General features: G+C 46.3%; 2 protein-coding genes and 1 non-coding gene across 6 annotated transcripts; 1 reads left to right on the forward strand and 2 right to left on the reverse strand.

Moving 5' to 3' along the window:
• Window positions 1-438: 438 nt before the first annotated feature.
• Window positions 439-136,480, reverse strand: COP1 (COP1 E3 ubiquitin ligase). 4 transcript variants are annotated; one of them, XM_075710115.1, is made up of 20 exons: window positions 136,137-136,480; window positions 129,592-129,651; window positions 127,958-128,055; window positions 126,524-126,600; window positions 124,019-124,138; window positions 121,933-122,001; window positions 109,155-109,214; window positions 107,157-107,233; window positions 102,111-102,168; window positions 98,367-98,481; window positions 94,701-94,836; window positions 75,994-76,137; window positions 67,310-67,418; window positions 65,466-65,547; window positions 58,603-58,719; window positions 39,099-39,216; window positions 35,111-35,235; window positions 33,844-34,004; window positions 2,954-2,998; window positions 439-969 (listed from the first exon to the last, which is right to left on the reverse strand). In XM_075710115.1, the coding sequence occupies exons 1-20, from the start codon at window positions 136,478-136,480 to the stop codon at window positions 952-954; spliced, it is 2,133 nt and encodes a 710-aa protein (XP_075566230.1). In that variant the 3' UTR covers window positions 439-951. The 4 variants fall into 4 exon arrangements, with proteins under 4 accessions (XP_075566230.1, XP_075566232.1, XP_075566233.1 ...); XM_075710117.1 differs by lacking the exon at window positions 136,137-136,480 and adding an exon at window positions 130,706-131,030; XM_075710118.1 differs by lacking the exon at window positions 136,137-136,480 and adding an exon at window positions 130,648-131,030 and having other exon boundaries at window positions 126,536-126,600.
• Window positions 18,738-18,872, reverse strand: LOC142593628 (small Cajal body-specific RNA 3). The gene has a single exon (XR_012831105.1).
• Window positions 136,481-165,545: 29,065 nt separating the features above from the next.
• PAPPA2 (pappalysin 2) lies at window positions 165,546-262,355 on the forward strand. Its single transcript, XM_075711148.1, has 22 exons — window positions 165,546-166,038; window positions 171,144-172,206; window positions 197,897-198,042; window positions 204,986-205,279; window positions 206,019-206,211; window positions 207,746-207,867; window positions 209,785-210,277; window positions 210,820-210,948; window positions 212,623-212,714; window positions 212,973-213,166; window positions 214,323-214,460; window positions 217,860-217,995; window positions 218,233-218,449; window positions 228,824-228,995; window positions 231,378-231,555; window positions 233,800-234,013; window positions 240,909-241,077; window positions 241,769-241,901; window positions 243,041-243,150; window positions 245,883-245,954; window positions 260,176-260,274; window positions 262,281-262,355. The coding sequence occupies exons 1-22, from the start codon at window positions 165,546-165,548 to the stop codon at window positions 262,353-262,355; spliced, it is 4,932 nt and encodes a 1,643-aa protein (XP_075567263.1).
• The last annotated feature ends 13,756 nt before the right edge of the window (window positions 262,356-276,111 follow it).

The following is a 276,111-nucleotide window of genomic DNA, read 5'->3' on the forward strand; positions in this document are numbered from 1 at the left end:
GGGCAAACACAACCAGACCACGTGGGCAATTAAGTGGTGCAGGGCTTTGGTAACTGGATCTAGAAGCTTTCTCCTCTAGCTGAGAGAGTCAAACACAGCCAGGTCAGTGTCGGGAGATCGTTATCCCACAACATCTTGGTGAGGTGAGTCCAGGTCCCAGGCAACTGCAGGTCACCTCATCTCAGCATGTTGCTGGTGCCAGGCAGCAGAGAGGCCCAGGTTCACACGGATGGAAGGACAACTTATTCCTCTCCTTTGGAGGTGCCCTTTTGGGTCAAGGCAGGGGCATAAGGAGAGGAGGAAGAGGAAGCTGCCCTTCTCTTCTTGATGACCAGAGGACTTCAGTCTCCAGAGGTGTCAGCATAGGTGACATTTCTCAACATTTAATGCATTTAAAAAAAAAAAAAAAAAAAAGGAACAACTGAACCATATCTTTATTGGATCTCAGACCAGATTGCTTGCATGTCCAGGTAAGGCTTAGAGACTTTCTTTTTCCAATAGGGATGAAGGAACAGTCCAGATGAAAGTAACCGGAGATGTGCAACTGAGGACAGCCCTATGTGGTCCTGTAAGCTCCCTTCCCAAGTAAATTTGTTCCCATATGCAACAAGAGAGAATCTTCCAGCTTCAGCTTGTGGCTCAATAAATTTTATTATTCCTTTTTGTTTTTATTTAAAAGAATTTGTTTTCCTATCATAAAAATTAGACAACCATACCACCACCACCAGCAGCAGCAAAGTCTGTGGAGTTAATGTTGATGGCAGACAGTTCACTGGTGTTTCCAGTGTCTCAAAATGTCCTACAAAGTCCATAAATGGAAAAAAACCCAAACATGATGGTTTTGGGGAGGAACATCAAGGTGATTTCGGTTTCTTGTCCCGCTGAGAATCCCAGATGAATACTGTAGCATATCAGCAGGACCAAGTACCTCATGCCTTGAGAGAAAACCCTTCATACCAGCTCCAGTACCTGATTAGTAGGGAAGATGAGACATTTAGAACAGGAATTTATGACATTCATTATCTCCTACATCAGCATATAGATCACTAGGACAGGACTGACCCTTCCGTCTCCACCCCTTACCCTTTATTCACCAGCATGCAGTAATATCACACAAATGGGATAAGCACTTGGCAAGGATCCTGATTTTGGTGTCTGCTTGAGGTACGATAAATTACAGCATGAAGCAAAACCATCCACCGTTGTCTCATTTCCACTCATCCCAATCAACCAGCTCTTGGAAATCTTGTAATGGAGATCAGAGATTTTGTCCTCTCAGCCCTCTGTGCTCGCGTTTCCCTTGTCCACCCTAAGATGGTGCAGCAGCCTCTGAAGGCATGGTCTAGAGATGGCAGAAAAGTAACTACGAGGGCTGTCACATGCAGAGTGATTTGCACAGCCTGTATTAACCCAGAGTAGTTTTACTGGGGAAAGCTCTAGAGCTTTAGCCCATGGGTGCTGGCTGGCATGGCATCTGCCCCCAGACTGGGGTGGATTTGTGCAAACCCAGTCCTTTCCCAGACCAACCCACCTTCCCCCTGCATGCTGCCAACGGCAAATGGAAATACCAGAGTTCTGACAGCCCTGTCTGTTTGCGCATTTCTCTGTCTACGTTCTCTCATTAACAAGCAAAGTGCATGAGCAAAACCTTTCCTCTCTAATCACTCTCCTGTTGCTGCTGGATTCACTTCAAGATATCAAAAGTTTCTCTGCATTCTGCCCATTTTACTAAGAAGGAAGTGACCAAAGTAATAAGCAACCAATTCCACAGCCTGCTAAATAAATCGCCTACGAACGAGAGGCTACAGCATCACACGCTGCAAGAGCAGGAGTAACCAGGCCACTTGTGGCCTAAAAAGGAGGAAACAAATCTTGACATGCAGTCAAACGCAGGCCACTTGGGTCTCCCCCCATTCCTGCTTTGTGATTTTTCCAGGACCGTTCAGATCAGCAACTCTGGTCTGGCTCCAGAGAGCTGCTGTTGTCACAAGGAGGCAAGGGAAAATCAGGATGAGGACATCAGCTTCATGAGAGTGACAATCCAGCATGTAACTTTGCAAGCAACAAACAAACCCTTTTATCAGCAGCTACAGAAAGCCGCCAGGGCTCTTGGCTACAAGCTTGCGGCATTAACCACCAAGCCTCAAAAGCATGGTGGAGGTCAATGCTGTTGTGTACAATTTGGGATGGCATCAGACCTGGGGCTCTCCGGAGGATCAGCACCAGCCTGGGTTTGGGTACTGGTTTTGCTTGGCTGTCTGATATACATGTAAAGAAGGACAAAGCCTTTTCCATATTATCTGACGTTTCATGAATAGAAATATATTGAACAGACACTCTGGAAGACTTTTAATTCAAGTGCTGAAAACCTGGCAAAATGCTGGCTTCTCAGTGTACCGGGAACGCTGTTGCTTTCACAAACCCCTGCGCTGGCAGCTGCTGTCTGTTACAGCCAGTCTGGGCACCAGGAGTAAGCAAAGTGAGGGAGCATCCCTGCTCATTTCAAACATTGCTCCAGCCGGCTGCACATCAGGAGCTCAGCTTTCAGCTCTGCTGCACCCCACATTGACAGCAGCAGCCAGAGGACAGGCTCTGGTTAACGCTGGCAAATTAACACACAGCCTCCACTGCCACAAGAACCAGCATAAGCCTGGGGAGACGCTTGTGCCAGACTCTCCGTGCTACCAGGACCCCAAGGAGTGTCGGAGGCACAGCAGGTGCTGGATGGCTGCCAGCAGCTTTTCTACACCTTGCTTTAACTGGGTTTCATTGCTGGTGTGCTGTCTGCTCGCTCTGCCATGTGCCAGAGGCAAATACATCATTTAAATTACAAACTTCTACAGTTGGGATGACCTCCTCTAATGGTTTCTCCTGGCTGTACGGTTTCTCTGACCTTGCTCTTTACTAACAACAGATTCAAGCGTTTAAAGAGGAGATGCATGAAATAACTTACCTTAATTGTACCCTGACTGTTAGCAGCAATCAGCACGTTGGACTCCTGAAAAAAGAGAAGAGACACTATCACAATCTGCCATTGCTTCCCCCCCTCCGCCTTTTTTTGGAAGAAGCAGCAGAGAAGCATTTTTTTTTTATCTTAAACATTAGAAGTATATCTAATTTCAAAGGGACTTAACTCTTCCCATTTCCAAGATGCTTTCGAGGCTAAAAGTCTTTATAAAAGTTGTATTACCTTAAAGAATTAGAAAGCAATAATCCTTAGTGCTTGTACAGAGCTTTAAATCTCCAAAGCAATTTACAAACATGAATTAATCCTCACAGTCTCCCTGTGAAGTAGGCAAATAATAATAATCATTTTCATCTTTTGACAGCATATGGACAAAGGTCTCCAGTGCCCTAACTAAACCAACTAATCACCATGACAAAACCTCTCCACCTCTGAGGTCAGGCAACCTCTCCCAGAGCCAAGAGGTTTCAGACAAGTAAAACAAAGAGGAGAAGAGATTAGAGAGCAATAGCAGATACACCCAAGTTTGGAAGGTAAGATAAACAGAGAGAGCTCCAGCCCTGCTTTATTCAGAAAGGCAGCATCTATTTACCTCCTGCTAATTGATGGAGTTGCCTTTGGAAATATCCTGGGTTGTCTGCAAATTAATGGTCTGCTGCATCAGTCAGGCAACCCCCAGGCAAAGACTGGGGGAGACAGCCTCTGCTCTTTAGACCACATTCCTCATGCGACAGCAAGTGCAGCCGCACCCTCCTAAACCAAAATCATTCAGACAGGGGGAGATCCAAAGGAACGATATGGTGCCAATAAACCTAAAGCATGTAAGTGCTTGGGTGGTGACAACAGCCCTGGAGATGCTGTGGTTGAACCACTGCTCCCAGACCGGTGTTCCGCAACTGCCCTTGTGCCAGCAGTTGTAATGTATGTATGCTGCCAAACCACCCTCCACAAACTCTGAAGACAGCTGATACCTTTTCTCAGACACATTTTTCAATTTCTCTCACTGCTATCCATCCCCAGACAAACTTGCCATAATTATTCTATTGCTTAACACATGCATTTTTAGTATACCCAGTGATTAGAATACACCCTGCTCCAAAGGGAGCCTAAAGCCAGCCCTGACCCAGCCCCAACAGGGTTGCACGCTGCCTCGCCGTGAGGTTTGGGACTTTGCACAGCCACCAGCTTCAAAGCAACGGGAGAAAAATCCTTTTCAATGTAAAACCCCACTTACCAGGTAAGAGTAGCCTTGTGGTGGACCACTAGGCTAATTTTTATAGATAGATTTGTTCACCCCTGGTACAATCATTAGGGGATTAGTTAAGACTCCTGATATTACCTCACCAATGATCCTCCAAGTCAAGGCTCCTGGAAAGAAAGTATATCCTCAAAGGAAGCATATACTTTCCATTAATTTGGTGGCTAAGAGTCTAATCCTGTGAACCACTCAGCTTCTGGTTAACAGCATTAGAATCAACTCCCCCATCCCCCACCCCGCCCCGGGCGAATGCAGATATAAATGTTATTTGGGGACTAAACCAGGGACTGGGGTGCCAGGTAGGATTTTGGAGGCAAGGGAGAGACACTAGCAGCTATCTAGCGTGCAGTGCAAGAGACTTGAACTCCTGAGTACAGATGATCCAGGGTTTGAATGATTCCTGTTTGCACTGTGAGTGATTGGTAATTCATCCTGCTGCTGCAGTCTGCTGGGGTACCACTGTAAATGAACTCTGGTTCAATGAACAGTTTTACCTGCTAAATAAAATAAAAACGCCAGAGGGTAATATACTCTCAGTCCCCTGTTCTTCAGAAGCCACTGTTTTTTTTTTTTTTTTCCAGCAGGGTCTGAGCTAATCACTGCTCTGCTGCTTTCACCCACAACCATGAAACGCAAACGGGAGCAGACAGCAGCAAAATTAGCACCAAATCTGTTGCTGAACAAACAGTGACTTGCTTGTTAAGGCACTCTAGCACTACTTCCCTGGGAACACAGCTAAGTAACTTGTTTTTAATCCCCTAAAGAAGCAATTCGCTTCCTTTCGTGTTGCCTGTAAAACAGCCAATATATTCAACACGTTAAACACCTAAGCAAGTTGTGAAGTTACTTAGATCCGTAGGTTTGTAACTCACAACAGCTGTGAGCATGCTGAACCAATCTTTTTGCCAGGACATGTCTGATGGAGTTACCACATGCTCAGAAGACAACCACCATGACCGCTTAACTCGCAGAATACCTATTTCCCCTACTGTGCCACTACGAGCATCTGTATCTCTCAGGTGTGAAAAACAGGGTACCACTACCCACTGTGGTTGCAATGCTCTACTTCACCATAATCACTTGGTGCTTCTATGGAGGGCAAGAAGGTTGAAAGGCTGGCCATCCCCATCCCTCCCAAATTTGTTGTCTGCAGGAGCCAGAAACTCTGAAAGCAGAGGCAGGGGATATGTTGGAGATCCACCCTGACTGAATAGTCCTGGTCTGAAGAAATCCATTTTTGAAATGACTCTTCTACACATGCACCTCCTGCTATAGGTGGTTAGCGCCTGTAGCTGTTCTTAACAGGAGATGCAGAAGGTGCCAGCTGCCTTTGCTAAAACAGGATTGAAGAAAAAAAAATGAATGCAACAAAATTCAAGAGACAAGGGTTTACTGCCTGGCAAGCAATAGCATTTTGTTCCATGCTGCTGCTAATCTCGAGTATTACTGCACTCCGATGGAAAGACACCAACTGTATAACCTGATGAAATGTGGCAACCTCTACTCTGCACATCAAGGCAGATAAGGAGCAATTGGTGGAGACGTGGCGTGGTGCACTCGGGTCCCCTGTGATGAGATAACGTGGCATCTCAACAAGCCAGGGACAGCCATAAAATTGACGGGAGACAGCTTGAGAGTTTTGGTCCTGTTAAGTCAACAGAAAAGAGCAAGGCTCTGGGCATGTCAAAAGTATGCATCTTCTTGTCTCTTGGTATTACATATATAGAAAGATTAACTGACAAATGTAGGTGCATCTCAGGACTCAGTCAAGATTAAGAGAGTGCAAGTCCAGAATAGCTCTAAGATGCTCCAGGGCTGAAGTCCTGTGCTAAGACTTATGAACAGCCTTCCACACATGCCAACTTTTTCCTTGACTGCAGAGACAGTATTATGGGAAGTCTGAAGGACAGTTCCTTGACATTGGGAAGGACTTGACTCTACCACAAATCTTTGTTATTGCCTACAGACTGGATGCATATCCACATGGAGGTAGGCATTATGCAAAATGAAGTTGTAAATCAGTCCTGAGAGCAAAGACAGACCAGACAGAAGCACCTCTGTCCTGAACCTGACACATCCCCATTCTCCTGGATGTGGCACTGGATGAACACAACTGGTCTGCCCACAGGAACTTAGGAGCATTTGCCCTTGGGATTTGAAGTGACTTTCATTGATTGTGCTGAAAGAAGAAATTTCTGCAGCACATTCTTGATGGCAAAGAAAAACAAAATCAAATTTAGGACCTTCCTGAGTAGATGAGATACCTGCTACATTCATCATTTGAAGAAATTATTCACCCGGTGACAGCTGGATTTTGAAGCACACCGATTTCCTTCCCTCCTAGATGAGTCCTGTATTTGGATGGCCCTGGGGAAGCAATTTGTACAGGGGATGAAGGGAGGAGAAGGAAAGTCTGGCTGACTGCTAGTATTCATGCAAGAGCAGTCAGCATGAAGAGAATCAGAAATGCTCTGGATGTTTCACAAAGCTTGAGGAAGCTCAGCTAAACAACTGAAAATTGTCGGAGCTGCTTCAGTGTGATAGGGAGTAAAAGATAGCTGAGGTTGGAGCTCTTCCACTCTTTCTTCACATCTTTGTGCAAGAAAACATTGGGGTGGGGGGAGTGGGGGAACTAACTAAAAGTCACCCCACACAGACAGTTGTTAAAACAGCACACACATCTCTTTGGAGGGACACACAGAGATAATATTCAAGCAGACTCAACACTACGGAGCAAGTGAAAGCTCCAGACAGATCCTCTAGCTAAGGTGTAAACCCATCCTCCCAGTAACTGCATCCCTCCTCACTAATAAAGAGCCACTGTGGATGCCTGCCTGCAGCTGCAGTGCTCCAGGAGTTAAGCACCCCTCTCACCAGCAGGCTCGTGCAAAATCACAGCTGAGTATTTTACTGTCTTCCTTTCCTGACACAAAATAGAGAGCCTGTCCCAAAGGGGCTCAAAATAGGCAAGATGAGCACAAATAACTTGCATCTTCTCCCCCCCCCCCCTTTAATATATCCTTTGTGAGACCATTCCTTCTCTGTTATCCCACATAACATCAATCCTTAAAGTGAAATTCATAAGCTCACACTGAAGGAAAAGCTGGAGCATGGTCTACGCAAGAGGAGGATCCCAGACGCCAACTTTGAAACATCCCGGTACCTCTGTTGGGAGTGAAACTGTGAATCAGAACATTTATGTGTGAACATAACCTACACTCTCACAGTTTGTAAATGTGGTAGTTTTGCAAAAGCTAATCTTACCAGGAACAGTCTCAGAGTACTTGAAGGTTGGGAACTGCAGTGGGTAGCTAACAACCACAGCTTTGACCACGTAATCCAACACTCAAAGATTGCAGCAGCACTTCTCTGTGCCGTTAGCTCGACAAAACTAACCTTGAAATAAACTTAACTGACTGTGTTTCCCTCAGGGCCTGCACTGAGGAAGGAGGAAAGTTTGGCTGAAGGAGAAATGGTACAATGTGGACTTATTTCTTACTTTTACACTCTCCCCTACTTTCTACAGGTACCAGCAATAACACAACAGGCTGAAGAAGTTGTTCCTTAGGAGGATTATGAAGATGCAAGACATGTCTCTTCAAATTGTATGTGCACATGTTCATGTGATTGGCTGGAAATCCTATTTGGGGCTTGTATTATAAATAATTACAGGCCATGAAGTTTGCGCCTCTGTTATCCCCCCCTTTGCTGCACAAATAAAGCATATTCGCCTCAAACTTCCAGCACAGTCGTTATTGAGGTAAGCGTGAATTTTCTGGATTTTCAGCTAGGTTTGTTCTATGGATTCACAGTTAGGATTCTTAAAGACCTTATTTTAAATTAACAACTTCTCACCTTCCCACCCCAGCAGACATTTTTGCTAACAAATGGCTGGTTTGTCAGCAATTCTCCTTCAAGCAGACAGACTCACTGCCAAGTAACCCTGAACACTTACTCAAAGGAACTGGAGCCTAATTAAGCCAAGTCATTCATACAATGGGAAAATATACTGGGTGAGAAAGCTTGCACTCAGATGGCCATTGTCCTAGGTTATTTATAGGCAGAAAAGTAGAGAGTTGAATTAAATCTAGTTCTGTTTGTACAGAAAGCCCTTTCTTGAAGTAAAGCTACTTGGTCCTTACTGAAGATCACAACTATTACTCAGGTGCTGGCTTTTAGGAGTGAAGCTGCAGACCATCTGCAAGACATATTTCACCAAAACTTTTCCCATCGACATCACACATGAAGCTTTTTCATATATCAAGATGTGTGAAAGTGGTTCCCCAACAGACCACCACTGCTTGACTGCTCTTCATCTTGTAATTAGCGGATTCTAGTGGCTTTCCACTGTAAATCCCCTGGGATCCGCTTATTTTCTTGTATGATCCAAGTCAGCTTTTGTTTTTGAAAGAAAACTACAAATTCTAACCTAGGAAACAAAACCAGTGTGCAAAAATCAAGAGGTTTTTAAAAGCTAAACTGCTAGATGAGATCTCCTCCCACCAGGATAATGTGTTGCACACAGAATTTTATTTTCTTTTTTCCATTGTTGCCATAAAATCATTATCAATAAAGGGGTGCATGGTGGGATGGTTAGAGTGGTGCACAACCCACTATCTCCCTGTGTGCCAGAATTTCCTTTATATGCCATCACACTCACCTAACGTTAATCCCTTCTGAACAATTTTAAGGGAATATTATCTATACTGCAAACATCAGGCCCAAGCAGAAATTAATTACTCCTTTAAACCAAGCACTACTTTAAAGAACAATGTATTACATACAAAAGATGTCATACCAAGACATTTCAGGAGCAGCAACACCCAGCTTCTTAGGTTTTAAACCTGGAAAAGAACACACATGCCTAAACGGTGTCTTCTAATCCTTAGAAACTGTATTTTTATCTCGTTCAGAAGGTAATTCCTTTGTACGCAGAGATAAAGACTCCTTAGGCTTATCTGCCCCCCTCAAGCAACAACTCAATATATCTGAAAAAGGTCTCATCTGTGCTTCCTTCTAGATCCAGCTGCAAACACACAATCTTTTGGGTTTTTAAGTTCATAAATGCTACACAACTACCCCCACACAGTACAATAAAGATATTTTCTTAACACATTAGCCCACAGATTTACAGATGACTGCATTCCTTTGGCTCGCTTTCTATAGAAAGACTTGCCTACAATCATGTGCACACACATATAATACCTTCTCATGTAGGAATTCATGGACACACTATAAAGGGGGAAAAAAGCTTTCAAACAAATTAGTATTTTCATCATCCTACATCATGCAGAGTTTGCAGCTTCTACACAAGATGAAGTGCATCTCGCTAGGAAACATGCGCAGGTAGAAATTCAACATCTCTTTGAATCTCTCCCCTTGTTTTTCTGCAATTCCAGACTTTAACCTCTGTACCAGGGATGCTTTTATCAAGTTTTCCGACACTTCCACATCTGGTATTTTCTAACAGTGGCTCTCAATGCATGAATGTATCCCTCTTTCTTGCACCCTGAAGAAGCAGTCTTCTCATTTTTGGATTTTACACTTAATGCATTTTTCTACTCCTATTCAGACCAAACTCAGCACAAGATGCTACTGTATAATAGGAAGCGTATTTGTTATTATATATACCTAGGTGTCTGTATTCACAGCACATGGGCGCTCAGAGGAAAGCAGCCCAACGCTTGCTCCAATGACACACTCAAATAAGTAGTAAGCTATCTCTCAGCCAAGTGAGAAATCACTTTTTCTTAGCATGACCTTTCTTTTCAGCATGTAGGTCTCAACAAAACAAGATCAACAAGGCAATTGAAGACCAGGCTAGAAGAAAATAGAAGTACACACGTGTATGGTGCTGCACGCAGACAGGCACCAGTTTGCTCCTTTCTACGCTGTCTTCTGAATTCAAGATGGAAACGGAGGCCAATGAGACTGATGAGAAGAGGGCAAAGAAAGCTCTACAAAGGCAGGAGAGCCAGCCAGCAAAGCCCACCCCAGGAACTGTTGATGTATTACAGGCAACCGCCACTGTAATTTAGTTGTTCTGGAACAAAACTGGTTTTGATGAGCACCTAATTTATTTAGAATTCAAGGTGAGAATAACTCATCAAACACTTATTATTCTGCATCTACTGCAAAGCGAAATACACAGTTCTAACAGCTGTTGCATGCTTCCCATCAGGTAGGGAGACATATGTTAAAACCAAATTATGTTGCCATTAACCCCGCTCCCCCAAAGGGCAAGTCTTCTCCACCTCTATATGTGGGAATATTGAGCTCCACTGCCCATCTATCTGTGACAAGGTCTCTAAAGCTACTTGTTCCTATGGTCGTATATCCTGGGATTTCAGATGCTCCCCATAAACAATATGCTCAAGGCCTTGAACAAAGCTTCAGCAGTATATAAATATAGCTTGCAATAAGCCTACAAAAAATGTATACATAAACATGCAACACATTACCATCAATATTGCAAAACCACAGGAAATGGCTAGGCATTAGTTTAGTGAAAACAGCTTTTAGCATCTATTCTCTTAATACTTAAAGCTCCCAAATATTCATTTGGCAATTCTACATAATGCAATGCTGTATGTCGCTTGACAACTGCGCAGTCCAAGACCCCTGCATTCTCACCGCCAATACATTTTCCTCCTTTCTCTTCTACTGTTTGTTGCTGTCAGTCATTACATCATGCTGGAAGTGATGAATTTAATCTCTCCCTAGCCAAGGTCATGCTGCCCTGCCCATCAGTGCTGTATGTGGCAAAACCAAGCCCTGTGGTGCTATCATTACTATCGCTATTGCTTATGCCTCCCTTCCAAACTCTCATCAGAAACAAAGTGTGCGATCTGAAGAAATGGCCACCAATCTGCATGACAGTATTCAGAAATGTGACCTAAATCTGGTAGTTTTAGATTTTCATTTTGTGCACACCAATGGCAAACCATCAGGGACTGGAGCCATAAACAGAAATCAGTAGAAAGTGAAACACCTTTTCAGTCCAAGCTACCCCCAATTAGACAGACAAGCAGTCCACCCTACAAGCATAGCCTACCACAACTGCTACACAGCCCAGTCCTGAAGCACAGCAGAGACCACCACTCCCAGCTGCTGCACTGTGAAGGAACGGATGCTGGTAGAAGACTCCTGAGAGATGCTAAAAGACATCATTTCTCATGCCTCCCAGCTCCTCAGTCCTCTTAAATTTAAAACCCACTCCTTGCCCTACTGTGAAGGCCAAACCCCAATTTAAGCCCTGCTTCGTGTTTAGTTGGTTCTCTTACGCCTCTTTCTTTCACACTCAGGATGTGTTTCTCCCATGCCTCTTACCTTCTCTATTCTTCTTCCTTCTCCTTTTTGCTAAGTCAGTGCTTTCTCTTCCAGCTCAACTGTATCCAATACTCCTCAGTTGCTCAGTTCCCTCTTTCAAATCTTCTTCACACTTGAATCAGCAATTCCCTAGTTTGTGCAAGAATGCTTTCATCTTTCCCAGACCATCTGTCCCATATCCTTTGGGGCTTTTGTATTTGTGAGATCATTGTCCCTTGCATGGCATCTCTCATCAAAACCCTACTTTCAGTGCTCCATTCTTGAGTTTCAACTGCCTCTTCTACAGCATTGTGGACATCTTCCCACCTCTTTCTCCCTCCCCTTGTGAATCCACCCTTGAAAATCCTGCTTACAGAACAGTTTCCTTTTCCTTCCAACCCTTTTGCCTCCAACATGCTAGCACCAACACTGATGTGCACATCTTCCTTTGGTTCAGAAAGGGAATAGATGATGGTTAACTTTCCTCTCTGGTCCCAGTATCCAATCAAACAACTGTATCTGTTCCCACAGGCCATCTTCTCTTCTTAGCTCTGTACTTCTAGGTCCCTGAACTCATTATTGCACTACGATGACATACCTGTTCCTCTGGTCCCTGCCTGGGTTGTCAACTACAGCTCACTCCCACATCCACCTCAGAAACATCTGCCTAGATAAAAACCAGAGAATAGAAGAATATAAGGAGGCAAAAGTCTTAGTTTAGAGACTGGAACACCATGTTGTTTTGTGGGAACAAAATGCTGCTGGGCCAGGAGCTTTCAACAGGAGAAGATGATTCATGTCAGCAGCCTTGCAGATGCACACATGCCCCAGATATCCTTTCTTTCATGCTTTTTCCTGATACACAAGAGCTAACACCGCACGACAGTTGCTGTGCCGAACTGGAGCACACTGCTCTGAAGGCTGACAAATGGTTTCTAAGTTGGGCCAAGAGGGATCCCTGCTACGTGACACATCTCCTGTGCTCTATGAAGCTCAGTGCACCGCTGATGCTGCCAGTGGCTTCCCTGGGCCAGGCACTGGAGTTTGGATCCTGTTGTTAAATCAGTCCCCACGTAGAAATACCACGAAATAAGCCGTTAGCTGGTCCAGCTCCTGCTTCCCTTCCTCTCCCAGTGCCATTAGTTTCAGTCTCTAAATAGCTGAATGATACAAGCTTAAAACTGACCCAACCACCTTGACGTTAATATTTTAAATTATTAAGTCTTAGTTCTCTAATGCCGATAAATCATTTATATGTGCACATTTAATTAACAATCCAATCAGTAAAAACAACTTAGCATTCGCACAGCACATTTTATCAGAGGAACCATAGACACATTACAACATTAATTAAGTGTAACAAATGCCCCGGTGAGGTAGCTAAGTATTATCCTACTTTGACATGTGGGGAAACCGAGGCAACACACTCAGTGGATTTGCCCAAGGTTAATCCAGATGTTCAAAATGAGATGCTGAAGAGAAAAAGCAGGGAGAAATACCACTGAGATTTAACTCTCCTAATAAGCATTCCTTTTCTGAACTGCAGTGTTTACTTATTTGCTGATGAGAAACCCATTCCAGCTGTGTTCCTCTTCCAAACAGACTAGGGGCACAAACCACTGCTATCAAGTGTACTAGAAATCAACCCTAAACTGCAACAGCCTGCCAGGTGAGGCTGAACGCACTGGGTCCAACATGATACCCAGACAAGGATTTTGAAGAACACTTAATGACCCTTCTCACCCCACAGTTCACACCTATGCATGCATCTAAGCTCATGGGATGCAGGATGCTTACCTAGTGGTCATAGGTCCTAGATCTACATCTGTGTCTGGTATCTCCTAAGCACTCCAACAGCTCATCCAACCTTTGGGGAGTTCCACACCAGGCTCCCATGCCAGGAGCATGGGAGAAGAGCAAGAAATTTCTGAATGACACTGACTCTGCTCACAACACACTGAACAATTATGAATCTTGGAAAATATCAGGTGTCCCAATATCCTCAGTCTTCTACAAACCCATAGTTTAACCAGCCTTTCAGGCCACCCAGAGCCTGTCCTGCCATCTCCTCCTCCCTTCCCACATCCAGGAGATGACCCTCACAGTGGTCCCAGATGATGGTGGCACCCACACAACCGTGGCAGCTCTGTTTGATGTCATGCTCCTCTGTGCCATCTACCCACAGTTCTAGAGCCAGCAGTTTTGTTTGCTTCCCCCATTTGGTACAGAAAAACACCGGTTCCTGGGACTGAGGTTATAGCTGACAGCCAAATTGGTTTGCCCAAAGTATCAGGGATAGTTTTTTTTGATAGTGCCTGGCAGCCATCTAGAATTAGTCCAACAGCCCATACTGGGGCAAGTCCAGCCTTGTTTTTTCCAAAAATCATGAATTCTGCTCTGTATGCAAATTAAATGCTGTGGAAATGCTTTCAGTTTCCCAATTATCATGTGATGAAACGTTTCAGACCCAGATGATGCCTACTGTCAGTGCCTTTAACCCAAGTGCGTGCCTCCCACCAAAGCTGCATGGATTTTCAGAAGGTCTCACTGAAACCAAGGAGCTCATCTCCTCAACACCTTTGGCAGCTAGATCTCTATGATTAAGGGACCTAAGTATCAATATGAAGTCCGTCGCATGAAGGTAGGATGCAGAGCTTGCGTTCTCCAAGCAGAATGACATACAAAGCGTTGCTTACATGAGAGTAATCACAAAGTCACCAGTTCCTTCATGGTTCCCAGACTGAGACAGGGTGTGCAGAAGATTAAGTAACACAGAATTCACCTAATTAAAGCAAGAGAGAGAAAGGCTTGACTAATAGTAAGGTATTAAAGCTACCATAGGCTTAAGACAGGGCAGATACAGCCCCCAACTAACCTCTGGAGAAAGAGATCTTGCAGCCATGTAACTGGTGGGAACACATGCTGGTCAGTGCTAGTGGGACAGGCTGGAAAGAAAAAAACTTACGAAACCCCTCACATGACACCATCCCCTCAAAGCAAAAGTGGAAGAACAATTAATGTATTACAACCACAGATGGTGGCAAGCAATACAGGAGAATGGGTTAATCATAGGAGATACCAGGCATGATGGAGCCAAGCCGAGTCAGGCTAGCTGGGTCAGCAACAGTGGAACACTTTGGCAGGAACTCATGAAATGGCTGATGGACTGAGGAAATCAATTTATTTAAAAAACTGATAATGGATTCATACTCTGCTGCTGTTCATTTTATACGGTTTGGCTGTCAACTCTTTGGGGCAGGAAGCTGTCTGAGTAGACAGCGAGTGACAATACCTAGTAAGTTGGATCTCCTGCCAATTGTAGCTTTGCACCATCCTAATGAAATCACCTCTACCTTCAAGACTGGCCTGACAGAGATGCAAAAAAGGCTCATGTTAAGGCAACCTGAATTCCGACATTTAATTTGTATGCTTTAACTGTAACAACATCCTTTGAACATACCCACCCATTTTTAAGTGGGATCCTACCACCAAACCAAACCCAAATCCTGATAACTACAGTATCCCAAACCAACAAACTTGAAAGTTCTGGACATACAGTCCTGCCCGTTTCATTAACAGGTCTTGGAATAATGTTGCAGGGGGACTCGAGTGCTCAATATCTGCGAAACACATTAACTGTTCTGAATGTTTTGCTCATGCCAGCTGGAAAAGAAGGATGATGGCTTCACTGCATCTGCAAACCTTCTAATTGTGTTACTGTATGGGCCAGAAGTCTGGCAGCCATGGAAATGAAAAGCCTTCATTCCTCTAAGCCAGGAATAGTATATTTAATAGCAGCAGGAACAGAGTCATGGGTCTAAGTGTCAGTGCTGAGGATGCTGTCAGAGGGTGTGTGTGTGGACAACAGCATAGCTAAGATCTCCAGCTGAGGCTGCAGGCAGGGAGGGTGATTACACATCTGTGTGGCGAGCAGAGCTACAGCAAGGGGAAGGGAAGTGAGGCACAGCAGGAGAGCAAAAATATCTCATCCCTGGAGGCTGCTTCCACCCAAAGGGCCACAGCTGCTTGGTGGTAAGAAGGTGGTAAGAAGAGGAAGAGTGCCTGCCTGCAGGGTGGCCCAGCTTGTAGCTGCATAAGCCACTACAGGGAATATATATAGTTCTTATATTTTCTATGCAACACATATATGTGTGCCACAGAAGTGAAATCACCAGGACCCGGTGAGATAAAAGAAGGGACAAATTGTTTCTTGCAGAGAAAAATCAAGGCACAAACATTAACATTAGCATGAGTATAAGCTTCATGAAATTATACCTATACTAATGCTATTTATAACATACACCTATTTGGGAAAGAGGACTTTGTTTTAAGGAATGGAAGTTTAATTAAGGTAAAACAAAAGTTGCCATTAATCTTGAAAGAATTCACAACCTGCTGCTCTCCTTCAACATCCAATTCAGCTAATGTTATAAGAGGATCAAGTGCAGCACTACATACCTGAAACCTCCTGCAATGCAGACAAGGCTGGGCAAGCTGTACCACACCATGTGGCCTTCTCTAGTCTTAAGAAATAGGAAGCTTTCTCTCCTCAAAATACTGTTTCAAAAATGCCCTGAGTACAGGGGGCAAATATTTTCACTAGCCAGGGCATGCAGGAAAATTATGAAGGAGAAGAGATGTTGATAAACTTGAGATTGGCAATGAAAAATGGCTAGAGCCTACACCTGCAGGCAGTAGGTTTTGGTGATATCCAAAACTGTGCTTAATGTCACAAGCACAAGTTTACTCTTGAGTAGTAACTAGGTAAAATTCCACTTATACTTAAATCTTCTCCCTGCAGATATTCAAGTAATAGGGTTGTGTTAAAAAAATGTAGTGTCTTCTGGTCCTGTGGTACAGGGTAAATACAGGTAAAGATGGGGCAGCAGAGCTGGGCATCCTCCCCCAGCCAGCAGAACCATCTCCTCTACCTACAGCCGAGAACGGGGTCAGAGCTGGCCTGGCTCACAGTCAGTGTGGTCTCCATAAATCCTTACCGTTATGGCAGTATGCAGAAGGGAGCTGAACTGGACTTTGAGCTGGGTCATGTCTGCAAGGCTGTCAGGAAGAGAGTGATCTTTTGTTTGTAAACTGAAAGAGATGCTGGAATCCCTGAAAGAAGATACATTGAAGCCCACAAGCCATTTTTGCAGGTCAGTTTTCAAAGTAAGGCCACACTGCAAAAATATCAGCTTTGATTATCAAATTGTATGGCTGGTATTGAAAAAGACAGTACTGTAAATTGAATTTTAATAAGATCTGACTGTACATAAAAGGTGAAGAACTTCATTAAACAAAACTGTACAGAGTACAGATGATACATATGAGGTTGCTTCTCTAATGTCCTACTACTGAGGCTTTCTCTATTGTATTTATCTGGGAGGAGAACGGAGTGGGAAGGGAAGACAGCTATGCCTTAGGTATTAAGAATGATGAGAGTACAGCTTTACAGCTTTAGTACAATAAATGCAAAGCATGATTTCTTCCCTACTTCGTTCTGCAGAATGAACTATTCAAAAGATAATAATGAACTTCGCATCATCTAGAGGACTCAATTGTGCTCTGCTGCCTGCTTCCCTGATCCCATCCATCTAAAACACTCCTGAATCCAGAAGGACGCGTGAAACCAGCAACAAAAATGCACCTGAGAAATCAGAAATCACTGGGTCATTCAGCTGTTGAAAAGCATTTTAGATTTAAAAACAAAGGATGTAAAAAAAACCTCAACCCACCCCACCAAGGACTGAGATTAAAGTCAGAAGAAAAATGTAGGATGTCTTTAGACAAGTTCATTGAATGTGGGGGGGCACAGAGGGGTTATATATCTATCCATCTATATATCTCCAAACTCGACACACAATTCTTACAACTACAGAGAAATTCCCTATTCTTTCATTCACCTTGCACTTTCCTCAACTTGCTCATTCACCTCCCTGCAACTTACCCTCCCCCTAGGAACACCAGGAGGTAGCCCCTGAATTCTAATTGCATTTGCTATTCTACTAAACCCCATGGATTTACATGGGCAAAATTAGCAGGACTCGCCTATCAGGCATTCTCCACAACGCCAGATGAGAAGTCACCTGAAGCTCTAGATGGGCTTTCTTTTGTTTACGGCCTTTAAATAATTCAGAGAGGAGTTGTCAAGCTGAATCTGCAAAGCTCCCTTGACTTTGGACTTACGCTATTAGACTGCCTGCCTATTCTTTATAAAGACAAAAGGGAAAAACGTTACGGGATCATATGTCTGCATGGGAGGGGAGTCAAGGACTAGAAGAACAAGGGCTGTCAGGACAGAAGTCATAAAAAAACCAGATGGGAAAGCAAAAGTAGGCAATAGGTGAAACACAGATGTACCAGCAAAGCAGCAAGAGCAAGTAGCTAGCTTGGTTGTGCTATAAACAAACGATGCTAGCAGTTTCTTGTGTAATACAATGTCATTCTTTAAAAAGGAAAACCCCAAATGCAAATGGTAACTTTAATTAGCAATTAAAAGCACAACTTCCCAGCTATACAGCTGCAGCCATCTCTCCCAGATCTGTCTCACTTCTGCAAACCAGTGCCAGTCATCAGGCAGTGGGCCAGCACTTAACAGTCATCCCAAACCTCAGAGAGCAATTTCATCCTTTCTCCTTTTCTTCCCAGGCTCTTTGGGCAGACAAAGATTTACTAGGTCCTGCCAGGGGACACCAGCAAACCACAGGCGATTGCCCCTGGCATCCCAGGGAGCTCACATACTCCAAGGTACCTTTTAGATTTTTTTTTTTTTTTTAATGACTCTGGGGCCTTGATGGGGTTTTGCACTGCCATTTTTAATCAAAACTGCAAACCTGGCTTTACAGCAAATGACTATTTCTTGAAGCAGCAAGAAGAATTGAGAGGGAAGGGGAACCTCAGGACATTGCAGCCCTGCTCCACCCATGCACACAACTCCAACCAGAACATAATCACCTCTACAGCCGGTTTGCTAAACCTAATGAGGACTTTAAAAATAGGGCATTTTAATACAGAAACCAATAACTACTATTACAGTCTTGCTTTAAACTACCAAGCTGGGTTAACTCTTGACAACTATACTTAGCTCTGGATGCTGCAGACAAACCCTGCCCAACGGCTGTCCCCACGCAGTGGGACATCGTGGCTGTGCAGCAGAGTCGCTGCTGAGGACGCTGCAGGAGCTGCCTTGGCGTATTATGTGATAATACACGTGTATGGAGGGGAACGATCCAGTTTAGTTGGCTCTCCTAAAGCAGACAGAGACCTCCACTTTGCTCTAGGAAGACTGCAATGGTGAACAAAACATACTTCTTTTGCCCACGACTGGTCCCAACTGGTCCCAGCAGCTTCCAGTCCTAAAAAATTTCATGATTAAACCAGCCTTTTAATACCCTGTCTTTTATCCCAGGCTTCTGACCATACTAAGTCCTAAATGAAACATGATGCAAGACATGCAAATAAGCTGAAGAAAAGAGGATTCAAATAATAGGAAAATATCATTAAGTGGGAGAATTTAATTCAGAAGGTCAAAATCATTCTAGCCAAAAGAAAGACATGCTGCATGGGGCACACATGCATACCCAATGGCCTTAAGCACAGCACCAGTGGCTCCTTTCTTACTTGCTCGGTGACTGCCAGCTAACAGCAGGGCCTGAAGGTGCAGTGCCGTTAATAAGTCCCTAAATCTCCTGGCCTTGAATACACTCCTAAACTCCAGGGAACAGCTTGCCAACGGTGTGCTGCCTGCCAGCATCCCTACAGCAAGGCCATTACACAGCAAGCTGCTTTTTTTTTTTTTTGCCTTTTTTTTCTTTTTTTTTTTTCTTTTTAATTTTAAATGTGGTACATGCATCTGAAATAAGTATTGCCCGCTCCCAAATGTTACCAATCACAGCCCGCTCTCAGGTAGGAGTCCTGAAATGAATTGAGGGGCTGTCAAGCTCACATGTCACAGCCCGGATATCCTTGAATTAGATGCTTCCCCCACGCTCTCTCCTTAGCACTCCTAAAGGGTGAAAACCAGATGACATCCTTACTCCGTAACTGGAGATTTAGGACAACCTGACGGCTCTACACACTTCCTGCTGGAAAACAGATTAAAAAAAGACATTAATTCTTTAAAGGATGTTTTTGTTGTTAGCATCACTGCACTGGCAGCACGTGTCAGGGCTGGTGGCGGTGGATCATGCTGCAGCTCTGCCAGACATGCTGCCCAACAGGCTTGGGTAGCTGAAGTCTGAGCGTGTCCTTCTCTGGTCTCCCAAAGAGAAAACAAAGCTCCATTGAAGTACTTAATTTTCCATCCTGGCCACTCCACAAACCCAGCAGTGGCTCATTTATTGGCAGACCTTTGAGCTGTCACAGGCTTTTGCAGGTGGAGTGAGCCCTTTTTCTTATTGCAAACTAAAATAATTTTTAGCTAAAATACTACACAGATTTAACCCATTCCATACAACACCTCCTAACAACTTTATTAAAAAAAAACCCAAACCCCTAGAAGCATTTTACTTTCTAATGAGCCAGCAAATGAGGAAAAAGCATTCTTCCTCATATGATGTACTCACAAGCAGTTCTCACACACTCGTGGTTTCTCAGCACTGCAAGACCAAAAAAGGCTTTCAATAAAGTGAGATTTGGGTAATGTTCTACATCACTGTTTAAGGACAATTCAATAATCTTTGTTCTGGATTGAAGTCTTGCTCCCGATTAATCTTAACAGAACAATGAATAGGAAACCCATGTCCCAGGAAGTAGAAAAGATTTTATCTTTAAACCCAATTCACAAGTAAAATCATCTCTCTTATAATGCATAATTCTGCTACTGTTCAAGTTATTTTCACACAGTGGGTATAAAAAAAATTATCTCTAGATATATCAAATTGAAATGACTGCTTTTAACGCTCCCTGTCATTTTGAATGCATGCAAAGACTAACAATACTGTATCAAAAAGAGGAGCTCAACAATCAAGAGAACTCCATTAAGCTACCAATGACACTAATAGCAAAAAGGAAGTTTAAAAAGACTCAAGTATATAAAGAAAAAAAATCATGTCGTTTTCCTACTGGGATTATAGGAGTGAACAAAACCCCTTGTGTTGTGACACAGTACCTCTGATTTTATAATATCCTTCAGCTACATAAATATTAGAATACAAACCTCAGCTCTGCTGACAAAGGGTGAGGGAAGACAAACACACACTTCTGGCGTTTGATTTTTTTACCTAATCTGCTTCATCCGCCCTTGATTTTAGATATTCTTTCTGAAAAGATGCTACTGTTGACACTCCTCAACAGACACCATGGCACTGGAGCTGGACCACACAACAGGTACCCCCCTGCTTTCCTGACAATGCCTCAAACATTTTGGAGCAGAGATGGTGAGAAATACAGGACACAGTACAGTGGATATAGGAAAATAAAAACAACTGTCCTCTGCCAGGACTCAACATGACTTATTTCTTGTCATAGCAAACTTAGCGCTCACATGAAGAGTTCATGATCATCTACCGCCCTAGCTATAGCTTCCAAGGAAGAAATAAATGAAAGTATAAAGAAATGGCCTCTAAAAAAAAGCCACACACACGGCACATACACAGTATGAGTTTGTCTGGATAAGGAGAGACAGACAATGGGGCTTGGCATTCATCGCATTAATTACTTCATTAACTTTGATTTGTAGTGAGCTGGGCTCAAATTCCACATTCATATGTTATCTAAAATGAACACAGAAGCCCCAGCCCAGCTGAGAATACACTTGTCTGCATCATAAGCCCACCTCAAACCTGCTTGCAAAGGAAAACAATGGAAACTTCAAAAGTCTGTACAAAAATGAGTTTTCACAGCTCCACTCCCCACTGCAGAATGGGTAATTCCCAGGTTCACAATGAATAGCAAAAGCCAAAGATTCAGTGATTGTGGCGGGCTTACAAGGAGGAGACTGTCCTTGCCCACACCCACATGTTTAGATAGCTTTGCTCTCAGGGGAAAACCAAGGAGCCTTACAACAGGAAGAAGACTGATGGCTGCAGAGGATGGCCATGAGACGTGGAGAGGGTCTGAGTTTGCATTCAAGGATACACTGGAAAAGCAGCGACCAAATTGCGTCCCTTCACCCTGTAACTGTAGATCTATCCAAACATTTATCTAAAAAATCTCTGAAGTGGTATTTTTCTTATATAAACATCTGAGCATCAGTAGAGTGATTTTTCACAATGTGGATCTTTGCTTACTTTTGGCAAGGTAAATATATATATATATATTTTCTTAAGTTTTGAAACAAAAACCCCTCACAAGTTCCCAGTCCAGGCGCTGCTGCCTGCTATAATACTAGAAGAAAAATTTCACAAGCTGCTAACTCCTGTTTTACTTCAGCTTTTCACACATTTCCCAACAATTTAAATTTCTTCTTTTGCATTGTCAAGCCAAGAGTGAACCTAACGAAAGCAGAAAGCTGACAGCGACGTGAATCCTTTTGTACTAAATAAGGACATTTGTATTTCACTTCCAGCTCATTCTCTCTCCCCCCTCTTTTTTTTTTTTTTTTTTTAATACTCTTGCTGGCCCAAATTTATCTTTTCAAATGCTGGAGCTAACGTGCAAGTTGTGAAGCAAGGCACACACAGAAGCATTATTAACCTCCTATTTTAATCAAGGATATTTCACTCTAAATGAGTCAAGTCTTCCCCCAAGCACATACTCCCCAGACTAGATAGGCTTGCCATTATTTGGTGGTTGGAAAAAACTTGGCCAGAGCAGTCTGCTTTGTAGAAGGTCTTTCTTGGAAGAAAAAGGCATCGAGGTCTCAACTGATCTATCTAGAAACTAGGAAGAAAAAATCATGTATGCCTGGTTTACACTCGGAGAGTTGGATAGTGATGCTGAGCCTCTGACAGTGCAGGTTGTGAGGAGGGATGCAGCTTCTCCTCCTCCAGCTGCAGTTAATTTATGTGCTATCTGCAGATTACAGGTAAAAGGAACCTTTTTTTTAATTTAATGGATCTGAACCAATCTTTCTTCCCAGTATATGTAACACTGCTTATCTTTCCTCCAGTATCTCTCATTATTATAAGTAAATGGGAAACAATGCACTGTCTCATCTGCCAGCTCCCCAGGCTGCCCCAGCTATACCTCTCTGCTTAACTTAATATTCACTTCAGACATACTAAAGTAAAACTAGAAAATCCAGTACTGCACCAAACAGCTCGCTTATATGGTTGCTAAAGCTGGAGAGAAGAGTTTTGGAAGTGATTATGATATACAATAACATAAGAGATGTAATTGTTTGAAGAAGCACCTCCCTTGCAGAATTCAGAACACCTTGTGTAAGGGTCAACACAACTCCATTCAGTAGCACAACCCTGAATTTAACAATATCATTTCTGTCTAAAAGGTATGCATGAAATTACTAAACAATTTTCCTGCCAAACTGGCTTTCCTTTCCTTAGAAAGGACCGATTATTATAATTCTATGTGTATCCTATATAAAAATAATTATATATCCTAATTACATATCAGGGTAGTTTCAATTCAGACATGAGACTGCTTTCACAGGAGTGACCGTTTTCACTCCGTGCACATAGCTAGCTCATCTAGCATTAGCTAGAATTAGATCAGAACAGCACCAAAAGAAAACTAAGCCTTATTTAAATAGGTTAAAAGGCTACAAATCCGTGTTGCTGTTGGAAAACCAGTCTGAGCAGTTGCTTTTACAAGGAGCATCATAAAAGCCTTAATTCTTGCTTTACCAACACGCAATGCAATTGGCATTAAGCTGGTCACAAGTTACTGGGTTTCAAAACGCTTTGGTGTTTTGTTACTGATAACATAAGGCCAGAAAGCATATGAAAACCTTGAGAACAGTTGCCCAAAGCCAAGCAGTAACTATTAATGCAGAGACCTACACAAAGTAAAGCTTTTGCAGAGAAAACCACCTGTGCATAAATGCTTCTACTTTCATTTCACCCAGAGGTTAAATTACCTGATCAAAATCTTGTGCTGGAAAGAAAAAAAAAATCAGTCCATATTTTTTCCACTTCATTTAGACTCTGTAAAACATTAAATCCTGCCATTAAAATTGCTTAATTAGGAGTGCTAGAGTGAAAGGTTGATGCAGCTCATGAGCTGACTACTGAATGGCGGTGGCCTGGCAGGACTTGCCATCGACAGATGCACTGAAGAATGGAAAAAAACCCCAGACAGTATTGTGAGGTTGCTTTGACTGTAATTGAAGCAGTGTCACTTGTTAGAGGGAATGAGGTTATAAACCCACCTTCAAACAGCAGCAACAGCAGACCACCAGCAGCGAGGGTTTCAAACATGCTCAGTGTGGGAATTCTGCTGCTGCATTGAAGCTGACTTCAAAGGTGGTGGTTAGCCCAATGCCAATGGCTTTTCAAAATCTACTTCACTCTCTCTCGCTTTGCTCTTGCTGGTCTGAAACCAGAGTCCTCCTTTAGCACTAAGTATTGAGAAATGCATCTTTAGCCCTGCAGCTCCTATCTTAAATGACCCCCTTCATCTGCTTCATAAAACACTGAATACTAGCTGACTTACTGAGATTAGCTCCAAGCATTCAGACCTCATCTCATTGGCACTTTGTGCCAACCACCCAACCAGAGACTTCAGCAGATAGATGGAACTTCAAAAAGAAAAAAAAAAAAAAAAAAAGCCAGCATGAACCTAGCAGTAGAAAGGATAGAAAAGGCTGCTCACATAGGAGATGCTCTGACTCAGAGGAGACCAGCTTTGGTTGGAGCTTGAGATCAGGCAATAGATGCTGGCTCAGTACCTGTAAAACTTGCCTGGCTCCTACAATGACATACTGCTTTCAGAGGGCTCTGCTCCAGGACATTATACATAACACATTATAAAAACCCCAGAAAATACTAGGGATGAGCCTTCCTACCCAAAGGCTAAGAGTTGTGGGGGAAGAGTGAGAGAGCATGCCTGCCACCTCTAATCCCTAGGGCAATAGAGGGTGAAAGGCCCATGAGACAAAGGCATAACACTAAGAACAAGCATGGGAAGAAAGGAACTTATAGCTCACAATAAACAGGTTTCCAGGCATCATCTGAAAAAAAACAAACCCACCAAACAAACCAAAAACCAACAAACCCCCCAAAACCCTCCCAAAACACCTAAACCTTACAACAGGCTAATCAATTATTTAATCAGCATCTCTAGAACCCAGAAGGATATGTATCAGGGATCAGAGCAAGTGGCCCAACAGCAGTACTGCAGAGGCTGAGTGGGAAAGGAACACAGTTGTACAATTACTAAATTCTAAAAGCAAATGCTCTCTGAATATGAATCTGCTTTTCTCCCTCCACCCCAATATATAAGGGTGACCCTGAGTATCACCCTAATACAAATAATTTTCTGTTAAACTGTACTGTTTGGGACATAGCTTATACAAAGGGCCACACGATACATACTGCTGCACTTCAACTTGTACCTTCTAACATTATGGTTCAGTAGGGAGTTGGGGATGGAGTCAGGAATGAAGTCCAGGTTCCAGGTGAATTCCTGACTTGGCTTCATCTGTTATAAAACTTACCTTTGAATAAAGAATTGATGGTTACTAAAGCAGCAGAGTCTCAACAGGAGAGAAACATCCACTTACAAGTTTAATGACAGCTGCACAGAGACTTCTTTGCATCCCTAGTTCACAGCGTGTATCATACCAATACAATTTGTGATTGCATTGGGATGCTCTTATTTTTTTAAAGCCTAGGAAACAACAAGAGCCTGCTCAGACCTCTGCTTGCACCGGCAATAAACTGCAATCTATTATCTGTACAGCTGTACCATCGGGATCAGCTACTGGAAATGTAATGTCAACAGCACTCAGAGTTATGTCGACCACTATGTCACTCACTTGCTCTAGGAAAGGGATGACTAATAAGGAGGACCTCAGTCCTATCTAGAGCACACTGCCTACTTCTCTTAGCATTAGAAGAGACACATTGGTAAGCAAATATCAGCTGCAAAAGTCTGAAAGAGTAAATGCTGCCTTCATTCAAGAAACATACGTGACTTTGATCTGCCTTCGCTTCAAAGAAACATCAACCCGTTGGCAATTTTCTGCGATTATGCAGGGAAAAAAAAGCCTCACCTTGCAGAAGGAGAGAGAAATTGAGTTTGCAAATGTAAACTTAAAACGACAAAGAAGAAAAACCCGAGCCACCTACATTTCTTGGAGAAGCTATTCTTAAAATAGAAGGTAGAATGATATCAGAGTGCTGCAGTACCACAGGGGACCTGAACTTCCAGAGCTGAACAAAACCGACAGACTCATCCCCTCTGTTTGCACTGGCAGCATGGCCAGCTACTCTGCATCTAGGACAGGAAGAGTTAACATAGGCACTGATGTACCAGCCACCCACTGGCATGCCATCTTGAGCCCTGAAACAGCAAAATAAATGGTGCAATACACTTTCTCCCCCCTGAAACACAAGACACAGGAAGAGCACAGTAGACAGAGGTTGGTGTTATTAGGGAATCACCTGGCTCCCTTCACCCCTGCCCCCACTCAACTGCAGCAGCGGTGCAGTCCAGCAAGTGACTGCCTGACTGCCCTCACTGGGAAGAATCTCAGAGGGTGTCCTGCAACTAGGGAGAGGCAATACCAAAAGAACATTTACCAGTATTTTTCTTCTTCTACAGAAGACTCAACATGAAATACTTTCTCCTAAAGCCTGTCATTTGCATAATCACATTATCAAGATGGTCTTTCACATGGACTGAAGTGTCAACACACTGAAATTTCAATATAATGCATGAACTCTTAATAACAGAGTATGATTTTTTTTTTCCACAAAATTCTCTGCAGTGTTATGATGAGGAGTAAAATATTGTTACTCACCTGGGTATTCTTTAATTAATTCTCCTTAGCCACAGAAAAAATAGAGCCCAAAATGAGCATTTGAAGAGATATGGGTATGAAAGTATATGAGCATGTTCAGCACAAAGAAGCATATATACTGAACTTGTGACATCTTTTATCTGCAAGGTAGAAATTATTCTGCATATGAAAATAGTTTTCAAGCAGCATATAAAACAATACATACCAGTGTGTGTTGGTATACATAAGTCATATGCTAAGACTTGGCAGGGGGAATCAAGCATGCATGATGTATCTTTTGATATTCTGGGTTCCACTTGTTTTTAATGAAGATTTGAGATTTTCAAATGAGTAAGGGAGGAATAAATAGGAAAAAGGTAGGATGGAAGAGAAATAAAATATATTTACTACCTAAGGAAAGTGTGAAGCAGCAAAGTAATAAATGCCAAAAAAACCTTCTTGTTTAAAGCATTGACAATAGCCAGAGAGCAGAGGGCTTGTCAAGAGGAGTGGGAAGCCATCACCCAGACAGCTGTGAGCTTCACAGCATGCATGCTACAGGGCTTAGACAGTTTACACAGAAGGGAGGAAAACCTTTGAAGATTTTCAGGAGGGGGAGAAGAACCGGTAGAATAAACCTGATCAAAGTCACATCTCCTTGCTTTTCTTAAAAGCTGCTCATTCTCAGCCTCCTGCAAACTGCTGTGCATTTCAATCACAAGAAAGAAGATGAAGACCACTGCATTTCCAGAATGAAGCAGTAGTGTGGTACTGCACCAGAGAAAAACCTGCAAGAATACTGGTTTGGGAGATGCTGCACATGAGTACTATGGGCCAGTCCTGGTCTAGGAAAGAAAGAATGAGTCAGAAAACAGCAGGCGCCCTCCCTGAAAATACTGCGGTTGGAGCTACACATGCTGCTACTTCTACCTGTGCCAGCAGCTGGTATCAGAGGCAGGCAAGGGACAGCTTGGGTCTGATCACTCCAGGCAGGCATTTATCTCGTAAGCTTTAGATGACTACCTCGGTATGTCTTAGCCAACATCTGAACAACTAGTTGAGGATGCTGCAAAAATAAAGTTGAAGTTGGAAGTCAAAATTCTCACCAATTTGGAGCCTTTAAAATTTCAGCAGCAAAGCGGAACAAAAAAATACAAGTCTTACACCCGTTTTCCCCCAAAATAGATGGTAGATGATGGAAAGGCTGTGGATGTCATTTACCTGGACTTTAGCAAAGCTTTTGACACCGTCTCCCACAATATTCTCCTTGGGAAGCTGGCAGCTCATGGCTTGGACGGGCGTAGTCTTCGCTGGGTAAAAAACTGGTTGGGTGGCCGAGCCCAGAGAGTAGTGGTGAATGGAGTTAAGTCCAGTTGGCAGCCGGTCACGAGCGGTGTTCCCCAGGGCTCTGTTTTGGGGCCAGCCTTGTTTAATACCTTTATCGATGATCTGGATGAGGGGATTGAGTGCACCCTCAGTAACTTTGCAGATGACACCAAACTGGGTGGGAGTGTCGATCTGCTCAAGGGTAGGATGGCCCTGCAGAGGGACCTGGACAGGCTGGACCGATGGGCCGAGGCCAACTGTATGAGGTTTAACAAGGCCAAGTGTCGGGTCCTGCACTTCGGGCACAACAACCCCATGCAGCGCTACAGGCTTGGGGAAGAGTGGCTGGAAAGCTGCCTGGCCGAAAAGGACCTCGGGGTGTTGGTTGACAGCCGGCTGAACGTGAGCCAGCAGTGTGCCCAGGTGGCCAAGAAGGCCAACAGCATCCTGGCTTGTATCAGGAATAGTGTGACCAGCAGGAGCAGGGAGGTGATTGTCCCCCTGTACTCAGCACTGGCGAGGCCACACCTGGAATACTGTGTCCAGTTTTGGGCCCCTCAATACAAGAAAGACATTGAGGTGCTGGAGCATGTTCAGAGAAGGGCAACAAAGCTGGTGAAGGGTCTAGAGAGCGAGTCTTACAAGGAGCGGCTGAGGGAACTGGGGTTCTTTAGCCTGGAGAAGAGGAGGCTGAGGGGAGACCTTATCGCTGCCTACAACTACCTGAAAGGAGGTTGTAGTGAGGTGGGTGTTGGTCTCTTCTCCCAAGTAGTTACCGATAGGACGAGAGGAAATGGCCTCAAGCTGTGCCAGGGGAGGTTTAGGTTGGATATTAGGAAAAATTTCTTCACGGAAATGGTAGTCAAGCATTGGAACAGGCTGCCCAGAGAGGTGGTGGAGTCACCATCCCTGGAAGCGTTCAAAAAACTGGTAGATGTGGCACTTCAGGACATGGTTTAGACTAGTCTACCGTTGATTGGTTTAGTGTGGACTTGGTAGTGTAGGTTAATGGTTGGACTGGATGATCTTAAACGTCTTTTCCAACCTAAACGATTCTATGATTCTATAAAATCCCATTGGAATTCATATTTCAAGTTACAAGAGATGTACTTAGAGTCAATACAAGTTGCTTAAGAATGACACTGAATAAGCATTTAGTTATTTGGGAATGATAAAGGAGGTTTCATTTTTAATGTTCATAAGTCATCCAAATTAATTAGTGCTTTAAAATGGCAATGAATCACTTCCCAAAATAATTTGTATTGGCTAAATTAATTCCAGTGAAGGGAGCCAATTTGCTGATTGTAAATTATCAGAATCCCTGACTAGCTCCTGTGTACGTTGCGTACCATTTATTAGGCTACTGGGAAACAAAGGATGGCTACTTTTCATCAGTGAACAAGATTACAGTCCTATTAAGTGACCAGCTTTATTGCAGTACAATCATAGGTTTCTATTTAAAGAATTCAAGCCAGACATCATTAAGAAACAAAGCTGAATGTTCAGAGGAAAGGAAAAATAAACGGAAGAAAACCTCGTTTTCTGAAGAGATGCACCAAAAACCTATTTGAAGGGAATATTTCCATCCTCTTAGATTAACAAAGAGAAGTTCAGAGATGCAAGACTAATTATGAAGATACTTCCATCATATGACAGTGCCTAAAGGCAAGCTGAAGCTCGGAGTCCCAGAGCCTGTTTCTTTCACTTGTGGCTAGATGATTGTTTTGAGACTCCCCTAAATTAAAATGGCTTTTGAAGATTGACAGCGAGGTGAAAAAACACATACATGGATTTCTGCTCTCCCCCGTCAGGCAGCGGAGATGCTTTCATAGCACTGCCATGCCACCGCTCTGAGAGTCTTCCTCCCAAGAACCAGGAGACCTCTGCATCCATCCAGCATGTACCACCACCCATCCGCAGCGAGATGACTTGGTTAAAGTCTGCAATGCCATTCTCAATGGATTTCCCTTCTTTACCCCTCCAAAAGAAAAATATGTGTACATAAAGCTTTACCTAAGCTAATTTGCATGGCTGCATGGCATTCTCCTGTTCTTATCTGCATCTCCTCACTGGTATCAAAGCCTCGACATTTCTGCTTGAGAAATCTTTCCCTGGCTAACCTGCTTATCAGCAGTAATGAATACTCATGCAAACAGGTACAAAATTAAATAGCTTCTTTACAGTGATTATGATAGATTGAGCCATGCTTAATCTACATAATCAAATTGCTTCTGTGTTCAGTGGTAATACCTTTTTGCTGTCCTGGGAGCAGGTTCAGCCTTGGTTTCTCTTTTGACAGCTTCTTTCTGAGAAACACTAACCATGACTGGGAAAGGGGCTACTTGAGATGCAATTATTTAACACAGCTATATGAGGCACATCTTGAACTCTGCAATATGGCAAAGCAGGTCCAAATGAAAGGCATCTCCTTTAGGGAAGGGGAAAACATCACATAGGACACGTACGGGAAAATGAAGTACAAACCAACCTCCTCCAGCTACTATCCATGTACCTAGAAAAAACTGGAGTGACCCTCCCGAGACAGATAAAACATCTCTACCCACCTAGCTGCAATGAGCTACTACCACCACTATAATTTCCTCTCCATATATGCAAGGGTATTGTCTGCTTACATGCTAATGAAACAGAAGAATGTATTTTCCAATCTCGAGACCAGATTCATGTTTCAAATCAAGCTGGCTGAATCTTGTTGAGGTGCCAGAAACAAAGGCTGGCACAGGTATATTACAAAATCCTTGACTTGGGAAATAAAAAGATTTGGTTCAGGGAAGGTTCTGAAACGCATCTCTCTAACTCGTGTTTATCAGGTCACTTAGGCCAAAAGTGTCCTGAAGGTTTCTCTACTTTTAAATATTGATCAATTTTTAGAATAAAATGAGAAGTGAGAAATGGTTTTCTCCACAAACTATAAATAAATGCTATTTAAAAAATATTAAACAGCCTATTTACCTTGTCCAAAACACAGCACCAAAAGAAGCAGAGCAAAGGTTTGCTTCCTGATGTACCTGCTGAGAGGTTTTTTTGTTTGCTTGGGTTCCCCCCCTCCACCCAAAGAGTCTACCAAAACTCCTAGCCTACAAGCTAGTGCTTATTTCTAAACATCACTGAGAGTTGAAGTAAGTTGAAGTAAGCCTGATACAAAATGCTAATAAGCACTTACAGAGAACAGTTTCTCTTCCTTATTATGGCTTTGACACGCGTGGAAAGAAGGTGCTGGCTAGGCCTCTGCGGTTGGAAAGGTGACAGATCTAGCAAAAAGGTCCCTGCATCTTTGTGAGTGAAGGAAAACCAACACAGGGAAGAAAAAAGATGGGTTCTGGCAAGGGCTGCTGGCACAGCTTGACTTTGGCTCAGGAGGAAGTAAAAGCTTGAATTACATAAAAATAGATTTAAGAAAGAATCAATGACATTTCATCTGAAAGTTTTAGTTAAGTTTTAATTAGGATCTGAGATTTTGCACTTAAGTGCATGAAGTGAAGGCGTACATGTACTCATGCTTCCCAAGATAACTGACAGATCTGAAACTTACTCATCTCATCTCGAAAGGTTAATTAAAGACAAATCCTTGAGAGCAACACCGTAGGGAAACTGAGGAGAGTCTGCTCCACTGGGGAGCCCTGGGGAAAGGCTGGCACGCAGTGCCCGCATCTTCCCAGTTGAAAACACTCCAGTAGCAAACTGAAGCTACTGCCTGGTGACCATAGCATGGAGACAAGTGAGACTGCTTTGAACCAGCCCAGTGAGGCACGGAGAACAGCACACCCACAGCAGTAAAAGCTTACTCACCATGCTCCCTGCAGCTCTGGGGCAGGTTTCCCAGCCCGTGCTGGGCTCTGTGCTGCTGCTAGGCTGGAGCTGCTTTGATGCACATGCCCTTCAGCAGAGCAGGCACGATCACCGCCAGCGGTGAAAGCTAAGTGTGGTAACTCTTATAGTTAGGAAACTAAGGCAGAGTGACTCACCCAGGATCAAAGTCTGCAATTAAGCCAGAAATAGGCTGTGGGTTCCCCCATTCCCACAGATGCCGACAGCACTGAGGCAAAGGCCTTCTCTAGTTCATCCAAGCATCATTAAAAAACACATCAGCTTTTAGGGAAGCCTGTATATATGAAGCTCATTTGAAAAATTTTATGCCAAATTTAAGAAACATTATCAAAATGGAGAATAAAAGTTTCATTGTTTGAGCAAGACTTTGTGGACATAAGTGACCTTTGGCTATGCAGTAATTTAATTTCCTAGGAACATGAGCAAAGTCTCAATTAGGTCAGAGAGGGCTGCTGCACTGGTAAAAGAGGGAAGAGAAATGTGTGGCTGCATTGGTGAAGAGCAGTTCTTGTCTCGGGGGGACTGGAGACATGGTGCAAGGGAACATTAAGGCCTCTTGGCAAAAGCAAGTGAGGCTGCTTGCTCAGTATGTAAAGCAGGATGGCATGCACCACAGGCAGAGGTAAAACACAGAGGCAAAGCAGTCAGCTAGTGGCTCTCGGATCACAGGCAGCTTTTTGCTGCTTTCTTTACAAACAAGAGCCAGGTACTGTGGCTGCCACAGGAGAAATAGGCTAATTTAGAAGCCGCCCAGAGAAAAGCAGAGGAATGTTGGGGGGGGAGGTGGGAAATCAGAATAGGGATTAATTCTGAATGCTGCTTAATGGACTGAAGCCTGAATGTTATTTGGTACAATCTTGATGGGCCTGATTTAACTATTACATTTTTGCACAGTACTTTTCATGCTGGTTATGAAGAATTGCTTGACAGCCCTTGGTGACTGCTCAGAAGTTTCTCAGTCACTTAAGCAGAAGGTCTATCAGAGCAAAGGACATTAATCAGAGAAAAGGCTGATAAGGAGCAGACGGCAACAGAAATAACACCGGAGTGAGACATCACTGTTAGTCTGTTGCCTGTAGAAAAGCTGCACAGGAGGTCAGTGGGCAGGACAACCCAACACAGAAACACTGCTGTGAAGAAAGTTCAGGGAAGGGCATTTCTGGACACACAGGTTCCCGCAGCACATTTTTATCCAGCAGAAAGACGGATTACACAACTTCTAACAGCCACTCCTCATCCAAGACATGACATCTGTGCATACCAAATCCTCCTAAATCCCCAGCCAGAAAGAAGCTGGTGACCCTACATCACTTAGTCTCATGCCTACTGTTCAACCACAACAGCCCACTTCTTACTTTTAAATCAAAAGTGCAATTTCAGACTCTTGGGTTTATTTTTATTTTGATTCAGAAGCATCTATCTGAACTAAGTTTACGCCAGTGACAGCTGAATCACAGTTGTGGGGGCAGTTTCTTCATACGGAAACAGATTGGTAGCTATTACCTTTCCAAAACACTATCTTTGTGAATGCAACATCTCAGGACATCAATTAGGCAACATTCCACTTTAGCTACTTGGAAGACTGTATTTAGGATGCACTCCTCCCTTCCCCCCAACAAGCCCATTAAGTATCTGATCTGCAAACCCTTGTACATACAAGAGAGTGACTTGCTCAAGCTGGGTTTTTTTATGCAAGGTTTTCAAGAGCACTCTGAATTTAAAAGCAACGTTTTGTTCTCCAGAGCAGCCTCGTGCCAAAAGGCCACCCTCACAAAAGCTGTGTCAGGTCTGCCTGCAGCATTAGTACACATGCTACGTATATGAATTGTCACTGGAACAGTCATTGAGGTGACTGCAGCCTGGGCTCGCCTCCTTTATGTATCTACTCATCTAAACACGAGGGCTGTATTTCAATGAGCAAGTCCATACAGACAGTAACATTGAGATAAGGCTCCACAGTGAGTATCTGCAGGTGCTTTCATTAAAGCAACAAAAGAAACCTGCTAATGCACCCACAAAAAACATTAACTGCCAGAAATACAATGCTGCTTTGGGGATTTCAGATGCCAAGTAGAGAAATTCAAACACTCAGGTGGAAGAGTTAAGAGCAGAGCAGTCCCTTCTCCTCCAGCATCCCCCAGCATTTCAGTTACCCTACAGATCTTCACGTTTTCACACCGATCTGCGATACCCATGAACAACAAGATACTAAGTGCAGTCAATCCCTCAGCAATGCTATTTTGTGAGAAAGCAGGAGACATTCCTTTCACACCCTGCTGGGTGCCTGAGCAGAAAGCTTACCCCATCTGGTAGTGCCCTCCAGCACACAGCACTCACAAACTCATTTGTGTCATCTTCTTTCCGGTCCTTGTCCAGGACACTTTTGACTGTATCAAACTTGAACGTCAGCAGTGTCTTTGAGAGGCCCTTATAGTATAGGTAAAGGGAATTATTTTCGCTTCCTAGAAATTAAAAAAAATAAATATACAAGATTAGGTTCTGGTAGCAGGTACAGAAATAAGGCTTCTTAGCTCTTTCATTGTTTAAGACAAGACCAGACATTTCCTCCTTGTAGTTACCATCACGCTCATGGTACCTTGGCAACTGGGAGTGCTCCACAGCAAGCTTTCATGATGCTTAATAGCAGAACCAGGTTTTATTACAAGACAACTGCAGTATGCAGTGCACCTGCAAAACATACAGGGTCCCAACTGTCCCCAATAACTTCCTTAGGGCAGAGCAGAGCATCTACGCTACCACATGAAACACTGCTACACCCTGCCTGCTTGGTGTTACAGCTCTGAGGCAGGTAGCACTGTCACAGTTTTGCTGGCCGTAATCAAGTACGACAATTTGGTATGTGGATGTTTAAGTAAGAGAGACTAGACTGTGCAGGCTTTATTTAGAAATCCATCCCAATTTCTGCCTTGCAAGCTGTACAGAGATCAGAGCTAAGGTCCTCCCTTCAGTGCTGGCACAGCTGTCCTGCTCATCCCACAGCAATCAGCCTGTCACCGCTCTCCCACCAAAACCTGTGGATTTACAGAGGTTCAACAGTCCAACTTAAGCAGTAAAAAGACAGAAACCACCAAAGGGGTAACTGCTTCAGGATGATTTAGGCTTCTAGGGAGCTGTTGACAATGAGGGCGTTAGTGCTTCACCATGCAGAATGCCATACCAAGTGACAAGTACAGGACCACTCGTGTGGTCCAGGCTACTGCCTTTCCTCAGAAAGATGCATAAGGATGTGTCTGTCAGTTGATAAACGTGAAAGACATAAGTGATATCAACAGTGTCTACATTAGCAGTTGACTTTTGGTGACAGCAAGTCTGAATTGTCATATATGAAGAACTCATCTGAAATGGGAGAAAACCAAGTACAGACCCCCTTAGGTCAGTGCTCCTTATGCCATTCCCTGGGAAGGGAAGGAAGGTGGAAGTTCAGAATAATCCTCTATTAAAACACCCATGCAGCTGTGTAGCACAACTGCTGGTGTGCTTTGCAACTGGAGAGGCACCAGCTCTGCGGAGTCCCATTAGCATTTGTCAGGATGGCTGCTCTACTCACCACAGGCGATGTAGTCTCCATTGGATGCAAGCCCTACGAAATTCTTCTCGTTGATGTGACCCTTGAAGGAGCGCAAGCAGTGAGGCTTCCCTACGTTCCACAGCTTCAGCTGACTGTCTGTTGACCTGAAAACAATACCTAGTTACCCTGCTGCCATATGGCCTGCACTCCTCGCTTGCAGCCCTGCTCCTTAACACCCCACTTGCAATGTAAACGTAGGAAGTCTTAGCACACTCCCTTTCAATCACAGGCAACTCAGCTTGAGCTCAGAAAGGTATCATGTTATTTTAGAAGCCTGTCAAAACACATTACATGTTTGAGTAAAAAACCTCCCCCAAGTATTACTCTTCCTTTCTCCTATCAATTACAGAGTCCTTCACTGAACTGTACAGCCTTTGGGCCATCACTGCCTCCTCCAGATCATCACAGAACCAGGACACACCGATTTTTATTTTATTTTTTTTTAAACTTCTACAGCATGGACAAAATCTGTTCCCTTCTCTGTGCTGGCTACAACCGTCATTCATGCCTTTGCAGGACTCTGGTAGGAAGCAGCCTCCTCCCTCTCCAGCTGCCCTGAAAGCATGTTCTCCTCCTCCTGCCCAATAACGAACAGCAGCATATAAAAACCTATGGGGGCTCAGAGTTGCTATTAGCATTAAATTCATGTGGTTTTCTCATGTGTAATTGAGACTGCATGGATACAGATCTCAAACTTCCACTTTTTTCACTTTGGCAGCAAAGCTAAATATTACTATTAAAAATATACAAACCCTGTTGGGATTAAATCAAAATTGATGTTTTCCATTGTTCCCCCAGATGCAAACATACCTGCCTTCAAAATATTTTTCTATTTACCGTGAGCAAACATTTTCCCTTTGGCAAAAGAAAGGAGATGGAGATAGTCTCCTCTGCCTGGCAGAGCTCAAGTGAAATAGGAAGATCCCAGGTTTCTGGGACATACAGGATTAATTTCTTCCCCAAACCTGATAGGACATGAGCCCCTCTCACTTGCCAGGCATTATTCTCTAGCAATCACCAGGCTCTGATATTCTGGCACTAACTCACAGCGGTACACTCCACAGTACGTGAAGAAACACTGATGTGGTGGGACCAGAGCCTCATGAAGCCACCCTTGAGGAAATGGGTAGTACTGTTCTCATGTTAAATTTGGAAGAGATTGGGAGCAGGACCTGTCAGCCTCCTGAGTAGGAGGAAGGGAGGTAGGTAACACTCCCCTCTTACAAGTCACATCACCCAACCTTGCTGCTTTCTGAATATTAAGAGCTGAAGGGAAAAAACCCCACCCAATATCCATCAAACATTACCAACGATGTAACAAATTAGCCCTGCACCAAGAGTGGAGATGCACCTTGTGCTATACTGCAAAAACCTTATCTCAGCCCTCAGTGACAGCTGGAATGACAAAGGAGCGATAAGAGAGCTGCAGCAAGATTTGTTAGTCATTTGTAATAATAGTATTGAGGTCAGAACACAACAAAGGTATGAACTTTATCTGTAATAGTGTGACTTAAGGAGGAGTGCTTTCCTCATTTCAGGTCTTGACCAAGGGGGGGCCCTAAAACAGAGTATTCAGCCTCTCTACCTGATGCTTGTTCCATGTCCATCCCTGCCCTACACCACTGCTCACTCTCCCTTCCCTTCTCTTGTCCTTACCATCACAGTAGCAGCAGAGCTCAAAGGGCAAAAAGGTACATACTACTGCTTTTTTGGTCCACAAGTACAGGGAGGTGCCTTCTGTGCTATTAGGGCAGCTGTATTTTTAAAATGCTGCTTTTAAAAGCTTCAGAGTTGCCTGGAAACTAAACTTTTCTGAAGGCAGGATAAAGCAGCAAAGACTAATCCCTGGTCTACAAGCTGTCAGATTCCTGTGACAGCTTCTGCTATTCGCTAACCTATCAAGAAGACCTCATATATATAGGCACTTAACCTCTATATTTTCGTAGCATACATTCTACATCTCTTCATTAAAGTAAAACCACTTAAAGTCTGTTACTAATGGAATGCTTTTACTGCTAACAAATTCCCATCAAGCTCTAGACACGTTTGCATTGCTTAGGATAAGCATGCCATAAAAGAAGAAAGTTATCTGCCACTGGACTGCAAGGAGAGGAAGAGGCCATTGATTCTGTTGGTGTTACGCTGCTCTCCTGGTTTCATACCCCCTCCAAAAAAATATCATGGATGCGCTGCTCTGTTAAATTTGTCTCTCTGTAAATCGGCACTGCAATCAATGTGTTGTGCTAAATACCAGGCAGTTCTGAACACCCTTGAGGTCAAAACCTAACTCTACAAGGCAAAGTAAATCAACGCAATCTCTAAAACAGATTTAGCTAGAAATCTAGAGAATCTGAATATACATATTATTTTTTCTTAAAAGAAATCAGTGCTTGATTTTTGGGAATCACTACTGCTGTCTCCACTCCTCAATTTGCAAAAGACAGACATGAAAAATAACCTACTCTCACATTTCTTTCTGTTCACACAGAAAAAGATAGGTGAACCCTCCAGTTAGTCCCCTCACCCTGCTGTTGCCTATACAAGCCTGACCACTCTATCGATATTCCTCCCAGGACTAGGATAAGCTTTTTCAGATTGTTGGCTCAAGCAGGACAGGGCCATTCTGTTCTGAAACATCCCATGAATGATGATCCACTTGATCACGGCTGTAAAACATTCTCAGCCTCCTCCTGCTTCTATTAAACACTTTCTTCTTATCCAGATTTGGTTCAAAGCATTACATTTAATTTTCTCTGCATTCTAGGTATGAATTTGCACCCTTACAGAGTTATAATGTTAATGGAAATAAGAAGAGAGGAGCTGATTAAATATAAACAGTACCAGAAGCCACCAGGGAATTGTCCATCACACAGCTCAGAGTAACTCACTAGCAGCCTGAATACACCTTAAAATGCTCCGCTTTGGCTCCAGGCTTCTAGAGCAAACTGTGTGAAAACACAGGACAGAGCCAAGCTAGATAATCGTTGGCTTGGTACAAGGCAGCAGGTGTACTTCCTGGGACTAGATCTACCCCTGTGATCCATCCTTGCTGCCTTTGGGTGTTATACACAAGTGTGTTGAGATCAAAGACTCCCCTGCAGTACTCCAAGGTTGCTTGCATTTTCCCCACCATGTAAGAGGGGCTCACCTCCGGTTTATTGGAGAGGCTTGTAGCCAGTCTTTAAAACCTTTCACTATGTGATCCAACAGACACACTCATTCCCACGTGATTGAAAACCTACCTAGAACTGAGGCAGCCACACTGGGCTTTGGGGCAGACACATCTGGCCATGTAACTGAACAGAAGCTGTAGAATATTATTCTTCAGGGCCTCTACAGCAGACCTTATGGTCTACCCTGGCTGAAAAGCTGCACACCATTTGGACCACAAAACACAACTTCTTCTTGTCTACTTAACCCAAGTATAATCCTAAAAAGGGCCTTCACAGAGCAGATTAATAAATTGCCAGAGAACAGATCAGTCAGTCCTACTGAAGTTGCTTTCAGGCTGCGGCTAAACCTCCTCTTCAGACATAGCAGTACCATTTGATCACTTCTGTCACTCATCAGCTGTGTTTTACTGCAGATTACTATCCTCAGGGCTCTGCCACCAGCCTTCTCTACAGCAGAGCTCTGGTCAGGAGCATCCTCAGCACACACAGCACTTCGTAAAAGGAGAGTCCACCTGCAGCTTCCCAAAGTCAGGGCTCATGGTCAGGAGCTGCATCTACTTGTCTTTGTATTCCTCTTAAGCATTTCAGCTCCACAAGATAGAGCAGAGCCAAGTGACACCAGGAATGAATTTCTATTTTTGCCTTAGGAAAAAAAAAAATAATGATCTGCTTCCCAAAAGCACAGCAGCTAGTAAGCACACCCACCCACACAGGTGAACTTGCCCGATGGCCCTAAAGAGTGCCAGAAAGCAAGGGCTACAAAGTTTTTAGCCTACATAAAAGGCAATACTTACGCAGAGACAATTTCTTCCCCACTCACAAATTTTGCATAGGAGACTGCCTTGCGATGCCCTTTGAACACCATGATTGGCTGCTTAGTGTTGCGAAGATCGTAGTAGTGAACACAGTGATCTGGGGATGAGAAAGAAGAGGGGCAAAACTTAATCAGATAGGAAGTATGCACAGGACCTCTAACAGTCAGCTCACAAAAGTCCTGCCTGCAGCTTCCACATCTCACCTAAAGCCTCATCGAGGATAAACTCTACAGCAAAGGAGTATTTAAGCAGGCTACTTTAAACAGCCCCAAAATTCAGTCTGAAGAGGTCCAAGCACCCTTTAGAAGACTCAGCAAGGGGAAAAGGTGCATCCACAGGTGTGTGCACATACATGTGTCCTCCCACAAACCCCATTTGGCCCATGTGCAAGCCAGCAGCTAAAAGGACTCTTGCCTCTCCTGCCTGCCTTCTTGGCTCCCTGCCCAGCCACTCTAACTGTCATTTTTAATTCCTTGCACCCCCTTCTCCTTCCTCAATCTGTCCCCTCTTGGAAAACTGTTGGAGAACCCTAGGCTAAAAACTCAGTCTGTTTGCTACTTAAATGGGATCATGGAAAATAGAGATTAAATTTCTCCTGCTTACCCTAAATGGGTAACCTCCATACTTTTGTTTTTTCGCTTCTCTCTTTTGATTTTATTACTAAGAGAGAACTAGTATTTCTGCTAATGACAGAACAGACTAAATTCACAGATTTAATTCACCAATGTGCTGCAATGCCACAACCACATAAAAGGGATCGCAACAGAATTAACAATACATATTTTCTGCACAACTAAGTGTCAATTCCCCCAAAACCAGAAAAATAAGAATAGAAAACCCCACGAGACCCAAGCCCCAAACACTCCCAGCGCTCTTTCCAGCTCAACAAGGTTAATAAGCTTTTCTGTTCCTGACTTTCAGCCTTTAATGTTGAACTTAATTTAATTATCCCTTGCTATTCTGGAAGTGCAGGGAGGGAAGGCCACACGCGCAAGGAAACAGAGCTGGACGCCTTTCTCACCAAGCAACTTGTGATACCCAGACGTCAGCTGAAAACTGCTCTGACCTTCCTCCTACTGAAGTAACACCCCACCAATGGAACTTTGTCACAAAGATTACATGGAAATGAATTTAAATGCCAATAGCTACGGTTATTTTTGTATTTGCACAGCATTTCATAGCAGGGCTCTCAGTCATACAAACAACACCCAGCTGTCTCAAAATCCCATGTGGTTTGAGAGATAACTGGATTTACATCGATCAGGCTACAGCAACCGCTATCAGGCTGGCAAGGGTAGCTTCTCACCCGTATTAATGGGCTAATTGGTGGCCGTGGCAAGACAGCGCGGGGGGGCTGTGTCAGAAACACCTTCAGTAAAATGAGGTAAGCAGGCAAGTCATTTTCCCCTCTGCTTCCAGCATCTTGCTCTCTGCATAATATGATGGGTTCAGAGACTTCTCTGGTGAGAGGTTTCTGGCTTGCTCACTCTTCCTCCTCACCATGTAAAAGCAGATGCTCCAAGCAGCCATACCAAGTTTTCTCCACCACTTACACCAAACTGCCAAATCACCCAGTTGTGTGGAAACCCAACAGCTATTATGCCCATTACTGCTAGTACTGAAACGCTGGGAACTGCTGTATCCCCAAGCACTCTTTCAAATGCTCCTGTTTCTTCTACCTCCAAAATAGTGTCAGCTGTTCGGAGGGTTACTATTGACCAAAATCCCAGAGCATTGCTACCATTTGGGCATTTTAATTAGCTTTAGAACAAGATGTCCTGCACTTCGGTCACAACAACCCCATGCAACGCTACAGGCTTGGGGAGGAGTGGCTGGAAAGCTGCCTGGCCGAAAAGGATCTGGGGGTGTTAGTAGATAGCCGGCTGAACTTGAGCCAGCAGTGTGCCCAGGTGGCCAAGAAGGCCAACAGCATCCTGGCTTGTATCAGGAATGCTGTGGCCAGCAGGAGCAGGGAGGTGATTGTCCCCCTGTACTCGGCGCTGGTGAGGCCGCACCTGGAATACTGTGTCCAGTTTTGGGCCCCTCACTACAAGAAAGACATTGAGGTGCTGGAGCGTGTTCAGAGGCGGGCAACGAAGCTGGTGAAGGGTCTGGAGAACAAGTCTTATGAGGAGCGGCTGAGGGAACTGGGGTTGTTTAGCCTGGAAAAGAGGAGGCTGAGGGGAGACCTTATCGCTCTCTACAACTACCTGAAAGGAGGTTGTAGTGAGGTGGGTGTTGGTCTCTTCTCCCAAGTAGCTAGCGATAGGACAAGAGGAAATGGGCTTAAGCTGCGCCAGGGGAGGTTTAGACTGGAGATTAGGAAGAATTTCTTTACGGAAAGGGTGGTCAGGCATTGGAACAGGCTGCCCAGAGAGGTGGTGGAGTCACCATCCCTGGAGGCATTTAAAAAACGGGTAGATGTGGCACTTCGGGATATGGTTTAGTCTGGTCTACCCTTGATTAGTCTAGAGTGGGCTTGGTAGTGTAGGTTAATGGTTGGACTGGATGATCTTAAAGGTCTTTTCCAACCTAGATGATTCTATGATTCTATGATTCTATGATGTTGTGACAGGCTTATTCAATAGAGAGGTTAATTTTCAAAAGGACTTTAAGTGTTAACACTCCTTTAACAAGATTTAGGCATCCTGGTCCCTTCCACCTCCCTGAAAGCTTGAGCCAAAAAATTCCACAGTTTCTCATTTGGCTGGTGTACCTGCTGCAGGAGCTATGAAACAGTTAACTGGCAATTACTATTTTAATGAGCAGAATGATTCTAGCAGGGCTTTCTATTAGGAGCCAGTTAGTGGATAAGCCTTTCAAGCCTATTTTTGCTCACAGTTTCAACCTCCTCTCCAGCTGGCCCACCATTAGGATACCTTTTGAGTACCAGATTTCATCCTTCAGAGGGTGGCAGGGAAAGGGGTACCTGTGGATGGCTGCATGTGAGCAGCTGGAGCAACGCAGAGAGGAAAGAGCTAGAGCAGGAAAGACAAGTCCATTTGCAGAGCAGAGACAAAGTTACATTCACCTAAATATCACAATAAACAGCTCGAAGCCTGATGGCATCTGGCTCCAGCACCGCGTGTGCCTCTTGGCTTGGCAGGGCAATCAATCACTGTCTGCTCTGATCGCAACCAGTCTGAGGGAATGGGCAAGGCCAGTGGGTTCTAAAATTAGCCACTTAATTATTAATTGATTATTTCAGCAGCTGAAGTGTTGGTGCTCAATTGAGATTTTTTTAAATTCAATTGAAGCAGCTATTTTTAAGTAGATATATGAAGACAAATGCTCACTGCATTCATTAAAATCAGAACAGGTGGTCATGTTTTACAATTAAAAAGATACTCTCTCTTGTAGGCCATATGGACTTCCCAAAAACATGATAAAAATGCCATCTGCTGAGGAAGCAGAGCGCCCAAAAATGAAACTAAATGAGAAAAATACAACTCCCAGGTACCCCGGCAGCAGCCTCGCCTGGTGGAGTTTGATGAGCTGAAACTGTCTGTGATTGGCAGCATCCCGCACATGCCAGTGGGTCTGAGGCGAGGTGTTCTGGAAAGCTCAGAAAACAAATTAATCCTAAGAGCCAGCTGAAGGTAAGGAAAATAGAGGGGGCATTGAGGGGAATCAAATACTTCCCAAACTCTGCAAGAGCCCATAAGTTCAGCCAGCATCCCACTGCTGGCTCCTGCCCTTGGCATCCCTGGAAGACCACAGAGCATACTCAACCACTAACCAGCGATGCACAGGGGTATTTGCTTCTTGTTTCGCTCCTCAAACGTGAGCATTAAAATAACCATTTGGCAATTTTTTTTTTTTGCAGATCTACAGTTTCCACCCCCACCAGAAAACTCACTTAGAACAATTTCAACTTAGAAATGACATTTCCACAGTTAAAAGCCTCATGCCTAACCCTTTGGCAGCAACAGCTCACTGCTTTACTTTTTCTTCTGTGTTCAGGCTTAATTGAAATATATATGAGATAATGGGAAAGAACATGTATATATACCATAACAAATTAAACACTCTGAAGCAATTCTCATCTAGTTCAATGTCACTGCAGAAGCTGAGCACGACAGAATTCTGCTGCTGTGCCTTCTGAATTCAAATGTTTGCTGGCAGGCTGTTTTATTATATAGGGTTGGTGGTTGGGTGTTTTTTGTTTGTTTGGTTTTTTTTGAAGTGATCTCAGAAGGCAAAAAGGGCAGCTAAGCTCTGGCACTGCTGCTTAGAGGTCTCCAACCACAAGCCTGAGTTTTTAAATAGTGCTTTTCCAGAACACTCAAGAACTACTTACTTTCCTTAAGATGCCACTGCTTTCATCTTTGAGCCATCTAGTGACAACTAATCAAGAATTCACTTTTCCAAATTTCCTAAAGATCTCACCACCTCTTCAGTAAATATAACCCGCGTCAGCAAAGGAAGGCATCCCCCACAGCTCAGCAGCTCATAAATTCACAAGACTCCAGCCAGCAGGAGCAGGGCGAAAGGAAAGGATGGTTTTGTGATGTACAAGGTGAAGTGATCAGCACCTTCTCAATCTCAGTCCTTGGACTCAGCTTGGTTGCAGGGATAGGGACACAGTGAACAAACTGATTATGTGGTCTTAGGAAATCAGGTTAAAAGCTTCTCAAATAAAGAGAGCTGGGAATTGCTAATGGAGCCAGCACCATCTTAGGTAATTTCAGAGCTGTTCAGAAAGACATAATTGCTCTTAGATTTTTAGTTGTTTAAACAAAAAAAGGGCAAAGTCTGGTTTTGCAAAAATTACTATCTTTACACTTAGATTTGTTAATAAAATTCACAAAACAGCTGTTACTAGCAGGCTTTAGGCTCACATCACCTCTTGCAAAGCTCTTAAAATGTACTGAGGAGCAACTCCAGAAAGAGCAGGCACGGGTTACGAAAGAGCATCACACAGCAGCAGTTTGTTTCATTGAGTACCAGTACATTCAGGGTAGCAACACACACAACCCAAAAAGCAGAGTCATTTAACTCTCCAGGTACCCGGCAGTTCCCAGTAACATTCATATTCCAGGGCATGTGCTTCACACTCACCTGCACCACAAACATTAACTAGTCTACAGCATGAGCTAACTCACAGACATCCCCCCTCCCTGCCCCCAAGGCTCCCCCCTCCCCCACTTACTCAAAGGGATATCAAGGCAAGGACAGCAAGAGAAAAGTTTACCTGCAATGCAACAGTTTTATATTCAATGGATGTAACGACTAGAAAGCCCCAAGAGCTGCATACAAAGGTTCTGTGGCTCTCCTCTGGAAAACTGAATTGCTGGAGAATCAATGACCATTTTTCTTGTTTCAATCATTTAGAAATGCTTATTTCTCAACTGTTTAATATTTAGATTATTGATCCATTAAAAAAAATAAGTAATTTACATTACTCGGATTTTTCAGTGCTTACAGACCTGAGAATATAAGTGGTGCTTGCTGCTACATGTCAGATGAATGTTACAGCCAAGAATATGCCCATATTCAAAACCAAAGTTGTAGGGTGGGGAGCCAGATGTTAATTAAGTGGTCTGTTAGAAGTCTTCTGTTATCAAAACACATTTTGGACTTACCTTTTTTAAAAAAAGGTATCTTCAATACCAAATTTAGGAGTCAAATTCATTTAATATATTAATGCTTTGACTACAGCCTGCAGTCCTGCATGCCCCATGCTACAGATATTTTACTGAAAAAGAAGTGCAGGCTAGAGCATAACCTTTAATGTGTTTCTCTTGTGCTTCTTTCACCATGATGATCTGATTTGTTGCAACTAGTAACTCATCCTCAGTTGGCTCCCTCAGCTTTGTCTCTTTTCCTCCATATGAACTTCAAGCTTGGATCAAGGCTGCCTGTTTTCACCAGTAAAACTCTGTACATCAGTAGTAAGAATAAGAGACATTTATAGTCTGAGGGGTATATTTAAATGACTTGTTCATTAAGATTTAAACTGAGACAGAGCAAATTTGGTGCAAGACACCTCTGTTCACCTCCAATTAGGTTATCCTAAAGAAACCAAAAGAGCAACAAAATAAAAGGGCACAAAAAAGCCCACAAAATATCTTTAGTCAGAAAGATGAGAGGCATGATTTTGTGGAGTTTGATTCTATTTCTACTTTCACTGGTTAAAAAAATTATTTCAGAGATCCTGAAGGAAGCCCCCATTGCTCAATACATATTGAAGGGGTTAGCAGAAATCAAATTATTTATATTTGAACATCTACCTACAGAAATTGATCTTTCTATTCACTTGTTTCTCTCCTGTATACCAAACGTGAGCAAGATTACTCATCACAGAGTGGCCAGAATGAAGCCTTCAAAGCTACCTAGAATTGTATCTAGGTAACTTGTTTAGCAGGAAAATATAATCATATCCTTATGCCTTCAAGTGTCCAGAGCCCAGTGGTTCAAACCAAAGCTTGCGTTTCAAGTGTCTCTGGGTGAAAGGAAAGAGTATACACATTGTCATTCCCTTAAGTGGCATGCCATAAAGGATAGGGCAAGCCACCTTAATGAATTTTTGTTGAACATTGATAAACAAGCAGTAGAAGAACAGAACTTAAACATCAAGATGGGTTAACCAAACATCTCTTTCAGCCACGCTCTATCTGATTTCTTGCTATAAAAAGGAAGCTTGCATCCTCAGAGGTAAAGCCTTTGGCTAGACTAAAAATGGAAACAGAATCAGGAGGCTCACATGCAACCTCAGTTTTCACTGTTAAAAACTTTTCTTCTTCTGTTAGTGAGGAGAAAGAGGAAGGTGATAAAAAGGGACAACATCCTGATTTAAAAATAAACTCAAATCAACAGCAGTACACTGTACTACAGTGTACTGTATTGCAGTACACTGAAGATGACTTGTCACATTAGATGCCTCAGTCCTTACAGAAACCTGAACAAGGGCCAGGTAAACCAGTGCTGCTCTTTCTCAAAACCCTAGGAAAAGCCAGACAGTGGCTATCAGAACCCAAACTTTAAAGACAAAACACTTTAAAACAGATTTCCTTTAATTTGAGGGGAGACCTACAAAAAGTCTCAGCACTCTCTTGACCTCAGAGCCACGTAACAAGCTGCATACTTACTTAGAGACTTACTAAAAAGCTATTAATAAGGAAGCAGAACCTCTCCAGTGGATCTTCTACATACCGCCACACCAGGAAATAGAGCCTCCCCACAAAGGCATTGATATCAAAGGCTGGTCAAAAGACAACTCAGGATTTAATTATGAGGAAGCCCAAACTGAAACTTAATGCTACACAGAGTGCAGTTTGTTTGAAATCCATTTTTGCTCAAGGGCCCTGAAAATCGCAGAATAATGTAGGTTGGAAGGGACCTCTGGAATCCAGCCAGCCTGACTTCCCGCTCAAAGAAGGGACAACTGCAAAGTTGGATTCAACTTGCAAGTTAAATAATTGTGTTCAAGGGTCCTACTCAGTCAAGTTCTGAGCATTTCCAAAGACAGATTCTGTAAACTCTTCCCTCAGCTGCCTTGAAAAGTACTCTTACACCAAAGGATTAGGGAGAAATCTTTTTTAATCCAAATTTGTTTAAGCTATTTGCTATTGACATAAAGGAAAGGCATTAACCAACCTCTCAGCATTACAGCATTAATGTTTAGGCTGTGTTTTGCTGCAGAAGCTTCTGGCTTCTCAGATCTTTCAGGTTTTGTCTACCTACTCCCATAGGATGGGGGTGGCACAAGGCACTGTCATACAACCTTATTTCTCCTTTAATTAATTTTTTTTCTTACTAGTAAAAAAGAAAATGGAGATCTGCTGATAACTGTTGCCAAGCCTGTACTACCAAACAACAGCACTTAGGAGATCTTCATGTGACTGAGGTGGCTTTGTTCAAAAAGTTTAGTGTGCAGATTTAATCTTCCCTACAGCAGAGAGGCAGACTGGAGTTTGAACATCCAGCTCTGGAGAGAAGACTGGGGACATAGGACAGTTGAATACTCCATCTTTGGAAATAATTCAACTCAACAAGACAGGTGAACCTTCAGGCAGGGACCACAAAAAAGACTTTTTAATCTTGGGTCTCTTCCAGGACAGAAGAGAGTGTATGGAGGGGAAAAAAAAAAGTAAAAAGGAAAAAAAGATCTTTATTATAGCAACAGAAATGCAGGGTAGCATTTGGGCATTCAACAAAGAATGGTGAGGAAGCCTTCCAGCCAACAATACAATATAAAATATATTTATTTCACTTGACTGAGCAATACTGGGATGGGATATGATCAGCACAGGCTTTGGCCTATCTCAAGCCATTTCAGGGAGAGAAGACAGTGTGATAGTTTCCACTACATAAAGGAAGTAGATGCTCTGGGAGAAGAGAAAAGGTGACAATGCATTGGGGATGGGAAACAAAATGGATTTGAATTCAAGCGAACAAAGCCCTGCACCAAAAATTAACACAAGAATTTTCTGAAGAATAAATTAGATAGTATCAACAGCAGTGAGTTGACAACAGTGCCCTCTTTACAAACCATTTCCCTTACTGTAAGGAAGGAGATTAAAAATGGGTTTGATACAGCCTGAAGCAAAGAACCTTTGGCAGACGAAACTATCTGGAGCATTTTGCTGAAGAATGCAGTGTGCTGTTTTCCACTTGCAGCATGACAAATCACATGAGGAGGAGAGAGCAGAAATAAATCCATTTCACCCCAACATCTCCCTGTAGAACATTGCAGCACGGGCAAAGTTAACTGGTATTTTTTTTATTTTTCCTGCATATACCTTCCCTTCAAAAAAACCCAACCCAATAAAACAAGAAAATTTTACCCAACAGCACATTAAAATGTTTGCTGGATATGGCTTTGTATTCACAATTTTCTGTTCCAGCAGAAATTGCAAGTACTTTGTTTCTATAACTAAGACAAAATTACCCGTTTGATGCATTTGCTTTTTCCTCCTCTTTTTACCTGGAGTTCCCTCTGCAGTAAAGAAACAATTTTTCTCTGAATAACCATTTTCTGTTGCCCTGGGGGAATCTCAGCAATCTCTTCTAGAAGCAACACTCTGGTCCACAGCAGCAAGCTGGAACAATGCCCTTATTTTGTATTTCATATGTGTGCCTGAGATGATTTGGGATGCAGTACTTCATTCATGTTTGCTACCGGAGTTCTGTCTAGACAAGCGGTCTCAAACACCATTGTACCAGACTCCCAGGGAGTTCCCGCACACCCCATCTTCATAGCTGTCAAAAATTCAACAGCCACCCAAAGAGAGACTGAACTTTGGGAAAGCATTCAATAGGTATTTTCCTTGCAGGTCAAAGGTGCTCTTCCCCCCACATGCTCTTCCCTTACAGCATGCTCTGAAGACTATACAAGATTAAGCAAGGTATGTATGATTTATTTTGCTGGTGGCAAATTCTTTAAAAAAATATATCTTTTAAGTGAGGAAGCCACAGCGCCTGTGATGTTAGTCAGGAGATGAAAGGAAGTTTCTATAGCAGAGGAAGGCACACAGGTATTTGGGGATGACAACTCAATCTCATTTTCCTACACTGCAATACAGATGATGGGCAACAGCCTCCAAAAATCGTATTTAGGGAATCCAATACAAATCCAGCCCAGGTTTTCTTTTAAACGAAGGAAGAGCACAGCTTTGAGAAGAAGGAAAATGTCTAACAGTGCTCTGTTTAGCAGACTACATGACATAGGAAGCAACATGAGAAAGGTCCATTCCATGAAAATTGAATTAAAGAGACCTGAGGTTAGATTAAACATATCTGGTAGCCTCACTTTAATCTCTGGCAAAACCAACAGCACAATAAACACCTCCTAACTTTCCTTCTACCACCAAGGAAAGGCTCACAGATGTGACAGCAGAGGGTTTCAGGTTAGCACTTGAAATATTTTGACAGAGCTCTGCAGGGAAGACTATACACTGCTTCAGCCAGTGAGTTTCATCTCTTACTAACACCAAATGTACTGGGTTTTTTTTTTTTTTTAAATGTATATCAACACTAGCATTTCACTAAAGATCTATATCTCCCTCTGCTGAACAGATGAAGGGAATAGCAGCTTTGATGGGAACCGCCAACTGGGTTTTTAACCTTTGTATTCGACAGATTCCCTATGGCTTGAAGTTACAGATGACATTTGCCTGGTTATGGATAATGGTCTTTACACACTGGGGACATTTTTTACTGACTTGTCTAAAGCTTTTGACACAGCAGCCCATAAAACCCCCACCCTAAATAACTTGTCTCATATTAAGGAGAGAAGGAGGAGACATAAAACATTAGCGATCTTAATCAGTTGAGAAAAGGGCTCTGATGGGAGAGGGAAGCAAAACAGATTTCTCTAGAACTCCTTTGAAACTTTGACCTTTATGGTTTTAAAGAGCTACAGAGGTTTCTCACAGGAATAAGGGATAGCTGTTTTTTGTGCAATTCAAAGGTTGCCTTCTATCAGACTGTCGGAGAAACAAAATATTCAGTATATGTAAGGAAGATTTACTAATGTTACAAAACCAATGAAGACAACAGCAGTAACAACATGCAGCTTTTGGAAGAATTCATTCTTTATGTCTGGAAGAAAAAAAAAGAATTACATACTATTCAGACTCTTAATCCAACTTTTCTCCTTGACTATGTAACATGTACAACTCTATATGCACTAGTGCATGTAGGCCAATGTCCAAAATGAGTTTTAAGACACCTAGAAAATGTGAAGAACAGTCATTTTACAGTAAAAGGTGCTTCAGCCCATGCTGTCTAAATGGACTACATCTCTGAAGATCTGAAATTTCTCACATGAGCACCAGGAGCCTTATTTGTACAGTGACTGTTGGATACATCTTTCAAAGCCAAAAATACTACATCATTTGCCGAACAGATCTCTCCCAGTTCAAGATACTTATTGTGCACAGTATTTGTTCTTACTGCAAACCCATGTCAGCTCTGGTTCTTGAACGACTCAAAGTTGTGCAGGTCACAGGGCTGTGATGGAGGGAAAGGGCAGCACTGTCAGACTCCCAGAGACCACAGGCTCCAGGAGGTCAAGATCATGTAGATAAAGGGCTTAAGACATTAAGAAAGGTAGATACGAAAAGGAACATCCTCCCTAAGATTTTAGGAGTACATTTATGACAAAAACCCTAAAGCTGTTGCTTCATATCAGCAACCATCATACAAAAAGAACCAAACAGGCTTCAGAGCAGTCAAATGGTTTCTAGGGAAAGTGCAGACTGCTGCCATATGCATTATAATATGCAACTGAGAATCCAAGTTTGCCAAATTATCAGTCAAACCTGATTTTGGTCCAGAACTACATTTTGCTTCACTAGCCTGAGGAGATATAAGCCTTTTTTTACTAGGTTCTCGAAATGGTGATCCAATTCATCAACTAAACTGCCCTCAGAAGGGGACTCTACTGGAAGAGATGATGGATATTAAATAAAGTGTCACAATTGCTAATATTCAAGCTTAGATAAAGAATGCTTAAACCAAAACCCCAAAGGTATGGTGGGATCATGCAGACAAGGAAATAAGCATGGGAAAATACATGATGATACACAAGTATGCAATATAGAAAAGAGGCAATGTACACTCTAGCTAGGCAATGAAATAAGTGATGTGAAGGGGAACTAGATTTGCATACACATCTACAGTCTTACTTTTTGTTATCTTCTTGAGATTCAAATGGCTATGAGAGCATCTTTAGACGAATTCCTCTCAACCTAGCCCAAGTGTTCAAAAATTCTCCTTTTAAACACGTGCAATGCTTAGATGCTCACAGCATCAAACGCTTGGATCAAACAAAGCCTTTGAGATGAGAGCCCACACCGCATGTGCAAGTTACAGATTTTCATATACAATGTGACAATCTTCACCAGTTTGTATGGAAAAAGTAGTGTATGTTATGAAAGTCTAAATATGCTCAGCACCCAAATAAAAGGCTAGAACAATTAATCTACGCGGCAGACTGAACAGGAGATAACACAGGAAGCCATTACAGGCATTGTCATTCCAGTGAGCAATTCCTTTAAATGAGCTACCAGAAAAACTGCAGCTTTGGAAACTGCCGAGGTTGGGAAGGATTAAACTCTTAAGGGATACAGCAACAGCTAGTAGCAAGAGCAATCTGGCATCCTGAGCAAAAGATGACTCTTGGAGTTGTCTATTCTGTTCCTAAATTTCAAGGCTCATTTCAATTTTAATTTGAATTCTGTAGCATTGACTAAATGACTTCTACACCAGTCGGAAGACAAAATGTTCAGGAAAAGAATATTTAAGCAAACAATTAGCACGCTCATTTCTGCTAATGACAGATTTATCCTTTTCTCCAGAGAATCAATTGGAGCTTTTCAAGTTCATTTTTTTTGTTCACTTGTTACTGAAGTGTGACAACCTTTGCGATAAAGTTTGGAAACCCCCAATAGGTCTTTATATTGTTACTCACCATTATTGCAAATGCTTTATCCAACACAAGTCAGAGTACTTTTTCTGTGCAAGTAAAAAAGTTATGTAGGCTTTTAAACTCTGAAGCTTATGTGGAATTTGCACATACAACATGTTCTGCAAGCCTATGAGTGGTTTGTGTGTCCCTTCACAATTTCCTAGGAAGCAGCTGCAGCAAGGCAGGACAATACTGTGTAGTGCCTGGCTGATCTAGTAGCATCTCTGATGTGCAGATACAGGCAAGTCAGCTTAACTGCAAACATCGTAGGCTTAAATAACATGGCATAGCTGCAGTTCTGCTTGTCAGTCCTGAGTGATCTACAATGTGATCTACCTACCAGTGCCAGAAAGATTGTCTTCACCAGGACAGCAGAAGGCATACTTCACTTTCAGTTACATCCCAGCATCCAAGAAGGGAGATAACTTAAGTCAAACCTTCAAGATGGGGTTCTAACCTAAACAATCCCACTAAGCTCAGTGCTTCCCCCATAGTAAGTACTGTCAGGACAGAAATATGATCACAACCACACTGGCCAAAAATACAGATTCCTCCAAACAACCCTCAACTGATTGAAGTGCTATAGATACTTTCAAAGGTTACAACAAACTCGTTCCAGAAGGTTTCATTTAAGTTACAAGGTGACAAGTGTGCACTTCCAAAACATGGACCTTGTCCCCTACTTCCTCTGCCAATAGCTTCAGAGATCATGGACTAGAGGAAGATTATTGAACACTCGCAAAAAAAGAAAAGACACTCTGCTTGTAAAGTCCAATACAAGTAACAGGCAAGCCCTGGACTGCTGCGTGCCATACCGGTTTTCATAAAAGCTGAATTTTGAGCACTGCTGTGAAGTTTTCCACAGGCTTGAAACAAATGCCTAACCTTTGTCTATGCCTATGAATACTGCACTCAACTTGTACACTAAAGGTAATCTTGTAGCTTAAACCCAAAGAAGCTGCCTAACTCCACCCTAAACATGCCATATATTCACACAAATAGATTCTTTCTGAGTCACGGCAGGCTTTCAATAGAGCAGAGTACTTATCCACGAGAATCTATTAAGGTAAGACCTTGCTTTCAGCTAGAAAACAATTCTCTTCCAAAAAGGCACACTACCTTCTTGGTCATTAATATCACATCATTCTTCTGAGCTGAGTGACAAGGCATGCAAGTTACCCAGATCTGAGGCAGCATGAAAGGCTAGCTCTACAGAGAGATGTTTGGAAAAAGAGAAATCACTGCTCCAGTTACTGCAGCAAAAAAATCAATTATTTCACTGGACAAGGATGGTCCCCAAAGTGGTCCCACTTGGACACCAGGTATATTAGCAAAATTGAATGATGCTGATAAAAAAGCCACATGTGACCTTGAACTGTAAGTGCATCAGGGCAATGCAGAGATCTTAAGGGGTGGGTAAATAGTTGCAAATGAAAACAAAGCCGTTGACATAGCAACAGGAGTCCTTCAGCATGCGGGATGCTGTGGATCAGTATTGTTAGTTTTGTGGCCATTCAACAATGAAAGAAAGGCGGCAGCTTTCAAAGCCAGAGTATGATGCCATTCTGTAATGCTGAAGATGGTGCACAGGGAATACCTTTAAAAAGCATGCAAAACCTGCTGGGGAAGGGCAAACCCATCTTTGAAGGAAAAGCACTTTCTTTGGAAGCGCTCTTGGTCAGTGTCACTGTACAAGTGGGGAAGGGAATAAGGAGGAGAGACAGAGCAGGCAAGAAAGGGGAGAAACCTCAGCACTGGGAGGAGACCTCATTTTCAATGAGAATTCACCACCTGGTAGCTAACACTGATCCCAATTCAGGCTGCCAAAAGCCTGTCTGGGGCTGACACTGGTGCTCTATGATAAGGCATGAGCTGATCCAGAAAAAAGGCAATTCAGTTTTGGCTACACAATTGCCTTTAGGAAGGAAGGGATGAAAAAGCAAAATCGGGAGTGTTTAGGAGGGAGTACGGTACCCCCAATGCAGGTAGTCTCAAACTCTATAGGTAGTAATACCAACACAAATCAGCACTGCCCCATGTTTTCCCTGCCCTGGTCACTTCATCTGAACCCACGCTGTCAAGTGTTTGTGACAACACAGTGGAGTGGTTTGGAGACCTGATCAAGGTTAAAACTAACTCAGCAAAACCTTAAGCTCTGACCATGTTGCAGCTGTTCTGTTGCTCTCCTCTGTTCATCTGTACTTGTCTGCTGCTTCCACTTATTTTGTGAAGCTCCTGGAGAGCTGGTAGTCTCTGTCCTGCATCTCTGCAACCCTGAGGAACCCCTCTCATCCCCTGATCCAACCTGCTAGATTTGTGGGTCCTACAGGGAAAAAATACAGCATGCGAGAGGATGATGCATCTAGTATAAGAGTTCAAGAATCTGAAGTTTTGATGACATGATCTCTGCATAATATATGGGAAATAAAAGGTCAGTGGTAGCTGCTGACAGTATTACAGCATGCTGGGAATAAAGCATTGCTACTATCAATAGCTATGCTTAGCTCACTAGAGTTAGCAGACAGTCTGATCTCACCCAGACTGCACAACTTGGACATTCAAGCTGCAAACTGCATGCATTTTCAGCCCCTTTTTTTTTTTAAAGCAGGGAAATGGTACTGCTAGAAAATATATGGGTTGAGGGCATCTGTGCTATTGCTGAGGCAGAACAATAACAACTTCAGTCATGATTTATATAGCTAATTTCAGGATAAAACCCTATCTATTTTTAAGAAGAGGAAAAGACCACAAAATTACCTGATTTTGTATTTGGCAGTGATTACAGTTTATACTGCCCAATGTTTCAACTCAGTAAGCATGCAAATAGAATATTTTATTAAAGTAACAGACAAAAGGGATCTTTTCTTCTTTACATGCCCTCTCTACTGCAACAGATTTTATCAGGCTGCAGCCAGACACGCTAGCTTCCCTCTCACCTGAAGTGCCTGTCTGGTTTTAAGAGAATTATTTCCCAAACCAAATACCCATTCCTCTCTTGTATAGGCTCTATTTCCAGTTTATTGCTCATTTGTTCTGTTTTAAGCTACCAAAATGATCTTTTGGTCATCTAAAAGCTTTCAGAGTGAAGAGCCCAGAAAAGAAACATATATATCATCCTTATTAGATGGTAATCCTGGGATTTGCTTCTATAGTGGCAACTAAAAGATGGTTTTCTATGACATCTGAAGCCAACCCAGTACTCTCTATTAAAGAAAAAGTGCTCCATATGGAGATACACAATCTAACAACACTTTTGACCATGGCTACATCTAAATCAAAGTACCATGGCAACTCCTTCCACAACCACTGCTCAGGTTTATTGACATGTATACTGAAGCACAGAGGGTTTGACCAAGAAATCCACATAAATCCCAGATCCAACCCACATCGTGTCCTTTTCAGAAGGCATCATTCAAGGCAGTTGCTTCATGTTCTCCCTCTGCTGCCAATGATGGGCAGGGACCTGCAGAGGAACTGGATACAAGGCAGAAAGGAATGTTCTCCATGAAGGAGCAGTATGATACAAACCGCAGCAAGCAGTCTAGCAGAGTCAACAGTCTCATCAGGGAGAAAATCACAGCCAAAGTTGCTGGAGCAATAACCCCTGTTTCACTGACTGTGCCACAGGGTTTGCAGCCTGATCTTGCTTCAAAATCCATCACCACAGTCCTTTGGTTCACTCCTTTTATTTGACAATACAGCATGCAAGCTGGGTGCAGGTGGAAATGCTTTTTTAAAACCAAGATCTCTGGTTCAGGATTACTTATAGAGCCCTGAAGCTGTGGGCACATGACTGCGGCTACCTACACTGCAGTATGGCTGACGGACCCAGCTGAGGGTCAAGCTGCCATCACCCTCAGCACTGGACATGCAAAAGTGACCCCCAGCCCAAAGAGCCCCTGGTTTGAGGACCAGAGGTCCTCAACAGATATAGAGATAGAGATACACAGGGAACAAAAGGGCAATGGGAACACTTCAACAGCCTGCTGCATCAGCTCACATAATTCATGCCACATGTTGGCAGACCTCTATGGGACTTTGAAGTATCTTCCTTCCTATTGTTCTGTAACAGGGAATTCTAAAATTGGAGAAAGTGAAAGGAAACACAAAGGTACGCCTCTGAATTACCCATCCACAATCACTGGCAGAGGTGAGCCAACAGTCAAGATTTTACTAACAAAAGAGAAGGGATAGAGATGGATAGAAAGGACCTTAAGATAGCCATCCTATTTCTGTGGAGAATGCAAATGGGGAACCAGCATAGAGATTCAAAGAGATACTGATCTAGTTGAAGCATCTGATTAGGAAAACCCACTTCAAAGAGGCATTTCTAATAGATGGATGCAAGTGGGCAAGATGCATTTGTCAAGGGCAGAGGAAAATGTTTCATTAAGCAAGGTGTGAAAGAGCAAGACCTTATGAAAAGGGGTTTCAGCTGTATGGATGGTTAAGACCCTCAAGAGAAAATAGAAGCAAGAAATGAAAATTGGAAAAAAGTCACAATTTCAAAATATTAACACTGAAAAAATTTAGGCTTGGCAGTCAAAATTGCAAGTCAAAAAGCAAGGCATGCTAGCTTGGCAAGCTATTCTGCATACAGAAAAAGGGGGGGAACTGAAACATGTATGTTTAGTAATTTAATAATGGTCTATTAAATCAATTTACTTCCTCCTTTTATATCTCAAATATTACGTACCAGTACTTCCCCCCTCACTAACCATTTCATCAACTGCTTATCTCATCAAGTCTTAAACTATAAATACATATACACAGATACCTAGCATTAAGTTCCATCAAATCAACAAATAAAACAAGAGAGTCTATACAGGAGCAGCACTTCTGTGTAAATACTGTACAAAACTGTGTTGGGCATGCAATGCTATGAAATCTTGGCTCTTTTACCATTGACTAAATCACTGAATAAGTAATTGAAACAATTTTCAAAACTGAAAATCCTCTGAGTGTGTGAACAAGCCAAGGCTGAGCTAGGACAGCTTTCTAAAATTGCCCACTATGCTAGTCACTGAATTAGTGTTTAGTGTTTTGCATCGCTCATCTTTATTCCTACTAGGGGGGCAAACAGGAATGGCCAAGTCAGTGTGCCTAATCCACTTTTTTTTTTTTTTACTACTACTCAAGGAAACCAGCTTTGACTCTTCCTTTATTAATTTTATAGCCCACATGACAAATCACACTATTTACAAGTTAAATTGCTTTTTCCATAGACTAAATGAAATTAGTAAACAAGACCAGCTGAAACTGATGGAGGAGAAAAACCTTGTCTCCATCGTAACACATGAAACAGAACTGTTAGACTATATGGAGTACGAAAGTAGGCACTAACTTATTTCTTTGCTCCGTTTTTGGGTTTTTTTAGAAATAACATCTTTCAAGAACCCAGTATTTCTTTTAATTTCATATGTCATTTTCTCACATGTATTTATGGCTGAAAGATTAATTAGAATTCCTTTGTGGGAAGCCATTCCCATCAGTTCAATTACTCCATGTAATTGTTTCAGCAATCATAGTTAAATACCCATTTTAATTTTTATTTAGAGACTCAATTACTAAGCATCAAGCAGATGTAAACACTTTTAAAAACTTTATCTTGTCTCCCTCCTACACCTTCTTCTCTAGTACAAATACCATTTCACCCCTCAGCATTCTCCAAATCATAAAAATGCACGTATAGTCATTTAAAACCTCCACATAACTCCTAGTGCTCACTAATGCTTCTTTCCCAAACACACTTGTTGAAGACAAGACCATCGTGGTTTGTTAGACGTGAGTGTGGGGATAGAGACATTCCTATCTGCTTCCATCCCATGTGCCCTAAAGCTCTGAAAGCCTTCATAGGTTTATCTGTGCCTTAACCCCCCTCTACTTTTCAGGTGGAAAGGAATCACAGTTACTGATTTATCAGAAGAATTCTGTTTCATGGTGCTTTTACATATCTGTTTCAATCAGCAGCTTATACATTTGGAGCTGGTGCTCTCATCTTTCCCTAGAGCCTTTCACAGATAGCCCCTTTCATACAAATACTGCTAGTAAGTATCATAATTCAATTCTATTCTTGCATGTAATTCACTAAACTTCAGCTGGATGCCTGTCAACAAGTCAATATTTTACACTCCAACTTGAATCCATTTCTTGCAGTGTATCAAAATGCAAATTTATTTTTTCCTCCCAAGAGTCACAATAAGTAGAACCAGCCTGGAAATGGGAACACCTAAATGAAATGGTAAACCAGTGGTTGCAAGAGTGATCAGTTTATCTCCTGAAGTCCAGAGATAGAAAATGTCGTCAGAACATCTAGTTACAAGTGCATTAAAACTCCCCAAGGAGAAAGAAAATGCAGAGTTGGTTAAACATTTATAGGCACCTCCAAGTTTTGGTTGCTGCATGCATATCATGATAGTTTCCTCTCAAAGCAATACCTGCTCTGCTCTCAAATCCTTGTATTATCACTAAGAACTACTTGACCTAAGTGAATAAAAGGCTCATCATGCCTTCCCCACTGACTACTAAAAAAAACCCCACAACATTAACAGCGATGCTTTGCCCAATCTAGGAAAACATGAGCCCACCCACGGGGATTGTAGTTGCAGCTACGGAAAACACGCACAGCCACTGTTTTACAGCATGCCTCAGGTAAAACCAGTTAAAATTACCAGTATGGCTTTGTAGTATTTATAGAGCAATGCTATAAATCAGAAAGAACAACTATCACCATGTTAACACGTTAACTTTGCTAGGAGACTCTCAAAGCTGAGCTTTGCCTGGTTGCCTTAGTGATCTCAATAAACACACTAGGCAACTTGCTTTCATGAGATTTTCTCTCTGATAGAGGTACCCAAATTAAAAAGTCAGGCTGTGGGATGAAGTCGACACTTGGATATCATGATGTCTTCTGGGTGACTGCACACTTGAAAAGTCTTACTCAGAGGAATTTTAACTGCAAAGACACCTCAGTCCTGGGCCCAACAGCCAACATCACATCTTTGGGGGGAATAAGAAACAAAGGAAGGAAGAAATAGTACCTCTTTGCCCAAAACCCCTTTTACCTACCTGCACAGCCAAAAGCTAGGTGATACCTAGAAGAGGGGCTGAATTTGACACAACACACATTAGCCTTGGCCTCGATGCTTGCTACTGAGTTGTCCAAGTTGGTAGACCACAGCTTCACTAGAGAAACAGAAAAAGAGAAATGAGTAAACAAACAACAACAAAAAATCAACCTTATCTGAAAGGCATAAAATCTAGTTATTTCATAAATAAGATTCTGAAAAGCCTCAGTTGCCAAGATGTTACTGATTATAAAGACTCAGTTGCTGCTGATGACTGATAAGCTTGAGAACATTCTTAAGTGTGCACTGTAAATATTCTGCCCACCTCCATACACACAGGAGATGCTGAAAGTCCACATCCTGCATGACTGAGAATATCAGAGCAGGTGACTAACCACTTGTTAGAGTGTCAGCATTTAAGGCTACTGGACCACAGATTCATATAACCAAGAGCAGGAAGGCTTGCATCCTTTTTGTTCCTTGTCCCTTAGCTGGGATGCAAGAACTCCATGCTCCATGGTAGAATTACTTTGCACAGAATAAATATACCTAATTGTATGCTTGAGCACAGTAAGGGAGAACAACTTGTTTTATTCTTGAGAAACTGGCACAGACAGGAAAGAAATTGGTATGCTGGCTTCCTCTGATGACATATTTCCTTGGTACAAGGAACTCTACTGTTCTATGAGACTACCATGTGAACATTGATTAAGCTTCATGGTACAGAATGAGCTCTTCCCCCAGGTACTTACTTCAGTGCTTCACAGGACAACCAACAGAAAATACCAGTAGCTTCTCAAAATCCAGCCTTCCCCACCCTCTACAAACACATCAAGTACCATTTAACCTTAAAGATGAAGGGTGCCGGGTGCTCCCCATGTAGCCAACCTTACTATTAAAAGCTACAGATGAAGCACTCTGCCCTCACTCCAGGTGAAGGGGCAGCACACTGGCATCAAGCCCCACTGATGCCTACAAAGCAGACTTAAGACTTAAACATTCTCCCTTCCCCCTTTTGAGTGGGTTGTGCTGTACTTGAGCATCACGATCAGCATGCTGAGGCAAGAAGCAGAGCAAGCTGAAGCCAATGTTTGAACACACAGACGCTACATGAAGGCTTAATCCCCTAAACAGCTGCCACGAGCTGCCTGGGCTTCTTCAGATCTGCGGCCAATGGGTCCTCTGCTGTCTTTTTACAGAAAGCTCACTTTGGAGGTGAAGTGAGCAAAAATGGCAAAAGAACTGGAATCTTGTTACCCACTGTGGTCAGTGAGGTATGCGCTCTTATGGTGTGTCCCCTCACTCTCTGAGGACCCCTCCATATCACCTCTTGTTCAGTCCTTCCCAGGAGCTTCAAAGAAGTACCAAGGCTTCCACATGGACTACTCAAGGATGTTTTAGATGGTCCAGGAAAAGGAGGAACACTGGCAGGTTCGTTCTAGTGCACCTACTTTTTCATAGTATGGCAAGCAACGAAAAGCAACAAGATTGCGATTTCTGACCATACCTAGGAGAACTGCCTCAAGGATGAAAGAAATACATGACTGCTCAGAACTCACTAAGGAAACATTTTACATACAGCACCGTGTGGGTATCTGACAGCTGCCTGGAACCATTATAAAGCAGCACACACATACAGCAGAAATACACTGATGCATACTGTATTTGCAAATAAGCATTATGTAAAATTCAATGAAAACAGCACCCACCCTGTTGCTGGTTTTCAGAAATAAAATCCATTGTCATTTACCAGAGCTATAATATTCATCCTAAACATCTAGCTACATCCCTAAATGAAACCAACAGCTTTACAAGCATGGCTTAAGATGCTTTCTTCTCCCAAGTGAGACCGGATGATATACCTCCTCCATTGTTTTGCATTTGGGGGTGGGGAGAGGAACGGAGCCAGGAAAGATAATTTTGCAAAACAATAAAACATTATAATTTTGCTTTAATGAACAGACACCAGGAGATGTATAGTCTAAGCTGTAGTGGCAGCAGAGGATATCAAGTTTTATGGATGAGATGGTATAGGAAGCAAATAATACCATGATTACAAGAGGACACTGCTGACAAACAGCATTGCTTCAACTTGAGGCATGCAGCGAGGTTACACGATCTCACAGTTCAGAGCAGTGTTCTGCCCAAATCAGTACTAAAACCACACAGGTTTGTCTTGAAGCCTGCCAACCAGGTATCAATATTTAAAGTTGCATCCAAAGTAGCCAAGTCTCTCCTTGACACCACCTCCAATAAACTAATGGCCATCTGGTCTCAGTTTTGTAGCAAAAGCTAATTAAGGGCTCAGTTTCAACTTGGCTCCTTTTTTCATTCAAGTTTTCAGGTCATAACCAGAGCCATTTAATCTGGTGAAGAGTCAACCTGCGTGTTCAAAGCCATCATAATATTCATTACAACTGACAGACACAGATTAGAGTCTGCAATTTCTGTGATCTAACTGCTGTGGGATACGCTGGGCTCCAATTATATCTTAGTCAGTGCCATTAAAAAGGACATATGTGACATATAACAACACATAATGAAACATGTCAAGTTTTACCTGGAATTGCCCATTATTTAAGAAGAACTGGCAGGTTAATAAAACATAATTCATAAGGGTAGAGTTTATTTGCTGTAGCTTTCAGCAATTTTGCTGAGGTCAAGGCAGTAATTACGCAATGTACAGATGTCTTGGTAACACCTAGAATTGTGTTGATGAGACAAGCAACCATCCGAGATTGACTATTTCTAACACACATGTTCTCAAAGCATATGTTTCCTAATTTTGCAGCTGTTGAGACAGACATCTCTATGTGGTCAAGTGTCTACCCCTCACCAAACAAGTAAGAAGATGCCTCCAAAAAACAGCTTTATCAGTTTAAAATATTTAGGTCTTTTCAAGATATTTTTTATTTGGTTGAAGCTTTACACCAAATGTGCAAGTTTATAAATTAATTTCCTATACATCAGTTCCGTGTCTAAACACTGACTAAAAGAGGTAGAAGCCTGTACAGCAATAGCTGAAGTGTCAATATACACAGTTGGTACACTGATAGTAAGGCTATTTCATCCAGCCTGTCATTCTTGAAACTCTTATCTGGTCATGTGATGGAGAGGCTGCTGTTACTCCAAAAAAAGCTGTAAACCAGGAACAGGATACTGCTACCAGAAAAATCGTTTGCACAGATCTGAGGAATCCCTAGGAAAGAAGGAAGCTGCTGAATTGTCCTGCTAGGCAAAATTTTTGATCCACTGCCTTGTGCAGGTCAGGAGGATGATGGAAACTGATGACTGTTAAGCAGGCAATGACCACAGGGTATTCCTCCTTGCGTAAGACACAGCCAGACAGGTATTTTGGTTGACATTTTAACTACCAACATCTTCTTGACCTTTCAAGGTATTCCCAATTGAATCCAACCCCACAAATCTCCAGGAAATTATTGAACTTTTTAGCCAGGAAAATGAGCAAGCTGAAAGTTCAACCTGTTAAAGTCAGCAGAAGCTGAAGGAGTGAAGTATCACCAAAAATGAAGCCCCAAACAATCCTCTGGAAGTCCTCAACAAAGCTGAGGAGCAAACTCTGATCTGCAGTTCTCAGGCTAGTTCCCTCTCTAGAATGCCATCCTTCTTTAGGAAGCCAACTCCGCAAATCTGTGTTGCTCCTGAATTCAGGGGCACTATAAAAAAAAAGGACTGGTACCAATGGTCTCACCAAGGCAGCATAGAACTTACTTTCCTTAGATGTAATGAATTACTTTCCTTAGATGCTTGCATTCCTCCTTACCATGAGACAATGAAAGGTAACCTCTTGCTACAGCTCAGAGCAATCAGGTGCTCCTGTTCTGCTCCACCTCTCCATTTTGAGCCAGGAATAGTGAAGGGACTACAGCTTACAGAAAGGACATAAAACAAGGACTCTTTCTTCAGTTGAATTTGTCAGTATTGCTTGTATCCCCTTGAGCTTCAAAAACAAGTCCAGAGCAGAGAACAATGCTTGATGACTCCAAAACAGGTTTCTACCCCAGTGGAGACAAATTCTACCCAAATGGCATCACAAAACATTTTGCTCTCTCTCATCTGCTAACTTTACCATGGCCATTAAACTACATTCCCAACCCAGAACAGACAGGAATTTGGTGTTGAGAAGCAGCTGTAAGTCATTAGCTAAGCGCACTAGCTCCAGCCCTATCCTAGCACTTTGATGGCATCATTTTGCCTTCACAAAATTAAATAATCTTTTCTCCCCCAATAGCAGAAATTCACCCATTCCTACTTACATCAGAATCATAGCTCCTGCCATTATTATGTGCATAAAAACTGAAATTAGACTGTGCCATTTCCCCAAGCTGCTCATAGCACAAGTAAACACTTTAATTTTGCTCACTGCTGTCTAGTTGGCATACACCATCAGGTCCCTATAGACATACACAAATACCTTTGCCCCTTTAAAAGGGAAGGGCATGACAACTGTAGCTAGAAGTGAGATCTTCATACACACAGTAGTTACTTCAAATACAGTAATGCTTTTATGCTCTCATTATCTGCTATTAAAGTAGAAAGATCTTCCACAAATAAGCATCCTGGATTATCTTCATCTAATGACACAGACAATGCAGGACCCGAGGCCCAAGGATGCTGTTTCTAATTGTATCAGAACCATTTTATCCCTAATAGCACTCCATTTGTTAGCACCCTCTTTGCTGTGCCCGAGCCCTAGCAGGGACAGCTGTGAAGCACTGATGCTAGGATTTTTCATTTAAAGCTCCTTCCCCAATACATTCCTACCAAACATACCAAGTGCTTTAGAAATTAGCTTCGAACTTGAAAAGACCAAGGAGAGACAGGCAGATATGCAAACAAGTGGGAAGAACTGGCAAAGCTGTCACTTTTTTTCTGGCTTGTCCCGATCATTTGACAGGAAAATGTTATACCCATGCTTTCCAGGGAAGCATGGCAAGATTAGTTCCAATTGCTCTGGTCACACCAATATCTATCAGCATTGAGGTTTCTTGTTAGAAAGCCCAGTGCGGCCTCACACAAGCAGAGAAGTGAAAGAGGACAGGAAGGGTACACAGAACTTGGATTTCCCACCAGACACTGTACCTGGCAAAACGTGTATTGTATGTACCCAAAGCTGGCCAGAACTCAACCAAACTCTCCTGAACATGATAAGCAGAAAGACAAAAACTTAAGTTAGGCAGGTTTGAGTTAAGGCAGCTTGTCATAGGTGTTACCTTTTCCTCACATTTAACCCTTGATCACTGACAGTGGAAGGTGGATACTATAACATTAATTCGGACATTTGCTACTATTGCTCTTTACCTTGAAGACTTCCAAAATCTGTGCTTATTTCAAACACTTCCACACAGGACTCCATTTGTCTCTAATGGGCTTGTTACATATGCAAATCACAGGCAAACCATAGTAGAAGTAAAGGATAAAGTGTTCCAGCCCAGTTTTATTCTCCAAAACCCCAATACACCTTCAAAAGACCTTTGTGAATTGATATGGAAGTTAGGTAGATTTGTCAACTTTATTACAATAATTTCTAAGGAAACACTATGCTTTTAAGAAACTATTACTGAAGTGAACTGTTAAAACTAGAGACAGGAGCTCTGCTTGCAGCTGGCGCTGCAAAACTGGACAACTTGTTAACATGCTAATAAATGCATGTCTGCCTGGCAGATAAGCTTTTTCAAATGCATAGCATGAGTGGGGAGCAATGTGATGAAGAGGTTGATAATTTACAAGGTGAATGCTCATTCCTGCTGCATTTAAACACACAGAAAACACTCTTGAATTCCACCAAAAAGGGAAGTGTATAAAAAACATTTAAAACTCACCTTAAATATAAAATAATCATTAATGATGTATTTTGTAAATGGAATTACCAGCTACATTAAGACTGCCAAAGGCAACTGACGAACACCAATACAGCTTTCTTTTGAAACAGAATTTAAAAGCATTTTAGAGGGAGAAGCAGCTTGGAATGTTTGATGTTTATGAAAAATTAATTTATCATTTCAAAGCAAATCATGAAGAGCTCTGTCCAGAGCTGTATCAGCCCATCTGGGAGAGTTGATCCCCACTGACTATGAACAGAACTCTAAATGTCCTACTGCTTAATAACACTAATTTGATATTGTAAAAGTATTACAGATAAAGTCTTGTTTGTTAGGGATGAATAATACTACATATCACTCAGTGCTATGCTTTTCTTTAGAAGTTTCCTATTTCTTCTTAGAAGAACAACATTTTGCTACCAGTATGTTGGGAAAGAGCTTGTCTTAAGGGTTCTCTCCAAAAGCCCTTTGTCAAATGGGCCCCAGAGTGTGGAAAGCTGAAAATTGCTCCCAGCACTCTCATCCAGTCCACCATCCAGCTCTGTTAAGCTCCAAGAAACACACTGCACATCATGAGAGCAGGAAGCTTCTCGTCGTGCAGAGTCTTTAACATTCAGAGCTACAGGTAAACCAGTAGCAGGCATTTTTAACTTCTGCTTTTTCACCAACCACCTCATTTTTGAAATATAAATACATGCTGTTCTTTTGAAAGGCCCCAAGGCTTTAACTCAACAAGCTTAACTAATGTTGAAACGCTTTTTGCTTTGTTTAGTGTCCTGGAAAATGCTAGCTAGAGAGCATATTACCCAAAAACCATTAACATCGCACCAAGAAATCTTAATCCAAACAAAGCCTCTCCTTCTCTAAGATCTGAACAGCTCAGTAATACCTTGACACATTACCACAACTACAATATTGAAGGCAGCTGAGGAATCAGCTACTTGAAATATTACATTTTTGTTCCTCAAAGGGAATACACAGAGTGTAAGCCTTCTGCACAGAGACTGAAAAAGAATAATACCTTTGGCATCATCAGAGCCTGAAGCCAATAGCTTTGGGTCCATTAAGTTGAAGTCAACACTCCAGCACCTTTTCTCATGCTCCTGTTTAGAGAAACAAGAAAAATATTACAAGGTAGTGTAGTGAGCTGTAATCTGATCAAATAGTAAAAGAAAACATACATTCTATTTGGTATAAACTGTTGGGAGAGTCCTGGACAGAGAAGGTTACTATAGCAGTTTCTCAGAAAATATCTTTTCTCCCAATCAGACCAATGCTTGCAGTATGCTACACATGCCAGGAAAGCAGAAGACAATAGGACGGCTTTTTTTTTTTTTTACTTGAAAGAAAAAAGAAATAATGATTGTAAGAAATATACATTAGAGACCTGTGTTTGCAGAACAGTTTGACTGTCTGTCGTTCCACTGTGTACTGATTCTTATTCTAGTAGATCACAGTTGAATCTCCCAATACCAATAAGATGCCTGTTCAAAGCCATTTCAAACACCTCCTCTGTGAAAGTCCAGGAAATCCTCACCTTCTTATTGAGTTATTAAACAAAAATTCTGGTGTCTAATCCTGTGGTTTTCCACTCAAATATTCTTACAAGGCTGCACACTCTCCCCCAAAACACAAAAGAGTTGCATTTGCTATGCTGGCACATCCCACATGAAAGCAAAACACTGCACTGAATGAAACCCAAAATTCAGTCAGACTCTTTGTTTAAAGCCTTGCAAGATGATGACATGAAAAGCTCGCCAGGACAAAGTCACTAAAGGATTTCTAATACATGTGAAGCAGATGTCAGTATGCATGCCTCTATGCAAATCCAAATAAAAAATTCAAGTAATCTGATAGGAAGCAAAATTAGTTTGTTTTAACATAAGCAACAGCTGGTCCTCTCTAGGTTCATTATTCAGCCTCATAAAGAAATGCAAAATATATTTGAGAGGAGAACAGGAAAGATTTATTTTGTCCAATATAATCTATTTTTAATTGAGAAACACAAAGGATTAGTGAAAACAAGCATTATAAAATGGCCAAAACACAATGAAAAAGTAAACAAAGGCTTAAATAGGAATTAAAACTTATATTGAACTGTCAAAAAGGGGGAACTGAAGGCTAGCCTGCAGTTCATTCATTATCACTGACCAGTTTCAATGCACTATACTACCTACACAACAGCCTGCAGCACTTCCAACCTCTCTCCAAACGGACCACCTTCTCTTCCAACCTCCTTGTTCTGATCACAAGCCTCTCAGAATCCATTATATAGAAACACAATGTTCAAATTGCATGAAAAGCCAAAATGCCAGAAAGTTCTCCTGAAGCAGGTCTCGCTGTTGAGCTCAGCCCACTTGCATGCGTACACTGCTCTGCCATGCACAGGACTGTACTGGGAAGGGTTCTGCCTACCACTCCATTCTCCCAGCCTCGCCACTTAAGTCTGCATTTTGCTCTTCTGCTTTACGAGCACCTGCAGCAGCAATCACTGCAGGATTTTCAAAAGGCTTTTGACAAAGACTGAAGTAGAACAGCTATGGAGAGACAGAGGTTTCTAAAGAAAGGTGAGACAAACAACTTCAACTCATTTCTCCCTGTGCAAATTCCCTACCCAAAAGCAGCAGCAAGAAAACATCAACTGCCTCAGGACTGTGATAAGAAGGTATAGCTGCCTCCCTCAGAGGATTACAGCTCAATAAAGTTGTGAGGATGAGACACATTTACCAAACAGGAGGACCATCCATTTCACTCTGTGGAACATAAAAGCCTATTGCTGGAGTAGAAGCAGAATCTCAGACTGAATACTGCTCCCCTAACATGGTACATGGTGTGGGAAAGTGTTGCTTGCTGATTGCATGTTACCTGGTAGACCTTGGATCTTTGTCCCGTGAATCCATCCCAAAGGATGACGGTGCCTTCATAGTCGCTGCTGGCTAGCAGGTTCTTGTGGTAACTACTCCAGCTGATACAGCTTAAGGAAAAAAAAGCCCTGGTCAATCTTACATTAAATCATACCTTACAACACAAAAATCACTGTTGCAATATGGTCAGGCAATTTGTGACTTTGCAAAGCACGCAGCATTTGATCAAGCCACCCCACTGGAACGCTCAGGAAAGGACAAAACCAAAACCTACCAGAAACTTAACAAACCTTCCTCCACAAGCTAAAAGAAAAGCTTTATTGGCTTAAGTGACATTGCCTCCCTCAATATGAAGTGCTAGGGCTTGGGATTTTTTTTTTTTTTTTTAAAGTATTCATATCTAATACTGCAATTGTTTTGCTATTTGGATTCCACACAAATTCTCACAGAAAGCTCAGAGTTTGACTTCTTAGCCTCTTGCCAATAGCTACTACTATTATTATTATTACCATAAAGATAACTACTTACCTAAAAGAAGCTAGACAGTAAAACACATAGCTGCATGGATGGTAAATCAACCTCTGCCCTGGCACATATGTAGTGTTCTATATCTGTACCTATGTGCAAATGAAAGTTTGACTTCTGAGAAATTGCTTCCAGCTTTCTATAAATGAGGACAGACCACCACCCCCACCACCCCACCCTATCCAGAAGCAAACAGCAGGTTGTTTGCTATGGGCAAAGGAGATGTTTCTGATCGAAAACTGCAATATATATTGCATAGGTTTATATTTTAAACTGAATTAAGTGGCTGTGCAGAACTAAATGACAATTCCACCAACAAACTCTAACCATCAGCAGACAAAACAAGAGCAGTGACACTGCCAAGTCACATTCATAGCGTTCTGGCACTATGCCCCCACTCTGACTCCCGAAAAATGTGACAGAGGTAAGAAAATTTGTAATACTTGTTCACCCATTTTTGGACCATCTGGCACAAAAGCATGCCAGTTGGTATCAACTGTGATGCATGTAGCAGAAGCTGAACTGACAGATCCAATTCATGCAGGTCAAACAGCTCTGACACAGTTAACTAGATTATGGCAGCCTTAGGGCCAAGTTTTAACCAACAATATAAACTAGAAGTCCATGATTCTGTAACTTTTTAGTACTGCTTTGATCAGTGCAGCTATACATTGACATATGATGTAGATACATGGATACTGACTCAGGAGTATTATACCTTAGCAAATTCTTGGTTCCCCTATACACATGCAGCCTGTTTTCCTTAGGAATACAGCATTTACTCAGAAGGGAAAAAATCCTTTTCCTTTTTTAACATAGTTAAAATATATAAATACTGTTAAAGCAGCGCTAGTGTTCTGCTCCTGAATATGGCTGAACTTAACTTACTGGGGTGTGAGTTTTATAACTACAGAGGGACTAGACACGCCAACTAGTCATCATAGCTCACCACTATTTAGCTGCATGGAATCAACAAACTTATTTGAGGTTCTGGAGCAGCCAAATAATGGGAGACAAGAAACTCAACTATTTAAGACAAATTTGAAGAAATACATGAAAGGAACAACATGCTATTGGTGCTTGCATCAGTAGGAAGCTTCACTGAGTGATCCAAAAGACCTCCAGCTTTGACTTCCTCTGTCTGCACAAGTTAATCTGTAACTTACAGAAACAAGACAAAGTCATCCAACAGCAGCAGCTTTCTGCAAGCCTCTTGTGCCACTGCATGACGCTTGGAGAAAGTCTTCGGGACGCACCTTCCCCAGTGGATCACTGGGAGCTTTCTTTAGAATGGCCAGTGCAGAATGATGACACTGTTTTCAACCTGTCAAACGTTACCCCCTGTGCAAACCTCTATCTACCTATAGTCTGTTCACACACTTGCACATTTCCATCATATAACAGCATCCCTTGGTTTTAAAACTTTGCATTCAGAAACTTAAAGAGCTTTATTTACCCAATATAAATCATTATCTTCAACCAGCAGCCGCTAAGAGGATGGTTAAGGTGATACAGCTTAGGCAATGCTTTCCCTGATTTCATGTCTTCCATGATATGTCATTAATTAAAAAACGTTAGTGTCCTCAACCCTTGTAAGTACAAGGACTCCCCACAAATGTATCATCAAGGAGCTATCGTTGCACCAGCCCTACTACCTTAAGGGACCTGCAGAAAAGCAGGTCTTGACAGTCTATGATTTACCAGAAGCCTTATTCAGAGAGGCTTAAGTGGCTCCCTGAGAACCAAATGAAGCTGGCAGGCACTGCCCACCAGGACCGAGGTGAAGGTTGCAGCAGTCCAGAGATAACCATGTCTGATGTCTGGAGTCTTGTTTCCAGACAGAGCAGTCAGTCACTGATGGAAGCAAAAGTGGTTCAGTGCCCTAGGGCTACAACACAGCAAGGCTCTGGGCTGGGAGCAGTCTCCAGCTAACGGCAGGGGGGTAGACACTGCACATTTATCAGTTCAAACCTGCTCCCCCTGCCATCTTATCTCCACTCAAGTCAGGGCTTCAAACAGCTTAAGAAAAAAACCATAACCTGTAAGTTTAGCCATCACACAGAAGCAGGAAGAATACAGCCACGGGCCAAATCTCAGAGAAGGCAGTCTTCTATCTGGACAGCTTTGAGAGTACATTGGGCAGCATCAGCAGGTAGAGAGGGTCCTAGAGAAAGGCAGACATGCTGGTGCCACCCTGGCTGGTTAGAGGGTGGATGCTCTATGCTAGTGGAGCACGAGATCCGCATCTGACTAGCAGAAGAGAGCTGGGCACTGCAAGCTGAACTATGAAGAGAATAATCATGTAACTGTATCTTGTCAAAAAAGAAGTCACCCCAGACAATGAAAATTAGGAATTACTGAGTAAGCAGAAAAATATAAAGGACAGTGCTGCTTGAGATGTGATAGATCTAAGGATATAAGAAATATCAGGTTTGTAGGCAGAGGTACTATTTTATTGGATCAATCAATATAGATGGAGAAAAATGAAGGACTTCTGTGCCCAAAAGCATGACCATTAGGTCTGACATAGCAAAGATCAAGCTAAGCATTCTGTCCCACTGAAGTCTGATGGTGCTAACAAGGGTTAACACTCACTTGGAAAACATTTGTAGATAGACTGAGAGGGGAAAACAGGAACTGACAGGTGAAAAATGTTTAGGGATTTGCAGCCACTAAGTGGTTCAATTAACACCTTTTAAGTCACATACACCATAAATCTTTAATTTTTACAGAGTATGATTAAAGGATCATAATAAGACAAAAACAATCCTGTTCCAGCTCTGTCTTAATTCTCCCCTAATCACCACCCAACTCTTTACAAAGTCTGAAACTAGAGTTTTCTCCTTGACACTGCAATACCTGAGCTTCTTTATAACTTAAATCCTCAAAAGTAACCTTTGTAGAGCACAATTCAGGGTTGGATCAGGTGGAGGGGAGCTCCCTCTCCAGGTAAAGGATGCTTTTTACCAAGGGCTGACTACCCTTTTGTTGCATTCTCTGGCATCTTCGATGACACAGGCCTGAAAGGCGGCTGTCCTGGAGCTGGGACATTACAATGTTTCTCTTCCATGTAACTTCCCTGGGACCTAGAAAGGGTTGAGAAGCTATTGCCATGCTCCCCTTAAGGGAAGCACTGAACTTTCTTCCATGCCCAACACAGGCAATCTTGTTGAAACTTCAAAAGGCATCTACTTTTTTGGGTTCCCTGAGATGTTATCATGGGTAACAAATTGAGTAACAGACTCAAAAATTCATGGGGGAGCAAGCTGGAGAGAGGGAAAGGAAAGGGCAAAGGTGAGATGGACCAAAAATGCAACTTACACAGTCCTCAAACAGGTTAAGTATCGAAACCCCACAAATACATAAAAATAACCCTTTTGTAGACAATCCTTAGATGGCCTGCAGTCACATCCAGGGAGAAACTGAAATGTGGAGGCTATGAGATATGATACAAAAAATAGCTACTTAAGGCTGAGTGAGATACTGCATAGTTCAGCACTGGATTAAAAGGAGTTGTGCAAGGCCATCTTTTATTTTAAATACTAGTAGCTGTATTTTTTCAGGTTTTGCTTTGTTCTTTAATCCAGAAACAGGGTGATAGTTATACCCCAGAGGTTTATCTTGCCATAAGTTGATAGCTTTCCTTCCTAGGAGCTTAGCCTGGAGAAGCTCTAGTTGAAAGCTAATCATCGACCTCTGAAACACTCTCCTAACCTCAGCATCCAGTCCGGACACACAGAAATCCTGACCCTGTAAAGATTTATGTGCACCCTTCATTTTATTTGGAGACACAAGTGGGCCAGCTTGGTTAGTGTTGTCAGTCACACTGATGTTTCTTTCATGAGCCACTATTTTTGTGACTGAAATGTCTCAAATCCAGGATCAAGTTACCCAGTGTCAACCACCCCTCTTGGCAGTGAAAGTTAAATGGAGTTAAAGCTTTTAATAAGGCACAAACTGCTGTGGTCTGACCTGCTTCTGAGTGCCAAGTACTTCAGATCCAGACTATTGCCATGAGTCAACCAATGCCCAGTAGTTTTAGGACTGAAATGTTTTTAAGGGAGTGATCTATTACTGCAAGGAACATCCATATGAATAACAATGCAAACCAAATACTTCAAAGACACACAGAATTACATTACCATTATGAATGTTTAAAAAAAAAAACACAAAACCCTTTTACCCTTTTTTATAATCAATCCAAAGAAAACCTCTAGTAGGGTTAAGAGACAAATACTTTTAAAGAAAAACTTCATCTTACTGCAAAGTGAAGCAGTTACTCTGAAAACCAGAATTAATGAAAGTTGAAGGCGTATTTCCTTATAATCTCTTTAGTGTCAAAATGCTTTCTGCACTGGACATACAGACATCCAACACAACCACTTGTAAGGTTTTTCAGCATAAAGAGAGCTCATACCTCTCCAAACACAGCAAAGACTCTACAATGAAAAACACCATACGGCAAGTTTTTGCTTAATTTAAACTTAATAGTGAGAACTGACTGCCATTTTAAAAGCTGACAGCAATATGCCCACGAACTGCTATTAGGATAGAGCAATCACACATTTGATTTATTGACAATGAAAAATGAAAACAATAAAATACTAGCAGCCTCCCAAAAAAAAAAGCCTACTGATGCTTTGCTTTTACTGCAGTTGACTAAACAGATGCAGCTGATTTTGGAGGTTTGTGGTAACATCTATCACTGAAGTACAGATGCTGCAAACACACAGTGGTGAGCATGCAGAATACTAAACATGGATTTCAAAAGCATATTTACCTAACCACACTTGCACATCACCTATTGTAGATTAACGAGGCCTAAAGCCTATTTCTTTTACCTGAACGCTAGATCTCCTTATTTTTCTCCCCCTGCAACCTATGGCAAAACAACAAATCTGCCTCTTTAATAAATCAGAGAAGAGCTGTGGCTCACTGCTAGCCATTCATCCTCTTCTCGTCCTTTCCCATCTCCTCCTGCGCGGGGGGAGCCGCAGATTGTTGTCTGCCATAGCTAGGGACACAGCAAGTCATAATTAGCTCACAGGATGCTGTTTATAGCTACTACACAACGCCAGGATTTGTTTCTTATACTGAAGCTATGAATCTGTAAATGGGATTTTTATGAGGATTTATGTGTCATCTTGTGTTTTTCCTGGAAGCTTATGCCACTGTCGTTCCCGGGGGACGCGATGCACGTTTACCAGAAACCCAACGCACCGACTTCCTCTCTGTTCTTAAAAATAGGGATGAGAAAGCTCAGCAGATGATGAAAAAAAGAATGTATTTAAGAAGCAGGTGGGTGTAAAAAAGGGGGTTGGAAAAGAGGAAGAAAGACTCAGCTACAGCTGGTACCAGGGCTCTGCTCCAGAAAAGCCTACAATCAATTACTGCTGGCAAGAAGCTCAACCTTTCAGCAGGCGCCCAGCTGGCACATGGCAGAGCAGGGCTGGGCTGGTGCCAGCCCTGTCCCAGGCAAGGGCTTCCCTTCCTGCAGCTGCTCCAGGCCAGCAGACTTGCTCTTGGCCAGACATGAGTCCTTGCAAATGCTGTCACCTGTCTGCTTTTATAAAAGCCCATCAGAGCTGCTGCTCCTCCGAAAGCTGAGTCACCAACATAACTGCTAACAATTTATCCTCCAGCATCATCACTCTGAACAAGGTTAACCAGGATCAGTTTAGGGTGAGCTTCCCATGACATGTCTTTGGAAAGCCAAAGCGCCTGCGAACAGACAGCTCTGGTGCCATGCAAAGACAGAAGGGACATTACAAGCTGCACCAGTGTCACATGCCAGCTTCAGCAGAAGAGACATGTCACCAAATCCCATCTGCACACAGACCCCTACATCTCTGCTGGGAAGAGAGGTACCACCCATGTGCCACAGCAGAAATACATCTGTCTTCAATATCAGGAAGGGCACTAGCAGGCAGAGTAAGCCTCTGAAAGAAGCTGCACCTCCGCCCAAATTAAGATCAACAGCTTTAAGCCAAGGCTTTTTACAAAAAGCAAGCTCCGCTTGTTTAGAATTTTTTTATTATAATACAGGCAAGTTTTCAGCATACTGCAATATTCCATAATGAAATTACAGTCTTCATATAACTTCTCCCTCAAGCTACACCACTTCAGAATAGCAAGTTATTATGCTGCTCGACACTGTGCCAGCGAGCCCCAGCACCAGTGACTGGCAGCACAGCTAATGGATATAGCAAGGATGCATTTGACTGACAGCCTAACTTTATTTGTCAAAACCAAAAGCACCCACATGCTGAAAGAGGGTTGATATAATGTGGACATGCCAATGGGAAAAATAAAATGCTTTTCTGCAGAGGAATGAGAGAAGCTAGGGCAAGGAAGTGAAAGAAAAGGACCCTCTCCACCTCCGCTGAGGCACTGGGTCAGAAGACAATGCATTTAGCATCATCATATATATATAACATATATATGCATGAAATTTGAGAAAGAGAAGAAATCTTGAATGCAAGCCATGTCTTGTCTGGAGCACAAAGCTGACGAGTAACATCACTGAAGGCACTAACGTGGCTCTCCTCACCAGCAGCTGCCAGAGAAGGGAGAACAAGCAACATTCCTTGCTTGGCAGGATCATCAGAGTAGATCCCTGTCAAATTTGAAGTAGCAAGTTTGGAAGTTGTCTCAGACAGACTGAGAAATACCAAACACACATTGCTTTTCCCCTTCTAATTAAGGCAAAAGGTATTAATTGACTGCTAGATGGTTCTCCTATTATTCTGCTCTTCTCTCCAGAATAACAAAGCTGAAGGGTGTGAACTCTGCTATTACTCCGGCAAAAGTGCTGAACATTTCACAAGTCCAGCAAAACACAAGCTCCATAATCAGTATGGCTTATCAATACAAATCCATCTCAGATTTTCACCCATCATGAAAGCCAGTCCCAGGGTCAGTTGCATTTACATCTCTTCCTTCATAAAATAGTGTTACCGAATTCCTGCGAATAATCAGCACGAGTGATACAGGAGTGACTGATCTATCTTAAGAAACATGTCAACTACAAAACTAAGCATGACTTTTACACTATAAAGTAGGCTTGCAAACATTACTGAACTTGTTGCATGACACTTTGTTTTCATGGAAGCCAGACTGTTTAATAAATTTATTACTTACACTTTTTGGGTGCTTTACTGTTTTTAATATGTAGAGTACCAAATAACAAATGAGTTCAGAGATGCTGGAGACTTGTATTATAATACTGAGTTGGTTTGATTCCCTGTATTATTTAATTTTGAGCTTTAACACAATTTTTGAATTAGGATTTTTAAGTTATGTTAGTTGGATTCTTTCAATTGAAGTTATAACATGGTGGTCTATATTTCTTTGGTTTAAGTTATCTAAAAAGATAAAAAAATAGGTTGACAGTAGCAATAACAGCACAGAAGCAAAATTTAAGCAAGGTCTTTTTCCAAGAGCTTGATATTATGGGGCCCAGCAGAACAGTACTTCAGGCAGACAAATTCATAGGCAGAAGGTGCAAGTGAGGCACATTTCCTGAGGGCCAGCAGCCTCTCAGCAGAATGGAGAGTATCTGGTCAATGAAGAGAAGAGAGCATGAAGGAATCTGTGGCTCCTATGAAGAACTGGGCACAGCAGTTACCTTGAGAATCATAGAATCATAGAATGCTTTGGGTTGGAAGGGACCTTTAGAGGTCATCTAGCCCAACCCCCCTGCAGTGAGCAGGGACAGCTTTAACTAGATCAGGTTGCTCAGAGCCCTGTCCAACCTGACCTTGAATGTTGCCAGGGATGGGGCCTCTACCACCTCTCTGGGCAAAGAGACAAGTTAGGACTTTACCTTGAGCATATCTACTACTCCGCTTTTACTCTCCTTTTAACTAAGGAGGTATCCAACAGCATTTGCAAGGAACACAAAAGCAGTTCACTACCCTATGTCCCTTTCTCCTCCAGGTATGTGGGCCTGCTATTACCTTGGATGAGCCCAGCACACACAAGTAACAGTGCCTGTGCCACCTGATCCCACCCACAGTCCAAAGCAAGCTCTCCATCAGCTCCTGCTTTCCTCCTTTCCCCTCCCATTCCCACAATGGCTAAAGAAAGCAAAACAGTTACTGCACATAAACAAGCAAATGGAAAAGGCCCTCTGAGTTCAAATGCAAAGCCAACGCCTACCTGATTTTGGAATTACAGGTCATTTCATTCTCAGGGTAATGAATATCCACCGCGTCCTGAATGACTGTACCATACTCATAGACTTTAATCTTCTTTGTCACCCCAGCGATTGCAAAGTAGTCACAGTCTCGGTCGAATTCAATACTGAGGAACAAAAGCATAGGTTGAGAACTGTGTAACACAACACACATACTTACCAGCAGGGTATTTTTACCACCTAAATGTCTCAGTATGGCAGAGCTGAGAATCACAATTTTCAGTTAGCAAATACCCCGTTCAGAACACCTTGGGCAGGTCTGGCACACATGTCAACAGCATGGAGTTCTTGCTCTCATGGACTATTTTCTAATCCCTTCCAAACACACCCACATCTCCATTTACTGAAATGGACTTTCTGTGGTAGTACAATCTCCCTCCCATAGCCAGGATCTTTGTTCAGATACTCTAGAGGTTTTTCCAGTTCAGCTACACCATCTACGTTGCACAGTACCCAAATGTCAAAGCTGACAGCTCGCCCTGGAAACATGCTTAGCATTCAGCTGTACGCTCTACGATCAACATGCTATGGGATGACTGTCCAGTGATTTACCTTGGTTGCATTGTTGCATCCCTTAGCTCCTATATACAGCAGTTTGGTGAACTTTAAGTGTTAATGCAGAGCAAACCAGTGTTTGTGGGGAAAAAACCTTCTAAATTCTTTGAGTAACAACAGAGGGTCAAAACATATATCATCAGTACTGTAAAAACCATGCACACTATGACTTCCACTTAGGGTTGCTTGTGGAAACCAAGGTACCTTCATTTTTGAACTGCAGGGCAAGTTTGTAATAGATATCAATGAAGATGGAAGTAAAAGCAGTCACCTTATAACAAAGTTAAGCTGCAAATGAGAAAAGCCTGAGGTTGTACATGAAATACATCTGAGAGAAAGGCAGGCAGCAGGTTATAAACAGCTAATGTCATTGCTACCTTCGCAGCTTGGAAGGGCTCAAGAGAAGTCTATTAGACACCTAGTAGCCAGAGAAATAAACCTGCTTCCTAGAAGGAGCTCCTGCCTGCCTGCAGCCCGTATCACTGCAGGCAGGGCATATGTGCACACACACCTAACTCCTTTCAGGAGTATCAGCCTCAGCAAGACAAAAAGTTTGCTGCTCCTCCCAGAAAGGGCTTGGAGGTAGCATTTACCCCAAGTCTCCAGGTTGGTATGGTCAGTAACCAGCTCCCCTCCAATCTCTTGACTAAGTAAGCAATCTACCACTTTGAGAGGTCTCTTCTGAGGTTCTCCCACTCAGTAATTCATTTCAATCTCTGCTGTCCCTATCATGATTTTTTTTTTTTTTTAAAAAAGCCACAGCACTTGTGAACCAGGCAGCAAGTTCTGAATGGCAGCAGAGAAAACTGAGTTTACACTGATCAGGTTTCACATTCATATAGCTTGAAAATCCTTGAAAGCTGAGGTATTTAAGGTACCTTTCTACAATTGGAAAGCATTAAGCCAATTACAAGACGACAGAAGGCTCTTTAGGCTGCCCCCATAAATATAACAGCTAGAGTTTTCTACCCTTCAACATAGCCGAGAAGTTGAAGGCACTGCAATGCTTTCAAGGGAAGATAAATTTAAATGCCAACAGAGTTTTCAAGTCTTTGTAAAGGACATGTCATCAAGTTATTTTTAAACTTTGGAGAGAAGAGATTGTTGATACGCAGTCTGACTGTATAAAATAATTCAATGAAACAGCTTGCAACTTGGCCTTTCAACTCAGGCACCTAAACTTCTCTAAAGCAGTGGCAGGAGATGGTCCCACAACTGCTTGCTTGCCAGAGGAGAAACAAGCTAGTCAGGTCAAGCCTCCAAAATCACAAGCCTCCAAAAGGTGAAGAAAAGGAACACGCTTACAGCTGGGGAATAAAGCAAGCATGCATCTATTTAAATAAAACGGGAGAGGGAAGGAAGTCATCTAAGCAGGCAGACTGCTCTCCCCCAGCCCCAGATCTACCCTAGTCTAATCACTTTTCATACAAACAGGACAAAAGCACCATTCAGGCCTGTCTTGTCTTGTCAGCTCACCCTATTCTACAGAAGAATTTTATAATCGAAAGCCTCTATAACAATACAATGGATTTACTTGTACCACAATCTTAATTGAACTGCTGTCTCAGCTCCTGCTCACTGCCCTGTGGATTAAGGTAAAGCACAACTAAACCGATGGCAACGATTCATCTACTTGGATTCAATTTATACCCTTAGCCTTCTGCTGCTGAAGAAAAAAAAATAATATATTACAATGCCTGGTAAAAAGCCAAGTTATTAGAACAGAATAGAACCTCTCTCACCTGGGGTGGGTTTGCTTCTCCAGCATTAATTCAATTTTTTTTTAAAAAATAGAGACATGCTGTAGACATAACAAATGAGTATTTCAGTATGTCTGTAGAAGTTAGCACACCATTAAAAAAATTAATAAAAAGCATCAACCAATGAAACTGATTGTCAGACCTGTGACCTTCAAACAGCAAAGACACTGCAGGGAGAAAACAGACACAGAAATAAACCATCACCTGTACAGATGTTCATTGGCTGAGAGAGAGGCAGGCAAACCCAATGCAACAAGCCTAATGCACACTTGCACCTTGGCCTCTATCATCTAATGCCCAGTCTGAGTACAACAAGCATTCTCACTTTCTGCCAGTCAGCTTTTAGAAAGTGATTTACAAAGAAAAATATGAACAATCTAAGTAGCTAATCAAGCAGATTGTTTATCATAAAACTATTCTTAATATTTGCAAAGCTCTGCTTCTCCCTGGATTAATCGGGATTAGGACAAACAGCTCACTTGCATAGCAACAGTTATTTTCATGCTTTTTATTTGCATTTAACTAGCTCAATGGTATTCCTGTCACTTACTGCCTGAAGTCTTTGTTTCAATGTAAACACTTGCTTATGCACAAACTTATCTATAGGAAAATTTGCAAGAGAACTTAGTTTTATTTTGTCAAAAGACAACACAGGGCCAGCTCTGAAAAACAACAACATTCTGGTTTGCAGGTGATACATTTCTACAGTCAAAGTGAATTAGTCACTAGCACAATGATAACATGCATAGAGTAACAGGAAATACTTTATCCTTATGCTTATGGGTAAGGATGAGGGGAAAGGCCAGCAAGGCGGATGTCCTGTTGGGAGTCTGCTATAGACCACCCAACCAGGATGTAGAGGTAGATGAGGCGTTCTATAAGCAGCTGGCAGAGGTCTCGCAATTGCTAGCCCTTGTTCTCATGGGCAACTTCAACTTACCAGACATCTGCTGGAAATACCATACAGCAGAGAGGCAGCAGTCTCAAAAGTTCCTAGAGCATGTGGGGGATAACTTTCTTACACAGCTGGTAAGCGAGCCTACCAGGGGAGGTGCCTTGCTTGACCTGCTGTTTACTAATAGAGAAGGGCTTGTGGGAAATGTCGAGGTCGGAGGCCATCTCGGGCTTAGCAACCACGATATGATAAAAGTTCTTGATTCTGGGCGATGCCAAGCGGAGGGGCAGCAAAACCATTACGATGGACTTCTGGAGGGCAGACTTTGGCCTGTTCAGGACCCTGGTTGGGAAAGTCCCTTGGGAGGCAGTCCTGAAAGGCGAAGGGGTCCAGGAAGGCTGGGCCTTCTTCAAGAAGGAAGTCTTAAGGGCACAGGAGCGGGCTGTCCCCACGTGCCGTAAGACCAACCAGCAAGGAAGACGACTGGCCTGGCTGAATAGGGAGCTTTTGCGGGGACTCAGGGAAATAAAGAGAGTCTACCGCCTTTGGAAGAAGTGGCGGGCAACTCAGGAGGAGTACAGGGATCTTGTTAGGTCCTGCAGGGAGGAAATTAGAAAGGCAAAAGCCCAGCTAGAACTCAATCTGGCCAATGCTGTAAAAGATAAAAAATGCTTTTACAAGTACATTAGCAATAAAAGGAGAGCCAAGGAGGATCTCCATCCTTTGCTGGATGTGGGGGGGAACATTGTCACCGAGGTCAAGGAAAAGGCTGAGGTACTTAACGCCTTCTTTGCCTCTGTGTTTAACAGCCAGACCAGTCATCCCCAGGGTGCTCAGGCCCCTGCGCTAGAGGATAGGGATGGGGACCAGAATGGAGCCCTCATAGTCCAGGAGGAAGCAGTTAATGACCTGCTACACCACCTGGACACTCACAAGTCTATGGGGCCAGATGGGATCCACCCAAGAGTACTGAGGGAGCTGGCAGAGGAGCTTGCCAAGCCACTTTCCATCATCTATCAGCAGTCCTGGTTAACAGGGGAGGTCCCTGATGACTGGAGGCTTGCCAATGTGACTCCCATCTACAAGAAGGGCCGGAAGGAGGACCCGGGGAACTACAGGCCTGTCAGCCTGACCTCAGTGCTGGGAAAGATTATGGAGAGGTTCATCTTGAGTGAACTCAACAGGCAAGTGCAGGTCAACCAGGGGATCAGGCCCAGCCAGCATGGGTTCATGAAAGGCAGGTCCTGATTGACCAACCTGATCTCCTTTTATGACCTGGTGACCCACCTGGTAGATGATGGAAAGGCTGTGGATGTCATTTACCTGGACTTTAGCAAAGCTTTTGACACCGTCTCCCACAATATTCTCCTTGGGAAGCTGGCAGCTCATGGCTTGGACGGGCGTAGTCTTCGCTGGGTAAAAAACTGGTTGGGTGGCCGAGCCCAGAGAGTAGTGGTGAATGGAGTTAAGTCCAGTTGGCAGCCGGTCACGAGCGGTGTTCCTCAGGGCTCTGTTTTGGGGCCAGCCTTGTTTAATACCTTTATCGATGATCTGGATGAGGGGATTGAGTGCACCCTCAGTAACTTTGCAGATGACACCAAACTGGGTGGGAGTGTCGATCTGCTCAAGGGTAGGATGGCCCTGCAGAGGGACCTGGACAGGCTGGACCGATGGGCCGAGGCCAACTGTATGAGGTTTAACAAGGCCAAGTGTCGGGTCCTGCACTTTGGGCACAACAACCCCATGCAGCGCTACAGGCTTGGGGAAGAGTGGCTGGAAAGCTGCCTGGCCGAAAAGGACCTCGGGGTGTTGGTTGACAGCCGGCTGAACGTGAGCCAGCAGTGTGCCCAGGTGGCCAAGAAGGCCAACAGCATCCTGGCTTGTATCAGGAATAGTGTTGCCAGCAGGAGCAGGGAGGTGATTGTCCCCTTGTACTCAGCACTGGCGAGGCCACACCTGGAATACTGTGTCCAGTTTTGGGCCCCTCAATACAAGAAAGACCTTGAGGTGCTGGAGCATGTTCAGAGAAGGGCAACAAGGCTGGTGAAGGGTCTGGAGTACAGGCCTTATGAGGAGCGGCTGAGGGAACTGGGATTGATTAGCCTGGAGAAGAGGAGGCTGAGGGGAGACCTTATCGCTGCCTACAACTACCTGAAAGGAGGTTGTAGTGAGGTGGGTGTTGGTCTCTTCTCCCAAGTAGTTACTGATAGGACGAGAGGAAATGGGCTCAAGCTGTGCCAGGGGAGGTTTAGGTTGGAAATTAGGAAAAATTTCTTCACGGAAAGGGTGGTCAAGCATTGGAACAGGCTGCCCAGAGAGGTGGTGGAGTCACCATCCCTGGAAGTGTTCAAAAAACGGGTAGATGTGGCACTTTGGGACATGGTTTAGTCTAGTCTACCCTTGATTGGCTTAGAGTAGACTTGGTAGTGTAGGTTAATGGTTGGACTGGATGATCTTAAAGGTCTTTTCCAACCTAAACGATTCTATGATTTTTATCAAAAAAGGCTATTCAGTCAAGAGATAAACCAGCTAGACAACACCATCCACTTCACATGTGGCAACAGGCACAGAGCCACCAGCAAGCCAAAGCATCACATAAAACATGCACACAACGGCTATTAACATCCTGCTAAAATAAGAGCAAGTAGACTTAACATGGGACTGACAATGAATGTTTTCATGATCTCAGAGGGCAGATGGAGCACCAACAGTCTCTGTGCTACAAGCCTACCTCAGTCATAGCATGAAGCAACCTCCTCTAGATATGGGAGACCACTTCAGACAGTTGTCTTTTTTTTTTAAGAAAGCACTGGAGGTACGCCATATTAGATCATTTGAACATCCAGTGAAGTTCCCTTTTGGACTAGCAGTGGTCCTTGCTCCTCAAAGATATGCACGTTAGAAACAATTAGCAATTGGTCCTTTTTTTAACCTGCTTTTAAACTCCACATTTCTGACCAACAAAGACTACCTGAATTTTTATAAGGAATCTTTTGGGGACACAAAAACTCCTGGATATTTGAAAAATATTTATAAATGTGCAACAGAATTTACTTATAAAAATGAAATTGAAAGGAACTGATTGTTTTGTTCTAGGGAAAATAGAAAAGAGACATCTCCAATTCCCAGGTCACTGTCTTCTTTTTCCTAAGAAGTTAGTGACCAGTGTCCTATGCAAATACCACCAGGATCTACTGGAAAGTAAACACATTCTCAAGGGTTCTGGTGGTTCTGCTGGTTATCTTTATTCTCAGTCTGTGTTATTATAAATCAATTGCTTTATTTAATACTAAAACCTACAACCTTGGAGAGAGCTCGTAGCTAACAAATGGAATTATGAAATAAATTGCTTCTGAAACATGTCTGGAAGCTTGGCTTGGTGTTGAGGGTAGATAGGTGGGGAAATAGTAAAGCATGAGTATTTACCAGTTCTGGCATTGTATAAAGCCTTGCTACATTCACATCCTAATGGTGCATGCAGTTGTTCTCCAACCCTGGGGAGTACACACTGGAGTTAGAGAACGCATACAGATGGACAACTAAATTGTTTAAAGGAAAGGAGCAGCTGCCTTACCATAAAGGTTATGAACAAGGCAACAGCAAGACTGGTGTTCAACAAGTCCCTGTACACTAGAACTAGGAGGCACTCACCAGAAGATTTATTTGGAACAGATGAAGGTTTCCCCCCTCCCAGTCACACTTTAAACCCCCCCCCCACACACATTCCAGGTACTTACTCCTGCAAGACATGATGGTGGCAGAGTGAACCTGACAACAGTAATCCATGAACAACTGGTCCAGATATTAACAGACATAAATATGGGTATACCCTTTAGCATCCCTGATGTAATGATTGTGGATGCTGAGAGGCTGCAAGAAGAGAACTCTATGGGCAGCAATCATGTTGGCATACTCTGTGGTCTTCTGCAGGGATAGCATGGGGCTAGCTGCCCTCCAAACTGACCCCTGGGCCAGCTCACACTGTACTTGAAATTGCAGTTTGAAATGCCCTGGGGGTCAGACTGGAGGGGCACCCAGCCCAGTGAGTTTCTGTGAGAAAAAGGTACATGCTGTATCTACTCCTTCAAATCAGGAGAAGCAGGGAGGAGTTGCATCTAGCTGCATTTGCCTTTAACTGCATCACTAGTTACAATTAAAGGTCTACAGCCAACTGCTCCTCTCCCTTTTCCATACACACACTCTACAAATGCTACTAGAATCATAAATGCCTCAGCTGTGACTTTGGTAACAAGATCTGTGACTGTAGGAGTTGCCATTTCCACAAAGTAGATGACTCAGTCCCTCTCATGGGACTATATATATGTATTTTCCTCCTTGAATATACCAAAACCTTTCAATTCTACTTCTACCTAATATGGTGCTGATTCTAGTTCTGCATCTCTAACCCCAACTCCTATCTTGCCATGGCCTCATATTTAATTGCAACATGGATATACTTTTTTCAGTTCTGTGAGACTTAATTGGTAGGAGGAAGGAGACGTAACAGCAGCTTTTGCTCTTCACTTTCCTTAAAGTCTTTCTCACTTCATGCTTCTACTCCCTTCTATCCCCTGACAGGGATATCCTGTCATTTCTAACAATCCCAAGTCCCACCATCTTATAACCTTCCAATGCCCATTGTGAGGCATTGAAGTCAAAGATTAGAAATTTAGGTTACAATCCAACACCATGACCACCACTGCAGACTGTTCAGCACGTGGGACCAATACTGAAATTGGTATTAATATCACATACCTGAGAGACTGTTTTTACAGCAGACTGATATTTTAAGGGTAAGTAATTAGTGTCACTAAGCGTGCACTAGCATACTAATTTGTAGTTTTTAAAAACAAAGCATTCAGGCATAGGAAGCTGCTATTACAGCACTCATTTTATGCTCCATCAGCTCAAAGTCTGTATTTTGTCACATACAGGGCTACTGAGACAAAGCATATGAAGTTTCAGTATCAAAAGACTGTTTTGCTAAAGCTGTGAGTGGCTAAAATTAAAAATCTTAGTGTGTTTTTTTTTTTTTTTAAACAAAGCAACAACTGCATTAGTTACCCCATACTGCAAAGTACCACCTAAATAAGGTTGCTGCTGCTATTCCAAAGTTCTTAACTTGTGCCACAGGGACAAGGATAGACCACCACTGGTTGAATATACTCCCTGATTCAAACCCTGTTTTGCTAAATGTTTTCCAAAATATAAACTGAGCAAGCATACCACAATCCCAGACACATCTCTACTCAGGAAGGACCACAAAGAAAAATGCTTCAATTCTCTAGACTGCTATATATATAGATATATTAACTGTATAAACAAGACTCCACTTAAAGGCATCCTGTCAGAGAGCAAACACCTTCATCCCTAAGAATCACATTAATTTGTGTTAGATGTGACCCCAAGATTACTAGAAGATTGCCAGATTTGTCCTCTAATCAAGGTAAAGTCATCTTGGCTACTATAATTATGGTCTCTCAATGGATCAGATTCAAGTCTAATGGAAGTCTAATGAAAACCATGGGACAAAGGACCCCAAGCTATTTCAGTTTGATCCCACTGCTTGGAGTTGTTTGCAATATTCCAGGTTCAGCAGCTCCAGCTGCTCTTGAATGCACCTTGGGTACCTTCTCCTGCCATCACACCTCATCCAGGTTTCAAACATCTGATGGTAGTACTCTCACCCTAAGCAAGCCTCTATTTGAAGCATAAAAAAACAAAACTAGAAAGTCAGCTCTGTGTGTTGATTATCTTCCCCCCTCCCCCCCCCAGCTGGGAAACAGACAGGGAAGGGTGTACAACAGTTCAAAGACTGCACTGCACAGAAGGACGGTCCTCAGCTCTGGGCTCCCTTAGTAAGACATTATTGCACCAGTCATGCTACAGTCACACTTTTAGCTTCTCTCTTGCAGCCACAGTAGCCTGGAGTTTTATTTTGCTCCATTTGAAGAAAGGCATAAAAAGGTACCACACTGAAAAAGTAATATCATTAGACCTAGTTCCAGGCCCACTTCATGCTGACAAAAATCCTTTTAAGTGTAATAAAACACCATCAGTTTAACTGAGACCACTTAGCAATACTCTCATTCCATAAAGAGCTTGTTTAAAAGGTAATATTAAATATGAATTGAGGAGGTTTGGTGGGCTTAGTCCCATCTCACAGCTCTGAAATCAAAACCTACAGAGCTACTATTATAATGCTTTGTCATCACTAGATAAAACAGTCTATTTTTTTTTTAAACCCAATGAGAGAATATACTATGCTATGAGAGATTAATTATGCTTCCTCTAACAGCTCAACTTTCACAACCAGGATCAACTCAACTTTGTGGGGGGAAGCAAGGGGAAGTGACCCTGGACCCAATCTCCTTTAAATACAACCCAAAATCTCCCAGGAAGCCATAGCAGACTTCCAGCCTTGTCTATAGGACTCTATAGCTAGAGACATCCTGTTCTGCCTAAGTTTTTTTTCATACATGTATTCAGGGGAACCTGGCTTAATTAGCACTAATGATGAGAAAACCTATAGGGAACTACTGAATTTTGCAAGCAACTGAACATAAAGCGTATTGATAAAAAGCCACTTTACTGCTAGGCGATGCTCTTCTGCATGCTGAAGAGAAGATGACGACAATCTGAAGGTTTATATGCCAAATACACAGAAGTACAGTGAGCCAAAGCAGTTGCAAACACCTACTATGCACGTTAATGAGGATTAGATTCAGTTTTTCCACAAACACCATTTTAAATAAGTTAGAATAGGGAAATGTTAACTAAAAAATGCCAACAGTTAAACGCAGAATGTTTCTTATGACACTATTTAAAATTCAAGCCCAATTATCAGTCTGCTTGCTGTAATATTTTGGGTAGCCTATCTGTATTTGAAAACCAGGATCTGCCATTTCTCCGAGCTGAGCTGATACACAGTAGGTTATTAACAGCTCTGACAGTAGCAGGAAGACAGCCTCAACATTACAAAATACTACGGTGGAAGAGGTTTTAAGTCTCCAAACATACTAAGCAAACATACTAAGCTGCCTTCTTTCTGCATTCAAGTTGAGAAACATTTCCAGAAAGAAAGGTGGCAGCCTCCACCCAACCTGTATAAGGAGCAGGTTTGAGGGAAGAAACCCTGCTCCAGGACTAGTTGTAAGGTTGTCAGCACAGCAGTACCATCTTATCAAGATTATGCCATTAAATAGGAACTCAATCAGTTTTAAGATACTGAAGTGCCTTCTAAATATAAAGCCATTCAAAAGCTTGCAAGCTTGTTTTCAAGCCACCACATTTATTATTACACCAACAAGGATTTTGTTTCTCCAGAATTGATCACAGCAGCTGCAGAGCCAAACAGGCCAAGGAACAAATTTATCTGAAAGAACTCAGCACAGGAAACCTCCATCAATAGTGGGACTGTAAACACAGTCTATCCATAGGCTGATTCCTCCATGATTTAGCTGCAGCAGCTGAAGACATTACTGCCTCCAGCTGACCATGTTGCCAGAGGTCCCATTTCTCAGAACAAATCACTGCCCAGCCCAGTGCCCCAGTACACAGCCTGCCATATTATTAACCCAAGCCTCCAAATTCACCCAACACCACCATCAGCTATTCTGCCAGACACCCCACAGCACACCATCAGGAGGGACAGCTGGAGACAGCAACCTCTTTAGACACCTCAGCTCAATCCAACAGGCACCAGGAGTCAGGACACCAGTCTTCATAAATATCAAGTCCATACACTGCAGATGAGCCATCTCAAGGAGCCAAAGAATAGGCTGGGGCAATTAGCTCTGATGGTCCTGCTGCCTGGCAATGATGGAGAGAGGTTAAAACACCATTTGAAGCATTTCTCATCCAACTGCCAAATCTGTTTCAGGAGATTGCTTTGATGGCACCTTGAGTCTTTTTTTGGTCAGTATTTTGTATGCTATCCTTAAACTTCTTTAGAAAAATTAAAGGTATTTATGAATAATTAATTTCACACATATGGAGAAACTGGATCTGACTTCCACCTTCATTTGCACGAATGTATATACACACACTTGTATAAAATCCTGTAAGAACGTAAGTGTCACTTCATAACTTATTCTACAAAACACCTATGTAGCAAGTGGCCTCAAGTTGTGTCAGGGGAGGTTTAGATTGGATATTAGGAAAAATTTCTTCATGGAAGGAGTGGTGAAGCATTGGAACAGACTGCCCAGGGAGGTAGTGGAGTCATCATCCCTGGAGGTGTTCAAAAAAATGTGTAGATGTGGCACTTTGGGACACGGTTTAGTAAGCATGGTGGCGTTGGATTGACAGTTGGACTGATGAACTTAGAGGTCCTTTCCAACCTTAATGATTCCTAGTTTTACTTTCATTAAAAAAAAAATCCAGCCACCAAGCCAGGAAACATGAAATTAGTTATTATTCTACCCTTAATTGTTTTAGTGGTGGACTTGGTAGTGTTAGGTTAATGGCTGGACTAGATGATCTTAAAGGTCTTTTCCAACCTAAATGATTCTATGATATAACCAATGCATCTCTGTCTTAGAGTCTGTATTTATTAACACAGACAATATTAACCTATATTAATAGCTTAATTGATAATTATTAACCTAATATTAATAGCTCAAGCCTCTTCTCTGAGCTAAGCTGCTTATAAGTTTTTTTTTCTCAGAACTGTTTAAGCCCACACCATACCTCTTTGCATGCCTTAACATACCACCTTAATTTTTTTTTTTCAACTACCTACCATTTAACAGACTAACTCCTCTAGTTAACAAAGAAGGAACAAACAAAAAAAATCCAAAGGCATGCTAATGCTTTTCAGATCATGACCTCCTAGCAAATTCAGGCATTTCCACCAAATATGGCTAGAGAATTAAAAGAACACTAATAAGCTACAGAAATTCATGTTCTATTAATAACAGGCTTGTTTCTTCAAGCAGACATAAGAGTTCACTGTATCAACACTCAATGTTGAAAGAAAGCTATAAAACTGGGGGGGGGGGAATTAAGAGAAATCTGTTTTTGCCTTTTACCAACAGTGTCAGCATGGAAGTTCTGCATATAAGATGCTGTGAAACCACAGCTTTCATGGCTTGCAAGTTCAAGTCCTGAGACCAAGACAAAGCACTACTGCCTGATGATGGCCATCATTACATGAACATCAGGAAGAACAGAAGGGCAGCTACCTGCAGCCTCCCAGAAAAGATTTTTGTCCTGATCTGTCAAGAAGGGTTGGATGCAATGATGCAACACAACTTCCACATGCTACCATCCTCCTACCCTAAATATTAATCACTGAAAGGACATTCTTGACACTATAGCACCTGATTTTAATTTCTGCACTTTTATGAAGCTTCTCTTCAAAAAAGCCCAGTCTCATTCTAATAAATCCAATCCTGTTTAAATTAACCCCCACTTTTAAGTTGGGGATCCCAAATTATGTAGGAAGTGAATTTCACTTTGCACGATACATGGCAAATCCATGTAAAGGACATTGCTTCTCCTTAAAACCTCAGGGCAGAGGAAGATGCTTGACGAAGTTGGGGACAGAATGTCAAGTTTCCAATGAGCTGATTGTGTACCTTTATTACAAAAGTACTTGGAGGTCTCTTTTCCAATATCCTGCTCAGAGCAGGGGCAGCTCTTTGGTCAGACCAGATTGCTCAGGGCCTTCTCCAGCCAGATCTTGAATACCTCTAAGGATGGAGCTTGCACAACCTCTTTGGGAAGCCAGCTCCAATGCTGGACTGCCCCGTGCTGCAGCCAATGACCACTACACGTTATTTGCCAAGAAATGGAAACTGCTTACATAAACTGTACAGTTTCTTCAAGATATAAAAAAAGAAAAAACAGGAAGAGCAATCATTGTTTAATACATTTGGTTTAAAAACCGATTCCCAAATTCATAAAAAGACTGTTCAATACTTTTAACAGACCATTTAATAAAAACTCACAAAGTTTAAATCAAACTAAGAAAACATCATCTAATAATCTGCAGATGGAGACAGGTTTGAAGTACTAATAGAGCTTAATGGGAAAAAGATCCTCCTACTACCAAATAGTCTGAAATTACTAGGAAAAAAAAAAATGAGGTCTCACTGGTGGCCATGCAACTTCCATTCATTAACCTTCCAATTTCAAACTATTTAAGTTTTACCCTTAAAAGTGAAAGCTTATGTTGATGGAAGAACAGCCTTCTCTCTCTGCAGTATCGCTGCAGTCACCAGAAGGTTTATTTTTCTGGTCAAGACTGGAGATATGAGCAGACATGCTCCTTTCTGGTTTCAGAGTCCCTTTTGGTACTAGCAGCCTGTCCTGGGGAATTGGAGGGCTACGTTACAGAGTTGAGAGCTGTCTCTAAACTCTGAATTCAGATATCTGAACTGACATCTGTATAACCCTTCTGCTGGTTATGAGTCAGATTTAGCTTCTGCTCGAGGGATCTAGACCACGATTATGTACTAGGAAATGTATCAGTTCTACACTCCAGAGAAAAAGAGGAGAAAGTAAGGGAAAGGCTCTGTACTTCACTCAGCTCTAATTAAACAAAATCCCGTTTCAGCCCCAGACAGCCTCTGGTCTATGGGCCAAAACCTCAGATGAAGTAAGGCAAGAGAACCACAGGAGAGGCATAAACTTCAAGTAGGTTCAGGGTATTACATTTTAAGTTTTCTCAGCCACTCTGCAGTTCAAGTCTCTTTATCCAAGTATTTCTCTCTTCCTTCCAGTTGTGGGAACAGTCCAAATAAGACTGATCCATCCACAGTTTTGAGCTGCCACTTGTAAATAAGAGCCCATTTAAAAAAATGATCGATTTAACAGACTAGAAGAAAAATTCAGCCCTCCTCATTTCTCATCTTCTCAAGGAACAGCATCTACTGTACTCTAAAACATAATCCTGTGAAGAATAAATGAAAGAAATATAAGTGGGTTTATCTTTACCACCAAGATAGAAGCATTGCTAGTCACAAACTTAATAAAATGGCTCATCTAATCCTAGCCAGCCCAGGGCATTAAAAGGAAAAAAAAAAAACAAAACAGGGAAAAAAGGGGCTTGTTATGGTGGGGACAGAACTAAAAGGTACCTTGTTAAAGTCTGCATCTGAGACTTTATATGCACAAGTAATTGTAGTCCAAAGTAAAAAGGGGAACAAAAAAATAGAATTGTTCAATGAATACATGGAAAACATACTCCTAATGGATGGTTTTTCTTTTAAGCTCACCTTTGATGAAAGGATTTCAGGTCACATTACCAAAAGGGTCAACAAAAATACAATCTTGAAAAAGACTTAATTGTACTGTTTGAATGCTAAGAGAAGTCTCTTCATATTTTGTTCATTACTTAGAGGTGATGGAATAATAAGCAAGCAATGAAAAAGAAACAGGAATAATGGACCCCAAAGATAAGATCCAGTTTTTGAACATCATCTCAAGATTCAACACGAGTTGAGCGAGGTTTCAGCAGCCAAAACCCAAGTTGTTTCTTTCCCTCTCTGTAAATAACTATGCCTTTATCTAACTATAGTTAGTCTGGGCTATCCCAAACCCTTCAGATGTCATTTAAGACCTTTCAGAGAAATGCTAAGCTAACCCAGAAGAATTTCAAGTCTGAGCAGATGAAAAAACCCACACCATTTGCCCCCAAACCTCATGGCTTGTGGGAGACACACACCCATGTTTCCACCAGTCCTGGGAACCACCTGGCAGGGAGAACCAGCTTTCTGATAACCAGGTTTCAGACAGACACCTTGCTGTAGTGTGTTTCTTGGATTTTTCTGGTTTGTTTGGGTTCTTTTTTTTTATTAAATACAATACTGCCACATTATTCTCTGAAGGCCTCTGACAGTGCTAAAGCAATTTTCCACATAAATCATTGTAATGCTAACGCTGCAGTTTACAGACTCATCCTTAAAAGAAAGCCTTTACTATTTACTGCCACAGCAAACAGAGAAAAGAAAAGTTAAGCTCTGATGACTGCTCTGTCTGGGGGCATAGTAAATGGAAAATGTATTCCTTGGCCCAATTCTAACAAAACTTAATATACTTGTGAAAACCGTGTAAATACTTTGTACTTAAGAAAACTAAGTGTATAAAAACACACTTAGCATACTGAGGTACATGTACATTCACTTTGCAAACATGCTGAAAGTCCCCTGGATGTTAAAGCAAAACTGAGTAACTAGCAATTGCAAAGCCTTGAACATGTTTTCACTGAACACCCTTCTCTGTATAATCTGTTTTTCTTGAAGCAAATAAGGGAAAAAAGGACCGAATGTGGTAAATTTTGCTTGTGAGCATGCTTCTAAGCAAGGTAAGAAAGCTCTCCCTCACTGGGCTTATGATCGCACTGTGCGCACCTTTCCAAATAAGACGGTCAGCCCGCGATGGAAGATGCACAGCTTCGGTACCAGCCCTGCATTGGTCCCCCAGCCCCTGCCCACACCACAACCGACGGCTGCCACCGTGTGGATGCTGCATGGCCACCGCAGAGCTGCCGGCCCAGCCAGGCTCAGCGCAGGTCCCTTGGGCGAGCTCGCTGCCAGGCTGGGGAAACCTGGAACTGGAGAGCAGGGCATTGGCTTGCCCCTTCATCCCAAAAGGCAGCTGTAGCTTTCCTAATATTGCACCAGAATTTTTGTAGTAATACAACGTAGTGTTGTTTATGGTCTTTTATTAGTACTCAAGAAGTCCATTCATTCATAAATATGCTTGTGGCAAGGTTCTCAGCAGAATACTACTGCTGCTCAGTTTCAGGTTTTTTCAGCCCATTCATATATAGTCTTTAATTATGATTTTCATCCTGTTACCATAAACCCGGTTTTATTTCCCTTCTAAACAAACATCAAGGTTTTGCAGATAAGGAACATATTTCCATCTTCTTCCTTTGCAAACATTAAGCTAATACGTTGTAAAAACCTCTTTAAGTCAAGCAGAGCTTCTGGAGTCCAGTGCATAAACTTCATGTAGGGTTACAGCAATGCAAACCAAACACCCTTTATCCTGTCTGTTTGTAACAGCAGTTTGTTTTTTTAAAAAACAAACTAAATTAAGTACAAGGACATTTAACTTCTGGTCAATTTGACTTTTATTCTTAAATATACTTAAAATACCCCTTTAAAATACTTTTTAAAAAATTATGAGGATTCCTTACTTATTAACCTTATATTTGCTTAGTATTTAAATGCATTTGTCTCAACAGCAACAGCTAAGCAGCAAAACTTACTTTTTGTCATTATTTCATTAGCGTTTCCTACAGCATGCCCAGGAACACCTTCAGAAGTCAGTGCAGTCAGCCAGATAATAACACTTTTCACAGCATTTCACTCAGTTAAAAAGCTTTTTAAACCATCCCAATAATTAATTTGGCCCATCTATGGGTACCTAAAAGCTGCCGTATTATCTTAAGCTGCCATCAGAGACACACCTCATTGACCTTTACAAACTCTCCGAACTCGAGTCTATTCATTTGGATGAAGAACAATGGTGAACAGAGTGTGTTGGCCAACACATACTACATGCAAACTCTTGGTTAACAAATTCAAACTTTAAAAGGAACTGTTTGGACAGCCAGAAGCTACTGAGTTACTGCAGCAGCACTTTCAGCAGCCCTGCTTTACCAAAGCACTTAAGGACATGCTCAGATGTGAACAGTCTCACTCAGCCCACATACTAAAACCCCCAAAAATTTCTTAAATGCTTTGACAAATAAAAAGCATGAGCAGGGGAGAACACTGAGTTGAAAGCCAAGTTATTTTTCAGTTAAATGCATTCAACTACTGATTCTAACACTGGCTTGGAGGGAGGCCCCACAGTATCTTCATTTTAACAGCAGTAACACGCATACTTTTCAAACATATATTTCGCCCACGAATTATAATGCCTTCAAAACAGGAGCAAGATTTACTGCCCTTCCAGCATTTTCCAACCAAATACCACAAAAATGCTGCTCTTGCAGAATGTCAAGGAGAAGAAAGGGCAAAGGAGCAAAATCCAATCCGTGCTGAAGTTGGTAGCTAAGGAAGTCTGTCTACATTGCAGTGAGATTCCCATCTGCATTTCATTGCAGCTAGTGTGAACCTAATCAGTGCAGGTTAAATATATATCAGATCAGTGATTATTGTGCTCTGACCTCTGTGGTTAAGTCGGACATTATACATTCCTGCTACATATTCCAGTAGTTAAGGAATCAATGCTGCTTTAAAAAAACCCATGTATTCTATGCTACACTACACATGCCTCCATTTCTTCACATAGTGCAAATTTTTGGGGTCTTTCAACAAACATTCAAGCTGTTCTGTCACTGTCCAAATGGCCCCTTTGTAAGGCATTAGATCAAGACTCAGAAAACCCAAGTTCAATTCACTATGTCATTGTCATGTTTCTTTCAAGACCTCAGGTATGGCTACTTTGGATCTCCTGCTCCCCACGTATAAAATAGAGATGATACTACTTTCCTCCTTCAAAAGGTTGCTGTGAACAAATACATTTAGATTTGTGAAACGTGACTGTAAGAAGCTAATGGGTCCTGCACATATACCATGCAGAAAAGATTTCCCAATTAATCTTGCATCATTTTTTTCCACCACCACCAGCTCCAAACAAGCTACCACCAGCTAATTAAATCCCCCAGGGTATGCTTCCACAGCTGCTGAAATCAGTCTAAGGTTAGAGCTGCTGGCAGGTCCCAGCCTCTCCCTATCCCATGTCCTCCCTTAAGCCTGACCCCTAAGGGGGCTGGTCCATGGAGCTAAACTAGAAGAAACTAATTCTGTTGAAAGATAGTCAACAGCATTTCACCAGCTTAAGTGTCCAGACTGGTCCATAGGAGGCTCAGATGACCTTCAGCAGCAGTGCACAGGACATGACCACCCCACGCAGGAGAGGATACAGAGTTGTTGTTGGCAAAAACAGAGCAGTCGAGTAGGCTTTACCACAACCACGCCCTCACTGGTGTTTAGCACTGTAAACAGAGCTTCCAACACTCAAGAGTTCAAGCACTTACAGTAAAAAAACAACTCAGCTATTTAATAGTTGCCATTACAACTGGATCCACCAACAACATTTAAAACCACCACAGATTCTTAAAGGTACCAACACCAAGCAAGGTGCATGTTTCTTAAAGTTCTAGAACTGCATCACTTACAATGCAACTATACTAACAGGAATAGGACTGAGTCTACAACAGGCTTCATGCTTTATCACAACAGCTCCAGATACTCACTGGCACCTCAAAGGTTCTGCACTTCATCTTGACCAACACCAACACGAATAAAAGGTCCTATTGTGGTACTTGAGCACCTTTGCAGATCAACGATAATCACACATTCACAAAACTTTTTGGGAAGCAACTGCAAAGTGTCATACATGCACAGACCATAACTTGTTTAATATGGGTTATTAACTCAGCCTCAGCAGCCTGTATCAGCATGAGATGCTCTGTCAGAGCCGCAGTCTGTCTTACCTGGATACTATGCTGGAGCCATTGTAGAGGTCACTAGCATAAGACAGTGTTGCCAGGGGTCGGACAGAATTGTAGCGCGTGAACTTGGATAGACACTCCTGAAACTCATCCAGCTGGCTTGTGGTTCTGCTGTCATCTAGGGAGACACAGCAGCATTGGGGAGAACAGAAACAGAATATGATAAACTCAACAGAAAAAAAATAATAAAGTGTCATGTGAAGACATGCATCTACCTCTGCTTGTTACTTGGGCAAGATTCTTGGTCAAGAACAGGTTTCTTCTCCCACCTAGCATTCCCTGAAGGCAGTATGATTTTTCAGAGCACACATTAAATCTTTCCACTGCAACACTGGGTGAACCTGCTGTGCTGAGGATCACAAATACAGCTCTCCTGGTAGATAAGCTCATTTATTTTATTCAAATTCAGAGCCCATGGGCCATATAGATTATTAACAGAAAACCTTAAAGCATAATCAAAATGCACTGTGAAAAACATGTCTAGTTTTCTATGGAAGTGAAGGTATATTCCTTCCCCCATACTTGAGCTACATTTGGTGTCAAATACATTAAAAATACTTCTAGTAAAAAATATTTGTCTTATTACTCCAAAAGCAACAGAGCTGAGGGAGAGTTGTTTCAGGGCTGGAGAACGAAGACAAGCATGAAACCAGAAGACTCCCTGTACTATAAGTTTTGTGAAAATTATGACCTTCTGCAGACAAGGTGAAATTAAGCCAGCTTGAATGATGATGATAAATATTCTGTGGGAAATGGAACAGTTTACTACAAAAGTTAAAACTAAATTGCAGTGTAGATAGCTGAAAGTCATTCCCCGATTCCTCAGAAGTTCCAGCTTTTCTCAGTATGAACAGAAATTTATGTAAACCATTTTCAGATTTACTATTTCTTAAATAAGGAAAAATTCCTAACTTATGGTGATGCTGCATGGGCAAGCCAGCCTTCCTAAAACGATCATGCATCTGCAGTCACACATCATGTAGAGCCTTCAGGCTTGGTAACAACCCCCAGAATTTGCAGCACTTCTCCCTTTCCTCCTCCAACACTCCCGCATTTGCTTTGTCTTTTTGCACCAGTGCAATGTAAGGGAACTACAGCTATGGCTGCTCTCACAGCACTAACACAGCACTTCAGTTTACAGTTAGTCCAGTTTGCAAATCACATTACTGCACATCTTGCCTCCTGTTAACCCACAGCATTCACTGCAGCAGCAGAGAAGCCATACACATGACTTGCTCACATAGCTGAGATCAAATTCCACCCACTAATTAAGTTACCCTTATCTGTTTCCGTATCAGCAGCATAAAGAAACAACAAAGCTCCACTTACTAGAAAGCTCTGGAAATACTGGGGTGAAAAAATGAAAAGGTTGATCTATAAAAGCATAATACAGCTGTGATTTCTTGTGGGAAAACAGAGAATAATCACTTTCTGCACTCTGGTAATTCCTTGCCATCAAAAATTATCTTGCCCTACACTTGTAAGGCATTTTGAAGTGTCCCTTATATGCTACTTAATGTTTGATCATATAAAGGAACAGTAAGGCTAGTAATTAGCATGTTTAGGATTACTAGCATATACATTACCCATGTCAGATGGATCAAAAGGGGCAAAATGAACAAAGTACTGCTCCAAATTAAAATCATCAGTACCTGACCACTACAGAAAACAGCTTGAGATGAAGCATGTAAACATCAGTCAGTGTTTTTCAAAGACTGTTTCCTCCTTCAACACTTTGATAGGACAAATAGCTGCTACTCTTCCACTTTCCTCATTTACAGATCGAGCACACAGTCCTCCTATAATTTATTCTGTATCTGTGCCTGGAAAACCAAATGTTATTTCTCAAGACATTTTCCTCAAAGTGCAAGGCCATTTCATAATTACAGTTATATTATGTCTCCACTCCCTACTAGAACAGTCATAGGCACCTCTTGCAAAAAGCTTTAAATCCATATTAAATCCTATTTAAAATGTGTCAAAAAGCAGGAATGACTTAAGAGAAGAAAGATTAATCAAGTATCACAGGTCATCCCTTATTTAGGAAAAAACCTGCACTTGCAAATCTTCCGCTCTTGGTGCAGCTGACACATATGAGCACAAGAAATAGTTTCACTGCATTCATATTTATAGTTCCAATTATGAAGAAAGATGTCTTCTAGAAAGGGATGCTGGGAAGAGCCCCATTTGTTATCCTTGGTTAATAAGTATTATTTTAACATAAACACAGTTATGCATCACCAAGTTAGCACCACATGAAAACATTTCAGTGTGATCTGTGAAGTACTGTATTCTGCAAAGCATTTGCCAGCACTTCACAGGAAACTGGCTGGTCACATACAAACGGCTTCTCCGATCTTCCAGCTACTGAAGCACCCTCTAAACATACTATATTGCTTGTTAAAATTATTTTGCTGTGCATGATGAGACCTGAGTCAGTCACTGCTCTGAAGTAGGTGGCAGATGTAGATATATCTAAGAGTGAGCTCCCCTAAGACATGTTGCAGCCTTTAAACTTAAAGCAAATCTATTTTTTTAAATTTAAAAAAGTAATAACAGGGTCTCATTTTAATTTATTTATTTTAAAGTGAATAAAACTTAAACTAAATTAATGAGAGAAAAAAAGCAGGGGTTTCCATCCCAGCTCTCTTGCTGATCTGTGTCCTGGGAGGTTGGTCCTTGCCTTCCAAGGCTACAAGTAAAGATACTCTGCTGCAGCAACCTCTGCCTCGTTCCCTCTTGTCCCTAGATTTCTCCCATCCCCTGAGGGCTGGCCGGTCTCTGCTCCTCACTGCAGTCTGTCACTCTTGGCATGAGCTGCAGCTCACAGGTTGGTGCTGCAAGTCTCTTGTCTGCCCACAACCCATTGCCTGAAACTTTTTTCCCCCAAAGCTGGTTTCTTCCCCAGATGGGCCACAGAGCAACGCTCCTTGCCCTCAAGACATATGCGGCCCATTCGTTTAAGAGAATCCTATCATGTAATTAAGGACCATCCATCCACTAGGTAACAATTACTCTAGCTGCTGTCACACTGTTACTCAATTATGAATGAGGCAATCTAGACAATTGTGAAAACAGTTTCTAATTCTACAAAACAAGCCTTTGATTTAAGGTGTGCCCCATGAGACAACAACACTGCTGCACACTCAGCTTCTATACTCCAAGCCATTTGTTAACCAAGACTCAATCTAGACAACATAAAGGATAACCTCAAAGTGTCCTATTTACATGCTAAATACAGGAGAATTTATAAATACTCTGCAGTATTTCAATAGCAATGATTTTAACTACTGTGTTTATACCACATCTAGTAGAAAGACAACCCAACCACTGTTTTCAAACATTTGCATCTTCAGAACAAGCATCAGTGAAATTGTTTATTCTGGGTTATGCCCTTCACAGTACAGGATTACAAAGCAATACATGTGCCCCTCCAAAGTGACAGGATTAAATTTTCTAAATTTAGCAACCACAAAGATTGGTCACGGAAAGCAAAACAGGATGATCTGAGTAACACATAAATATGTATAGCAATGTTCCCATGCAGGGAAGAAGTGAAAGCTACTCTTAAAAGAGTCTTTTCTGAGGACTAAGCACTGTAAGAGGTAACTGATGTCAGAAGCTGAACACCACACAAGAAGAACTCACCTGAGACACGTGTCATCCTGGTGGAAAAATAGCACTGCTCTAGGTCCTCAAAATGAGCTGTGAGCCGCTTGCGTCGTGAGGCTAGTGTGCTGTTATACCATGGCTGCTTTTTGGTCTGAGTGGAGAAGAGAGAACACTTCAGAAAGTTGAAGCCAGGCCTGGGTTTCATTTCAACAGATTTTACCAAATTATAAACAATTTATACATTATATGTGAAGGGTCAGAAGTGTAAAATGACAATAAATGAAGATCTTGCTCACTGTCAACAGTTATTCTTAGAGTCCTATGTTACACCCTTTAACCTGACAAACAAGAAAAGCTGCTTTTAGATAGTTCTTGTTTCCTGAACCTTTGCAAGTTTACCAATTGCAGCCTCACATGCAGGACAGACAGCAGCAACCCTTGGGGAGTCATGTCTTGCATTTATACAGATAGACGGCAGAGGCCACAGATACCAGGTTTCTAGCTTCACAAATCAAACAGACTGTACAACAAATACTTCCAAGATCCCTGGCAGACAGCTCATTAAAAAGAGAAGGAGGTGTTTACTTTAAATAGTTAGTTACAGAATAATTTCTTTTCAAGCAACTCGGTAACTCTCCATAAAGCTAAGCAAATAAGGATAGAAGCAGAAGACACTATGAAGTTCAAAGGTTAATTGAAGAGAAGTCCATGAAACTCATCATTAAAGCCTTTTCACAACCTACCCAAGCAGTAATAGTAAGATGTAGAAGCAAAGGACTGAAACTACATAGGTAAACTCTCCTCCTGAGGCAAAACAGAAAACACAGTACTTCTCGGTTTAATCACTACTAAGGAAAAGGAACCAATTCCTCTACTACACAAAAAGGATGAAGAGCACCTTGCTTTAGTTTATATTTAAGAAGTCTCACATATCACATATTCAAAGCTTAATAGGGAATTTTTAAAAGATTTGAGAACCACCAAGCTCCCTAACAAACAATATCCCTGACTATATACAAGGTCTACAAAGCTACTCAAAGGCACTAACAAAAGGCACTCTGCATACAACTCCCCCTCAATCCAGGCAGAACTGGCTGCCCTCATTACAACCATCAAGCAAGCCAACAAGAACGAACTAAGTTCAGAGCCCATTCAAATTCTGTTTTTACCTGTATGAACAATAATGTAACATTTTAGGGAAAAAAGCAAGCCCCAACCAACGAAACCTCCAGACGCCACTTCCCATGTGAAGCCTCTGGCTATATATTGATATAGAGACTCACACTGGCATGTTGGCAGCACCTATGGTCTACACAGCTTGTTGCATCTTGAAAGCAACTCCAATCTCAACTAGAACACTGGAAAGTACTCCTACCTTGACACCATTTAACTACAATTTTCCAAAACTTCACAGCTTTAAGAAATACTTCATGGAACACTTATAGCATCTTCCTATTAATTTTGCACAGCAGCCTGCAAGGTCTCCAGCCTCTCTCAGCAAAACAGGAGTGATTAAGGCTCAAGATGACTTCAAGCATTGAAGAGCAATCATTTCAGTCTCAAGTTAAGATGAGCTGCCTGCGACATGATGAGCGATATAACCCAAGCCGAAGTCTGATCTGCCAGATGAGCCTAGTCCACACCAAGGTGGAATCAATCATGGTAAGTATTTGCCTGCTGTGCAATACAGCTGCTGGGTCTCCAGAGGAAGATGCCCCCAGAGCAGGTCTCAGGCTGGCACACGGTGACCCAGCTGTGCTGGGAATCAGTCTGCATTAACTCATCTTCACCAGATCCTCCCCAGCTAAGCATTTTAAATTGCTCATGTTTTACCAAAACATTTATTGATAAGCCTGCTCTCTGGCTATTTGTTAAGCAATGCTGGGAAACAGGGCAGGGAGGGGAAGGGAAAAGGGAAGAAACATACCCAAGCAATTTTTATTCAACTGCTAAAACTGCTATGGTTGACCTAGTTGAGGACATTAGTTAGGACTGCTCTGTTATCAAGAGTGATTTTACTGTCTGAACTCCATTAGGTGCTCCGAAGAGTCCACTAACAACTGTGGAAAAGCTTCATAGCTACACACAAGCTCCTTAGTTCTAGTAGAAAACAAAGGTACTGCCACTAAATACTGCCTGCAGAATTCCCCAGGGCCTATGTGACTTGTCCACTATTTACTTCTGAAGCTCAGCTTCTGGAAGAAAACTGTCCTGTAGCTTTGTGATACATAAATTCTTCCCTAAGAAAATGTTCATGAGCAAAGTAATTATATTGAGAAAGCTATGCTGTCCATCCTAGCATAGCTTCTTACTGCCAGCAGTGCCCAATCTGTGATTTTTGCCATGACTGACAATTAGAAAAAAAAGCACAATCGAATTTATATTTTTAAAACTATTTTTATGGTAAAGTCTTGCTGAAATTAGACTACCTTTGAATTAAGTGTTTAACTTCAAGAGTTCTCTTTCAACTCCCCATCCAAACATATATCAAATTTTAATTCAAAAATTTGCACTAGAGAGTACAGATCTTGCACTCCTGAGGACAAAAAAAAATTGCATTTGAGGACAAAAAAGATTATTCTCACACAAATAAGGCTATCATACAGAATGAGTAGAAAGTCTACGTTGTTTGTTTTGTGTGCTTACCACTGGTACAGCTATGCTATTAATTTTGTCTTTGAAATAGAAAGAAAAGTACTGAGACAAGCAGTGTCAGTGGAAAACAAATACATTGTACTGTATCAGAGTCCCGAAGGTAAGAACTCCATCCACATTTCACTTGCCCTCTGAAGTGAGGTAGAGCTACAATTCTTTGTTCAAGCAAAAATCTCCCAGGCCACAGTAGCCGGAACAACAAGTATTTTTCCACAGATTAAGAGGGAAATTTCTAATTACCAATTAGTTGTACAGCTACAAACCCCAAAACCTGCATGCACACATACATGCATATCAGCCCAAAATTCAGGTGTTTTTCTTTATATCAGTTACTCCATGAAATAAGATCCAACCACTTCTGTTAATTTACCAGTTTGATACTGCTGTGTGTCATGGACAGTCCACCACCACCAGAGAGCACCAAAGGCATGAGCTGGCACATAACCAACAGTCCATCTGTCCAAATCAAAACTGTTCAGCTTTTTTGAAGCTGTGAGCTGGTTATCACTGTCATCTTCCCAGCCCAGCTGAATCACTGAGCCACAAGACTACAGGAGTGCTGCCTGGCATTCAGGAGGCCTGGTGGATCAGACAGTTTGGAGGCTGCCTGCCAAACGGCTTCACTGTATACCCAACTTTTTACCCTCTATATGAATTTATAATACAGTTTGTAAGGCCCTAAACAAGGACAAACTACAAAACATCTATATGTTTTGAGAATGAGTGTTTCTTGTTTTGAAAGCCAAGCTTGATCCAAAGCTATTTAAGTCAATGAAGAGGGTCAGGGATTTCCCTCCCTTCCCAAATGCTGCCCACTTGGGAGAAGAGATGAAGAGAAAAAATTATCCCCTCTTCCCTGGAAGAGTCAGCTTTGGGAATAAAGTCAGATATCTAAATATATTACATCAGATTTCTTTGATGGCATCAGCATGGACACGCACAATCATGCACGGTCATTCCTACAGCTGTAGTCTTGGCTCCAGTTTGCCCACACAACCAGTTAAAAGCATTTACAAGACTCGAGATGACCCGTACCCTGGAGATGGGCAGTCGTGCCTAATCTCTGCCCACCCTCCACATTCACTCTCCTGTCACCCTTGTACACAGACATACGTATTACCTTACCTGAGAACTGCCGCTGAAGCCTGGAGGCTGGCTATACTCCGTGGAGTCAATAATACTACTGCAAAACCAAAAGAAATAGTCTGCTTAAATCACTGTACAACCATCCTTTATCATTTTTAACCTGTTTGCTATTCCCCCCCTTACATTCTGCAGCATACTTGCCTTTAAAACTCATTTTACAGACAGGGAACACAAGGTTATTTTTTGTTTGGGAGGGAATTTTTTTTTTTTTTTTAAATACAGCGATCTCCTAGAGCAGAATGCTGTCACACAGAACTATGTGTAGTGCAATCTAATAATTTCTAATAAGAATGCAAAAGCATATCTTTTGTATGAAATATGCAGGATAAGACATTCTGAAAATAACATGCTAAAGTAACATTGGCTTTCAGTTCCTTTCAACAAAGAGAAGTTTAATGCCATGACACTTGAAACAGCACTGTGAAGAGAAAAGCTAGAGACATCAGCTTAAGACAGACAGTAGTATTCCAGACATCTCTGAAGACACACAAGTAATGAAATACAGAAATAAACTAAAAAATACTGACAGCCAGGATTACTATTACTAGAAAATGCTACACCATATATAACTACATAGTATTTATAATGACACAACATACCTTAAATCACTGTTTTCAAAACATAGCATACATATGCAAACTCAAGAGATTTAAGTTTCAAAACTGCAAAAGGATCTACTGATATAAGCAGAAAACAGGTGGTTCAGTATTCTTGCACATATGGGCAAAATACTTAGTTCTCACAAAGCCAGATGAAAGCACCCTTATCATTCAAAAATTTAAAATACTTTTAGGACAAGTAAAAGTTAGTACACAAGAACACCGTTTTATTAATTACAGAGAACACATTACAAACAGCACCACGATTTGTTTCTAAAAGTCTTTATAATTCACTTGCTTCTACTATGTCATTTGCTTTGGACAGAAAAGAAACTATCTAGGTACATTATTCTCAGTCTTACTTATGAGGTAACCTTAGATTTAAGCATTGCTTGGGAAAACTGAAGGTTTGTTTAAAAAGCTGCCAGAACACAGCTATAGGTCCTGGTTTTGTAAAAGATGATTGTACCTATTGATGTTTATGTAACAGCTGCCAGAACTGATGCATAGACTTGACATTCTTGGTCAAAACAAGTGGTTTGGCTGAAATGCCGCTCAGGGTACCCATAAGTCTAGAAGGATGAAACACTGGTAGTAGTGCTTAAATATTTCTCTGAATGTTTTAACACTCCCCTGGAGGCGTAGGGAAGTAGAAACAAAAGATGAGAGATGATTTTAAAGTCTCATTAGTGGTTAACTTGTAAGATGAGATTGATTTGGCTTATGTTACAGGCAAGACAAAAGCTGCAAACGAAGAAAATCTGAAGGATAAAAATCATTATTTGCTGCAAGCTGTTGCAAGGGAGACAACAACAGAGCTGCTTCAGGCATGGTTGGGGACAATGAACTTTAAATTAGAATGTGGCCACACGAAGTAACAAAACATGTACAGCAGATCTTGCCAGGAACTGCATGAATAAGATGCTCAGCTGGAAAGCAATGAAAAGGTACTCCACTCTGAGACAGGTATCATGGCAATTAACAGCAAAACACACAGAATTATAGTGTCTGGTCTCGTTTTGCTGCAGGTTGTCTGGTGCTGTAAAGCCTTCAAGAGTGCAGATGTCATCTCCCTAACCAGAATACAAATTCAAACTAATTTCTGTGTGGTGCCTGTAGCTGAGTTAACTAGCATATGCTTGAATGTTTTTCCTTTTAAAAACAGGAAGCAAATAATCAGAAAATTACAAAGGTTCCCTCTGAATTCTTTTTAAAAGCTGTAACATTAGGTTCAATTAGGAAATTCAGCTACACTAACACGACATATTTAAAACCCTGGAACAAGAACAACAAAAACACAGCAACCTGCAGACTATAAATCCCATTTGTTACACCCTTACGGGGGTGGGAGTAATTAGAACAAATGGCAGGGAAGGAGATCAGAATTTCAATAACTGAATCAGAGTTACCAGGCAACTAATTTTTAGATCAGAATCTTTCCCCAGAAACTCCTTTTAGAGTGATAGTTTGTTGTTTGCTATTACTGCCTGAATATGTAGTCACAGAGAAGTTGCTTATTTGTATCTCCTGTTTGCACCATTTACTGGTAGCAAAAATAGCACATGCGCCTGTTCAGAAAAACCCTACACAGAACTATTTGTTCTTTTCCCTTATTCTTCCCCTCTTGTTCTCTATTAGTATACATGCCCAGCAATCTGCAATACTGTAAACAAGTGCTGTGCTATTACCCAATTTAGTATTTCATCATACCCTGTTACCCTGTACAAGCATAAGAGAAAACACGTGTTTCTTGAAGCCAAGAATGTATTGAACACGATAGCTGTACTTGGGGTTTTTTTGCTAAAGAACTTATGAAGGAAGATGGAGGGAGGCACATTTTGAAGGTGTTGAGTGTGTGTGTGGGGGGGGGGGGGGGGGGAAGCTACAAACAATTAAAGGAAACTGAGAATTAATGAAGCAAGCCTGTGATTTAGAGGAAGTAGATGAATAAGGGCAAGTCACTAGAGACCAGATAAAACTGAATTCCAAAGAATTCTATTTTCTTGAACTTTAAATTCAAAAGCTAAAGACATTTTCTTCATCTCAGCACAGGTCTATGATAACCTTGTACTATTTATAAGACATTAGTAAAATTTTATACAATTATATTTCATTAGCAGGGTGTTAAGCATGTTAACAAGTTCTATTCCAATTTAAATATACCATTTTAATTCCCTGTTAAAAAGTCTCTGCAAGTTTAATAACATTTTAACATGAAACTGAAGCCATCTCCAACTATATTTGTATTTCATTCTTACTGGTTCACAGCATCTCTAAAATGCACTTTGTAGATTAAATATTTCAGTTAACAGAGCTGAGAAAAACCAGCATATTTTAAAGTTCCTACCAGTTGTTCTGCAGCATTCTTTCCAAGGAGGATTCAGTTACAGTTCTTGAGATACTCTCCAAAATTTACATTTAATGTTGAAAAGAAAACAAATTCCAAGTGGTAGATCTTTCTGGAATCTGAGTTCTGGTAATTCAAACCAATCCAATTACTTGAATTACACAAAACTCTAAGGATAGGGCAGGGACAGAAGTTACAAGAGTCCAGCAACAACTGATGTCTCTTCAGACACTTTCTTCACATACTATTTTCTCTTCGACCACTCAAGACTACCTCTTAACACAGGAACGTCACTGAGAAACAGAAGAAGGGTCTTCTCAAGCTGAGAGAGAAAGGCAACCCCACATACCCTAGAAAACCCCTAAACATCCCATTATATCACACCCCTGGCATGTTATAGCAGAGCAAACACCCAAAAGCTGAAGTCACAGCCAAGATGGAACCAGACAAGCACAGGAAAATCAAGCCATCTCCCAGCAACCTCAGGTTAAGCATATCAATCCAAAATCACTAAAATATTTTGGACACTATCTTATATCTTCAAAAGCAAGAACCGAGAATGATTGACCCTAGAACATGAAATAAAGAGCCATAAAGGAATAATAAGAAATTCTCAGTAGACTGAAACCAGCGTAGGCCTCACACAGCAGGTTTCCCCCCCCCCCCCCCCCAACTCTTTCACCAAAACTCTGGCGCTTAGCATGTTATTCCAGCTTTCAACAGATAAAGAAGTTCTTTGGCAGCTTGTTTGTTAGCTTGGCTCAAGTAATAGAGATACATTTCCTCTCACAGTACAGTCTTCTGTTAAAAAAAGAAAGGTTTTAGGCCTCAAGGCGCTCAACATATAACAAATTCAGCCCAGCCAGTGTTCAAGTTTTCCCCAAGCAGCAGTACCATGAAACAAACAACAAGCAATCTATTTAACAGCCAATAATGAAGACTAGTAGAACCTGACAAGAATCTCATCAGCTTCACAAAACTGCTGCTTGGTAAAACAGCAATAACCCATATCAAAAACACACCTGCACCCAAAAATTAGGCAAGCAGTGAAGGGTGGAACAACACTGTTCCCATCCATCTTGGCCATGTTCCTGTCCTTTCCCTCACAGCCAACCAGAGCTTCATAGAAATGACAGATTCTGGTCTCTGTGTCCAGAAATAGCATCCTGGTAAGAATTCCCAGCCACTATTGCTAGGCTCCTTACCAGAGCACTGTATCTAATCTCTGTAGGGGAAAAATCTGATAATTTTTTCTTACTTACTTCTGGGCTATTAGGTTTAGAGCTACTAATTGCAGAAAAAGTACCAGTACAATTTTATAAACAGAAGTCAACAGTTTAGAGAGCTCTACTATTAGGAAAATACACTGGGGGGAGGTAGGAGACATAATCATTTAACAACATAACTTGGCCCTGTGAAATCAGAGCTTTCTTACAACCAAAAACCACTGCTATAAAGAAGTTGAGCACTTCAAACCCTGGCACATGCAACTTGGACACAAGAAGCATCTGCAATTTTATCATCAAGAAAACAGACTACACAATATTCCAGACAAAAATCCACACTGAAAATACATTATTAGAAAGGCATTTGTTGTGCCTTTCAAACAGAATCAACAGGCTGTATATCTTAAATTTTGATCCTGTGAGCCCATACCTTTAGACATTCATGCTAAGTGTGGAAGCCAGAGGACACCAATATCATATAAAATTAAGACCTTTCATATGCCAAGCAGAACTGCATAATGTTCAGAAAAGGTAGCATGTATTTAACAGTAATACTTCATACCATAGCAAAGGCTTATGACTCAAGTTAAATAATCCATACTACATTTAAAACTATCAGCTTTCCACAGCATCTGTTTTAGAGTAGACTTTTCATCCAACTACAGACTCAGATGGCTTTTTCTTCACTGCTTTGTTCACATAAAGTTTATACCAATCAAAAACAGAACAGGAAAATACTGTATGGCACTCAAAAACTAGTTTTGCTTGTGTTTTGGGCATGGCACAGAGGACTAGCAAGTACAGTGCAATATGCACAGCCTGAAATCCAAGTTCTGAGTTGCAAGCTCCATACCTGTGTGAAGGTGAGGGAGCCTCGAACTGCGGCACCGTACTGTCCTCACTGACTGGGGAGTACAAGCCACTCATTTCCTGAAACAGAAAGCCACATTACAGCAAAGCTGACAAAACATGAATAGTAGACACCATCTAATATACAGTGTTCACATAGTAATTTTTTGTTTTTCGAAGAAGCAGATAACCAACTGTATCTACATTATTTCAACTCTCACCTGGAATTCTTTACTATACCTGAAGAAACATTGATTTTCTTTTTTTTTTTTATCTGGTTATCATTTAAACTGGGTTTCAGAAATCCTACAACTGCAGTACTTTTTACCCCAAAAGAGACAGTTCTGGAATTTATACTCCAAAAAGCAATGGATTTGGTTACCATTCAATTGTCTCTAACCCAACACCTCCCTTACACATGGCAGAACAAGCAAGCTGTAACTGCATTTTTGAGATACATGCAACTTATCTAATAGCCTTTGCAGCTGGAAACTAATGCTGGATATGGGTTATGGCAAGAACAGCCACAAGACAACAGGGCAAAAGTGGTATCTTGTCCCAGACTTAAAAGAGGATCTATCAGTCTTCTGTGGGGCAAGCGTACAAGAGAAACTTCACACATAAACTTGGCTTTGTCACTTCCAGACTAAATCACTGCTGTATACCCAGTATGACACTGTACCTTTCATCTGTTTGAGAAACAGAAGCTACACAGGATGCTGCAGCTCATTAGTTAGGGGGGCAAAGTGTTCCAGGACAATGTTACTGGTGCTTTTCAAATTCCCACTAGGTGCCCATTAGGTTAGGTAGAAAGTAGGATATTTGTGATGAGAGAGATCCACGGCTTTAGAGGTCAGAACCAAGGTCACTATCACACACCAGATATGTACCCCAGCTGCAGTCCACTGAAGTGCCTGATTAAAGTGCAGAAAAGCAGGTAGCTAGATATTCTTCGAGGGATCCTGCAGCTCTGGGAATAGCTTCTCCTAGATCTGAAGACCTATTTCACCAGTCTCAAGGAAACATGCTAAGGTATATTTATTTCCTGAGAGCTGGGAAACATTTAGGGAAATAGGCCTGAAAAAATGCTGTTATCTACCAAGTTACAATATGCATAGCTATCAGCTGAAGGGAAGTTCCTGCAGTTGTCAGTTCTATTTATATTTTGGTAATTCATCAGCATGCATATAAACTGGAAGTGAAGAAATCTAAAAGGCTTTTGGGCAGTGGTTGGGAGCTCGTGCTGACTGCTCAAGATGAGCAAGAGAAGCAGGCCTGCAAACTGATTCCCAAGAAGTTTTAAGGGAATGCTGTTTTGAGAGGTGGCAGTCTGATGCATTCCTGAAACATCAGTTTCCTACTCCAAGTTCAGAACACTGGAATGATTAGAGGAAAGGACCAAGAACCTAGGGACTCAATAAGGACAGAAGGATTGAGCTGATGGGTCTACAAATACTTGGAGAATAATTCTTAACAAAAATCTCAAGAGATCCTCATCATTACGGAATTAGGAGAATTATATCAGGAGGTAGCAGGTTGCTTCTGTTTTGACATGCAGCAGGAGCTGGTTCTGCTCCTACCCAGTCTCTGCATTATGGCTCTCTTGTACAGCCCCCAATACCTCTCCATTTTAAGAGTGGCATGCTGCTAAGATTTAAACAGCCTGTGCAAATAGCCTGAACACTGTGATGTACAAAAATCATGAGTTATGATCAATATATTGGCTGTTGATTTCTAGCAATTATTCTAAAATACTTACTACCCACACAAGGAAATTTAAAGATATGATTATATAAGAGGAGGTTTCAATGAAGCCCCCTCTTACCAACCTGCAGCTTGCACACATCAACTAAATGAACAAATTAAAGAAAGAACATCATCTGTTCATTTTCCCATTACTGGCTTAAATGCCATAAATTTAACACAGCAGCCCCACAGCAAGGCAGACAGCTTGATGAAAATGAAAAATTGCCAGAGTCAGAACAATGTCTGGGCACCTCACCTCTACTCGTTTAATATCTTCTTCTAGAACACTTAGCTCCTTCTGGATCTGCTCCAATTGCTGTGGATAAGAGAATGGGAGAAGTCTAAATCAATCTGCACTGCACCACCACCAAGATAAATTATGATCTTTTCAGAGAGGAACCTGAACTCTCTTAACTGGCATGCTACACAATTCAAAAGTCACTAGGCAGAAAGTTCATATGCATAGATTAACATAAGTGTGCACACAAACTGTAATTGTGAAACAGTACAAAACATGAGCATGAGGTACTTTGATATCACAGAGACCCACATTATTCAAACTAATACTTTTATGCTCCTCTAACATCTTCCATGCAAGGTATAGCTAGTATACAAACACTGAACATAATTAGAAAAAAACCACCATGAACAAGACAGTGATTACTCCACCCTTCAACAAAACACGAAATGTTTTGCTAAAAGGTGTTAAGAGCATTCCTCTTACCAACAGTTAACCTGACAATTGCCAATTTAAATTTACAGATAGAATTTTCAGATTGGCAAAAAAAACACCTATTGTGACCAAGGAGAGATTTGCTCCTGGCACCAAGCAAGGGCCACGTGCCATTTGTTTCAAAGGTGTGATACTTACCTTGGATTACACCATGAACTCCAGTCAGTCTGAGGGCTATCCCTGAAAAGGTCAGAAGGGGACTTCCCCTCTCACCAGCCAACATCCCCTTTCCCTTCTCTGTGTCACATGTAGTATTTTTCAGGTTTTTGCAGTTACTTTTCAGTTAGTCAGTAACCTGGCTTCACTTATCTCTATCAACTGTGAAGTCACAGACTTGGTGATTGTTTCTCCCTAAGCAAGAGCATCATCTGCTTACCAGCTCTAATTCCCACCTCATTCAGCAGACATGTCCCATCCAAACACACAGCCTGTACCCAGCCTTGCAAGGCTTGAACACTTGCACTTCTCTAGGTGAGAGATCTGACTCTGGACCTAAACAGACAAAACTCAGCTCCAATGCAAGTCTGGTTCACTAAGATGCACACATCAAATGAATAAATTGAGAACTGGAAGTCCACCTGACTCTCCTTAATTCACAATAAAAGTCTACAGACAACTAGGACTGTGGCATTCAACCAGAAGCTGTTACCAAGTTGGCAAGTCCACTGAAAGCTTATTAAGCACAACACATTCTCTAAAGGCCAGACAAATCTTTGTCATTTTGAATTTATAACAGAGTATCAAATTGCCCAAATCCAAAGTTACTAGTATTGCAAGACATAGTATGCTTAGTATGACATATTCCCAAGAACATCTGGCAAGCTACTCCCAGAGACTTATTCACTTGAGTGCTTAAGCTTGATCCTTTAAGTGGCAGAAAGTTTTGCTTAAACAAAACTGCAACCCATCTCAAACACCAACTATTGATCAGCATTCCAAATACCTGTGTGCTCTGCATTAGATAATACACCATTTTAAATTACCTTTTCAACATTAAAAAAGCTCTGTCCCTGAAGACACGAGAGGAAAGGACTGCTGGGTCCACGCCTACTTCTAACATGGCTTCTTCCTTGTAATGAGATGACATTGTATTTATATCCTAATGTCTCTACTCTGAAGGTTTCATTTTATATTTAATTTGAGTCAAAGACAGCACAAGTTTAATGGTTTAAAACTAGACTGCCACAGATAATTTACAAACCACTACACCATAACAGACAATTCCATTTTCACTTGTGAAACCTGAATAGCAGGTGGTGCTATAGCTCTAAGATTAGTGGTAAAGTTAAGCAACACTTGCACAGCACAGGTCCTGCCTGTACTCAGCTCTAGCAGACAAATACCCTTAGTCCTCCACTTTCATAAACCCCATTTAAAAAGAAATTACAACCACGCTTAGAAGTTCCAAAATTACAGCAAGGAAATCAGCTATTCTACAATGTACTGGCTCACAGCCAAACTGGACAACTGAAAAATAATTGACTGCTGTTGCCATCACATAAAGAGGAGACCTTTTTATAAGAACAAGAGCAGAGACTTCTTTTTATTGGCCAGCTTTTATTAACTATTGCACAGAGTTGAAACTACGAGACCTGGTACTTCATTTAGTAATTCTTCCTTCTAGTTACATTAAGGCAAGCAATTTGAACCTACCACAAACTTATCCAATAGTAGCAAGTCTAAAAACTAAGTAAATGTGTTTCATGCTTATTTTAGGAAGAGTCTTCTCATACTGTCAGCATCAAATGAGTTACCAATGCCTACACTGAGATTATTTTTTTTGGTAGGTTGGCTCAAGTGTTTCATGGTTTAGCTTTAATCTATCAAAGACCTTCAATCAGTCCACATTCATTCCAATTAAACTCTGAAAAATGAGACCACTGATTTATAATTGCCAACCATTGAGGGACATTTAAGGAAAGCTACATGAATTATAGTCCTTGCAGTATATCCAGATTTATGGGCCCTTAATTTGATTTTCACTATGTTGAGCACAGAAAGCAAGCCAAATCCTGTCCCAATGATGGGCAGAATCACACCTGTCAACCTTCAGATTAAGTCAGCAAAAACACTTAGAACAAACACTGAAATGTATGCTAAAATGAAGCACATACTATAAACTCTCTTCTCAGACACAGATGCTTTCCCAGAACAGAAAGTGCCAGCATGGACAAGGAGAAGGTTTCAATTCAGCCATTAAACCTCATCATTTCAACTCCACTGAATGAACTACAAGAAGTAGGTATAATGTTCTAGTCCCAAGTTACACAAATACATACATCCAAAAGAAAAAAGATGACCTCACAATAGCCTATGCTTCTTATAACCTGTGGAAAAGGGATTTCAGAACATGCAAGTCAAGAACTAATGTACTGGAAAGATCTTCTATTAAGGAGCTGCATGTCCTTTAAGAAAAACAAGCCACCAGCACAGCTCAGGGCTAGTCTTGCCTAAGCAAAACTCACAGCAAAGCTTCAAGGACAAACAAGCTTACACAATGAACAAGCTGCACACTAGTCTGAGTAGGCAACTGACTCCCACCCCACAACTAGCAGTTATAAATACTTTCAGTAAAGGCAGGTGAACATCCCCCTTTGAAATTCAGTCTTTTACAGAGGTGGCTGAAGAATTCAAGAATATAAGGCATGATCACTGGCAACCTTCTTGCTCAAACAAACTAGCAGCAATAGAATCATAGAATTGTTTAGGTTGGAAAAGACCTTTAAGATCATCCAGTCCAACCATTAACCTACACTACCAAGTCCACACTAAACCAATCAAGGGTAGACTAGACTAAACCATGTCCCAAAGTGCCACATCTACCCGTTTTTTGAACACTTCCAGGGATGGTGACTCCACCACCTCTCTGGGCAGCCTGTTCCAATGCTTGACCACCCTTTCTGTGAAGAAATTTTTCCTAATTTCCAACCTAAACCTTCCCTGGCACAGCTTAAGCCCATTTCCTCTCGTCCTATCAGTAACTACTTGGGAGAAGAGACCAACACCCACCTCACTACAACCTCCTTTCAGGTAGTTGTAGGCAGCGATAAGGTCTCCCCTCAGCCTCCTCTTCTCCAGGCTAAACAATCCCAGTTCCCTCAGCCGCTCCTCATAAGGCCTGTACTCCAGACCCTTCACCAGCCTTGTTGCCCTTCTCTGGACACGCTCCAGCACCTCAAGGTCTTTCTTGGAGTGAGGGGCCCAAAACTGGACACAGTATTCCAGGTGTGGCCTCGCCAGTGCTGAGTACAAGGGGACAATCACCTCCCTGCTCCTGCTGGCAACACTATTCCTGATACAAGCCAGGATGCTGTTGGCCTTCTTGGCCACCTGGGCACACTGCTGGCTCACGTTCAGCCGGCTGTCAACCAACACCCCGAGGTCCTTTTCGGCCAGGCAGCTTTCCAGCCACTCTTCCCCAAGCCTGTAGCACTGCATGGGGTTGTTGTGACCGAAGTGCAGGACCCAACACTTGGCCTTGTTAAACCTCATACAGTTGGCCTCGGCCCATCGGTCCAGCCTGTCCAGGTCCCTCTGCAGGGCCATCCTACCCTTGAGCAGATCGACACTCCCACCCAGTTTGGTGTCATCTGCAAAGTTACTGAGGGTGCACTCAATCCCCTCATCCAGATCATCGATAAAGGTATTAAACAAGGCTGGCCCCAAAACAGAGCCCTGGGGAACACCGCTCGTGACCGGCTGCCAACTGGACTTAACTCCATTCACCACTACTCTCTGGGCTCGGCCACCCAACCAGTTTTTTACCCAGCGAAGACTACGCCCGTCCAAGCCATGAGCTGCCAGCTTCCCAAGGAGAACATTGTGGGAGACAGTGTCAAAAGCTTTGCTAAAGTCCAGGTAAATGACATCCACAGCCTTTCCATCATCTACCAGGTGGGTCACCAGGTCATAAAAGGAGATCAGGTTGGTCAATCAGGACCTGCCTTTCATGAACCCATGCTGGCTGGGCCTGATCCCCTGGTTGACCTGCACTTGCCTGTTGAGTTCACTCAAGATGAACCTCTCCATAATCTTTCCCAGCACTGAGGTCAGGCTGACAGGCCTGTAGTTCCCCGGGTCCTCCTTCCGGCCCTTCTTGTAGATGGGAGTCACATTGGCAAGCCTCCAGTCATCAGGGACCTCCCCTGTTAACCAGGACTGCTGATAGATGATGGAAAGTGGCTTGGCAAGCTCCTCTGCCAGCTCCCTCAGTACTCTTGGGTGGATCCCATCTGGCCCCATAGACTTGTGAGTGTCCAGGTGGCGTAGCAGGTTGCATAGCAGGTCAAAACAATATTTCAAAGCAGTATCCAAGAAGAAAAGTTACCAGCAGTTACCAGAGGAGGTACCACAGTAAGAAACACAAGCTCTCATGTTATTCTTTTTAGGTAACCTTTCAGATCCAAACCCCTTTCACACCCACCAGGCAGTCCCTTCAAACCCCTCTGGTTTGTGACTGAAGCTGTCTAGACACACATGCAAAGAGTTCTCCAAAGACAACTCTCAGCCCTGGTGTATGCAGATGAAGAGAAACCCCCTGGTTAGAGTTGCTCAGAGCAAGAGACACCCCACCATGCTAGTGAACTACCATATAAGATTCTTGGGTGGAAATATTAATTTGAACTTGCACAACACTGAACACCAGGTCATGGTCAGAGTTTGATTTCAGCTAGCTATCTACTAACAAGCGTAGCTGGGCACAGTGCTGAATTTTCATCCTCAGTTTTCCTGTTTTTCCTGAGGGCCCCTCAGGAGGCAATGACTTCATCCCTTGTACAATACAGACAGAAACAGTCCTGACTGGGTCTCCTGGTGCCAGTTTTAAATGTTTACAAAAAAGCTCAGTAGAGCCTCCCAGTGCCACAGAGATGGCCTAGAAAAACACATTAGGAAGAGAGTCATACAACCTTGACCAACTGTCTTTCCAATTCTAGACAAAGCATAAGAACAGCAGAAGTTACTTTATACAGAAATATTGTGAAATCACTAACACAATTCCCACCACACAGCTCAAACAGAGCATCTGGATTCACACTGTTGAAAGCTCACAAGCCTTGTTATGTTCAGTCAAACACCTTCAAGGCTCCAAACCAAAACCCTCACGAATTCGTCACAACATACACCACAGATCAAGACAAAAAGAAAGACTATTACCAGAGGAAGCATCTTTTTTTCCCCCCACAAACACACATAGCCATTGCACCAACCAGGACAGGGTGAAATCTAGCATCTGTCCAGCTAAGGATAAATCAGGTAGTCTTCGTGGATACTCCATTCATTCTATCCCATCACTTCATCCAACATGATCTCTTCCTACTTCTTGTTCTTCCATCAACTAGTGCTCTAACAAACTTGAGTGTAAACTGAAGTATTAATAGATGAACCTTTCCTAGAGGTATGCAGTGAAATTAATTTCCTCCCATAAGACTCAATACTTCCAACAACAGAGAAGATCAATTTCTTTCTCTGGAAACCAGTTGGAAGTCTTGTCTGTCTCAGGGTTTCCCTTCCTATATTGCTTCTGATACAGAGCCTGTTATAACATACAGAGCAAATATGGCAAGGAAGTGATTTTCAGAGTTTACAGATATTTTAACCTTTTAAATTAATTGCAAGTCTCACTTATTTTGACATCAAATTCCATTTGTTAATGCTTCCGTGTTACAAAGTCTTTGCACAAGTGGAAAAAGATGCAAGGTTTCTTTTGGTATGAAGAAAAGAAGAACACCTGAGCCTCCACAAGTTACTTTCATTGGTGACACATGGCATCCAAACCTTTTAAGACACATGGGCAGTCTGCCTATAACAGACTTAACTGCAGGGAATATTTCTTCTCTTTGATCAATACTTCCTCCAAATGGTAAATGTTTCCTCTTAGCTGGGGAAGAGCTAATGAAGGCTTGAAGACAAGACCCTGGTTGAGTTGTTTAGCGCACACAATTCCTGAGGGCAAGAGGAAGGAGATGCCTGGCTGATCAAAAACATTTCATATCTTGAATCTTCCTCCTCCTCATTTAAATCCTCCAGTTTGGGTTGCAGGAATAATGATTTGAAGGCTTACTGATGGGCTCTGATAGAAAAGCATCACAAGAGAAAGATATCTGGGGCAGGGAACAAAGCTGTCTAAACATTTAGATTAATTGCCTTAGAGTTTAATACATCACCATACATGCTACTTATCTCCTAGTACTAGGTTGCCCCCTCTTTTTCTTTGGAAAGACCACTCCACTGCAGTAAGGAGAGTCAGCAATTATACACTGATGTTTATATGATAATCTCTAGCCTGCTGCTCATACACTAGCTGTATCCTTGGCTTATTATCAGTGCAGTCAATTGAGCAGCTTAGAAATGCAAATAGATTTAAAATACCAGTTATTTAAGTGCAGTGGATAGGAAAGAGATTACTATAGCTATAAATTCACCTCAGGAGTCCTGGAATGTAATCAAGACTATATGACAACATAAGAGCATGACTGATTTCTAGTTCTGTCACCTCCTCTTGCTTACTCATTAGTTCATCCATGTGTGTATGCACAGAACAATAAGACTTGACAGGTGAAGTGATTAACACAAGGTAATGACATCCCTGGAGAATTCATGCTTATAATTCCCTGCAATTATCCTACAATAACTAATAACTCCTCTTATTTTTAGTATTTAACATGCTCACAATATAGAGTAAGTGAAGACAGCTGGATAGATGCATGCATTCGAGGTTGAAAAGAATGATGATGATTCTGAAATGCTGAGCAGGCACTCAGTGCCACAAACCTGAGACGTATCAGGATTACTTCTCTGCCCCAGGATGTTTACCAGCTAAAAACAGCCCCCAGGCATTAGCAGACATGAAAGAGATCTTGTTTGTTAGATATGAGACACTTTATGTGACGTTATTAGAAAGAAAAAGCCCACAAAACATAAAAATGAAGTGACAGCTGCCAAGAGAAACATGAATGCATCTGGGAATCACGTGTATGCTGTAGAACTTGACTTGTGGTACTAATCATTAAGCTCAGTATTCTCCTTCAGTAAGCAATGGTGCTACTTCACAGAAATAGCACTCTCCATCAGGTGGCTGAGCTAATGATGCTTTAGGACAAATTATGTATGATATATATGGTGTGGTCCAACTTCATTCAGTAACATTCAAATCCTGACAAGACAATTAGTAAGGCCTCTTTTTAAAGTGAAGAATATGAAACTGGGGAGAATTTTTTGTATTAACTGATATTATCAGCTCTCTCACAAAGTGTTCAAGATGAAAGAACATGTGATCATTTAAAAATAAACAAAGTTAAACTTGCAAAAGGATTTATGCAACACAGCTAAGTTAACAGCATTAAAACTGGCATGAAAATACAGATTTTAAAGGCACAAGTTGTGGCATTTGGTATCCCTTGAAAATAGGAATAAAAAAAATCCCCTAAAGTCAAGCATTTCATTATTAAACTTGACCTTCCAGGCTCCTTGGATCCTTGATTTCAACAGAAGAGACTGCTGAATCAAAAAAAAAAAAAAATGCAGAGTGTGCATTCAAGCATTCAATTAACTGTGCACACATATGGAAAGGCACACAGCCATGTTAAGTTTGCCTTAGACACAACCAGCTATTGTGGATGATCAATACATTTCTCCCCTCCGAAACTGTTATTGTCAAAAAAGTATTTTCAAGCTTTAGCCATTTGTTTTCAATCTTTTTTCAAAGGAAGCCTTTTTTTTTCCTATTACTATTGCCAAGGATTTGTGTTTTTTGCCACAGGTCAAAAAGAAAACAAAATATATAAACTTAAAGAAAAAGAACTTGCAAATACCTTTGTGCAAAAAAACAGGCAGTAAATTTCAGCTTGAAAGATCAATGTTTTGTAAAGTTATGAACACATCAAAACAGGATTTCTAATAGAAACTTCTGCAGGTGCTGAACCTCACATTTATCTTCTAGAGAAATGATGGAAGTACAAGAAAGAGGCATTTGTCAAAATAGTTGACTACAGCAATATTCTGAATTCTTAAGTACAAGCCTATAAAGACAGTTTTCTTCTAGATATAAACCCCCTCCAGTAAGCTCAGAAGTCACCATCTCATGCAGGCAGGAGAAAAAACCCACAAAACTTATGAGTGAAGCAAACAAGGAAGGTTGCAGGTTAACTATATGCTCTGAACATGTTATGAAATAGTATACAGGTATACTAACTCTAAAGCAATTATCTGTATCAACTAAAAAAGTACCTAGTCTCTATGTAAGAACTTGCAGTATGTAATAATTAAAACCCGTTAATAAAATTGTGCAATAAATAATATTCAGAGGCATATTAGGAAACAAAGTTACCAGGCAATTTTACATTCCTTTAAACATTTAAGCCAAACATTTTAATCAGGCACTCTCAGCCACACACAAAAAAGCTTTTATTTAAGAAATTTATATTGCAGCTATGGCTTATTGCAGCTATGGCTTACTGAGTGAAATTACAATTACTCTGCAGTCATCCTTACTAGAATCAGGTTTGAATTAGGGAAGGAAAAAAGGTGGTGTTCCTCCCCACGATAAAGCTTGCTCATTTGACTCATAGCTATGTGCAATACATGTCAGAAGTGTTCCAGGGTCCACACATGTTCCTTGAGTTCCATCCTTATTTCTTAAACAGTCACCTATTACAGCATCAAAAGAAACTACAGTAAGCTTTGAAGCTCTGATAGCCTTCCTCTGCTTTACTGCATTACTCATGTGGCCACTTAAACCCCCCTTCTCAGCTTCCAAACTAGCATCTCAGGCTTTCTGCAGCCTGGATACATCTTCGCCACCAGCACAGCCCATGCCTTTTTCCAAACAGTAGCTCTTCTGTTATCCACGCAGAAAACTCCCTCCAGAAAGGAGTATTGTCACAAACTCCACCAGCTACAGGGAGGACCCTGGGACTTACTAGAAAGGAAGCATCAACTGGCTTAGTTTACAAGTAAATTCCAATTGCCAAAGACATATTTTGATTATCTTTCCATTTGCCATGCTTCCACCCACTGGTTCTCATCTTTCTTAACCTTATCAAATGAAAAGAAAGATTGCTAGCAGCAAGTCTGTCAAGTCCTCATTTCCCTCTGTGGTGTGCTGACCCTGGCTGGATGCCAGGTGCCCACCAAAGCTGCTCTGTCACTCCCCCTCCTCAACTGAATAGAGGAGAGAAAATACAACAAAAGGCTCATGGGTCAAGATAAGAACAGGGAGAGATCATTCACCAAACACCATCATGGGCAAAACAGACTTGACTTGGAGAAATTAGTTTAATTTATTACCAATCAAATCAGAGTAGGATAATGAGAAATAAACCCAAATCTTAAGACCTTCCCCCCCACGCCTTCTTCTTCCCAGGCTCAACTTCACTCACAATTTTCTCTACCTCCTCCCCACGAGCAGTGCAGGGGACAGGGAATGGGGTTACAGTCAGTTCATCACATGTTGTCTCTGCTGCTCCTTCCTCCTCAAGGGGAAGACTCTTCACACTCTTCCCCTGCTCCAGCATGGGGTCCCTCCCAGAGGAGACAGTCCACCAGGAACTTCTCCAACGTGAGTCCTTCCTATGGGATGCAGTTCTTCACAAACTGTTCCCACGTGGGTGTCTTCCACAGGGTGCAGTCCTTGAGGAACAGACTACTCCAGCATGGGTCCCGCACAGGGTCACAAGTCTTCTCCATGGGTTCACAGGTCCTGCCAGGAGCCTGCTCCAGCACGGGCTTTCCACAGGGTCACAGCCTCCTCGGGGCATCCACCTGCTCCAGCATGGGGTCCTCCATGGGCTGCAGGTGGATATCTGCTCCACCATTAAGCTCCATGGGCTGCAGCAGGCCAGCCTGCCTCACCATGGTCTTCACCACAGGCTGCAAGGGAATCTCTGCTCCGGTGCCTGGAGCACCTCCTCCCCCTCCTTCTTCCCTGACCTTGGTGTCTGCAGTGTTGTTTCTCTCATTCTCACTCCTCTCTCCAGCTGCAGTTCCACAGGGTTTTTTTTTTTTTTTGTTCCCTCTTCTTAAATATGTTATCCCAGTGGCACTACCACTGTCACTGATGGGCTCAGCCTTGGCCAGCAGCAGGTCTGTCTTGGGGCCAGCTGGCATCAGCTCTAATGGACATGGGGGAAGCTTCTAGCAGCTTCTCACAGAAGCCACCCCTGTAGCCCCCCTGCTACCAAAACCTTGCCACACAAACCCAATACACCCTCAAAATAAATGGCAAGGCCAAACACTAACCACTATGACAAGGACAGAACTGACAGGCCTGCACAAGTCTTTTGAGATGCAACAGTCTGCATTTCATCTTTGAATATAAAGAGGAGTAAGAAATAACATCAGAGGAAGTGTCTTGGCAGAGGGAACACATAAGCAGGGACAGAGAGGATCTGAAATAAACTATGTGTCCCAATAGGCTTCAGAATGTTCCCAGAGCCATATTCAGAGAATCTGCAGCCAAAATTAAGCTTCTTTATCCTTAAAAAAAAAAAAAAAAAAAAGAGATGCTATCCTTGTACCTTATTATTAAAGCCAAGGGCAGATGCAGATGAGATGGAAAAGGTTTCCCAGGTGCTGAAAGTTATAGTCAGTGGTGGAACACTACACCACAGTATGCTAAAAACCAGAAGCTATGCAATTCCCCTTCATCCTTCCCATTCAACACATGCAAACTAAAGTAGGTATCAACAGCCCCTCCTTCTGTGAGAGTTATTCTAACTCAGTTTCAACCAGGGAAGGAGAAAGCAAAGTCATCACTGACTTCATGGCACTGCCCCAAACACCCTGCACTTGATTCACCACACGATTACTCAAGGAAGAGCACCCCAGCTAAGCTGTGTATGAACCTCCTGAAGCACCTACTTCTCAATTCACCTCCTAGACAAAGGCAGCTACCAAGAAACTTCCCCAATACTTTTAATGGTCCCTCAAGCTGCACCAAATCCTGATAGGTGTTTAATGAGTGCTGATGACAATGGCCAGAGCCTGCATTAGTTCTGCAGTGAAGATGGGTCAAGCTTCTTAACTTCTCTGCATAATACTAAGTATTATGAATACAAGTAAATAAAAGTAGACAGCCTGAAGATCTGAGAGGTGTTTGTAGACTAAGTCGCCATAAAATAACTTCTACCAGCATTCAAATAACGAAAGGTAAAAGATACCTCAATGGTTTTGAGCAATGCTTGTGCCTTTGCTGTTTAAGCAAAAAATAACAGTAATACATATTTTTCCACTTTTTCCAACTGTGAAGGATCAAACAAATAGTATGCTTCATACTAAACAGAATCAAAAGTGGAAGCATGCCATTTTGTCGTCACTGATATGTCTAGTACACTAGGAAAACATCTTGGCTCTCGCATTTTCCTTTGACATTCAGGTCTCCTAATAAACAGTATTTTCACCACTTCTCATGGGATACTATGCCTGGCCTAGTAGGTCTCATAGTCTACAAATGCAATTTTATCTTGGACTCAGTTTTCCCCTTTGGTTAGTTCCTTTCCATTACCCCTGCTGGTTCTGGTCAGAGGCCACAGATATCCGTTGGTGGACAGACTCCAAACAACTTGCTTTGGGATGACTCCATAACCAGAGCCTCAATCCATTCTGGACAAGGCTTCTTACACACATCACCTTTACATGGTTCAAGTTTGACCTTAGTCACACCATTGGGTCTTACATTCTTCACATCTTTCATCAAAAACCATGACCTCCAAGAAAGCTTGTCCTTTTGCTGTTTTCACGACTATTTTTCTAGGTTTCTGGGATATTTCTGGTACTAGGGTTTATGCACTGCATGACATAAAAAAGTCCCAAACCATGAAAGACCTTGTATGTGATTATGGACCCCTCTCATTCCTTGAGACACTCATTTTGAGACAAATAAGGAAAGAGAACAGAACATTCATTCTTTTGACACAGCATTAGTCATGGCATTTGATACACTAAAAGAAGAAAATTTGAGTGACAATTTCACTCCTTCACCATCCTTCAGTTTTCCCATCACAGAAAAATCTTGTTTCAAGAATTTGATGTAAATTTACAGTGAGGAATCTCTATCCTCAAGCTCCCTTCTTCCCACATGCTTCACCAGTGTGAGACAAAAAGGCAAGCAATTAAAAATTGAAGCTGTCACATGTAAAGAGATTAGTTTTCCTTGAAACCCACATGTCCTCTGCCTGAGAATTCCCCCAACACACTTTGCTTTTTTCCTTTGCAGAGATAATGCCAGGCTAACACATCACTTAAATAGAAATGAACTGGTAGAAAGCAGCAAACACCTCACCCACTGAAACACAAAGCAAATTACCTCTCGTTTGTTTCTCCTGGCAACTTTGAGAAATTCCATAAGGATCTGCAACTGGGCAGCATGGGACTCCTGTAACACAGTAAATAATGTATACTGAAGAGTTACACTTCCTTAAGAGAAACAAACATTCATTTTCTACACAGAAATCCACACTTAGCACAGAAACAGCTTTCATTTGGAGGTGAGGAAGAGAAAATAACTTAAGGCAGTTTTAAGAATGGTAGTTTTACTTTGCCTCACAGGTTTTAAGGTTTTGTTTGACTCAGTTTTTTTACACAAAGGCAGAAATAATTGTAACAGCTCATTTGTGTGTTACTGAAGACTTACTAGCTAAGTTGAAATGCTTTTCAGTTTTTTTTTGTCTACTGCATCTTAAATGGTTTTTGGAATACAGGTTCCTCACAGACTCATCTTCTACCCTGGAACATCATTAGTATCCACTTCATGATTATCATACTAAAGCATGAAGTATTTATACAAAAAACACCTCCCCCCAAAATTAACATTTGTGTTTATGTAAAGAAATTACTGCTGAAGATTTCTCCAGAGTGGAATACAACAACAAAGTCACTGATGAAACTAAAACATCCCTTTCCAACCTTTCCACAGCAGGTCATTTACATCAACCATCAGCTTAATATTTTCACCTAAATTGGCCAAAAACTTGACAGGGCAAGATAAGAGAAGCACAAAAGGAAAGAAAAATAAAACCTACATTCCAGCATTAATATAGCCCTAATCTTATCCCAGCATTCTGAGACTTATTTTCACAACCTACCAAAATATTTACTATTAAAGGACTGTGAACATACACTCGAAAAAAGATCAAGACATAGGAGCACAGAGAATCCATTAAAGGCAGATGGGACAGGAAAAATAAAGAGATTAGGATGCAAGACAACTACTCTTTTGAGATTTTGTTCCTCCCCACCCGTTACAATAATGAAAGTGAAGCAAGTAAAACCAAAGTTGTTTTTTAAGTGTCAAGTGTGTTTTTATTTTTTGGGTTGTTTTTCTTCCCCTAAGACTTAGTATCCTTAAAAGATATTCCTGCTCAGAAGTACCCATACACTCAGTCCTGTGCCTTCTTTGTGTCATTTGTGACAAATCTGAAAAAAATACTTGAAAAAAAGGAGATGTTTTACTCTGAAGTTAGAAACCATACTCCCACCATATCTTCACTGAACCACAATGTACAGGTCCCCATGCAATAAGGTAACATAACAGTTTTGCTAGTAGTCAGTAAACATATTTTTGGGTTACTTTCCTTCCATCAGAACCACAAGGTGTGTGAATATTGATTCTGCAAGAGTGAATAAGAGAAGCCATTCTGAATACAACTTTCCCTCACCTGTTTTAAAGCACGATTGAAAGCCACCATCCTACCCAAAATTCACTAGGCCAAATTTTGTAATCCAGTTTAATTCAGAAGGTCTGGCTCTCAAATGCAAAATGGTCACTTGAGACCAACAGCACAGAACGGGCAATTACATGAGAACTATCCTGAACCAACTACATTTCAGTTAAATCATAGGAACAGCTTGCTTCATATTGTATAAATCTTCAAACCAATCTCATAAGCAAGACATCTGAACTTTTCCTTCAAGCATTAAATGCTAAAAATTCTTCAGGGATGGCAGTCATTCAGGTTCTATGAGTTCCAGTAGAAACTAAAGGATGCGATGTTTTTCACATGTTCATTGAGTTTATTCCTTAACCTGTATGTCGGACTTCTTCATGCTTATTATCAAGAAAAATCTGATATTTACTTGTGCAACAGTCAGTTAGCAAACATCTTCATATGCATTTCTCTGTTCTGCTAGCCACTTTCTCTTATCCTTCTGCATTTTCCCTGCTTGTTTATACAACCCTGCCAGCATCAACACTATAAGCATGTTATGGGCATCACAGTTGAAATGTTAGTTTTCTACAAAGGTCAGTGAGATGGCCAGAACTTCAGCACCAAAATGCAAGAGAAAATTCTGAGCAATTAATTCAGCAACAGAATCTCACTTCAAGAAGATAAAAACATGAAAAGAAAAAACTGCTAACTAGGCAATGTTCATTTAACTAAGAAACTTCTTACTGCTTCCAACTGCTTCTTCTTTTGCACCAGCAGCTCCAGCATCAAGTTGACATTGGCCAAGTCAAGATTGTCTTGATCAGTTCCCAACAAATCTTGAATTATCTGCCACCTATGGCCATTCTAGAAAGAGAACCAGAGATGCGTGAGAGACAGTAAGTTCAAACCATCCAGGGCTACATCCAGCAACAGATATTAAAAGCAACACTGCAATATTTCATCCTCTTGTAAAAATTTCAAAACCATTTTCAGGACTCAGAATTCCCAATTCCCCACACCTGTACAGGATATAGCCCTTCTGTCCTACTGCATAACTGCTTATCTTATTTGGAAGATATTTGTGCTTTATGAAAGCATAGCTGCTGCTGCTAGGAAGAGATTATTTCACAGCCACAATTTTATCTGATTTGTGCCCTAGTTTCCAAGAACATATTTCTAAGGGGAGAAAGCAAAAAAACATGCTTATCCAAGCTTAGTGGGATTACATCTATCTGAAATACTGTTAAGTGGCAATACCTTTTAATTTTTTTAACCAAGTAAGAGGTAAAGCCCTCATGCTAAATTCAAATGGAAGAAGTAGTATCAGCTTATTTCTTCTATTCTCACCTCCCACACTACTCCTCTTAAGAGTATTTTCATGGGAAATGTGAGAACAGGAAAGAAGATGGAACCCATGAGGGTGATGATCTTATTCAACCTGTTAGAGCTGAGAAGGATTCCTCAGAGAGCCAGCATGCTACCATGCATCCCATTCTTCCCTACAGGCTGTTGGTTCTGGTTGTCAATAGAAAAAAAAAAGTAGTATCTTCTAGCACAGGTTAATGCTAATATATCCTTACATTAAAGAGCCTCAGGAACCAACAGGAGCAGCTGAAAGGTCTTTAGGCCTTTAAGAAACAAAGCTAGATTAAACAAATCCTGCCCTATAAAAGCTATGACACTAGATCACGATCTTTAAATGCAAGAACGAGAAATGCCATCCAGTCTAAACCAGGCATTTTATAAGAGGTTGTAGCCTATTTGTATTGGCTAGATTAAGAAAAATAAAATATGTAACATCCATATAAGACACACAACTTTTTACTTTTCACACAGCTCTCAACAGAACCTGTGGAAACCACACAGGCAAATCTCAATGTCAATCTGAAACAACTGGAAAAAATAAAATTTTTAAGCAAGTCAACAAGATTTGAGACAAACTTTAACACACTAATGTACTAGTTAAATGTACTACTGCTAAACTATTCTGAAAGCTTCAAAGATGCCTTAATGATTTCTTAATGAGACAAATCCATGACCAAGAAACAGTGCGTTCACTGCAATGTGCCTTAAATGACTTCTCTTAATACCAAAAGTAATATAAAAGAGGAGAACAGGCACGTTAAGGAGCTGGTACAACAGCAAGAGTTCTCTTTTTAGAGATGTCAGTATTTTTTATTTGATGCCAAAAGGTAGACACAACACTGTTTTGGGCATGAAGTCATGGTAAATTTCCACTTACTGGTAGTTATCTAAAATAGATGCATCTACAGGCATAGTTTTTAGAAGTGTGCTATGAGAAAGAAAAGAACCATTTCCAAGAAGTTACTGCATATGCCTTCAGGTCAGTTATGTGCATTTTAAACCAGATATGGTTTATGCATATTTTATATTGAATATAAAAACTTACTGTGAGTAAACCCATGAATCCTTAAAGCGTGCTCTTTTCTAAAGCATGCAACTGCTGAAAGCACTGGTTTCTGCAACACAGCCCCTAAATCAATAACACTTCAATAGTGAGTTTTTTTAACTGACAAACCAGGGGCTCCATTTTTAATATTACTTTGCAACCTTATTATGAATTACAGAAACCAAGAAAGGAAGCCAGACATAGCAAGACAAATATGCAAGTTTCCTGGTTAACGCCATATATTCTTTTCGATTTTAATGTACAAGAGCATCCACTGCTGCTGTACAAGGGTTTTCATGAACCGAGAACACAGATCATGCTCTGACTCTGTGACATGAAACAAGTCTAGAAGATATCCAGGCAGTTTTATCTGGGATCAGAGCCAGAACACCAGTACACTGAATGCATCCTTCTCCCTCTTGTGGTTGGTACTAGCCTTCCTCCAATTTCCCTGTAGAGCACAGCTTCTCACACGTGATCAGACAAGCCCGTGGCACTTCTAATCATCCATTAGTCTCACTGTAGCTGTAATTTCCAACACTGAATGAAAATTATTACCTTTAAACAAGTGTGCTTCCATGGGTAGTTTCTCAGGTTACATTCAATATATCATATGACACTTAGCTATGCTAACACAGCTTGCCTCTACACATATATTGCTAGCAGGAAGAATGAGAGTTAACAAGGTTGAAGGGATCTAATGCCACTGATGTCAGTATTATTCTCACATAAAGCAAGTTAAAGCATCAGCTCAACAGTATAATTTCTAAATTAAGCCACATGACAATTGCTGTACAGAACCATTAAATAAATATAAAAGTAAAAAAGTTGGAACATACGGTGCTACTCACTGAATGGTCCAGTTTGAGTCTTTTCTCCTCAGATCTTTGCTTCTGTTTAAGAATAAGTTCATTGACTAAAACATAAATAAATAGGATGTCAGAGTTGGATTTAAAGTTCACAAAAGTACAAAAAAATTCTACCTCAATATTTTTACTGCAGTTGTTAATTCCACAGTAAGTTTGTCAGTAATTAAAACAGTAGATGTCTCCATTTTTTTCTCACCAATTTATTAGATTTCTTTACCAAAGTATATAAAAATTAAAAAAAACCACTATCAAATACAGTGCCTACACACTGCCCAAATCGCTTCAGTTCCTTTTTCTAAGCACCCATGATTCTTTGACAAAGTTTTTCAACTCTAAGACAGAAGTATATCACAGAAGAGTATGAAGGAGATAAAACATTAACTGATTTCCTACAGGCTGAAAACCTGCACAACTAAATAGAATACCTTTTTCCTTTAATCACTATGTGCATTTTTAAAGATATAGTTTTGCTACAGTTTTATTTCACACAGATTTAGTGAATGGTGCAAAGAGAAAGGTAACCTCAACCCTTCACACACACATATATAAGCTTTTCCCCCTCCTCACGTCTGTTTTTTTCCCCCCCCAATACAGATCTGAAACCCCTGAATGTAGGTGTATGGAAGCAATGCTCTATGGCCTAACACATGCTCCAAGACCTGCCTCAGCACCACCTTTGGCACAACATGCTTGGGTCTAAATCAGGATGCCCATTTCTGAAGCGTTCCCTGGCTACTATGGCTTTTAATTTATTTACTATTAAATGGACATCCCAGCACATGAAATCAAGATTTGATTTAATTTTGATATTTCACACTGCAATGTGTTTCCTTTGACCTTTTCTCCCCATAACAAAGTTTTAAATGCTATTTCCAGTTAGGAACATTCCCCTCCCCTGTTTAAGAAGCAATTACAATTGCATATAGGTATGTGTATGAATGTTTTCTCTGTACCTAAGTTACACATACATCATATGGACCTCACTGCAGTAGCCAAAATAGTACAATATCTAATTCAGCCTCCCCCCCGGCTCAGTGTCCATGCTTTGTAAACAGGGCATGTTCTTGTTTATTAGACAGATAACAGTGCAAGAAAACAAAAATAAAGATATTCAAATCCCTAGCCATCAGAAAAACACCTTTGCTTTGCTTTTCTTAGTATGCAAACAGCAGCAAGTCTCACTACTGTAATTGAGCATACAAAAGTGCTGGAGGCAATGGAGTATTAACGATTTATACTACTAACCACTTTTTTTTTGGTGGTAATAACCACAGTTGACCAAAGGACTGATGTTTGGCTTTTATTTTCAATATCCAGAAGCTGGTTATTTATAGGACAAACTTACAAGTGTGCACCTTCCTTAACAACTAAGATGTTTCTCATGAAAGCAAGCCTACAGCTCACCTAAGAAGTTGGGATAAAGATGATCTATGTTGTCCACAACATAGTTGCATTTGGGACATCTGTTATTGTCCTCCAAGCTCTGGTGAATACATTTATAGCTGTTTAAAAACATAAAAAACAAGAAACAAAACAAGTGAGCAAACATGAAGGAACAAAACATAAGTACAAGGTAAATAATATCAACCTTAGATAATGTGTACTCTGTGTTGCCAGCTAACAGCTGCATTGCCAAGATCCTACAGTGGAGTCAAAATATGCCAATATTAACTCAGAGCATGCTACAGCAGAAAGACAGAAAAGTTTCTTGGCAAGGGTTACAAAAGGTACTTAAGTACTTCACTCTTATTTCCCTGAGGACTGTGAGAACATGTATACTTCAGCTACACTTCCATCTTGAATTTATGCCTCTCTTCCACAGGTAGAGCTAACAGACTGCATTATTCAGAAGCAACTCTTCTAGATTAGCCCAATACTTACCAAGTAACATTAAAAGCTATTGCACATTTTGGGTAATTGAGGACAGAAGAAACACCTTCACCAATTTTTCACATTTCCCCCACCCCCTGGCTGTTGTTCTCAAAGTGACCTCAGCTAACAGCTCAGAGAGCACCTCTATTTGAGGGACAGGGTAACTACAAGATGCACTTTAGCATCAAGTTTAAGCATCTCACTAAGAACCTAGCTTCATGTTGACTGCTGGCAAAGACATCATGCGACAACATTCCTGTGTTCTTCCTAAATAGAGAGATTGAAATGCTTCTCATCTTGGACTTTTAAAAAAGTTACAGATCACAGGGATAAAGTGTTACCATACAGGGCACAAAAACAGCTGTTACCTGTTGCAGATGAAAACATTTCTGAAAGTTAACTCAGTCTGCTGCTTGAGGAAGTGCTTTATGCTACTAAAAATACTACTTCTTGTAAAACGTAGGTGATTTATTTCTAGTTAACAGACACCATAAGAGTATAATGTACACAGAACATTAAAACATCATGGTTCAATATTTATTCCAATCCCTAGTTGAGAGCAGGAGCAGCAGATAGTTCCACACCTGCCCCTGGAGGGTTCTTGTACTTCTTCTCCACAAAGCATTTGCTCCTCATAACAGCCAGAGATAACACACTGAAAAATAAGTGACCCTTGGGCCAATTCAATACAATAGAAACAAACCTGAAGCATATCCACTCTTAAGAAGTTTAAGAGAATTGCAATAGACAATGTGCAAGCCACTTCAAACGGTATATGCTCTTGTACAAAGGCAAGGAGGACCTCCCAACACCAACACTCACTCCCATGACCTGTACACAGAGGCAGAACCCACTGCTTCAGGTGGTAACAGCCACCTTCCATTCCCAATACAGATAAATGGACTAACTGTTCTGACTCCAGGTACTGGATGCTACCAGCAGTTTGTGACCATTTTATTTCTTTACAGAGGAAATATGAGAGCACAACATTTTTTTGTTCTAAATGCTAAGACGACTTTTTTGAATCTAACTGATACCCATCTTTTAAAATTTTATTTCAACCTCTTTCTTCAGTGCAGGGACAGAAGACAGGAAAGTAACAAAAACGTCAGTCCTCACACGCCGTAAGAGATGGACATTTTGCACAATACAAAAAAAAAACTTACCAAAAGCTGTGTCCACATTTTGTCATGTAGGCTTCTTCAATCATATCAAAACAGATGGGGCTGAAAACAAAACAAAAACAAAGAAATCAAAGAAGTCTTTTTACATTAAAAAAGGAAGTAAGTATTATTAATTCAAAGCAGCCACCTAATCATACTTAGGTAATACTTTCTGTTTGTAAAATGAAAAAGGACACGCAAGTGCAACAGCAACCAGACAGTATAAAGATCAAAAGGGCAATCAATGGTTCTTTGAACTCAGAATGATACTGCAGTTTGCTACAATTAGAAACCAGGTAAGTGTTCACTCTTGAAGCTTTCAACAGTTGCAAACCACTCAAAGCCAGAGTACCTTCAACAAGCAAGACTGCAGAACCTCCCAACCCTAGCCACCTGTACTAGGTCTCAAACAGAATGTAAAAAAATGTTTTTTATATGAACAGACATAAGGTATTTATAAATGACACCAAAATTAGTTTATCCTTCCTTATTTCAGCCAATAGCTATCCATAATTTAAAAAAAAATGATGCAAAGAGGCAGAGCAGAACAGAAATAGTAATGACATCATGAGAACAAGAATTAATAAGCAGGAGGAGAAAGAAGGTGCAATGGGGGGGGGGGGGGTGTGCCTGCAGAGCACTGCCAGGGAGCAGGGTGCCTGCTGAAAAGCATGATGAAGACACAGTGCAACTGAAAGAGGGAACCAACAGTCAAGCACGGTGTTACAAAGTCAATGGAGAAGACAGAAAAGGTAGAACATGGGACTGTTCATAAGGAAGACAGCGGAATGCAGATGGAAACAAGGGGTTTAGTTTTTTCCAAGACTAGTTAGTGACCAGAGTGCAGCCAGCTCTCTGGGAGGAATCACCAAGGACCAAGCAGGGAGCTGAAGAGAAGGATGTGCAAGCAAGCAGTGCTCCACAGGAACCTGAGCAAGACAAGAGACACAGGAATTCAGTGAGATGGGTAGTGGAAGAAATCTGTCTCATCATCAAGTGTCTGTGGCATGTTTGAAAGGAAAATAAAACAAATAAAAGCAGAGGAGAGATGCATCTTACTTCCAGTGACTCCTACGGCTGCTATCCCTGATAGCTGGTAAGGTATGCTGTCACATACCATCTTCAGGTCTTGGACAGCTATTCAGTGAGATGCTGTGGACAGTAATGGTCAGTTCTGCACATAACACATATATCGGCTCTGTCAAGCTTCACCTTGCTTTCAAGCCCTTACAGAGATCCAGATGCTCTCTTCTCACTCCCACAAGTCCACACCAATCTCAGTTCAGAGAGGTTTTCACCAGCATTTGTTTTCTTCAGAAACAGCCTCCTCCCACCTTCTGCAACAAGGCAGTTCCCACAGAATGAGCTGTTAATAAGCTGTTAACAACTTTTGAAAAGCATGAAACCTTTTGAATCCAAGGTCAAAACCCCAGATCTTAGACTGAAACAAGCAATGCTTGGCTGAGCAGCAGAGGAGAGCACCTCAATTTCTCCCATTGTCAGCACTCCACAGAAGTCATTCCCCCTTTCTGTCATCCATTTTAGAGGATACTAACATTTGTTACCCCATTAGGCACTTAAAAATAGGAAGGAAGAAACACCTTTTAAATAAACACTTACTTTTTAAGCCCATACAGGGGAAGCTGTGGCCCCTGCCAGTGTAATCCACCTCCAAATGACCAAACTGGAAAACACTGATGCCATGAAAGATTTGGCCAACCTCACATACAAACCAGGTTGCCTTAAATATTCCACCTAATCATTTGTATAAACACAACATAAAAGCAAACAAATCAAACCAGAATGGTATTCTCTGAATGAACTGAGCCACCAATTCTGTTCCTCAAAAGAATTAACATGCACCTGCCCCTCTTCCACCCTGACAGACCCTTCTCTACACATCATTTGTCTTGAGTAGCACCAACTTCAGGAGTTAAAAGTCACTGTTTCCAGGTTAGAAGTTATTTAGTTCCAAGGCACTAGTTAGTCAGAATAAATTATGACCAAACTTAGCCAACAAGGGTGGATTAATATGAGGCAAATTAGGCATCTTTGCATTCTATTAGCTGGCCTTTAAAAAAAAAAAGTCAAAGACTTATGGTTATATGAGTGTGAGGCTGGTTTCTTCCCACTGGTGATGAACAGCTTAACTTCTTCATCTTCTTCTAGTCATGCTGTATAACATAGCAGTTTTTAGCATGATACAGAAAGTTGGACTATTCCCCATAGGGCCGGATATGTTTTTTCAAGCACACTCCTAATGCCCTACCTCGAAAAGGTGCAATCAACAAGGTTGTAATGCTCCCCCATCTGCAATAGGACATCACAAATTATAGCTAAAAAGATAAAGATTACCTAACACAAGAGTCACCCAAGACCACTATTCCCAAACTTATTCTTCTTCATACCAGTTTGATTAGAGAAGTGACAGAGCCAAAATAGTTGGGAAAAAGCAATCAGAGCCAGCAAATGCAGCCATTCAGTGCCATGGTCATCGTTAACAGAGCCTGAAGTTTCCATTAAGAACTGTTTTCCCCCCAAAATGCTCACTGATTTACAAGTGGAAACAAGATTGATGTCTTTTAATACTTACTGAAGCCAGGCTGGCTGTAACACATGAAAGTTGCTATGCACCAGTTGTTTTAAGTTAATCTAACACAGAGGGAAGGTTAAGAAAGTAGCAGAGTGATGGGGACTCGAGACATACTACAGCTTGTAGTATACACCAAAATTGAGAAGCACAAGTGTGGTGAAATCAAGGCTTCTCTGCATAAGATAGCTCTTATTCTCTATTTGTCTTAAGCAGCAGAGCCAGGTAAAAAGGATGCAAATTACTTCGGCAAACCAAAAATGTCACTGTTCTTTACCAGATACTGATGCCTTATTTAATAAACAGGTTTTTATCCAGCACTACAAAGGTTTACCATTCTTTCTCTATGCAGTAGACATCAAATATTTTTTAAATAATTTTAACCAAGTTCATGCCTCTAAGTTTGCCAGCTGTTTTCAAGGAACCTCTCAAGAGTGCCACTGTCACCTTGCTGCTACCCAAACATTTGGCTGAAGTGGTCACTGTAGAATTTAAACGTTTCAAATTTCCTTCCGCTCTGCAAACAAGACCCATTACAGTTTCTCCCTCCTATTCTGCTCCTCTTTGGCCTAAGCAGAGAGCAGGACTGGCTGCAGGCTCTGTCATTCACTTGGAAGGTGGCCAGGTTAAAGGTCACTTGCCATTACTATCTACTCAATATGAAGCTCCAATATAATAATAGGTTGCAAAACCATCATTGTATGTGGTATGCAAACAGCTTGCTGCATTTTTAGTTTGTGACCTCCAGGGTCAATCTGCAGTATTCCTTACTAAAAGGGTTTGCCAGATCACAAACACATGAACAACTCAGCCCATGCCTGACATTAATAGGTAACCACTTGAGGAAAGAACTGTTTTTAAAAACCCATGAACCTGCAAGTCTACCTTTAAACATTGCACACAGCCCTTTCCCACACCTGAGTTTGTTGGGTGTACCTCTCCGGGTCTGTATGCAACATCCCCTCTTCCATATGTTCTTATTTATGCCAGAGCTCAGAAAGAAGCACTAGTATGAAGCAGACACTGAAGACATAGCCTACAGTAAGATCCCCTCCATCCAGGGAGCAAAGCAGATAGTAACTGGTTTTAAAGAGGTTTAGTCAGCCACTAATTGGAAGCATTAATGTAAGGCCTGGGAAAACTGTAAGCAATTAAACTGCTGGACAGGAGAAAATCATCTGATTAGAGGATTCCTTCTCAGGTACTCTCCAGGCAACTGGGAAGAAGCCTGGCTACAGGAGCAGCACAAGTTCTACCTTCAAATTCTACATCCTGCACTAAGAGAAACAAAAAGTTTCCCTCTTTATTATAAAGTTGTCCAGTAAGTCAGGCCTATTTGCTTTCCTGACAAGAGTTACACATTTCAGGCAGAAGCCAATAAATACCACAAACAGTACACACTTGCAAACTCCCAAGAGTACACTTGCTAAACATTTCACAACCCAGACTAGCCACATACACCAACATTTACATTAAAGCCTAGGCCTCACATTGCTGAGATGGCACTTTCAGAATACAGGCAGGGAGGTTGCACACATTAACACTATTTATGGGACTTCCACTTGCACCTTGCTGTTTGAAGCTCACCCAAACTTCTTTACTCTTTCCCAACTTCAGTCTGGTACAGGCAGAATCTACCACTTAATTTACAGCTGTAGCTAACTGCTAGCAACTCACAGCCCATGTTCAGAAAAATTATCAAGTGTTCCCTGCAGCTGGCAGCATCTTGGAAGTGCCTTTTATGGAAAAAAAACCCAGCATATTGAAAACTTCTGCTTCTCAAACTGAGATATCCAAGGCTTGTTTAAATCAGTTATTTAAATCTGCACACACACACACCTGTCTTCTTGGACATTGCTTAAAATTCCAGAGTTGCCCAGTTGAGTTTATTTCTGTACTACATAACTGTATAGCTAACTCAAGAGGAATACTATAATTTGAAGCTAGCATTAATATAAGCAAGAAGCCCTACAGCCCACAGAAAGACACAGCAGTGAAGAACCCAGGTCAGTTAACTATAATCATTGTCTGCTCTTAAAGCTTCTGACCTGCACTTCAGTATGCCCAATGTGGCTCTTGTAAATACCAAAAGGGGGACAAGAAAAGACATTTTGCCCTGATTACTATTCAGCTGATTTTTTTTTCCTCTCACTTGTTCAGCCAGCAGCACTCCTCAATGAGGAGCAAACAGCTAATTCCATGTTCTCCTTGAAGCATGCACAGTACTTACCTGCAGAAAAAAAAGAACCAAGAAACTCAGCTTTTTGAACCATCTTAAAATACTTCAACTGGCCTACAAATTTGTTATGGGTGTAATTTCCCTTCAAACAGCCTCATTTCTATGACAGACAACAAAATGGGAAACGACAGCTGACTAGAAAGGGACAGGGAACGATGGCTGCAGACCATTACTACCAGAGTATAACTGCAGAGGGAACAGAAGGGCATGGGCATTGCAATCAAGTTATCCCCCATGACCAACAGCAACGCAGCCATCTCCCACACCAAGTGCCCTTAAATCCACCTAACATGACCTAGAGCCTTCAGCCAGAGCAGGACATCACCTGATTACAGCTGTGCTCTCATCCCAATTCTGCTACTGAGCAAACGACTACTTAGAATAATAAGCAGTAATTTTTTTTATTATTACTTATTACTAGTAAGAAGTAGTTACTATTTTTTCTGCCACTAACTTTTTAGCAGCTTCAGGTTCTCATTTCAGTAGCAAGGAGATTTCCTATCTACTCTGCTAGACAGTTTATACAGCTGTAAAATCAAGTCTACAGGTTTTTGAGACAATGCCTGTCCTGTGCAGATATCAAACATCCAACCCTCACCTGTAAGTCAGAGCTGCCGGACAGAGTCATCTTGGAAGCTGTGCTCTGTTTCTCTTCCTTTTTTTTTTTTTAAACTATTTCTTTCCGATACATGACTTTCTTATAACTCAAGCTTCTTTCTAATATCGCCTCACTGTTTGTCTCTCTCAGATGCAAACACTTACCCCACTTTCTGTTCTCACATTTCAGTACATCCAACCAGCTATAAAAATCAAACCTACTCCTTATGTTAGGAGGTTTGAAACCATTAGCGATAGGCTCTCTTTAAAAAACTGCAAATTACCAACAGTTCTCAAACTACACATTGCAGTGGGCCTTGGTCTACCACTTCTGCTGAAAGTGTATTTCCAGCTACAAGCTGCATCTTTGGCCGCACATTAGAAGGACAGCATCCAAACGGCTTCAAGAAAAATCTTTATCCCATCATTGCTGAAATTTCCCACTCATCTGGTTTTAGGTGCCAGACTGACATAAACCTTATTGCTGTTTCAAATCAGCCAACCTTTTCCAGCAAGGGAGGCAAACCCACACCGGCTTTGCTGGATTGATTAACAACCACAAGACTCCTCGGATCCCTATCAGAAGGGGGACAAAATCCTCTGCTGGCTCCTCTTCCGGAGGTCAGAGCAGTTCAGCATGAGGGCTCTGCAGAGGCCATCTCACCCACTGGGGGCCAGAGCCCCTCTGGCCCCTATGGAAGCTGCACCACCCAGAAAAACAGGACATTTGCTTGCGATGTCAACACATCATGAGGAAACACTTCAGGTTGTGAGTCCTTTCTGGTAAGTTGGGCTGCTCCAGAATGTACCCAAGGAGGAACCTGCTGGGAATAACCTGATTTTGCTTAAAAACAGAGAGGGTGAAAGCAACGCTGCTACACGGCCAAAAAAGCAAACAGATAGCCACAAAGGGGGGAAAAAAGCCCCAAAGCCATAAACCCTCGAGGGCCATTAGTCGTACAAACGTCTCTCCCCCCCTCAGAGAGCCCCTGAGGTGCCGCTGCCGGCTGCTCCGTCCTCCCGCCGGTATTTTACACCCCCCGGGCTTCCCACAGGCATGGCGGCGCCCCGGCTTCCCTCAGCGGGGTAACGGGTGCCGCTATCGCGATATATCGCACTCACCAGACGAAGTCGTTGCTCTTGTCCTCGTAGGAGTTGATGAGCCCGTTGCAGAGCGGGGTGAGCAGCGGCCTCTTCCTGCTGCCGCCGCCAGCGCCGCTACCGCCGCCTCCCGCGGAGGAGCCGCCGCCGCCGCCGGGCCGCGCCGCCGCCGCCAGCCGGGCCAGCCCCGCGCCCGAGCCCGACACGGCGGCCGCCACCAGCACAGGCCGCGCCGCCGCGCCGCCTGAGGAGGACGAGCCCGGCGCCATGGCCGCCGAAGAGGAGGAGGAGGAGGAAGAGGAGGAGGCCGGGGTGGCGGCGGGCGGCGCGGCGGGGTGCGGCGGCGGCGGGCGGCTGCCCGACATGCCGAGGCCGGGCCGGGGCAGGCGGAGCGGGGCCGACGGCGGAGCGGCCTCAGCGCATCCCCGCGCGCCCGGCGCCGGAGGAACAATAAAGTTCGTTCAAAGAAAAAAAAGGGGGGAAGAAAAAAAAAAAAAAAACCACGGCCGCCCGCGCGTCCCCGGCCGGGCGCTTGTTCAAGCTTTATTGACAGGCGGACAGCCCGCCGCGCATGCGCGGCGCGGGGCGGGGCCGGGCTCCCCTCGGGGCGGAGCGCTGGGGCCCGGCCCGGCCTCCCCGCGCCGCCGCGGGCCCTGCCCTGCCCGGCGCCCCCCGGCCCCCCCCGGGCTGCCGCCGGCTCCCCGGGCCGGGCACACCGCGGTGCCGCCCAGCCCAGGCGAGGCGCCGCGCCGGGAGGCTCGGCAGCAGGTTAGGGGCCGTGTGACAGGGAGACGGGCGGGGCGGGGGCTGTGGGCCGGGAGCTTGCCTGGCCCCCCCGCCTGCCCCCTGCCCGCCCCGGTGAAGGCCACAGGGGGCAAACCCAGCTCTTGCTGTGAGCAAGGGGGCATTCCCCCCAGACACCACATCATCGGGGAGTGCGGCAGTGCTGAGGAGGAAGGCTGCCAGGCGCTCCCTCAGAGACCATCCTTGGCCACCCGACCCCTCAGCGTCACGGAGGGGGTCCTGTGAAGCGGCAGGACTGATCTGTGTCTCACAGGGTGCTCTCACCTGCAGTTATCACCTTAGATGTGTACCCTGAAGAGCGACTGATGTGTACCCCGAAGAGCAGCTCTACGCTGAGAGTATCGCACGTTGTGCAGCCCTGCAGAAAGGCATCCAGTAATGAGTTAACAGCGCGGGGCTTGAGCCAGCTCTCTTCACTGCATGGGCAGGTGGGAATCCTGCTAACCAGGCCCACCGGGTGTTCTCATTTCCCTACAGTAGCCCATGGTTTTACAGAAGCAAGGGCAGACCACTTCCTGCATAAGTTAATTAATAAAGTGTTAATGAATGACGCCCCAAAGATGTTTTGGGTGTTAAGGGAAATGTTGCCCCCAGACCCAGACTTTTGCAAGCCAGACTGAAGGGTTCATGAAACAGCACTTGCCAACTTCTCAGCTTGGCCAGAAGTACTGCAGAGAGATACCCGTTGTTCCATTTCTCTTCCAACAACCTATAGACACATGTTGCCTGCTTTGCGTTGAGTAGCTGTATTGTCTGCAGTCAGCTTTACCTGTCCAGGGTTAAAGTGGCAGCTAGTGAAACTCTTGGGCATTCCCTGAGGATGGTAATTCTAAACCTAGGTATGGGAAAATGCCCAAAGAGATCAGGTCTGCAGCACTCCTCCCAGTACAGACAGCAGAGGAGCCTTCAGTGGGCTGTAAAACCAGTATGAGAGCTGGTAAAACTGGTCTGAGAGAAAAAAGGTGGCTTCAGGTAGGCAGTGTTGGTCAGGAGACCTCTCTGGCATGCAGCAGGGTGGCAGGGACGCTGGATCACAAACGTCCCAAAGGGAGTGCAGCGAAACACAGCTCTTTATTTACTCGGGAGGTGCTGCTGCACGTGGAGAGCTGTAGAGCGCTCCTCCTGACCTCCCCTCTCAAATGTGTTTGAACACCATTGGGTATTTACCTCTGTGTATTTACCCCTAATGTTGGAAAAAAAGCCCAAGATGGGCAACAAACCCCTAACTGTCTCTCTGAGGAATGTTAATGTGTGTAAATGTGGATCAGTGGATCAGTGCAAGCCAGGAAATTCAAAGGCAGCTTCTCTTTGAGATCCAGGTCTTACCTTTACAAGCTGACATCTGCTGTTATAGTGACTCCTGTGATTTAACTCTTTGTTGCTGTTATTAAAAGTTTCCTTTTCATAGTTTTTGGTGTTCTTTTTGGTGGTTTGGTTTGTTTTGGGTTTTTTTAGCCATTGTGTTCCCCTGCTTTCTATAAATAGCCTTCTGACCAGCAGGTCTCAGGACTAACTCCATAAAGACATTGAAACACATCGATTCCCCCTGATTTCAGTGAGAGCGAAAGAGAAGTGTCTAAATACCTTTCTTTGAGCCTAACTGTTGATGTCTCTGTGCAGTGTATTTCCTTTTGCTAAGAGAAAGGAAAGCATCATTTCCTTGTCTTCCAGAGGGACCGAAACCTTTATGGATGAGTGTCTGCAATGGACTTCCAGGCTTCCAAGGGAAGAACAAAGTAGTAGTAAGCGGTAGTATTGGCAATAACATGTCTACATGCTTTATATGTACTGAAATACTAGCTGATCCTTGAGAAGTCTTGCTATTCCTTGATGCCATTACTGACTGTGCTCCAGGGAGGAAAAATGACACAGGTAAAAGCTATTAAAGATCAAATATAGGCCCACTTATGGCTGTATGTACCTGGCCTTCACAACCCTGCCTCTATCCACAGGCCTGGCAGTGAGTGTGGCACCCAGCACTGAAGGACAGACTCCCTAATACCTGAGTTTTAGGGTATCATTACAAGCTTTTGGAGGCCCTCACAGCGAAGACCTTCTCTTCACTGCCCTGATGAATACTGAACAGGCTCTGGCTTCTGGAGCCATTTCTTTCCTGGCATTACCTTGCATTACCTGTTCCAAGATCAATGTATGCAGCCTAAGGGAAGATTAGGTGCTACTTCCTGGAGATACCTGTGCATTGTACTGGGATAAAGGACATGGATAAAGTCTCCCAGTTTTAAAAGTTGACCACAGCTGGAGCAGTGGTGCATCAGTTATCTTCCAGTCCCTGTGAGCATGAAATGAGCTCTAAGAATTAATTTGCTACATCAATAGTATCGACAACACTGTTATCAGACTCAGTGGCAGGGGTACAAGAGTGAAACATGATAGATCAGCTGTAAGAGATTTTTCTCTGTCTCCTCCAGCCAGCAGCGGGCCAGATGCTTGCACTGCCTCGGGACTGGGATCCCGTATTGAAGCACAACTCGTGCTGGTTTCAGGACAGGGGGGAGCATCCTGGCATGGGGATGCCTGCATCCTCGTGTAGCATGCTTTTGGTCCTGTTCAGGTTCAAACCTGCTCCCAAAGGATTGCTTGTGTTTCCTCACTTAATCTGGGTATTGCCCTTGTATCTCCTCTTAAAGGAGATGTTATGCCTTTCTGCCTTCTAAGGCGTGTGGAGCACAGAAAGGCAAGCACCTCCTACCCAGCCAGTAAACACAGCCCGTTCCTGACCGGCCTGAAAGTTAGGCTGAAAACATATCAGTTATTCTGGGATAAGTTGTCTCCAGGTACAGCCCTTAGTGATTACTTTATACAATGAAACTGGTATTTCTGACAGATGTACATTTTGGAAGACTGGCTGTAGGAATCTGCTCTTACTTTTCTGTATTTTCCAGTCTTCGAAGCTGCTCACTGACCATGTCCCAAACAGCGAAGTACCATATCTGATCCTGTGCAAGGAGGGATGACACACTAACCCTGATATTAAAGGAAGGAGCAGACAAGTCTATAGATGAATGAACCTTAATAGCAGTATAGGTTCTGCTCTTCTGGGTACATAAATCCTTCTTATTATAAGCCCTGAGTTTCTGACTTTTATGACAGCAGCTCCATTTACCTGTGCAACAGGCAGTTGCAGCTGTGATGCCCAGTGGCAGCACAGCCGCAGAAATCATTAAGGATGCTCTGCATGGATCACCGTGCAGGGAGACTGTGACTTCTTCCATGTAGAGTGACATGTGGGACAGATGTTCGGGGGAAGTGACAGTCACCTCCTGGGCTGTGCTCCTGACTGCCGGTGACTCATTAGGAAAATTACTTCTGCTTCCGCTTCTGAGCCTGTTGCTGCCACCTAATTTCCACTGGGTCCGTTAGTCCATTCAGGAGCACAGCAACCCCTGCTAGGAACTGCCACCCTGGCTTGGGAATTGCTGCTCCAGAGGTCATTAAAGAGCTTTATTAATAATCATTGCATGAACCTCCCAGCTAGCCAGTGGCAGAAATGACACTTTTCCTATTTTATAGCTGAGAAAAATGAAGCATATACAGATTCATCACCTGGTTACAGAGTCAATGGGAGCTCTTAATGCGCCATAAATCTGAAAATTAGGCTGTCAGCAACTTCTCCTAAAGCTAACCTGCAGCAAAGCTCTCCAGGAGACCCAGTTCCTATGCATCAGGTACACTCCCTCCCCAGTTTACTGGGAGAAACCTGGACACGTCTCTCCAAATTTCAATTCCTGCACACAGACACAGAAAGGTGCGGGGATCTGGAGGACATGGTCAGAAGGCAGCGGCACCCGGGGAAGAGAGCTCAGCACTCCCTGCCCACAGCAGACATCTCCTCTGCAGGGCAATGGTACCCTCTTGGTGCCTGCACAGGGGAGAGCCCCCGAGGAAAGGGCATGATGCACTTAATGACCATGTTTTGGCAGAGGGGTAGGAACGAATTGTTCTTCTAGCAACTCAGGTACATGTCTGGTCATCACCTGAAACTTGACTGTGAAAGAATATTTAGTTGTTAAAACATGCAATTTAGGTTAACTCAGGCTGCTTGGGATATGAGTACAGCAGGAATGGTGGGGTCCTGGTTGGCTAGTTGTTTTTTTCTTTTTAATTTCTTTTCTAGTTCAATAGTGCAGAATCAAGTAGTGCTGGGAGGGAGGATGCTTAGCAACATCTGTTATAGTTAGGATTATACACCGTTATTTAAAAAAAGGATCTTTTTCCATGCCTTATAACAACACCTTTGCCACTCCCAGGTTGAATTTTATGCATCAGCCTCAGCCTGACTCCAAGTTGGTGTAGAGATTTTGAGCAAAAGTAGTTTAACCATTTTCAGAAATGAAGAAACAGCAAAATAAAATGTTAACATTTACTGCTGTGTTTAAAAAGCTCTGATCCTTTAAAGAAAAAAAAATAGGGTATCTGGAAGAATTGTCATCTTTACACTGCAAACTACATCATTCAGGTCTTCTGAAGAAGCATTTGACATGATTGAACTAAAATGAGGTTAAAATCAGTTGGTGATTCTTCTGTAATACTGAAATACTGTCTCCAAACTTTTCAGGTGCTAGAGACCCGAAGAGAAATGCACGTGCAACTGCCGTTTCAATGTGTGTGTGCTGAAGCAAAGCTATGGGGGAGCCTGATTTCATTTCTGACCTACACAAGCAGAAATACCTGATTCACTGCTCAGAATTATGAAATTCCCCTTACAGGGGAAAAAAGAAAAAGATACCATCTTGTTATTAAACACCGCACTGTAATGCATGTGCCCGGGGGTAGAGTGAATGTTCCCTTATAGCACGTGCTTTCACTCTGAGAGTCTTTGACCTTGTATTCAAAGAGTAGGCTTTCTAGGCAAATATTAACTAAACTCTCTGCTTGGCATAAGCAGGGCTAGAGACAGTTCCTCTATCACACAGAACCCTTGGTTGGACCCCAGCTCCGCCTCAGGATGCTGCAGCACTGCCAAAGCTCGCTGGTTCTCACACAGCGCAGTGGCAAGGCTCAGCCATTCCTTACCCGGCGTACCTGCTCTCATCAACACCCCCAAATCTTGCTAAATTCAGCTCCTGCTATCGCTCCCACTCTCAGCTAAGATGCCATGTCTAAATACATCCATGATAAAATTTGTTCCTTTTGTAACTGTACTAATCATTTTAATAAAGTTGAATTTAGCATCTGTCCAGGGTGATTTCTTTCCCACAAAATATGATTGACACTGATGCAGTTTATGTGTCCTTATAGTATGGAACAGGTCTGTTTAGTGGCTTGCAGTTGGTTTTTTGAGCATTAACATGTGCTGCTATCTCCTGTGAACTCCCTCCATTATGTTACGGACAGCAAAAGTAATCTGTCTTTTGTGTTGCCACCTGTTAGGATTTACTGCGTGGGTTGCAAGAGTTGATATTTTCTTGTAGCCCTGGCTGCTTAGATGTGATGTTTGCCTGAGCCACATTGCTCTGCAGCATTTTTAGGGAAGTGTGTGCCTGGCCTGTGTGGTTATAGGGGCAGACTGGAAAAAGTGAGCTGTAAGATTTCAGAAAATCAGGAAGTGAAACACGTATTGAGAAATCTGTTTCAAATCTCAGTATTTTTAAGCGTGTTGAATGACTATATCAGGATTGACCAGCCTGAATATTTTCCAGTCCACTTTCATTCATCAGGGTTGATTCTCCTGGTGCAGACCAATGGGTTTTGAAAAGTTCACAATTCTACAGAAGGCAGCTACCAACAAGGGCATTTCAGGGTGTGATCCATGGACCTACTGATGGTTTCCAGCCTGGGAAATTTCATACTGCCCTGTTGCCCCTGCCAGACATGAACTCTGCCCGCACAAGTGAGCTTTTCTGTCTAGCCTGTGTGCTATTCTTCATTGCCCAAATCAAACCGGTACTGGGCACAAGGAAATGTCTGGTGCATCTCCTCCTTCAAGTAGGAAGTAAAAGGATGTCTCTGTGGTTATCTGGTGAGAAACATTATCCTAAGGCTTTTGGAGCTGGCAAATAAAAGTTTGGGATGCCATCTTGGGATCCCTGTCACTGGCTGAACCAACCCAAAAATCCATACACGTCTGCCTGTGTTCGAGCTGCTCTCCCTGACAGGTACATACACTGCTCCTGCCCTCTGCTTGCTGCTTTGCCCATCTGGAGTGGGCTCTGCTCTTCTGCATCATCTCTGTTCACCTGCAGCCCAGGACGACCCACTGTGATGCTGTCTTGTTGCTCACTGGCCCGGTCCAACATGGATCTTTCATGATTAAAAAAGACATAAAGTTGTGCCTGCTCTCATCCCCCCCTGCGCACATTGACAGGGAAATGCAATGCGATGCCCAGGCTGGATGCAAGGGACTACGCACAAACTGCAGCACCTGAAGTCCTCACCACCCCTGGCCTTCACCCACCGATCTACACTCCTGACACCCTAACCCAGACAGTCGGCATGCCTTTCATTTTTACTACCCCCTATATATTTCTTCTTCCCCAGGTCCAACCCTGGATTCCCAAGACATGTGTGTGTGTATCACTCTCTCCTTGCTGTGCAACCTCTGTGCTCGTATGGCTGCTCTTTTTCTCCTTCAATCTGAAACAGGGGAGAAAGATTGGATCTTCTACGTCTCCTCCCACATGAACATGGAGGGGAGCAAGGTCCTTGGTTAGTGTCTGCCTTGGAAGCAGATTCCCGTGAAAAGCAGGGAGCCAACAGCTCTGTCACTGTGGAGGTGCGCCCCAGGGTCTGACCTTCAGCAGAGAAATAGGGGAGAGGCAGGAAAAAAAGGGGGGCATGGGTTAAGCTCTGTCCCTGCATGAAGTATCATGCCAGCTACCAGGACCCTGAGGGCACCAAAAAGCCTTGACTGACTTGAGCAGCCTCATCTGGGACCTCCACCCACACACCCTCTGGCCATTGGCCCAGGAGCTCTGTTTAAGTTCAGGCCTGTGTAGAATGGTGCTTATTGCTAGTCTTACCTTCTGGCTGGACCTGTTGCCTGTGCTATAGGTAGCTGGTCTCCAGTCCTGCCTCTGGTACCATCTTCTGCTGATCCTGGGTGGACCCAAGACCTGCCTCCTTTGCTGTGTCTGGAAGTGTTGATGGACCCTGTTACCAGCACCCAGCCCTGCCTGCTGTGTTCAGGTACCATAGGGCTGCACCCTTGTTTGTGAGTGTCCTGCTGTGCTGGGGTTACCCTTGGCTCCTGACTTGTCCCCTATGTGAGGCAGCCCTCTGCTCCCTGATGTTAGCAACTGCAGATGTGGCTGTGTCCTGGCTGCTTCCCCTGTCTGCTTTTTCTTTGCTAAGCTGGGTGGCTGGCAGATCACAGGGATTAGTGCTGCAAGGACTACCCTCCCTGCAAAAGAGTCGGCTGATGGATTTGGGTAAGCTGGTAGATGGCTGGCAGAAGCTGCTTGTTTTCTTTCATGTTCCCTGGTTACTTTTTTTAAACTAGGGCTTAAAGCATTTTGTGGCCTTGTTGCCCCCTTTGAGGTGCTGCAGCATTGCTGCCCTACCTTGCTTGCCCTCTGCCAGCCCCTGCTGCCCCAGCCTTGCTTGGGGCAGGGCATGACTTGGGCTGTCATGGCCAAGGGGGTGCCCAGAGAAGCTGCCCTCACTGGGACAACTTTCAGCCCAGGAGCTGAGGATGCCTTCGTGACAGCAGCACTCTGAAATGCTTTATTAGCATCAGGGGGCTCAGCTAGGCATGAGGAAACCCTCCAGGCCCCAGGGGAGAGGATGGGGTTGGGAGAGACCTGCTTCTTCTCACTACCAGCGCTTACCATCAGAGGGCAAGCTCAGCCCAGGCAAAGATGCTCCATACCCGGTTACTGCAGCCTGCTGCTTCCCAGACCCATCTCTGGGCTGCTGCTGCCAAATAATGACAAAGGAAAGGGAGGCCATTTACCATCCCTCTCGCAGGGGACAGATCCAGCTTCCCATCTCTGCCTGGTGCCAGGAAGAGCTCTGCTCCCTGGTTCCCCTGAGAGCAAATCTCGCTTTGCAGGAACACCCCAGCCTGCAGTGAGTGGCAAGGATGATGCTCTGAGCTCCAAGTCATATCAGTTTAATACAGAAGAGATTCCCAGAAAGCAGCAGGTTTGTGCTTTAGCATTCCAAATACAATATAACCTTCCCCACCCTCTCCTCCTCCAGCAGAAATTGTATTTATGACTGAAAATAGACTTTGAGCAGGATGTGGAAAAGCTGTGCTGGCTGGTGCTTGCTTTCTCTTCAGCATCTTGCTGTTCTCCAGAGCCACCAGTGAGCATGGCTGCACGGCCCCAGCAAAAACAGTGGTAGTAAGGTAACCTCTATGGGAGTGGTGCCCCTCAAGTGCTCCAGATGCATCCTAGAGGAGAAAAACGCTTTATACTACTGCAGCTCTGACCTCTTCCAGGAGCCCCATGTGTTGGCATGTGGTCCCTGCTGCCAGCCCAAGACCCTCTGTGCTTCCCAGGGCATTTGGTGAGGATTTGCATCTTGCCAGCCTCCCCGCTTTGCGTCTTCCAATGAGTCTCAGTCTTAATCCACACCCCCATCATTGCCCAGAGTCTTCCTTTAAAAAGCCTGACACTGGAGAGCTTTTCAGAGGGGAATAATGAACCAGACGCTTTCCCGGTGTCTCTCTTTGTTTTTGTAGCTGTGGGTCTCCCCTGAAGACAGAGAGCCCTTTGTACTACATGGGGTCCCCTTACAAAAGGGGGCTTGTGAACAGAGCATCCTCCCATTGGGTACCACATCAAACTGATTTTTTTTCCACCTGCCCTCCTAGGCATAGCCAGTGTAAAAACCCTTTCTGCATACAGGGGACTGAGCCAATAACTTTAACCTTGGAGATGCATGATGCATGTATGTAGGATTGCTTGGTGCTATCCTGCTGCCCACCCTCTGTCTAGCTGAAGGGTAAATGAAGGGTTAACCTGGTTGTCATCTTCTCCCCTGCCTAGCTGATATTTGGAGTGAAGCCACATTTCAATCTCTAGATGGCCAATAATTGAATAAACTTTGTATCTCAAGTGAATTTAAAACCAAGACAGGAGCTCTCCCCACCAGAAGTCGATAAGTTTTCTGTAGCAGGGATTTTTGTCTGGAGTTAATGCTGCAGCTGCCTCTTCTGGGGATGAGGGCATGCTTGTGAGCTGTTGATTTTTGCTTGATATGGGGCTTTAAATTTAGATCTTTATGTGCATAAAGGAGATTCCTGTTTCTATTCGCTGCTAAGGGTGACATTAAGGACTACAACTTCAAATGGCCTTTGAACTGTTGAGCCGTAAGTAACTTGCTGATGGTTTGGTGATGTCCAGAATCCTTGCCCAGGTAACACAGGGAAAGAAAGGCAGAGGGCTACATACACTGGTCAGGAGCCTGAATCTGCTTAGATCATGGTGTGGATGGAATAAAGCAATGTGATATAGCTAATTAACATCATGTTAATTAAATATTGGGTACTCCTCATGTACCCTTGCAATAAATTGCTCTCAGTTTCAGATGGCAAATTCTCACACTGTCACTTAATATGTGGATGCACGGTGAGCCTGAAGAAAGCTGTCTCCTGTGAAGTTGAGACTGGTGATTTATTGAGCTATTTAAGATATTTGCTTCGGTCCTTCTTTGTATTCACTTTTCACAGATATTCAAACAAATGCCTTTGAGTCTGGGAACCAGCAGCTTTTTGGCACGTGTTCATTTTGCAAACAGGGGCATTCACACCAGAAATGCAGTTCTAAGATTTCATAGCCACGCGGTGGGTAGACAGAGATGTGCCATGCAATCTGTGCCCCATCAGAAATACCTAGCGCAGCTCATGTTTCAAACTTCACTGAGCAAAATAATTGCATGGAGCTGTTTACTGTCAATCTGCTGAATGAATGTTATTAATAGGAGAGATGGAGTGAATAATTAGGACTAATGACTAAATTAAAGTTGTCATGTACTCATGAATCTTTTGCAGAGAGAGGCAGGGTTCAACAATTAAACTGATAGGCAAAAATGATTCATTCCTCTTTGCAAACATGCTTTACATCATGCCAATACATAAACACCCACACCTGGCCCAAAGACTTCAGCTTCCCCCAGCCCCATTTGGCACTCAAGCTGGTGTGATGTGATTACCAGAGGTGCTGATGATCCCCTGCCCAACTGAGCTTCCCTACCAGGCTTTGGAACTGGGCATCTTTAGGAAAGCAGAGGCATCTATCTAAAGCTTAATCATGGTCTGAGGATCATAGAGTGGTTTGGGTTGGAAGGTACCTTTAAAGATCACCTAGCCCATCTCCCCTGCCATGGGCAGGGACATCTTTCACTAGATCAGGTTGCTCAAAACTCCATCCAACCTGACCTTGAACACTTCCAGTGATGGGGCACTCAACTTCTCTGGGCAACCTCTTCCACTGTCTCACCACCCTCTTTGTAAGAAATTTTTTCCTTATTATCTACCCTCTTTTATTTTAAAGCTGTTACCCCTTGTCCTCTCACTACAGGCCCTGGTAAAAAGTATCCATTTTTCTTTTAAGCCCCTTTTAGTTATTGAAGGGCCTCAATAAGGTTTTCCCAGAGCCTCCTCTGTTCCAGGCTGAACAACCCTAATTCTCTCAGCCTTTTTTCAGAGGAGAGGTGTTCCAGCCTTGGGTTGTTTTGGTGACCGTCTAACAGGCCCATGTCTGTCTTGTACTGCGGACCCCAGAGCTGGATGCAGTATTCCAGCTGGGGTCTCGCAAGAGTGGAGTAGAAGGAGAGCATCACCTCCCTGGCCCTGCTGGCCACGCTGCTGGTGATGCACCCAGGACACGATTGGCTTTCATGGCTGTAAGCACACATTGACAGCTCATGTCCAATTTGTCACCCACCAATATCCCCAAGTTCTTCTCTGCAGGGCTGCTCTCAACCAATTCATCTGAGTCTGGGCTCCTGTTTCCAATGCTGACAATCAGTTTGTGGAGTTGGAACAAACTTAAAGTTTTCAGCTGCCTCAGAGACACTGAAAACTTACTGTGTGAGCATGGAAAAACTAGCCAGCATGGGGAGACCAGGGGGCTGTGGCAGTTTCACCAAGAGCAAAGACAACTGAGGGGACAGTACAGAAAAAGGCTCCAAATACACCCAAGACTGCCAGAGAAGGAATAAACTGTCCCTTGAGGAAAAGGCAAGGAGTGATTGGTTTAAACTGCAGCAAAAGAGTTGGGGAGACCTGAGGAAACCCCTTTCTGTCAGGGAAAAAAAAAGCAAAGCAGTAGGAGATGCTGTGGTGGGGAGTCCCCTTTGCTGGCAGGAAGATCCAACCTTGCTGCTGAAGCAGCTATGGGGGAAATGCCAAATTAGGTTTGCCCAGTGAACTGGGATGCTCTGCTGGTTCCTCTCCTGCCACTTTGTTGAAGGTGCTTTGTCCTTCTTCATGCAGCAACTGTGGATGATAACGTGTGGAGGTGGATCTTGGAGATGGTGATGTTTGGAAAGCAGGGGAGACTTGCAAATGCATAGGTGGGCACTGAGGAGCAGGACTCACTTTATCTAGCTTCAGCCATCCAAAAGCTAGCTGTTGCAGCAAAAGCTGTTGTCCAAGATCTTTCGATGGCCAAAGGACTGAATGAGAAACTGTCTGGGAGTGATTCATCCCATTTAAACAAGTTGCCTTAGATACATGGGATAAATCAACCTCTGGACTGAACTCTTGCTCATCTTTCACTCACCAGAGAGGGAGCCTGGATGATTTGCTTGCTTTAGACAACCAAGCAAATCAACCCACCTTACAGATACCTGATGTGAAGTGAGATTAATTCAACCTGAGTGTTACAGGGATTTTCCACGGAACTGCTCAGGCAAGGTCAGGTACCCAGGGGTCTGCTGAATCTGTAAAAACCCTCTCTAGACTGCCCTGGGCTGACCAATGTCCATACACCAACCCTTATGCACGCTTCCTTCTCCTTAACCACCCTCTGCCCACAAAACCATTTTTGTTGAGTCTGATTCTCAACAAGGCTGGGGTACTGCTGAAAAAGGTCATCCCACAAAAGTTCACTTCAAACATTTAAATCCATTTGTTTCCAGGCAGGAACTGTACTCAGGGTGCTCACTATCCCAGGAACTATTGAGCCAACTAATTTTCTGGTGGGAAAGCCAGCCAGCTCATTGAAGGCTGAGGGAATTCTGTGGAACACGTTCAGAAAACAAATGATTGATTCATCATCGTCGGTGGTAGAGAACAGATTCCAGGAATTATGCATGTGCCAAGCTGAAGGCTGTCGAAGCCAGGGAAAAGGCATCCTTGAATTTGGGTCATCAGTCAGCATAGGGAAATGCATGGAGGCCCTGGTACAGGAAAGCTTAACTTCCAGTGCATGCTCAAGCCTAACTAACCTCCGTTAACGTCAACGGAGATAAAATTAAATATGAGGTCAAGATTTCGGATAAGAATGGTTTATGGCCTGGAGGCTTATGTGGATGAAAAGGTCAAGCCAATGAGCCGGGGCGTTTGATATTGAGGAATCTAATCAAGGAGCTCCTGCGTAAGCCACCGTGTGAATCAGGGAATAATTTGAGATAACAGACACATCTGAGTAATTCGTGACCTACTGGCAGACGATTCACGCAGACAGGCAACATCCATCAGTGATGCTATTCCTCACAGAGGTCTTCTTGGAAGGCTTATAGGTCTGCGGGTGGCTCCACCTGGGGGGGTTCATCAAGGGAGAAGCTGGGAGCAGCTGGGATCATGCAGACACCCCAGCATGCATTGCTGCATGGGGACAGAGCTGGTCGTCACCCACCAGTGCCCCAAGAGCCATGGTGCAATAGGTGCTTTGGGTGAAGGGGGACCTTCAGGTTTTTCAAGCTGTCCTCGAGAAGAAAGGGATCAAGGTGAGGTGTGGGGGGCATTACTGTAGACCCTGTATCCCATCCCTGCTCTGCCGTACACCTCCTGTGTAACCTTGTTTAGACCCGCTTTATAACCTACTTTCCCAACTGAAACGTCAGTGCATGTCTCTGCTTTCAGCTCCCAACATCGTCCGTGAGATCCATCAACTATATTCTGGTGTTCACCAAGAGTTGTCATGAAATGTTCAACACCACAAATACAGAAAAATCCTAGCTTGGAGCTCTAAAACTGGGAGACAAAGTATAAGACTCAAAATCTGGAGAAAAGCAAGCTTCACAATCTCGGTTCATCACAAAACAACTAGTTTTTCCCATAGCTAACTACCTACCTCCAGTGACATGTTGCCATAGGATAAAATACCTGCCTCGCCTCTAGAACCCAGACGCACACTGATGCTATGGCACTATAGCTGTATCTATGGTAGGGTTGTGGTTTGCTGTGCTGTATCTGAGATATTACATCAGACAGGGAAAAGTTTGAGCCTGACACCATCAAATTCCTGTTTGACAGTGAATTGGCAGTGCCTTTTGGGAGCTTGCTTTGGGTGCACTGTACCTCTGCTCATCTTCATGGACCAGGTGACTCCAGGCAGTACCAGGTGCCCCAGAAGCAGGAGGTCCCTGTGCCCCTTGGGAGATGTGGTCCAGCTGTTCCACCTGGCTTGAAGTCACAAAAGGGAGAAGGAGGCCGCAAGCCATTGACAGATGGGGTAGGAAGTGAGTGTTATGGGGTGACATGGCTGGGATGCACTTGGAGCACCAGCAGAGAGGCGAGGAAGAGCTTCCCAAGAACCCATCAGAAGACCTGCACTGCCTCCAAACACACAGGGAAATCTGCTCCAAAACAGTCATCTGTGGGACTGGTGATTTGCCAGAAAATCTTAAAAAAATAAAATAATTCCAAGTGCAGATGGAACCAGAACCTATAAAGTATCAACAGGGAGAAAAAGTATCTTCACTGTATTTGCATGATCAGCATCAGGCCTGGAGATGCTAGAATATGGAAGAAAAAGAGAAATCTCTTTTTTGCCATGGAAAGTGCAGGAAAGGGAGGCAGCATATCAGGTCCCTGCTGGAGTTTAGCTGGGGCCTTGCTAATGCCAGGCTCTTGCAGAAGGTGTGAAAGGACTTGCAGGCATCCTGCTCGCCCTATCCTTCTGCAGGATGCACAAGCACAGCCCCTAAGCCAGGGTGCTGGCACCCACCAAGCACCCAGCCACCAAAGGGCTCCTAGCTGGCCTTGGAGATGGGCAGCAGTTCAGAGCAGTATGGAGCTCCCCATCCTCACCCCAGCATGTGAACATGGACCCAGTTTTTGTGCATCTCTCCCAATTTTTGTGCATTTTTTGTACCATTGTTGGTGCTTTGGAGCCTCCTGCATGGGTACTGTGCTCTGGCCCTGCTAGCTAGCATCTGCCCACATGCCCCAATGTGGCAGATAGCCATCGAGCAGCTTCCACTTAGCTTTAAGAGTGGCTATAAAAAGAGCTTGACAAGATCAAATGCTAATAGAGAGGTTTTCTGAAGGTTGAAACTGATCTGCTTGAGGGCATTCGTGATGGGGAGATGCCAGAAGAAACCAACCAGTGCATTGTGGAGTAAGTAATTTGATTTTAAATACTCTCCGGGAAAGGATCCTACAAGGGGGAAAAAAGCCCCTTCTAAGTGCTTGGAAAGTTGTTGCTCTTCTAAATCTCCCCTTTGCTGCAATGCATATAGAGCATTGCCATCCAAAGCTACAGATGACAAGTAGGTAGTTGCAGGGCACTTTCTTCCCTGAATTTGTATGAACCATGTGAAACTTCAGCACCCACAGCATCTTGCCCCTGTGGTGTCCATGGATGGTGTGGAAAGCCACCTTCTGCTGCTCACACCCTTTGGTGTCCCCTGTTTTTATATTCAGAGGGGCAACAGACAGTCTCCTGGCCTCTCAACAGCTGTAGGGGCTTCAGTCACATCCTTGAGTATCGGCCCTCCCTGTGATGGGCAGAAAGGTCCTACCAGCAGAGCTACAGCTCCCTCTCATCCAGCTGCAGCACGAAGCAGTGCCCAACTCCAGGCACAGGGTAGCTGTGTGTCAATATTGGCTTCTGGGGTTAGCTCAGTGCAATTCCACCCAAAACATGACCTCTGGGAAGACATTCACAGGTTGGTTCTTGCTCTCTCTGAAACAGGGAGGAGGGTATCAGTATTGCTCTTCCAGGACAGGGATCAAGAGTTGTAGCAACAGCAGGGCAAGCCAGGAGAACGAAAATGGCTCATTAGAGCCCTGCCAGCATCTGTGTCCTCACCCCGGATGAGGATGAATGTCCACCTGAACAGCACCCATGTCATTGGAGCCACAGGGCTTTACCTCTCATGAGCATCTAGGCCCAGCTCTTCCAGTTTCCAGTCCACACTGGTGGACAAAGGCTCCATCTCCACTGGGGTTTTTTTGCAAGATAGATGCCAAGCCAAAAATGGCCTCAGTCCCACTAGCATCACACCACGGCTGAGCCAGGCAGCCTGTTTCTCAGCAGGTTTTGTTGGTGGGAGCACAGGACCATGCAACCATGTTTACACAGCTCTCAGGCCAGAGCTGACTCCTAACCAGCCATGTCTGAACACAAGTGTGGGTCTGGCCCCAAAAAAGCCATGTACATGTGCCTTTAGGAAGGGTTGGTTCAGACCATCCAGCTGAGCATCAACAGGCAGCTTGGGGACCAGAAATCCCCATCTGTCCTGCGTGTGGTCCCCATCCTTGTGCTCCCACTCCTCCCCCATTTCTCCTCTCCGCTGTCCAGCCCTCTGTTCTCTCTCCACTAATGCATGCAGCGCATAAAAGTGAGGTTTCCAAAAAGATCTCTGAACCCAAAGAGACAGCGGGGAGATGGATAGAGAGAGGGAAAGAGAAAGAGGCTTTTTGAATATTGAATTAAGGCTGTCTCCAGTATTATTGAATTCCCATAAGAAGGCAGCCAGTGAGCCCACTGCTTTAGTGTCCTATGAATATTTCATTGCTTGACTTAAGCTCAGTGCAAATAGTTTCAGTGCACAAAACCACCTCTTTGGCTTGTGGACTTCTCTCCAAGCATGCGGTGAGTGCTCCTGCACTCATATCGGCTATGAAGTCACCCTGGCTTGCAGACAGAGTCATCAAACAGTAGAGCAAACTAAATTTGTTGAACCTGGGTGATCTTTTGGCACCACCCAGCCAGGAATTTCCAGAAGACAATGGGTCACAGCTCAAAACATGTTGGTGGCTCACTGGATCAGACTGCATGAGCGCTGCAGCGGTGTTGGCAGCAGTGATGCTCAGTAGCTATGTCTCCGTCCAACCAGGGCAACAGCAGAGAAGGTGTGTGGGTGGAGAGGTCATCTCACCTCACTTTGAGCTACCAAGTTGGCTGCAGAACTGGGGATACAAACCGTGCAACCTGGTACCCAGCTGTGGGCACTGGTCTTGAGGGTCTGGGACTGTTTGGTTCCCCAAATTGTAAATGCTTACCTGGAGCTTCTCTGGATAATCCAAACCTCATTAATTGCTTGGGCTGGAAATCTTTCAAAAACAGGTTCTTTCACAAAAATTTGGTGACTCCTGCTTTCAGACAGGCTGTAAACCCCATTCACCAGGGCTATGGAGAATCCTGATACAAGAGCATTGCTTGCCCACTCTGCACAGATGAAAATGGTGTCTCAAATACCATGTAAATACCTGCTCTTCCCTCTCCAAGACTGTGGTTTTTGGAAGTGCTGGTGCCCTACTCCTACCACCCCCTGCTTTTCCTCCACTACCCAGGAGCTTCCTCCGATATTACCCAACCATCAAAGGTCCTGCTCAGAGACAGCAGTGGCAAGAACCTTTTTCTTGTTTATTAGTTGAGCTCAGAGGTTTCCTAATTACAGCACTTAACACCTCTCCTTGCTCTACCATTGCACAGACCTGGAGTGATTCGAGTCTAGAGGGGACTGGCTAATTCCATTGCTTTCTTCTCCTCTTTTTTTGTCTTTTTTTCTCCCAGTCTGGAAATCTTCTTCAAAGGCAAAGAGGGCAAATTAATGAGAATTAATTATTTTACTGTAGACAGGTTAGATAACACTGTTTGTTACTGAGGTTACCCAATACTGCCCATTATAGGACTATGTTTCCTATTGCTTAGAACAATGCCAGAATGTGAACATTTAGGCAGAAATTGTCTGCCAGGGATTTGTCTCAACATTAACTTCTCTGGAAAATTTCAGCCCAACTGGGTCACCTTTTTCCAATAGAAAAGCCAGAGGAAAGCCATTTGGCTTGCCTGTGGCCAAACACCCTTCCCGAACCTCTTTTGGAAAGCTGTCACACCCTGCACTTCACGTGGGGACGTGAAATTTGGCAAAGGAGGTCTCTCTTGATGGGACCATACTCTCAAACTTTTTCAGCTGCAAACCCCTCCCAGTTTTCCTGGAGGAGCACAATGCCCATTGCAGCTTATTTAAGTTTGTAGACTTGTTTTTCATAGCTAAAGTTTCAGCAGCAGTTGCTTGACCTGCTGACCAGAGGTGCAGGCAGCACTGTGCTGGAGCATGGTGGTGCATGGGGTGGGCAGCTCCAGTTCTGTCCTCCCCAAGCTGCCTGTCCTGTGGGGTGGAGACCCTCCATGTCTCCTGCACGACTGAGCCTCAGCACTCTCCCATCCATGGCCGTGGGATTGAACAGTGCCCATAGAGCCCAGGATGGGGACAAACAGTTGGACAGGGACCCCATTTCTCCTTGCTGGGCACCCACCTGCTGCAGATGGGACTTGCAGACACCTTCAGCCTGTTACAACTGTTTGTCCCTGATGAAAGATGAGAAGAGAGGTGGCAATGCATTTTCTGAGCTAATTTCTTATGGTCATAGGTTATCGATCATAGAATGGTTTGGGTTGGAAGCGACCTTAAAGATCACCTAGTTCCGACCCCCCTGCCATGGGCAGGGGCATCTTTCACTGGATCAGGTTGCTCAAAGCCCCATCCAACCTGGCCTTGAACATTTCCAGGGAGGGGGCATCCACATGGTGCTTCACTTAACTCCTTTTCTACAAGATGGAGAACCTCTCTCCCCTGGGAGACAGGAGGTCTGCAGCCCACTATCACCTGCAACACCCCCTGAGTTCCGATTGCAGAAGGTGCTGCCCCTCTGCAATGTCCCAGGCAGGGGCAGCTGGAGACCCTGTGCGCAGCTGCCCCTGTCACATGCTCATGTGGCACACAAGCAGCTTGGTCTTTTCATTATGAATGAGAAGATGCTGCCTCAGGACTGCACTGCCTGTCCCCTTTTGCAATTTAATCAGGAGAAACAAAAAGTTCTCTGGCTTAAACAGGCTCTTTGCACGCTGATGGCACAGGGTCCGCACATTGCACGGTGAGCCTGGTGGCAAGATCCGGTTCCGATTACGACTGCAGATCCCTTCAGTGCTTGCCTTGGGTCTGCCCATCCTAGGCTTTAATTTTCTAGGAGGGTGATGGCGGGCAGCTCCGGTTGACGTCAATGCAATTGTGTTAGCGCTGCTGAAAACCAGGCCCGTGTCGTCTGCCCCAGCAGAGCCCGCTCAGAGCGTGGCGGCTTGCGGAGTTGTTTGGCATACATTAGGTTGGGTAAGATGGATTGCTCAGCTCCTAACTAGGACAGATAGATAAGGATAATGGATGGACGGTCAAAGAGCAACCGTGCTTTAGGCAGATGAATAAATCACTTTGATTGTTCATATATAAACAGGAGATGCCAGTGGGACTCAGCTTTCAAAGCGGGGTGCATCCAATTTGAGGCCTACAATTGTGTTTAAGGATCTAAAAGCTGTTTGAAATGGGCTTTGTTAATTGAGGAAACACCACTCAGTGCTCCTGCGACAGAGCCAGGGTTGCTCAGCACTCAGGGCTTGGCTGAGAGCCCCAGTCCCTCTGGTCCTTGGGAACCTCTGTCCTGAGATGCCATGTCCTTGTGCCACCTTTTCTGGGGAAGAAGAGGTGCCCAGGAAAGGGAGAGGGGCAGCGTCCTCCTGCCAAGGGAGGCTGGCTGCAAGACATGCTTTCCAGCTGCCTACCTGTCTGCACTGACCACAGACCACCAGTTATCCTGGGTTGCATCCTGGGAGCAGGAAGGGTCTTCAAGAGGCTTTGCAGTGCATGCAGTGTCCTTAATATCAAAGGATGCTCAGCTTTGGCATCTCCAGCATCTGGAGATGGGGCAGTGGGGTGATAGAGGACCACCATTGAGGGCACATCTCCAGCCTGGCCTCCTCATGCTGCAGAGCACTGCATTTACTCACGGCAGCCTGTGTACTCAGTGGGATGGCACCCACCAGGCTCTCAGCCTGTGACATGGGGACATCTTTCTCACCCAACGTGGTGGACACTGTGTGCCTGGTTTCAGCTGAAAGAGTTTTTGGCACAGGAGTTGTGGCTGTTCCCATGGGTGTCTGATCCTGTTAGGATCCATGCTGAGGACATGTGGAAATGCCACAGCAGCTGTGGATCAGAGAGGAGAACAAGACCTCCAGCCTGTGCAGGGATGGGGTAAGCTCTCAGTGCCCACCCGGGGCAAGGGGCAACCCACAACTTGCTTTAACAGGAGCACCTGGTGTGCTGTCACTGCAAGGGCTGTACCCACCCAAAGCAGGTAGCCAGGGTGTCCCCATAGATGTCCTCTCATGCCCCGCACTGGTCTGGGGCAAGTTCTTGGTGCCCATGAACACCCCATACATCTGTGGCCTCCCTACAGATGGGGTCCTGGATGCAATTCTGCTCCCTTACCAAAAGCTGATCCAAACCCTTCCCACCAGCCGCCTCCCTCCTTCTCTGTCTGCTCGTTGCCTTAATAACCCTCTGATCAATCTCAGAAGGAACCAGCAACGCGGGAATGGCAGATGGGGAACAGAGCATGAATATTAATTAGCAACCAATTCCAAACAGAGGACTTTAATTACATTAAGATCGCAGGCTTGGAGGCAGTGACTTACTTCCTGCTGTAAATCTGTTGACAGGTCATTTGCTGCAGTGGTGTTGGTGCTTCTTAATGAATGAATACATACATTTCAAGTGCGGGTGTATGGGGGGAAATAGGGTCTTGCTTCCAAAAATGCAAAAGCAAGGTGCTGCACCAGCGAGAGGGCTTTGCTCGTGGGGAGGATTCGGGGAAACAATTATTAGTATAATTACCTGGTAATAATGCGTCCGTTCTGGGAGACAGGAGCTCTGCTTGTGGGGCTGGAAACCTCCCGTGCCTAAGCCAGACCTGCCGCTTTGTTATATGTGGTCTGGTCACTGGGGGGAGACCAAGAACTGCAGCGCCTTCGCCGGGGATCGGGTGGGTGCCGGGGTCCCCGCTGTGCTGGCATGCTTGGGTGTGTGCAATGTGCCTGGACCGCTGCCCGCCTTGGATGTAGGCACTCGAGGATTTCCCTCACTGCAGTGTTTCACCAGCTCCCACGGGGCTCACGGTGGCCTCATGGTGGAGTGGGGACACGTCTCAGCCTCCAGGTTGCTGGTGGTGCTTCGGCAGCCTGGCAGGAGAAATCAGTGCTGCAAGGGCAGAGGACTAGCTGAAAAACCCATCTAGCCAGGACTCCATCTGATCCCATGGGCAGCAGCAGGTGGAAAAACATATTTTCCCCAGCACCGTTTATCCACCTTCCCCAGGAACAAGGCAGCCCACGCAGGGAACCTTCTGTACCAGCAAAAGGGTCTTTTTGTTTTAATCCCTCAAACTGACATGGGACAGTGATGCTGCCAAATGGCCCCTTACGAGGACAACTCTGTCTATATTAAGGGATTTTGCTGGATGTGTTTGACCTGAGGTTTTCTGCATTTCTAACCAGCTTGAACTAGGAGGGGCATGAGTGCCAGGATGCTGATATCCCAGCAAGATTAAGCTTTAGCTTTATCCTCCCTCATCCCAGCCGCCTTTAGTCTGCAGAGGACCACGTTCCTCCACAGTCCCCTGCAGTGATGCTGGAGAGCCATGCTCTGGCTAGGGGCAGCACCCAGCCACCGCCCCCTCCAGTGAGCCTTGTGGACAATGGATGATGCTTAAGGGACTGCTGCATCATTGGAACTCCTCCAGCTTGGCCTGGAGCTCCTGACCCTACGGTGGGGAGCAGTGTGGGACATGGCATGTTTCCAGACTCTCCAGGGCCTGGGTGAAGGCAAGGAGGGAAAGGACCGCTCTGGGCGATGCTGGTGGAGCTGCAGTGTTGGACGCAGTGATGTGGGCTGCAGGAAGGAGATGACTTGGGGGTCTCCACTGGGTGGGCACACTGAGCTGCAAGAGACTCACTCTCAAGCAGTGAGTTCAGGAGCTGGAGGCTTGCATGGGAAGGGCATGCCAGCAGGCACCCTCTCATCTCCATGCTTAACCAGAACGACCTTGCCTTTGCATAAGTGATCTTACTGATTTTGCTGGCTCATCTCAGACCAGGACTCCCACTCTTCTCCTGTGCTTCTTGCCAGCACAGCGAGGCTGGCAGAAGCTGGAAGTGCTGCTGGCCAGCTCTAACAGCAGCACAGGAGTGAGCTCGGAGATGGCTCTGAGTAACTCCTGGCCCACGAGGGATCACTTGTGCATCTGCAGCTCCAAAAGAAGCCACAGAAATGGTTGAGGGGAAAACCTGACCTGGGGATGAAGCTTAGAAGAGCTAATAACATTTGGCTGAGCCAAGATAAGGGCTATAAGGGGGCCTACAAAGATGTGATGGGTTTTAGCATCCAGGAAGGCACTGATTTGGAAGGGGTGATCCTTGCCAGCAAGGACCTCGTCCTGACCGAGGCTTTCATGCCCATGCCTTGCCCTCCTCTGCTCAACAGCTGTGGTGAGTGTGAGCACTCTGGATTGAAATGGTCTTGAGGTGGCACCAGGGTTGGGATCAGGTGGAAAATGCCACAAACATCTCAGGAGCAAAGGTGCCAAACATCCTCAGAAGATGTCTCTGTGCTTTGAGGTGGGTCAGAGAGGTGGGCCATGACCACATCACCATTGCACCACAAAGGCTGAGGGCTCAGGAGCATGAAGCCAAAGATTCAAGGGGGTTACGTGAGCTTCAGCTAACTGGCACAGAAAGCACAATATGGCAGGGTATATCCCAGTGCCAGTCCTTCAGCAAAAGGACGTACCTGCTCTGGTTGCAAAGGTTGGGGGAACCAGTGCTCTTGGTGGCCCCAGCTTCCACTACTTGTGTAGACTCACAGGTACCAGGATGCCACTGGCAGGAGCGTCTGTACACCTGGGGGTGCACACCTGGGGCTGCTGTTACCTCCAAAACACAGGTGCAAACCCAAACTGGTCACAGAGTCACATGGGCAATGTCCAGCAATCAAACTAAGAAGCAAATGGAAACTTGCTGGATAATGCATGGTGCCAGACAGCACTTCCCAGAGTTCACCTCTGGGTCTCCTTCCTGTCCCAGTGAAAACCAGGAGGTGTCTTTTGCCCAGCCTGGGATAACCGCTTGTTCCTGTTGCTTGAGAAGAGCAGGTGTATGCGCTCGTCCTTTCTTCCACCTTTTCACCAGGGCTCCGACCTGCCCTGAGGTGGGACACAAATGAACTAGGTGGTGTAGATCCATGGCACAGATGCAAGCTGGAGGCTGTGAGCTGTCTCGGCAGCTGGCACGTGGCTTCCTCCTCTGCCTGTGGCTCTCCTGGCAAGTCTATTTTTATTTGTCTCTTCGAAAAATGAGTGGGAAGGGCAGAGGTGTTTCCTTGTTGTGATGAACTTGTCCAAACCTCAAATACTTAAAACCCTGCTAGCCAGCTTTTAAGAGCTAGGTCTGACTGTTTCATGCTTCTTTTTATTGCTCGCTGCCAAATTACGAAGCAGGTTCTCCCCGCTGGCCCGGGAGCAGGATAGAGGATGTCACAATGATAGTGTGTTTTGGACCAGCAATCAGGAGGCACCTCTTATTCATGTTGCTGACCAGTGCCAAAAATCTTGCTTTACCTTGAGGACAAGAGACATCAAAGTTAATAAATACAGCCCCTTTGCCTCCACTCCAGCCAATGTGCTCATTTGCTCCTGCTTCATTTCTTCTTGCAGCAGTGGTTCCCTGGCTCGGGTCAGGCAGAGAGATGTTAAAAAAGGAGTTTGAGGAGCTGCTGAGCTTTTCATCTGCAAAGCCACCACGCTGGGGTAGCACAAGCCCTTTCCCCCTCCCCTCGTCCTTCAGATACCTGTGCCAGATTAAACGTTCACTCTGTGTCTTATCGACTGACTATAGCAAAGGGCTTTTCTGCCTCAGCAACATGTGGAAAGTGTATATAAATGCAAGAGGCAGAGTGAAGGCTATCTGGAGACAACAAGGCTTGTTTGTACAAGTAATGGCTCCGACACTCCTGCAAGGAAAGTCGTGCTCAACCAGGGAAGAGATGCTATCGTGTGAATGGCACATCCGAAGATGACTAACAAGCAGATGTTGGTGTGGGCATGGGGACAGTGAAAATACAGCAAGGTCATGTAATTATTCCACCTGGATTTACCACCAGAGCTGCCGTGAGCATGGTGCTCTCCTGGAGATCCTGCCAGCAGACCTTGGCTCTGCTGGGGTGGGATTTTGGAAGCTTGAGCCGGTCCGTGCTGTGTTTGTACCAATATGCTCCTCCCGTGGGTGCCTGCAGAGCTCACATCCTCCTCCAGGATCCTGCCTCTGCCACTGGCACAGGAGCTGTGCAGCATTGTGCCTCTCTTCTCTTTGGCAAATGCTCCCCACCCAGCTGGGATATGGAGATGCACTTTAACAATCCTGACTTAATGGGGCTGAAACTCCCCAATGACAGTGGCAGAATGGAAGGGAAAGGCTGATTCACTTTCTCCCCCTGCTTTTTCATGTATGCTTCCATGGCTGCTGGAAGACCTACATTATGTAAAGGCAGATAAGTCCCTGCCTTTTGTGAGCAGTTGGAATAATTTTCAAAATCTGAGACACCCCACCTGGCAGAGGTCATGCTCTGTTCTCTGGATGGCCTTAATTTAGCACCTGCAAGTTCTTGTTGAAGTGCAAAACTCTGGGGTGCAGAAAGACCCCTGGAGGCTACTGTGTAGGGAATGTCTTTCCTATGTAGAGATGTGAGTGTGCTGCTAAGCATCTGCTCACCTCCTAACTGGAAGTAAATGGTTTTTACCGGAGGCTTGCAAGAGCCCTTCAGAGGGCTCCAGCATGATATCTGAGGCTGCTCCAAAATAGCTGCACCTGACGGTGATACACCAAACCAGATTCAAAGTGCCTTAGTTAATGCACAGATGCACGCCTGGCTAGTTGGCTTCCTCCACAGGCTCCAGCCATCCCAGCTGAGGTGGGGGTGCCACCCGCTGTCTGCAGGCTGCATGGTTCAGAGCAAAGGTGAGGAGGCAGATGTGAGGTGTGAGGATGATGGAGCAGACATATCCTTGGCTTGTTGTTCTTCGTTGTTATTTAAAGTTCATTCCCTGGCTCTGTTGCCAAAGGAGTTGAGGTTGTGTGCACGGCTCATTGAATTCTTGAGATGGGTATAGCTGGATTCAGCAGCGAGGCTTGGAGAAGCTGTTGTCACCAAACTCATGTGACTGAACAGCATGGGGAAACCCTACTAGCCATCACGGGGTGGGGGGAGCCCAGCCTTCCTATCAGACCTTGGAGAATCCAGGCAAGAGATTCTGTGGGAGTGCTCCCCGGTTGTCTCTTGTCCCTTACAAGATGTGCCCAACTGCAGGGCACAAACACACGAGAGACTGGGCTCTGGAGGTTTTGCTGCTGGATTTTCGGTGTGCGACTGTGGACTCCTGCTGCTGCTGGTGCTGGCAGTGGCTGCACACCAGCGTTTATCTCAAGACCTACCAGAAGCAGGAAACTCAGCGAGTTCCCAAGCAAACCTCTGGTGCGGGAGGCCAGAGTCTCTGACCTCTGGGGGTCCTGTGCGTTTGAACAGGCTCCTAATCTGCTTGGGAAAAGCAGGCGAACTTGGGAGGGAGAGGAGGGAGGGCTGGGGCTGTGCCCTGAGCAGGGTCGCTGTCATTCATGGCTTTGATTGCTGAGGCTTGCTGTCTCCGGCTTGCGGGATTTGGCTGCCTGGCCATGAACAAAAAAGCTGGATTCTCCTGGAGCCTTTATTCCCATGTCGAGATTGCCAGTGGTTTCCTGAGGAGGAGTGGAGGGAGAGGAAGGCTTTAGCTGATGGCTTTTGACAGGCATGGGGAAAAGCACAGCTTGGCCTCTGCTCCAGCTAAAACGCTGCTCTTCACCTTCCCCCAGCACGGGCTGAGCCTGCACTGGGAGCCCTGCTCCCATGTTGGGGTCATCCCACAGCCCCAGCTCAGCATCTCACTTTGATGGGGCTCCCCACTTCTGCCTGCTTCCTTCCAGAGGCTCCTGGCCGGGGACTCGACATGGGCCCCCTGCTCCTGCCCAGCACCAGCATCCTGCCTGATTCAGTCACACCCGCCCCCGCCTCCCTAGATGCCCCTGACTGCAGAGACCTGCAGCCCAGAGGGTCCAAAGAGCAGGGATGTGTCAGGAAGGACAACACATGGGAACAAGGAGTATCCAGCTAAACCTACCCGCTGCCACTACTTTGTACTCCTCCTGCCTCCTAGCCAGCATCCTTTCTCTTACTCCTGAGCATCAGCAGATTTGAACTGCAGCTGGACCCTGCCTGGGATGAGCATCGCCATCCAGATGCTGCATGCAAGGATCCCTGGAAGATGCAGGGCTGTTGCATTCCTCGGCCAAGGCAGCCTGGCTCTGAGCTAGGAACTCTAACAGATGCCCACCCTGCTTTCCAGAAAGACAGAAAATGTGCCGAGGGTGCATTGCTGTCACTCTGACATGTTCTAGTCCCTTGCCTTATCCCCGGGGCCAGTCTTTGCTTTACATGCAGTGAAATCATCACATTGGTCAAGCTAATTGCCCCCTTTTTTGGGAAAACAAAGAACAACTACTCAAAATACAGGGACTGTATTACTGTATTACTCTGTAGCTGGCAGTGGTGCTGGGATGGGAACAGCATCCCAGCATCTCTGCTCCTCAGAGACTGACCCAGCCCAGTGAGATGCCCCCATGGTCCTGCCTTCCTCATCCTCACCTGCCTTCTCTGGGCCCCACCTTGGCAGAGGCTGTGAGGGGAACCTGCCTGTGTGTGGATGGAAAGCGTGCTGGAGCCAGCGTGGGGTGATGATTCATGTGCTCGGCTGCCTGCTCCGGTGGTTCCTTAATTCAGGCCAGGCTCTGGCTCAGGCAGGCAGGGCAGAGGGAGCTAGGGGCTGGGTGTGGCAGGGAGCCTTTCTCTGCTCTTCCCCCTCCAAAAAGGGGGCTCCTTGGTGGGCTTTCACTCCTCCTTTGCAGCTCCTGCTCCACACCACCCCAACAGACAGCAGAACTATTTGTTTGCGGGTATCATTTTGTCAAGCGAGCAGCTTAGCCCAGGCCAGAGCCTATATATAGAGGCCTTGCTTGGGTGCATTTTTGGAGGGTTTTATTGCTCTGATGCTGGATTCATCCCAGCCAGGCTGTCCCCAAGGAGGCGGCTCTGCTGAACCTCTCGGATAGCAGCACACGGTGCTGAGGGTCTTGTGATCTTGCTTCTTTGGAGTACCCTGTCTGATGACCGGGTAGGGCAGGGTGTCATGTGGCAAGATGATTAATAACTGCTTAATAAGGTCACCACCATTCCAAATAAGCCATCCCATGGGATCCTCTCTTATCAGGCCCTGGTAGACAGGACTATCAGGAGCTTGGTTCATTCCTGAATGAATACGCACTATAAGCAACTCTTGCTGGCATTGGCCCCAGGACAACACTCTTGCTGGGCCACCTCACCAGTGCCAAGCGCTGAGCTGGGTTATCTCAATATCCCCACTGCCGGTGGATGGCACCGGCGCGTTCGGTGCAGGCAGGAGAGCTGCAAACCTCTTCTCGCCTCCTCCCTGTGAGTGATGGGTGCTCGTGTTGTGCTTGGATGTCATTCATGCCCCAGAGGTCCTCGGGAGCTGCTCAGGCTCCTTTGTATGAGCCATCCTCGCTCTGCCTGGCCTTGTTCGCCCTCTGTGTGTCCTCCCTTCCTCTCCAGGCACCTCCAGCCCCGCCTTGCCATGCCCTTACCTTTCTGCATGCTTACACCTACCTTCCTCCTTCCCAGGGGGTTGGTGAGGTGCTGTGATCACCCCTCCTAACCCTCAAGTTTTTCCAGCATTATTTTTTTCTATGTCCCCCCACTAAAGCACCAGCCTACCCCCCACCTCCTCCCATCACCCTCCCACCTTGAGAAGACAAAAAAACCCCCACCCCAAACCCACACAGCCAGCTCCTGCTGTTTGTTCTTAAATCCCTTCCCTCCTGCCTCGCTGGTTTGAAAGCCTGTACCCTGGAAGGGGCCTCCCAGCTTTCGCTGGCAACCCTGCTTCAGACTGACCGCCACAGATAGTGTTTGGGAGTGAAAAAAAAATATATAATATAATAATAATGAAAAGAAAAAAAAAAAATCTCTCCATGCTGAAGTTTTCCTAGTCTCCCATGCTGCATGCTGGTGTGATGGCATCTTGGGAACCAAGAGGAAACTTTGGGGGCTTGTTTTCTCACCCATATGCTTTGAGCAGTTCTCCCCTGGCAGCGCCGGTGCTGTACCCTCTGGCAGGGTGGTGAGTGAGGTGCATCTCCTACTGCTGCCCACTCCCTTGGTACATCGATGGTTTTTTTTTTTTTTGTCTTTTGGACATGGCTCTTTTCCTCTCACCCAGATAAGGTGCCTCCAACCCACCTTTCTGCATGTGTCAAACAGATGGGATTAGTGTTCAGGGAAGGAAAAAAAAAATTAAAGAGAGAAAAACCAGCATAATCTTTGGCTGAGGGGGGACCCTGGGTCTCTCCGCAGACATTGAGCCCAAGACCACCTCTCCCCTTGCTGGGGGAGGGCTGAGGTGGGGTGTCCCCTTCTTTCGCCTTCCTTTCCTCCCCCCCTAGGTGATGGAGATGGTGGATGGAGGTGAGGTGGGCAGGCAGATATCACACCCTGAGCTACAACAAGAAAAAACACGGGCACGTTTCAACTTAGAAAGGAAAAAAAAAAAACCAACCCAAAACAAAACAATTAAAAAAAAAAGAAAGGAAAAGAAACCAAGTGCTGGACTGCCAAGCGGAGGAATGAGAGGCAGCGAGTGGGGCTGTGGGGAAGGCTGGTGGGCCAAGCCAAGAGCAGCCCAGGACAGGGCAGGTGCTACCGGTGCTGCCCCAAAGACCCGGGAGCGCGGAGGGGATGCAGAGGGGACCCAACACCCTCCGGTCCTTGGGTCCCCTCCGCATCCCCTCCCCGCCAGCATCCTGGGCAGCGCCCGGGAGGGCGGAGGGAAGGGAGGGCGATGCTCCGCTCGGGGTTTATTAGATTGGACATAATCATCTTTAAATAAGGCAGCCCCCCCCTCCACACCCCTCCTGGAGGGGGGGGAGCGGAGCGCCTCGGGGCTTTCTAGATAAGGGCGTCTAACGCATCCCCCGCTCCCGCAGGCAGAGCCGGGCAGCGCAGAGAGCCGCGCAGGGGCCGCCGTGCCCCGGGAACCCCGGCTGCAGGCAGAAGGGGGGTCCCCGCCGCGGTGCTCTCGCCCTCCTTCTCCTTCTCCTCCTCTTCCTCCTCCTCCCGCAGGAGCAGAGGGGAGGAGAGCGGTGCCGGGGAAAAGTTGGGGGCAGCGGCTGCGGCGGGGGCCGGGGGAGGATGCCCCGGCGCTGCCGCCCGCCGCCCCCCTGAGCGCCCCCCTCCCCCGGGGCCCCCCCCCCCGCTTCGTCCCCAGGGAGGATGCTGCGCGGCGGGGCCCCCCTGGCCGCGCTGCTGCTGGCGGCGCTCAGCCTGGCCCGCGGGGACCCCCGGCCCCCCGACCCCCCGCCGGTCTCCGCTTGCGGGATGGAGGCGCCGAGCCGCCGCGCCGCCCCCCCGCATCACCCCTACGGGCTGTACCCGCAGGGTCCCGGCGCGCACGGCGTGCTCGGCGCTGCAGCCCCGCCGGGCTCCGGGCGGCCGCGGGGCCGGAGAGCGCGGGGAGCCGGGAGAGGCGGAGAGGAGCCGGGGGGCGAGGCGGACGGCCAGGTCCGGAGGGAGAGGCTGCGGGGCCGGGAGCCGCAGGTGCCGAGCCCCCCCCGGGAGCGGCCGCTGCCCGCCCTGTACTTCTCCGGCGGCCGGGAGCAGCTGGCGGCGCGGCCGGAGGCGCTGCCCGACATCCCGCGGGAGGAGTTCACCCTGGAGGTGTGGGTGAAGGCGGAGGGCGGACAGAGCAACCCGGCCATCATCGCAGGTAAAACCCCGTCCCGCCGGCGGGCAGGCAGGGAGGGACGGGGACCCGATCCCCCCAAAACCCCCGTGGGGGGCTCGCCTGCCTTTTCCGCTGTGGCAGGGGACACCCCGCGCCCCCACCCGCGTCCTCAGCACCTCAGGCGTGAAATATTCCTCCTTCCCTTGAGGCCAAACCCTAAAACATCCCCTCCCCTCTCTTTGCCCCCCCGCCCCGTCCTTCCAGCCCGCCCCCCCCCCCCCCCCCCCCAGCTCCTACCTAGCTTCCCCCACTCCTCCCGCCGGGAGCTGGAAACTCCCTTTGGGGGACACGCTCCGCCCGACCCCCCCTAAGCCCCCATTCCTCCTTCCCCGGGGCCGCGGGCACGCCGGGGACTTCCCGGGGCTCCCCGCCGGGCTAAGCGGCCGCGGCTCCCCGCGCTCCCCGCCCGCCCTGGCCGGGCTCCCGGCGGCTCCCCGGGGCCGGCGGCCGCACGGTGGCAGCCGCGCCGCACGCACGGCCCCGCTCCGGCGTCCCCGCCCCGGGCTCCCGGCCCCGAGGGCTCTGCAGAGCTGCTCCCCGGGGCAGAGGGCGGCCCCAGACGGTTCTTCTACCGGGAATTACTCCTTCGCCCCAGCAAGCTAAGAAACAGGCAGGTGATGGAGACTGAGGGGACTGGCACACGGGCACGGAGCGGGACAGGTGTCTCCTGCAGTGGTGCTTCATGTGGCCGTGCCGGGATGGGCGTTTGTGGCAGGGTACAAGCACGGCAGGGCAGCGCAGTGATGCCGGGCAGGGCTGGGAATGCTCCCCTGTGGTGTCTGGGGTTCCTCTTGGGAGAGCGTGGGGGCTGCTGTGCTTCTGTGCTGCCCCAGCTAAGCTCACTGGTTGAGGAAACCCTCCCTCTATCCTAACTCTCCCTCCACTTGCAATCCTCCACTGAACCCCCCTCCGCTTCACTTACCACCTGGCCCCTTTCATGAATTTCTTTCCCCGGCTCGTCGGGGCGATAGCCTCATCTTTGCTGCGGAAGAGGTAGGAGGGATGGGCTAGAGACTGGGTGGCAGAGGCGGAAAGCAGCCGTGTCACAAGGAAACTACCTAGCATTCACCTCACTGTCTGCCTTCCCACCCGGGGTCCCTGCTGCCTCCCCTCCAGCAGGCAGCAGCTCAGGATGCACGCAGCACACTTCCCAGCCATTTCATCGGCAGCACAGCTGTTTGCATCTGGAGGTCTGGCCTGCAGGTGTTGGGTTTTACTTTTCCATGCTAGCCAGACGGGTTTTATTTTATTCTTTTTTTCTTTTCTTGTGGAGGGTGGGACGGTTGTTAGTGCTGAAAGTGCCGCCTGTGAGCACCAGCATTCACTCAGGTAATATCACCTGGTCTCCATGTTCCAGGGTTTGAGTCAGACCCAGGCACCTCCAGCTGTCTGAGTCACTGTCCGCTTCCCACCCTCTACCTGCAGCTGGGACCGCAGGGCCTGGATGCGGGTGGCGAAGGGGGACAGGCCAGCGCTGCTGGGGTTTCATGCAAGCAGGTGATGCAGGCAGCTGCCAGCCCTTCAGCAGGTGCTGAGTCTGCCTCTGATCTGCTGCTCCTACCCTGTTGGTAGAGAGGGGACTGAGCTGTGAGGTGGTCCAAAGCTGTGGAGGAGCTGGAGATGCTCCAAGTGCCTGCATGTGAGGGAAGGCAGGAGGAAAGCAGGGCAGAGCTGAGCACCTCCCAGTGTCATTGCCTGGGAAATAATTGTCTGGGTAAAGCAAGCTGTCCTGTTGGCTGGTGTGACTGGATTGAAGGCTCAGGAGTTGGGGCTTTGTTCCTGTAGATGTCACAATTCTGCCTCAGGTCCACCCTGGATGAGGCTGTTCATCCCTCTTAGCCCTTCTTGCATGGGGGGATTTCTGCTGGGGTATAACCCCAGCAACCTACCACGGCCCCCACTGGGGAAGGAGAGTGGTCCTTCTCATTTTGGGCAGCAGATGAGTGTCCTTTCATGTGATATCATTTCTTTTTCTGCCTTTTTTGTCTCCCCTCCATCCGCACCTGCTCTGCTTCTGGTAAACCCCAAGGGGATTTCCCTTGGTGCCAGGCTGAGGTTTGTTTTCACTCAGATCAAAGGGTTTTGTAGGGTCAGAAGATCCCTCACCAGAGGCAGTCCCAAACTTCTGCTGTGTCTAAGCCCAGGTGTCTTCCTTGGGTCCCCGAGCTGCTCACCACTGCAAGCCCCGAGGGGTGACCACCCTCTCAGACCAGCTGCTCTCATGGCGCAGCTGGATGCTCCTGGCCTGTTTCAGGAGCTTTAGCAGCTAATTTCCCCCTGATACCTGAATCTCAAAGAGTGACTAAGCTATTCATTGTGCTGCAAAGCTCCTGGCCCCAGCAGGAGAAGATGCTGCTTTGACTGTGGTCCTTACAAAGTGACACATTTCATCTCTTTGGAAGCTTTTTCTCCATTAGACACCTTTCCTGGCAGACACCTTTCTCTTCATTTTTTTCACTATTGCCAACCACCCTTGTTTTAAACCCCAAAGTTATTACCCTAAGCACTGATGAACATCACAAACCATGTTAGAGCTCCCCTTTCCCGCCTGGCAGATTAGAAGCAAAGTTGCACTTACGTGTGCTGAGGTGATTGGCTGGTGCCTCCTCTGCAAACAACTCTTATCCTTTCTGGTGGGTCACCCGAGGACAAAATACCAAGTTCTTTGGCAAAATCACAGGGTCTTCCAGGGTCCAGAAACTGGTCCCCTGATGATTTCTTGTGGAAGCCCTCTGGAGATGTCAAGATCTGGTGCTGGATAGCTCTGCTTTGCCGTTCCGCAGCAGCTCCCGGCTGCAGGACATGCTGCTCTGCCTGCATGCTCTGTGGCTGCACTGGAGATGGCATCCCTGGCCATGTCTAGGAAGCACCAGCAGCCTTAGTGGGTTTCCATTCCCCTTTGTAGACCTGACCTTGGCCTTACTTGCATCCCTTTGAAGAAGTCTCCAGACCTGGTTTTAGGCTTGGTTAAGATTCTTTTGGCCAGTTTTGAAGTTCTCAGGCACTTCCAGGCTTGGATCCAGCGTGGGTTTGCAAGTATGCTAGCTCACACGCACCCCAGAAGGCGGCTCCACCCCTGACGCTGTTTGCCCCAGTTTTGCCTTAGTGTTTAATCAAATTTGGGATGCTCTAAATCATTACAAGGTGAAATGTATGAGTTTTACTAAGAGAGGAGGTACCAAGCCCTGTCTCCTCAACCCCAGTGAGGACCAAATACTATAAGATGGCTTCGAAGTATGCAGGTCTAAGCATCTTTCAGCCCGCACCCAGCCCAAAAGTACTCTCCAGCTTTGCCTTCTCACGCCTGCAAGGCTCCTTTGCCTGCCTCCTGCTTTTTGGCTTCTCCCTGTCTCAGCTTCCCCTGGTCTTTCTGCTTCCCTTTCACAATCCACCAGAAAACAAGAGCTGGCCAAAGCCCATCCGCCCACGGAGGCTTTGTGCGTTGCTGCCTTTGTAGTAAGCGGTGGCAGGGAGCCGTGCCCAGGGCGGTTACGACCATGGGACGGCCAAGAGGCCACCACCCATCTCACCCTTGGTGAAAGGGATGGATGGAGGGAGGGGTGCAGCTTCCTGGGGTGCAGCGGGGCTTGACCATGACCTTTCCTGGCCGCACAGATGGCATGTTTACGAGGGCTGGCAGGGGAGATGTAGGGTCATGGTAACCTGGCTTCAGTCACATTCTCTGGATGAAAGCCAGGAGGACCTGCTCCTCCTGGAGCTCCTGCTCCTCTACACCTCTGCCTCTGTCCGCTGTCCCCTTTGCAATCCTGGTGGCAGGTACAGTTTCCCCGGAGTGTCATGCTGAGCATCCCCAGAGACAGGGGAGGCAGCAGGACAGGGCAGCAGTGCCTTGTTTTGGCCCATGATGCCTTGACGCCATGGAGATGGGCAGGTGGTGTGTGCGGTGGGAGCAGCACTGTGAGGGGCAGGAGAACCTGTGCAGCGGGGTGGAGACATGGGGAAAAGTGGGCTGCAGCATAAGAAAATCACAGCAAGAGCATAAAAAAGGCCTCTGGGCACAGCCGCAGGTTTCAGCAGTATCGGGGCACTGTTGCTTCTGGAAGCGATTTGTTGGGGTGGGGAGCGGGAGAGTGGGGAGCTCCCAGAAGATGGCACTGGTAGGGCTCAAAGCATGCCTTCGAGCTTGCTCACCCCAGCTGACGACCCCGTGAATGTCCTGGCTGTGGTGATTTAGGAGCCCAGAAGCATTTATTTCAAGCAGCGGGTCCATTTCCCCTTGCCAGTATTTAAGTGCCTTATGGCCATTGATTCCTAAGGGCATTCAGTGTCTGCAAGCCTCTGGTTCTCGACTGTGGGCACTCAGCAGCCTGAGTTTCAGGGAAAGTCAGCAAAGCTCTGGGTCTTGCCCAGCCTAAAACACAGGTTTGCAACATGCTTGGGCGCACAGGGAGAGTCTGAGCCCAAAGCTATTCCTGGGAATGGATTTATGCTCAAGAGAGCTTTGAGGGCTAAGGTGTGTACCTGCCTGGCTGGAGGCAGCACATCCCTCCATCTTCCCTCTCTGACCCTTTCCCACCCATGCTGGATGCCTGACTGGGAGGAAAACTGGAGCATAAAGGCAAGCTGTAAATCTGCCTGGAAGCTGTTGGGGAAGCAGTCCCCAGAGGCGGCTGTTTTGCTTTGGGTTGCTGTGCTCTAATTTTTAAAAGCTTTGGCCCGCAGATAAAAAGCTTAGCCTCTAATCCTGTCCTGCAGGAGCGCTCCTATGGAGAGCAGCTCAGAAACACCTCGCTCTTCGGCCTCTCCCCCGTCCATGTTCTTCCTCCCCTCTCCATCCCACCTCTCTGGCTCTGCCATCCCTCCTGGCTACTCCACCTGCTCATCCAAATTATTTTGGATGGGGGCTGGGGTGTCTCCCCTGGTGCAGCACCCATTGCCCAGCCTCTGGCCACCTTCATTTAGCCATGGCAGTGGCAGTGCCAGCGCCAGCGGGAGCCTCCCTGCAGCCCTGCCAAGAGCTGTCCCGCCACCGAGGACCTGGTTTGTGCTCTGGGGAGGAGCAGCGATGCTCTCCAGTCCTCACCAGCTCTCCTCTCTCTCAATCCCCATCCCTGTCCCTGCTGCAGGCATCTTCGACAACTGCTCACACACGGCCAGCGATAAGGGCTGGGCACTGGGCATCCGTGCCCTGCGGCTCGGTGGCAAGAAGGACGCCCGCTTCTTCTTCTCCCTCCGCACGGATCGGGCAGCCACCGCCACCGAGGTGACCGCCTACCACCGCTACCGCCCCGAGGCATGGACCCACCTGGCTGCCAGCTATGATGGGCGGTGGATGGCCCTATATGTGGATGGGGTGCGTGTGGGCCGCGCCAGCGGGCAGGGGGGGGCCCTGCACAGCGCCTTCATGGCCTCCTGCCGCACACTGCTGCTGGGGGGGGACGCCTGGGGGACCACGCACGCTTTCCGGGGACACTTGGCCAGGCTGGCCCTGTGGCGGGGTGCCCTGTCCCAACCCCATCTCCAGCGTCCCTTCCTAGAGGGGGTGGCTGGGGGTGGGGCAGGGCTGGCTCTGGCCACTGGCTTTACCACCCCAGAAGAGCACTGGGTGCCTTTTCGGGAGGGCACCTTCCCCCAGCAGCGGGTGCTGCCATCCCCGCCATCCCCCATTCTGCGGCCACTGGGCCCACCTGACTGCGGGCAGACTGCCTGCGATAACGTGGAGCTGGTCTCCCACTACAACCGGCACTGGCCGCTGCGGAGCGGGAAGGTGGTGCGGTACCGGGTGGTGAACCTGGTGGAGGACGGCGGTGGGCGGCCGACAGTCAGCCGGGAGCAGGTTTGGCGGCAACACCGGGCACTGAGCGAAGCTTTCCGACCCTACAACATCTCCTGGCAGCTCAGCTTGCTGGAGGTACGCAACTCCTCGCTGCGCCGCCGCACCGTGCTCCTGGGCTGCGAGCCCAGCAAGGTGGGCAACGAGCGCTGCGACCCTGAGTGTGAGCATCCCCTGACCGGCTACGATGGTGGGGACTGCCGCCGGCCAGGCCGCTGCTTCTCCTGGAAGCGCCGTGATGGTGTCTGCCACATGGAGTGTAACAACATGTTGGACGACTTCGACGATGGTGACTGCTGTGACCCACAGGTCACCGACGTGGCCAGGACCTGCTTTGACCCTGACTCGCCCCAGCGGTAGGTGTGGGACTTATGGGGAGGTATGGCATGTTGAGGGATGGGGTGCACCATCTCCCTGACACCCACTCTGTGTCTGGATGTTGCTTCTGACTGGCCGTTTTCCAGTATGGGAAGGTGGAGGGGTGTTTTCGCACGGGGATGGGTGTGCTGTGCCATCAAGGGCAAATAAATCCCAAGACGGCACCCATCTGTGGTGCCCTGCCATTAAGTATTTTTCCCTGCCAAAATGAGCGGGGGGTGATGGGGAACTCCCAGGGGGATTCCCAATGCAGAGCTGCTGGTCTCTGGTGACACGCCAGCAGGACTGCGGGCACCCCGGGGTGGGCAGAGCACTTCCATGCAAGGGGTGCCGTGTCCCTTGACTCCCCTGCACGGGATGCAGCGGGGGGATTGCTGCCCCTTCCCCACCTTCCCTGGAAGAGTCTAAAAGCCTGATTTCTTAATTTATATTAAAAATGCCTTTTCCTGGGTGCTGGGGTGGGGAGAAGGAGGCAATGCTGCTAGGTGTGAGTGGCAGGATTCGGAAAGGTGTGGGTTGGCATGCATGAGGCTCCCTGAATCTCACCCCAGGGAGTGATGCCCACAGGGAGATGCCCTTGGCTGGGCGCAGGCAGGAGCTGATCAAACTCTGCACCTCAAAGCCAAATGGTCATTGGGGAGCAAATCCCCCTCTTCAGGCAAAGGCAGGGGTAGCTGCTTGGTGCTGTAGGAGGATGCGTGCCTTTACTGCATGCCACAGGTGCAAAATGCCCTGCAAACCCCACATTGCTCTGTGGAGCATCTATGCGTGGTGTTAGGGGACCCCTGCTCTCCCCGGGGCCCTTTGGAGGCAGCAGCTGGGATGGGATGGAGAGGGGGACCCCACCCCGTGTGATGGGGGACCCTGGGGCGGCAAGGACAGTATCCTCAGTGCAGTCGGTGGCTTGCGCACTCCTGCCCTCCTCCCCGGAGCCTCTGAAGTGCCGGCAGCCCTGCTGATGGCTTCCAGCGCTCGGGGCTCTGCCAAATGTGCTTTCTGGCTGGAGACGGGGAAGGAAAAAAAAGTCAACGGCTTTTCCTTTTTTTTTTTTTTTAAGCTGTTTCTGTCTCAGTGTCAGAGAAAATTGCTCATTCCCTGTTGCTCTCTCCCAGCGACAGGCAGAGGTGCCCACCAAAGTGGGAGCAATGCAGTGCAGATGGCAGCATCTGGGGAGAAAAGCTGCAAGGGAGGGTTTTAGGGACATGTTGCTCCTTTGATCTTTCTCCTTCACTTTTTTTCCCTGGACTGTGGGAGCAGGTAGGCTGTGGCCATAAATCCTTCTTTCCCAAGCCTGCTTCTTCTCTCTGCTGCTTCCCAGGTGGGATATGGAGGGAGGAGGGAAGCAGGCGTCTCTGCTTGGGTGGTGGTGATGGGAGAGGAGCAGCGCTTCCCTTCCTCCCTTCCTGAGCCTTTCTCACACATCCTTCAGTCATCTGAGAAAACACAGGAGGAGGATGGGGAGCCTTTCTTCCAATGCATTGCTCCGTCCATGGAACCACATGCCCTGTCTCTGCCTGAGCACCCCCCCGAAGATGTTTTCCCACCCCTGGAAGTCTCTTTGGTGACAGCCATCATTGCCACCCTGTGCCTGCCTGTCCCCTTGTTTCCCATCCCTGTAAGTGAGCATGGGCAGTGCTTTCCTGAGTGTGGGGGAGATGAGTGGCTCTCCTGCCTGCACAACATCTCTCCTGCCTGCATGATGCCTCTCCTGCTTGCACAACGGCTCTCTGCTTGTAGCGGCCATGAGCATCCAATGCCACTCAACCTTTGCATCAGCAGGGCAAAGGCTCGGTCCTTGCCCTCTGTGTGCAGTTAGAGAAATGTTTTCATCCTCATACAAGAAGGGCTCCACCTTAAATTAAAAAAGGCCAAATTTTTGCTGGTATGAATCAGGGCTTCCATTTGTCAGGATTTTCCCCTGAAAGTTGGGAAAGAAAAAAAACCAAACCAAAACAAAACAAAAACCTTGCTTCTGTGGGAAAGGAATGGGAAAATGGGAACACTAGGGAAATAACAAATCTTTTGCAATTTTCTTTCCGCAGACCTCATTGGCCTGCACAGAAGACAAGATTGATTGTTTGTAGGCTAAGCTCTGAAAAATGAAATCTGGTGTGCCCGGCATTTGGGAAATGTGGGAGCATGAGTTGAATCCTGCTGCTGCTGAGCTCTTCTGAGCTGCCTTTCACTGGCTTTTTCAGAGATGCTGGTGGACACCCACTCTCCCTGGGCTCATCCCTGCTGAGGGTACCCTGGCTCCTGGGGAAGAATATATATGTTTGTGGGAAAACCACTGGGAAATTGGTAGCATGGGTTTGGGAAAAAACAAGGTGAGCTTGAGCTTGCCCAAGGGCATGGCCAAGTCAGTGTTTTTCCCCCAAAGTCGGTGGATGAATCCCAAGATACATGAGCAGGCGACCTTAGCCCAAGGGGTTTTGTTCCAGCAGAGCTCCCGCTGAGCGAGTACCTCTGGGTTTGCTCATAAGGTATTATACTTAAATGAACATTTATGAGGAGCAGGGCAGCTGGGGAACTTACAGAAGGATTTTTAGGGTAGAAGCCAAAACGGGAGAAATAACGTGAAATAAAATTTAACAAACTGCAGAAAGGCAGCACAATAGGAGCCAGGTGCTTCGATGTGAACAACAGCTCTCGGTCTGTAACTGGAGGAGAGCAAGCGAGTGAGCTGGCTGCTGCTCCACCGAGATGCCTGCACTTTTTCATACCTGCTGGAGAACCATGTGCCAGAGCCCAGGACAGAGCTTTGGGAGAGCTGGGGGAGAGGGAAACCCTGCTGCAAGCAGTGCTCTCTAAATCTCCTTTCAGATCAAGGTGGCAAGACAAAAATCTTGGCATCTTTTTTTCATGGAGTAAATCAATCAGCTCTGCTGTATTTCATTTCAAGGCTCAAGAGTGGTTTGGATGTGAATGTTTCTTACTACAGCCAAAAATAATCCAAATGAGAAAGTCAGAGAGAGACACTGGGCAATTTCTTACCTAGCATTGTAGACAGATTCCATCTATTTTGGTGAAGGATCTCAGTACCTTGTCTTGACTTGCATGACCTTAAGCACTCATGCAAAAGCTTTTACCATCTTAGCGCATCCCTCATTTAAGATCTCCTTTCCTTGGGCTGCAGCTTTGAGAAAGGCAAATCAGAGGGAGAAGCCTTAGGAACAGCAGTAGCTCTAGTGCTTCTTAGATGGTGGACCTCTTAGTATACTTCCAGGGCTACACTTGGTGCTAGTATATACACTCACCCATGCTTAGCAGGGGAGGGAAATGAGGTTTGGAAGAAGGGTTATAAAGCTCTGGTGGGGATGGACCCTACTGTAGCTGAAGTAGGAGCTGCCCCCAACTCTGGGGTAGGGGATGATGCTGAAATGATGGCAGTGTTGTGGTGCACAATGCCAGGCCATCAAGCCGTCTTGCTGAGTCCTTCCTGCACCTCCTCTAGTAGCACATGGGACAAGACAAGTCCTGCTGTGCTCTGAGCCAGCTGGCCACCACCCGCATGTAAAACCCACCAGTGGGACTGTGTGCTTGTGGCTGGAGGGAGACTTGAGCGAGAGCTCAGGTGAACAGCTGAGTATAGACATCCCTGCAAGGTACCACAACAGGAGCCATAGGAAGCAAGTCAGGGACTTCTTATTCACCCTGACCCACCATATGAAGAACAAGAGCAAAGGCAATAGCAGGAGAGCTGTCTGCTGTCATCCTTCACCCAGTCTCATCCTGATTTAAAGTGTTTTCCAGGAGTTGCTGGCAGTGCAATGCCAGGGTCTGGAGTAAAATTTGCCTTGATTTGCTGCATGCATCTTCTTGCAGTGCCTGAGTGCAATTGTAATTGGTGCTTTTGGAAGGAAGGCAGCAACAGCTCATTAACAGCAATTAACACTCAGCAAGGGTCCCCCTCAGGCAGTTAGTCAATGAGAGTCTGGTGTGTGACACAGTTAACGTGAAAAGAAAAACTGGAGGGGAGTCTGGAGAGCAAAGTGGATAAGGGTTGAGCTGCTGGGCCTTTCATCTCACTACCCAAAGTAACAGCAGAAATAACCAAAGTGACAAAAGGAGGTGAAAAATGACAAGGCGTCTCCAGCCTCTTGGTGGCCTCCACTGGGATGACCACAGCTGTGATATTAAAGTGTACCTGATTAACAGGACACTTGATGGGCTTTAATGCAAGCTTAGCTGACCTCCCATCCTAAGGGAAGGATGCTTAATTGGGTTAAGGCTGCTTGGCAGCCTCCTGCTGTTTAAGTGGTGTCTTCAAAAGCTGATCCAGATTAACCTCACTGAATGTCTCCCGTGGACAACCCCCGAGGATGAATGAATCACTCCAAGCTATTCTCTGGCACTTGAACAGCCCATTGCCAGGAGATGTTCAGCTGAATGTGGTTGGACTGATAGCATAAAAGGTGTAAAATTGAGAGAAGGTGAGGCAAGGATGGCCTCTTGGGGCAACAGCTGACCCACCCAGAGCTTAATCCCAACCATATGGTAAAACAACATTCAGATTAGCTGCTCACTTTCCCTCCGCATTCCCTTGCTACAGGAAACCTTAGCAGATCTTTCTCATGGTGAAAGAGGGCAGGTATGTGCAATGTTATTTCAAAATTATAAGCCTTGGGAACAACCTGAGGTCACCAACACTGTTGCAGAGCATAGATTCAACTGGAGATGGTAGGTGTCTGCAGACACCTTCATTTGCTGCTTGTGCTGGTCAGTCACTTAAAGGATGGTGGAGAGGGTGTATTATCCACAAACTGTTGAAGTCACTGCTTGTGAAGTGCGGAGTGGAAGAAACTATTTGCTTGCCTGATGCTCCCATGAGTAAAGCATACTTAATAGAATCATAGAATCAGTGAACACTTTGGGTTGGAAGGGACCTTTAGAGATCATCTAGCCCAACCCCCCTGCAGGGAGCAGGGACAGCTTTAACTAGAGCAGGTTGCTCAGAGCCCCACCCAACCTGACCTTGAATGTTGCCAGGGATGGGGCCTCCACTACCTCTCTGGGCAACCTGTTCCAGTGCTTCACCACACATTGTAAAAAATTTCTTCCTTATATCCAGTCGAAATCTACCCTCCTTCAGTTTAAAACCATTATTCCTTGTCCTGTCACAACAGGCCTTGCCAAAAAGATTCTCCCCATCTTTCCCATAGGCCCCCTTTCAGTACTGAAAGGCCGCAATAAGGTCTCCCCGCAGCCTTCTCTTCTCCAGGCTGAACAACCCCAACTCCCTCAGCCTGGCCTCATAGGAGAGCTGTTCCAGCCCTCAGATCATTTTTGCGGCCCTCCTCTGGACCTGTTCCAACAGTTCCATGTCCTTCTTCTGCTGAGGGCTCCAGAGCTGGATGCAGTACTGCAGGTGGGGTCTCACCAGAGCAGAGTAGAGGGGCAGAATCACGTCCCTTGACCTGCTGGCCACGCTTCTTTTGATGCAGCCCAGGATATGGTTGGCTTTCTGGGCTGCAAGCGCACATTGTTGGCTCAGGTCCAGCTTTTCATCCACCAGTACCCCCAAGTCCTTCTCCGCAGGGCTGCTCTCAATCCCTTCATCCCCCAGCCTGTATTGATATTGGGGTTTGCCCCGTCCCAGGTGCAGGACCTTGCACTTGGCCTTGTTGAACCTTATGAGGTTCACACAGGCCCACCTTTCCAGCTTGTCCAGGTCCCTTTGGATGACATCTCGTCCTTCTGGTGTGTCAACTGCACCACTCAGCTTGGTGTCATCTGCAAAGTTGCTGAGGGTGCACTCAATCCCACTATGTCATTGATGAAGATATTAAACAGCACTGGTCCCAGTACAGACCCCTGAGGGACTCCGCTTGTCACCATTCTCCATTTGGACATCGAGCTGTTGACCACTACCTCTGGATGTGGCCATCCAGCCAATTCCTTATCCACTGAACAGTCCACCCATCAAATCCATATCTCCCCAATTTAGAGAGAAGGATGTTTTGGGGGACTGTGTCGAACGCTTTACAGAAGTCCAAATAGATGATGTCCATTCCTTTTCCCTTGTCTACTGATGCAGTCGCTCCTTCAGAGAAAGCCACTAGGTTGGTTAGGCAGGACTTGCCCTTGGTGAATCCGTGCTGGCTGTCTCGAATCACCTCCCTGTCCTCCATGTGCTTGAGCATAGCTTCTAGGAGGATCTGTTCCATGATCTTCCCAGGCACAGAGGTGAGGCTGACAAGTCGGTAGTTCCCAGGGTCCTCCTTTCTTCCCTTTTTAAAATGGGCACAACATTCCCCTTCTTCCAATCCCCAGGGACTTCACCTGACTGCCATGACTTTTCAAATAACATGGAGAGTGGCTTGGCAACTACATCAGCCAAGTTAGGAGGTACCCTGCTCAGGACCTGAGCTCTGGTTGCTTTTTAGTTTCCTCTGACACCTCTTGGAGTCCTAGTGGCCTGTACCCAAACATTGGCCTGATGTTCCCAAAGGACCAAGCCTCAAGTGCTGGACTTGGGTCTCAGGGCTTGTTCTTAGTGTGGTGGTGAGGAGATGGGTGCTTTGGGGACACCAAAGGTGGCAGTGATGGCTTCACTGGTTTATAAGCTTGTTGCTTCTCCTCTCTAGTAGACCTGCTGGGACTGGGGAGGTGCAGTGATAAACAGGGCTTTTTGCTAGAGCCTGATGGTTTCTTGGTGGATGCTTTGAAGTTTCATAAGAGTGGTTGGATTTGAGAAAGCCCATTCTCTGAGCTTTTCCATTGATTACTGGTTTCAAAACTTGGCAAAGATAGAAGGGATTGTCCTTGGCAGAGCCCATTATATCACGCAGGCAGGATGTTTACCAAGCTGCTTGCTCATGATGGGAGTTGGAGGCTATATTCTCGTGAACATGCCTCTGGGTGACTCAGCTCACTCAAAGCCCTAGCTTGGGGGTGAAGACCCCAAATTTGCTTTTGACCCTCTCAAAGTACGCTGGAGAGTATTTGGCACGTTACTACCCCTTAGTAAGTGTCTGGTGTATTGTGCCAAAGGTGAGCCCAATGGTGGGGTTTTGCTCCCAAGAGGGAGGGCTTAGGGTGGTGAGATAATACGTGCACTGAGGGCTTGGTTGGTGCGACTTAGTGGGCTCTGCAGTGTGTTTACATTTATGTCCCTGGGGAGCTGCACACCTTGGCCTCTGGCTGCCGCCTTTGCAGTCCCTGCAAGATATATTTTGTTTGCTTAGTCTTCCTATTTCTTCTTTCTGATTCCTTGTTTGCTCTGAAGGCTGCTCCTTTCCTTCCATGTGATGCACTTGTCTGTCCTCGTGTCTTTTGTATCTCTCAACTTTATCATAAATAAGGCTATGAGCTGGGCACTCCAAAGGCCTCTTTGGGGCTTTTGTTCTCACAAAGATGTGAGAGAGGGAGATCATAACCTCTCCAGCATGGGCTGATAGATAAAAGGAAAGGGTAGCTGTGGGCTGTAACCTCAAATGATGTGAGGTCCATGAGGAGAAGGTTGGGAGTGGCAGAGGAGGTGGTGACGTGGGCTTCAGCATGGAGGCACACTCTCTAGGGCACATGTGGCAAGACCAGGGTCTGACTCAGCCCCTCCAATGTGGCATTGGGCCAGTGGGACTGCAGGAGTGACTTCTTTCCAGGGGGGGAGGTGGCACCAAGGTGCAGCCATCCAAGGGACAACTCTTGGGGTCAAGAGCAGAGGGCTCCATATCACAGTGGCCCCTGGAGGGACCAGAGATCTGTTGTGTTACACCAGGGAGCAGAGGAGTGGGGCTGGAAGAGGAGGAGTACGAGGGTGTAGAGGTGTCCAGATCTGAGGGCTGTTTCCCAGCCCCTGGCTTCAACACTAGCCAAAGCAGCTTGCTCTGTATAGCAAGCTGCAGCATACTGCTGATGTGCCCAAATCTTCTTCCATGCATTTTGGGGTGCTAAAAGTAGGAAATAAAATCTACAGTAATGCACTCCTTTTTTTCCCAAGGTAGAAGGCTAGGGGGTTAATTTCCAATAAGCCTCTGCTGGAGGATGAGTCTTGCTTACTCCTGCAAGCCTTCCTGCGAGTGTGGAGCTGCCAGGCAGCGTGTTCCTTGAGGAACCTGCAATGTCCCCCCAGGGGTGACCATGTCTCTGTGGGAGAGAGAGAACATGATCTCTGTGTGAGCGAGGGGAGAGGACCCCTGCCCAGTGGCTCTAGGCAGCCTGGGTGCTTTCGGGGAAAACAGCTGTCCCAGATCTGAGCTATTGTTCTAGGGAACACCACTGTCCCAGGGGCTCACTTAAGGGGGGCTGATTGTGTCAGGATGGCAATTGTGAAGGAACAGTGTGTGTCCGATAGCTGGGGGTGAGGTGGGGGGATGTCATTATTTGTCCTGATGTTCAGCCCTCCCCAGGACTTCTCCTTGTCTGACTGTACCATTGCCCATTGGCAGAGGATGCCAGCTGAGACCCCAGAAACTGAAACTGGAGGGTGGTGAAGAGCTCAGCAGCCATCCGGTGGGACACTGTCAGCTCAGCATTGACAGGGTCTCTGGGATGATTTAATCCACATTTGGGTTGGCAGGCTGAGCCGCAGCCATTGGAGTCATTAGGTGAACATACTGCTTTCAGTTTTCTTTGGCCCAGCCATCACCGTTATTTAGGAAATCAAATCACCCCTTTGCAGAGGGTGATGGGGTGAGAGGGAACGGGTCCAGAGGAACCAAAACCCACTGAGACAGCACAAGGCAGAGGACTTTGCTGGGAGGCTTTGGGGAGGGCAAGGAAGCTGAGACTTTGCAACTGTCGCCTGCCAAGGGCTGTCCTGGGGACCAGAGGCAGCACTGGATTTTTTTTTTTTTTGTGGTTAATGTATGATTGTTACATTACAAAACTTCCCCAATAAATTATCCCGAGTCCTTTATATATATGCAAGGAAGGCATTTTTAGAATGCTGGCTTGCGCACGCCATGCTCCGGTTGGGACACCCAATCGCCTCGACCTAAAAATAAGTTGGAGGCTTTGGACTTGGTTTTTCCCTTTCTAAAAAAACCCAAGTGTGTATATATATATGAAAAGCAGGGGGAATATGTTTGGCTTGAATGGATTTCTTTTACTCTTTTTCTCTGTCTCAATCCCTTTCCTGACTAATATCAAGGCTGCAAGTTTTGCCCTTCGGTGAGAATTGTAGGGTGAGTGTAGCAAAGTTTTGGATTTTTAGCAAGACTGGACATTACCATCATGGTGAAGAATGCCTGAGTGTGGTTTATTGACCGCAGGGCTGTATGGCTCTCCTTGCAGAAGAACTAGGAGCTGTTAGCTTAATGCCCCTGGGAACATCATCCCTGCTCAGCAAATTTATCCACTGTTGTTAGCCCTGTGAAAGGGTCCTTCTTCTGTCAGTGCCCAGGAGCTTTCAGTCTGAACAGATGAGGCAGGCCAGAGACTGGAAGGGTGGCACCCTGGTCTTCTGCCACCCTTTCATTGACTTCTGCTGCAAGGCCATACTGCCCCACTGACGGATGGGCATGCGCATTGCAGCCTGCTGTGGGCTCGTCTGAGCATTATCAAAAATCCTTCCCCAGCCTTGCAGTGCCTGTGTTTCCTTTTCTGCTGCCCTGCTAGTCAGGGAAGCTGGATGAAAAAGGCAGACTGACTTTTGCTTGTCACCTGAATGGTTTTTGGAGATGACCTCAAGCTATGGGCTCTGCCTTCCCCATCCATGCAGAAAGCAGTTTGTGGTCTGGCCCCTCTGCACCAGCCATGCCTCCTTTCAGGAGGGGACTGAGCTGCCTCCTGACATGTGTTAGTCCATGTTTCAGCCTCCAGCCTTGCCTGGTCCTAGCACAGAGCTCCACACACACTCTGTCTCCTGAGACATGGTGCTGAAGGTGGTGCTGGTGGTGATGTGCATCAGTCCCAGCTCTTTGGCTGCAGACAGGCTTTAGGCAGTAGTGTGGCACATCCTTGCTGGCACATGTGCTGTAGGGTCATCTTCACCATGCTCATCCAGTCCACAGCTCTCCCTCTTTCCTGCCAGCTCTCTGAGATCTGTCTTATGGAGGAGGATGCTGTGGGAGATGGGTGGGAAAGGAAGAGGCACCTGGTGAAAAGCTGGACACTTGCTTTCCATTGAACAGCAGTGGGATGTGGGTGCCTAACTTCTCTAAGCTCCTTTGAAAACCCTGCACAGCAAAGATCATGTCTTCTAAGATGTTTACAAACACCTGCCTGTGCTGTGGGGAAGGGTAATCCAAGCTCTTCAGCTGGGGAAACTGAGGCACAGAAGTCTTAGACATCTTGCCCCCCGTCGTGCAGCAATGAGGTGGTGCCATGGATGCTGGGGCTCTGACCTCCTGCCTCCTAGCCCCTGGATAGGGAAGAGAGGTGTTTAATGAAAGGAAATGAAGCTGCTCAGTCCTGGCTAAGTGCAAGGCAAAAAATGATGCTCTTATTTACGCAGAACCCCTTCGTCTAGAGTGCTTTGCTGAGCCTCCTGGCCCTGAGACTGCTCAGCTATGTGAGGCTTATGCAGTGCTGGGGGAGACCAGGAGTGTTGCACCCACCTGTGTAATTCCCTCTGCCTTCCCTCAGCAGATCATGAACTGTGCTATAAAAATTGGCAGGGAAATTCAGGCTCCTGGGGACACTGACTTGTTTGCATAGACCTTAAGACCTCCCTAAACCTGGAATGTTGCTTCATATTTTTGCTGCAGGCAAAAAGTAAGAGAAAGCTGATTTACAGATCTACTCTTGTGAGTTAGATGGGACAGGGCTTATCTGTGCAACCTTAGACGGGCAAAAAGTGCTGTAAGACTTGGTCCTGGCCTGGGATGTTTTTTATTTTGCTTTGAAACAAACAATCCAGGCAGAAAGTAAACCATACCTGGCTTTGTTTAGCTTGGAGCCTGCCCTAGAATAACTTGCCACTGTTGAGTTCTGCCTTGCAAAACCGCAAGGGGCTGCAAACATTTCTCCATTTCCCCTGGCACTTCTTGCTTGCATGTTCTGTATAACACCAGCCCCTTGCCAGCCAGCATAAATGTTGTCAAAAGAAGGTGAGCGCTTACCCTCTGCAGTGGATAGAAAGCCTCTCCAAAGCGTGTCAGTGTGTGCTGGAACTGGGATGCTGCCTGTGCTGGGCTTTGGAGCCTGGCTACCCAGGGCAATGCTGGGCTCCCCTCCTTCCCCAAGCTGCTGCTTCTCTGCCTTTCTCCCTGGCAGGGCTGCCTTTGTTCACCTAAATGGTTCAAAACTGGATTTTTAACTGTTTCTTTTGAATTCTTCTGATTAACAATGCCCCAGGCTGCTGCTGTTTCCCTGTTTTCAGGGATGATGCCTCATGATGACAGCTCCCCTCTCCTTCTTACAGCCCCCGTAGATATGCAGTAGCTTCCTGACTTGCTAGATATGCTGTTAGGTCTGTGCTCCCACAGATGGCCAGGCATGTGCTGTAGGGGCATGAAAATGTGTTTTCAGAGGCTACTGTGATGGTCTGAGCCTCCTTCATGTCTGCTGAGAGTGAGGGGGCAGTGCTGGGTGCAGGTGGAAAGCCCAGTCCAACAGGGTCCTATCACCCAGGCATGCACAAGCCTTGGGATTTGCACCCAGAGTCTGCACTTGGCCAGAAGCATTGCTCCTTCCTTGCAATCATGGGGTTCAGGGGATGGAGATGAGTGTTGCTGCAAGCAGGTGGGACACTGTGTCATGGATCTACTTGGGGATGGCAGTGGGAGACGCCTTACTGGGGTGGAAGCAGGCAGTGATCTGCAATATTTGTCTCCTTTGCTTATTCCACTGATGAGGAGGAGAAGCAACAGGCTGTGGCTCTAAAATCTCTAATTCCTGCTTCATTGGGTTTTTGAAGGGGAAGGTAAGAGGGAACAGAAGGACAGATGTCCCTTTGAAATTTGGGAGTTTTCAGATCCTTGATTTTTGTCTGGCTTATTCTACGGCAGTGACACGTACCCAGCCTTGCTGTCCTGCACATGCATGGCTTGGGATCTCCTCTTCGCAATGGCTGAACCCACAGGCTGGTTTCAAACAGATAAAACTCTTGGACATCTGTGTTCCTGCAGGCTCACAAAAAAGGCATCCAGGAGAGGGGAGCTGCCCCTGTGATGGGCAAAGGTGGGGAGTAACTGCAACCTGTGCTGAGCCTTTGTAGACTTTGGAGAGCTGGTGGGGGTGATAACCCTAAATACATACCTTAGCTGGAGGGTGGAGGGGGGTGGGCGGGATTCAGTTGGTGCCTGCAGACACCATGAAATAAATATCAGTGTTTAGTCTGTTCGTTGCTTCCAGGATTACTTCTTAGTAATTAGTACATTCCTTTGGAGTTCACTCCTATTGATGTTTTTGGTATGTGTTAACCCCTGGTGAACCAAGATTTCTGCCTGGGAATTTCACTGTAGGATCATCAACTGGGAGCCTGTAGGTTGAGTTTAAACCCAGGAGTCTGAGGCACGTGGCTTTTCAGCCTCCAAGGAGCTCTCCCTGGGAGCAACGGGGGTGCATGATCCACAGAGGATGAGAGATGGTCCACATGTCCTCTGCTCCCACCATGAGAGCAGCCGCGAGCCCAGCCACTCTGAAAGCCTGACTCTGCATCACTGCCTGGTCTAATGAAAGACATCCCCATACCTTGATGGGTCTCAGATGGGTTGCGTGTTTTAAGATGATCTCACCCGTGAGGAAATGGTAAGCCTCTCTGAGGAAGAGATGGCCATGATTTACTCTGATAGAAATAGAAAGGCCAAACAAGCAAATGGAAACTCCCTATTGACCAGGTCCCTGCAATTTAAAAAGGTTTTTACTACCTATTCCAGTATGCATTTGAAAATCATATGCATTTACTCTTACATACTACAATCAGATGGTTTTTAAGCCATTAAGGCCTATTGGGTCAATAACCACCATTTTCAAAAATCTATTAAATACCCATTTCCGTGGAAATAGAGCTTCTACAATTGATCATGGCTACCAACTTCCATTAAAATAAACCCCAAATGCTATCAACTCCCTCAAGATGTACAGCACTAAAACACAGATTGCCAGGACAAATTTATCCCAGGGGAAAGTTGATGGCCCATTATGTTTAAGCAACACAAGAATTGTCACATAAGCCAGGAAGTTTATGGGACTTGCATGGATTTGTCCTCCCTGAGGGGGTAAAAAGGAAGGTTCATGGGGTGAATCAGTAGCGCTAACACAAGCTCAAAGCCAGCCTCCTGTGGGAGCTTTTTAGGAAACATTTGACATATTTTGTATTAACTTTCAAGTATGTACAGGCTTTGGTTGTTTGGCAGAACCAAATGATGCTTTAGGGCTTAAGAAATGCTGAATTTGTGGGTTTGTTCTTGGTGTCACAGGGTTTTCCACCTTGAATTATACAGAGGTGTCACGCTTCTGAGGTTGTATGAGGAAAGTTGTTGGGAAGATGACTTTGCAAGGATAAGGTCCTTGTCTCTCTGTCCTGGGAAGGAAGCCCTTTGGAGCTGCTGGTGTTGTGGCAGACCCTAAAGCAGGCTGTGGGGATGTGAATGTGGTGGGGCTGCAGGGGATCCCTGCAGGTTGCCTCTAGGTGAGAAGTGGCTCAAGAGATGGAAGGCTGGCAACCAGGGGCTTGACAATGTCAGGGAGCAGTGGTGGGAAGAGCGGTCATCCCCACCACAATGTTGCTGGTGGGAGGTGAGAGCAATGCCAGTCCTAAAATGTACTGTGGAGCAGAGAGACCCTGTGTGTCCCTGCTGAGCGCTGGTGATGGAGGGTTATAGCTCTGGAAGGTCCACCTCAGCATGTGACCCAAAGGGCTGGGACCCATCAGTGTGTCTGTTGCCTCCTCTGAAGGCAGCCTTCAGTTTTCAGGGGAGGGACCAAGGATGGGGGAACAGCAGCGCAGGAGAAAGGGGTCTCAGCCCTGACTTCCCCATCTTGGTTTGGCAGAGAAGCACAGGAGGGAGCTTTGTAATCCAGCTGTCCTTTCCGATTAGGGCTTTGCCGCTTACTGTCTCTGCCAGGCAGCAACAACTCTTGGGACGCGGGTTGGCTGCTGACGTCAGCTGAAAGCTGCTGTGCCCCTTTGGAGGAGAGGTCAGATAGTCCCTGCTGAGCCAGAGGCCGCGCTTCCCTTGTTTGTCTCCCTTCATGCCTCCTTCAATCAGCTTCACCGCAGCCTTAGATTTCTCTGCTCTGCGTGCCTGATCCTGACCCAGCGCTCCTCTTCCTGCTGCCCTGTCACCTCTCCAAGCCCTTTCTTGCCAGGGGATGGTGTCTGTGCTATGGAGCCATGTCTAGATGCCTCCTCCATGAGGCCACTGCAGAAAGATGCCCCTTTCCATCCGGCAATGTGGTGATGTTGAATGGTATTTGGGCTGGGAATGGAGGAGGCAATGTGGTGAATTGGTCTTCTCCTTCTTAAAGGAATTTGAGGGAAGCAAAAGGGAACATGTGGGTTCCTGTCCCTGTGGGAGAGTGTAGACATCTATCCCTAGAGCAAATGTGGGACTTTCTCCTGCATTCATAATGTAATAGCTTCTGTGTCAGGCACTGGGACCCTTTGACCCTTTAGGATTGTTGATGGCACATCCTGGTGCTTTCCGCAGTGCAGAGTCCTCTGGGAACTCAGGAGAGCCACAACCATTGGACTTTTTGGGAAACTGAAATGCAAATTGGACAAAATGTTGATGCCTGGGTCCAAATGAGTGGTTCTCAAAAACCTCACCTCCTCCTAAGATGTACTAGAGCTGGTGGTACCTCAGTTATAGCCAGGAAACCTACACAGGCACATGGAGATTGTGCTGGAATTCCCAGCAGAGCCATCCCAAGAGGCACTCAGACAGGCTGTGGTGCCCATCATGTGCATGGCAGCTAGCAGCTGTGTGGGATGGTAAGCCAGCCTCGGCCTGAGGGTGCAAACATCATGAAACCAGTGTTTTTCAATGATCCAAGCATCTGAAACACATGTGATTAATCTGTGCTGAAGGAAGAGCCACTGAACATCCCTGTCCCTTCAGAGGAGCGGTGGAGGGAACTCCCTACTCCTGCAGCGCTAGTCAGAAATGCTGGGGGCTGATGATGCAGATGCTTTAGCATCCTCCAAGTGAAGCCTCAAATTTGGCAAAGCCACCAGTGAGAAGCCACAAGAGGAGGCTGTAGCTGAAGACAGCACTGGAAGGGGAGGTCAGAAGATCTGCTAGGGGGTGTGCTCCCATTGGCATGAGTGTCCTGAGGGTGCCCACCATGCTGCAAGAGCATGTCTGGGGGTAAATGTCTCCCAAGATTTAGTCTCATGTATTCAACACAAATTAGTGGGGGACCATCCTCAGTTCAACCCTCAAAACATGAGTACCAGTGTGTCATGTGCAACCAGCCTTAAAACTGGTCCCTGCTTCCTTGCCCTGCACATAAGCTGTCAACAGAGTTATAACAAGATCCAGAGAGGAAACCAGTGTGCGGGAGGAAAGCAAACAGTCTCTGAGCAGGCTGGTGGGGAGAAATTGACGTGGGTTTCCTGAAGTCAGGTGCCCTGGCATGGTGCCAGAGGCAAAGATGAGTCCTTGATGCCCAACTGTTGCTTCCCAAGAGAAAGGCCAGCAAGTGCAGCATGCCCTTGCCTGCGTTCATGCCAGCAGGGTCTGGGGTCTGTCAGTGCAGGCAGCTGGTTAAAAATTTGGCATCCCTGGCAGTGTGTTCAGAGTTTGCCCAGAGAGGGCATTGCATGTCCTTCACTGACTTTCAGGTGATTGCATTGACATCGGTCCCTGTGTTTAAGCATACCTTTTTCAAAGGTGGGGTAGGAGGGTGAAAGTAATAACATGGAGGCCTTTATACCTGAAAGTCTGATGAAATTTGCAGGTGGATTCAAGGTCTGTCAGAGAGAGGACAACCGGAACAGCCTGTCGTTATGATCTTTGTTCATCCCTGTAGACATCACTGCATGTATCATAGAATCATAGAATGCTTTGGGTTGGAAGGGACCTTTGGAGATCATCTAGCCCAACCCCCCTGCAGGGAGCAGGGACAGCTTTAACTAGAGCAGGTTGCTCAGAGCCCCAGCCAACCTGACCTTGAATGTTGCCAGGGATGGGGCCTCCACTACCTCTCTGGGCAACCTGTTCCAGTGCTTCACCACATTCATTGTAAAAAATTTCTTCCTTATATCCAGTCGAAATCTACCCTCCTTCAGTTTAAAACCATTATTCCTTGTCCTGTCACAACAGGCCTTGCCAAAAAGATTCTCCCCATCTTTCCCATAGGCCCCTTTTCAGTACTGAAAGGCCGCAATAAGGTCTCCCCGCAGCCTTCTCTTCTCCAGGCTGAACAACCCCAACTCCCTCAGCCTGGCCTCATAGGAGAGCTGTTCCAGCCCTCGGATCATTTTTGTGGTCCTCCTCTGGACCTGTTCCAACGGTTCCATGTCCTTCTTCTGCTGAGGGCTCCAGAGCTGGATGCAGTACTGCAGGTGGGGTCTCACCAGAGCAGAGTAGAGGGGCAGAATCACGTCCCTCGACCTGCTGGCCACGCTTCTTTTGATGCAGCCCAGGATATGGTTGGCTTTCTGGGCTGCAAGCGCACATTGTTGGCTCAGGTCCAGCTTTTCATCCACCAGTACCCCCAAGTCCTTCTCCGCAGGGCTGCTCTCAATCCCTTCATCCCCCAGCCTGTATTGATATTGGGGTTTGCCCCGTCCCAGGTGCAGGACCTTGCACTTGGCCTTGTTGAACCTTATGAAGTTCACACAGGCCCACCTCTCCAGCTTGTCCAGGTCCCTTTGGATGACATCTCGTCCTTCTGGCGTGTCAACTGCACCACTCAGCTTGGTGTCATCTGCAAAGTTGCTGAGGGTGCACTCAATCCCACTATGTCATTGATGAAGATATTAAACAGCACTGGTCCCAGTACAGACCCCTGAGGGACTCCACTTGTCACCGTTCACCATTTGGACATCAAGCTGTTGACCACTACCCTCTGGATGTGGCCATCCAGCCAATTCCTTATCCACTGAACAGTCCACCCATCAAATCCATATCTCCCCAATTTAGAGAGAAGGATGTTGGTCAGTCCATCTGGATTTGGGGTGGTGTTTCCCCAGGCTGCTGCTACAAATGTATTACATCCACTGATTTTTTGCTTATCTATGAATATTTCTATTTCTGCACTTGCCCTCCTGTTTTTTTGCCCCTTGTTCTGTATCCCTACATCCCTCCCCTTTCAGAGTTGGGACTCGCTGCCACCTCCCCAGCATTTCATCTTCCCTCCCACCCTGACCAAATGGCACTTCAGCCCCCATCCAACTGCTGCCACGTTTTTTTCCCTCTATCTTGAGCTCTGCTCCAGTACCATGCCCTTAATCTTGCTGTACCCTGCAGGAAGAGAAATCTAATTCTGCCTCACAATCCTGAATAAAGGTGGAGACCATGCATTAGTTTTGTCATGGGATACACCTCAATTATGCTGAGCTTCAGCTCTACCTTCCCTGCTTAGCAGATCTGCTCCTTCCTTCTGCTCTTATTTCTAAAGGAGCCTTTTATTTTTTGTTTTCACTGGAGTCAGCTTGATTTCAGGGAATTCCTCTTTCACCCCACTTTCCCTGGCATCTTGGATGCAGCGGTGTCTGCTGGTCAGTCCTGGTTTTCTGTTCTTAGTTCAAGACCTGCCTTTATCCCTCCATTTAAGTTAATCTGAATCAGCTCATTATTAGTTCAGGCCAAGTTTTCTTTCTCTCATCAGCTCTTCCATAATTTCTATACTGCTTACCAAAACCAGGTCTGAAATAGCATTGCGTTTGGCTGGTGCAGTGATGATTTAGTGAATAACTTTTTAGCAAACACTTCCAGGAATAGCTAGGCCATGCCATTGTTAGCAGCACTTATTCTCCAGCCTATCTCAGGGCAAAATGCCCTGCAGGGCTTTCTGGTCTAATACTAATGTTATTGTCTTTCTTGCCCAAATCTGACCTCAAGAAGTTGCGTATTACCATCTGATGTAAGTGGAAGCTTGCCTGCTGTGTGCTAGTGATCTGCAGACTTCTTGGTCCCTTTCCCCAGTAAATCTATATGGAAGGGTCACAGTCTTGAACCACAACTTGTCTTTTTGATCCTGTCTGCAGCTTTGCCAGTGCAACACTCTGACCCTGGTGTCAGAGCATCTGCTGCTTCTTCAGTCCCAAAGCCAAATCCACTTTTCACATGGAGATTGAAGGTTACCTCTGAATCCAACAGGAATTGCTCATGTGCAAGGGAGACCCCTGATCCTGAAGGCCCTCATGTAGGAGTGTTTTGCCCTGTCAGCTTCTTTGACATCGATACTCGTTCACTTATGCAAATTTTAAACTGTCTCTTAAGCAGTGCTGCCAGTGATGGCTGTTTCCTAGGCTGTTCTGCTCATGCTGTCAGTGCCTCAGAGGTGGGTTTTTCCAGGCATGTCGAAGAGATGTGTTATACCCTCATCCCTTGTGTACCCAAATACTCTTTGGCTGGAGTTCAACACCGAGTGAAGCTGATGAGAGACTCCTGAGGACTACAGAGGGTATTATTCCAGCAGTGCTGTGCCTTCTGTGATCCCGGGGGAATAACTAGCTGTTCCTCAGCCTTCCCTTCACCTCTTGCATGTGTTTTGTATCTGCCTGTGTTACCAAACCCTGTCCAGATGAGAGTCATTTGGATGTTGCTGCCTTGTCAAGTTGTCATGGTACTGGCAATGATGTTTGTGGCATACCAGCATAGTGCTGGACTGGAGTCAGAGCTCCTAGACCATGGTCATGGGGATGCAAGTAGTCTTAGGAAGTACAGAAGGACTTTAGCTTTTGCCTAAAAATACAGCATACCCCCAGCTGCATTAACACCAGAAACTTTAGGACAGGTAAACCCAGAGTGTGAGGCAGCTGCAGTTACAAGAACCACTGTCAGTCTAGTCTGGAGGCAGACCAAGTAACCCATCTTGGCTTGTGTGCTGTGCCAAGATGGTACCATGTCCTGTTTATGTCATGGTAGTGGGCTTTGTCTGCCTGTGGCAGGGCAGAAGGGAGGCAAGGTTGAGCATCAGCTGTGAATTCATGTGCTGGGAACAGGGATGAAGTTTCACAAATTCTAGCAAGGAGGATTCATGTATGCAAGCAGAGACCCCCTAAAGAGTCACCATGGAGAAGAGTGCTTTGGCAAGGGTGAATCGGAAGATGTTTACTTTGGCTTACTGTCTGGAGGAGCATCTCTCTTCACTGATGATACGGAGAGTTTAGAAAGTCTGCTCTCCAAAAATATTCAAGCCACTTGATTCAGCACCTGTCTTCATGGATTGAGTTGTGGCTCTTGGGCTGTTGGCTGGTGCCTCAGAAGCAAGGTTGCTGTGTGTGGAGTTAACCCTTTGCACCCTTGAGGGAATGTGTTGTCAACACACCAAAAATGTTAGTGGCAGGCTGGTGCTCGTTCCTGGGAAGTGTGAGGGATTCCTTGTTTGTCAAGCAGAGGTTTGGGGGAAAAAGGGAGCCTCCCTGCCCGGGGGGAGTAGGAAGAGGAATTTCCTTGTGGTGGGTGAAGGACATGAAAGCAGAGCCAGGAATCCCCTGTGACTTCATTGAGCTGTATGGTTAGCTGGAGCTGGCTGGATCTCAAGTATTTTCCAGCTGTCCACGGAGGGCACTTGGACAACTTCCACACAACCCCACTCCCACATCCCCTCTGAAATGTCTACAGGGAAAAGACTCCTATTTTTGAATTGCAGTGGAATTCCTGTGGCATTATGCACTGCATCCTTTGCAGTACCCAGAGAATTCAGTTTGATTTATGGTACTGCATGGGGTACATGCTGGCCTTGCTTTTCATTCGGAAGTGCCATCTTTTGCCTTTCAGTGGTAATGGCCGCTTTCATGGCCCCAAGACTTCCTGTTACGATGTGGCTGTCACTAGAAAGTGCCACACTTGCTCCTCTTCTCCCACCTTAAACCACATCAGGCTTGTGTTACAGCTTGATTGTCCATTCTACTGCCCCAGAGATTAGCAGATTGTCTCCTCTCTCCCACCTGTGCACCAACAACGGTCCTGTTGTTGCTGCCAGAAATTGCTGCCTGGTAAAGCAGAAACAGCTCTGTCTCTCCAGAGTATGTCAAGTCTTTTCCTTTGACCAAGCCAGCCCAGAGCTTGACTTACATCCACAAGTACAAAGATGCTCTCTGCCCCATGGGCTAGGACAAAATTGCCCAAGGAAAAACATGAGAAAGGGATGTGAGGGTTCTCCAGGGACACCTGGGATCATGGGTGGAGCATGATTTTTCAACTGATCAGAAAGGAAGATTTGGGACTTTAGTCCTCAGTGTGGTAAGGTCTAGTGCAGTAATAATTTTCCATGCACAGCTGTAGTCATTTGACGGCTTTCCCATTTGGTGTGATGGGGAGACACAGAGAAGATGAAGCAAGACTGAGGAGAGATGCATGATAGGACAGGAAGCAATGGACACAAGTTGGAACATGAGAAATTTGGATTAGACATTAGGATTTTTTTTTTTTTTTTTTTTACCATGAGGGTGGTTAAATACTGGAATAGGTTGCCAAGAGAAATTGTGAAACTTCTGTCTTCAGAGCAGTTCAGGTCTCAGCTGGATATGGCCTTGAGCAACCTGTCTTAACCTGTTTTGAACAAGGGAGTCAGACTAGATGACTAGATGACCTGTGGAGGTCCTCTCCACCCACAGTTATGAGTGTCTGATTCCACTATTCTATGGTGACACAGTCACTGAAGCCGCTGCACTTCATCTTCCTTTCCTTTATTTGATAGTCTGGAATGTCACACAATGACAGCACATCATTAAGTCCCACACAGAGCCATGTGCTTGTCATGGTTTGACCCCAGCCAGCAACTAAGCACCACACAGCCCCTCGCTCACCCTGCTCCCCCCCCCCCCCCCCCCGCCCCGGTGGGATGGTGGGATGGGAGAGAGAATTGGAAGGGTAAAAGTAAGAAAACTTGTGGGCTAAGACCAGTTTAATAATTGAAATATTATTATAATACTAATACTAATAACAGTGAAAAGGAAAACAACAAGAAGAGGAACAAAACCCGGGGGGGGGAAAAACCCAAGTGATGCAACTACTCACCACCTGCCAACTGATGACCACCCAGTCCCCAGGCAGTGATTGCTGCCCCCCAGCCAACTCCCCCCAGTTTATAAACTGAGCATGATGTCATATGGTATGAAATATCCCTTTGGCCAGTTTGGATCAACTGTCCTGGCTGTGCCCCCTCCTGGTTTCTTGTGCACCTGGCAGAACATGGGAAGCTGAAAAGTCCTTGACTAGCATAAGCACTACATGGCAATGACTAAGACATCAGTGCATTATCAGCATTATTCTCATACTCAATCCAAAACACAGCACTATGTCAGCTACTAGGAAGAAAAGTAACTTTATCCTAGCTGAAATCAGGACAGTGCTCCTGACCCAGCACCAAGACCACACAAGCATCAGTTTGGCTCCACTGTGCTGCTTGTAGAGCAATACAAGGTCCAGGCTTCTTCCCCATCTTACTTTCTGCCAACCATGAGTCCCACAAGTAAAACAGTGTGCAGTTTGGTACCTAAGCCTACCTTAGAGTCAGATTGTCAGCTAGTGTTATTCAGCAGAACTTTAAGTCAACAACATCTCAGGTCAGCACCGTCATGAGGGAGGCCCTTGTATCTGGACTCGTTCCCTCAAATACCATCATTTCAGATGGTGTTCATGCCCATGCTCATTTCTAATAATGGCAGTCCATAGCACTCCTGTTCCTAATCTCCCCTTACAGTTGCCTATACTCTTCTTGCAAACTCCACTCTCCCAGGGTTGCAAATATTCCCCAGGTCAAGGTGGTATCACCATGCAGGTAGCTGCTCACCAGTGAGTTTTGGACACTCTTGGAAAAACATTTGCTTTGAATCTGGAAAACCTGATGGCCTTTCTCTCTCTTCTATCCTCTGTCCTATTCTTTGGGGTTGGGTTTTTTGCTGCTTAGCTAATAACTGTGCCTTTATGTGTCCTTCTGGCCTTCCTTGTGTTTGTGTGTTGGCTTGCAATGCCCATCCTGATGTAAATACCATCTAGTTTGGAATACTATGGTCTTGTAGGCGTTGAGAAGCTATTTGGAGAGCAGAGAAGAGGGCTGTCATTTAGGCTGTTTGTGGAGACCAAAGGCTGCTCTGCCTTCCCCCTGGGAAAATCACAGAAGCGCTGAAGAAGAGGGAGAGCATGACCTTGGCAGTAAGTGACAGGCGAAGACGCCAGATACATGCTCTTTGTCTAAGCTAAGGATGCCAGTGGGAAATGTGGATTGAGGGGAATTGGAGGTGCCCATTCTAGAGTTGTTTTTGTCTTCGTTCTGTCTTTGGGGACGCCAGCAGGAGGATATTTGTGCTTTCCATGCTGTAGTGGGTGAAATCAAGGTCCTTTCCTCTCCTTCTCCATCCATCTGAGCATCTCTCAGTGCTGGAATGGCTCCCCCTAACTCTGACACAGCCCCGAACCATCCAAATCTCTCAATGGAGGAAATTACAGTTATTTATAATTAAGGGTTGACAAAAAATGTTGCTAGTGTCAAGGGAACAGTAGGCGACAGCCAGAAAAACATCATGTCTCCAGAAGAGGGAATATCCCTCTGAATAGGGCTGACGTCAGCTCTCAGAATTTGGACAGCCTGGAAGAGTTTGGGGCTATTTTTCCAAGATATCATAGGTCAGGAATCAACGTTATTTTTAAGTCTGTGTCCCCCGAGCAGCTCTGGTACATGAAGGAGACTTTCTCTCTCCCTCCCCCCTCCTTTATGCTTTATTTGTATGAAATTTTTGCTTCTCTTCCTTCCGAGTCATGCCACAAATATGTCCTTCAGGTTTATTTATTCTTCTCCCTATCTGTTCCTCCCAGCCTGCTCCCGTCTTGGTTGGGTTGAAGGGATGGCGTCAGCATGGCGCGTGTCTGGGATGCTCAGGCGAGACATCACAGAGAAGAGATCACGTTCTCCTAATTTGCCATTTCCGGTTGGGAGAGTTTTCTCTCCACAAGCTGATGTGGCTGGGGAAAGTGTTCTGGGAATGCTGCTTTGTGGTGGGAGATCTCGGGGCCTGGTGGAGACAAGCTGGTCATCTCATCTCACCATTAAATGTTGCCATATAGTCCAGCCAAGATTTTCTAAAGTGACTGAAGTTTTGGAGCTACTTTGTCGCTGGGAAGGTGGGCAAGATGTCTCCAGCCCAGGATGACCTATTGGGGCTGACTGGTGGGGTAGAAGTAGTCAGCAGATCCTGATTATCTGACACCTCCCAGCAGCAATGGTCAGCAATGGCTGACCCAAGTCTCTGCTATTTCAGATCCAGGGAAGTGGCCACCCTTGGTTTACTGAGCTTTGCTCCACATGCCATCCTGCTCTAGTCTACTTCTGGAATCCTGTTCCTCTATTTTTTTCACTTTTTCCTCCTTCTCTTCCATTTGCTGTAGCAACCTCTTTCTTTCTAAACAAGTCTATTGGTATAATAACTTGACTAGGGATTTTGCCATCTCAAACAGTGTATTTGCACATCTCTCATTGGTTTCCCTTCTCAGTTCACATCTCTGATGAGAACATGCCTTTTTCCCCTTAGCCCATGCTCAGCTTTTTGTCCTTCCTTCCATAATTCAATGCAGTGAGGAATACACTAATGGATGCCACTTTTACAGAAGCTGCTTGTTCAAATATAGCTGGTGTGCCTTCATGGCTAGTCCAGTGTAAAGAAATGATCACATTCCCTTCATAATCTCTCCATGCAGCTCAAAGATGCCAATTGCTCCTGGAAGCATGGGAATAAGTGAAACGCTTTCCGCCACCTTAATGTTGCTGTTGGCCTTATGCTGCAGGTTTAGTCATTCTTATGACATATTTCCACAATGGTGCATTTCCATCGTCATTCCACAGTGATGTATTTGAAGCGTTTCCATGAGTTTTTTCCCTGCTTGGAATCTCTTAAATTAATGGCTTCACAAACCGTGGGCCAGGGTCTTCAGATTTTGAAGACTTAGAGACAAGTCTTAGAGACAGTGTCTTCTAGGGCTACCTGTCCTAATGCTCTCTCAGCCCATGAGGTTAATGGCACTGATGGTGGAAATGGTAGTACTTGATTTGAAAGAGTATCTGGCACTTGTAGCACAGCCCAAGGCCCTACAATCCCACTGCTATTATTATTAGAATTATTTTAAGTTAGATCCTGATCATTTTACACAGCTGAGGACATGAACTCCTTAAAGATCAATGCTGAGACTGTTGGTGTACCGATGAATGCAATAGAGACCTCTGACCTGTGCAGAAACAACCAGTTGCAAACCAGAGTGAAACCTAAATTTCCTGACTGCTGTTTTTTTTCTCCAAGTGCTGAGAGACATACCACATTGTGAGGATCATTTTGTGACACCCAGACATACCCACAGGTGTTACTGCTCTGCTGCAATACCTGTTGCCTGCCCACCTCTTCCAGCCCATTAGCTTCCTGTGCCCTTTAGAAATGGATGTCTTGGATATCCCCATTTTAGTATTTTTTTCTGCTCCTGCAACTCTTTATTCCCAGCTCTGGAGATGGGAGGAGAGACAGCCAGCAATGTTGTCAGGAGGCTTTCCCCACTAGACATGCCCTTCGATGGATCTGTCTCCAGAGATGTCCCCCTCTCCCCATTAAGATTATTTTGGGAGCTCCTGTGCTTCCCTGCCCTGGCTTCTGCAGACATCCCAGACCTCCTCTCAGAGAGGATTCATATCTGTCTCAGAGACACAGATTCATGTGAAGAGGGCCCTGCTGTTGCCTCAGTGCTGGGGGGACCCAGGGACCACTCTTCTCCAAGGTCTGTTTCGAGCAGAGCTGGAAGAGAGATTTCTTGGAGCAAATTCTGAGATACCTTTTGCTCATGCTCTTCCTTATACAGTCCATAGGGATGGGGATGAGGTAGCATGTTTCTTGATATGCTGTGTGCCCGTGCTCTGCAGGGACCCCTTGTTCTTGCCAAGCACTGCCACCTCTGGCATACTGATTGTCCTGGGAAAAAGGATAGAGTGAAGGGCCATGGTCATGAGCTTCTCCAGACAGACTAGAGAAGGTGGAGAAGAGACTTCTGGGCCCCAGCTGGCAAATCGTCTCTGCTCCCAAGAATAAGGTTTGATGTCCACTCCTGCCCTGACCTATACCAGGGACGACCCCTGAAAACCCTTGTTGGAACCAGCTGGAGTTCTGGATTCCTTTCTCTCACCTCACACCTTGAGGAAAACTCACTCCCCCCTTCTCAAATTCCACTTTTCTGATGCCAAACCCCTTCTCTTTTCCATAGCAGGACGTACCCCTGCATTTCCTTTCTTCTCTCATTGTTTCTTCTCCCATTTTGTCTCCTTTTATCCTATTCTCTGGGGTCTCTTCTCTCGCCATTGTTGGAAAACCTTCTCTAAGAGTAGAACTTGTCAACAAAGCTACTGTAATTAGCAAAACTTCTTCAGATTTGCACGAATGCCTCCCATCTAAACCCCTCACTAGCAGAACTTGCACCTTAAAGAGCAGAATTAGTAGTGTCATGGGACATTCTGTTGAAACTTGCTGAATTTTGCCATGCTTTACCAAACACTCTTAGTTTCAGAGAGTTGAGGATGGGCTCTCCAGGTCTGCCGCACCCTTTCCAGGATATCTACGGGTGGCTCCTGCTTTTTGTTTTTGCTCTGTTGAAGTCTATGCTGACTATCTCTTCTCCCTTGTCCTTGCAGGGCGTACATGAGTGTGAAGGAGCTGAAGGAGGCACTGCAGCTGAACAGCACCCACTTCCTCAATGTTTACTTTGCCAGTTCGGTGAGGGAAGAGTTGGCTGGTGCTGCCACTTGGCCATGGGATAAAGAGGCCCTTAGTCACCTGGGTAAGTAAGCTACCCTACTCATGGGGCCTCAGGGTTGTTGGTTTTCCTCTCTTTTGGTTGACTTGGCAAAAAGAGGCAGCCATGACTTGGCTCAGCATTGAGGATGTTTAATAAGAAGGTCATGATAACAGGCTTTGGGTGTACCGATAGCTGCTGCTCTAAGGAAAGGAGCTGTCTGTTTCCAGTGTCTATATGGATAAGGTGGTGGCGTTACACCCTTACAAGGGAATTCCAGGTTCTTATGGGAAACTTTTAATGGTGAAGGCAGTGAGACAGTGGGACAGATTGCTGCAGGTTCACCATGAGTGCAGGCTCTGGAAAGGGGTTTAGACACGCATTTGGCTTCTCTGGGACCTTCCAGGTCTATCTTCCAGGATTCTGGAAACAGTGAACTTCACTTCGCAGCACATAATGACAAACAGATAAACCAGGAGTGTCAGTGATTTCAGAGCCAAGACTCCAGATTTGAGTGACTCCAGAGCCAACCAGGCAGTGAGCACTGGCCACTTCCGAATCCAGCTGCAAATGTGAGGATGACTATCAAATTAAACCATGTTTTTATAACTTGGCTTACTACCTGCTGGAGGCAAGGTTCTCCTTGGCTTCAGTGAATTCAAGGCAGACCCTTAAGGTCATCAGCCTTGGCAGGCTACAAAACAGTCAAAACAGCAATGGCTTCACTAGAATGTAAATGTATTGTGTATTTTCTCCTATTTCTGCTGTCTCTCTTTTTCCTGTCTCTCCCTTCACCTCTTCAATGTTGGAGTTTTCTGGCAAAGCCCTTTACACTTTGCAGTCAAAACATCTGAAGTGTTTCTCAGTAAGTAACTGGAAATAATTACTCCTGACACCTGCACAGCAGAGCTAGACCTTCTGCTTTTACAAGTGCGTGATGTGCAACCCTTAAAAGTTTTGCGCTGCTGTTAAAGACCTGTTTTAAAGTTCTTTTTTGCCAGTTTCCCTCCTGCAATGAGTTTCAGGACTGTTTTTTCAATAGCGTATTGCTACAGTTGCTTGTTGAGGAAGGCAAATCTCCATGAAATTTATTCCTTCAGCTTCCAGAAATCACTTCCAAGGCTCAGCTTGACAATCATTTTACTACAGCAAGTGCTTCAGCCACACATGTTCTCTTCAGCCCCCTCCCAATGGCTTGCAAGGAGTTGTACGGAGGGGTAATCAGGGTGACTGGTTTCATCAAAAGCTTGCATTTAGCTGTGGTCTCAGAGTTTGTGTCCAGCCAGGGACACAAGAGATGGCACCATCTGGAAATGTTGGATCAGGGTTTTACCACAGAGGTTCAGGGGAAAAGAGGTGTTGTCTTGGCTCTGGTGCCAGAGCTGTGAATTATGAAGCTGGATCTGAACTTCTTTGAGGCTCTGGCACAGACTGAAGACTTTGGTTCAAGATTGTCCTTGGTTTTAGATTTAATGAGCTCGGGAGGGCAGGTGGCGGGCTCTGTTCTCTGTAAACAGTAGGCTTCACCACATCATCAAGTGTTTTGTACCATGCACATTGTCCAGCACAGAAGCAGCTTAGGACTGAGCAGGTCAAGAATATATGGCTTTTGACAAAAGCTCTCATAAGAGGCTACTGGACAGGCTACTGGACAATCTGAGTAGATGTGAAGGTAGTGAGGAAAGAGCAAGGAAAACCTTGGGAGGAGTGAATAGTAGTTCGAGAAAAATTCCTGAGCTTTAAGGACCTAACAGTGACCAGGGATGGAGACAGGTCTTTACACAAGCAAGGGGTCTGTCTCCAAGAAGACAGACTCCTTCCCTTGTGCTGAATCTTGTTAATTTCCTGTCTATCTTGACCTTAAACTATTAAGGTCAGCACACAAGCCCTGCTCCCCCCATGCCACTGTCCACTCCAATGGAGCAGAAATGCCATGCTGATTTTTTTCTTTACACATGTACAGACCATCTCATGCTTTGGTTCTCCTCCTGAATCAAATTGGTTCCTTGAGTTTGACTTCTCCAAGAAACTAACCTGCCTCTTGGCTCCAGAGACACTTGGTCAGATTTTGCTGTTTGTCTTTCTGAACTGGACTTTCTTAGATGTTTTCAAGAGAAGTAACATGAGACTCTTTCTCTCCAACTGCCTTCCCTTCTTCTATTTTAACACTTCCTCTCATCCCAAAGCTCACTAAACATACTGTATCCAAACTATCTCCATCAGTTCTTCTCTAGATGTTTTTTAATCTGCCATGTGGGCTTAGAACTCCTTAGAAACCATTCTTTCATGATCTTTGACAGTGTCTTTCAAGAGGGTCCTCCTCACCTTCCTGTTGGCATCTTCACCTTCTGGAAGTCTTCAGCAAACTTTGTTTTTCATCCTCTTCTCTTCACCTATGTTTGTTTTGGGCTACCAGAAATTAAGTCACCATTCCTATGCTGATGACTTGCAGATCTATTGCTCTCCTCCAGATTATTTTCCTGAGTAAATTTGAATTTCAGGCAGCCTTGCTGAAGGTTTAGGGATGATTTACCATTTTAGACCAGTAGTAATACCAACCAACAGCAACTACATTCACTGAAGCATAAGAGATAATTACTGACTTAGAGAGGGTGAACCGGTCTATGATGCTCCTATAGGCAGTATCTCAGCTGCTGTGGAGCTCCTAGACAGAGACAACTTGCAGCCATCTAGCAGCAGAGGTAGAAGATCTCAGGTCTGTTTGCACTGCTCCCTCTAACCATACTGTCTGTCTCAGTCTTTCCACCATAATCACAGTGAGTTCGTCCCAGATTCAGAGTTCTTGCTTGGAGTCTGGAATGAATTTTCTGAGAACTTGTAGTTAAACAGATTTACTTCTAAAATACAGGGAGTCGAAGAACTCCTGTCCTATAAAAAACTTAGCTTTCCACAGTGGAAAGCCTCGCCTCAAAAACCTTAGTAATGTAATAATGCGGACGCTTTAAACTTCATGTGTAGCTGCATGTGAACTGTATTTGCATAAACATGGTTGAAAGGCAAGGGAATTGTGAATATTTGATGTTATAAATACTTTCTGCAGTTATATAAGCTGAGGCCAGCTCATATATCTGGCTGAGGTCAGTGGATCCTGAAGGAGGGCCAGCCGTTCCATCAAAGGTACCTTAAGCAATGGCCATCTTCCTGTCTGACTAACTGTCATGTGCTTGTTCCATTAATTGCCATGACTCAGTGTTTGGGGAAGACTGGCCCTGTGATACAGGTTCAGCTTTGTGGTTTGCTGTTTAAAGATCCTGTGCTTGCTTGAGCATGCATTCTCTACAACAGCCCTGACCCAGGAACAGGTTGGCTTCTTGGGAGCTGGCTTGAACCACAGTCCTTCAGCATTGCCGTTGATCATGGCTAGAAGCAGGGCAACGTCCTGGGATTGGGAGCTTCCAAGGGATGTGTGAGTGAAGATGAAGTGGGGCTCACACCAGTGCTAATCATTAACTGTTCTGATGGACTGTCCACTTCCTGTTGCTTGAGCAGAGTTGAGGCTTGACCTTGGGGATATTACCAGCTCTGCAGCTGTAGCTGGTAGGTCTGGTCTGGAGGGAGAGGATGTTGTGAGGCCAGACCTGAAGCTTTCCTGTTGGTCTCAGTTGGGTGAGCAAGTCCAAAGACTGGTTCACCTGCCTTGGAGTGCTGGACCTCTTGATGTCACAGGGACATGACATTGAAGTTTTTAGCTTGGTTGTGTAAATGCTGACCATGGGGACCCTCCCTGGGCTGGTTCTCAGGCATGAGAAGGAGAGTTCACTTAAAGCCCAATTTAGCCCATCTCCCACGGCAGGAGGAGGCAGAAGTGAGAAAGAAAGCCTGATCTCCACAGGAGGGAGAGGGGAGGCTGGTCTTGTTGGGATGTTACAAACACTTCCACATCTTGGCTTAACAACCAGGACCCTGCAAAGGGGAAATACAACTTTCTGGTCCAAAGCTGGGAGCTATCCCAGCTCATCAGGGAGCTGTGGGGACAGGGAATGGAGGGACAGGGATGTTCTGGAAGGAAGGCAGAGTTCTCATGCTGTTTCTAATCCTGCCATCTAATTAGCTGTAAAAAAAAAGTACTAAAAATATTATTATCCTTGTGGAGTGTGGGGGAGGAATGGGATAGGGGAAGCCGGCAGAGAGGAGGGGGAGGGACAGGGTATCCCAGCCTTGGCATCCCTCCCCTGTGACAGTTTTCTCCCTCCCTGTACTGGAATCCTCCCATTTATTCCCCCACATGGGAAGAGTGTTGTGTTTCTGCTGGGAGGAGGCCTGCCTGGTCACAGGGCCTCCTGTGCCCCTGGTGCTCAGACCCATTCCTTGTGGTTAGTGCTGCAGGATGCATGCAGGACTTTCACATCTCATTCATTTGTTTATGAACACTGTTTTCTTTCTGAGTGCGCATTCCTCCTTTCAGACCTTTAGGCAGGCAGCTCCCTGTCTTGCTCAGGCTTGGGTTTGGCTGCAGAGATGCCTTTTCTTTCTGTTCTCTCTTCTCTCATGCCCTGTTTTGATTAAAATGAGAAGCAGCTTTTTTTAATGTGCCCACTGGATTCTTCATCAGTGGGATGCCCTTTGCTATCTATAGCATTTACCACCCTGGTAATTGGGAGGGGCACGGCTTGTAAAACCCTAATGATTGACAGGACACAACATGAAGGTCCCAAAGAGATTTTTCAACCTCTGTACCTTCTTGTGGCCTATCTCCAGTCAACTAAAGGGTCAAGAACTGACTGATAGGATGCAAGGTCCTCTGCTCTGGTGTTTTACATCTGGGGAGAAAGGGAATGCAGCTACTTCATGACCCATCCTTTGCCTCAAGCCAAGCTGCTCTGAGTGTAAGATTCACACTGTGGGGAGGAAGAACAAGAAATTTTTAGCTAAGAAACGGTGCCACTTGACAGGCCCTTCCATGAGCAACACATGCAGCATGCTCCATAGAAGATGCCACCCTTATTTCTTCACCCTCTTGCAATCCTGTTGGGCTAGAGAGAATTGCCCAGGGCATCTCTGAAGGCCCCTTTCCAGCTCCAACCCAGTGTTCACCCATCATGGCTCCACCAGAGGAGTCACAGACCTGCTGGTGTCCTGCCAGGGATGCTGTGATCTGAAGAAAGCCCTCTCTTGGAAGGAATGCCCTCTACTTGAAGACATGAGGTAATCCACTAGTGCACAGAGCTGATCAAAGAGCAGATTTCAAGCAGTCTATGCTGTGGCTGGAGACAGGATCACATGGTGGCCCTCTGCCAATTTTAACTTGCTGGCAGGGGCAGCAATCAGCAGCAGAGATACAGTAGCAGAGGCTCTGCTGTGAGGTAGCTGGCACAGTAAATCCTCCAGAGCCCTGCAAAGGAGGGAGCAAGCTGTGCTGGAGCCAACTATTCACCATGCTGTCATCCAAGCTGTCTGGGTTAAAAGTAGTTGGGTAAAACCAACCTCCCATGCCATAGAGGTATTGCCTGGAGTCAGGCTGGGCACATGCTGGGGTCTGCTTTTTGCCCCCTCGTCTTGCTGATATACCCCAGCCCTTGCTCCTCCACCATAAGGCAGCATGGAAAAGTGAATAGAGCAAGGAAACGAGAAGAGGAAAGGGGAGGAAATGGCTGATAGAAAGCCTCAAAGCAGGGAGAAAAAAAGCAGAGTTTCCAAAGAGATTTTCATTTGGGCAAAATAAAGAAATAAAAGGAGGCCAGAGAAAAGAGGTAAGTTTTTTCTTGAGCATCCTCCATGGACAGTTTCCCAGCAGATTTGGTACAGAGTTGTCAGTACAGGGTATGCATCCCAGGTCAGGAGTTGGAGATGCTGGCAGTGAGCAAAGGGAAGACTCTGCTCTACCTGGCTTTCCTCGGCATCATTGATCCTTGCTCTTCCCATCACAGGTGGGTGGGTGGGCAAGAGAGGAAAAGCACCTCGCCCTGCAGCCAAGGGGCAGCTTAGGGCAGGATCAACATGGCTCCCTATCCAGGTCTATGCTGTTGCTGTCAGTATGAGGTGGCAGCTCTGGGCAGTTTCTTGGGGACTTAGTCTGTACCCATGCTCCAGCACCTTTGACAGTTGAAAATGCACCAAACTGGCTTGGAGATGAACTGCCCTGTTGTTCCCCCTTGAATCAAGGGTCTGGGGTGTCCCAGTGAAGAGGAGTAGGACTGTGATGGTTGGGGGGGTTCTCACCTGGTTCACTTGGTGCACCTTGCCCACATGAAAACCTCTCTGAAGGGAGGAAGCGATCTTCAGAAGCTGCATTTTGGAAAATCCCACTCTAAAATACACAGCGAATTCAGGTCAGGTTTGTGGTAGAAGCTTAGTGGGTTGCAACAACACCTCATGAGAGTTTGTTTACTCCTTAGAGTCTGGTTTGGAGGTTGAAGCAATAGGTGTTTTCTCAAGCAAATGTGTTTTCTCAGTAGGAGCAAGAGGCAGTGCATTTGAATCTTCATATGGACTTGTGCTGAAGGGGGCTTCTAGTTGGCATAGCCAAGTGTGTCAGGACTTTGCTAGGCACCTTATTGTTCTCACCTGCCATGGGAGCTGGCATGTTTTAGCCACCTGTCTAGGCTAGAGAAGGTCTTCTGTCCTCTGGTTCAAAAGATTATCCCTGTAAACTCACAGCATGTCTCAGTTTGGTGCCCTGGCTCCAAACCTCATTTGGAGTTGTAAGTGTGAATCAAAGCAGACACTGAATTATAAACATGTGAAAAGACACAGAGGGAAATGGTAGCTGAAATGATTGAAGATGTTGGGGTGAGTGGTGTGTTCAGAAGGGGAAGAAAAACCACCTACCACATTCCACTCCAACAGGGCAAAGGAGCCTCCTTCCCATCCTACAAGAGGGTGAATATGTCCATCTTCAGGTCTCCATCTGGCACCTCATTTGTGACCTGGAAGAACAATGAGAGGAGTTTTACTTAGCACAAGTGAGTAATGGCAGCTGTCCACTGTCTCTTTCTCTGGATGATGTTCTCTGTACTTGCAATTCTAGGTGGAGTTGTCCTCAACCCTGCTTATTACGGTATGCACGGCCACACGAACACCATGATCCATGAAGTGGGACATGTCCTGGGACTGTACCATGTCTTTAAGGGAGTGAGCGAGCGGGAATCTTGTGATGATCCCTGCAGGGAGACAAGTCCCTCTATGGAGACGGGAGACCTCTGTGCTGACACTGCCCCCACCCCAAAGAGTAAATTCTGTCGGGATCCAGACCCTACCAATGATACCTGCGGCCAGACACATTTCACAGGAACGCCCTTCAACAACTACATGAGTTACACAGGTAATGGGTAATCAACATTAGAAGTTGTAAGGGGTCACCTTTTCTAGTAACTTGGGTTTCTCTCCCTTTGACCTCCATTGATAGTCTCTGCCCTTGTTCCCTAACTGATGTGGTCCTTCCTGGTGCGTTGGGATGTGGCAGGCTTGCAGTAGCTTCTTAGCCCCTTTCTTGCTGCAGGCTGTTTCCATCCCTCCCTCCCTGCCAGTCTGTCATTAGACATGCATCAAGGATGTTCTTGTCTGCATGGTGGTGTGCCTTTGTTCTCCAGTCCTGAAGCAACTTTATTATTACTATTATTATTACTACTACTACTACTACTACTATTGTAATTTTGGACCTTTGAGTTGGGCCCTTTTGACTTGGTTTCCAAAGACATGTTGTAGAGGACTGTGTTCTTCCTGGAAGCCCAGGAGGACCAAAGCCTGAAGAGCAATTCTGTCACGCTCTGCTGACCCTCTGCGAGTCCCATGAGGATGGTGGCACTGCCAAGGCGTTAGAGCTGGTGTGAGCTGGTGTTTAGCAAGTGCAGGGATGTGGAGCTGCTGAGGCAGTGCCATCTTGTGGCTTTGGGGACACATGACACCAGAGAGGAGTCCTGGCAGGAGAGCCACCACATGTTGGTGTCTCCCAGGTCTACCTAGAGGTCCCCAAAACAGAGTTTGGAGATCAGGAAGGGTGCACGTTGCCGTGCCCCACTGGCCAATCCCTGCCACCCTCAGCCTGGCCTCTCTTCCCCCAGACGATGACTGCACCAACACCTTCACCCCCAACCAAGTGGCCCGGATGCATTGCTACCTGGACCTGGTGTACCAGCGCTGGGGCCTGAGCAAGAAGCCCGCGCCCATCCCGATCCCTCCCATGGTCACGGGGCAGACGCAGGACTCCCTCAGCATCTACTGGCTGCCTCCCATCAGTGGTGTCATCCACGAGAGGTAAGGGATCTGCTGTTGCAATGGTCCTGGGCTTGCACAGTAGCCTGCTAGAAGGGACAAGGGACCCTCTGTGGTGCAGACCCCCCCCATCCCCTTTCACCCTTGGTCATCTCCAGCAGAGCCCTCAGACACAAGAGCAGGGCTGCTGCGATGGCCCTGCTGGCACGTGGGCTCTCCTGCAAGCCTTCTGCTGTCGGGGCGCCAAGAGGGGAAGCCAAAGAGCATCAGGAGGCAATGCCAATTCTTAAACCCCAGAGTGCAATCACAGAATGAAAAATGAGCTTCATTTAGCACTTATTGTATAAAATAGCCATTTACCAGGAGGAAATGCAGCTTTGTGGTTAAGGCAGGGAGCTCGAACAGCAAGAGCTGGGTTTTGTTCCCAGCACTGTCATGGACTCGTGGTGTAACTAACTGGGGGTAAGTCAGGAAACTTTTCAAGACAGAGAAATGTTGCTGAGGAACCAGAGCTGTTTGGCTGGCAAGTATTGCATGGCCCTGAGCGCAGCGTGGCTGTCTTCCTTCTCCCCAACACTGGGGAATCACCAAGACCTGGATACTCCACCAATGCTTCTACTCAGCAGCCCCTATTACTAAAACATTTTGGTTTCCACTAGGTTTCAGGTCTATGCTTTTACTATGGGACCGTAAGCATATGTTAAAGAGCTCTTGAAGTTGTTTTAAAGCTACTTCACAAAGCTTTTGTAATTCACAGAAAAGTGGTGTTTGAGGGCAGCTGGGACAGTCCTGAGCCAGTGTTTATTGCCTTTCCAAAGAACTGATGCTCTCCACGATAGGCCTTTCGTCCCAGGCATAACAAGACTGTGTACCTTTTACACCCACAGGCATGAGAGCCTCTGAGTGCTGGGTGGCCTTGAGTCATCCAAACAAACTGCTTTAGTGGGGAACAGAGTGGTTTGGGAGCAGGAAAACACAGGTCTAGGAGGCAGGTGCCAGGTCTTCAATTCCAGCCCTGGCTCTCACTCATAATTGGCTCAGGAGCTGGTCCACGGTGGGGGTTCTGCATCCCCTGTGATGAACTTTCCAAGGGAAGGGCCTGAGGCTGGTCTTTATCACAGAAAAGTCTCTTTTTCTTTCCCAGAGAGCACAGTGGTACCCTCTTTAATAGACATTATTGTGACTGTCTTGTATTGCAGTAGTGACAAAAAAACCTGACTCTTGGGTTTAGTGGAGATAGACCCAAGTGCACCCACCCAGCTGCAGAGGCATTGCCTGGGAAGCATGAAGTCTGTTAGCTCTGCTTCATGGGTAGAGAACAGGTGATTCAATAGCTCATCCAAGACTACCCAGAGAGCCTGTAAAAGAGGAGGGATTAAACCTGGCTTGTCCCATGGCCAGTCTTATTCTCCTGTCTTTGACAAAACTTATTCCAAGCAGGATGATATGCCCAGGGACTTCCTGAGAGCTTAGCTTTGCTTTTTCAATTTCTTATCTGACCCTGCCTGCACAAGCATGGATGGAAAATTAACTGGTCGTGATTAGACATGCCAATGCCTTAGTCTTCTGTCTGCAGAGAGCAGGACACACTCTGCGATGACTGTGCGGAGGATGGCACCTTCCGTCAATATGTGCACGAGGCCTCTTCCCCTCGGGTCTGTGATTCCTCCGGCTACTGGACCCCAGAAGAAGCAGAAGGTGAACACTTCCTCTATTCCCCTGGCTGTGAATGTCCTGGACAGAGATGGGATCTTGTTGGGGAAAAAAAAGAAGCTTTTTTTTCTTTCAGAGAGTGAGATGTCTCCTCTTTGGGGAGGCTCTTTAGTGCAGGAAAGAATTCTAGGTGGCCAGGAGATACCTGATAACTGCCAGCTGGCTTTGGACAAACTGACACCCCAATATTAACCCAAATCATTGCTCAGGAAGGTGTTAATGAGAGATACTGGTCAAAAGGGAGGGGCATTTCATTTAAATAAAAGTCTTACAACATAGATCTTGGGGCCTCATCCAAAACCTCAGGGGCATTCACAGGCTTTAAAGCAGCCTTGTGCAAAGGGAGCAAGAGGAGCTCCTTGCTTGGTCCCACTGAGTCTGTACCAAGTCCTGGGCAATCTGGGTTGGATGCAATTCCCCGCTGGCGAGGTGGACAGCAGGGTGTCACAACTTCTCTTGTGCAGAGACCCAGATGTTGGTTTAGAGACTCACCTTGTGGGCATGGTGGTGGCTTTCAGGGTCATGCAGCTGCCATAGGAGCTGTTGGGCTTTTCAGACTGCCTCAACTTCCCCAAGGGCAAAGCAGAGGAGGTAGGAGACCAGGTTAAATATTCCCATGAGCTGTATGTAGTGCACATGCTGCTGTTGAACCACGTGGAGCCAGATGATCTGTTAGTTCTGTGCTAAGTGGCACATCTGAGCCACTGAGGTTGACTGAAAAATGTGCCAGGGTGGTTGCAGAGAAAGTGCAGTTTGGACATTATTACACCTTTGGGATATAGCCCATGCTTTGAGAACAGGAGTGTCAGGATGTAGCTGGGATTCTGTGTCTGAAAGCTCTTTAAGTATCTCTTGCTAGCATTGCAAGTTGGGGGCGGGGGGGGAGGGAATCAAAGAAATAATCAAATTTGTGCTTGTTCAGTGATACTAAAAAAAATCAAAGCTTAGCTCATTTATTGTCAGTGGCTCCTGTTTCCCCTGCCTGTCTGATGCACTGGCAAATTAAAACTACTTCTGGAATTATTAGATGTTGTTTTCTCCTACGCACAACCTGCAGTTATCACAAATGCATATTTGGTGAAAGAGAGACAGGTTTTATGGTTTTTTAGAAGACTAATATTAAATGGATGCAGGCTTTGAATTGGTGTGGGACCCTAAGAAATGCATGCAGTGGTTGATGAAGACAAGGGTATTTCTACTACAGGACGATGAATTCCAGTGACGCTTTCTGGGACTGGAAGCACAATGCTACATTTCTCTTGCTGAATGCTAATCCACCACCAGGGGAGGCAGGCTGCAGATCTGAAGTCAGCCTGGGCACCATCCTGGAGGTCCTGGTGGAAGAATAGCCTTCCAGAGCTGCTTCCCTGGCTTGCTTTGGACCTGGCCCCTTCCTGCCTGTGACCTGTTCCAGCATGTGCCTGTGGAAAGCTTTGGTCTCTGCTCTGCTTAGCCTATGTCTAAACCCACGGAGCCACAGGGATGCAGCATTCAGGTTCCCTTAGCAAGCCTTCTGTGCCCATGAGACTACAGAGCAAACTTCATGCACCCCAGCTGTGCCCAGGCTGTCTCTAGAGCTTGGCACTGTGACCAGCTGCAGCGTGGATGCCATTGTCCCTGTTTTAGAGGGCTGAGACACCAGATCTCCCAAGCTTTGTGCTTGTATGCATACCCAGGAGCTGGGACGCTAGAGGTGCTTATTGCTTTCTAGGATGTTAGGGCAGATGCCACCAGCTCTGGCACATGCCTGTAATGGGTGCAAAACTGCATGGGTGTGCAACTATAGCACAGAGATGCATAAGCACCTAGGGGGTATTGCAGGGAGGATCGCCCCTCTGGGTCCCCAGTGAGGTCAGCTGTCCCCTGGTTCTCATCAGCCTCCTCCTTGTCCCTTCTGCCCAGGGCCCCCGGATGTGGATCAGCCCTGTGAGCCCAGCCTGCAGGCCTGGAGTCCAGAGCTCCACCTGTACCATATGAACATGACTGTGCCATGCCCCCAGCCAGATGGCTGCATCCTGGAGCTGCACTTTCTGCACCCTGTGTACCCCGATTCCCTCACCCTCTGGACCACGTACCTCTCCACGGGCTCTCCCAAGGCACTGTCTGACATTGAAGTCCTGACAGAGCAGGGGGAGTCCATCCATCTGGGCCCCCTGGACACCTTCTGTGATGTCCCCTTTACCGTGAAGCTCAACATCCCTAAAAAGGTGTCTGGAGTCAAAATCTACACCTTTGATGAGAGGATGGAGATAGACACGGCGCTGCTGACCTCCATGCCTCACAGCTCCCTCTGCTCCGCCTGCAAGCTGATCCAGTACCGAGTTCTCCGCAACCCCCCGTTTGCAAACGGATCCCCTGCTGCCCCGGCACAGGCGCACCGCCAGTTTGTCGACACGTGAGTGACAAGGCTGCTCCATCGCAGGCTGAGTGGGTGGCTGGGACAGTTTTGAGGACCTCCTCAGGTCCTGCCTTTGAATCCCTGGATCATTTTTGCTTGTGTTTTTGTTGTATTCCACCCCCTGGGAATTACCACTTTCAATGCCATGAGCGGATTCCCTATTCAGCATTGAGGAAGCTTGTTGCAGACCCACCATGCTAGCATGACCCTTGCCCATAAGCCCAGGCTAACTAGGAGCTTATTAAACCTGGAAACATTTTCCCCATCAACACAACCAGTAAAATGATTGTTCAAGTTAATGGCACTTCCCCCCAGCTCAGACCCTAGGGAAATAAGCAGCAGGCCCCTCTACATGACCTGGCAGAGACCCTCTTCCCACAGTCTGTGCCTCTGGCAGTTTCGAGTATGAAGACATGTGTCAAACTGTGATACTGCATGGGCACATAGACATGATTTCTATAGCTGTGGTGAGCAAATCTGTTGCAGATGTATGGGCTGTTCCCTCTTGCTCTTTCTTCAAGTCCTCTCTGTTCCTGCAGGGAAGTCACGCCTGGGCAGGTGTACCACTACCAGGTGCAGGCAGTCTCTGGGACAACCTCAGGAGAAGCCTCCCCACCACTCATCCATGTCCATGGAGCATCCTACTGTGGGGATGGGAAGGTGACCATGTAAGTCAAGAAACTCAAGCTCCCAGCTGAGGTTTTTTAAGCTGTCAGGTCATCCTGCCCCAAAGGGAAGCACTGGGTTGGTCCTCCACCCATGGGTACTTGACTGAAGATGCTGCACTGAATCCCTTCAGCATACTGGACTATAGAGCTTGTGTTTTGTAAAATGCCATGTGCATAGGAGATGGAGACAGTCTTTTTGAGAAGCAGGGTCTGGATGAGGGGTCCAACCTGAACTCCCTCTGTGTTTGAGTGCACTGCTTGGATTCTGGCCCATCTCAGTGAGCTGTCATGGAGTCTGACCCCAAAAGGATCCGCCTTTGGAACTGGCCAATATAACCTTTTGCAGAGGGCACATGTTGGTGGCCCTGTAGGAGGAGGTTCCGCAGCAAGTGCAGTCCCACATGGTGTGGTGTCTTTAGAGAGCTGTCTGATCTCTGCTTAGAGACCCCCAATGATGAGGGATGCACCACCTCTACATTGAGAGACCCCAATGGTTCACCTGCTCCAGCTGGGGATAATTATACCAGATTTCCATATTTTAGCTTTTTCAGACTTCAAGTTCCAGATTACTCAGAATCACTTTCCTTTGAAAACAGCTTTCTTAACAGTGTGAGGAAAGTGGACAATTGAAGCAAGTGCAGGAAGGACAGTGATATTGTACAAGACTCAGCAAGGCAAAGAGGCTTAAAGCAGAGCTAGCTGCTAAAGTGGTGTAATCTGGTATGGTTTTAGCATGAATTCATACTAGCTGAAGACTTGGTCCAGAGAGAGCGAATGACCACATTAGACTCCGTTGTCAAAGTCGATAGAAAAGAGAGAGGAGCAGAAATGGGCAGATAGCAGCTGAGATTTAGATTTTTGGCAGACTTTCCTGTTCCTGAGCTGTTGTGGGGAAGGCCATGCAGGAAGCTTTGTCTGTGAAAGTTTTTTCCTTTGTATCATGTGTGGAACAGTGAGCCAAAGGTGGGAAGATGGGACACAGTGGATCTTTTGTGTTAGATGAGGGTGGAGGTGGGTTAGCGTCACAAGATGTATGTCTGAAGCCTTTTTGCTCCTTGTGTTTTACGATACATAACTCTGTGCGCCAAGGAATAGGTACAAATTTAGGCATTTCTGCCAGCTTCTCCCATCAGGTCTATTTTCTGCAGTATGGGGACAGAACCCCTTTTCAAGGAAACTGCATGGGCTTTTTTCCTTATGAGATGCCTTGCATGTCAGCTGGGGGCTGATTCTTGTCTCCTTTGAGGTTAACCTTGTCTCTCTCCCTCCTCTTGCCTCCCCTTCTCCAGCTCCCACTGAAACACCAGCCCTATCTCAGAACCTCCTGCCCTCTCCAACACTTGCTTTCTCCAGCAGCAAGTCTTCCTGATGCTTGGTTCTCTACTTCCTCTGTTGTATGTAGCTTCATTTTCTCCCATGGTTTTTTGCCTCAGGTCTTATAAGAAAGTCACAGTACAATCATGCCTTCTCCCATATGCTGTGTTTTCAACCTCTTTTTATCCCCTGGCAAGATATGGTGTTTTCTCTCCTCTACTTTACTCCACATGCAGTTCTTCCTCTTCTCCCTGCTTCTGAAATGGAACCAAGATATGAGGTCCTCACTCATGATTGGGCAGAAGCACAGGAGTGTTGACTCAAGGGTGGTGTTAACGCATCTGGCTGTTGTCCTCCTAGGAGCCTGGATGAGGAATGTGATGATGGGGACTTGCTGGATGGAGATGGCTGTTCCAGGAAGTGTAAAAAGGAAAAAGGCTTCAACTGTGTCGGTGAGTCCAAATGGATTGAGACATCCTTCTGAGGCAGGAGTCAAAACTGTATGTTATTCACACTGCTCCTCAGAGCAGAGGGTGATGCACCTCATCACAACAGAACATGGATCTGCAGCTGGAGTGATCCACGGAGCTCATCAGGCCTTTGTGGTGGGAAATCCCAGAGCTAAACAGCCAGCACACCTCCTGGGACAGGAGGAGATGTATGAGCCTGGAGTCTGGTTTGTAAACGGGTCATCCCTGGTCTCCTTGCAGGGGAACCAAGCCTGTGCTATGTGCACGATGGGGATGGTGTGTGTGAGCCGTTTGAGAAGACAAGCAGTGTCCTGGACTGTGGTCCCTACACACCCGATGGATACATAGATCTGTGGGCAGCAAAAGCCTATGCCTCCCATCAGGATGCAAAGTCCTGCCCTGCTTCCTTGGTCACTGGAGAGCCTGTTGTGAAGGTGAGTGAAGGCATGGACAAAAAAAAAAAGACTTTTCTAGCAAAGCCCATGCAGTAAAGCTGGGGAAATCACTGCTGCAAGAGTGTACTGAGGCAAAACCAAAATCTTCAGAGCAGCTCTGGAAGTGTTCATTGATTACTATATTCTCATGCAGGGAGCCAGTAGAAGACCTGGGCATTTCTCACACCCCTCTTTCAGTAGGCCTTAAGCCCAGGAAGTGCAGTACATGGCGGGGTGTTTCATCAAGGCAACGGAGCACCTCCCCTGACCATGCAGTTTGCTAAACAGTGACCATGCCTGTCCCACCAGCTAAATGCACAACTTTGAGCATGGGAGTAGTCTTGGTGTTGGTTTAAAAAGAATCCCATAAGTCTAATACCTTATAAGGTCAGGGCCTGAAAGGATAAAATCACACATACATCAGCATCTGTGCTGCTGTCAAACTCTCTGATCTGAAGCCAAAGAAAAATTGATGGGGGAATTCCCATCTTTCATACGGGATTTGGAGCAGGGCCTGGAGGTCTAGAATGGGATTTCGCCCAATCAGTGTTAATGTGGTGTGTGTATGTTCTTTCCTAGCAAGCTGAAGAAGGGCAAGAAATATGTAGAGAGGTCATATTTAGCCCTTATACATGTGTTTCTGTTGACCTGATATAAGGAACAATCTTCTTGAGACCTACTGCATAATTAAATTGCCCAGATGTACATGTCTAATGAGATGCCTTGGGCTCAGGTGTCTGGTCCTCTAGAATGACACACCTATCTCCCAGGTTTTGTCTGCCAGGCCCATGGGGTTTCCTGGGATACCATAGGGCATCGAATGGCACAGCAGACTGGTATTCAGGCAAATGAATCACACCTTTGGATCTCATCAGCCCAGCCAAAATCAGGAGGCTGTGGTCTTACCTACCATCTCACAGATTGGCTCATTATTTCTTACTCAGCCCTACAGACACCATGCGGTGCTTAAACAGCATATTTACAGCACCTCAAAATGGCAAAGGCTTCCTGTGCACATGTGTGGGCAGTGAGATATCACTCCTGCTTAGGAACCCACATCCTAATTGTTTTCATGCTAAGAACCAACTTTTTGGTGCTGTTTCTTTCTCTCACTTTCCTTGCTTCTTTCTGGGTTGAAATAAATCTTTCCTTTCAGGTATGTAAATCCTACCTTCATGATGTGCCAAAGGACCTTTCCCTGGCTGCTTGGTTCCCCTGCACTCCCAGCCGAGACAATGCTCAGGATCCAGACAAGGAGAGGATGCCTGTGGGTGATGAGGGAGTTTGGCTGAAGGTAAGCGAGGATGTGTGGTCAGGCACAGGAGGATTTGCTTGTCTTTGCCCCAGCACTTTGGTGACAAAGACCCATCCTTTTCTGTCCTGTAGGAGCTACAGCAGTCTTAAACCTGCTTAGGTAGGACTTCACGTCCTACTGAACTCTTTGCAAACCCCGTATGCCTGTGGCTGGGTCTTATGTAGTTGCCCCATTCCCACTGTGAGCAGCAAACCCGTCCTTGGGCAGATTGCCAGGAGAAGGGCTGTGCCCGAAACCAGAAGCCCACAGAAATGCGTTGAGGCTGAGAAACAACTTGCTCCTGACTATTCCCTGCAGTCAAGCTGTGCCGTTACACCCGCAAAGGGTGGGCACAAGCTGTGTTTAAAGTCCTAGTTTCCTTTCTTCCCCATGGCTGTGAAGAGTAACAGAGGGTAGCTGGATATACTCTGCCATCCTGAGGGGTCCTGAGCACTCCAGGTTGCTGCCGAGCACCCTGAGTCCATAGCAATCAGCTGTGGCATGCAGGTCATCCTGCCCTGCCGGTGACTCCAGACCAAAGGAGGCACTTCTGTGCCCAAGATGCTGGTCCTGCAGCCCAGTAGGGGCTCAGGGGTTGCCTCTGCAGCTGGGGGCTGCCTTTGGGAGAGCACCTGAGGGGTCAAACCTCTCTGTCCCAGCATGCAGAAGAGCAGGACAGAGGAGGGCTGAGGGTTGGGCCAACATGATTTTTACAACATTGATTTTCTGACCACAGACACAGTTTAGAGGTTTTGTGGCTGTTGCCTGGTGTTACTGGAAAGCTGGGCTCTGGCGTGCTGCTTCCTCTGCAGTTTGAGGGGCACCTTGCCCCGCTTTGCTCGAGGTTGTCTAGAGAGGACCTCTTCCCCAAGTCCCTCAGACAACTTGGTGAATCGTCAAACCTGAGTCAATAAACATGGCTATTGCCTCTGAGGTCCTCTGTCTTTCCAAAGAACTTCCTTTAACTGGGTTTTTTTTCCTTTTTTCCTTGTCTGTGTGCTCACAACCTACTTTCCAGCTTCAGTCTCTGGCCATGACAAATGTGCCTCCTTTCTTCCTTTGCTAGCAAGAAAGCAGCAATCTCCCCCTCTGCCCTACCTAGATGAAAGCTTGCTTTCCACTTCTCACCAGGGGTTAAAGCATGTTCCAGTTTTATTGGAGCTTGTGGTCAGTTCTCTTCCTCTATGGATGTTTATATTAAAGACTTTCATTACTGGTTCTCCATGCTCTCTCTAGGACTGCTATTATTTTCCACCCATAAAATTATTTATGGACTAGTAATAAATATGCCCTTTTTCTTTTTTTCTTTTTTTCCTTTTTTTAATAGAGTTTGCCTGATTGGTAACATATTGGGTTAGGAAAGACAGCTTCTTGTTGACAATTTGCCTAGCACATCCACCAGCCCAGACAGGAATGGTGCTGTTCATGCACATGTGTACCTGTCATGCATGGTGTTTCATGGCCACCAACTCCCATGGCCATTTTAAAGCTGTTGCACCTGTGTCACCCAGGTTAGAGCCACACCACAAAACTTGTTGGGTTGCAGGAATTACTTCCTACGGTGTTTCTCAACAAGTGGCACCAATGAGCAAGGGAAAGGTTGGGTCATGCTGTAAGTGGGCTGGGGCTTGAGGCAAGAGTGGGGCACCTAACAAAGCATCTACCATGCACCTTGGGTCTGTCTGCAGATGGGAATAGTTATGATTTTCAGATCTCCAGCTATGCTTTGTTCTTAGTTTCTAACACATCTGATGAGGAGAGAAATCAAAATCACTTGTAAGCAAGTCAGGGTGCGTAATATGCAGGAAATTAAACAGAAAGGGGGAGAGGGAGGGAGAAAAATTAAGAAGATAGCCTGTTGTGGCCAGGCATATAATACATATTTAAAATTAAAAAAAAAAAAATTGGGATGTTAATCAAGTCAGCTGCTATTGGTCTAACTTGGGGCCAGTGTCCTTCACCTCCAAGTAGATGCAGTGTAGAAAGGGAAGGACTAAACCCTCCACCTTAAGCTGTGTAGTCCAGGGAAAGCCTCACCTGAATTCTTCAACCATCTCTCCTCCTCTGAGGAACCACGCTCGGAGGAGTGGGCAGCAGGTGGCTGGATTAAAATTGGCTGGCTCCTTGGGGCTTCCTGGCTGCAGCTCTGTCCTGGGGGACTCCTTGGAGCAGGCTCTGAGCACTGCTGTCTCTTCTTCATCTTTCCTCCCTTGCTTTCTTTTCTCACAAGCTTCTGAGCTCAGGAGACAGTGCAGATATGCCAAACAAAAAAAAGGGATGGCAGCTTCAGCCTCCTGGTCCACTCCTTGCAGCAGGGCCAGCCCTGCGTGAGAGCAAGCCCTGGCCAAGGGAGCATGTAGGCAGTGCGGGGGACTTGCTCATGGGGTGTTTGCTGCTGAGCACCTCCCTGCAGGGTGGGAGCCCTGGGATGAAGCCCAAGGTTTTCTCCCACTCCCCTGTGTGAGCAACGCGTGGCGTGGCACAAACTACCCCGAGGCTGGGCTGCCATCATGAATTGGGTGGTTGTCCCCTCTGCTCCCACAGTCTGCTCCCTGGGCTCTGCCTGGCCAGCCAGGACTTGTCTTCCTCCGACATACACTTTTGCCTTGCGTTTCTGGGCTCCCTCCATGCCGGCATTCAACAAAAACGCTCCACAGGGTGGGTCTTGACCAAAACACATCTTGGCAGTGGGTGGGGGGCACGAGGGTGGGGGAGAAAAACATTTCTATCCTCTTACTTCCAAAGAACATCTGCCTTGCCATGACTGATGCTGCGAGTTTCCCGGCTGCCTCCTGTAGCCTTCGGGGCTGTAGACAAGTGGGGAGCTGTCAGGTCTCCTAACAGGCAGGACTTCTTCCCACAAATCTTTCCTCATGTTGGCTGACGGACAGTTTGCAGTTACTCTGGATACATGAACTGTTCTTTGTTTTTTGGGCTGGTTTGTTTTCTTTTTTACTGGAAATATTTCAGTGGCAGGGCTGGCAGCTGTGCTCTCTGGGTGCCTTGCTTGCCCGACCGGCACCGTGCAGGGTAGGAGTCGGAGCCTGGGGAAGGGAGGGCAGAAAAGGGGTTATCCAGATCTCGGTCAGGTGTTGCTCAATTTTAAGAGCAGTAAATTTGGAGGATGCCATAAACTTATGGCAAGGCAGGACTGATACACGTGGGGAAGACTAGTGAAAGGGAGAAGGAGAAAGGAAGAAAAGGACTGTGTTGCTGCACCCTTTCTTCCCTCCTCTCTCTTCCTATCTGCTTGCCCTGCACATCTGCCATCTCTGACCTCCTAACCCTGCTCCTGCTCTCTCCCTGTACTCCCTCTTTCTCTTCCTCTTGCATGTATGGGACCAGAAAACCTGTATTTGGTATGCACAGTCTCGGGGTTTCTCTTGCCCTCCTGCCCAGGTGTGCTTTGAGAGACCCGTGGTGCCCACTTCCCTCCTGCTCTTCCTGGCCTCTGACGGCACCGTCCCAAGCAACCAGCGCAAGCCGAGGGTGACTGTCCAGCTGAGTGATGTAGATGGGATGAACCACTCTTTGGGTGAGCATCCTATGGGCTGTGGCAGCAGTCTGTGCTGTCCCGGCAGGGACACCAGGAGCCCCCACCATTGCTGTAATCTCTCACTGAGTTGGGTGCTGGTGTCCACTGTCCCCGCCTTGCAGCATCTTCTGCTTCCCAAGCTGGTCTGTTGGGATGTGTAGGGGACCAGAAGGGGTAAAGCAGAGAAAATATCCCTGGACCTGAGTTAGCGGCTTCTTTCTTTGCTCTGTCTTGCAGGGATGTATGAGTTGTCATGCCAGCACAACCCACTTGTCATCAATGTGACCCATGGCCCGGAGGACCCATCCCACTGGGCTGCTTCGGTGCTGCTCAACTTCTCCTCCCCACTTGTGGGCATCGCAGCTGTGGCCTTGCGGACAACAGCTCAGCCTGGCTCTGACCCCACCACCTGCCTCCTGCAACACGAGGAGGGACATGGCCACCAGCGCTACAGGTATGGTCTCCTTGGGGGACTTCCTGACTGGCACCCAGAGTACCTCGCTCCTCTGGGGCTTTGTGCTTCAGTTCTGGAGTTTATCTATTCACTGAGTGTTTTCTGACTATTCTCAGGTGGCTCAGGTGCTGTTGGGAAATGCGGTGTAATGAGACTTGATTTGCTTATCTCACTGTACGGAGGAAAGCAGGAAAATAGATTTTGTGTGTGGCCTGTGTATCTGCACAAAACTGCATTAAAGGACTGTTCCCTGCTGGGAAAATCAAGCTCCCTCTGCTAAGGAATTATTGCTGAGTGTTGCTACTGAAGCTGAAATGCAGGCTGCTTCTGCATGTGATTTATAAACTCAGTCTCCATCCATCCTAGTCTTCCCCACACTGTAGGAAGTGGGGATGAAGCTTCCCCAGCTGCAGCTCTCCATCTCCTCCTCCCCATGCTGGCTTCCCATCCATTCCAGGCTCCTCACCAAGTCTCACGCCGCTCCCATCGTAATGCAGCAGTAACAGTAACAGTAGCAATGGCACTTTAATTTATTGATGTCTGGTGCTCGTCGGCGTCTGCCTGTCTTCGTAAAGCAGCAAATGAGAGGCAGCGTTTGCAGAACGGGCACTGCTCTCGGAGAGAGTTGTGCTGGCAAAGGGACGGGGAAGGACCGTCATCCAAGATAGACTAAATAAACAAGGCAGAAAGCGTGCCAAGCAGAGGCACGGTCCCACAGAGGAACAAAAGGATGGTGCTCAGCTCTGTCCTACAGGGGTAGTGGGGCTGACGACAGCCAGACCTGACAAGTCTGGCTTTACTTTTGGATCCCAGGCTCCCTGAAGTTACAAGTGTGTCGATCCAGGGCTCTGGTTCAGCCAGTTACTCAAACCGCACCACTGGGAATACTGATTTTGGGTCCAAGCTTTGCTGGAGCTGTGGGGGCGTTAGGAGTGAAGGTCTTTGGCTAAGGTCATCGCATTGCTGCTACTGTCATTATTCTTCTGTTGATGGCCCTGGACGGATAAACATCCCCAATAACGAATGAGTGTGCATGTGTTTGTCTAAAAGCTTGGGGGATCATGGTACAATTGATTTATGTAGAGTTCTGGAAGCCATGAATATCCTGCAGTTGCTTTTTTTTTTTTTTTTTTTTTTTTAAGTGCATGCGTGATTTATACGGAAACATAAATCTTAGTGAGTCAGCATATAAATATTATTCTCAGCCTTACATTAAAGGATCAGTGTCCACCTGAAATGCAGTCTGTTTCCTCCTGGTAGCCGTTACAGCTATGTACACACATGCTTCTAAGGCCCCAGCCAACTGATGTGGTTTTTCAATTACATTTTCTCATCCTTTAAAATAGTTTTGCACTCTCTTTGCTTGAGAGCTTTCCCCTCCCCCTCAGAAGTGACTGCAAGGAGGAATAGACTAACAGGACACATCTGAGCGTTGCCTATGGATGGGAAGAAGCTCATATAGGGACAAATAGAGAGGAAAGTAGATGTTTTTCTCTTAAAAGTCTCATTATAGCTGAAGCACAAGCCAGTTCCCATATTGCCAAAGTGCCGAGAGCTGTGTGCTGTCCCCTTCATGTGGGCATGGCAGGACCCAGCAGGATCCTTGCATTTTCTCTTCCTCCTCTCACTGTCGTCCTGCGGGCTCCCAGTGGCCTTGGTTTAACTGCGGTATGCTGAATTGCAGGTTACACACATGCCCTTAGCAAACACTCAGAGTAAATCAGATCCCCAGAGTTTTTGGAGTAGGAAATGCTATTTATAGTATTGCTTTTCTGGACAAAAGGCTTGAATATTTAGAGGAGGGTTAGGCTTACAGTCTCCCATAGTCTCACTAATAGTAAAGGATCTGCCCCTGTTAAGTCAGGAAACATGCAAGTATCCCCCCCTTATTACATTTTAAAAATCTATTTCGTCTGCAAAGCAGCAGTATTTTTATTTTTAAGGGCTAATAATCAATTTCATATAAGGCAGGTGGGGTCTGGGGAAAAAAATCCCTATAAAAATCCAGGAATATAAGATCTTGAGAGGTTTAGAGACATTTGACTGTAAAAGATCACAGAAGATCTGTGTTACTCCTGTAAAGAATTGAATTGACCGTTTGCACGCACCCAGCCTCATATACACAGTACGTGCATGTGAGTGCTTTCCTAAAATAACCCAAGAAAGGGACAGTAACAAAAGCAACAAAGAAACCAGGTTTCCTGACTTCAGTCTAGAAATGCTCATTGCCAAAATAATAAACATATGACAGCTTGGTATTTCTGTAGCATCTTTCATCTTGAAGGATCTCAAAGTGCTTTGCAAGCTGGGGAAAACAAAGAGATCATGTTTTTGCTGGTGAAATGCAGCCATCTCCAGGTCAGGATGCAGCAGGCATTTGACGCTGGAAAAGTACATCCTTGTTTTGCAAAAAGAGTTGCCTTCTGCTTTCGGACTTGCTTGAGGCAACTGAAGGTTGGAAGAACACTTGCAGACCAAAGCAGCATGATGTCCCTCCCTTGCACCTCACTACCAGCAACCCTACGCTACTGTCTCTGCCAGCAGCTCAAGGCTCTTCTTTGCTTTCTCTACCCAATCACAACCTTATGAGTTCAAGCAGAAATCAAACTTTTAACGAGTTCCCACCCAGGGAACTCAAACTCTCCAGCTTTCATCCTTTTCTTTGTATTTTAAAACTGAGCCACAGTCCGTCCTGTTTTCCTTGGTACAGGCTATATACTGAACCAGGGGAACATTGTTCATTTCCTCCATTATGTTTATTTTTAGCTTGGTTTTATTTTTAGTGTGTTTTATTTTATGTTAGCATATGCTGGGAAATGCCTTGGCGAGTTAACAGGAAAGGTGCTACAAAATGCAATCTGCATTGTGTTTTTATTTCCTGTGCGAGTGCCCTCCTCTGCTCCCCCAAAAGTGGGTGTAATTAATCAAGGGGAGTCTGGTTTGGATTCCTTTTATATGGAAAGTAGGTGTTGGGGGAGAAAATCAGATGGAGGAGGGGGTTGTTTACATATTTTCAATTGTTAAACTTTATTCAGCAAAGGGAAGAGGGCCATTTCCCAAGCAGGTTTTATTTGGTTTGCTTTCTTTCTTCCAGGCACCAAATTTATGCAGGGTCAATTTATGAACTGTGTCTGTGCTGGTGTGAAAATTTGTCCTGGGTAGAGATGCTGGTGTTTCCTCTCCTTCCCTCTGGCCCAGGGTGCTCCATGGTCGGGGACCATTCACAAAGTGGATGGACACTTATGTTGATATCCCAAGGTCACCCCCAATGGGCTGAGACATGCTCAGGTCAAGATAAGTACCTCCATCCCCACTCTGTCCTCCCAGCTAGTGCCTGCTCAGGCTTTTGTGCACAGCGCAGCCAGCATTGAGTTGTCTGCCATGAGGACAGCACATATTGCCTGGACATCTGTTCCCTGCCTCTCCCAGGCAAATGCAGCCTCCTGGGTGCTGCCTGAGGCCCATCAGAGCAGGTTGTGTCTATACAGCACCATGCACATCCTCTCTCCTTGGCCTGGAGGAAAAAATCTCCCAAGAACCAAGCCCAGGATCCTGATCACCACCTTTCCTGGGACATGGGCTCACTTCAGCCTTTGGCCCTGCCCTTGAGACCGCTCAAGGTGCCTCTCCTGGCAGCAAAGCCTGTTGACCTGTGGTGTTTCTCTTGTGGGTCCCTGACTGGCTGATGGGCAGCAGTGGCCAGGTCTCTACCGTAGAACTTGATCATTCACTTCAACCAGTGGCTTCACTGTCCAGCTGCAAAGTGGCAAGGGAAAGCCTTGGAGGTGCAAGGAGCATTTTCATGGGCTGCCCCATTCCATTTGCTCTCTGCAGCCTAGTCAGCTTCTTCCATTTAATGCTTTATATGGGCTTTTTTTAGGATGCTCAAGGCATCTTCTGCCTTTCCCTGAGACTAGCCAGTCTCACCTAGAAAAAAATACCTCCCAACACCAATTTGATTTTGAGTCAAACACAGCAGATGAACAGCTTAGATACAGGGTGCTTGATGTTACCTCATGGAAAGGGCCCAGTCTTGCTCCAAGCATGGCAAACCCCTTATACATCAAGGGAAGGTGAATTACAACACAGAGCGGTTGTGTGGTGCAAGGCACGTTTCCTTCCTGACCCCGGCATAGCTCCCAGTGAAATCCTGAAGCTTTATCTCGATTCCTTTATTCTCTTACCAGCGTGGACATTATGTGTCCTTCCCGTGTCCAGTGAAGAAGGGAACAAGTGCTGGGAGACCCCAAGGCTTGCCTGCAGAGCCCTCAGTGCAATGCCTCAGCCAGCCTGCCCCTGTTCTGCCCTGCATTCCCTAATGTCACATACATGTACTAGCATTTTTTCACAGAAAGTGGTTTAAACGTGTCCTTCAGCAGGCTCTCTTATCTCATATTACAGGCTGCAGGAGGTGAGGAGTCCACCATCTCCCCTGCTGAGCTATTCTTATTTCCAGTAACCCTCTCTGCTGAGAAGTTGCCTCTGATTTCAAGATGAAAGTTGTTGCTTTCGCTCCATCCTTGTCAGAAAGGTCTAAATCCCTCCTGCCAGCAGACTTCTTTTCTCTGTGTATGTGTCTGTACAGAGTGATCAGATCCTCTTGCTATCTCCTCTCTGTCATGATAAATACTTTTTTCCTTCTTAAATCTCATAGCGTAAGTCTTACAGTCAGCTGTGGCTTCTGCTTGCAGCTCCCTTTTGAAATTCCTTCACTATTTCTACATCCTTCTCAGTGGTGGGCATGGATCAGAAGTTAATTGCTCTGGACAAGGGAGGAAGTGGCAGAAATAAGGTGCAGCATGTTGCTATGGGGATAGGAGATGGATAAAGGTGGTCTTTGGGATAGCTGAATACGCACCCTTGAGGAATGCTGGCAGATAAATCCTACCTGCATGCTGCTTTCACGATGGGCAGGTGGACCATCTGCCTTCAGGAAGGAGTCAGGTCAACTCCTTTCAGGAGTGATGAAGATATGGTCTGTCCTGCCTCAGGTTGGGAAGCTGACTACACCAAAGCTGACATCCCCTTCCACCTCACTTTCTGTGCTTCTATAGATCTATTTTGGTGTAACAGGCAACAAAAAAAACGTGGAAAGGAAATGGAAAGGAAATGGAAAGGAAATATATTAAGATTGATCTGCTTTTACTGCTTTTTCTGCCTTTGCCACTATGGCTATGGAGGGTCCAACAGGTCATTTGACATCTTACTGGTGCCTTTTCTCTATCTGTGAGGTAGACGACAGTGGATGACTCACAGGGATGTTATTTTTTTGCCAAGTTTCTTTGGGAGTCACGCACAGAAGCAAATATCTTTTCTTGAGGTGGCAACCTCACTGAAGATCGTAATCAAGAAGCATCACCACCGTTGGGTCTGTACATGTAGCCTGCTCCCACAAGGATGGTTGCCATCAGATTTGCTGGAAAAGTGAGACCTTTCCCCTTCACAAGAAACATGCCTGAAGGGAGAAATTCCCGAGTATTTCCAAAACACCTTTTCTCATTTCCTAGCTATTTTCTTTTGCTAGACCACATTGAGGTAAACATCTTTTATCTCCCTGATGTTCAGTGCTACAATCCAGACTTCACCAGAGTACATGCACTGACTACTTTTAACTTCAGGAGATTTGGCTGAAGCCTTTACCTTTCCATCAACACCCCCTATAAACCCCTCTCCCCTCAAAATGTGCACCATGAGATAAACTTTTAATAATAATTTTCCTCTGTTAGAGTTGGAGCTTGATGATAAGGGCTGTTTTAGCAGCAACCTTTGGGTTGAAAGCTTGGGTAGATACTGCAGCAATTTATGGATGATTTATTATACTTTAGACAGCTGCACTGTATTTGGCTTGGCTTAGCTTGACTTGGGTAAATCCATTAATATTTTCTGGGTTCCGTGAAATAATTGCTGTAAAATGGGAAATTTCATCTTTTCAGAATTTGGATTTTGTCACAACAAAACGATGTCTCCCTACCAGCATTGTCACCACTGGCTCAACATGCTCTATTGCTGGCAGCTGCCTTCTGCTTTTATTATAGAAAGATGAAGGATCCCAAAGGAAAAATTTTGCTCTGGCTTATAGAATTGGTCCCATTTCAGAACAAAGCTCTTATCGTTCCAGAGCAGTTAGGGCCATTGCTAGGCAGAATTTCACAAATTTCCAGATCTGAAACTTTCTTTGATGTATGAATCATGGGAGTTGGTGAGCCCAGAAAATCATGCAGGCTGGTGCTGATGTGGAATAAGTTTGGAGAGAACCCCTGGTATTTTGTGAAAATGTTGACAAATCATTAATTTGAGCTTCAAAAGATGCTGGGATAAAAATGGAAATTTTTTTGGATGTTTCATGCAGAAAAAAAAATATTGGCTTGTCCCACATCTTATACGGCCTGAATCAGAAATGGCCAAATGTCAGGAGTTTGCAGCTGCGATACAGGAATTTCATTTATCATGAAAAGGAGAAAGAGCTCCTTCATGCTGAGATCAGAACTGGGCTAACTACACCATTTCCTCGTCCAGCCTTCGTTAGGGTGTTCCAGCGGCTGGGAGCAATGATTTATTCCATCACGTTACCCGAACTCTGGTAAGGCATGTGGATCATGATGGGGCCAGGCCGCATGGCTTTTTTTTGGTTGGGTTTTTTTTTTGGGGGGGGGGGTTGGATTGTTTGGTTTTTTTTGTCCTGCACTTGTATGGCATCAGACTGAAGAGTGTCCTGGCCCAGAGTATTGCAGTGATGATGATGCTGATAATGATAAAGGAGAAGCAATCAAGGCAAAGTTTGTAGGTAGAGATTATATATACTTATAATTTTTTTTTTTTTTTTAAGCTTACTGATATATTTGAGAAAATCAGACTGCTTTCAGTGACACAAGCCCCTCTTCAGGTCTGGCATAGCAGCACCAGACTTCAAAGCTACATGTAGAATGAGAACAACTTCTCAGAACTTGAGTCACTAGGTCTCGGATCATTTCCAAAATAAAACCTAGTGGGTATTTGTGGGATAGGGGTGGTGTTAGTCACAGAGAAAACGGCGATAAGTTAGTCATCTTTTGGGGCAAAGAGAAAGCCAATTATTTCCAAAATATATCTGTATGCACATACAGAATGTGTGCATGAGTGTATTGTGTGGTGCATATAAAAAGAAAGATTTTGATATTATGATCTATAATTATCAATCCCTTATGTATATCTAATCTATATAACATTTTGCATATATAATAATACAGTAAGAAACTTGCTGATCTCTTGATCTACTTCATACCAGCATTGCCGGTTACGTTTCTGAACAGGTGGAAAACCAAAATGTGTCCAGAAGCGCTGAAAAGGATCAGTGCTTTGTTACTTGTTATTTAATAACAGCATTGTCCCGACTGCCGAGGCTGCCCCAGACAATGTGCCATCGCTCCACCAGCACCAGCAGGGCTGCTCCAGCCAAGCACTTGGCCCAACTGGATGTGTCCAGAGGTGTCACCATGTTCTCCGAACCAGCGCTGCGATGAGCACACAAGTCGACACAACTTCACGATCAGATTAAGTTAGGTGTCTTGGGGTCCTGCTGTGGCCACCCAGCTTCCCTGTAGCCTACAGCCACTTGGTGAACCCACCACTCATCTCCCAGCCCTGCTTCCCAACCTGTGGGCTGTGACTTGGCTGGATAAATCCCCACATGCCCAGAGGCGCCCAGGGATAAGGACTTTCTTGCTGTGGTGTGTTGATGTAGCACAAAGCGCCATGGTAGGAGGGATGCTGTGCACCAGCTGCAGCTCCCCACATGTCCATGACTGGTGAGGAAGGGGATGGGAGGCAAAAGCAAGGCTGGAAGGAGGAGAAGCTCATCCCCTTTCACACATGGATGTGCAGAGACACGCATGTGAGGAGGTTTAGGACAGCGGCTCTGTCACAGGGAGGTGGAGTCGGGGATGAGAGTCTGTGTGTGTGCGTGCACCAGGGGCACAGGCAGGGAGCAAAGCAACTGCCTGGAGAAGGTGACTGCGGGAGGGGAGGGGAGAGGGCTACAATTGGTACCAGATGCCCTCAGAAGCTAATGACCTGACAAACGCTGTGCTCATAAAACAAATTCTTTAAAAAGGAAGCAAATGGAAATACAAGCTAGTGAAAGAATTTGCAGCAGCTGCCCTGAAACCATTTCTCACTTCATAAACAGGTCTGCATTGAAAAAACAGCCCCTTTCTTCTTGTTCTCCTTTGTGGTCCCCTCCCGTGCCCACTGGTTCTTTCAGGGCTGTGGCCTGCAGGTTTCCACCATGTCTTTGGCTCAGTGGACTTGTCCAGTCAACAGCACATTGCATTCCCTTAACGTCTGTGTCGGCACCTTTTTGGTTTTTTGGTTTTTTGGTTTTGTTTTTTGTGTGTTGTTCGTGGGATTTCTAGCTGTGCATCCTTGGCTGGAGAGGTTGTGTGAATGCAAGAGTCAAAGGCTGCCTCTGCCTCCCCTGAGTGAAACACAGTGCACAAAATCTGTCGGCAGCCCCATGCAAAGCAGGGAGCAGAGCGGGGGCATTCGGGTACACCTCCCTCCCTTCTCTCCCCAGTTATCACCTGAAACTGCAGCACCTCTGTCCCTGCTTCAGGAAGGCTGCTGTCATTTTTTTGCACTGGTACCACTAGGTAAAAGATAAAGCCTGACTGCCAGATAACCAGGGCATTTTCTTGTGGGCGCTGTTGTGTCAAACTTGTGTCGTGGCCCCATTCCATCCTAGGTAATTAATCTATTGGCTGCATTTCATTCATGGAGACCATAGGCCCCTGGCTGGCACTCCTCTTCACTGTGGGACTATTTGTGATGCTTAATTAATCAGTGCCAAATGTCTGGTCCTTGGTGGGAAGCTGCTGTGGTGAGGAGGGGGCTGTTTATTTCCCAGGGATGGGTGACACATTGCAAGCTTTACCAAGACGTCTTGTAACTTGAGGAGGGTAATTCCTCCTTTTAGCTGCATCTCACCTTGGTAGCCACTGCTGAGTCTCCAGAGCTGGACAGGTGCATGTTGAGATGATCTTGTTCCCAAAGAACCTGATGTCAACATGCACAGGCTTGTAATGTTGTGTGAGCCTGTGGGAAGAGCAGAGCTGCTGAAGACAATCAAAGCAGAGTAGGAAGGTGACCAGAGTGGAGTGGAAGAGACAGCTGCAGCATGTTCAGCTTCTCCCTTCCACTGCAGGCTGTGTGGACACGAGGCTAAGGCAACTCTGCTGCCAGGTCTGGGAAGGACTCTGTGTAGCTTGAAGAACATCTCATGGATGGTTCCCTAGTATCTGCAGAAGTTCTATCTCCAGCTAAACCTTCCCTTGCACTTGGAGAATCCTCTGTGGATTCTCTGATGTCTAATACAGGGTTTGACATAGCTGTTGCCCTTCTATCAGCACAGGCTTTAAAAAGGCCTCTTCATCTTTTTTTCCCTTACCATCTGTTGCTGCAAATCTTGTCTTATTCTGTGCTAAGGCTGACTGAAATTGAGGTGTGGATTCAAAAGTTACTAGGAAGGAGAAATAACCAATGTTACTGTCTGGGCTTTGTTGCCTTTGGAAAGTGCAGATCGCTTGCTGTCCACTGTCTGTCCCCAGACACTTGTGTCTGAGATACATGTGTGAGCAGAGTATGTACGGGAGGACACGTGAGTGGCTGCAGTCATGTATAAGTCTAACGGTGTACTCCCTATGGCACCGCAGAGCACAGTTTCAGGTCATCTGTTGCCACAAATTCTCTGGTGTCTAGTATGATTTGAGCATGTTGGAGATGAGAAAATGTCATGTGGTAGAGACTACCTCACTGCTGGAGAAGCTGCAGCCCTCTCAGGAAGGTGCTACAATGACTGTTGGTTATTCCTTGTGCATTCAGGAGTGCTGCTTGATAGGACCATCTGATATAAACTTTCCCACTTTGGCTATGGGAGTTGTGTCCGTGCTGGATATGTCACCTGCCTGCCCTCTCCCCATGGTCTCCTTCCTCTTGCTCCCTTTGGTGCCAGGCTGTGCGCAGGCTCTGTGCAATGTAGCCTGTGCACCCTGGGGCAGAGGAGCAGGAGTAGCCCCACCAGAGAGCATGGATTTTGGAGGGAGCATTGTTAGGCCATGCTTTCTTTCGTCAGCTTGGAAGGACATGGTGGTCTGTGGGAAGGTGTGGGCTGGGGTTGGGCCTGGGTCCAGCCAAGGCAGTGCTGGGAAGAAGTACCCTCCTGGCATCATCGTCAGGAGACTTCAAACCTGGAAGAAGCTGAGACTGAGAGATAGGCGTGCATCTCTGTAGGCATCTGTGACCCACTGAGCATCCCACACAGGTGCCACCCAGAGAGAGCCCCTCCTTGCTGCAGAAGCCCTGGGACCTGCTTGCTGATCCCTTCCCTCTTCTCCTCCATAGCTGTGTCCATGGTGCTTGTGCAGGACTGGGAAGCTGCATGCAGCCACTGCTTGCTCACACTGCCACCCTCAACTGCACCTCCGATGGCCTGAGACACATGGCGTGCACTGTCGCCTGCGAAAAGGGCTTCGTCCTCCGCTCCGGCAATGGAAAGAGCCTGGGTTCCAGGCAGGTGAGTGGACCTCAGGGTGGGGGTGACCTCGCAGCCTGTTGGACTGAGTGCTAGTTAAGAAAGGTTTAACCACCCTGAGGTGGTTGGAGTGACCCCAGGACATCTTGTTCCTCCAGCCCTGATCTCTTTACTGCTCTTCCAACAAACCTCAGTCCAATGGAGGCTTTGGTGCTGGACCCTCTTTCTGGTGGCTGGTGGTCCTGCGCTGGGGACCTCTCTCCTTCCCTTGTTGCAGTCCTCCTAGCTGCCTGCAGACCATGGTGCTGCCTGCAGGCCATGGTTCTGCTGGGCAAAAAGCTGCTGCAGGGGATGTCCCAAACCAGGGTGATGCACTCCCACAGAGCGAGAGGTAGATATTTCTGTTCTCCAGATGGGCATTGCTGGGAGGGTTAAACATCCCTAAGACATTTTCTCTCTTAAAGCTGAAGTTAGTGGCTCAGGAAAAATGAAGTCATTGCAGAGCGACTATATTTAGAGGCAGCCGACAGCGCTGAGAGCTTTTCTTCCTTTGTGTTGCATTGCAATAACACTGCCCATGCCAGCGGGACAGCACAGAGGTCACCATGAAAGAGTTTGCCCTGCTTTCCAGAGGGCTGGGGGATGCCTTGTAAAAGCCACAAGCCAGTATGGCTCTTAGCTGTTGACAGAGGAGACCTGGAACTGATGTGTCCTTGGGAGCTGAGCTGCTTCTGGTCTGGGCAGTCACCTTGGCAGGGTCATGGGCACAGTGTGTCCTGTCCTTAGGCTGTTCCTGGAGGGGGAACAGGAGTCTTTGGGGCTGAGTTGGTCCCTGTGCCTGCCTGAATGAGAGTGTGAACTTGCATGGGGTGGAGACAGATTGAGGTGAGTCAGGCCATGTCAACAGGATGGACCTCTCAGCCCCTTGGAGAGTTTCAAGTGCTCCTGATGCCTGGCAGGCAGGTTTCCCATGCTGCAGCCATCGGTGTTTGCTGAAGGAGAGGTAGGTGCTGGAAAGTGCAATGAGGCAGCTGGGGATGCACTGCTCAACCCCTCGTCATTGGGGAGGTTATTAACTACACCACCGCATGGCTCTGTGGGCCAAAGCATGCCCAGGGAAAACAAAATGTTCCCATTCTCCTCTGAAATGAAACTGCACAAAATAAATCTGCCTGGAGTGACAGTTTTCATGCATTTGGCAGTGAGATGGGAAACTTCTGGACAGAGCTTCGCCATGTGGTTGTCATGGCAGATAGCAGCTTGCAGGTGCCCTGCCCTGAGCCCCCAAGTGATGTGACAGGTTTGGCTGTGTGACCCTACACATATTGAGGCATTTTGAGAAAACACACACAGCTCTCCCCTGAGCATCCTCTCCACCAGGTTCAGCTACACCATGATCCTGCTGCACACCCAAGAGTACCAGATTCAAATTTAGTCATGTCCTTCAGAGCCACCATGTCCAGGTTCAATCAAAACATGTTGGCTGGGAGGACAGGTCACACATTTGACTGTACAAGCAGCATGGCTGTACTCAGCCAGTGAGGGGACATCAGGTAGGTCAGTTGAAAGATAACTCTTTGGTCTGTAGCCCCTGCCTGAGGGCTGCTGGGCTGGGGTTAGCTGTCTGGGAATGGAAGTCATAGAACAGTTTGGGTTGGAAGGGACCTTTAAAAGATCATCTAGTCCAACCCCCCTGCCATGGCTAGGGACATCTTTCACTAGACCAGGTTGCTCATGGCACACCATCATCCACCACTCTGTTTTGATGAAGTCCGTCGCACACGTTGATCATGTTTAGTGGTGGGACCACTGCGGGTTAGGTTCTTATGCAGTCCCCCGGCTCTGTAAGATAGACTGTGTCATTAGGATTTGTAAATGAGGTTATATGAACCTCTAATTTCAGTGGGGTCTGTGGGCTGAGGCATGAGAGAATCAGTGCATTTAGGGAAAAACAATCAACAGGAGAGCTGCCTGTCAACTGCTGAAGTAAGACTTGATCTTGTAGGAGAGAAAATTGCAGTGTGCAGAGCTGGAAATAACTTGTAGCTCAGGAAGTTGTAGTGTATCTTGAAGGGATTTTCCTTTTTCCCTTAATGTGCTCTGGCACTGCTCAGTGTGCATGCAGCTAGTGTTTTCTGGAGGCAAGGAGTTACAGCTGAAGCATTAGCAGGTCTCTTGTGCAAGTAGCTTGCGTGTTACCCCAAGGGCCATTTGCTGCTTTCACACCACAAACATCACTCCATGAACACGTAGGGGCTTTGTGACTCAGTGTCCAGAATGGGAAGAAAGGACACTTTGGGGGAGGAAAAATGGGGGAAAGCTCTCCTTGTCCTGAAACCTGGATCAGCCCTTTCTCCTGTGGTGGCAAACCAATAGATTAAAGCTCACTTGCAGGGGTCTGATGGAGCCTTGCTTTCTCTGCAGCAGGAGGTGGTGCTGAGATGCAGTTCGGGGCGGTGGGACAGAACTGTGACTTGTGACCCTGTCGACTGCGGTGTCCCTGACCAGTCCCATGTGTACTACGCTGAGTTCTCCTGCCCCAAGGGGACCACATACCTGCAAAGATGCTTGTTCTCCTGCGTCCACCCAGCCAAGATTCAAGGTACAGTCTGGAGTGCTGAGGGATTTAACTCTCCCTGTTTGGTGCTACCTTTTCATGCCTGTCCCAAGCCATTCAAACAAAGCATTCCAACTTTGAATTTCCCAGTTATCCTGGCTATTCCCAGCCAGGTGGGCTCTTGAGAGACCTCTCAAAATGGTGGGCATCCAGCCCCCTTCAGCAGGGACACAATAGCGTGGGGATAATTCCCTCTGACTCCTATCCCCTGGATAGCAGCCCTTATCCATCCACCTCAGGATGTAGGGATGTCTTCTCCTGATAGCTGGTGAGGTCTGGCAGCCTCTACCATTGTGGGGACAAGGGAAGCAAGTAGTGTGCAGGCAGCTGGCACAGACAGACAGAGAGGACTCCAGAGAGCCAAAAGTGGCTTGGTGGCTGTGGGAAAGTGTGTGGTTCAGGAGTCCTGGGACTGTATAGAGCCATAGAGACTGATGCCCACAGCTGCAGAGCAGTCTGGGAGATGTTCACCACCCAGACACACAACAGTCCCCCAGACACGCCATGGCCTGGCTTTCATTCTGCCGACTCCATCAATAGCCGCAGGAATGTTTTTAAGCCAAGTTGGAGAAAGAGAGCTACTGTTCCTGTCTATACAGGGCTGGGCTGGATGGGATTTGGAGGGTAATTGCCTTGACAGCTTCAAGCATTGGGACTTTATGTGAGTTTCCACCAGCGCCTTTGCTCTGAACAATCACATACAACAAATCATTTTAATGGGTGCCCTATTTTATGGAGACATTTATAGCTGAAACGTATGAAAATAATTTACTTTTTTTTTTTTAAAGTTAAATCTAAGGAGCAAAAACTGCAGGGAATTAAGGTCTCATTTCATGATGGGGGGATGACGGCAGATCCCCAGTGTGAGCTGATCAAAGGGTAACATGCAAATGATGACTCGACAGCCTAAATTCTGCACGAACCGATGCCCATTGCCTTGGGTGGGTCAGCTGAGGGCAGGGCTTTAATCTGATGTTTCACTCACAGCCACCTCTTGTTCCCGCTGAAGTCAACAGGAGGTTTGCCATGGGCTCCCTTGGCGGGAAGACGTCCCCTTGATGGAGCGCCCTGAGTGACTTCCAGCGGCTGACACGATGGCTGGTGGTGCTCAGCCAAGGCTGTCGAGCCACGTGGGTAAACTTGTGGAGGATCAGCCGACTCGGAGGAGCTGTCAATGCAGGGACGTGCCTGATGCTTGTTCTCCCCAAAGGCTTGCATCCTTATGGGCAATCTCTCAAGGCTAATAAATGCTAAGAATAGGCAAGGAAAGGATGACACGGCTGCACAGTGCTCAGAGGTGGGGGGAGACTCTCGGCAGTGCTGGCCCGCCAGGAATGCAGGCGCTGTGTGGAGGCATGGTCTTGTCCCTGGTCCAAGAGCATTGTAGGCAGAGCAGCAATCCTATAAAAAGAAAGCGATGCTCAAAGGGAGTGTGGAGCACTCTGGCCGCACCAGGAACCTGCTGATCCAAACCCCTCAGTAGGAAGACTTGCATTCACTCCAGTCCAGCTTTTTTTTCTTGCTCAGCAGTTCCCAGTGAACCATCCATCATCCACACTATGTGGGTGATGCAGTCATGGACACTTACCACAGGCACCCAGAGCTGTGCAATTTTGGCCACCCATTAGCTGGGTCTACTAAACCCCCTTTTCTCTAGACGGACGACAGAGAGTTAGGCTGTAATACTCAACCCAAGCCTTTAGTAACGGGTGGTGTGAAATCCCGGTCACACCAGTTAAGGCTCCCACATCTGTCCTGTTGGCACTTTCCAACTTGCGGTGCACATGTAGCACAGGGTATGACAGCTTGTAAGGGAAGGTAAGGACAAGCTGCAAAAAGCACCTGGGGAGAATGGAGATGGGCTGAACCAAATAGGATGGATAGCTGTCATACACAAAAGCTCCCAGCCCACTGAAGGCTCTCCTGAGGCATCACCAGAGAGGGGAAGTTTAAGGGAAAGTTTTGGGGAGATTTGCAGAACCAAGATCCTTTCTCCATTCCCTAGAAGGTGTCCCTTCCCCACTTCTGTCTGCATTCAAGGAATTTGGTTTCTGCCCCAGCCTGACCAACCATGCAACGGAGTCCATGGTCTTCACATTTGCTGCCTCTCTTGGCATCAGTACCCACTCTAGCAAGAGGACTTTTGCTGGTTGCTCTGAGCTTCCCTCAGCAGGACTCCATCCCCAGGTCAGCTGTAACCCCAACACACTGCTTCTTTTTTGGAGTCAGGAACAAACCAGTGGCTGACCTGCCTGGAAGACGGTCTCTGGTCACTCCCCGAAGCCTACTGCAAGCTGGAGTGTGACGTGCCTCCTGCAGTGGCCAACGCCAAGCTCCTGGTACCGCGGTGCCTGCAGGGGAACCACGATGTGGGCTCAGTCTGTCGCTACAAGTGCAAGCCTGGATACCATGTGGCTGAGAACACAGCAGGCAAGCCTAAGAAGTAAGTCTGTGGCAGATCTCTTATCACCATTTCCTTCCTCCTCACAACATAAGCAAGGCAGAGAGGTGATGGCAGTCTCGAAGAGCTGATTTGATAGGTACAAGGCAAAGCAGCTTGCTCTGGTCGTGCAGATTTCTTGAGTTACAAGAGGCATTTAGGTTTAGGTAAAGCAGGTGGGAACAAGGCGCAAGCTGCGGTTGCATGCATATGTACGTTAAATGCCTTAACCTGAAGCATGCGAATTTTCCTGTACACCTCAATGTACTTGTCAGTTGTTGAAAATTAAGCATGTACAGAAGTGTTTCTGGACTCTCAAGTAATTAGATGTAATAAGATGCTGGAAGATCCCTGGAGCTGCTCTCTCTGTCCTAAAAGTGATAAAACATAGATCAAGGCACCTGGGGTTGTAAGAATGAATGAATGTTTTTTGTCAGGGTTAACATTTTACTGACTGCACGTCTTAGCTAAATTTAATTTCAAGCACTGGCATTTCAGTTGGAGAAGATTTTTCCCGATGCTTCGGGGAAAAATTCCTGGTGATTCACTAGCCCTGCACTCAGCCAATATTGTGACACTGGGGGGTAAAGCAGCATTTTGTCTGCGACACCTCCGGCTGAGGTCCCTGTTGGGTACGGTCACTAAAGATTCCCTGGCACTGGCCGCGTCCTCCCCAGAGTCTTGATGCTAGCTCAAATCAGGTAATTATGTGCTAATTGTTTAATGCCCCCTTCCAGTTTTAACTGGATGCAGACTTCATCTCTACTCTGCTCTGGGGTAGGGTTGTTGTGCACTGGGAAGCAGTTGCCAAATTTCTTGCCTCGTAATGAAGGAAGTGGTTTCTGTAAACAGCTTTCTGCAGTGTTAGGAGCATTTCTTGGGCCAAGGGGAGCTAAGCAAATTATGATTATGGCTACAATCACATGGACTGCTTTGCAAACTGTGGAGCAGCTTGCGTGCCTGTGGCATTTCAGGCACTGGATGTGCAATCAGATCAACACAGCTTGCAAAGTTAGGCCATCTCAGTCATGCTGCAGCAACTGCTGGTAAGAAGGATGCCCTCTGGGAGTTCCCAAGCCTCCTCTGATTTGTGTGTAACTTCCCTATGGGTCTGAACAGCCTGTGAGACATCAAGGAAAATCATGCAAAGTGGTTTACAATTTCATAGCAATGCACATTGACATAGCATTTTCCCATTTGCTATTATCATTACTACTAATTCATCTAACATCTTTAATGGTAGAGTACGATCCTGTTACTGTAAGCAAAAAAACATTAACAGAAGAAGAAACTTAGTTGTTTTCTTATTGTGCAGATTAGCTGCTATGTGAGTGGCCTGAATCAAAGGAAAAGCCTTTCCTTGGAAGTGTAAATGCTGGTGTACCCTCTCATCTGGAGCTCTGCGTGTATACTCAGCATGAGTACAAACCCCTTGGCATGTGTAGCGAGTAGCAGCTACTAGCAAGTAAGCAGGCCAGTCAATTGCTGTATTGCTGGAAATCCTTCTGGTGTTTCAGCCCTGGCAGGCAGAGGATGGGAGCTGCCAGAATGAGAGATTGCTTTCTTTGTTCAGGCCAGTTTTGGAGAAAGCAAGTTGTTGGAGAAGGTGATAGAGAGCTCTGGAATGGTCCAGGACTAGTGGGGTGCAGGTTGCTGATGTACTGGTGAGGGAGCAGGGTCTCAGCTGATGACTTGGACATCAGGTTTTGGGGTCTTCTGAAGCCTTGCTGGGTTCTTTCTGGGTTCAGCAAATGGAGTTCTTGATCTATTGTCTCCCTGTTGCCCACCAACCCAGCAAGCACCAGCCTTGCTAAAGTATCTAGTGTCATGCAGGTGTTGATGGACATAAGAAAGCAAGATTCTTCATGTATACTAGATATTGGACAAAAGCCAGGCATGATCCACAGCTGACACTGAAGAATCCCCGTGCCAGCTAACTAGCCCAACCTTAGAAACAGAAAAATAGTCAGGCTCCCTTTGAATTATTCTTCTAGCTCTAGTGATCATGCCTTTTTAGAGGGGAATGATGGAAGGAGTGTAACCCCCCAGCTGGCCTCGCCAACAGCTATGGGGCTCCGACTGTTATCCAGGGAAGGTGTAGAGGCATCTTTTGGGTGTCTGTGGGTTCCCAAGGGATCAACCCACTCTGCTACTATGTGAAAGACATGCTCATCTTCTCACAGCACTGTTATAAGAAGCTTGGTCATTTCCTTTAAGAGCTGCTTGCAGGCACCTTCCTTCAGGGATGGCTCTGGATCCCCCATGGACAGGGATGGTTAAGCTGTAATGTGAGCCCCACCCATCCAGGGCTCAGCATCACCTCCTGACTAGCTGCTTTTTTGATCAGCCTTCTGCAGTGCATTCCTCTCTCATGCACCTCATAAAACACCATGGCTGCTACAGCTGGACTGGGGACTCAACCCCTGGGGCTTTGCTCCTTATGTGGTACAGCTACGGTGCCCACCTTATGCAGGTCTGAACCATGGCTGAGATCCAGCTGTCTCCATCCAAGAGGAGGTGCTCTTGGACACAGATGCTCATATTATTCCCTCACTTCTGTTTCCTTATTGAATTTTACTGCAGGGGCAGTAAGGTTACTTAGAAGGCTCCTGCAATCTTAGTTGAAATTCATTTCCCATAGCCTAAGTGGAAGAGAAAGGGGATAAAGAAATCTGTTGTCTCGGAGAAGATGCTTTTATCTATTAACCTGAGTGAGGAAAGGTCCTTCAGAAATCACTGCTTGTCAATGAGGAATCCTCGAGAAAATGTTGATCGTGTAATCAAGATCCTGCCAGAGATTTGCTGCCTTTCTGCTGGCAGGATCATCTGAGTGATGATGCTGACATGAAGGGTAGATCTTCTTTGACTCTTCCTAAAGGAAATCTGTTTTCAGCCTGGAGAACCCACATAACAGCCTGGTTTCCAGCTGCCAAGCTATTTCACATCTGACCCCAAAATAACTCTAACAAGGGGAACTTAACATATGCATTTGTGCTTTGTGATGAGAGATCTCTGGTTTTGGGCAGCATCTGTCCAATAGCAGCACCAATCCACCCACATGGACCGCACAGAGCAAGAAACTGCCAAGGAGCAATGTTTGGCATCATCCAGGGCTGCAGCATTGAAAAGAGCCATCCTGAAAGTCAGAGGTCAGATACTCTGGGAAAAATGGGCATCACCCCTGCAGTGGTCCCTGCTGTTGCTTCCACCACAAAATGCCATCTGAAACAGATCTCCAACAGGAATATCTAGGACATCCTTTAGAGGAGCACTCTAATGCTGGGGGGATGCTCTCAGTTTGGGGACCAAAAAGGTCAGACCCTGCAAAATGGTTGTTTCACTTGCCCAATGTGGGATGACTTCCTGGAGAGAAGAGATTTTGGGATCTCAAAGCTACTTTTGTGAAGGGTTGAGCCCCTTCTGCTAGCTTGAAGGAATGAAGCAAAGAACAACTGGGCACCCAGGACTTTTCAAGCAGCTTTGAAAGTCTCAGCCTGCTTTTTGACCTGAGATCAAGGGAGCCACGAGACAGCCCAGCTCCCTGATGAGCTTCCATGGAGATGTCGGCCCCTCCGCCTCCTCTCCCTGTTCAAAGACTATGGAGACCATGAAAGAGGGAGAGGAGGTGGGAGAATGTGGAGGAGAAAATGGACTGGAAGGACTTAGCAGACCAGGGGCTGGAAACTGTCAGATTGCAGCAGGCAAAGCAGACAGCCTAACCCTGGGAGTGTTGGATTTTAGCAGGGCACCAGGTCACTGTATGTTTGAGGTAGGTGCAAAAGTGTGGAGCACTTGCTGCTTCTGCACGCATCTGGCCCCTTCCAGATAAAAGGCAAACACCTGCACAGCTGAGGAAGACAAGCAGCCAGGTAAAGAAAACACAGGCTGTCAACTGGACTCCTGTGTCACTTCCACCTCTAAGGTCTCAGATGAAGATTTACAGCCCAGGTTGCCCAGCCTGGAGCACAGCAGTGGAGGTCCTACAAAGCTGATGTTGCTTTCTTTCAATTTACTGGCAAATCTTCCTGCTTCCCCCCTGTTCTTTTTGAAGCTGTCACTCTCCTGCCATGGGAGATGAGGCTTTAGGCTCATATATCACGGTACCTGTACAGCAGACCCAGTTCCCCCAAGCTGGCTGCCCCAGGACATGGCTGGATCCCAGCCAGGCTCCTGCGTGCTCAGCTCCCAGAGCTGGGCAAGCACTCATGCCTTCATGGCAGACGCAGCCCTTGCTGGCCTCAGACGTCTCCCCTGCCTCCTCTACCCATTAGGCATCTGCTTGCCTGGTGGAGGGGGAAGCTTTGACTCCAATTTTCCTGGCTTCCTTGTTAATCCTCAAGAAATGCCTCTAACCCAGATCAGAAGAAGTTGGGGGGTCTGGAAATTTCAAGCTGCTACAAGGTTGTGGGTTTATATATATATATATATGTATATAGTTTGGGTTTTTTTTTTTAAAGCCTCTCCTTTCCCTTTTCTGTGCCTTAATATAAACTGCTCACTTCATATGTGTGGCAGTGGTCCACACGCCACCTTCTACCCTGGGGTCATCCCAGGCTATCCCTGTTTGAAGTTCCCCAGCATGAATGCTGGCGGTAGGGTGAGCCTCCAGAGCAAGGCAGTTTCTCCCTCCAGATCTAGGGGGTTGCAGGTCTGGGGAGAGGTGGGAGAGGTGGGAGAGGCCATACACAGCACCATCCCCCGCTGGGGTCACTCCAGCACCACATCAAGATGAGGAGCCCTGGTGAAGATGATGGGGATCTGAATCACAGCGTGCACCTGTGCAAACTGCAGCTCCCTCGGCATGTTCTCCCCACGCTCGGCCCCTCTCCTCAGGTCTTCCCATGGTTCCTGGGCAAAGGGCCTCTGCCGCAATTCAGAGGAGCTGCAGGGAGGTGCAGTGGCTTCATTGGTTATACCCTGGTGGCCAGTGTTTGTAAGAGTTTGCTCAGTGCCTGAGGCATCGCCGTTGCAGTGAGGCTTTGCACCACCAGTTTGCTCCTATTGCCATAATGCCATCAGCTTTACCCCCAGGGATTTACCCCTTGCAAGCTGTACAGCTGGATCACACCCTGTGTGCCAGGCAATTCAAGAAGGGGAGAATGCTGCCTGAGGACCTGGACATCCAACACATATCAGTACCTCTTGGTATGTGCCTTTGCTCACCTTTAAAGGTGGGCAAAGCAAAGCACTCAGACAGATATGGGAGGAGGCAAGGTCTGATGGGGACATCTTCTAAAGGCAGTGACCGTCATCCCAGTGGAAAGGGTGAGCAACCAAGAAAGGTAAATTAGGGATGGACTGAAACCACAGATGCCCACAATGGGAACCAGAGTTGCTCCTTCTCACCACCCTTCCAAAATAGTACGTAGTTGCAGTTCCTTTCAGTCAATTCAAGGCTACTGCTCTTGGGGTGACTTTGCAGCACCACTTGCTGCTCAGGTGATCATACCGTGGCCACCCATGCTCCTGGTGTTGTCTGATGGGAAGATTTGTGCAGAGCTCTGTGCTGGGGGACCTGCCATGTCCCATCCCCTCCCCTGCCTGCCTCCACGTTACCTGCTGGAGCCTGAATTCACCACAGCAGGAACCTACTGTTGCCTTTATACAGTCTTGAGGAAAAACAGATCCCTGATTTCTGAAGGGAGAAGGGGAACCTCTAAGAGCTGCAAATATTTAAAAAGATGAGAACGTTTCAAAAAGCTCTCAAATATCCCACCCAGAAGTTCCCAGCAGAAATGGGATGGGGATGGCCACCAGCTCCTGCCCTAGGTCTGGCAGTGGGGTGCAGATGGGATCCTTTTGCTGCTCTGGGCTGCATGACCCTGCACCGTGTGTTGGGGGACAGCTGGGTGGTCCTACGCAGTCTGCTGCCACTCAGAACTAAGAGGCAATTTAGTGCCTCCCCCCAGGGATTTCTCTAACCCAGTTAAACCCCTCTCTGTGTACCTGTGGCATGCTATAAACTCCATAACGTGGCGTCTGGAGCCCTGCCTGCTGGCACCAGTGGTGGGAGAGGGCAGGGGCAAGCAGCTGGAGCAGGCTGTCTAGTAAAGAAGGACAGGAGGGTGGGGAAAGAAGTCTCATTAAGGACAGAGCAATCGGCACTGGCTCACGTAAAGCCCATCAGTGCTGTCAAACCTGTGTGTCAAAGTCTGGGGTTGCGGTGACGTGTCCTTTTCTGTAAGAAGGGTCCCCAGCCAGCCTGATGCCTTGTGGGGTTTTGATGCCTCTATGTAAAAGATGCGGTGTCTCCATCGCTGCCAAGGACAGGAGACTGAAGAGCCAGCGGGCTCCGCTCCTGGACTTTTTCTTCCTCTCTTTTTCATCAGTTTTCTGGCAAGTAGTTTGTGCCTGGGCTGTTTTAGCAGCACAGGATGGTATTGGTCTGCTGCAGTACGACAGCCCCTTGGTGAGAGCGGGATTGACAGATCTGGCTGGAGTACAAAGAGGAGCCTCAGGAGTAGCTGGGCACAGGCCAGCAGGATTTACTGGTGGAGGCTCACTCCATCCAGCAAAGTATGTAGCTACTGGCGGTGGGACAAAGCAGCCCAGGACCCGCAGGGGTTGCGGGGCAGAGAGGAATGGTTTAGGGGCGTCATGAGATGCAGGGAGCAATGGGGCAGTGAGTGCAAGGAAAAAGCATCCAGTGCTCCTAAATCAGTGCAATCCCCTCAGTGAAAGGAAGAAAAGGTCCTGGTTGAGCATGGGCTGTGCCTTCAGGACGACCTGCCTGTGGTGAGGGGTGGGATGTCATGGGAAAGCCCCATGCCGGGGGGCTTAGTTGTGCTGCAGGAAGAGGTGTCTCTAGGCTGCTCCTACCTCTGTGGGATGCTTGGTACAGCTGAGGTGGGGTTTGTTTGCGGTACCGCAGCCCAGTCTGGCATCTGTGTTTCCCCAGGAAGTTCCTGAAGGTCCAGTGCCTGGAGAGCGGGCAGTGGGAAGAGGGACGCTGTGTCCCTGTGGTGTGTGAGCCACCTCCTCCCGTCTTTGAGGGCATGTACAACTGCACCCAGGGCTTTGAGCTGGACAGCCAGTGCATCCTCAACTGCGAGCCGCAGGGACAAAAGGTGAGTGACTTGGTGGGGAGGCAGAGATCAGCCAACTGTTGTGCTTCAGAGCACCTGAGAACAGCAGGGCTCCCTGTGCCCCACTGTGCAGAGGGGCCTCGCAGCAGCTTGGCCATTCCCAGGGCCAAATGTCCTTGTACCACCAAACAGCAGTTGCCCTGCAAACCCAAAGCTTTTCTTGCTGGATACCAGCCATGACACAGGGTGCACGGCTGCCTGGGGATGCTCTCCTGCTCCCTGGTGACCCTTCCAAAAAGCAGTGGTCCTAAGCAAGCCTGTTTGTCTTGAGTGAAAAGGGTCGGAAAACAAAAGTAGAGGGCTTTGAAAGGGTTTTGGGAGCTGCTGCGAATGCATTCGCCTGGGATGATAGGCAACCTTGCTGCAGTGGGCTTGCTAATCCAGGGTTTGCCTAGGGATGGAGGCTGCTGGGTCTTGCCAAAAGAAGTGTGGTCGATCCCGTCTGATGAGATCCAGCAGCAGCTGGAAAACAGTTTGCTGGTCAGCGGTGCAAAGCACCCACAGACTGGACCAGAGGGCTGCAACCTAGCTGCCCTGGAGAACTTCCCTCTGCGCTTCACTGGCAGGAGCGGGGTCCTCGCATTTTGCTCCTTGCAGAGCTGGGCAGTGGCCAGGCAGAGTGAGCCCTGCTGCTGCCAGTAGTAATGCTGGCTGCTCTTCTTCTGCTTTGCAGGTTCCCATTGTCTGCACCAAGGAGGGCTTATGGACAGAGGAGTTCAAACTGTGTGAGAGCTTACAGGGCACCTGCCCACCGCCCCCGGAGCTGAATTTCGTGGAATACAAGTGTGAGCAGGGGCACGGCATAGGTGAGGGCAGATGAAAGCTAAACAGAAAACCAAACCTTATGTTGACTCGGTCCTTCCAGAGAGCTGAAGGTTGTGATGACTCCTCTTCTTGTACCAATCGCCACTAAATCTATGAAAAAAGCCCCGTTTTCTCATCTGTCTTCTTTCTAAACACAGAGCCAGGGGTGGCTTTAGCCTTGTGCGTGCCCTGGTTGTACTCATGGGCAAGGCTCAAAGCTAAAGCTGGCTCCAGTGTAAGCATCTCCCCTTTCAGAAAGAGCAGGGAGTCATCTCTAGGGCAAACCCAGCCCTTTGCAGTAATTTTCCTAATCTCTAGCCCTCCATCCCTCCAAGGTCTCTCCACTTGTTACAACTGCTGACAGTTTGTAGGGTTAATGTGGCATGTCCTAGATAAAAGCCGCAGTAACAATCGTGTGTAACAGGGCACTTTCACCAGATGAGGGACCACATCATCCATTTCTTTCTCCAGGACTTGGTTGCTTTGTGCTTTCAGGAAAAGCTGCAATGCTCGGTCACAGTCGTTGCATCTTGTCTGGCATCCTGTTGCACAGGATGCTTGAGCAAAGCCAGTATCGCTTCAAAGCAAACACACCAGTTATCCAGGTCTGATCAAAACAGGCTGAGGCGAGTCTAAGGGCAGGGCCTGCTAAGGTTAAGCTTTGGACAGACCTGATGTGAGGCTGGGGTTAGGGCTGGGATCCACCCGGTTTTACAAGGTGTTCTTTGCAGCTTTTTTTCTTCCTGGGTCATAGGAAGGCAGTGGGAATTCAGTGTGGTAGAAAAACTATGAAAGATGCTTCCTAACATGTCAACAAACATCCCATAGCATTCAGGCCAGACTTATTTTCATGCTGGATCCCATGTTCTGCCCTCAGGGTTTGAACTTCTCTCTTAGGGTGTGTTCAATTTTCCTCTCATCTGGGAGAAGAGAACTGGCCACAACTCCTGTAGGCCCTTGCATAATTCAGGATATGGGGAAGGAATTGTCATCCCAGGTTGGGAGGAAAAGGGTCTCTTCTACGTCTGCCTCTTAGTCTCACTCTTAGTGAGGCGCCTACACATTTGGGTCTGGTGCCCTCCTGTAAAACACTATTGCCTAGCTCCTGATGAAGTCCTCAAGGCTCTCTCTCCTCCCACAGGTGCTGTGTGCATACCTTCCTGTATCATACCTCCAAGTGACCCTGTCATATTGCCTGAAAATGTAACTGCTGAGACTATGGATCACCGTCTGCAGCCCACCAGAGTCCAGGTAAATGTGGAGGTGGATTCCTCTGGCAGGGGGTTTTCTGGCAGCATAGAGGGGAGCCCCCCCTCCTCTCTATCTGGTGTTTTTTAACCAAAATCTCTTTTCCTTGGGTGAAGAAGGGTAAGACTTGGAAAGACAAGCAGCATAAATGAGCTTGGGGGTGGCTGGCCCAAGGAGCTGCCCAGGCTCCATGCTCTGGAGGTACCTGCTGCTCCCCATAACCAGGTTCCAGTGCCAAGTTCCTCCTCCCTCCCACCACTTCTTCTTCTTCCCTCCCCTGTGGATGCTACTGCACAGCCTCCTGCTCTCCTGTACCAAAGTTCAGCATAAGTTATCAGCTCCCAAGCCAGCTTTCAAGGACTTGCAGGATACCACAATGAATGAAGTTAAATGCAGGAGTCCCACTGATTTTTCAGGACGTGCTGCATGCCTAAACCTGCTAAGCTGCTGCTGTTGTCAGATGGTGCACTGGGAGAGCAAAAGCTGCCCCTGGCACGGCGTGAACCTGGGTCCCCGATTACCTGGCAGCAGAGATGCAACTCCAGGCAGGCATGTCCCTGCCAGGGAGGAGGCAAGGCACTGTCAGCTGAAAGGTGTCTCCAGCTGCCAGGACCCGCTGGCCGGCCCACTGCCTCTGCTGCTGGAAAGGGGGAGCCTTTCCCTCCCCATCTCTTACTCATTTTGTAGGCAAAACAGCTCAAATAGCTCAAATAGTTTGGATCCTCATGGCACGATTTTCCCAAAACACAGCTCCGCCGGGGTAATATTTCTTAAAATAAAAATGAGATGCATAAGGAAGGAGGTGGAACAAAGAAAAGCAAACAATCTACCCAGGAGCCAGCGCTCCCATCCAAATGCTTTCCCCTCCTCCTGGGAACCCGCAGGAGGCCCAGCGTCGTGCCTGTGGATACTACTGTACGTCGCCTTGAATCAGACCCACGACGGATCGCTGCCGGGGGCTGAGGACGCCCAGAGCATGTGGTATGGTTAAGCACGAGCCTTGGAAGGAGTCCTTGCCTTTGGGGGATTGGATGGCTTGGCCCATCAAGCCAGTGGCATTCGGCTTCCTTTTCACCACCACTGTGGCTCTCGTGCAAGGGAGGCATTCTGCAGAGGGGAGGAGGAGGAGGGAGGGGAGGCGTTATTTTAAGAAGCAGTGCTCCCCCCTTGCCAGGAGCTCTCTCACTGGACCGTCTTATTTTCGTGTCTGCCCTGGCTCCTGCCTCTGCTCCCCGCTTTGCTTCTCCAAGCCTCCAACAGCTTGCCATTCCCAGGAGCTGCCATGCTCCTGAGGTGATGGAGAGGATGGGGTAAACCACACAGGGAGCTGCAGAGGCCACTCAGGGAGGACACAGTCCTGTTTTGCTTTCAGATCTGATTCATTGCATCCTGCAGTGGAGCAGGTTTGTCCCTCTGCCCTTATTTTCCAGCCTGGAATATGAGTATACTAATATGAGTATGCTAAAATGCCATTCAAGTTGCACAACAACCACATATGAAACACCCCAGTAGGGTTAGGATGCAAACATCCTCCGGACTGAGCAGGAATCAGCTAGCTCAGCCAGCATCCCCAGCTTCTGCCCCATCTGACGGCGGTCTGCCTTCCCTGCATCGGCTGAGGATGGCCAGGACCTCATCCTACCCCAGCCTTATCATGGTCTCGACTGAAGATGCAGCAGAAGGACCTGCAGCAGGTCTCTGTGGGCAGAGCTGCCCTGTCCCCAGATGCCATGCCACCCAGGAGTGCTGGAGCTGTCTGCCTGCTGCTGCACATTTCAAATGGGAGTCTAGGAGAAAACATATGTGCCCCTCTGCGCAACTCCCACGCTGTGTAGGGCATCCCAGGACACTTTCACAGGCCAGCTGTCGTTTTATGGGGCCTCAAATTTCAAAGTCTGCCTGAGCTTTACAAGGAGGAAATTGCATGTGCGGTGGGGCTTTTCTTCCTCCTGTATAATCATGAATGCTCCCCCCCAAACCCCCACTGAATAAGTGGGACAATGCGTTCCAGCACAATGAAACTGAGCCCTTCACATCTTGCTCTTGTGTCCAGCTGGCTGCAACAGGTGAGTTTGTGCCTTGTAAATACTAGCAATAACCTCAGCCCCATGAGTGAACGTGAGTCTGGTGTATCTGCTTCAGGCCAAGTCCAGGGAGGTGAGTCCTCCTGGGTCCCGGTTCTCAGAGCCTGAGGGGTGAAAGAGCAAATTGATGCAGGCACCAACTAATGACCAGCTGAGCTCCCCATCCTGTATGAGCAAGAAGCTGGCGAAGCCAGCATCATGCAGAGAGGTGATGGCAGACTCAGCCTGTCGTGGCCCTGGGCGGCTTACTTAATCCCAGCAGCAGCTTGTGACCAAGTCAGCCACTGTGAGGTGGCACTGCTAGCCAAACCCACTTCTCTGGTGGTCTGTCATCTCCCTTTGTCCTCTCTCAGTTGTGTATCTATATATACATCTACATAGACATGTGTGTGTGTGTCTATCTAGCCTCTGCCTTGGACAATGTACCCTGGTTTGTGGGTGAACCAGGTGCAGCTGCCTTGGGTTTGATGGGCTTCTAAGGGTTTCCTGCTGGGCAGAGGTGCAGGGAGGGTCCTGGGGGTGCCTCTGCTGTTCTGCACTGTGATGAGCAATGCAGTGTTGTGGGAGACCCTCCACCTCCAGAGAGCATTGGTGGCTGTTGCCCTCCCTCTGCTGCCTTGCCTAACAGCTCTTTTCTCCTTCCCTCCTCAGCATATTGTGTGCACGGGCAGGCTGTGGTGGTATCCAGACCCCTCCGTCATTCACTGCATCCAGTCGTGCGAGGTAAGCCCCCCCCCTGCCCCCAGCACAAGCTGTCTGCTCCTTGCAGGAGAGCTCCTGGCAATGAAGACTTGTTCCAGCACAAAGCCAGATAGCTTTGACTTCATGAGCTGGGCCAGGGCTTGCTGGCTGAGCAGAGAGACCAGAGCAAGCATCCTTGTGTATGGTCCCCCACAGCGAGGGCGATGTTGGGGAATGAGAGCTGCAGAATAACCCATTTCCTTCCTTGCCTGCTTCTTCTTGGCCAGCCTGGGAAGAATGTTCTAGCAAAAGGATTTCACTGGCAAGGGGTATCCCCAAAAAGCCCATGCTGACTCCAAGCCTGAATATTTCCTTAACCAGAACCACAGTTCTAGAGTAACACGGATCCAGAAAAGCCCTGTGTGACTCACACATCCAACCAAAACAACTAGATTTCCAGCCTTGTACATGCAAAACAAACCGCTCCTGAAGAATCTGCAGACAAAGAATTCCTTGCAGAAATCGGTTAGCTGCTCATTTCGTTTTAAATAATGACCAGGCAGGAGAAAATCATAGGCAGCCTGGAGTCAGTTTGCAAAGGAAATTAAAAATAGGCAGTCTTTGTCAAGCACTAGCTGTTACTATGATTGAGGATAAAAGTAAAAAGGGGGGGTGTTTTGGAATGTTGTATGCTGAAAATTTGGGATTTTTACCAAAAAGGAAAATGCAAATGAAGTTTGTGCACCAAAAATAGCTTTGGGTTTTGCTGATTATTTTTTTATGTGCTCATTTCAATGCAAATGATCGCTTTTGCTCACCAATTCTGCCGAGCTCAGCTCTTTGTTGACTGAAGTGTGGGAGAAAGGGCAATGTTGCAGGGGGCACGACCCCAGGAAGGAAATGTTATGGTCAACAGAAGGCGCAGCAGTTATTTCCCAAACTCGATGGCTTGCCTACTGCAAGGCAGGGGCTGCAACTGTAGGGGAATGAGTTGCTGTGTGCTCGAGAGGTGTTTGATGGTTGAGTATCAGAGCTTAGCAATGGATCCTCCAGTGTTTTGGGAGCTCCAGGTCTTTCTAAACCACATCTTTTAGCTGAGCTCTGGGGCAATATATTTAAAATAGGCTGGGCTTATGTGGAAGAGCAGTCCAGATGGTTGTGGTGATCCTATCTGTGGTTCTCCTGCTAGCAAGGGAGAACCACTCCTTGTGCTCTCTGGGAGTTGGTCCTTACAAAAAAGAAACAGATGGGGTGTGAGGTGCTCCTTCATCCCTTCCTGTGCAGCTCAGGTGAGAGAAAGTTGACACAGGTGTGAGGATGTTCCTTTAGGCTCAGGTACACCAGACCAACACCAGCCTTTTCTTCTCTATGGTTCCTGCATCTCACCTTGGGTCTGTGTCTTCAGCAAGAGGTCCTGTAGGAGATGATGAACAATGCCAGCTTATTTGTGTGTGTGTGTGAGAGAGAGATAGGGACCAACTACCTGAAGTCCCAGCATCTCACAATAACAGTCACTGTCTTCTCATTGGCCACCGAAACATGCTCACGGCCAACATGACCTCTTTCTGTTCCTGGATGCTTGTCATCCCCTTTTACTGTTAGAAAGCAATCCCAGGCAGCAGTCTTAGCATACAGGAGGTTAAACAAGACAAAATCTTGTGGTGTCCTACCAGAAGATGGAGAGTCCATGCTCATCACCCTTGTAGACTTTTTAATGCCCTTTCTGCTCTCCGTTAGTCTTTCATCAGGAATGACCTAGCAGTACATACTCTTCCAGCTGAGGTCTCACCAAAGCCCTGCACAAAGCTTCCTTGTGCTGGAAATGTCGCTTTTGATAGGACCCAGGACTGTATCTGTTATTTCTGCAGTTGCATCTGTCTGGCAGCTCAGAGATATCCTGAGGTCAGCAAGTACACCCAGATCTTTCTCTACCTCCTTTGTTTCCAACTGATGAGCTCCAAGCTAACAGCAGATGTTTTACCATCAGTACAAGAGCTTGCCCTTCAATTTTATACAAGTGAATGTCATCCTGTTTCTCTCTATAGTCCTTCGGGTCATCTAACTATTTGTCAGATAACCTGATCCTCCTCTGTGGAACAATGCCTTCTTCCTCGTTAGCAATTTCATCAGCACAGGCCTATTTTTAAGGTCACAGTCACTCACTGTAATACTAATGAAGATTCATCCTCAGTTTCTTTCACCCTGATGCTCTTCTTTTTGATACAGCTCATAGCTGCCTCCTCCCTGTTCTCCTCCTCCTCACTTCTCGCATATGTGTCTGATTATTCTTTTCATTGGGTTTTCTTCTACGATGCTGCAAGTTCTTAAGGTTGAACTGATAAGCCAAGTCTTCCTAGATAACATTTTTTCATGTGTATTTTATAGTAGTCATTGTCTTGCCATAAAGAATAACTCTTACCAAAAGTGTCTTGTTCAAAGTATTGCTCTGGGAGCTGCTGCTTGGCACTGGGAAGAAAGGAAATGTTACCAGTCCCCTCATTTGACCACAGAAAATGCCCTGAATGTTGTTTCCACCTCATCTGTGCTGGCTTCCACCCTCATTCCTATTCCTCTCCTGCCTCAATCCTTGTGACGAAAAGCACTGATATTCTCGGAGGCCATTTCACTTGGGACCCTCTCTCTTGCTGGATGTGCAGACATCAGACAGCGAGAGTTGGGTAGAGATGGAATATAGCCTGTAATCTGTCCTTGCTACATGGTGTCTGCCCACCACATCTCCTTTTCTTGTTCTCCCCTTCTTTTGCCTGCATGAGAAATGTTTTGCCCCTGCAGAACATAGTCCCTGCGGGGTCTGAGGTAGTTCAGCTTGACTTGCCATGTCTGTGGAACATCTTAGTCCCAGGTTCCTTCTCAGTAAGCCCTCACTGGAGGCACCTCCTTTAGGAGCCCAGCCTCTGCTCTCCACTGGGCAGTGAAATACTGTTCCGGTGGACTGTCCAGGTCACTTCAGGTCTGAGTCACCTCTCAGAGATGCCATTGGCTCTCCATTGACTGCCGAGTGCATGTTGGATGAGGAAGTTTTCTCATCTGGATGCCTCAGGGAAAGGAACAACCCTACATAAGAGGAATCCAGGCCACCTGGCTGCTCGTACCATCTCTCCCTGGTAGAGTCACTTCAGGCTAGGGCATGGCAGCAGTAGTCAAGCCTCAACCTCCCCAGCCTCAGCTGGAGCCCTGCCTCGCATTGGAAAGTTCAGGTCACTGTGCAATGGCATTAGAGGGATTCTTGCTCATCTTTATCATATGCTGGCAGTGGATCAGCCTGCCTCCTCATCCCTCTCGCTCCTCTCCCACCTCCCTTCTCTTTCCATTAATCTGGTCATCCATCTGCCTCCCGGTCTCTTGCTGTGCCTTGCCAAGTTCCCCATCCCTGGAGTGTGGAGGCACGTAGTTCAGCGGGTGAAGGAGGGAGGGATGCAAACCCTTCCAGGAGCCCGTCAGGAATACGAGTTAGTGCTGAGTGTACTTCGCCTCTCGAAGGCCAGTGGAACATCTTATCCCCTGCCATCAGTAGAAAAACAGATGGCAGCACTGGCGGGGCTGGGGAGAGGAGGGGTCTTGGGGCTGGGTGGAGAGGGGAGTGGAGGAGGAGAGAAAGCCCTCCTCCCTGCTGTGGTTTGGGAGGAGGCAGTTGTGGTCCTGATGGTGTGTTCAGCTGCTGGGAGAGATGTGTCTGCAGCATCTGGGGCAGATTCTCCCAAGCCACTGCGAGATGACCAGCTCTCAGCTATCCTCCTCCTGTGCCCAGGAGCAAGTGATGCTATTGACTTCAGAGGAGAGGACAGCATGTACAGTGACCCAGGCTGCTGCCTTGGACTATTCCTGCCATGGACCAAAACAGTCCATGCATGAGTGTAGCCAACACTGGCTGCTATAGAGCATCTCCTAGTCCATGCAACTCACCAGCTCTGCACCCTTCTATCTCCCAACGTTGTGCAACATGCTGACCTTGCCCCCACCTCCAGCTCAGTTTCATCATTGTGTGCAGTTAGCAAAGGGTTAATTGCAAAGGTTTTAAGGCAGCATGCTTTGGACAGACCACCAGTAGGCAGAGCTTCATACTGGTATGTTAGAAGTCGGACAAAAGCTACTACACCTGTGGTCTGCGTCATAGGGTAGCAATTCCTTCCTGGTGTGCCTCGGTGCCTTCTCTGGTTGAGGCTGGCTTTACTGTGCTTTGCTCTGAGCAGCCATGCCTGCATGCCAGGGGACCATGCAGAGACTTTGGCTTGAGGTCTCTGCTTCACATCCTGGATGAAGATGGACCATACCAGAAAGCTGTCGTGAGCATGAGCTGCTGGGAATTTCTTAGGTCTTCCCCACATGAGGACAAGGTCTCACTGCCCTTGCGCATGCTGCTGGTCATGTTATCGTGATCGTAAAACACTAATCCATTCCCTGTTTTGTGGTTTTCCTGAGTTATTACAATGGAAATGATGAGATAGGGATTGAAGTGTGTTTGTGGTTGCAAATTGTTCTCCAGTCTCTTGATCCAACAGGTAGTCAAGGACCCCAAGTATTCTTGGCTCTTCCTACCAGCATACACAAAACCCTCGCTCTGCACGTCTGTGGCTTGTGTCCAGCATTTGTCAGACAGAATTAACCCCTTTGAAGGCATGTGCAATAGGGATGATGGGAAGTCTCATCTAAAATCAGGGTCCTGCTGTGCTTTAATATGATGGGAGGCAGGGTAGGATTCACTCCTTGGGCAAAGTGCTGCAGCCAGGGTCCAGCTGCAGGCAGCTGCCTCTGCTCCTCACCATTGATGGGGCTGGGACCCCTTGATTGTCCCTCCTCCCAGACCTGGGAGCTCTGATTTTGTACCATGGCAAAGCTCAGTGCAGGAAACCAGGCAGAAACACGATGCTCGTGGGATGCTCCGCTGCAGGAAAGAGATCCTCTTCTGCTCTTCTGGGGCTCAAGGCAATGAGGACTACAGGCACCCCAGCTTCTCCAAGGAGACTCTCTAGAGCAACTAGGTATCTCAGCATGGCCCGAAGTTAAAGTCACCCTCTTGTGATGCTCACATCATCGCCACCTCACCTCCTGTCCCCGTGGGAGTGTTTCAAGATACCTTTATACAGTCCACACTCTTCTTCTGTCTGCTGTTTGGCTTTGAGAATGTTGAGAGGATCCTGCTGGAGATGTGACTGCTGTTCTTGTAAGCAGCCAAGAGGCAGACTGTGTGACTGCTATTCTTTCAGGAGTCTCACCAAAGCCTATGAGCCCATGTGATCCAGGTGACCAAACTCAATGAGTTGCCCTAGATTCTGGTATATTAAAATTTTGGGTAGTACACAACATATTGGCCTCCACGTCTCAAGAGGATGCAGCAGAATTGGAAAAGGTGATCAAAATTATTAAGGGGGTGCCACAGCTGCCCTTCAAGGAGACCCTAAAACAGCTGAGACTCTTCAGTTTGGAGAGCAGAAGACTACTGTAGGTTTGCCAAGTCACAGAGGTGCTGGATAAGATGAATGCAGAACTGGGGAGCACTTACCGAGACTGGCAAGTGGGTTGCTTCAAGCAAGTGAAGAAAAGTGGTTTGGACACAGTGAGCACTGAACTCTGAAATTGGCTGCCATGTGAGGCTGCAGGAGTGAGTAGTAGCTTTAAGTTCAAAAAGGGATTAAACAAATTAGTGGACGTCAGGTGCGCAAACAGATACTGAAAGGATCAGGCAGGGCTATACCTTCTACCATGCTTACCGTAGCAAGTGTCAATAGTGGGGGAGTACAAGGAGCATGGACTGCATGTAGTGGTCACTTCTGGATCAGACCTGGGCCCTGACCTGTGAGGGCAAAGCCCTTCATGCTGTGGAGGTGGAAGACAAGATGGGGAGCTCTCTACATACCGTCTGGGTACATTTTCATGCTGCTCTTAGCAAGAGCAGCATTGGCTCCTTAGCGTGGGATATAGTCTTTCAGGGGATGAGCCCAAAGAATTTATTCCTCTTCCAAAAATCTCAGTTGAGGCATACTTTTTCTAACCTCTGAGAAGATCTCTGTCCCCTGCACACACATGGAGTGTGATTGTAGAAACCTCATTTTCTTAAAAGACAAAGCAAAGGGAAACAAAATGATCAAACACCAGCATGGTGCAAGGACAGGTGCAGCTCTCCTGCCTGCAGGGACAGGCTTACAGAGCCCCAAAAGATGGGATCCTTTTGGCACGGGTAGGACCACAGCATCCAGGCACCACACCAGCAGTGGTGGAGACCCAAAGAGGTGGAAGCAGTCTCAGCTCCCCCAACCCATGGCTGTGCAGGCTGGCCTACACTTAGGATACCCTATGGCTACTTCTCTGCCCTCTCCAGCTCAGGTGCCATCCCTCCGTCCCTGTCCACATCCCACTTTCCCCTCTCCCAGTGGTCACATGCAGCCGGTGACACAGACAGAGGGAGTGGAAAGCCACTGAAAGCACCCACTGAAATAAAAATCAATGAGTTGCTTCTGATAATAAACAAACATCCCCAAGCGTAGCCCAGCCAACTGCTCTTCCAACATGAATATTCATTCCCCTTCAGCTCCTTCATCCTCGTACATTGTTTTTCTTTCTGTTTAAGATCTGTAACAAGAACTTGGCAGAAACCAGATACAAGTGGGTCAGGAGGCCCTTGTGGTTTTCAGGGCTTGTTTTCCATAACCCATTCTATCCTGCAACGTATTTTGCACAAACAGCTTGGCAGAAGATCTAATCCATGGCAGCAGGCGAGCTGCTGAGTGCAGGATCGCAGGCTGGTGCTCATGGCATGGGAAGTCCTGGCTTCTCTTGTGTGCACAGCAGCAGCCCTCAGAATGGTCATCACTGGGAACCCATCTCCAGGAACCACCATGCTTGCCAGGAGCACTATTGACACACGGCATCTCCCTGTGCTCCCCTTTGTTTGTTCTTTTGTGCTTCTGGTTTTCTTCTGTTAGCACTGAGATCAGGGTGTAAAAAGGATGAAGCTAAGGACCCTGCTATGAATACAGAGGTGCTTTTATGGAAGCAAAGACTTGTTCTGATGTGGTGTTTATCTACACCAGCTTTCAGTCCCTTTCTTTACTCTTGTCCCCATGGACTGTGCAAAGCCCTTTCCAGATCACTGTCTGCTGAGACATGAGGTCCCTGAGCAACAAGGCACAGTGCAGGACAGGGGAGAAGAAATGCATCCCCATTCAGTAGCCCAAAGTGCCACATACTTCTGCAGCAGAAGTGTGTCCAAACCAAATCCTGGCCTGGGACACAGAAGCACTTTCAGACACCATGAAGGCAAGAATCTGCTCTCCCAGTATGGCCATCTACAGCAGCATTCAGGCTGGAGACCAAGCAACAATCTAACCTCTGCATTCTTCATCTTCATCCCCCTCCAGACACTGATCCCGTCCAAACTCAATCCAGACTGATTCAAACAGGACCCAGATGTTTGCAGGAAACGCATGTCCAAATGACCCGCTTTGTCCTGAAGAACACCTAGAGCTGTATACCACAACTGCTGGGAGCTGGGCTGTTGCTTGCCTTGGGCGTGGCACTACAAGCGATGGCACATAGGCTGAAACCAGACAGCAGGATGCCACCTTCCAGCCTGTCACCCCTTCCTTGAAACATTCCTTAGAGTATGTTGAGTACTTTCCCAAACAACAAGCCTCTGTTTTCTTAGTGAGGCCTGGGGAGAAGGATGTCAGAACTGGAGCAGATGTTCCTGAAGACCTGAGATGTGATGAAAGCAGTCTGCACGCCGAGCTGATGAGTGAGTGGCTCGGGGACACCAGCAAGCTTGGAAACAACCGGCATTTCTCTATTTTGCTTTCTAGCCATGTCTGAGGTGATGGGGCAGGCCCACAATGTCTCCTAGCAAGCCATCCCGCAGGCATGTGGCTCCAGGGGACAGCTGCTATGGTTCAAAAGGAGCACAGGAACGGCTCAGGGGACACAAACTAGGAGACATTAAAATGGTGGATGAAGTGCTGGGTTTGTAGGAATTTGTTTCTCTTTTCTTCGGGCCACTTGGTCCCAGGTGCCTCTTGCCAAATTTCTAGAGCTTTCTTCCTCTGAGCAGTGCTCACCCTGCCTCCCCCACTGCGATGGGCCAGGTAGTGCTTGCTTGCTGCTCAGAATGGCTCAGGGCAGCAAGGCATCCCAAAAAGCTTTCTAAGCAGAAGCCAGCCCTGTTCTCTCTCTGTCCCTCTCTGTGTTTTTTAGAGCTGATTTTCTCCTTGCGTGCCGGAGAGCCTCAGGAAGGAGAGAGGGAAAGTGAATGTGCTTGGGGTGTCGAGGGAGGGAGGGGGGAAAAAAAAAAAAGACACACTGCAACAGAGAGAGGGCCAAGAAAAATATTTAATCCAAACAATGAACATTGTCGTTTCCTCCCACAGTCTGCATTCCCAGTCAACTTCCCTGGGCAAGCAGGGAGAGCCAAGAATGGCCGGGCTCTCTGCCTCACCAGCAGGAGTGTGTGTGTGTATGCAAGGAAAGGGATGTGTCCTGAGGACACTGGGCTATACCATCGTTTTAATTAGCTCCTGCCACGTCTGCGGCTGAAGGGACTGACACCAGCCCCAGTTTTCTGTAGGGAAGCAGTGGTTTGGAGCAATGTTGGAGGGATGCAGACAGGGAAGGGAGGGTGAATTTCCAGGGACCCAAGCTGGGGAGGTGGATGCATAGGGGCTTTAAGTGAACCAGACTTTTAACAAGACTTTGGGTACTCTTCAAGTCCTCCCAGGGACCTCCCAGAGCTGTCTGAAACATCTTGTCTAGTGGCTAAGGTAGGTAGGTAGGTAGGAAGGAAGGAAGGAAGGAAGGAAGGAAGGAAAGGCATCCCGTGGGGAGAAGCTGCCCTCTGCCTATCCATGGCCAAGGGCTGCTGCAGCCTTTTTGTGCTTTCCTTTCTCCACGCACCCCTGCCTGTTCCGCCCTGCTGTGTGCAGCAGCTTTTGCCTGGGATGTGGCTTCTCTTGCACAACTTTGACCCCTGAAGCTGCAGTGGTCTCCAGCCCTGGGGCAGTTCAAGGTACATGTCCCGTGGTTCTGTGAGCCCTGGTTTGGGCTGACATCCCTCTGCCACCAAATGGGCAGGGGTTTCCAGCTGTGCTGGTGAGAGCCTGTCCCTGGCTACTGCTGCTTTCTCGTTTCTGGTGCTGAGCACATGCTGATGCCTTTGGGGGCTTGCTCTTGAAGACCCTGCAAGGTGGTGGCTCCTGAAAGACCATGTGCACAGCGAGGGGAGATATTTCTCCATCAGAAATTTATCACCCAGTCCTGTCCCTGCCTCCCTGCCACACCGTCTCCCTCCTGTCTCCTCCAACTGATCTTTCCATTGCTAATGACTCACCCATCGCAAAAGCAGAGGTAACAGCAGTGAAGCTGAGGCACAAGGCGTGGATCTGACAGCACGGCAGCTTTTCCAGGACTGGTTCCTGCCTGTCTCCCCTGCTGAAATGATGGTTCCCCTGTTCCTCTGGGGCTGCTTTGAGAACGACAGCTGAGAAGGACAAAGACACCTACACTTCCTCAGCTGCAGGGTCGCATATGGTCCTCTGAGCACACAAAGGGTCAGAGGTCAATGCCCAAAATACTGATGCCCAAAGGGAAGGATGAAAGGACAGCAAAATCTGAGCTGACTTAGAAGCAGCATGAAAAGAAACTATGCACCCTTCTTGGATGGGATCAGCACAGTTGCAAAGCCCAGGGCCTGCACAGTCTCCCGAAGGCTGGGGGGAAACATTTTGCTTATTAAGGCTGGACTTGATCCCCTGAAACACGCATCTGGGCTTTCTCTAGCTATTGGCAGATTGAAATTGCAAGCACTTTCCATCCCAGCGGCAGCGCAGGAGACCCTTTCAGCTCTTCAGTTACACAATTGGCCAGGTGCACGCTGAATTTTTTTTTCTTTTTTCCACCTTCCTCTGAAGCATCTGGAACGGGTCATTGCCAAAAGCAAGGTACCGGGCCTTCAGGTCTGCTCAACCGGAGCAAAACCTGCATTCCTGGGAAATAATGTTCATCAAGTGCCCATGACGCAGCAGCAAAATATGTACGATACTGATGGCATCTGTGATTTATTCTTTGTGTTCTGTCTTTCCCTCACTCTGTCGCACCCTTTCACACTCTTCCGCAGTCAATCAACCTACATGTAAGGTGGATATGAAAAAAGTGTCTAGACCCTGTCCACCTCCCTGCCAGGCAGGACATCAGCTCCCAGGAGGGAGCCAGGTAGCTTGGCCCTGGCCCTGGGGACTCTGCAGGGATGGTGGAAAAACGCCATGTGCAGATGCTGCTCCCTGCATGGCATCTCCTGGCAGCCTCAAGGGAAACAGCACCACTGAGCCCTCTGAGATGCTTCTGCCCAGGATGCTGCAGGATCTAACCAGTCCTTTCTCACATCCCTTCTTTGCCTGCAATATTTTTCCCTCTTTTTTCTTTTAAACTTAATTTTTACTCTTTTCATTTGTGCCTATTCCTGGCTTTGAGAATATGTGGTTTTTTAGCCTATTTAAATTGCCAAGCACTTGATTCGGAGTTACTATTTTTATGCCAGCAGCACAGGGCTCTGGCCCAGTGGTGCCAGATGCTGCACCTCCACGTGCTAATACATGCCCCGCTGAAGCTCCTGTCTGAATAAACAAGGAAGATGGATGGCACAAGCGGAGAGATTCGCTGACACAGGCCAGCTTGCTAGCTGCCTTAGTGGCATGCTGCCTAACTGAGCAGCTCCCTATCACTTAACGCAGACAGAGCAGTTGCAGCAGTTACATTATTAATTTTTTTCCAGTTTATCTGAGCCATTTGAACCAGCCCTTTCCCCCCCCATGCTGGAGGATTCATATTCTGGCAAATGAAACCCAGCTGGTCATTTCCCTGGATTACATCCATTGCCTTTGCATGGCACGGTTGGCCATTGGTGTGGTTTTTTTCCTGCCAGCATCTTAAAACATCGTTGGGTGTTCCTGCGAGTCACCAACATGGGCAAATCTCCCCTCTCCCAGCGCTGGCATTTCTTTCTGTAGAGCCATGCAGCTCAAGCACAGGTTGAACAGAGTCTGTACAGGTTTTCCTCTCACATCACTTGTTCTTAGTACATTGCATTGTCTGTGTCCTCCCTTACTGTGACTCTTGCAAGACCAAAATGAGACCAATGCAAGTATGAGGGCATCTGTGCCCTCAAGCGTGACCCACCAGCACCTCACTTTGCTCTTTCTGCTTGCAAAGGTGAAATCGGCTGGAAATCCTTGACAAGGCAAAGCAACAGGATTCGCTATGTTCTCCAGGTGCTGGGCAAAGAGCAGGGACAGCGGTCCCCGAACCCTGTGCCTGGCTCTCTTGAGCCTTGCGTCCAATTAGTCATTTTTTATTTTCCCCTCATATGTTTTTCCAATGCAATTTTGAGCATGAGTTGTTAAAGTTTCCCCAACAAGTGTTGCCATAGGAGCCTGTATTTGTTTAGGGTGGGGTACAGGCTCCGGTGGGTTGAGAGGAGGGGGCAATTAGCCCTCATAGGTGTAGAGAGAAACTGAGAGCTTCTCCTTCCCCACCCTGTCCCTGTATCTCTCCTCCCCCCACCTTGCACACAAGATCTGGAAACTGTTTCAGACCTGTGCAGCCAGGATGGGCAAACCCCCCCATAATTGTATGGAAACTACCGAAGCGGCGGGTGTTGTTTTGCCAGTGAGTCATGACATATGGAGCAAAGATGAAGGAAAAACTCCACTGCGTGGAAGGCTGCAAAAGCAAATCACACCCAGAAGAGCTCTTCCCTGCCAGCGACCCTGGCGAGTCCCCTGCCTGCATCCCTGCACCGGCCAGCCCCAGCATCCCTGCTCTGGTCCTCCTCGTGCTCAAAGCTGCTTCGTGGCTCAGAGGCCTTCTTCGATCACCATCATTTAAGACCCACTGATGATTTTCAGTGGAAGAGGAGTGTTAACCCTATTGCCTTGGTGAAATTGCACCCTGGTCTCCTCTGGATGTGGTTTGTGACAAGTCATGGGAGCCAAATCCCTTCTTGTTTTTGAGCTACCTAACGCAGCTGCGTCTCAGTTTCCCAGCTGTAGGAAGGTGCGCTCTTTCTTACTCACTTGTGATATCTTCCAGGCAAATGCAATCTCTCTGTGGCTGCCTGGATTTGGCCTGGGGACTGTGGTACTGATAGCACAGACAGACTCAGTGGTTTGCCATAATCCCTGCTGCTAACTTCCTTAAGTGACATTAGCCTGCGTTGAGCCGATTTCTGTTCCTTGTGAGTCATGATGACAAAAAGCCACATCAGTTCCCTGTTTTTGGCATGGCTCTTTCGTGTGAATTATTGGCATTATCACCAGTCCCGCATGTTGGCTTCAGCGCAGTGGATGCAGGGCTATTGCGGTGCAGTGACATTTTTCAGCTGGCTGTCATTCGGTTTAGGGATGCTATGGGTGAATGTCCATCAAAGGCTGGGTCTGTGTATTTTCTGAAGCTCAGCTGTCATTTGGGGCCACCAGATCCAGTGAAATGGGTTGGCTGCTTCCATGAGCAAAGGGGTGGCCAGGTTTCCACCAAGAGCCCTTTCTGATGACAGCAGTCCTCCTAGAGGTTGGCCATGGTTGCTGGGACAGTAGCTACCATGACAGAGCCTGGAGCAGGAGAAGCATTTCATTACTAATCACTTAGTTAATGAACAGCCTCTCCATTCTGTTAGCACATTCGGTTGTTGTTTGGCAGTGCTGATGTGTATCTGTGATAAATAAACCTCGGCTGCAGATCGTTCCTGACAGTTTATTGCAAGTGCTTCACATGCACGTTGTTTGGTTGCACCAGTCCCACAGCATTGTTTCTGAGCCCTAGTTGGCTGCTTCTCAGCCCCACTTGCTTGTTTCTTTTCTCTGATCAGATGACTCATGTAACTAAACAACAATAAAATAGGTTTCTGAATGGCTGCTTGTGCCATTTAACATTTCTGGACAGAAAGCTATTCTGCTGTGATAGCTTTCTATTTCCACATTAGAGATGAAAGTAAAGAAGGCTTGTTAATGACAGAGCATTTATCTGAGCTGCACCAAGGCAATCTAGGCTGTGCAAATCCCCACTTGTCTAAGCAGACCCAGCAGTGCAGGAAGGGGCACTGGGCTGTGCCATGCAAAGAGAAGCCACCATTATTTTGGCAATGCAAAATCTCCCACCACTCAACCACACAATTTCCTTACAGACAGTGAGATTTGGGCCACAAAGAAGATAAATAAGGAAGAAGGTGGCCAAGACTGAAGCTGCAAGGTGGCTACGTTGCCAATATTTCTGGTCATCGGTAGGCTGGTGCCCTATCTGCTCAGTCCAGAGTTGGATTTTGCCTGCAGGGAGCTAGTGCTTAATGAAGATCCCTTCTGTTTGTCCCAGCTGGCCACCAAATAAGTAGCCTTGTGGTCCAACCTGGCAAGATTTGGTGGAGCCATGTGCTGTGGACAGGGCTAGAGCCTCCAGTGGAGAGTCTTGAGGAATTTGGGAACATGTTCCTCAGGGTCAGAGCCAGAACAAGAGCATTCTGGAAAAGGCATAGTCCTTGCAACCAGCACTTGACAGTGCTTGGCTTGGTTTGGCTTGAGTGCAAGTACTTCTGGGAGACTCCTGACCTTGCTGAACCTTTCTCGTAGTCCAAGGAAGATAAAGCACATGCCTTCCTGAGACTGATCCTCTAGCAGGATGCTCTCTCGATCCTCATAACAGCCTCTCTGTACTTAGCCGCCTAAGCCAGGTCACCAAGCTCAACTTCAGAGCCAAGCTCTTTGGGAGGAGGGGTGTTTGAGAGAAGAGTTGGGTCAGCTTCTTACAGAGCCCTGCCCCAGCTGTGAACATGCGGAGAGCTGGATTACAGTGGAGACACGTGGGAGTGGTGTGAGAAGGTGGACAAGAAGATAAGGTGGTGAACTGACTCCTAGCTGGGTGGCAATGGACTCCATGGCAAAGCACTGAGTGAGACGGGAATGGGGACTTGTAGCATTCAGGTTGGGGCCCTCTCTAGAGATGTGGATTTCTAGAGATTTCTCACTTCCTCACACAATTCCCTGATCCTCAAGCTACAGCTGCTGCCATCTGAGCACCCACTACTCCATACACACCAGCCAGGATACCAGTCTTCTGGTGCCCTTTGCGTTTGAAGAGGGGGTTGTGTATGGTGGAACTGGGCCTTAGCCCTTGTCAGACGCGCACAGGGGCCTTGTGAAGGACAATTGTGGTTTTGGGGGAAACCTTATGATTTTGAATAACCCTTTCAGCAAAGAATCGTTTCTCTGCCTAGCCCTTCCAAGCAGATGGCTGGTGCGACACCATCAACAACCGGGCATACTGCCAGTATGACGGGGGTGACTGCTGCTCCTCCACACTCTCCTCCAGGAAGGTAAGTGAGCATCTTCTGCAGCGCTGGCCAGTATTTAGGATTAAGTGGTGACTGCTAGCCATACTCTTTGGCTTTGCTGGCCATGGAACTGAGCCTGCAATGCAATTCTCCCATGAATGGAGAACAAACCCACGACTTTAAACTGAAGCCAGCTGAAGCAGATAGACATCATCCCACTGATTAATAGCAGGGTTTGGACTTGGGCCAGCAGGATTGAAAGCTCAGCCCAGCTCCCACTGGGGTTCATGGGATTCCCTTTCATTTTGGGAAACGAGTCCCAAAGAAATGACTTCCATGGGATGTAGTGCTAGCCATGGTGAGTCAGAAGTCACCTTGTCGTATAATTGAGCAATCTCAGGGGATTTTTGGTATAGTCCGTTGGCGTCTGCTATGGGCTGTCTTTCCCTCCCAATTCTCCTGGCGGGGGGAAGGAGGGAGGAATAGCGTAGAGAGAGCAACTTGGCATTGGGGTTGCACAGACCCTTCTTTGTCTCCCATCACAACATACCCTCCCACCTAACTTACTATCCAGCGCTCACAGCCCATCCTTCCTAAGCATATCCAACAGCAAAACAAATCATAGGGCATGAGATAATTTCTCACTGCAAAAATATGTGAATTTGGATCTTCTCATCTTTGTTGTGGAGCTTGAATCATTTTTCCTTTCATCACGCATACACACACAGAGAAAAGGAAAAATAAAATCCTGGGAAGATCCAGTTGAGATAGGAGGGAAAAGGCTTTACACCCAAGTGATGAGTGAAACCTCCACAGCGATATCATGACATCTTGGAGCAAGGCATTGCTCTCAGGAGGTCTGAGACATCTGGATCTCTGGCCAAAATAAATGACAGGTTTGCATTGGAAGGTGGGGGGATCCAGTCCCATGGCTCTCAGGAGACCCAGCCCCAGCTTGCATCCTCCACAGGTCCCAGATCTCCCGTGGCACAAGCCTCCAGCACCTCTCTGTTAAGGCAGATGCAGGAATATGGGGGTTGAATACCAAAAGACCACTCCAGCCTCTCACTGGCCCAGGCTGTAAAAAATCAAATGTGCTTCCACAGTAAGAAAAACTCCTGGCTCTGAGCCTGGTATGTATAAAACCTCTGGAGGAAACTTTTCTCAGCTCCCATGGCCTATAACAGGACAACTGTCAGCCAGGAGCCAGATGCCTTGCTGGTGCCCTCCCACCTTGCTCTGCTGCCACCAGCTAAGGTGACATAAACTTGCTCGGCCACATACGGTTGTAGAGAAAGTGATGTGCAATGAGCATCTCTACCTGCATGGGATGTCTCAAAGCAGCACAGCTTATCAGTGGTCCTAGACGGACCCACTGCCTGCCCCACTGCAGGCCATTCCTGCTCACATAGCCTTCAGCTTGGCTGGCTTTTCTTAATCCATAATGCATAAGAACTGTATGCATCTACCCTGGCTCCTATATCAGGTAGTGTGGAGGCCAGCCTTCGTAGCTGGGAGCTTGGCTGAGTTCCTCCAAGAGGTGCAGCAGACAAGGCTATGCTACCTTCATGCTTTGCTGAGCCTGGAAGAGCCAGGAGCAGCTTGAAGGACAGGTCCGTGGGCTCAGACATGGACAAGGGGGGCTTCCTAACAGAGTAAAACTGAAATCTAGAGGTGCCTCACCACTGCCAGCCCTAGTCCAAATGTCTCATGCCCACCAAGGAAGATTTCTCCACCAGGGAAGACTTCTCCCCAGGGTTTGACATTTGGGGCACAAGACTCAAGCTGACCCTTCGTTGCAAAATTTGAAACACAAGTCAACAGGAAGGAAAACACGAAGAATAAAACTCAGCTGGGGTCAGCTTATATCAGAGCCCATTTCTCATTGAGCATGGAGCCTGCCAGTCTCCACAATGCCAACAACATCAGGGTGCAGCCCAAAGTGTCTGTCTGCCTGTACTGGGGTACAGAGGGCTTGCAGGGGCATAGGGGTGCCAGGAGCCAGGGACCTCAAAGCAGAGGCTTACGTCTCCCTTCGGTCCCCCCAGGTGATCCCGTTTGCTGCTGACTGTGACCAGGATGAATGCACGTGCCGCGACCCGGCGGCCGAGGAGAACCAGTAGTGGCACTACGAAGGGTCTCTCTCAGTCAGGCGAGCGCCGGAGGAGCGAAGGGGCAGCAACGGGGGCCGCTGGGGAATGGTGGGGTGCAAGGGGGCAGGAGGTGTAGGGAAGAGCCAGGCAGGGGGATGGTGACTGCGTACAGAGGGGACGGGTCGAGGCCACCGAGCAGCCAGTGGGCTGCAGCGCGGGAGGGCAGGCGCGTGGCAGTCCCCTCCCCATCACTGCTCCTTCCCAAACCCAGCCGGGACATGGGGGCCTGGTGCATGCTCAAGGGGTTCAGCCAGGGGTCCAGCATCGCCTCGGCCATGCGCTGGGCTGGGCTCCACACCGAGAGCCCAGGCGCTGCTATGGACATTTGTCCTGGTCCAACGTCTGGGTGTCTGTCTTTGCTCTGGATTTTGTCACTATTCACCCTCCTCTGCTGTACAGGCTTCTTTTAGCAAGGTTGAGGTAGTTGTGATCTCTTTGCAAATATTTAAACTTAATTTTATATATATATACACATATATATATAATATATATAAATATATATTATATTTTCTTTGCTCTTGATGAAGCTGAGAAAGGATATGCTCTGTCACACACCCATGCTGCTGTGAAGTACAAACCATTGGGAAAAGCGCAGGTCGGGGTGGGAGGAGCAGGGAATTTCCCCTTCCTTGCTGAGAAGGAGCTGGAAGGAGGACAGAGAGAGAAGCCAAACACCCAGGCCATGCCAGGAGAGAGCTCCCCAGGCAGGCAGCATGAAGTCTGCAACCTCAAGGTGCTCTTGGCATCTTACAGGCACCAGGTTTTGCCCTTGGGATTTGCTGGTGCTTTGGCTTGCTCTGCATAGCGTCCTGGCTCAGGATTTTGAGCTTGAGAAGAAATGCTGCTGTGCCCTTGCATCAACCTGGCAAGCATGGCAGATTCGGTGAGCGCTGCTGCCCCAAAGGGCACCACAGACACCTGTCACCCATTATTTCAGAGCCCTCTGGGAAGGGTTATGTGTCCATGGCGATCGCTGCATGGTCAGTAGCAGCAAAGACATGCAATGGTCCCTCTCTGCCTCACACCCCCTGGCCACTGCACACCCAGCTAGACAAGGGGTGTAGTGGGCAACGCAGAGTAGCTGTGTGATGCTCTGAATGAAGGACGATGAGGCGGTACTTCTTTTCTTTCCCCACGTCTCCTTTCCAAACATGAGCTTCAACAGCGTTGTCAATAGTTCTTGGACGAGGCCAGGTCCTGTAATGCAAGGATAGACAGGACCCAAATGACCTGTCAGGAGACGAAGCATCACCTTTTTCCATTGAGATTTTCCTTATTACTATCTCTGTGGCCGAGCCCATCACAGTGGACGTACAGTTGCTAACTTTCATGAGTCTCTTGCTCCTGTAGGCACTAAGTGAAAATCTTTGGATTCATTTCTAGCCCCAAAGAAGTCCAGCTAGAAACTTTGCCCCCCATAGCTGATTCCCACAAGCTCAGTTTGGCAGCCTGGACCCAGGCCCATAGAGGCAGCGGGTAGGGAAGGTGCCTGGTGCCAGCTGGGGTTATCGCTGATGGGTTTGTGCTGCAAAGAGGCAGAGAAAAAGGATAGAAGGAGAAGAGCAGAGAAGGGACCACAGAGTACAAGCACGGATACCCCGGTGTGCCCCCAGGCTGGGACCAAGAAACCCAAGTCTGCCCAGCTATATCCTGCCTGCATGGCCTGTACCGGTGGAGCCAGGCTCCAAGCCAGAGTTTCTCAAGTACAAGAGCGATGGACAGAGGGTGACACAGTGTGGAGAGACCGAGGATTTTCAAGGCATCCTTTGGCTTTCACTAGCTCCCCCCCTACCCTTTTTGTCAGACATCTCCTAAAGTTGTGTTTGGCTGGAGGACAGGATTGGGGCAGAGACACCGGGACATCCCACTAGTGTCCAGGCAGGAGATGCCTTGACCTTCTCTAAGACCTTTCCTGATCCCAAGTGTGCCCATCGCCCCATGGCGGGTCACCTCCTGCCTGCCCTGGCCTAGGCAGGGATGCAGGGTAGGGATGATGGGCACCATCTCCTCTTGCAGCAGGGATGCACTGACATTTCTGTTCCCATCATGCACAGGTGACAACACCCAGAGTTTTCACCCAAATGCACTGTCAGTTTGGCAGAGAGCTGCAATTTTTTGACAGCAATCCATTTTTCAATTAAAAAAAAAAAAAACAAAAACCAAGGAAATTTTAAAAAAAGCCCTTTGAGAATCTTCTGGCCCCTATGTGCCGCAGAAGGTGCAACTTGGGCAGCTTGTCCCGCTCCACTAGTGCAGGGAAGGGGAAATACAAGGGTCTCGGCACAGCAGGAGCCGGGGACACAGCAGGCCCCCACCGATGGTCATGGTGGGGACATGGGGTGAGGGTGACACGCAGAGGGAGATGGGAGAATTTCAAGTCCCTGCATCTTGTGAATCCAAACCCTTCCCTGCCTGGTGTCAGCATTACCTAGATGCCTGTGTGTTTAGATGTCAAATTATTACCCTTTTGGTGTGAAAATCCTGGTCTCAGCGATGGCTCATCCCTGCTCACCAGTGGATAGGGGAACTGGGGGCAGCTGGGGGCGCTGGCTTGGCTGATAGAGATTTGTACTTCTCATGAACAGATAGCTTCTACATACTGAAATATTGTTCTTCAAGAGCAACACTGAGCGGTTTTTGTCCCCTTTAGGGTTTTATTCACAACGGAGGCTGCTGCTATTTTTATTTTTTTGTATTTGATAATTATTTTTTATAAAAATCTATGAAAATAAATAATATTCTCATCCTCCACCTCTTTTACCTCCTTGCTTCACCCAAGGGGGGGGCCCAGGCTGGGGGAGGGAGGTGGTTTGGCTGCTTCCAGCACCCTTGGTCCCACATACCCTCCTCTGCCCCACACTATGGGTTCTCCCAGCCCCCTCCCAGTGCTGTGCCAGCCCAATGGCAGACCTCCTTTGGGTTTTGGGTTGGGGACACACATACACCTCCAATGCTCTCCCTGTTCCAGGCTGCCACCCAGGCAGCTTTTGCTGTGCCACCAGCTGCGAGGATGCTTTGCAGATGGTCTTCTGCTGCTTATGCCAGAAACTGGTCCATTGCTGATCACTTTTTGTAATTAACCCACCTTAAAGGTAGTGAAAGTGTGTGTGTGTGTGTTCACACCCCACGTCCCTGGGGACAGGGAGCAGAGAGAGGGTGGCTTATGCCAGAGCAAGAGAGACATGACAAGTGACATCCCGCCAAGAGAGTGAAAACCGAAGACAATCGAAAACTTGCTTAAAGACTTTGGGAATTTTTTTAAGCAACCAGATAAGCTTTGTACACACCAAAAAGCCCTGCACAAGGTGGGTTGCAGCACATGGTGCCCAGGCACCCAGCTCCAGCCTCCCCATCGGATGGTGGTGAGCCCAAGGCACCCATTTCCACTTCAGTGCACTGCCAGCACGAAGCATGACAAGGACCAGGGCAACCTGATGCCATAGTACCAGCTGAATCCTGTGGACAGCCCCAGATCCCAAAAACATCCTGTGTCACCAAGGCAGGGGGCATCCACGGAGCCCTTGTGGATTAGGACTTCACTTTAGAGATGCCCACAGCTGCTCTACTCTGCCCAGTTGGCCAAATCAGTGTTTCTGGTGCTCTGGAAAATGGGATTTGCATCATTCGATGAAGTGGCCTGTCCTGTGGAGTCTGCTGCAGCCACAGCCTTGCATGTGCCCGGCCATACCTGGGCATCCCCTCTGGACCAGGGGCACCTGGAGCATCTGGGCCAGGTTTGAAAGTCCCACCACCCTCCATGCTGGAAGGCTATCATGCCAGTGGCATGAGGAGGGACAGCGTGAGGCTTCTCCCCCTAGAAGTCTTTCCCTGTTGCAATTCCCAGTTCCCAGTGGCCCCCAGCCAGACAGGTCTCCCACAGTGCCAGGTACGGAGCCACTGAGCCACGATGGTCCACAGTGGCCACAGCTGGTGGCCACATCTGCAACAGGACCAGCCCACCCTGTGGTCACTTTCTCAGGGCCTGCAGGGTGGTTTACGGGGAGGAAATACTGCTTTTTATAGACTTTGGGTAAAGAGGATGATAGAGTTTTTCTTCTTCCCACTGCTACCTTTTCCACTGTTCACATTTTTTTGGTGTATTTTTGGGTATTTTTTTCCCCCCCTTTTTAAGACAGTTTCAAGCAAGCAAATAAAATGGCCCTGAAGAAAGTCAGGTTGGTTTCCAAGAGCTGAACAAGCAAGCACAAATGGCAGCTAACAAAATCCAGGCTGCATTTCCGATGGATCAGTTCTGGGGACATTTCAAGCCTCTCCCCCCATCAGACCCAGGCAAGATGGTCCCTCAAGGACCCCCTTTGCTGTGCCAAAAGGCCAAAGCTGTGCTAGGAGCTATTTCTCTTTCCTTCACCATGCACCTTGCTTGCAAGCGGTGGAGAAGGTGAGTCGGCTGAGCAAGTGGAAAGATTGGAAACGACTGAAAAACAAAAGTGCTTACAGCGGGTCAGAGTCCAGGGTGTTGCTGGACCCTGGGGGGCAATGCCAAGGCTACAGAAAGCAATGAAATTCCAATTTTCTTCCTGCAGGCCTGATGTGAGCACATTGAGGGCCCCAGAGAGGAGCAATGGGCTGAGAAAATGGAAGGAAAAGCCCCTAACTTGGGGTGCTCAGTGCTGCCCTGGTGACTGGGTAAGCAGGGAGCACCTGGGGACAAGGAGCTGTCCCCGCCAGCCCCGGGGCGGTTGGGCACATTGCACAGCCCTCCCTCCTCACCGCAGCTGGGGTGCCCTTCCTGTCAGCGGCAATCGGAGCCATATGTACCCAGCCCTGATTGAAACAAGCTGAGGTGCTTTGGTTTTGTGTTGCTGCTGGAAGCAAGCGAGGGCCCGGCAAGCCCTCGGTCCTTCTGGCTGCCTGTGCCAGAGCCGCTGGGGATGCACAGGGGCGTGCAGACAGGGCTGCCTCCAGGGTGTCGGGGCTGGGATGGAGATGCCCGGAAATCGAAGGGGGTGTACTCCTGCTGGGAACAGTCAACTCATCCTGAGTCTCTGTCCTTGTTTTCTTTGATTTCCTTTGTGTCTTTAAACCCCACTCCCTCATGTCTTTAAACCCACTTGTCCTTCTTCCAGCCATTTCTGATGGCCATGTGCCTGCCCTTGTTTTGCACCAGCTTCTCCTTCACTTCTGGTCTTTGCACGGACTCTCTCATCACTCCCTGAAGGAGGAACAGCATCTCTTGCTGACATCAGATGTCCTCTCTGGGGCAGAGCTCCCCAAATCACGCACTTCCGCTGGGGCTAGATTTGCTCCCACAGAGGACAGTGCATTAAGATGCTCCACAGACCCAGCAACCAGGACCCCAGTAGCAGGTCTTGCCTTTAAATCAAAAGGGCAGCTGTCTATGGCAGTAGCCAAGTGGTGAGCTGTTTTCCCATCCCGTCCCCTCCTTTCTGCCGAACACCCAGCCCCTCCAGGCAAGAGTCACCAACCCCTGTGTCCCCAGGACAAGGGGGACATGCGGTTGAGCAGGGTGGTGGCTCTTCCAGCAACACAAACAAAACACAATGGATGAGACCATGCGGTCAGTTATTAAGAAACAGGACCAGGGGGGACATAGTGCTTTGTGTGAGGGCCCCAGTGGTGCCACATTGTTCATGCATGGGCTGAAATGCAGCATTCCCTGTTAGTACTTGTTTTCTGAGGATGAAAAGGGACCGCTGGCCAAAGACAACCCTTCCAACTTGCACACACATTACCAAACCCTTCCTAAAAGCTGCCATTTTGTGTCAGCTGGTGATGTAGCCTTTACAGTCCACTTCCTTTTTGGGGTGGCTTTCTCCAAATCCCCATCGCTTGCAAGCCAGATGACCCTAGAGGAGATTTTGCTCTGGCAAAGGTGTGATGAGACAGCCACGTCGAGACCTTCTTATACAGCAGCTCAGGCTTGCAGCTGCGCGCCTTCCTGCCACGCGGCCTGTCTCCTCCTCCTCCTTCTCTTCCTCCTCCTCCTCACATCTCATTCCACAGCCACTGGTTATTGTGCAATGAGCCGGCAGCAGCCACAGCACTTAACTGCATGGAAAATAGCAGAAGGAAAGTATCGGGTGTATTTTTAGCTTATTTTCCTGCAATTTAGCAGTGGGAAGAGAAAAAAACATAAAAATCAAGTTGTTCCATGAGACGTAATGAAGTCTGGTTTCCTACGGATTGGTGTGCTATAGCCCCTAAATCTCCCCTCTCCCATGTCCTCCCAGGCATACTGTCTGCCTGCCTGCACTAATCCCCAGCTCTCCCTGAGTCTCCCACCCATCTGGCAGGGCAGGTGGCCATACACACTGGGCTTGGCCAAGGGGCTAGCCAGTACAAGTGCTGATGGCCTGAGCACTGGACACAGAACTGGACTGTAAATGACTTTTAAGGCATCCTTTGCATCTCTCACCTCTGCTCAGGCACTGATTTTTGCATCATTCATAGGACATTAATGTTCTTGATGCTGCTAATCCTGTCAGAAATCTGCTAGATGGACCAGGAAGTTCCCAGGGTGTGGCTGACCACCAGACAACACCATCCCATCCACCTTAAACCATAAAAGACAGGCTAAAAGGAGCTTTTTTGACTGCTCCCAAATTCCCAGCATCCATAGAGGTTTGCAAAGCAAGGACTGAGAGCCTCTCACAGAGGGTATGTAAATGTAGCCCCCCCCTCCCCCCCTTCAAAACCCAAAGGTGCCTGCAGGCATCTGCACTTTCCCATGCCCCGCAGAGCAGGTAGGTGAGGCGAGGTGCAGGACACAGCTCCAGCTGTGCGTACTGAGTGGTTTGGGACTTGGCTAACCCAGTGGGCAGACAGGCTAATGTTAAACTTGTGTGAAGATGCACCCAAGTTCAAAGGCTGGGAGTGTTTCATCCACTACCAAAAGATGACATCAACTGGACCAAAACTATAAACAAACACTCCAGTTTGCCAGAGCCAGGGATTACTAACAGCTCCGTTTAATAGTCAGTTAAATTATCATCTGGAGTTTTACATAGTGTTACAATGAATTTTTTTGTTGTTGCTGCTGTTGTTTAAAACCTTTTTTTTTTTTTAAGTAATCTGGAAGGGTTTTGTGTTTCTTGCCACATGGCTATCTCACCCTAAAGCACCCTACTTTCAATCTACAGTAGTAAAACGTCACATTAGAGTTTTAATAGAACATCAAGGAACATGAATTGTAGCCATCTTTGTAAAGAAAAGGACCAAACCATCTTTATATGTTAAATAACTCCACGACAAGTAAATGTAGTAATGCTATTACAGGGATACGGGTGCAGCAAAGAAAAGATAACGACCCAGAGGTTCATCTCAGGTGAATGATCGCTCATTAATTCAGAAATAAAACAATAAGAGAGAGCAGGGGGGGCGAGTGAGGTTGCAGAAATGAATGCAAAACAGTGTCTTCTCCAGCTTTCATGTGGTTGGCAGCATGGGAAGAACCAGGAGTCCAAGAGAGAAAATACTGTGGAGACCCAACAGTAGCACCCCATGGCAGACATGGACAGTGTCATCTCTCCAGGGAAGGGCACACGGCTTCAGGAAACTTGCCCACGGCTGCTGTTTTGGGTGAGTAAGCCCCATACAATGCATCTCACCAAGGCCAGGTCTGCAGCCATGGTGCAAGCCCTGCCTCTGGTCTGAGTCCCCATGGCAGGCTGCTGGTATTTGTCTGAGATGGGCTTGTGTGTTAGTTGAGGGATTTTTGTCAAGAAAATCTAAGTTTGGGCAAAATTCTGACTTGCAAAGCCAGAGTGAGGAAACCAAGAAGGAACCCTTCACAAAGCCAGGGCCACCGTGAAAATGGCCCTGCAGACGTGCCATGCTGGCAGGACCTGCTGGCATAGCGGGTGCAGCAACACCACAGCGATCAACCAAGTGGAGCACAGCCCCACCAGTAGATGGGGCAGTCTGTCACAGGTTGGGGATGCCAAGTCCCTTCCAGCTGTACAAGGGTGCTGCCAAAGGACCTTGGACAGGTGGCTTTCCCTGCACTTTCTGGGGTGGTCCATTTCTGAGCCCACGGGGAAGATGGGGCCGTGGGAGCAGAGTCTGGCCCAGCTGGCTGATGATGCTGAGGGGTTTTGGTTGACCATGCAAGGGCTTTGAAATGTGAACGCAGAAGCAGAACAGAAATATCTGCAGACGCCCAGTGCAAATCTTGGGGCCAAAAGAAAAAGCAACCTAGGCAGGTGTGAACGCATGGGGTGTCCAGGGTTTTCCTGGCAGCGTCGCAGCAAGTGGCTGGCAGACTGCACCGCTCCTGTCCCTGCTGCTGCACCTAGTAAGCAATAAAAGAGAGGAGTCTGCTACCCAAAGGAAAACAGTCTGTGTTTCATATAAAGACCACGTAAGCGGTATTACTTGGCGAGCAACCAACTTGTGTCTGGGCCAGAGAAGCCTTCGTTCAAGCATCCCTCTGAGGTGTTGAGCAGAGGTGCCCTTTGCCCATCCCTGGATGGCTGCCTGGCTGGAAGTTAAAAGTTGTCCCAGCATCCGCTGAGAGAAGCAAGAGGATAAACCAGAGTGTCTTGGCCAAGACTGCCAGTGGCTGAAAGGAAAAGGAGCAATGGCTCAGTATGGATCACCTGTCCATGTATACCTGTGTATGGAGATGGTGCTGGTCTTTCTCTGAGCCCCAATCCCTTGGCAGCATCAGGCACATCAAAACATAAGGGAAAACATGTGAGAAAAAGCTGAAAGGATCTAGTAGACTTCCTTCTTGCAACAAGCAGGTGTTTGCCTGATGACCCCTGCTAGACACATTCATTACAGAAATGACACGGGGACACCCAGGTAATACTGCCTGCTTGTGGCTGCTCCCAGCAGCTCCCTGGTCCAGGCCAGCTGCTCCTGGAGGAGAGGTCTGCCCACAAGAAGGGAAGAGCAAAGCACTGTGTGGTCCTGCAGGAAGATACTGAACTGCTGTTGAGCAAATACTGTATTGCAGCGCTGTTGGCTGTGACTGGCTGTGGACCACAGCTGCCTCCCTCTCAGCATCACACAAATATTCAAGCCATGTCCTTGACAGGTAGGAGGACGAATGAGACAGCCTGAAGATTGCTCCTGCTAAGACTAAAAAGATGAAAAGGAAATTTCTCTCTGAAGAGGCAACGTAAAAATTCCATTATAGGGCTCCTGGATTGTCCAGATGAAAGGTGCACAGCTGGCAAGTCCAGAGATGCCTCCTCTGCAAACCAGGCTGGGAGCTGAAGCTAAAAGGAAGCTGTTTGCTGCCTCCAACACCGTCAGTGGTAACACGGTTTTGGAGAACAGTTTGCTCTGAACCAATCCCAGTGTCCCAGCACAATCCCACTGCTCTGGTTTAAAAAAAAAAAAGTCACTGGTGAGAGCTGAAGATGTGAGCCCTAACACAGGCAAGCAACACCCCCAGAAGCCTGCCTGCCATGCTGTGTCACTGAGCCCTCTCTGGGACCAGGACCTCCAGGACCATCCTCCACCACCATGTCGGGGTATGATATACCCCGTCCCCACACCATGCAGAGCCTGGGCTACGACACAGCTACAGGGTGGCTGGTGCAGAAGGCAGCCTCGTCCGTGCCACCTGGTTGCTGCTCTCTTGGCTGGGGCTCTCCTGAGCAGTAGTTTGACATTGCTTCAAAGTCTTTATTACGTTGGGTAAAAAAAAAATAATGGAAGGGATTTTTTAAGTTGACTTCCTAGGAATGTGGTCCCACAAGAAGAAAGCTCATGATGTCCTGCTGACCACTGTCCCTGAGGCCAAGCTGCTTTTGCTCTGGAGGACTCTGCATCTTGGAGCAGACACGGGCTTTGACCATGACAGAAGAACCTGAGGAGATGGGCTCACCAATGCCCCTCTTTCCTTGCCCCAGCTGGTGACACCACGCCAGCCCTTCCTGCAATGCCACGATTGCTCAGGCAGGTCTCATCCAGACCTCATGCTTTACAATTAAAAAAAAAAAATCCCAACCTTCTTGGCCATCTAGTGGCTGTTTTGCTCTGCCATAACTATTAGCATCTCAACCTGACCTGCATGCCCTGCCTCCATTTTCTCAACCCTGCATCACCTGCTCTCCCGTTCTGGCTGTGTTACCATGTTTCTCTGGTGACCAGTGTCCCCCACCCTTGGGGATGGTCCCCACAGCCAGGGAAGGGATGGGGCAAGACCTGTCCTCTCCACCGATGCTGAGGAACCTCTTGGCAAAATGAATAAAACAAAACCAAGAAAACTGGGTCCCACAAGACTTCTAACTAGAAAGGCTTTTGGCCAAGTTGAATAAGAAACTAATACTGAGTCAGTCCTGCACAGAGCAGCCGGTTTCACTCCCCGGTCCAAATTTTTGCCTCCAGAAACATCGGTGACACCCTCCCCCACCATGGGTCCATGTATAAAACCCTCACAAATGCCCGTGGGAAGGCCAGCGTGAGAGCGGGTGCCTGCAACCCTCAGTAGTCCTTGTCACCATAGTCATTGTAAAGGACACTCAGCGTCTGCTCCTCGCATGTCTTCTTGAGGTCCCGGCTGAGCTCTGACCAGTCGAGCCCATAGGGCTTGATCTCGCTATAGCGGCAGGCAAGGTACTTGAGGGACGAGCGCTGGAGGCTGATCTTGGGCTCTTGCAGGAGGCTGTTGCACCAGCTGCTGAGGTCCCCCAGCTGCGAGAGGATGAGGCCAGCCTTCCTGCAGTGAGGGCGGACAAGGGGAGATGCCAGGGGGAACAGACAGCGAGAGGGCAGCGGGGTGATGGAGACACCATGGTGGGATGGCGGGAAGAGCAGGAGGAACGTATGAGGAGAGAAAAGCAAAGACAGTTAAGGACAGTGCAGGAGCTCCTGGAGGGAGAAGAGATAACGCAAGAGTCAGGCAGTGTGGAGAGCAGCTGAGCTGCTCCAGCTCCTGAGATCCAGGTCAAGGAGGGACAGTGGGGCTGAGGGGACACAACAGCCCCGTGGCAGCACTGCAAGCCTAAATGCATGCGAGAATGGCCCTTATCCAGGTCAAAGATGCCCTTGTCATCATGGTGATACTGGACCTGCTGTACTGGTCTTGGGACTCACCTTACACTTCCCTGCTCTGTCCCCCATTCTTCTTCCACCCCGTATCATCCCCACAACAAGGCCAGGTTTGCTGAGGGTTTAGTGAGGTGACAGCACAGGTGTAGCTGTGAAACCCAAACACCCCTTGGGATGGACATCATCAATGACTCAAATGGCATCACCAGTCACTGCTGCAGCTACTGGACCCCAAATATGACAGAATGGAAAAGTGGGAGCAAATAATACTGCAGGCAGTGGGGAGAAATGCTAAAAGGTGTCAGGCATGACGCGTGTGGCCAGCCCAGGGCAGTGTCACCATGTGTGTCCTCTCCATGAAGTGCATGTGTTCCATGTTTGGGAACTGTGCTGGTCACTCATGGCTTGGTGTAGGACACCTCCAGTGACATGGCAGGAAGGGCAGGGAAAAGGTGGGCACGCCGGGACCATTGTTCCCTCGCCATTATGTGGCTGAGGGGGATGTGATGGAGAAGAAATGCACAGTGTTGGGAGCCAGCATGCCAGGACACCACTGAGCATGAAGGAGATTTATGAAAAAAATCCACTCAAAATATCATGCCTGGCTTGCAGGGGTCTGTATGGAAGGCTGAAGGTTAGATAAAAACTATGATCCTCATAAGATGCAATATGACAATATATAAGTACAACGAATGACACTCCTACTACATGATTTGTAATGTTTAGTAAAAGTTTAAGAAACGTGTCCCACAGGACAGCATGCAAACTAGAAGGAATATACTGAGACACACAACATAGGTTTGATCCAAAAAGCTCTGAGAGAGCAGGGGATGTGGCAGAGCTCCACAGTTCTTTGCATGTGTATTTTGCATCTTCCAACTGCAGAGAGCAAAACAAGGAAAGGCAGGTCACAGCAGTAGCACTTTGTGAAGAGCCACAACCCAGCCAAGGAAGCCAGGAGAGAAGGTTGGGTGACAGAGGAATAGGACGTCCAGGAGGAATCCATCTTCAGCAGAAGACAGACATGCAGCACCCCCAAGGCAACATAGCCTCTGTGGGTTTGTTCTGGTAGCAAGAAAGTGCTAGATTAACAAACCCTCATGTTGGATGAGATACTGGGAGAGCGCAGAGGATCCTGGCCAAATATGACCTAAATTGTGTTCTCTTCTTTTCACGTTTTTCCTGTTAAAATTGTGCTTCTAATGCTTTTATCAAGAAAAACCAGTTTGTTCAGATAAAACACATTATGTTCATTTTAAACTTGTCTAGCACTTTGAGTGATCTTCAGGGAATCTAGCAAATGTGGAGGTAATGGATTCATATTAAGTGTTTTGAAGGTGAGTATTGCATGTGCCTGGAAACCCAGACAAAAGTTTGTCTCAAGAGCTGGGATAAGTTCCCTAGCCAACTTCAAGGTCAGTTGGTGGGTTGGTATAGACAGGGAAGAGAAGATACATCCCCTTGGTAGCTTTAACTCAGCATCTGTTCAGCACAGAACAGGCAGCAGAGGCACAAATTGTGATGCTAGGGAAAAAACCCTCTTCGTCACATTCTTACTTGGATAAGCAGGGGTTGTGTGTGGGGCACATGGCTGCGTTGTGGCTGGTTTGACAGCTCAAGGGTACGTGTACCAACCATAGAGAAACATCCACAGCCCCTCCACACCCTCCTCCAGGCCAGGGGCACCATGGGAGAGCTGCTTGGAGAGGAATTAATTTACCCCAGGCCCAGCCAGCGCCAACCTTGGCTTTCTTGGAGAGGAAACCCTCAAGAGGTCCATCACAGAGGTGGCTGCAGCTCCAAGGGGCGAGTCCGGAGACACCGAGAGGTTGTCCGGCTCTGCAGCCACATGACACCTGCAGCCCTGGGGCTTACATCCAGAGCACAGCAGAGAGGTGAAGGTGCTTAGCACGGTGCTGACTCTGGAGATAACCACCCAAGCTGGCCAGATCTTCCAGCCATGAAAAGGTAGCCGACCTCTCACTTGTCTTGGTCCCTGCATCTAGACACCTAGGCAAGGTGCCGTGACTGCCTCTCTCCCTCCAGCGTCATCGGTACCCTAACAGGAACAATGAATATGATCCCACAGATTTTGGCTCAAAGCCCATAGACACCACCAGACTTCACCAGGCTTTGCATCAAATCCTACTTTCACTTATTACTTGCTAGAAACTTACTTGCCTTTTCCTCTATTTCTTCTCCTTATGCAAAGTCCAGGGCTCTCTGCAGCCCTTCACAGACTGGGGGGGAGCGACTCACTTTTGTAACCCCAGACAAGTTATCTGCACACACTCTTGCTTCCTTCAGTCCAGCAGCCAGCGTGGCCAAGAAGGGAGGCAAGTGCACCCCAAGCGAGCAGAGCCAGAAGGCGGCATGGCCGCGTGGAGGAGGAGGAACACGGTAGAGTCAGTCACATGGGTCCACATCCAGGACTTCAAAGGAGCATCAGCAACAGTCAAACAAACACTCTGTCTGCTGGCTAAATAATGTCATCTGCAAGTGATTTGTCCTGTCACCACCAGTCTGGATCCTTCACCCTCGCAGACGATCAAACAGGAGGCCTGCTTTCCAAGATTTGTCATCACCAGAACCCACTGCAGCTGCCTAAATGTCTCCTTCCAAGTAGCGCGAGCTGCAAACACTTCATCAGCAACTTGCGTCATCCCATCCTAAGTGCTCCAGCATTTCCAGAGGGTGGAATTAACCCTCTGGCTCATAGATCCATGCAGCAAATGGTAAC

Source organism: Pelecanus crispus, chromosome 5 (assembly GCF_030463565.1).
Source record: "Pelecanus crispus isolate bPelCri1 chromosome 5, bPelCri1.pri, whole genome shotgun sequence".
Lineage (NCBI taxonomy): Eukaryota > Metazoa > Chordata > Aves > Pelecaniformes > Pelecanidae > Pelecanus > Pelecanus crispus.

What these genes read in the sequence shown, in the direction of transcription:
- COP1 (XM_075710115.1), bottom strand. Translation starts at nt 136,480, where the DNA reads ATGTCGGGCAGCCGCCCGCCGCCGCCGCACCCCGCCGCGCCGCCCGCC. An exon ending in ACCTGTAATTCCAAAATCAG is followed by an intron (nt 67,419 to 75,993) that starts GTAGGCGTTGGC and finishes TTTTTCCTTAAG; the next exon opens with CTGTATCAGCTGGAGTAGTT. An exon ending in GGGGAAGAAATTGTCTCTGC is followed by an intron (nt 35,236 to 39,098) that starts GTAAGTATTGCC and finishes TATTGTTTTCAG; the next exon opens with GTCAACAGACAGTCAGCTGA.
- PAPPA2 (XM_075711148.1), top strand. Translation starts at nt 165,546, where the DNA reads ATGCTGCGCGGCGGGGCCCCCCTGGCCGCGCTGCTGCTGGCGGCGCTC. An exon ending in CCACCCAGCCAAGATTCAAG is followed by an intron (nt 231,556 to 233,799) that starts GTACAGTCTGGA and finishes TTTTGGAGTCAG; the next exon opens with GAACAAACCAGTGGCTGACC. An exon ending in ACTGCATCCAGTCGTGCGAG is followed by an intron (nt 245,955 to 260,175) that starts GTAAGCCCCCCC and finishes TTCTCTGCCTAG; the next exon opens with CCCTTCCAAGCAGATGGCTG.